Raw genomic sequence first — 288,358 nt, forward strand, 5'->3', positions numbered from 1 at the left:
AAGTTGCAAAGGAAGCAGAGATAAAATAGAAACGGACAGAACTTGATGAAAACATAGTCAGTTTGGACTGCTCTCAGAAAAGGAGAACACACTGTATTTTTATTTAATAGCTGGAACTTGGGAACCATCTGAAACTCTGGAACAACTGCCTCCATTTTCCACTCCCCTCAGCCAGGCTAGAAACAGCATTGATTATAAAAAGTAGTGAACACTATTGCACCAAGAAAAATACGTCCATTGTAGCATCTGCTGGGGTAAGGCAGAATGGAAAAATCAGAGCCATCCCATTATCATAAACCAGACTCCCAAATGAAGAGGAAAGGAGGAGTGGGGACGGGGACTGAGATTTCCAAGCAGAGTTAACTTCTGGTCCTCATTTGAGCTGGAAGGGAGGGACTTAGTACTTCGAATCTCTGAGACATTGTCCTTTTCCAACCCAACAGCACTGGATTCCACAAGGTATTTTGAGGATGGCTCCATCGCCAAATAAGCAAAGAAAGCAGAAAGCAGCATAATGTCTGGGGTAAGGACAAGGTGCCTGCATTATGCTTGGGCCACCATAACAAAGGTCCACAGACCAGGTGGCTTAAATAACAGACATTTACCCTCCCACGGTCCTGGAGGCTGGAAGTCCAAAATCAAGGTGTGGGCAGGGCTGGTTCCTCCAGAGGCCTCTCTCCTTGGCTTCTAGACATTGTCTTTTCCCTTTTCCTCATGTGGTTGTTCCTCTGTGTGTGTCTGTGCCATCTCCTGTTCTTATAAGGATTCCAGTCCTGTTGGATTAAGGACCACCCTACTGACCTTATTTTACCTTTGTCACCTCTTTAAAGACCCCATCTCCAAATATAGTCACATTCTGAGGTCCTGGAGGTTAGGATTTCAACATATGGATTTGAGGAGGATACAGTTCAGCCCATCACAGTGCCTCTCCTGACAAAGCATGTTTCATGCTGAAATGGTATGCACAAGTCACTAGCAGCTGCTTGGCATATGTTGATGGAGAGAGAAGGAATTCAGGCACTAGCAGTAAACATCAGAACACATAGCAAGAGAGAGCATCACCCTTGGACCATGTTTTAAAATTTGTTTTTTATCCTCAATCAGAGGTTGACAAACTAGGGTTCACTGGCCAAACTCAGCCCATCATCTGTTTTTGTAAATAAAGTTTTATCAGCACACAGCCACACCCATTTATTTACATATTTTCTGTGGCTGTATTTTCAACCCAATGGCAAAGTAGATGCTGTGGAGACCAGATGATCCACTAGGCCAAAGATACTTGGCCAGATTAATAAAAAAAAACAAAAAAAAACAAAAATGGTGTGCCAATTCCTGCTCTAAACGATGGGATGTCTTGATTAGAAAGAATTTTATTTAAGAGCATGGCACACTCACTTTTATAATTTTGTGATTACCCAAGCAATCCTGTAGGAATTGAACTAGAAGGAAGTGCCAGATGGAAGAGACCTCAAGGGAGACTGGGCATAGGGATGTAAGATAGGAATCTGTGTGTGAGATAATCATGGAAGGCTGAAATTTCCTTTAAGACCTAGAGAGTAAGTTCTTCGGGGAAAGAAAATTGCAGGGCAGAAAGGAGGCAAAAATGACTTGCAAAGGTTTGCAGCCCCTGATCTGACATGTGGGCAAGAACTTTTCCTGGGTGCAGAGACTATTCCCAGGCAGCTTACAGACCTGGCAGGGTGAGGCACCACCATAGATCAGTGTATTAGTCTGTTCTTATGCTGCTAATAAAAATATACCCAAGACTGGGTAATTTATAAAGGAGAGAGGCTTAATTGACTCACAGTTCCACATGGCTGGGGAGGTCTCACAATCATGGCAGAAGGCGAATGAGGAGCAAAGTCACATCTTACATGGTGGCAGACAAGAGAGCATGTGCAGGGGAATTCCCCTTTATAAAACCATCGCGTCTTGTGAGACTTATTCACTATCACCAGAACAGCATGGGAAAGACCCGCCATCATGATTCAATTACTTCCCACTGGGTCCCTCCCACAACACATAGGAATTATGGGAGCTACAATTCTAGATTTGGGAGGGGACACAGCCAAATCATATCAATCAGTAAGTGATTGATCAGAGCGCAGGGGTAGTCTCAAGAGGATGTGGTTTGTAGAGTTGATCCAGGCTGGCAGCCTGAGGGCTGGTACTGGCCTGAGGCATCAAAGAAAAGAAGAAAGTCAGGTGGGGCTAGTAGACTAAGATCAAAGAGATGGGGAAGGATTATGAGGATCTTGGAGAGAGAGGGCTAAAGCTAAAGTATTAGGGTCAGATGCTGACTGCTGTGAAATGTAAGATTTCAGAGATAATACAGATGTTGTGGTGATAAGAAGGACCAGAATGAAGACATGACAGCTGTCTGTTTTTTAAGCTATTTGAGTGAGGATACAAGATCACTGCAGGGGAGGAATTCAGCATTGGGACATTCATGACCATCTGGGAAGTGACTTTTTTGTTCATTATATCTGGACACAGACGTAGCAATGGAGTCTTCCCAGTCTGTGAAATGGGAGCCACTTCTGGCCCCAAGAAGTAGAATCCTAGGTCTTGGGTCCATGATGTAACCTACAAATTGCATCTCCATGTGGTTGGGCATGAATGAGAACCTGTTTCTGATTTGTGGCTTCTATTTTTATGGTATTCAGAGCTCCAAGTTTCTTCTCAACCTTATAATTATTAATAGCTCAGGGATTATCTATGGCACTGGAGCAGATCTCATCTCCAAGTCCAAGATTATGGGGATTAGCTCACCCCAGGGGGATGGAATTAGAAGTGATTTCCCTGCCTCCTCTCCTAAGATTAAAAAAAAAATAATAAATGAGGCCAGTTGGCTCACTCCTATAATCCCAGCACTTCTGGAGGCCGAGATGGGAGGATTCCCTAAGCCCAGGAGTTGAGACAAGCCTGGGCAACACAGTGAGACCTCATTTCTACAATAAATATATAAAAATTACCCGGGCATGTGGTGGCACACGTCTGTGGTCCCAGCTACTCAGGAGGCTGAGATGGGAGGATCCTTTGAGCCCAGGAGGTCAAGTTTGCAGTGAGTCGTGATTGCACCACTGCACTCCAGCCTGAGAAACAAAGTTAAGACCCTGTCTCAAAAAACAATTAACTAGAAATTCTACATAGCAATAATGTTTTTGTTTATACCAAGACATAGACAGGCATCTTCACTCGATTTCCCCATCATTCCAGCCATCTCCACTCACCCCAAATATCCAATACCTAGCGGCCAGCAGCAGGATTCATGTCCAGTGCAGGGATTTAGGATTCTGTGTGGTAGGTCATGTAGACCCCACTGTACCCAATGAAGTGGCCAATGCTGTCTTGGGGTGCCGAGGCTTTAAATCATCCCCTGTGGGGTTACACTGTTCTCATCAGTAGGGATGTTTGTCCACCATGTTGACCTCTGTCTCCTTGGTTGGTCCTGACAGATGCTGTGATGGTCTTACTATTGACTAGGGATGTAAATGAGATACAGGAAGTCTGTGGTCAACTGAAGCTTCAGCTCTGGTCAGTGTCCCAGGAGGATCCCATGGAAACAGACAGGGAGAGAATGAGCAGAGGCTGGCCATAGGACTGTCTGTGCACCGGGGTGAGGATGGCAGGAGAAGGTCCCACAGGGAACAGAAGACCATTTCCCATGTTATTTAGGACCACAGAAGTCTGTGATTCTGCAGACACTTTGTTGGTGGCACTTTCTTATGGCAACCCTACTGTTGTGGTCTGAATGTCTGTGTCCTCCCAAAATTCATGTGTTAAGCCCTAACCTTCAAGGTGATGATGGTGGAAGGTGGGGCCTTTCGGAGGTGATGAGGTCATGAGGGTGGAGACTCACAAATGGGATTAGCGCCCTTATAAAAGAGACACACGGCCAGGCGTGGTGGCTCACGCCTGTAATCCCAGCACTTTGGGAGGCCAAGGCAGGTGGGTCACTTGAGGTCAGGAGTTTGAGACCAGCCTGGGCAACATGGCAAAACCCCATCTCTACCAAAACTACAAAAAGTTAGCCAGGCATGGTGGCACACATGTGTGGTCCTAGCTACTTGGAAAACTAAGGTGGGAGGATTGCTTGGGTCTGGGAGGCAGAGGTTGCAGTGAGTTGAGATTGAGCCACTGCATTCCAGCCTGGGTGACAGAGCAAGACCCTGTCTAAAAAAAAAAAAGAAAAATTTAAAAAAAGAGACACCATGGTTCATGCCTATAATCCCAGCATTTTGATGAAGTCAAGGTGAGAGGATTGTTGGAGGCCAAAAGCTCAAGATCAGCCTGGGCAACATAGCAAGACCATGTATCCACAAAGACATTTAAACATTAGCTGGGCATGGCGACATACAGCCATAGTCCCAGCTACTCAGGAGGCTGAGGTGGCAGGATTGCTTGAGCCCCTGAGTTCGAGGCTGCAGTGAACTATCATCATGCCACTGCACTCCAGCCTGGGTGACAGAGTGAGACTCTGTCTGAAAAAAATTAAAAATAAAAAAATTAAAATAACCATTTTCATGTTTTTATATCAAACTTAAATATACATATAAATATATGTATTCAATATACACTTTTAAATTTTAATGAAATAAGCTTTTGTGTGTACCTTATCTGAAAAAAGCCAACATTTCTTCCTAAACTCTTCCCTCCTGAAAAACAACAGTAGTAAAAATAATAAGTAGCATGTTTGCTAATTGAAAAAACTAGCGCAACAGCCAGAAGGAAGAACAGCAATGTTGACATTCAAAGGAGGACTACAATTTTAAGCAAGAGCTTGTGGTCAGTTTATTTGCATTGTTTGGCTTTTCAACTCAATGTGTTCCAGAAGGTTCTCAGATTTATATTGAAGAAGAGTTTTATAAGTTGGACTATGATGTTATTGGTTTTTGAAAAGCAGTGACACTGATGGCCTTAGAGGCTAGGTACCTTAGAAAGGATATATCTTCATGTACAAAGAAAGATACCTTTCTCCCTCCCTCCCTCCCTTCCTCCTTCCTTCCTTCCCTTTGCTAAGAGCCATCTGTAGCTCAAGGAGAGGGAATGCTTCCTTGCTAACAGCCTTGCAAGGCACGGAATTCTACAAGCAGGACGAGGAGCTGAACGTTTCCAGAAGCCTGGTCAGATGGTTCTGCATTCTTCTAAAGGATTTGCTGAGACACATCCACTTGCTGCCCTTATGGCAAGATCACGTAGATCTTGTTGCCATCTTCTGTGTCTCAGTGAAATGGCCCTGAGCAAAATTGCACATTAAATCTTCTGGTTGGAGAGTTAACTCATCTGTCCTCAAACAACCTGGCTTACAGAAGTGGATGCCAATCCAAAGCATGCCTGGAGGGCACATTGGTATTCTTTAATAATCCAACCTTCATTACATAAGACACTCAATTGTGATCATTGGTGAATTTATCAAGTTGGCAGGGTATGTTTCCATACAGTCATCCTTTTTATTCTTCCGACATCTTTACTCTTTCATCAGCCCGGAGAAACAAATGTTTAGAGACGATGATATTTTCTCAATGTGTACTGCAGTTTACAATGCAGAACCCCTAACACAGACACCAGTTGTCATGGCCTGAATGCTTTGATTACCGTAGATGATCAATTCAGAGGTATTATTAGATCTCAGAGTGAATTGTTTTTTGTTTGTTTTTTTGGAAGATGGGAAAGGTGGCGTTCACCAAGAGTCACTCTGCTCATTCCAAGATCCTCAACTCTCCGTGCAGTTCTTCATTTTTGTCTCAAGTAATTCTTTTAAGTATATGTGCTCACCCAATAAAAATCTCTGTCTTGGTGAAATGGTGGAAGTGTGAAGTCAGACAGAGAGAGAAACTTGTTGCCTTCTTTAAAGGAGAAACATGCCTTTTTCTGATCAAACTTGAGACCCTCCAAAATTAAACTAGCTGTAAGTGTGTGACCCCAAAAGGAAAGTAAAAGGTGGAAGGAAGGAAGGAAGGAAGGAAAGAAGGAAGGAAGGAAGGAAGGAAGGAAGGAAGGAAGGAAGGAAGGAAGGAAGGAAGGAAGGAAGGAGAAAGGAGGAAGGAGGAAGGAAGGGAAAGAGGGAGGGAGGGAGGGAGGGAGGAAGGGAAGGGAAGAGGAGGGGAGGGGAGGGGAGGGGAGGGGAGGGAAGGGAAGGGAAGGTCTTTCTGTGCACATGAAGATGTATCATTTCTAAGGTACCCAGCCTCTAAGGCCATCATTGTCACTGAAAGTTAGTTTTTGTTGTTGTTTGTTTTTGAGAGAGTTTCACTCTGTTGCCCTGGCTGGAGTGCAGTGGCACAATCACAGCTTCACTGCAGCCTCAAACTCCCGGGCTCAAGCAATTCTCCTACCTCAGCCTCCCAAGTCGCAGGGACCACAGGCGTGTGCACCATGTGCAGCTAATTAAAAAAAAAAAAAATTTAGAGATGGGGTCTCACTATGTTGCTCAGGCTGGAGATTATTTTTTAAACCAAAAAATATGAGAAATCCTTAGTCCCCTACTTCCATTTGTATTTTGGTTTTATCTAAAAAGTACCCAAGTTGTTTAATTTCACAACCTAAAAGCATTGGAAAGCTTTATATTGGAAATGCAGTATTCACTTTATGGGATGGGACTAGAACATTTAACTTGTGATGACTTGGATTTTGATGCCACAGGTAATCCTCTTTGTTCAAAGTGCCCTGTTTAGAAATTCATACATCAGGCAACGCAGCCCTTAAAATATGTTTTCATTGTGATAGATATTGAGGAAGAAAAGAGACAGGAAGGGAGAAAGGAAAAGAGGCAAAAAATGAGGAAAACATTACATACTTTATAAAATATAAGAACCATGGGCTGGGCCTGGTGGCTCACACCTGTACTCTCAGCACTTTGGGAGGCCAAGGCAGGGAGACTGCTTGAGCCCAACAGTTTGAGACCAGCCTGGGCAATATAGCAAGACCCTATCTCTAATTTTTTTCATAAAAAAAACAAAATAAAAAATTAAAAGGAACTATAAAAAGGTTTTTTTGCCCTCAAGAAACTTGCAATCTAAATTTTCTTCTAAACCCAGATTTGCTGTAAATGACTTGTCTAAATAAACTTATCTTTCCATGTCATTTTTTATCTTGTTTTTTCGTTCTTGCTTACTAAACCTAAGCCTTGGGGCCGGGAGTGTTGGCTCACACCTGTAATCCCAGCATGTTGGGAGGCCGAGGCAGGTGGATCACCTAAGGTCAGGAGTTTGAGACCAGCCTGGGCAACATGGTGAAACCCTGTCTCTACTAAAAATACAAAAAATTAGCTGGGCGTGGTGGTGCACGCCTGTAATCCCAGCTACTGGGGAGATTGGGCAGAAGAATCGCTTGAACCTGGGAGGCGGAGGTTGCAGTGAGCCGAGCTCGTGCCACTGCACTCCAGCCTGGTGACAAAGCGAGACTCTGTCTTGAAAATAAATAAATGAATAAAGAACCTAAGCCTTGAAGAAATAAATCTTTTAAAATTTCATTATGATTTTACTTTTGCTACCATCAACACCAGCCTTCTCTAAAAATCTAACTTTTGCTTGTCAACACTCAAAAACAACATTGGTGGAAGCCAAATGTACCTCAAAAGCTGAATTTCATGCTTTTTTTTTAGAGAAAAAAGCCTCTTGAACTGTGCTAGGTATTTGATGATCAGCCCTTCGCATGGACATCTTGTCATGAATATTTATTCATAGGACATTTTATTTTCTTTGTTAAAGGCTAATTGATATTTTCATCTGAGCCAAACAGTAAATGTGGTATGGGGAAAGTCATATCTCACTATTGGATTCCTGAGTTAGTGAAAGAAAAGAGATCGGATCTTTCAAAAGTGGAGGTGAATTATGTTTATTCTATAAAATACATAATAAATATCAATAATAATAGATACATGATACACAAGAGTCATAATTCTCTATGGGAAGTTATTTCTGTAGCAGAGTAAGAAAAATCTACTGAACCTCCCTCTCTGCCACCAAAAATAAACTTCCACGTCCCCAGGGAAAACTCTGTTAAGTGGTATGCACCGCCCTCTTGTGCAGACTGTTTAAACAGAAAAGATCTCACACACCTATTACATAAAACCTTTTTTAAAGCTCTGCATAAAGGAGGAAGGCAACTAAATCTGCCAAGGTTTCTTGCTGATTTATTATAGCTGTTTCATGATCCACAAAGCCAGTCAGCAATACCCACAAACATTCTGTATACAAACGACTAGCTAGGTTTACAGTTCAAATGACTATAAAGTAAATTGTTTCTGTTTCCAAGAATTAAGCAACCATGGAATTTTTTTTAATGTTCCAATTCGTAATGTTCAAATCTATGTGGTCCACTTATCTTTTAAGCGTTCTGCAAGATGCACCAGCACCACGTATAATATGATTCACCAGCCACAACAGAACCAATCATGCCTGAGATTTCTACAAAAGTTTACAGTGGTTAAAAACGTCTCCACGGGGGCGTTTGTGTTGGTTTTCCTGAAAGGCATGGGATGGTCGTGCAGCCGATTCTCGTAACGTTGGGATTGCTTTCTCTCTCTCTCTCTCTCTCTCTCTCTCTCTCTCATCTCCAGGGTCTCCGTCTGCAAAACAATGGAGCAGGGTTTTCCTGGCCTCCTTCTGCTTGGCACCACTTTTCTTTTCTTTTTAATTCTCAGGTCCACAAACAATTTTTAGAGCTGAAGGAAAAGGTATGTGGCAATCCTTAATGGCTGGACCCATGAAGCCAGGAGGATCTGAGACTCACTCCGAGAGCCAGGGACTTTCCAATGTGTTGGGAAGGAGCCTCTGCAGGAAGCCTGGCATGGGGAAAAGCTGTACTGGCTGCAAATCGTCCCTTCTGGTTCCAGCAAGTGACAGCAGACGGTGACATAAATGCTCACATTGTCAGTGGTCCTTGCTGTGTTCATCTAACCCTGCGGTGCTCCACACAGGCAACTATGTCCCTAGGGACACTCGACAATGTCTGGAGACACCTTTGAGTGTCACAACCGGGGTGGTGGGTGCTCCCGGCATCTGGTGGGTGGAGCCCATTGACACTGCTCAATACCCTGCAGTGCACAGGACACCCCACCCCAGAGGATCATTCATCCAGCCTTAAATGCCCACACTTTGAGAAGGACTGTACTAGGTGATTGATCTGTAGCATTCTAATTCTTATCAGAATCCCAACCTGCATGGTGTCAAGGGAGAAAAACGTGTGTCTTTATTCACGAGAAAAAGAAAAATTGAGTATCAGGCAGGACTGGGGTGTGCAGGAGCAGGTGAAGTGGAGCTTCAGAAGGGTGGCCCCACGGGCTTTGGAGAGGACTTCTCTGTTGGGTTATCTAAATCTTCATCCCAAACTCCCCAGTCAATGTGTGGTGGATTCATGTGAAACAAAAAGAGACCAATCGATTTATCTTCATCACCTAAGAGGCCATTCATTATGAAGTAGGAGACCCAACCTGACTCCAGAGGCAGGGACTTAGACTCTGGACCACAGTGAAGACTAGCTAAAATAGCGAAGTGGCAATAGCTCGTCTCCACAAGACACACCCACCAGTGCCATGTCAGTTTGCTGTTACCATAGCAATGCCTGGAAGTTACCACCCCTTTCTATGGCAATGATCCAAGAACATGGAAGTTACCACTTTTTTTTCGTCAAAAATCTCTGTATAATTTTGCCCTTAATTTGCATGTCATTAGAAGTGGGTATATATATGACTCCAGCACTGCCTCTGAGCTGCTGCTCTGGACGCACTGCCTATTGGGTAGCCCTGCTCTGCCAGGAGCAGCACCTCTGCTGCGCTGCTGTGCACTGCCACTTCAGTAAAAGTGGGTGGTGGCTCACGCCTGTAATCCCAGGACTTTGGGAGGCTGAGGTGGGTGGATCACTTGAGATCAGGAGTTCAAGACCAGCCTGGTCAACATAGTGAAACCCCATCTCTACTAAAAATACAAAAATTATCCAAGTGTGGTCATGTGCACCTGTAGTCCCAGCTACCAGGAGGCTGAGGCAGGAGAATCACTTGAACCCTAGAGGTGGAGGTTGCAGTGAGCCGAGATTACGCCACTGCACTGCAAGTTGCTGTCTAACACCACGGGCTCACCCTGAAATTTTTTCCTGGGTGAAGCCAAGAACCCTCCCAGGCTAAGCCCCAGTTTGGGGGCTCACCTGCCCTGCATCAATTAGACAACCACAGTCCGAGTCAAGGACTCTCTGAATGGGATAACACATAGGTTCCTATGACAGCAAGGAACCTTCTAGTTTGCCTGGGGCTAAGGGTTTCCCCAGGATGTGGGACCTTCAGCTTTAAAACCACAAAAGTCCTGGGCAAACTGTAACAGACAGACAATAAGCACAGTTATTCTCCAGTCTGGCTCCAGAGGTCTTCACTAGGCAGCAATTTAATTTTTAATATGGAAAACATGGCTAAAACTTATTTTTACAGTATTTTAGGAAACAGGGCATCATTATCTCACATTGCAAATTTAAATCCCAGCAGATATTAGACCTTCAAAAAATAAGAATAAGGAGAATTTGCTCAAAATTGCAAATAGAGGAATGCTGTCATGAACTTCCTACTTTGTATCTGTCATAATTCTGAATCTAAATCACAATTAGCCTGCAACTGACACTGTATTTCTAATAGTCACTGAAATTTGCAATCCTTGCACAGAGTATAGTCAAAGAATTTCAACCTAATCCTTTCTGTTGATCCAACCAAATAAAATGTATACAGATACGAAGGGCATTGGAGAATGGTGAACAAGTATGCCTGGCATAGCTAGAGCGGCGGCTATGTCTTTAATCCCAGCCCTTTGGCAAGTTGAGGTATTAGGATTACTTGAACCCAAGAGTTCGAGACAAGCCTGGGCAACAGAGCAAGACCCTATCTCTAAAAACATTTTAAAAATTAGCCAGGCCTGGTGGTATCCGCCTGTAGTCCTAGCTACGCAGGGGCCTTAGGTAAGAGGATCGCTTGAACTCAGGAGGTGGGGGCTGCAGTGAGCTATGATTACACCAATGCACTCCAGCTTGGGTGACACAGTGAGATCCTGTCTCTAAAAAAAATAAACTTAGGAAAATAAAATAAATAATAAAAAATGCACTCCAGCTTGGGTGACAGAGTGAGACCCTCTCTCTAAAAAAATAAAATTAGGAAGATAAAATTAAGTTAAATTAAAAAATAAAAAGGATACTTGGTGAATTTCTCCTCTACAGGGGAGTTGGCTCCCAGAACGAAAGAAAGGCCAACTACATTCTACAGATGAACAAGTTCATTCCTCACTGAATCCTGTGCATTAGCTTCTCAGATCATCCCAGGATCTCCTTGACTGGGAAGTCAGAAACAACCGTGGTCGTAACTACCACCATCAAAACCAGGAATACACTCCTTGCATTTAGGATTAGATGCAGGTTTTGTGGGAGCTGAAGCTTACAAACTTTCAGAAGTCATCTTTCAGAAAATGAATGTGAATGCATCTTACTTTGGGGGATTTGACAAAACTGTACCACCATGTGCACTGAATTGAATGTTTGTGTCCCTCACAATTCCTGTGTTGAAATCCTCACCCCCAAGATGATGGTGTTAGGGGCTGAGGCCCTTGGAAGGTGATGAGGTCGTGAGGGTGGAGCCTCCTGAATGGGATAGACGAGAGATCAATATATACATAGACACAGTTAGAGAGCGATGTCACTTAATACCATGCAAACGTATCAAAATACAATAGCAAATATATAATACTCATGAAATAAAACATATACACTTACTTTTCAAAAAATACACCTTGATTAAACTAGTCATAAAATCAACAACATTCTAAATGTCTAACTAGTCATAAAGTTACCTGTTATAACTTTTGTCATTATTGCATATCAGGGTTTCCCAATCTTGGCACTATTGATATTTGAGAAAAGGAATTCTTCATTATGGGAACCAGCCTGTGCATTGCAGGGTGTTAAGCAGCATCCCTGGCCTCCACTCACCAGATGCGCGTAGTACTCTCCCCAGGTGGATTAACCAAAAGTACCTGCAGACATTGCTGAATGCCCCCTGGGGTTTGGGAATGGGGTTCAGAATCACCCCAACTAACCACCACTGACATAGACCTGTGACTTCATTTCCATCTGTGATTCAGTTTATCATAGTGTGTGATGGTGAATGTCATATGTCCACTTGGCTAGTGTGATGGTGAATTTTATGTGTCCACTTGACTAGCGTGATGATGAATTTCATGTATCCACCAGGCTGGTGTGATGGTGAATTTCATTCATGCATCTACTTGGTTGGTGTGATGGTGAATTTCATGTGTCCACTTGGCTGAGCCGCAGTGCCCAGACATGTGGTCAAATGCTATCCTGGATGTTACTGTGAGGGTGTTTTTGGATGAGATGAACATTTCTATCTATGGAGTAAAGCAGGTCACCCTCCATGATGCGGGTGGGCCTAGTCTAATCTGTTGAAGACCTGACTAGAACAAAGACTGACTTCCCCCAAGCCAAAAGGCATTTTGCCACCCAACAACCTTTGGACTCAAACTGCAACCTTTCCCTGAGTCCCCTGCCTGCTGGCCCACTCCATCAGCTTTTGGACTCTCCAATCCTCCCAGTCACGTGAGCCAATTCCTTAAAATAAATGTCTGTGTATCTACTGATATCGATATCTACAGATTGATATTTGGGCAAAGAATAATTTGGCCCAAGTGTCAATGGTGCCAAGATTGAGAAACCCTTGTGTAGAATAATGACAAAACTTAGACGAGTTGGATAAATATCTTAGAATATTGTTGGTTTTATCACTGGTTTTAAACAATGAAATTCTTTAAATTAAGTTAATTTTTAAAATTAATATTTGTATTGATATATAGATGTAGACATATAGATATAAATGTAGATATAGATGATATAGATATAGATGATATAGGTATAGACACACCCACCCTATTGTTTTTTCGTTTTTGCTGTTGTTTTCAGTGGCACAAGCCGCAACTACGTTTCCACCAACCTACTAATACACAGTGATTCTGAGTTACCTAGAGGTTCTTTTTTCCTTGGCTTTTTCCAAGAATCCAGGCTTTTATGGCATGTTCCTCTTATTCCTTCTTCTGAATCCCATTTCCCATCATGTCCCCGTCCCCGAGCCTCTAAAGCCCTTCTGGGGCCTGAATTATCTGCTTTTTTTTTGGAGGGGGTTGGGGGGAGACGGGGTCTCACTGTCGCCCAGGCTGAAGTGCAGTGGTACGATCTCAGCTCACTGCAACCTTCCCCTCCCGGGTTCAAGAGATTCTCTTGCCTCATCATCCCGAGTAGCTGAGATTACAGCAACCGCCACCATGCCTGGTTAATATTTTTGTATTTTTAGTAGAGATGGGGTTTCACCACATTGGCCAGGCTGGTCTCAAGCTGCTTACCTCAAGTGATCCACCCACCCTGGCCTCCCAGAGTGCTGGGATTACAGGCGTGAGCCACTGCAGCCCACCAGTTCTTTGCATTTTAAGGCATTGTGTGCAGCTGGATATTTCCTGGGACTCTGGCCTCCATCTCCCTTTTCCGTATGAGTAACCCTGCCTTGGAGATTGAGTATCTTCTCTGCACATTTAACTCTTTCTAAGCTGCTATAGGTTCACTGGGGAAGTTCTCCAGGTTCCAAATGCTGTCTCATTTACTGTCTTGCAAAATCTGGATTGAAGAAGAACTGGGCTGGCATATTTGTTTTTGGATTTATTAATTAATTAATTTATCTATTTTTGAGATAGAATCTCTGTCACCCAGACTGGAGTGCAGTGGCACCATCTTGTCTCACTGCAACCACCGCTCCAGAGTTCAAGCGATTCTCCTGCCTCAGCCTCCTGAGTAGCTGGGACTGCAGGTGCCCACCACCACGCCTGGCTAATTTTTGTATTTTTAGTAGAGATGGGGTCTCACCACGTTGGCCAGGCTGGTCTCGAACTCCTGACCTCAAGCGGTCCACCCACCTCAGCCTCCCAAAGTGCTGGGATTACAGGCGTGAGCCATAGTGCTCGGCCAGATTTGTTTGTTTTTCAACCAAATTGAAATGCCCCTAACGTAAAAATGACCATTTTAAAGTGAACTCCCCAGTGGCATTTAGTGTCTTCACAAGGTTGTGCAACCGCCACCGCTATCTGGTTCCAAGACATTTTTATCACCCTAAAAGCAATCCTGGACCCACCAAGCAGCCACTCCCCCTTCTCCCCTCCCCAGCCCCTGGAAGATACCAATCTGCCTGCTGGCTCTGTGGGCTTGCCTGCTCTGATAAGTCCCAGTAAGTGGAATCCTACAGTGTGTGGCCTTTTGTGTCTGGCTTCTTTCACTGAGCATAGCATCTTCAAGGCTCATCCACATAGAAGCATACAACAGAACTTCATTTCTTTTAAAAAAAAAAAAAAATAGTTTCATGGGAAAGGAAGCTCTAGTTGTGTTTTTTTTTTTTTTTTTAGCACTAATAAAAATATATATTCAAAGACTAAATTCCAAGCATGCCAGCATATACATCCATGACAGTGGTCAAATCCGAATACAGAAACAAAGGTCAAATATGAATACAGAAACAAAGGTCAAATACAGAAACAAAGTCCAGGGTATAATTCACGTGTGTTTGGTACTTAGCCCTGAAACTTTCTTGTCATTATCCATAAAGTTTCTTCGCCATTCATCTCTTGAAAATGCCCCACATTGTTTTTTAATTTTTATTTTCAGTTCTGGGGTACATGAGCAGGATGTGCAGGTTTGTTTCATAGGTAAACGTGTGCCATGGTGGTTTGCTGCACCTGTCAGTCCAGCATGCATTAGCTATTTTTCCTGATGCTCCCCCTGTCCCCATCCACCCCCAAAGGCCCCAGGGTATGTTGTTCCCCTCCCCTAAGGTCAAGAAACAACAGATGCTGGCGAGGCTGTGGGGAAATAGGAACGCTCTTACACTGTTGGTGGGAATGTAAATTAGTTCAACCATTGTGGAAGACAGTGTGGCAATTCCTCAAGGATCTAGAACCAGAAATACCATTTGACCCAGCAATCCCCATACTGGGATAATATATAATCCCAGTAATATCTACCCAAAGGAGGCCCAGCGCAGTGGCTCACGCCTGTAATCCCAACACTTTGGGAGGCTGAGGTTGGCCGATCACCCGAGGTCAGAAGTTCGAGACCAGCCCCCGTCTCTATTAAAAATACAAAAATTATCTGGGCATAGTGGCAGGTGCCTGTAATCACAGCTATTCAGGAGGCCGAGGCAAGAGAATCACTTGAACCCGGGAGGCGGAGGTTGCTGCAGTGAGCCAAGATCACGCCATTGCACACCAGCCTGGGCAACAAGAGTGAAACTCTATCAGAAAAAAAAAAAAAAAAAAAAAAAATATATATATATATATATATATATATAGCCAAAGGAATATAAATCATTCTACTATAAAGATACATGCATATGTATGTTCACTGAAGTACTATTCACAATAATAAAGACATGGAATCCACCCAAATGCCCATCAATGATAGACTGGTTAAAGAAAACGTGGTCCATGGACACTATGGAATACTATGCAGCCATAAAAAGGAACGAGATCATGTCCTTTGCAGGGACATGAATGGAGCTGGAAGCCATTATTTTCTAGCTGTGTTTTATCAGGAAAACATATCAGCCTCCTGGTTGGGTGCCCGCTGGCCTCAGACGATCTGTTGTCCCCACATGCTTTGATTTAATCAGGATGGCAAAAACAGCACTGCTTTCAATCTGGGCTCTTTTTTATGTTTTTTTCCTTTCTTTTCTTTCCTGATGTATTCACCCACTCAATGCAATTAAAAGAAACTGGGAGGCTCTCATCTTACAAAATTCCCAATAAGAGGACATTCTGCCTACTTCCCCAAAGCATCTCTGTAGGTTTGAGTCGTTGTCAAGACAGCCCTAAATGTTTAGGTTACACACACCCATCTACTCTGTGCATATTTTTCTTCCACCAGCCACGTAATAAATTATAGGACTCTTGAAATCTTATGAAACAGGGGGAAACAGATCTAAGAAAACCCTATGAAACCTGATTTTGTGTTATATAATGCCGGGAAACGGAATGTTGGAACTTAGGCTTGCCAAACAGTCCTCATTTTCAGGCAGCATTTGAAGTTAGGGAAACAGAAAAATACATATATCTGCCCGTCTGTGATTACCTGATGGACAAATGGTTTATTAGGACATACAGAGAGAAGCGGAAAAAAAAAAAAAAAACCGAGAAATTTCTGTAACAATTTCAAGGCAGGTGTCTGGAATTGCGATCATATTATAATTCAATGTTTTTGTAAAACAGCAATGAAGAAACAAGCATCTTTTAAACTCTCTTATCTCATTGATTTCATTGTTTTACTTTGAGTAAAATTAACCAAGTTTCTATGGAAATGAACCTTTCCGAAACAGGGGCCAGAAATGCATATTTATTTCTTCAAGTGCTGCATTTTAAATGAGTGGCCAGCCAAGAGTGAAAGAAAAAGGTCACTTAGTTGTCTAACTTGTAATTGTTATTTTGTTTATTTATTTGTGTATTTTAGAGACAGGGTCTCCCTCTGTCACCCAGGCTAGAGTGCAGTAGCGCAATCACAGCTCACTGCAGCCTTGAACTCCTGGGCTCAGGTGATCCTCCCACCTCAGCTTCCCAAGTAGCTTGGACCACAGGCACACACCTCCACACCTGGCTAACTTTTGTCTTATTATTAGTTTCTGTAGAGATAGGGTCTTGCTATGATGCCCAGGCTGCTCTGCAACTCCTGAGGTCAAGTGATCCACCTCGTCCTCCCAAAGTGCTGGGATTACAGGGATGAACCACCATACCCAGCCCTGCAACTTTTTAAATAGATTTTATTGTATACATTAAAGGTGTACAGCATGACTTTATGGGATACATATATGGTAAAATGATTACTATAATGAAACAAATTAACATATCTATCATCTCACATGGTTACAAATCTTTTTTCTCTTCTGTAGCAAGAGCAGCTATGATCTACATATTTAGCAAAAATCTTGAATACAACACACTATTGCATTTTGCTTTTTTAAAATTTGTTTTAGTTTTTATTTCCATAGGTTATTGGGGAACAGGTGGTATTTGGTTACATGAGCAAGTTCCTCAGTGGTGATTTCTGAGACTTTGGTGCACCCATCACCTGAGCAGTACACACTGAACCCAATTTGTAGCCTTTTATCCCTCACCCCCTTCCCTCTCTTGCCCCCTTAGTCCCCAAAGTCCCTTGTGTCATTCTTAGGCCTTTGCATCCTCATAGCTTAGCTCCCACTTAGGAGTGAGAACATAGGATGTTTGGTTTTCTATTCCTGAGTTACTTCACTTAGAATAATAGTCTATCTAATCCAATCCCGGCTGCTGAAAATGCCATTTATTCATTCCTTTTTATGGCTGGGTAGTATTCCATCATTTATATATATACCACAGTTTATGTGACTAATGGACACTTGGGCTGGTTCCATATTTTTGCAATGGCAAATTGTGAACACAACACACTATTAACTATAGTCCTCAGGTTATGAATGAGATCTTCAGACTTTTTTATCCTATATATCTGCTACTTTCTATCCCTTATAAAAAGCCACCTCATAGGAAAAACAGCCTAAGCAAATGTGTTGATTGTAAAAAAAAATAAATAAAATAAATAAAAAATTTTTTAAAATCCAGTTTCCCAGTGTTTTGTAGTTGTTTGTCATTTATAGTGAGACGTATTTCAGTTCTAAATTTAATCCACTCAATCAATGGTGATGATAACAGGTGCATTTATTATTTTTTCCCATTGTATAACTCGACGTTAGCACAAGCACATTCCTGCAGAGACAAGAAAACAAACACCATCCCGTTTGTTGAGGACACACCTCACTCCGTCTGCAAGACAAACACAGATCACTTTTTCCTTCTTGCATGTAAGACAATTTGTCTTCACTGTTTGATACTAGCCATCCTAACAGGTGCTTAGGTTCCTAACACCGTCCCATGGTGGTTTTTTGTTTGTTTGTTTGTTTTGTTTTGTTTCGTTTTGTTTTTGAGATAGAGTCTGGCTGTGTCTCCCAGGCTAGATGGAGTACAGTGATGTGGTCTCGGCTCACTGCAACCTCCGCCTCCCGGGTTCTAGCGATTCTCCTGCCTCAGCCTCCCGAGTAGCTGGGATTACAGGCACACAAAACCATGCCCAGCTAATTCTTGTATTTTTAGCAGATATGGGGTTTCACCATGTTGGCCAAGCTGGTCTCGAACTCCTGACCTCAGGTGATCCACCCGCCTCAGCCTCCCAAAGTGCTGGGATTACAGGCAAGAGCCACTGCGCCCGGCCCCACTGGTGGTTTTGATTTGCATTTCCGTGACGATTAGTGACGTTGGACACCTTTTTGTACATCTGTTGGCCATTTTTATGTCTTCTTTGGTAAAATATCTATTTAAGTATTTTGCCTATTTTTAATCAGTTATTTGGGGTTTTCATTTGTTTGTTTTAACCTATTGAATTGTATGAGCTTCTTATATTTTAGATATTAACCCTTTATCTGATATGTGGTTTGCAAATATTTTCTCCCAGTCCTCAGGCTGCCTTTTCATTTTGTTGACTTTCCTGGGCTATGCAGAAGCCTTTTTAGTTGGATGTAGTTCTGCTTATATTTTTGCTTTTATTGTCCGTGCTGTTGGCGTGACATTCAAACAATCCCTGCCAAGGTCAATGTCAAGACACTTATCCTCTATGTTTTCTTCTAGGATTTTTATGGTTTCAGGTTTTACCTTTAAGCCTTACGTTCATTTTGAGTTGATTTTTCTGTATGAAGTAAGGCAGGAGTCCAGTCTTACTCTTTTGCATGTGGATATCCAGAGAAACAGGGAACAGAACGATGATCCCCAGGGCTTGGGGGCTAGGAAAACTGGGAAGATGTTGGTCAAAAGGTACAAACTTGCAGTTATAAGATGAGTAAGTTCTGGACACCTAACATACAGCATGGTGACTATACTTAACAATATTGTATTGTGTATTTGAAATTTGCAAAAGAATGATCTTAAATGTTCTTACCACACAGAAATTAAAAAAAAAAAAATTAAGTAGACTGGGCGTGGTGGCTCACACCTATAATCCCCGCACTTTGGGAGGTCGAGGCAGGTGGATCACCTGAGGTCAGGAGTTCGAGACCAGCCTGGCCAACTTGGTGAAATCCCATCTCTACTAAACATACAAAAAATTAGCTGGTCGTGGTGGTGGGCCACCTGCACTCTTAGCTACATGGGAGGCTGAGGCAGGAGAATCACTTGAACCCGGGAGGTGGAGGTTGCAGTGAGTGAGATCACACAACTGCATTCCAGCCTGGGTGACAGAGTGAAACACCGTCTCAAAAGATTTAAAAAAAAGGTAACTGGGGTGATGGATATGTTGATTGTGGTCATTTTCCCACAATGCACACCTATGTCAAAACAACATCATGTTGTACAACTTTATAGAATTTTAATTTTGCAATCATACCTCAATAAGACTGGAAACATTTTTCAAAGAGGATTTCTAAGTCAAAATAAGCTTTCTCAGATAAATGGGTAGGTAGTGTTTCATAAACAATGCCATTTGCCCCAAGCAACTTAATTACCGAATGTTTTAGATGGATGTGTGTGCTCGTGTGTGTGCATCTGCACTTATTTTGTGTACGTGTGTGTGTGTATTTTTTCAGGCAGTGGGGGTGGTGGTGGTTGTTTTTGTTTTTTGAGATGGAGTCTGGCTCCGTTGGCCAGGCTGGAGTGCAATGGCATGATCTAGGCTCACTGTAACCTCTGCCTCCTGGGTTCAAGTGATTCTCCTGCCTCAGCCTCCCGAGTAGCTGGGACTACAGCCATGCACCACCACACCTGGCTAATTTTTGTAGTTTTAGTAGACACAGGGTTTCACCATGTTGGCCAGGCTGATCTCGAACTCCTGACCTCAAATGATCCTCCTGCTTCAGCCTCCCAAAATGCTGGGATTACAGGCATGAGTCACCGCGTCTAGCCTAGTGAAGGGTTTCTTAATCTGAACACCTTGGGTAATTCGGGGCTGAACAACTCTCTGTGGTGGGGTGTCCTGTGCACTGTAGGGTGTTGAGCAGCATCCCTGGGCTCCACCCACCAAATGCCAATAGTACCCATTCCCAGTTGTGACAACCAAAATATCTCCAGACATGTTACCTGGGGGACAAACTCGACCCACGTTAAAATCTCCTGATGTGAAAAAAAAGAAAGAAATAATGTATTGTGCCACAACTTGGATGAAACTGGGAGCCATTTTTCTAAGTTAAGTAACTAATGAATAGAAAACCAAATACCACATATTCTTACTTACAAAAGTGGGAGCTGGTAGGGCATGGTGGCTCATGCCTGTAATGCCAGCACTTTGGGAGGCCAAGGCAGGAGGATCACTTGAAACCAGGAGTTCAAGAACAGCCTGGGCAATGTAGTAAGACCCCGTCTCTACAGAAAATAGAAAATATTAGCTGGGAGTGGTGGTGCACACCTGTGGTCCCAGCTACTCAGAAGGCTGAGAGGGGGAACTGCTTGAGCCCAGAAGGTCGAAGGTGCAGTGAGCCATGATCATGCCACTGCAATCCATCCTGGGTGACAGAGTGAGACCCTGCTTCAAAAAAAGAAGTGGGAGCTAAGTTGTGGGTATGCAAAGGCACACAGAGTACTGTAATGGGCATTGGAGACTCCGAAGTGGGAGGGTGTGAGTGGGGTGAGGGATGAAGGACTACCTATTAGGTACCATGTACAACACCTGGGTGATGGGCGCACTAACGTCCTAGACTTCACTCATCCACATAACCAAAAACCACGTGTACCCCTAAAGCTATATTCAAATTTTAAAAAAATTAAAGCACTCCTGATGTAAAATTTCACACGTTCTCACTCAAACGTTGGAGGTAAAAATGTTAAAAACTTGCACTCATGAAGATAAAGTAGAATGGTGGTTACTAGAGGCTGGGAAGAGTATCGAGGAGGAGGCGATAGAGTGGGGATAGTTAATGAATGCAAAAATACAGTTGGATAGAAGCAAGAAGGTATAGTATTTGATACTACAACAGGGGGACAATAGTTAACAATGATTCGTTGTATATTTTAAAATCACTAAGACAGTGGAATTGCAATGTTCCTAACACAAAGAAATGGTAAAGGCTTGAAGGGATAGATACCCCAATTACCCTACTTTGATTATTACACATGTTAAGCGTGTAACAAAATATCACATATACCCTGTAAATAAGTACAACTATTATGTACCCATAATGATTAAAAATACAAAAATTTAGGCCAGGCATGGTGGCTTATGCCTATAAGCCCAGCACTCTGGGAGGCAGAGGCAGGAGGATTGCTTGAAGCCAGGAGTTGGAGACCAGCCTGGGAAACATAGCAAAACCCCATCTTTACAAAAATTTTTCAAAAATTAGCTGGGCATGGTGGCACACACCTGTTGTCCCAGCTACTCAGGAGGCTGAGGCAGGAGGATCACTTGAACCTGGGATTTGGAGGCTGCAGTGAGCTATGATCACACCACTGCACTCTAGTGTGGGCAACAGAGCAAGACCTCATTCTAAAAATAATAAATAATAAAATAGTGTTTAGAAAGAACCACTGTTCTAGTCTAAAACTGCAATGCATGTCTATTCTTTCTCAAATGTCTGCTCACCAAGCGAAGGTTTGTTCTTTGTAGTAGCATCCCGTGATTTTTCTTTACATTACGAAGATAACATCTGTTTTCCCAGTTCAAGCCTCTGTCCTAAGATATTCACTTCCCTCTACACTTGATATAATTTCAAACTACAATGTGGAAAGAAGGGAGGGATTAAGGCAGCCTGACATAAGGTCAATCTTTCCAGGCCAGGAGTGACCCTAGGAAACTTGTTTTTCTTTTTGGGTTCAGATAAACCACAGCGAATAACCATAGCCCAGCACAGCATGGCTTTCCAGCAAAGACAGGACCTCCTCCCTCCAGGGATGGCAGGAATGTAAAGTGAAAGCTTTGCGGGAAAGGGGTCCCAGTCCAAACCCCAAAAGAGGGTTCTTGAATCTCGTACAAGAGAGAATTCAGGGTGAGTCCACAGAGTAAAATGAAAGGAAGTTGATTAAGAAAGTAAAGGAATAAAGAATGGCTACTCCTGGCCGGGCGCGGTGGCTCAAGCCTGTAATCCCAGCACTTTGGGAGGCCGAGACGGGCGGATCACGAGGTCAGGAGATCGAGACCATCCTGGCTAACACGGTGAAACCCCGTCTCTACTAAAAAATACAAAAAACTAGCCGGGCGAGGTGGCAGGCGCCTGTAGTCCCAGCTACTCGGGAGGCTGAGGCAGGAGAATGGCGTGAACCCGGGAGGCAGAGCTTGCAGTGAGCTGAGATCCGGCCACTGAACTCCAGCCTGGGCAACAGAGCGAGACTCCGTCTCAAAAAAAAAGAAAAAAAAAAGACTGGCTACTCCATAGGCAGAGCAGCAGCATGGGCTGCTGGCTGCCTATGTTTATGGTTATTTATTGATTATATGCTAAACAAGGGGTGAATTAGTCATGAGTTTTCCAGGAAAGGCGTGGGTAAGTCTGAGGGTTCCTCCTCTTTTTAGACCATGTAGGGTAACTTCCTGAGGTTGTCATGACATCTGTAAACTGTCATGGTTCTGGTGGCAGTGTCTTTTAGCAGCTAATGCATTATAATGAGTGTATAATGAGCAGTTACAATGACCAGAGGTCACTCTTGTCACTGTCTTGGTTTTGGTGGGATTTGACTGACTTCTTTACTGAAACCTGTTTCATCAGCAAGGCCTTTATGACCTGTATCTTGTACTGACCTCCTATTTCATCCTGTAACTAACTAAGTGCCTAACCTCCTGGGAATGCAGCCCAGTGCGTCTCAGCCTTATTTTACCCAGCTCCTATTCAAGATGGAGTCACTCTGGTTTCAACACCTCTGACAAAAGTGTGCTTATTGCGCTGACCAAGGAGAGCTGAATGAAATCCAGCTGGATTGGACAGGGAACTAAAGGCAAATGTCCATCCATAGAATGTAGACAAGGCACTGATAAATGTGATAAACACAGCGAGGTCTGTGCAAGGACAGACATACTTTTTTTTTTTTAAAAGACATGGTCTCACTCAGACTGGAGTGCAGTGGTACAGTCATGGCTCACTGCAGCCTCGACCTCCCAGCCTCAAGCAATCCTCCTACCTCAACCTCTTGAGTAGCTGGTACTACAGGCACGCACCACCATTCCTGGCTAATTATTTTTATTTTCTGTAGACATAGGGTCTCACTGAGTTGCCCAGGCTGGTCTCAAACTCCTGGACTCAAGCAATCCTCCTGCCTCAGCCTTCCAAGTACCTGGGACTACAGGCACATGCCACTACGCCAGGATAATTTTTGTATTTTTGGTAGAGAGGAGGTTTTGTGATGTTGCACAAGCTGGTCTAGAACTCCTGAACTCCAGTGATCCACCCACCTCAGCCTCCCAACATGCTGGAATGACAAGGGTGAGCCGCTGAGCCCAGGTGAGACGCGTCTTTCTCTCTCACTGAGGGCTCCTAAGTGGGCATCTGGTCCCTAAAGATGCTGAATTTCTTTTTTCTTTCTTTCAAAGTCATTTTGAAATGTATGTTAAGGCTTGGGTACTGTGCCCTCTTTGACTTTCAAACCATCAGGAGCCATTTGCAATGTCTGGAGACATTTTGGGTTATTATGATTGGAGAGTGGACATTGCCAGCATCTGGTGGGTGGAGCCCAGGGATGCTGCTCAACACCCTACAAGTGCACGGGACGGCCACAACACAGAGAACCCTCCAGCCCCAAGTGTCAACAGCACCCACATTGAGAACCTTGAACTAAAGAATACAAAGATTCCACATATGAGATCATGCAGTATGTGTCATTCTGTGCCTGGCTTATTCCACTTAGCATAATGTCCTCCACATTTATCCATGTTGTTGCAAATGCCAACACTTTCTTCTTTAAGACTTAATAGCATTCCACTGTGTATACAAATCACATTTTCTTTACCCATTCATCCACTGATGGACACTTTGGTTGACTCCATATTTTGGCTATTGTGGATAGTGCTGTAATGACTATGGGAAAGCAGATAAATTAGACATTCCTCAGAAAGTTACTAGAAAAATAAAATTATAAGTCAACGAGTATTTGTTTGAAATCTTCAAAAGTTGTTTTAAACCATCCAGAAAAGTATGAATTCTCATATAAACCTTATGAAAAATAAAAATGGTAAGTTAAATGCTGAAATTTTTGAAAGCTGTCAAAATAATCTATCTACCTATCTATTCATCTATCCATCATCTTTCTATAACTATCCATCCATCCATTCATCTATTTATCCATCCACTCATCTATTGAATGTACCTATCTAGCTAGATAGCTAGCTATTTATCACCTATCCACCCATCTACTGAATCTATCATCTATCCTTATCTATCTATCACATACCTATCTATCCATCCACACATCTATTGAATCTAATCATCTATCATTATCTATGTATCTATCATATATCCATCCAGCCATCTGTTGAATCTATCATCTATCAATATCTATCTATCCATCTATCCATTCATCTACTGAATCTATTATCTATCATCATCTATATATTTATCTATGTATCTATCCATCCATCTACTTATTGAATGTATTTATCTTCTATCATTATCTATGTGACAGTCTAATCTATTTAAGCTCTCTGTCATCTATTATATTTTTATCTGTCTCTTCTATTTATTCTCATCTCTATTGTCATATATTATATGTATGTTGATATACACAGAGAAAGATTGATAGAGAGAGATTTGTAAAATGTACAAATATTTAAAATGAAACACTTTTTTTTTAATGGGTGACATGGTAAACAAGGACATTCACTGACTGGCCTCATTCACTTCCTACCCACCCTTCCAATCTAATCACTCCTAGGGGGTGTTTCTGGGAACAGCTTTCCTCACCGCCTCTGTCTCTTCACCCCAACACCACTTTCTGCCTGCCCCCTGGCCAGCCCAGCTTCCCTGAGGCCCCTCCCTGTCCCCTGTACCCATCACACACCATGTCCATGATGATGGCTGTTTACGTGTCGACTCCCCGACCACACACATCGAAAGCACCTGGAGGCTCAGGGGTCTTCCTCTCTGATTTTCCTCCACCCCTGGCGCAATGCTGGTAAATGGTAGCACCAAATAAATATTAGAGTAAATGAATAGACTACTTAGTTCCCTTTACAACTGCCAATGAAGGAATGATAAATTAAGGTGGTGATTTTTAACTCCTAAGGCCCAGTAAGTCAGGGGTAGGGGTTTTTCTTTATTTCCAGCTCCAGAAAACTGCTGAAAGGAGATGGGAAAAAGCAGTTCATTTCTAAAAATCCCTTTAGCATAACTTGCAATACAATACAAGTCCATCAGCCAGCCTGCCTCAACCCCCCTCCCAAGGCATCTGGTTCTAGTTCAGGGCAAAGGAAGTTAAGTGTTTCATTATAATGCTTCTTGCACACACACATATGCATTTACTGGGGGTGGGGAGCTTTGGGGGAGTTTTACTAATATTTGCTAATTTTTTATTGACTTATGTAGAAAGAACTATAAACTTAATTTTACATTTACTTATGTAGAAAGAACTGCAAACTTAATTTTGATTTCCCTATGTTTCCCTCAGTTTGCTCAATTCCTTCCTTCTGATTGCGATGAAATTTTTCTAGAAAATCATCACCCAATTTAAACCATATTTTTTAAGTATTTCGCTGTGCTGGGGGAAAGAAAGTTTAAAATGATCCTTTAGATTATTTGTATATATTTGAAATGTTTCAACGAGGTTAAATATAATTGGAAGGAAAAGCAAAGCATTATATAAGATTAAATCTTAGGTGAATTGAAGAAAAAAATAAGCATTTGTGCAAGGCCAGGGAGTCAAAATCTGATTTTCTTCTAAAGCAAAGAAGGTTCAGAGAGTTCTTTTTTCTAGGTTTAGAAACCATTCAAAATTCATGAGTTTGCTGTTTTGATCATCACTGAAATCTCTTCCAGATTCCTACCCTTAGGGAAAAAAAAAAAAAAAAAAAAAAAATATATATATATATATATATATATACACACACATATATATGTGGCTTCATACTTTAAAAGAAGAAAGATCAAAATAGTATATTAAGTAGTCTCAGAATACTTCTTGTACATACAAAAAATACTCAGTGAGTTATTATAAAATAAATCAAAAAGAGACAGACTGAATCTTCCTTAGATTATATATGCTTTTAACTTCTAGGAGAATGAAGGATGCAAGCTAGAAGATTAATGAAAGAAAATCAATTACCCCCAAAGAAAAATGTTTAAAAATCTCAGTTATAGTTCAGATTGGCCCTTTCTAGCAAAAGTCAAAATGTGATATGCAAACACATAATGTAATGCCTTCATTCTTCACACAAGTCTTGACTATGTACATGGTTAGCGCTTTGTTTGAAAATCCAATGAGACTAATAGCTGAGAAACCGCCATAGATTATGCAGCAAAGGCATTTTACTGTATCAAATTCAAGTGGTCAGAGGTATTTGAACCAGAGCAACTCCATCTTGAATAGGGGCTGGGTAAAATGAGGCTGAGACCTACTGGGCTGCATTCCCAGGAGGTTCGGCATTCTAAGACACAGGATGAGATAGGAGGTCGGCACAAGATACAGATCATAAAGACCTTGCTGATAAAACAGCATGTGGTAAAGAAGCCAGCCAAGATGGTGACAAGAGTGACCTCTGGTTGTCCTCACTGCTCACTATATGCTAATTATAATACATTAACATGCTGAAAGGCACTCTCACCAGCGCCATGACAGTTTACAGAGGCCATGACAATGTCAGGATATTAATCTATATGGTCTAAAAGGGGAGGAACCCTGAGTTCCCGGAATTGCCCACCCCTTTCCCAGAAAACTCGTGAATAATCTACTCCTTATTCAGCATAAAATCAAGAAATAACTGTAAAAATGGGCAACCAGTAGCCATTGGGGCTGCTCTGCCTGTGGAGTAGCCATTCTTTTACTTCTTTACTTTTGTAATAAACTTGTTTTCACTTTATGGACTCACCTCCAATTCTTTCTTGCACGAGATCCAAGAACCCTCTCTTGGGGTCTGAATCAGGACCCCCTTCCCGGTAACAAAGTTACAAACAAAGGAAATCCTATCTAAAACAGATACAGTCATGCACCGCCACAGAATGTATGGCCAATGATGGACAGCATATAAAATGATGGTGCCACAAGATTATAATGGAGCTGAAAAATTCCTGTTGCCTAGTGATTTGTGTTACAATTGCCTACTGTATTCAGTATAGGAACATGCCGTACAGGTTTGTAGCATAGGAGCAACAGGCTACACCATATAGCCTAGGTGTGTAGTAGGCTAGACCATCTAGGTTTGTGTAAGTGCACTGTAGGATGTTTGCACAACAACAACATCACCCAGTGATACATTTCTCAGAATGTATCCCCATCATTAAGCAACGAGTGACTGTAAGTCTATTTCACTGTGTGTAACTTCCCCTACTGTAAGGGAACTCCCCTCAGAAACCCAAGCTCACCTTGGTCCAGACCCACAATGCAGCAATTTAGGAAGAGTATGCTTCCCTGAGCAAGCACTTTAGCTCAAACCAGCCACCACTTGCTCACTGGCTTTCCACTAGCTTCACATCAGTTTTAGCCTCACAGAATCAATAGTGAGCTTCTTTTCCACGTTGGAATTAATTATAAATATAGGAGTGGGAGTTTCCACATTTCCATGAGGTAATCTATTTGCTAGTTAAGGACCTATATCCATTACCTATTGCTGTGTAACAAACACCCCAACACTTAGTAGCTAAAGACAATCACCATTTTATTTGCGCATCACTCTTTGGGTCACAAATTTCAGACTGAGCTCAGCTGGATGGTTCTTCTGTGGGTCTCCCTGAAGGTGCCTTATGTGGTCCCAGTCCTCTGACAGTTTGACTGAAAATGGATGGTGTAAGCTGGGAGTGTATTCATATAGCTGGCCATTGGTGCTGGCTGTCAGCTGAATCTTTCTCATGGTGACTCATCTCAAAAAGGCTACCCTGGCTTCTTTATATGGAGTGGCCTCAGTACTCTAGGCTGACAGACAAGACCGCCCAACAGACGTGTTCATGAATGTACCTTAGACCATCCAGTCTCATCAAGCTGCCAGATAATGGAAGCTGCCTGAAAGACCCCAGGCAAGACCAACAGAAGAACTGCCCAACTGAACCCAGTCCAAGTTATTGATTCACAGACATATGAGCAAATACAATGTTTGTGATATTGAGGCACTAAGCTTGTAGGTGATTTTATATTAAAAAAAAATAGGTAACAGATCCTGAAATTCATACCTGAAGTGGGTGGGGGGTTGCTCTCATACAAAAGCTTAAAACATGCTTCATTGGCTTTGAAACTGAGTGGTGAATGAAGGTTGGGAAAATAGTAAGGTAACTGCTACCAAAGGCAAGAAAAAAATGGCAACCAGTGGTATGTTGTGTTGGAAGAGCAAAACTGTAGCCTGCAGTGACTTGGAAGATAAAAATGTACCTAATGTGCTCACTTTGGCAGCATATATACTAAAATTGGAATGATACAGATAAGATTAGCAAGGCCCATGCAAGGATGACAGGTAAATTCGTGAAGCATTTCATTATTAAACACACACACACACACACACACACACACACACACACACACACACACGTAAATAAAGTCAAAAAAGAAAAGAAATGTACCTAATAAACTCAGACTTAGAGGAAGCAGGGTTTTGTTGTTGAACATTCGCACTATTGACATTTGGGGACAGAAAATTATTTGTCATGGAAGCTGCCACGTGCATTGCAAAATTCTCAGCATCATTCTGGGCCTCTGCTTGGTAGACCTCAGAAGCACCCATTGAGTACAGGCTGAATGTTTGTCCCATATAACAGTGAGTATATAACATAGATTTTTTTTAACCCGCTGCATTTTGGGATTCTTTATTATGTGCCAATAGCTGACTGACACAGCCTCTTATAACAGAAACAGAGAATTTGCTCATGCATGTTTCTTTTCTTCCTTCAATGGTTCATTCTGTAAATATTTGCAGTGCATTCCTTGAGCCAAATAATATCTGAATTTGGGGATAAATACACATGAAGTGATAGACCCTGACCTGCTGAGGCTCCTTTGGAAGCACTGAGGTGAGAACAGCATCTTAGCCAGTAAGAAGTTTTCTTCTGGGGAAGGGAGAGGGTGCAGGGACTTCTAGGCAGAGAATGCAATACTCCTTCATTTGCCATTTATGCAACAACTAATTGTAGAGCTGCTAGTGTGTGCCAAGCTCTGGAGATGGGGAAGAGGATAAGACAGACAAGAGTCATGCTTTCATGGTGGTTACAAGTCAACAAGAAGACGAATGACATAATTTTATATCCCTATAAGAGGAAATACACAGCTGGGTGTGCAGGCACATGACTGTAGTCCCAGCTACTCAGGGAAACTGAGACTGGAAGATTACTAGAGCCTGGGAAGTCGAGGCTGCAATGAGCTGTGATTGTGCCACTGCACTGCAGCCTGGGCAATTATGGAGGTTGAAAACTGATCTGCTATCTACAACTGGAGACCCAGGAGAGCCGGTGGTGTAGATTCCAGTGTAAATTTCAGTTGGAGTCTGAAATACATTAATATTTTGTATTTCGTTAATATAAGGGAGATTTTATTTTTAATACAAGACTAGACAGACCATGTCAAAGGAAGAGAGTCCACGTGGCAGAGGGGAAGTCATCAGGGAGCAATTTAACAGCTGCCTGCACACTATTTTCCTCTCTGTGTTCATGCATTTGGAGAGTATGTCTATGGTTAAGGAATTACATCATCTCTAATCTTAACCTATGGTATTGACTATAAACAGGCTCCCTGTAAGCTTCGGTTATGTGAATGTTAATTTCTGCAGTGGAAGCAAATTTTAAAAATGAAAGCTCAAACTGCGGCTCCCATCTGGGCACCACGTGTCTGGAACGACCCTTCTGAAAATGGGTTACCTCATGTGTGGCTTAGGCTGGCGTTTCAGCAGCTTTGAGGCGTGGTCCATCAGCCAGGTGCATGCCACAGTGTGGGAGAAATAAGGCAGGAAGGAGCATTACAAGGTGGCATGCCTTGTACCTGGCTAGGAGGTATATGAACCACACACAGAGGGAGCTGCGGGGAGAGTTTTCTCTACGAAATCCTTCTTTCAACAAGGCAACGTTTGGGGTAGATGGTCTGCAAGTCCGTGTTAATTGGTCTTTTACTCATCTCCTCTATAGAATATGTCTCTGGGACTGTAAATTGATCAATCAATGCAATCAACATCAGCAGTACGTAAGATTTCCTTCACGAAATCTCATGGAGGAAGACCCATGCATGCCCAGCATCAGAGAATGGATTTTATTTGCACACAAACGCATAGGGAACAAATAGCGTGAGGACATCCATGTGGTAAAGGAAGCAAGGTGTGGGGCCGGCTGGTGGAAAGACAAGCCACTTAGTGTGGGTGTTGTGAAGGGCGGGGTACAGAAATCCTAAGTCATGAATGCAGGCAGAGGCACACGTTTGAGGACTTTACAACAAAAGCAGGAAGCATGCACTTGATTTGTTGAAAACCAGAAGCCATTAAAGAGTATTGATCGAAACCTTAACAGGACCATGTGAACTCCCAAAAGATGACACAGTGTTTCCCCTGCTATATTTAAATATATCTAAACATATATATATTTTATATATAAATATTTATAATTATATCTATAAATAGACCATTATAAATATATATTTATATTATATATGTATATACATTTATAATTAGATATGTCTACATATTTATATATAATTTATAAATTTTATATATGATTTATTACATATAATATATATTCTTTATTTGTATAAATATCTATAAAGCTGTATAAACCTTATAAAAACTGTATAAACTTTATACAACTTTATAAAAACATATTTATACTATATAGTTATATATTATATGTAGTTTATTTATATATAATATGTAATTTCATATTTATAAAATTTATAAATTTATATATATTTTTTGAGACAGGGTCTCACTCGCCTAGGCTGCAGTGCAATGGCACAATCACAGCTTACTGCAGCCTCAACCTCTGGGGGCTCAATTGATTCTCCAATCTCAGCCTCCCCAGCAGCTGGAACCACAGACACTCAGCATCATGCCCAGCTAATTTTTATAGTTTTTGCAGAGACCGGGTTTCACCATGTTGCCCAGTCAGGTCTCGAAGTGCTAAATATATTTTAAAGTATTAATTCTACACTGGATCTTAAGATACTGTGGACAGGTTTTTGCTTCCTTTAAGCTTGTTTTGTGTTTTGACCTGTATTGGATCAGCCATGACACTTGAGACATCTTTTGAAGGTGGTTAGAAGTCCAAGCTCCTAATAAGAAATTGTGACACTGCAAAGTCACAAAAGTATTTTAGGATTTATGCATTTATTCCTAGACAGAATTAGGAAAAACATGGCTTGGCCTGAGGTTTTTTCCTAGTCCTGTTGTTCTATAAACCTATGCAAACATATTCAGTTCCATAACTCGGGAGGCCAACCAAACTTCAAAAGAGGTACCTGTAACTCAAGCCATGCTGATTTCAGCAGACACTACAGGCCTTGTGGGAGGCTTGAACGTGTTTACTACATTGCCTTCCAGTTCTGTGGGTTTATGAGTCGGTGCAACCTCAGCTAGGAATGCAGGCTGCTCACGTTGTGTCAATGTCGTATGTTTTGAACAGTGAAGTGTATGTTGTTTGTGAACTGAGTACACATGCCAACGTGCTACGTTCTTATTTCCATTTGCTTTAAGGAAATGATTCTCATATGCTAATATGTCAAACACGGAAGTTGAGGTATTTAGCACATCCTATATCAAAACTGTTACAAAACTGACATAAAATGCTAAAGGGAAATAATTGTATTCCAAACAATTCCCCTTCTTGTATCTCTATAAACCTTTTTATTTACTTATTTTTTTTTAAATTTTTCTGGAGACAGGGTCTCAGTCTTGTCACCCAGGCTGGAGTGCAGTGGCACGATCATAGCTCATTGCAGCCTTGATCTCCTGGGCTCAAGCAATTCTCCTGCCTCAGTCTCCCAAGTAGCTGGGACCGCTGGCACGTTTCACCATGCCCAACTAATTTTTTTTTAATTTTTATTTTTAGTAGAGATGGGGCCTCACTATATTGCCCAGGCTCATCTAGAATCCCTGGGCTCAAGCCATCTTCCCACCTTGGCTCCCCAAAATGTTGGCATTACAGGCATGAGCCATGCTGCTGAGCCATACCTCTATAAACCTTATTCCACATAATTGTGCTTTTGAAACCCATACCTTACATATTTGCTTGCGTTCATTGCATTTATTAATCATTTCACAGGCCCCAAAAGAACTTCCTATAGGTTAGACAAGCAAAAGCCCAATTAACTTGGGCTTCAAGATAGTCTCTCCTAAATGTTCCCTTCTTCAAAGAAAGAAGAATGTGCTGTGCTTGAGAATGCACGAACGTTTTCCACCCCTAAAACCAGCATTAGTGGTCAGAGATGACTCCAGTACAAATAGCCTTTTGAAATGTTTTTGTGGATTTCACTTTTTGTATTCACTAGCAATGCACGCTTCTTTCTGCAAATGAGAATCCACATTTTCAGATTTTCCAGGGTAGGGAATTCATTCACATATCTGTGCAATTGGGAGCCTCCTGCAACATCGATGAAAGACGTGTGCAGGCTTGACGCCCTGGCGTTGCAACTGATAGGGAAACAGATGGTACTGCGGAAGCCACATTCTTAGGAAAATAAAATTGCTGGAAACAACACAAAAGCCAAGGCGGGGAAATATTTGAAAGCGGCCTCTCGGATATTGGGGCTTTCTGTTTCAATATGGCCTTTGCTCCTCCTAAGATTAGTTTGTAATAAAGTCAGATGGATGTCCTTGTCTGAACAAACCACACCTAGGATTTGCAAGCCGCTGACCATCACCCAGTGGTTGGAGAGGGACAGATGTAGGAGACAGCTGTTTGCGGTTAAAGGCATTAACCACATTTATATGTTGTGTAATCATTTTGTCAGGGATCCAGCCCTGGAGCTCTTTTTCCCAAGGTCTTCATCTCGGTGTCCTGGCCCACAGAGGTCACTGCATTGGACACGCCAAATTACATCTATATTGCATCAATTTGGAGAAAAGAACACTCTTGCAAAAAAATTTTTTTTAATTTTTCTCTTTAGCAAATTGCATTTGTTGAAGTAATTTCTCCTTTTGTTTTCATTATCATTAGCAACTTTTTAGCCAGAGGGATCTCAGCAAAACTTGTCATATTTTCTCTTGGGCATAAGGGTGTAATGGGATATTTTCCCATTCATCTTGTCTGTTATTTACTGTTCAAGAAAATTACCTTTTCTCTGGGAACAAAAGAGGAGTAACACAGTGTGAGCCAGAGGGTTGGACAAGGATAGGATTATACAGGGCTTTGTGAGACTTGGATAAGTGTTGGCACTTTATTGTTATTATTATTATTCTCTTATTCTAAGTGCAAAAAGAAGAGATTATAGAGAGTAAAGGCTTCGATGGATGATAAGTGGAGAATAGTTTGGAGGAAGTTTATAATGAGAGGAACAGGGGGTTCTTCCAGTAGAGCCAGGAAGCTGGGGATGGAGGCTTAAACTAAAATGGTCACAGTGGAAAGAAACACAAATGAATTCATACAATATACATATATTTTAAGGCAGAAAAGCTAGAACAAGATGTTGCATCAGTCCACTGTTTATTTGCACCACGGAATTTTTAAAATTCTGTTATTTATTTCCTTTAGGCTTGAACGTTTTATAAAAACTATAAGAGATTTAATAAGAAATATTGGAAAAGGCTGGGCTCGGTGGTTCATGCCTGTAATCCCAGCACTTTTGGAGGCTGAGGCGGGTGGGTCACTTGAGGTCAGGAGTTCAAGACCAGCCTGGCCAACATGGTGAAGCCCGGTCTCTACTAAAAATACAAAAATTAGCTGGGCACAGTGGCATGTGCCTGTAATTCCAGCTACTCGGGAGGCTGAGGCAGGAGAATCGCTTGAACCCGGGAAGCAGAGGTTGCAGTGAGCCAAGATTGCGCCACTGCACTCTAGCATGGGCAACAGAGCGAGACTCTGTCTCAAAAAAACAGAAATATTGGTAAAGCAGATAGCACTAAGAAAGGTTGGTGCTAATTCTAGAGCAAATAAAATTTGTCTCATTCTGGAAATAAAATGTCTTTTCCAAATTAAATTAAGAGACAAATGTTTAGGGAGTTGTACTGTATTTTGGGCACAGAATAAAAATAAGAATACAATTTCCTTATATATAATATAAATAAACAAATATAAAAATACGAACAAACTTCTAGGTAGGATGGTAGCAGGAGACTGGGCATATAAACCCACAGATCTCCAAGGAAAACCCATATCATTAGGCAAAATACCACAGTATTACCCAAACTTCACAGAATTTATCACATTCAGAATTTGGCAGAAGGAAAATGAAGGGTTATGGAGAAGTAATCGGCAAACCACCTTTCCCCAACCCTAAAGAGCAGTAAACCAGTGCTACGGTCTGAAAGTTTGTGTTACCCCCAAATTCAGATGTTGAAATCCTAATTCCCAAGGAGATGGTGTTATGAGGTGGGGCCTTTGGGAGGTGATGAGATTCTGAGGGTGGAGCCTCATGAACAGGATGAGTACCCTTAGAAAAGGGACCCCAGAGGGCTCCGACGTCCTTTCCACCATGGAAGGACACAACAAAAAGGCACCATCTCTGAAGCAGAGAACCTTGATCAGATACCAAATCTTCTGGCACCTTAATCTTGAACTTTCAGCCTCCAGAAGTGTGAGCAATAAATTTCAACTGTTTATACATTTTCCAGTCTAAGGAAATTTATAATTGCAGTCCAAATGGACCAAGAAAGCCAGGGGGAAAAAAAAGAGAGTAGAAAAGAAACATAAAATGGATTCTCATTAATGCCCAAGGAGTTGCAATGAAGGATTGACCATGCGATGAATACTCACAACCGGAAGGCTAGAAAAAGAACAGTGGGCTGGGTGCGCTGGCTCACGCCTGTAATCCCAACACTTTGGTAGGGTAAGGAGGGCAGGTCACTTGAGGTCAGGAGTTCAAGACCAGCCTGGCCAACATGATGAAACCCCATCTCTACTAAAATTACAAAAATTAGCCGGGCGCAGTGGCACGTGCCTGTAATCCCAGCTACTCTGGAGGCTGAGACAAGAGAATTGCTTGAACCAGGGAGGCAGAGGCTGCAGTAAGCCAAGACTGCACCAGTTCACTCCAGCCTGCATGATAGAGTGACACTCCACCTCATAAAAAAGAAAGAAAGGGGCCTGGCGCAGTGGCTCACACCTGTAATCCCAGCACTTTGGGAGGCTGAGGCAGGCGGATCACGAGGTCAGGAGATCGAGACCATCCTGGCTAACATGGTGAAACCCCGTCTGTACTAAAAATACAAAAAAAAAAATAGCCTGGCATGGTGGCAGGCACCTGTAGTCCCAGCTACTTGGGAGGCTGAGGCAGGAGAATGGCGTGAACCCGGGAGCCGGAGCTTGCAGTGAGCAGAGATCGGGCCACTGCACTCCAGCCTGGGTGACAGAGCAAGATGAAAGGAAAGAAAGAAAGAAAAGAAAGAAAAGAAAGGAAGGAAGGAAGGAAGGAAGGAAGGAAGGAAGGAAGGAAGGAAGGAAGGGAGGGAGGGAGGGAGGGAGGGAGGGAGGGAGGGAGGGAGGGAGGGAGGGAGGGAGAGAGAGAAAGAAAGAGAAAGAGAGAAAGAAAAAGAAAGAGAAAGAAAGAAAGAAAGAAAGAAAGAAAGAAAGAAAGAAAGAAAGAAAGAAAGAAAGAAAGAAAGAAAGAAAGAAAGAAAGAAAGAAAGAAAGAAAGAAAAAGAAAGAAAGAGAAAGAAAGGAGGGAGGGAGGGAGGGAAGGGAAGGGAAGGGCAGGGAAGGGCAGGGAAGGGCAGGGAGAAAGAGAAAGAGAAAGAGGAAGAGGAAGAGGAAGAAAAGAAAAATAACAATGGTTTCTGAGTGATGTCCACTCCACTAAGCCTCCTTTTTAACAAATCCTGTCAACAGAGAAAAACTACTAGTCATCCAAAAGAGGGATGAGGACTCCTGGAGGAGAGATAATTGCTATTTCTGAAACAGGCTTATTGTGAAAGTATGCAAAATACAGTAAAATTATGGTGAACTGCATAGACATGAAAATCTGCCTTGATGTGGGTGAAGTTTCTTAGGAAGTGGCAAATGTCAGATTACATCCTGCACAATATCAAGACTGAGAAATGGAAGAAAACTCACCAAGTTCAAAACTCAAGAGAACAGTTTAATGTAAATGAAAACGATAATACATTTGTTGTTGTTTTATTATGTCTTAATATGGAGAAGAGATTCAGCAAGACTATATAAAAGAAATCATTCAAGAAGACAAGCATATTCAACCAAAAGAAATAGTAGAATACTTTTTTTTTAATTGATGGAAGACCTAAGTCAACAGATGAAAGCAGCCCAATGAATTTGAAGACATGACAAAGAATGCATTAATTTTGAACCTTAATGCCCATGATAAAAGTAATCATGATAGAAAGGCAATATTTCAAATTCTAAAATAGTGGGCTAATACGTAAGGTCATGTTGATAAGATCTGGATAGTGAATGGAAGTGGCTGAGGATTTGCACACTCAAATGTCTAGCAGTGAGTTAATGGCTGAGGCAGCATGGGCTAAGGAGATGCAGGTGTGAATGCCAGTACCTAGAACTGCATGCTGAATCACACTGAATCAACTCTAACTGAAAGTTCATACTCCAGGATGTCAGCCAGAGATGGTGAGATTTTTTTTTAAGGGAAATCACCCAATACAGCAGTTTTATAATTCACAAATTCTTATTACATTTTGAAGAGTTCAGCATCTCAAAGACCACATATATAGGCTGGCAAGCCCTGTTTTGCCCACAACTACTGGGTAATAACCTCAGCTCTGCACATCTGCTTTCTCCAAGCTACACACATGTAAAAAATGCTCAGCTTCCTTCCCCAGCGATACACACTCCCCTGAACGTTACCTCTTTTCTCCTGTTTCTGAGGGTTGTACCATATCTTTATGTATGTCCCATGATTTCACTCTCCTGTTGGCTTTCTCCATTCTCTGTCTGCACCTCAATTTGTAAGATTAGGACCAGCAGAGACAGACGAGGGAAGGTGATATGCTTAGGCTTTGTGTCCCCATCCAAATCTCATCTTGAATTGTAATCCCCATAATTCCCACATGTCAAGGGAGAGACCAGGTGGAGGGAATTGGATAGTGGGGATGGTTTCTGCCATGCTGTTCTTATGATAATGAGTGAGTTCTCATGAGATCTGATGGTTTTATAAGGGGCTCTTTCCCCTTTGCTCAGCACTTCTCCTTCCTGCCGCCTTGTGAAGAAGGTGCCTGCTTCCCCTTCCTCCATGATTGTAAGTTTCCTGAGTCCTCCTCAGCCATGTGGAACTGTGAGTCAATTAAACCTCTTTCTTTTATAAATTACCCAGTCTTGGGCAGTTCTTTATAGCAGTACGAAAACAGACTAATACAAAAGGGAAGAGAGATAAACCTAAGATGTGTATCCCAGTGTCTATGTCAGGAAAATGCATCAAAGGGAGCAGAATTGCTTTGCCTGACAGAGCAAAGGAATTTGGGGGTTGTTGCCTAGCAGCAGTCCTTGAAAAGGGAGAAGGTAAATGGGAAAGAACCTCAAATAGACCAGGATGGCAACAGCACCCCAGGTCTTAAAGATAAAGAAGCATGGAGTGATTCTCCTTGATAGGGATGGTGAAGGGAGTTTTACAATCAGCAAGGTCTGGCGTTCGGTGTTGTAATGTCTACGGTGCTCTCACTGTGTCACTAACAAGAATGTAATGTCTACAGGTTTAACAAAGAAGAGGCAAAGAGAAACAAGGGGAATGATGAAGGCAGGGCTCTGAACACAGATAATATGAAGCACGAAGGAAGGACATAGTGGTTGCACCAAGAGCCAGAATTTGGAGTGAACGTATCTTGGAGAATGTAAGTGCCACTGCTGCCAATATCCACTTCCAGATAGCCTTGGAAATATTGGGAAGGTCATGAAAAAGTCCCTGTTGCAATGGAATGACTTCAGCTCTTTCATCTGGGTAGAAAAGGGAAATGTGACCTCAAGTGATTGAAGAGCTCTAAGCACTCAGGCAACACTTCCCAATGCCAATCTGATGAAATCCCCTCTTGGAATTCTGCAGATGGTTCAAAATAACATCCCAAGTTTTTTGTAAGACACCCAAGACTCTACTCTTCTGTCTCCTCTCTTTCTGTCATCTTGATTTCCCTCGATTGGTCATCCCCAACAGGAAAGATTCCCTCTCCATCACCCGCAGAGGATAGGGAGCAATGTCTGGAGAGAGTTTTGGCTGTCACATTGGGGGCACTAGTGGCATCTGGTGGGTACAGCCCAGGGATGCTGCTCAACATCCTACAATGCACAGGCTAATCCCCTAGGACAAAGGATTATCCAGCCGTAAATGGTGGTAGCACCAAAGTGGATAAGCCTTGAAGTAGATCCAGCATGTTGTTTCTAACCTCCAACCAATGATAGACTCTTCTTTTCTTCCCCATCCCTTTCTGTTCACCTGGCCAAATCCTAATTATTCATACTTTTTTGGGTGGTCATTCTAATTTGAATGTCAGTACCAAGGATTGAGACGACTGTGCTTCTTATTCACAATCACCACCACTTATGGTGAGATCCGTCCCTTGTTAATCTGTTTCTTCCCCATTCACCCCCAGATCTCCACTCCTGGCAACTCACAGTCCCTCCATGAAATCTGTTTGACACATGGCCCTTAACTGTGCCTGTGGTTTATAAAATGCATGGTGCTGCCTTATGAGTGTATGTTTTTCATTTATAGAAATGGTATTGTGCTATAAATAGCATTCCGGTTATTAATATCACTCACTCAACAAAAATGTTTGCAAGACTCAATGATGTTGCTGAATATGCAACAATTTTGCTGCTTATCTGTTCATGGTAAGCATCTGACACATTTTAGGAGCTTGTGGAGTGATGCCTGCCTGAGTTGACCTTCATATTCTCACGCCACGTGGAATATCCGGAAAGCGTCCTTTCACGCACCTCTGTTATAATTTCTCTAGGATGTGCTCTCCAGGAGCAAAGGGGAAGAATGAGATGGAACACTGGGAAGGAAGGGGATCCAATATAAGAATGCAAAGGCTGGTGGGTGCAGTGGCTCACGCCCGTAATCCCAGAACTTTGGGTGGCTGAGGTGGGTGGATCATTTGAGGCCAGGAGTTCAAGGCCATCCTAGGCAACATGGTGAAACCCCGTCTCAACTAAAAATACAAAAGTTAGCCGGGCACAGTGGCATGTATCTGTAGTCCAGCTACTCTGGAGGCTGAGGCAGGAGAATTGCTTGAGCCAGGAAGGAGGTTGCAGTGAGCCAAGATCTTGCCACTGCACTACAGCCTGGCCAACAGAGCAAGACCCTGTCTCAAAAATAAAAGTAAAAATAAAAATAAAAAAGTAAAGGCTGAGTCATGTGCAGGTAGGACCTCCTGGGAAGTTTATTGATTATTGATTGCTGCCATCAATTGTATTTTTTTTCTTCCAAGTTTGGCACCTGTCTTTTTTTTTTTTTAAAGCCTTCCCTGCACCTCAGCCCTGTCCCATCTGCTCTATTAGGTGATGCTTGTTAGTGGTGGCACCTACCCTTCCAACCCAGGAAGAGGGAGTTGAGTGACTTTAACTTCTCCATCGTTTCTTCCTACAAGTTCCCCTCAATCCTCAAATACTGTCCATAAAAATCGTGTGCTCCCATGAAAGTCCAGAGATCCCCTCTTTTCTCCAATGTGGCACGTTCTGTCTCCGCAATCAAACACAACAATTTCTACCAAAGTTATCTCACTCTCCACCACCCAAGTACACACAAGGGCTGGCCCAGATTCATTTCTCTTCATTCCCAGGTGGCTCTGTTAGTGTTGAGTTTCTTGAACTCAAGTTTTGCTAGACCATGGCGGATATACTCTCACATAGACAAAAGCCTTTCATACTATTTTGTATTGTAGAACTATGCAAAAAGAAAAAGAGAGAGGGAGATAGGGGGAGAGAGTAGGAGAGATTGTAGGGAGGGAGGGAGGAAGGAAGGAAAGAAGGGAGGGAGGGAGGGAAGGAGGAAGGGAAGGAGAAAGGAAGGAGAAAGGAAGAGAAAGAAAGAAAGAAAGAAAGAAAGAAAGAAAGAAAGAAAGAAAGAAAGAAAGAAAGAAAAGAAAAGAAAAGAAAAGAAAAGAAAAGAAAAGAAAAGAAAAGAAAAGAAAAGAAAAGAAAAGAAAAGAAGGAAGGAAGGAAGGAAGGAAGGAAAAAAAGAAACAGGAAGGAAAGGAGAGAAAGAGAAAGAAAAAAACAGGAAGAAAGACAAAGAGTAAAGAGAGAAAGGAACAAATGAAGAAAGGAAAGAATGGTGAAAGAAGGACAGGAATGAGAGAGGAAGGAAGAAAGGAAAAATAGAGGAAGGAAAAAAATTTTAAAAATAAATAATATAGGCAATATATATCTACCTATGACCTGGAAGCCCCCACTTTGAGTTGTTCCACCTTTCCCAACCAAACCAATGGACACCTTACATGCACTGATGGATTTACCTCCTAAAATAGGAGTGAAATATGACTGCTTAGTTTTTCAAATTCATTCAATTCATTATGGCATGCTTTCTCTCTCTTACAGTAAATATTTTTTTAAAAGTTAGAGATACAATTATTATCTTCTTCCAGCAAGAGGCTTTGGCAGTATATAGTTTAGGCACAGGCTCAGCCCTAATGACATCATCTAAGATCAGAAAGAGAACAGAAAGAAAAAGAGCCACCGCAGAAGACAGAGTGCACTAAGTTAGGGCAGGGTCAACCCTGCCACGCCTGCAACCGGCAGCCTCTCCTCTGTGGGACTCACTGCTTCCTCCCCTCCGTCTCTCTAGTGCATGAACTGTGTCTCTAACACACGACTCTGTCTCTACTGCCCCACATCAGGGGTCCCAAGCCCTAGGCCACACACGGGTACAGTCCCTGGCCTGTTAGAAACTGGGCTGCATAATAGGAGGGGACTGCGGATGAACAAGCAAAGCTTCATCTGTATTTACAGCCACTTCCCACAGCTCACATTACCGCCTGAGCGCCACCGCCTGACATAGGATTTCAGTGTGTAAATTCCTACAAAAAATAAACTCAGGTGATCACTGGCTGGAAAGTGTTGATGTGAGTACGGAGCCTACCCCTGAGTCCAAGTGTTGATGTCCCAAACCCACAGAGGGAAATTCTTTCAGTGGTTTGTTCCCCATTACTAAATGCAAGAGCAACTGCTGCCTTCTGTGCATCCTGATTCTGGCAGTTCTTTTTTCTTTCCCTTTTTTTCTCAGAATCTGAATTCAGGGGAAAATGTTAATGGCTCTCAGTTCCATCACCAGCATTGTCATGGGACCCTGGAAATGTCTCACAGACATGTGTCTCCTTTCCTTCTTTTTATTCTCCAAGATGGGAAGAGATACACTATCTCTTGCTTTCTCCACTATCTCTTGATTTCTCGCTTTTCTTGAATCTCAATAAAAATGCAGTTGTCCTGAAAAGTCTGGTGGATGTGCACATTTTATTGGTTGTGATTGTTAACCGACACAGCACATGCTGCACGCATTTTCTGTGTAACGTAGGAATGAGTACTGACTGCACACCCGCGGTGTCTGCAGATACTACGCTAAGTGATCGTTTCAAGGGGGAAAAAAAAAACAATTGAAAACTGACATGGTTTTCTTCTGTTGGCCATACTTAACTTAAAGTCAGATTTTTGCTTTCTAGGCAATTGTTTTCCCATAACCAAATGTCATGAAAATTAAAAGCCATTGACTTTTTTTCATCCAAAATGCTTTCCTTTGCCCAGAGAAATCAACTCCACCTGTATAAATATTAGTTGGGCAGGAAAGAACTGTTTACGTATTATTATAAAGCCGGAAAGATACCGAGGAGGGAATCTTCTGTTTATTTTTTAAGACAAAATAATATTTAAATCCGCTGCAACGGCAGGATGAGATGTGAGAAACTAAATTAATAGGAAGAGAAAAACTTTAGTAAAATTACACATTCCTATCTTCCAGTAGTTACCTTACATCATCAAATCACTGAGGATGCCTCATGCATTGTATGTCTGCGGAGAATGGGCTCGGCGAATGTCCAGTCCTGAAACAAATGCAGGCTGAATATAATTTTCCTCTCCAATATGAGGAGCTTTGCCAAGTCAGGATAAAGCCCTAGCGGGGAAGAATGTAACTGTTAGCCAATGACCACGGAGGCATCCTGGAAACAGCTACTTTTCTTGTTACTCTTTAGGCTATTTTAAAATACAATTTCTCTCTGCCAATCCTTCCACTCAATAAATGGGAAGCGTGTTCTCTTATTTGCTAACGTTTGTCATTTGTTTTCTTTAAGTCAATTGTATTTAGTCTTCTTTTTTAGTAAAAGCATATGGGGAACGCTAGCTGATCATTCATCTGTCACAAACAATTCGCAACACTGCCCTTTAGGTAGGGCTGTCAGTGTAGCAAATAAAAATACAGCCTACCCACCGCCATAAGTATGACCCGAATGTTGCATGGGATATACTTACACTAAAATAAGATTTACTGTTTACCCTAAATTCAAATTTAACTGAGTGTCCTGTATTTTATCTGGCAACCCAAATTTTATGAGCTGAAACTACTGCTGTTTTGTTTTGTTTTGTTTTGTTTTGTTTTGTTTTGTTTTGTTGTTAAAGTGCCATAGGGTATGACAATGATACCACTGTGGTCTGGGAGAGATGTTTCATCGTTGGCCTTCTGAAGAAACTATTGGAAGCCAGTCATTATGATGACAATGACACCATTGTGGTCTGAGAGGAATATTTCATCATTGGCCTTCTGAAGAAACTAGAAGCCAGATATTGTTGCATTACAGTCTGCTTAGGGTTCTATCTTCCCTCTCCAACACTGACAATTTGCTCTGAGGGTATCTGTAACTTTAAAAGTTCATACCCGTCATTTGTAGCTAAACATACAATGCTAGGGGCGGTGGCTAACGTCTGCAATCCCAGCACTTAGAGAGGCCAAGGTAAGAAGATTGCTTGAGGCCAGGAGTTTGAGACCAGCCTAGGCAGTACAGCAAGAACCCATCATCTATACAAAAATAATTTTAAAACTTAGCCAGGCGTGGTGTTGTGGACCTATAGTCCCAGCTACTGGGGAGGCTGAGGCAAGAGGATCACTTAAGACCAGGAGGTCAAGGCTGCAGTGAGCCATGATTGCACCACTGCACTCCAGCCTGGACAACAGAACAAGACCCTGTCTCAAAAAATAAAACTAAAATAAGCATAAGATCTTCTCATTGTGAAATATGACGTTCAGCTATTTAAATTATCTGAAAATAAGAACACATCTTTTAAATATGTAAGGAAAGATCTGCCATGGAATTGAAATGAATTAGAAATAAAGGGTGACGTCTACTTTTGGATTTTCTGAAACAAAATGAAAACATGTGAGTTTATCAGGTGCCCCAGGCACCACCTTATAACCCTGAAGTAGATTCTAAAATAATCCAGCCCGAGGCATTTACAAAATAAATGAAGAGGCCTTACATTTAATCAGTCCCATTTAAAAAAAAAAAAAAACCATGAAAACATATAATAATAATTATTCTGCCTTAAGAGAACCAAAACTAAAGTGTAATCACTCCCACTAACCCACAACTACCTGGTTACAAAGCAAAATGTTCCCATTTTGTACTCTTTCTTGGAATCCATAACTATTTGGACTAGATTCTTTGAAGGATACTAATTTTCCAATTATTCTGTTCTAAAAGTAGTCCTCTTCTTATTTCTAAGAATTCTAATTTACCCTTTTCTCAACTCTTTCCTTTAGCATAGAGGATAGTAATACCTGACACAGGTTTGCATCTGTGCACGGGACCGTAACAGGGATGGAAACAGTAGGTATCCAATCTAACTCTGCTATCATGGAATAAATGAATAGTAGACATGCATTAATGAAATAGTAAGGCTAGATGTGGTTTCAAGGAAAGGGGAGGCCACCATAGGAAATGCTAAAACCGCTTTTGCAAAAATTATAACTGAGACAGTGTAAGAGATCTGATCTAACCAACTCCATCTTGCTTCTAACCTCCAAGCTGTCCTTGTTCATTCCTGGGCATAGGCCAAACTAACCTTGGGAGGAACTCAGTTTATAGTTTATAGTTTAAAGCAAAGACAATAACAGCCCTTTCCTAAAACAAAATCCCCTTCTGTACTGGGGACTAGACTGCCCTTGCAGGACTAACAAATTAGCCACAAGACTAGAAATTATGGTTTAGGAATCATGCAGCTGGAGGCTACAAGATTCCAGACCTCCCCAAATTGCTCCTGAGGATCACATCACTATTGTAAAACCTAAGATCACTAAGAGTTTTATGGTTATTTCTCAGACTATTTTTCCTTGTTTTGGTTATTAGTGTCTTCTTTAGTACTTTTAATACAGAAGAGCACATATTTTTAAATAAGCAATGTATGCACATCATAAGAAAACTCAAATAATATGGGCCTTATCTCTTATCATGTTCTGCAGATAGTAATCATTAAGAAAAGATGATCAATTATTACTTTTCAGTGTTCGTCAAATGAATACATATTTTACAATATCACCCAGAAAAGAAGTAACCAGTGAAGGCTGGGTGCGGTGGCTCATGCCTGTAATCCCAGCACTTTGGGAGGTCAAGGTGGGTAGATCACGAGGTGAGGAGATCGAGACCATCCTAGCTAACAGGGTGAAAACCCGTCTCTACTAAAAATACAAAAAATTAGCTGGGTATGGTGGCAGGCGCCTGTAATCCCAGCTACTCGGGAGGCTGAGGCAGGAGAATGGTGTGAACCCCAGGAGGCGGAGCTTGCAGTGAGCCGAGATTGCGCCACTGCACTCCAGCCTGGGCGACAGAGCAAGACCCCATCTCTACAAAAAAATTTTAAGAGTTAACTGAGTGTGGTGGTACGTGCCTGTGGTCCCAGCTACTCGGGAGGCTGAAGCAGGAGAGTTGCTTGAACCTGAGAGGCAGAGGTTGCAGTGGGCCAAGATCGCGCTACTGCCTCCAGCCTGGGCAACAAGAGCGAAACTCCGTTGCAAAAAAGAAAAAAAAAAAATTCGGGAATTTTGTGAGCTAGTTGTTAAATTGTTGGCAGCTTGAAATCAATTATGGGAAGAGTTAGCATTTACACCACAGCACTGGCAAATGCTACAAATCGAGGCTTTACTATACGCAGGGAAGTGGCTCACCAGCACACCACCCTTCTCCTTCTCCCTTTTTTTTTTTTTTTTTTTTTTTGAGACAGGGTCTTACTCTGTCACCCACACTGGAGTGTGTCAGGCCTCTGAGCCCAAGCTAAGCCATCATCTCCCCTGCGACCTGCATGTACACATCCAGATGACCTGAAGCAACTGAAGAATCACAAAAGAAGTGAACATGGCTGGTTCCTGCCTTGACTGATGACGTTACCTTGTGAAATTCCTTCTCCCAGCTCAGAACCTTCCCCACTGAGCACCTTGTGACCCCCGCCCCTACCCGCCAGAGAACAACCCCCTTTGACTTTAATTTTCCACCACCTACCCAAATCCTATAAAACAGCCCCACCCCATCTCCCTTCGCTGCCTCTCTGTTCGGACTCAGTCTGCCTGCACCCAGGTGATTAAAAAGCTTTACTGCTCACACAAAGCTTGTTTGGTGGTCTTTTCACACGGACGCACATGACAGAGTGTGGTGGTGCAATCATAGCTCATTGCAGCCTCAACCTCCTGGGCTCAAGCAATCCTCCTACCTCAGCCTCCCAAGTAGCTGGGGCCACAGGTGCACACCACCACCACACTCAACTAATTTTTTTTATTTTTTTATTTTTTGTCTTGCTATGTTGCCCAGGCTGGTCTTGAACTCCTAGGCTAAAGTGATCCTCCTTTGGCCTGCCAAAGTGCTGGGATTACAGGTGTGAGCCACTGTGTCCGGCACAACAGAGTTCTCCATTCTCTTAATGTTTTTTTTTGTTTTTTGTTTTTTTGGTTTTTTGGTTTTTTGCCATACAGGAGACTTAATCTCTCAGAGTCTTGAGAGGACAGTGGCAGCCTAATATTTAAGGAGTTCTTTTCATCTGGCTTGGCTGGCTTTTAAGGTGTGATGATGATGCGGCCCCAATGAGTGGAGGAACACCAGGGTTCTTGGTCCTCTCACTAGTTTAGATAAAACAACATGGATACATGTGGAATGGTTTAAAGGAGTGGAGAGTTTAATAGGCAAGAAAGAAGCAGCTCCCCTGTACAGAGACAGAGGGAGGGGGGCTCCAAAGGCGAGAGGGGAGGCCCCTCCTGCCTCCTGTGGGGATACTGGCCAATTATATGAGGAGGCTGGAGGAGGCGATCTGATTTGCACAGGGCTTAGGGGATTGGTTTGACCAGGCATGTCTTTATGTAGCCCATGAAAAAAACTGGCCTTCCCACCCTAGCCTTTTAATATGCAAATACGGTGCGCCATGATGTTCTACACACGTGGGGATATGTGGGGGCAGCCATGCTGCCAGGCACATGTGGGGCAAGGGCAAGAAGAAGAGGGCGGGAATCGCTATGTTTGGATGGACCCAGTTTCTAATGTTCTGCATTTGCATATCAAAGGTTGCCCCCGAGTCTAAGAGCCTGGGCTTTCCTGATAGACAAGAAACGTTTCTGGAGCTGCTTTAAAAGAAACGAAAACTTTCCAAGGACCCCTTTTCCTCTCTATCTGCCTAAAATAATTTCTTAATAACTCCTACCACAATGAGAATGCCAGTGGTAGTGGAGATAGATCAAAAAGCAAATGTGGGGCAAAAGTCCGGAATGCCTGTAGGAAAACTCTGAGGTACTAAAGAGTTCTGGAAAAAAGCAGATTTCCAGCAACCTAGATGTACATTTTAGCAGAAAAATGCCTTCCACGAGCAGCTTTCACTTAATACAAAGCAGAAGGGTAAACTTAGGAACAAAAATAATTCTCAATATAGAAATAAAATGCACTGTAATCTCACTATTATTCAATATAATTGGCAAAAGAGACAATAAACTACTTCAAAACATCTACTAATTTACTTCCAAATGTTACAGAAATATGGCAGGTCCACATCTACCAGCGAATATTCACATGTTACACACAGACTATAAAACAAAACACAAAATGGGCACTCATAACAAATAAAAGTTTTATTTGGCATTAATAACCTAACATGATGTGGGAACACTTTACTATGTGATTAGTTGCAATGTTCAGAAGTTAGAGGAATGGGGAAAGATGGTTTATAACAATTTTTTTTTTTTTTTTAGACGGAGTCTCATTGTTATCACCCAGGCTGGAGCGCAGTGGCGTGACTTCAGCTCACTGCAACCTCCGCCTCCCGGGTTCAAGTGATTCTCCTGCCTCAGCCTCCCAAGTAGCTGGGATTACAGGTACCCGCCATCACACCTGGCTAATTTTTGTATTTTTAGTAGAGACGGAGTTTCACCATGTTGGCCAGGCTGATCACGAACTCCTGACCTCAGGTAATCTGCCTGCCTCAGCCTCCCAAAGTGCTAGGATTACAGGCAAGAGCCACCATGCCCGGCCTGTAACAATTTACTTAAAACTTTTCCTTTGAAGTCTGACTACTTGAATGCAAGTATTTCAAACAAAAAGGAGTTAAATATCAGATTTGCTATGGGTACAATTCAGAGATAGCTTCACAGATTGTGGGAACGTACCTTAGTATTACCATTATGGAAAACAGTGTGGAAGTTCTTCAAAAAACTACAGATAGAACTAGCATATAGCCCAGCAATTCCACAACTGGATATTTAGAGATATCTGCACCCCCATGTTCACTGCAGCCCTATTCACAGTGGCCAAGACATGGAGTCCACCTAAGTGTCCATCGATGGATGACTGGGTAAAGAAAATACGGTATCTATATATGACAGACTACTATTCAGCCTTAACAAGGGGAAATTTTCTGTCATTTTTGACAGCTTGGAGGAAGTTGGAGGGCATTATGCTAAGTGAAATAAGCCAGACAGAGGAAGATAAATACTGCATGATCTCACTTATAGGTGGAATCTACAAATGTCAAATCTGGCTAGGTGAGGTGGCTCATACCTGGAATCCCAGCAGTTTGGGAGGCCAAGGCAAGCAGATCTCTTGAGCCCAGGAGTTGGAGACCAGCCTGGGCAACACGGTGAAACCCCATCTCTACAAAAAAATACAAAAATTAGCCAGGTGTGGTGGCACATGCCTGTAGTCCCAGCTACTCAGGAGGCTGGGGCAGGAGAATCGCTTGGGCCTGGGAGGCCAAGGCTGCAGGGAGCCATGATTGCACCACTGCACTCCAGCCTGGGTGACAAAGCAAGACCCTATCTCAAAGGAAAAAAAAAAAAGGAAATTGGTAATATCTGATCATAATTGAATTGTGTAAATCCTTTAATCCAGCAATTCCTTTTGTATAGACTGATCCTACAAACACACCCACCCACACAAATATGCAAATATACACACATGTGTGCACCGATTATTTTATTATTTACTTTTTGAGGTGGAGCCTCCCAAAGTGCTAGGATTACAGGCATGAGCCACGGTGCCCAGCCCCCAATTATTTTATGTAGTATTGTTTGTAACGTAAAAATGGCAAACACTTTATTCTCTTTTTCTCAGGCAACTGGATAAATTATGGTGCACCTTATCCATAAGTAGAATATCACACCATGACTGCAAGTGAAAATACAGCAGCTATGTTATTGGGGGAAACCCCACCCCCAATATTTAATGTGGGTTCTTTTCTATTTCCCTAAGCATCGGCTGGTCTGAGAAATAAAGGGAAAGAGTACAAAAGAGAGAAATTTTAAAGCTGGGTGTCTGGGGGAGACATCACATGTCGGCAGGTTCCGTGATGGTCCCTGAGCTGTAAAACCAGCAAGTTTTTATTAACGATTTTCAAAAGGGGAGGGAGTGTACGAATAGGGTGTGGGTGACAGAGATCACATGCTTCACAAGGTAATAAAATATCACAAAGCAAATGGAGGCACAGTGATATCACAGGACCACAGGATGGGGTGAAATTAAAATTGCTAATGAAGTTCGTGCATGCATTGTCATTGATAACATCTTATCAGGAGACAGGGTTTGAGACCAGACAACCTGTCTGACCAAAATTTATTAGGCGGGAATTTCCTCATCCTAATAAGCCTGGGAGCACTACAGGAGACCCGGACTTATTTCATCCCTTTGGCTTCGACCATAAAAGACAGCTGCCCCCACCAGGGCCATTCATAGGCCTACCATCAGGGGTGCATTCTCTTTCACAGGGATGTTCCTTGCTGAGAAAAAGAATTCAGTGATATTTTTCCTATTTGCTTCTGAAAGAAGAGAAATATGGCTCTGTTCCGTCCGGCTCACTAGCAGTCAGAGTTTAAAGTTATCTCCCTTGTTCCCTGAACATTGCTGTTGTCCTGTTCTTTTTTCAAGGTGCCCAGATTTCATATTGTTCAAACACACATGCTCTACAAACAATTTGTGCAGTTAATGCAATCATCACAGGGTCCTGAGGCGACATACATCCTCCTCAGCTTATGAAGATGACGGGATTAAGAGATTAAAGACAGGCATAGGAAATCACAAGGGTATTGATAAGTGTCCATGAAATCTTCACAATTTATGTTCAGAGACTGCAGTAAAGACAGGTGTAAGAAATTATAAAAGTATTAATTTGGGGAACTAATAAATGTCCATGAAATCTTCACAACTTATGTTCTTCTGCCATGGCTTCAGTCAGTCCCTCCATTCGGAGTCCCTGACTTCCCGCAACACTATGCTGTATTTTCATATAGTGATAAGGAGAATCATCACTAATATAGCTATATTATATGATTATGACTAATATGATTATGACAGTAAACCCAACCAAAGACAAAATTCCTTGCCTGCCTGCAGTTTGCATTCTAGTGGGAAGAGGAAGACAATAAACAAAGTAAATAAGAAAAGGGTACAAACCAGTAGAAAGTGCTCAGTGGTAGAGAGGAAAAAAAATAAATTTGGGATAGTGGTAGAGAGTGTTGGAATCAAGTTGAAATTTTAAATAAAGTGCTGGAGGAATTGAGAAGATATTTGAGCAAAGAGTTGAAAATGGTGAAGGTGAAAGCTATGCTGGTATCTAGAAGAGAGAAAAGGGCCAGTGGAAAGGTCCCATGGCAGGAACTTATGGGATATGTTCTAAATCAGCAGAGTCCAGGCATCAGGAGCTGATGCCCTGGAGAGAGACTCAGGGACATTATTGACAGCAGACCGTGGAGATCTTTCTATACTGTTGCTATGATATTATTTTGCTTTCTGAGTGCAACAGAGAGCTACTGGAGGTTTCTGATCAGAAAGGGAGCCCACAGGAATAATTACTGCCCCTATTTGAAGAATGGATCCATTAATACGGAGAACAGCTAAGAAACATGTCCACCACAATGGCCCCAGTGAGAAGCAGAGCCTGACCCAGGTCTCTGACTCATAGTTCAAGGCACGTTCAAGCACCCCAGATTCTTACTTACAATTCACTACACTGCTCATAGAAATATTTTCCATTTGGTAAAAGATCAAAAGTTGACTTGGTGACATTGAGTAGAAATTCTGAGATGAATTCAGAGAAAGGAAAGGTGATCCATAAAAAAAAAAAAAAAAATCCTTCAAATGCCCACTGCAAGAATGAGGATTCCAGAGAGATCTTCATACCTCTTTTCTATTTCTCAGTGCACTGGCACCTCTTTGTTGATCTTGGCAGCCATCTGGTTGGATAAACTTGTCTGCAGTTTTTCTACCTGGTGGTTCTAATCCCATCCAAGTAAAACACTGCAAGAGCTCACATTCTTGGCTTGGCATGTGGGCATGATATGCCATAAATTTCAAAATTCGAGGATGACCCTGTTGATCCAGGATCCTGTTTGGCATGAAGATTAATCTTGCTGTGAAAGCTTAAAGGAAGATCACCATTTGAGTCTTGGTTCTTTCTGTTTTGCTGTGTGGATGGCTCCCAAATGGTCCCCAATCTTATTTTTCTAAGTAGTGGTTTTTAAACCAGGGGAGATTTTACTTCCCAGGGGCTTTTGGCAATGTCTGGAGACATTTTTAGTTGTCACCACAGGAGTGGGGGCCAAAGGGGGATACTGGTATCTAGGGAGTAGAGGCCAAAGATGTCTACCAACATCCTATAATGCACAGAATGGCACCAACCACAGAGAATCACCCAGCCTCAGATGTCAGTAGTGCTCAGTTAGAGAAACTCAGGGCTTTTGCGTGAGAAACTCTATCTAACAATGTATCATCTATCCCTATCAACCTATTATCTATCATCTGTCTAGTTATCTATATCTATCTATCTATCTATCTATCTATCTATCTATCTATCTATCCATCCATCCATCCATCCATCCATCCATCCATCCACATCCACATCCACATCTACATATAACGCCTGGGCTCAAGCAATCCTCCTACCTCAGCCTCCTGAGTAGTTAGGACTACAGGCATGCACCACAATGTCCAGCTAAGTTTTTCATTTTCTGTAGAGACAGGGTCTTACTAGATTGCCTAGCTCAAGCTTCATAAATTGCAATAGAATTTTGAAGCCCATGTAACAATGAATAAAGTAGATATTGATAGAGAACTCTATACATGATTAAGTGGTTTTATTTCTGGGATGTTTAAGACTTATTTTCATTGTCACAAATGCTGTAACATTTACAATATGAAACATATTATAATATTATACATCTTATAATATTAAAATTTTTAAAAATAATTAAACCATTTAAAATATTGACTAATTCAAATTTGAAAGGCTAACCAAAGCCCTCAAAAAGATATACATTTTAAAAAACTGAGCCATCAAAATTCATTCCGCCTGTCTAGAAAGAGTACATCTTATTACTATCTTTGGAGCCTAGAATGAGGATGATCTGTCATTACTTAAAGAACACATTTAAAGAACAGAAAACTAAGCTAAACTTCAGTGAAGAAAAAAGGATGGAAAATGTTAGGCCAAATCAGGTCAAGAGTAAGAAAATAAAGGTATGGGATCAAGATGTAGGCAAATGGTTCAAATGGTGGGTTCTCCTACATTTTCTGTGAACCCTGAAGGAGTCAGTGCTTCAAGGTGGATCCCAAGTCACTCAATGGGACTAAATTCAAAACAGGGTCAAGTGGCCATTTGCTGACAAGAGCTCACACATGTGCTCTGAGTTCCTGGAAAACCCAAACATTCTTACAACTTTGAGACTTTCACAACTGTCGATTCCTATTCATGTAGCCTGAATCAATCAACAGACTGTGATCTGTGTCAACCAATCAGAATTCAATAAGCATCAACTAGTCAGAACTCAATAAGTGTCAACCAGTTAGAACCTAGTAAGTGTCAAACAGTCAGAGCTCATCAGGTGTCGACCCATCAGAACTCAACAAGTGTTGAGTCATCAGAACCCAAGTGCCAAACTCATCAGAACTCAGCAAGTGCCCACAGTCAGAACCCAGTAAGTGTCAACCCATCAGAACTCATCAAGTGTCCACCTATCAGAACTCAATAAGCATCAGCCCATGAGAGTCCAACAAGTGTCAAACAGTCAGAACTCAATGAGCATCAACCAGTTAGATAGAACCCAATGAATGCTAACCCATCAGAACTCAACAAGCACCAACTAATCAGAACTCAACAAGTGTCAACCAGTCAGAATTCAACAAGCACAAACCCATCAGGACCCAACAAGTGTCAACCAGTCTGAACTCAACAAGCACCAACCCCTCAGAACCCAATGAGTGTCAACCAGTCAGAAGCCAACAAGTCAGAAGCCTACAAGCATTAACCAGTCAGAACTCAATAAGCATCAACCAGTCAGAACTTAACAAGCATCAAACAGTCAGAAGCCAACAAGCATCAACCCATCAAACCCAAAAAGCAGCAACCAGTCAGAACTCAACAAGTATCAACCAATCAGAACCCAACAAATGTCAACCCATGAGAACTCAACAAACATAAAACCATGAGATCCCAAGTGTCAACCGGTCAGAACCCAACAAATGTCAACCCATGAGAATTCAACAAACATCAACCCATGAGATCCCAAGTGTCAACCAGTCAGAACCCAACAAGCATCAACCAATCAGAACTAAACAAGTTTGCATTCCTCAGTTGCCTAGCAGACCAGTGGGAACCTTGGGCAGGAACTCTATTAAAAAAAAAAAAAGAAAGAAAGAAAGAGAGAAAGAAAAAATCCTCTCTTTGTTCTCCAGAACTGTATCTCTCTAGTTTGCAAACTATTCGCTGGAATAGTTTCTCTTATCATTTTTAAAAGAAAACCCTTTTCAGTACATTTTGTTGACACTTTGTTACTAAGACAAGATGAATTCATAAGCCCACAAGAACTAAAACTCTGATAAGAAATAGTTAAGAGTTAGACACATGCAATTCCACCACCATTTCTTTCTCCTTGGAAAAGAGAACACACAAACCTATCCAGAACTGCAACGTCCACCCAGATCTTCCATGAGAGTTGGCAGTCTCTCAAATGGACTGGTGACAGAGTCATCGGCCGCCAGAAGCTGACATAGATATTCCACTGCCGTTAGGAAAAGAGAATCCATCCAACTGGCATCGCAAACTAGCTCATAAAAAGTAATGGCAACCTGTAATATCAACGGCACTTTGGGCCCAGCAGTCGTTTTTTTTAAAAAAAAAAAAAAAAAAACCCCAAGAAGCTGGACCAACTAGTTGTCAATGTACAAATTTACAAAGTCTAGAAACAGGGGCTGGAGAAAAGAAAATCATACTCACGTAATGCCAGAATACTATTATTCTAATAAATGTACTGCAAAATGCACACCTTAGCCAGAAAGCTGCTGTGTGCCATATTAAACAATGGAAATAAAATGGTTTTGAGTTTTTAATTCACAGATGTCATGAGAAAGCAAGCAACAAGTTTTCTCTCAAGACTAGTTGGCATTTGCTCCCTTGTGAAATCAATATTGAGTCCCGTTTTAATGTGGAAAAGCAAAGAGATACGGAGTGCAGAGCAGTCACTTTTTTTAATAGAAAAGTGCTTTTCAAACACTAAGCAAGACCCAAGAAAGGGCTATGGATTCAGTTTTGCAGGTCTCTACTCGTATTAAAAATAATTTGAAATAAAACAGTGCTCTATGTAACCATGATTAACAAATTCATATTTGATAACCCTGTTTCTACACTATTAATAAAGTTTGGATTGTCTTGTTCAACTTTAGTTTTAGGGGCGTGTGTGCGTTTGCACGTATGTGAGTCCGGGTGGTTCTGTAAAATATGCACAATATATTTCTCATTGTGGCCATGGTAAAGGTATGAAAAACACTAGCTTGGAGAATCTCTTGTGAAGCACTCACTATTTTAAAGATTATATTCTTGAAAGAAGCAGAAGTTTCCCGTGTTGGATTGTTACCAGATACTTTTCTTAGAAAAAAGGTAGAGTGGGGTTGGATGGGAAAAAGAAAAAACCCAAGACAAAAGAAAAGGCATCTAAACATCTGTCCATAATGAAATGGATACTTCTACTGTATCCTGTACTGACTACTGTAGCTGACTTTCACAAATAATGAACGATGTACCTTCTCCAGGGCCAGCTTCTTCCAGCTCTAGATGTTCAGGCATTCTGGTCATTATTCATCAGTTCAATTAAAAACAAGCCCAGTGTAAAATAACGGCAAGAACTCTGAACTCTGTAGACCAAATTATCTTTCTTCATTCCCCACTTACTGGAATGACATCATTTTTTAAACTTTGCCTTTTGTAGATTTTTTTTTTCATTTTTCCAAGGCACTCATTTTAAAACGGCCTCCGCACAATTCCTGATTCATTATGAATTGTTTTTCAGCCAGTGGGTTTCCGAGACATTGCCCCCGAGGGGATTTTAAAAGCTGAGTTTGCAGCCGGCTCAAAGCCAGACATTTGTAACTAGATACGAAAGCATGAATCTATTCTCCGTGATGTCCTTGAGAACTAAAAATGTTTCAGATGAAAGTTAAGACCCAGGTGTGCAGGCCTGTGTCTTCTCTGATTTTTGGAGTAGGGGGTGGTTGATGGTGGCTCCCAGGGACTGAGAAGAGGGGACAGTGGGGACTTGCTGTTTAATGGGTGTAAAGTTTCAGTCATGCAAAGTAAGAGTTTCTGGAGATCTGCTGGACAACAGAGCTCATGGTGAACAGTGTGGATTAGACATGTAAAAATTTAACAGGGTAGATCTCATGTTGTGGTTTTTATCAGAATTTTAAAAATTGAATTGTAGCTTTACATGTGTAGAAAATGGTCTCTTTCATGGGCTTCTCAAAGGCAGCTTGCCTAGTAAAATAAATTTGCAAGGCCAGACATGGTGGCTCGTGAGAGCCTGTAATCCCAACACTTTGGGAGGCCGAGGCAGAAGGATCACTCAAGCCCAGGAGTTTGAGACCAACCTGGGCAACATAGCAAGATCCTGTCTCTACAGAAAAATGTAAAAATTAGTTAGGCATGGTAGGGGTGCATCTGTAGTCCCAGCTACTTTGGAGGTTGAGATGGGAGGACGGCTTGAGCCTAGGAGGTCGAGGCTGCAGTGAGCTGTGATCGTGTCATTGCACTCCAGCCTTGACAACAGAATGAGACCCTGTCTCAACAAAAATAATACAATAAATTTGCAACAGATGAATGGATAAAGAAAATATGGCAGCATATATATGCCATGGAATACCATTCAGCCATTAATAAAGAATGAAATCCTGTCATTCTCATCAACATGGATGAAACTGGAGGACATTATGTTACGTGAAATAAGCAGAACTGGAAAGGCAAATACAGGTTCTCACTCACGTGGGAGCTAAAAGTAGCTCTTACAGAAATAAAAAGTAGAACAGAGGATACTAGCGGCTGGCAAGGGTGGGGGGACGAGGAGATAGAGAGAGGTTTTTTTTCTTTTTTTTTGAGACGGAGTCTCGTTCTGTCGACCAGGTTGGAGTGCAATGGAGCGATCTCGGCTCACTGCAACCTCCGCCTCCCAGGTTCAAGCAATCCTCCTGCCTCAGCCGCCTGAGCAGCTGGGATTACAGGTGTGTGCCACTATTCCCAGCTATTTTTCGTATTTTTAGTAGAGACAAGGTTTCACCATGTTGGTCAAGCTGGTCTCGAACTCTTGATCTCATGATCCACCTGCCTGAGCCTCCCAAAGTGCTGGGATTACAGGCGTGAGCCAGCCTGCCCGGCCGAGATTTCTTAAAGGATACAAAATTACAGCTAGACAGGAGGAGTACCTTCTGGTGTTCTATAGCCCTGTAGAATAACTACAGTTAACAATAATATACAGTTCCAAATCTAGGAGGATATTAAATGTTCCCAACACAAAGAAATGATGCCTGATTGAGATGCCTGACGGATTTGCTAATTACCATGATCGGATCACTGTACATTATGTTTACTCAAACATTGGTATGTACCCCAAAAATATGTACAAGTATTATTTGTCAATAAAAATGTAAATTAAAAATCTTTTTAAAAAATTTGATCCACAGAAGGGTTGATGGACTAGTTTTAGTACATCATGGTTTTCTGCCTTATAACAAAACATCGAATTTCCAGTTCCCTCATCAATACACTCACGGCAGGTCTTCAGCATTTGACGGTTTTAACTCGCATCCAATATTTTTATCGGAAAATACAGAATGCTGTTCTTTGTTTAATAAATGTCTAAGTATGTATTATTATATATAATAAATATATAATATATAAATTTGATATATACTAAACACATATAAATATATATATTACAAATTACATTATATATACATTATATACATATAGTATACATATATACACATATACTATATATCATATAGTATACATATTATGTATAATATATAAAGTGTTGTATATATTACATGCATAGATTGATATACAGCACTTTAATATACAGTACTTTAACATATGTATATTTTGTATGTTAATGTAACATATTCATAAATTGTATATATTATACATATATTGCATACATTAAAATATATATTAACATAAATTATATTAATGCATTTAATATATTATATTAATTTTATAATATGTAAACATACATTTGTATATGTACATATTATATTCATATATGTATTCTATGTTATGCTTATGTAACACATATTTATTATTGAAGTGTTGTTTAGCACCTTGGTGTGAGCAGCAGCAGATGGAATGGAAACCTTAGCTCTGTGAGTTTGTTTTCTGCTGAGTTCTTGTGTCAACAGCTTTGTCTTTTAGCAGTGGTTAGAGTGGGCAGGTGTCCCATGCGTTGCAGTATTTTAAGAATTGAAGGATAACTTTGTTGCACACACATGTAACAGTGCATCTCACTGCCCACATAAAATGGGTGCTCCCCAAACTGTAGTTCCTCACACCCACTGTCCCAGAGCTTTGCGGGGCCAAGGTGGGAGGATCGCTTGAGGCCAGGAGTTTGAGATCAGCCTGGGCAACATATGGAGACCTCATCTCTACAAAATAAAAACACAAAATAAATTAATTGGGTGTGGTGGTGCACACCTGTAGTCCCAGCTACTCAGGAGGCTGAGGTGGGAGGATCGCTTGAGAGAAGGAGTTCGAGGCTGCAGTGAGCTGCGATTGCACCAGGGTACTCCAGCCTGGGCAACCGAGGGAGACTCTGTCGCAAAACAAAACAAAACACTCCCGCAATTCCTGTCTGTCTCTGCAAGCGATACCCGAGAGAGCCTCTTGTTAAGATGACAGGGGTCCACCTAACTATGATTTTCCTTCACACCCTCGGAAGAAGGTTATCTGATCCTTTCAACAAGTATACAAGATGAGCCTGACTTCTAGGAAAGTCAGAGAGCTCCAAGAGTGTGTGGCTGAATATTAATACATATCTATGACACATAATTGACACAACCCTGGACAATCTCTAGCAATCTTACCCCGAAGTACAAAGCATGTTTGTTGTGCCGAGGAGGCTTCAAGACTCCTCCCCCGGCCTTCCAACAAACACACACACACATATCCTTTCCAAATTAGACTGGCACTCACCAAGAGCCTGTGCTACAGAAACTCCCGAGTGCTCCCTCCCAGAAGATGCGGAACCAGACCCTGAACAGCCATACCAGCCCATGGGAAGACTCGCTTCCCCAGGGAATTCCAAGATGGGAACAGGGACAGCTTGGTCATAAGTAAACAGGCTTGTGTTTGACCCTTAACTAGGTGTAATAGTTCAGCCTCTGCTGATAGCAAGTGCTATGTGTGTGTCAAAAATTACAAATCAATTGATTTTACAGTGTACAAAGGCAGGATGTTTTTAGCAAGCTACGAATGTCACTCAGAAACCTGGGTGTCAAATATGTGAGTAATAAGAGTAAGCAACAAAATATTTTATTCATTCATGATGATGAGGGCAGCATATTTTTAACAACCTGTGAGGCCAGTCTGCAAAGTCAACATCGCACGCTACAACAGGAATGAGCAAATGCTGGCCTTCGGGCTAAATCCAGCCCTCTGATTATTTTTGTCAATAAAACTACTGGAGCACAGCCATGCCCGCTTGTTTACATATTGTCTATGGGGATTTTTTTTGTTTTTTTAAGAGTCAGGTTCTTGTTCTGTCTGTCACCCAGGCTGGAGGGCATTGGTACAATTACAGCTCAAAGCAGGCTCAAAGCCCTGGGCTCAAGTGACCCTCCCACCTCAGCCTCCTGAGCAATCTCAGGCTCATGCTACCACTCCTGACAAATTTTCTAATTTTTGTAGAGACGGGGTCTTGCTACGTTGCCCAGGCTGGTCTCAAGCTCCTGGGCTCAAGCGATCCTCCTGCCTTGGCCTCCCAAAGCACTGGAATTACAGGCGTGCACCTCCGTGCCTAATTATAGCAGCTTTTTTGCACTCTGTGCAACAGAGACCGTGTGTCCTGCAATGCGGAAAATATCTGCCATGTGGCCCCTACAGATAATTGCCCATCCCTGGATTAGACTAAAGGAGAAAAGCCACAGCTTGTTTGGAGACAGAAGCAGACGAGACTCAGACTTCTGAAAAGATAAAAAGTTTTATTAAACAAACCTGGAATCAACAGTATTATTACATAAATTAGACAGCAGTAAAATTTTCCTAGGGCATATGTACAAATCACAGTGATTTCCATTGTGCAACAAACAGACAGGATTAAAAATAGGCACTCCCCTCCCCGACCCGCCATGAGAAGGTGGGGTCACCCCGCGGGGTTCCCAGTTCTGGCTCGCCAAGGGGTGCACAAACCTGCAAAGGCACTCTGCCTGTGTGCGCGGCATCCGGCGGCAGTCACAGGGCCCCAGAAGCACGGTGGCAACACGGTGAGGCTGCCCAATGTTCAGCGCAAAACAAGAATTCAGCTACAACAGCTGAGCAGAGCTCAACAGCCATCTCACAGGATAAGGACCGTGGAAAGGCTTCAAATCCCATCCGCTAGAACACAATTGTAATGCCTTTTACATACAGAACAGACGTGTCCACCATGGAAGATCAAACTAAGCCTCAACAGAACCTCCCGACACACAATAATTTACAGAGAACCTGACAGGGCATTCCCCTGTTATTAGGAAGGACTCTTCTGCGGGGTGCAAGGCCATAAGGTTTGCAAAGCAAACTTGATTATGAAAAGGCTTGGTGAAAATACAGCCCCCCACCTTCACCAAGACACACACCCCGCCCCAAGAAACTATCGAAATGCATTAAGACACCTGGTTCATGTGCTTTTCTTCTTGCTTTTGTTAAGTGAATCCCATTCCTTTAAGTTAGACTAATTAGAAGGCCTTCTTGCCTCCGTCAGCAACAGAGAAAAAAACAGTGCATACGACTCCTCCAATGTGTGTAAAATGCATGCTAGGTAGATTGAAGGAAAGATGAGAGGAACCCGGACACCCCATTTCAAATCTCTACAACAGGAGAAATCAAAGGCTGCAAGGACTGTGTAGACCTGATGCAAAGTTAACTGGCTACAAAAATAAAACCCAAGCCAGTGCTATCTTGCACTCTGTTCACTCAGTAGGTGGAGCCATGAATGCCTATGACATTCTGGTGTGGTATTTGTGCAGCCTGAGGTGCACCCTGGCTACAGAGTTGAGCCTTGGGGTCTTTAACAGTATTAAGCCATAGTTTCACAGTTACAATGGTCCAAAGAACTAGAGGCCACGTAGGTCAAACACAGAAATGGCGAACACATCACGAACCACTCAACTGTTTGGTTCCACTGGTGATTTTTTTTAATGAGTAGTGATTTCAAATGATTTGGTGTTTTTGTTCTTGTTTTTGCTTTTTCTTCGAAGCAAACAAATGATTTGGTCTTTAAGTGTGGACAGAAAGAAACAAAACGCTGAATGAGAAATTCACTAACAAGTGATTGTGCAGTTGTTTGATGGGCACGGAGAGGGAGTGGGGCTGAACAGCATTTTGAGGGGACGAAGCGCGCAATCTTACCCCACTGCTGGGGGGTTTCTGCTTCTTATTCTATCATGCTGACAGCAAATATAATGTGCCCATCACTGGCTATAGATACGTTTAGGCTAAGCAGGATTTAGACTTCTGTTGCAAAGGAATTAGAAGAATTCAGTAGATACAGTGTATACTATTCGGTTGTGACTTTATTTCCTTCCTGGCTTTATCAATGCCTATGAAAGCAGGCTGGTGGCATTTCCCTTCAGAAAAACAAGACTTGCCCCAATATACTTCTTGTTGTAACATATCCATTTCCTAAACATATTCTCTTATAGTATTCCAATTTAAGAAAATACTGCCAACTCATAAAATTACATGAAGCAAAGTAAATTTGTAATGTTTTTCTGATACAAATTTTGTGATTATTATAATGAATTTTCCTCCACATTTTGCACGGTGATTGTTTCACATGATCATCTATGAGAAAATTTTGGAATGACCACCCAGGTCAACTATTTTTATTTTTTTTATTTTTATTTTTTGAGATGGAGTCTCGCTCTGTCGCCCAGGTTAGAGGGCAGTGGCACAATCTCGGCTCACCGCAGCCTCGCCTCCCGGGTTCAAGCCATTCTCCCGCTTCAGCCTCCCGAGTAGCCGGGATTACAGGCGCCCACCCCCACACCTAATTTCTGTATTTTAGTAGAGATGGGGGTTTCGCCATGTTGGCCAGGCTGGTCTCGAACTCCTCACCTCAGGTGATCCGCCCACCTCAGCCTCCCAAAGTGCTGGGATTACAGGCGTGAGCCACCATGCCTGGCCAGGTAAACTCTTTTAAAATTATATATAGTGATTGTTCCGTGTTTATAGCTCATTTTGATTAAAGTAACCTCTACATGACATTGGGCCATTTAAACTATGACCCCGCCATGGGCAGTTACCAGGTAGCCCGTGTCACTTCAAACGCTGAAATGTGCGCGACGGTCAAAAGTGGGTTTCACACCATCACACGTTCTTGGAATTGCTTCTAATTTCTCATTTGTTCTGTATGGCTAGAGGCTGATAACAATGTCCGTAAAGAACGAGGTCATCCATGTGCTTGCATATTTCATTTTCCTGCATATCAGGTCACAATTAAGGCATTTCAGGCTTTCCTGATGCTAATTTTCATCTGAGTATGAAATCCTGGATAATAAAACAGACAACCTAAAAATAGGCATATGGACTCATGGGTCTATGTACTTTTTAAAATGTGCTCAAGTGTTTCATTTATGGTTTTATTAATAATTTTTAAAGTAGAATGTTCAATAATATTACTATGATTTATTTTTATAGTCAGCAAACATGAGACCTAATGCTTTTCCTTCTAGCTCCACATCTCAGTGCACAGTATAACCTTTTTTAAAAAAAAAAATTTGGAATGCTGCATGAATATACGGATCTTCCTTGCAAAGGGAGCCATGCTAATCTCCTCTGTGTCATTCCAATTTTAGGATACCTGCTGCCGACGTCAGCACCAGTTTCACCTTTTCACATTCACGGTGAAACTGATGGGAAACTGCATGCTACATGTTTAGACAATGATGGCCCTCAACTGTTAATCCCAACAAGATGGTGAGTGAGACGCACAGGCTGAAAATACAGTTGTCTAAAACATTTCCACATTTCACCATCTGAACATCATTTTCCACTGACTGATTAATTGCAAAGAGTTTATTCTACTGAACCTACTAATTATTCTCACCTACTGAGTTGACCTCCACGTGAAGAAAAGGTCATTGATGAAAAAGGGCAGCTGTGTTCTGTTTCTGCAATTTCACTGTGTTGTAACATTTTTTTTTCTTTTTATAGAGATGAGGACTCGCTATGCTGCCCAGGCCGGTCTCAAACTCCTAGGCTCAAGCGATCTTCCTGCCTCAGCTTCCCAAAGTCCCAGGTTTACAGGAGTGTGTCACTGTACCCAGCTTCACTGTCTTTGAAAGCCTTAAGGTGGACGTTCTCTTCATTCCACCTGCGAAAGCACAAAGCCATTAACTTTTTTTTTTTTCTTTTTTTTTTTTCCTGGACAGGGTCTCACTCTGTCACCGAGGCTGGAGTGCAGTGGTGTGATCTCAGATCACTGCAGCCTGGACCTCCCTGGATTCAAGTGATCCTCTCATCTCAGCCTCCTGAGTAGCTGAGACTACATTCACGTGCCACCATGCCCAGCTAATTTTTTTGTATTTTGTAGAGATGAGGTCTCACCATGTTTCCCAGACTGGTCTCCAACTCCTGGGCTCAAGCAATCCACCCACCTCAGCCTCCCAAAGTGCTGGGACTATAGGAACAAGCCACTGCATCCAGCTCAGATGAAATTTTTGAATGTGTCACAGAAGGTTGTTTTAAGTACAGTACATTCCTCCAACAACTTCAATGTCATTGTAGATTCTTGGAATAAATTCGCTCCCATATCTTCTTTCTCTTTGTTTCTTCTTTTAAAAACTCAAGTTACCAGGTAGGAAGCACTAAAGATACTGAAGGTAGACCTCCCCATGATATTTTCTTCCCCCAAACTATAAAATACATGTGAGATGATCTTTTTTAATGCATGCAACATACCCTTCAGATGTTGTCCCCGAGAAGAGATTTTTGAAAAAACAAATTGAAAAATAAAAATTATAGGCTCTGTGAAGTATGAACATTTACATCACTGCACAGTTTCTGTGCATCTACCATAATGACTTCTATATATACACACAGGCATACACACACACACACACACAATTTGTGGTTATAATCGAACAAGTCCAGTTCAAACTTACAAACTTAAGTCTATGAGAAAAACCAAGACATCACAGTAGGCACACAACAACACTAAAGGATAAGATAAAATCTACAACCAAACAATTTTCAAAACCTTCCTACAGTGTGGAATTCCAGTTGCTTAAATAATGCCAGTTCCATTAATTTCAACTGTGCTCTGATCTATTTCTATACACACAGGTACACAGAAAAGTGGAAATGTCCTTATGCCGTGAAGAAGACATTTTACTTCTGGTCTGCTTAGGTGCAGTTCTTTGTTCCAGGCCGATTCCAATCTTCCTGTTTCTAGCATGAAATAGGATGAAAGATTTTGTGAGTTTCTCAGTAACTGGATGAATTTCGTACTCATGATCATCTCAATGATAACACAAAGGTTTCCTTTTCCTAAGTGACAACAAAGAAAACTTTGTAATTCTTTTGCAAGGATCCATAAGCCTGAATTCTAAAAGGAGAGGCCAATCAAAAGGAAATGAAGAATGTTTCAAAGGTAAGGGTTTTTTTTGGTTGGTTTGTTTGAGACGGCGTTTTGCTTCTGTTGCCCAGGCTGGTGTACAGTGGCGCAATCTCAGCTCACTGCAACCTCTGCCTCCCAGATTCAAGAGATTCCCCAGCCTCAGCCTCGCGAGTAGCTGGGATCACAGGCGCCTGCCACCATGTCTGACTGATTTTTGCATTTTTGATAGAGACGGGGTTTCACCATGTTTGCCAGGTTGGTCTCGAACTCCTGACCTCAGATGATCCATGCGCCTCAGCCTCCCACAATGCTGGGATTACAGGTGTGAGCCATCTTGCCCAGCCCTGTTTTCATTTTTGAGATACGGTCTAACTCTGCCATCCAGGCCGGAGTACAGGGAAACAATCACAGCTCACTGCAGCCTCAACTTTCCAGGCCCAAGCGAGCCTCCCACCTCAGCCTCTAGAGTAGCTGGGACAACAGGTATGTACCACCACACCTGGCTAACTTTTTTATTTTTTGTAGACATGGAGTCTCACTATGTTGCCCAGGCTTGATCTCAAACTCCTGACCTGAAGTGAGCCTCCTACCTCAGCCTCCCAAAGTACCGGGATTACAGGTAGGAGCCACCCCACCCAGCCTAAAGAATGTTGTATCATACGCTTATCCATAAATAGATAAATGTATCCACTGATAGATGATGACCTGCACAAGAAAAATGGAATCCCCAATTCAACATGCTTCCTCAGAGAACCTCACAGCAAGACAGAAAATATTTTATTACAAAGTAAAATAAAAGACATAGTGAGTCAGTTCTCCTAAATTCCCCCTCCACGTTCAGAAAGGCATGTGGGGTGATTCAAACAAAGATGAACGGCTAAAGCATAGTTTCTAAGCTGCCCTCAAGTACAGTGATTCATCTGAACTGGTGTCCTATTTACAGGAGAAGATTTGGCTTCATGAAGAACTATCTTCCTGCATAAAATTCCTGAACCTAATTGCTCGTTGCTGAAAATGCCAGGGATGTGTTTGGCATGCAAATTACTTGATAAAATTACTGAGACGGATTAAAATATTGCATCTGGGTCGGGCACACTCATGCCTGTAATCCCAGCACTTTGGGAGGCCGAGGCGGGCAGACTGCGTGAGCTCAGAAGTTCAAGACCAGCCTGGCCAACATGGCTAAACTCATCTCTACTAAAAATACAAAAATTTAGCCTGGTGTGGTGGCAGGCACCTGTAATCCCAGTTACTCGGGAGGCTGAGGCAGGAGAATCACTTGAATCCAGGAGGCAGAGGTTGCAGTGAGCTGAGATCACGCCACTGCACTCCAGCCTGGGCAACAGAGCAAGACTCCGTCTCAAAAAGGAAAAAAAAAAAATTCATTAAACAGAGCCCTGACCACCACTAGCCAAACTACATTAAAAATGAGTCCACTTAGCAAAAATAATACTTACACATACTTTCTCAACAAGGCATACCAGACTGAGAAAGGTCATTCCTATGTGTGGAATCCTTTTCAGGGACAGTAGGGGCAGCTGGGGACAGGATGTAATGAAACTGTTCACTGATTATAAGACAAAAATCCATCCAATGGAAGCTTTTTTGTTCTTGAAGTAAATTTTACAACTGAGGGCTCTCTGTTAGAGAAAGGTTCTATTTTTGTGGCTTATCAACGGGTCCTTCATACTAAAGCAAACCAAGTCTTTACATCATTTTAAAGATTTCCTGGAGAGACATAATTTGTAAGATGTTATGCGCAAGTTAGCGAAAACGTAAGCCCCAGAGTAGACCAGAGAAACAAACACATTCAGGAACATCTTGTGATTTTTAAAACCCACAACTGGATTCCACAAGCATTTATGAAGTTGATAAAGTTACACACTCTCATGTTAATACAAACCAGTCACCACTGTAAAAGCGTTCATCACATACTGAGAGGTGAAGCCATGCCGCGGAGACAGGTTATTTTCTCGAGGTCATAGCCACCTATTCCTCTATCATTTTGTTCTCTATTATTTTAATTTTTATCCAGTTTTCCTCTTGATACATCCATGGAAACACCCGCCCAGGATGGAGGGCTCTCATTCACCCCGTCTTTCAGCAGGTTGGTTCCTCTCCCCAATCAGCAACTGTGACATTTGGTGTCTGTTTCAAATGGTGTTGGTTAGCCAACTGGGAAGACTACAGGAAAATTATGGGAATGGAAATCAAAGTGGGAAAAACAAGCTATGTCAATGAGTAGACACATCACTGACAATATTTTGCTTCACTGGTATTTTTCTTGCTCATATGTTACAGGAAGAAAGATCTAATTGAAGCCATATAACCGAGCAATTTAGAATTGAGGAGTAACTGAAAGCTCTTTTTAATCCATATTTAAAAACTAATAACAGACTTTCAAAGACTCAAGGAAATAACAGTCAAAACCCTTTTTCAGTCATCTGAAATTAAAGCTTAGCGAATTTCATGAGGGATCCTAAAAAATATTATTATTATTTAAAAAATAATAACAGACCTGCAAAGGCTCAAAGAAGTAATAGACTCAAAATCCCTTTCCAGTCATCTTCAAAGCTTAGCAAATTTCCTATGAGGGTACGTTTCTTCTTATTATTTTTTAACCAAAGGGGACCTAAGAGACTTTTGAAAATACTTGTTAATTATTGTAAGGAAGCTCGCCTGTCACTCAGGGTTTCTGGAACAGGGACCAGAAGAGCTGGGCTTCTCAAATGTTCAGGCACACACAAACCACCCAGGGGTCTTATTTAGATGTGCAGGTTCTGACGCAGAAGATGGATTCTGAACTGTGACGCCGATGCCTCCGACCACATGCTGACCTGGAGTCACAGGCATGGCTGTGTTTATGTCACTGACCCTTGGAATCATTCCCCTTTGCTCTGCTTCACTGCTGACCTCTGTGCGCATGAGCTTAAGCCCCATTCAGTAAACGCAGCCTCACCTGGATGTGGGGTCGAGTCAGTCTCATTTTTTGGTAATTACTAAATATAAAGATATACCTTCCAGATGTGAGCTCCTGTCCTCAGAAATTCTTGAAGATTTCTAAATCCTTCTGCGGCACGGGTGCAGCTGTGTCCCAGTCATTCTCGGGGTAAGTTTCGAAGTTGGAAGTGTCGCCGTCGCCAGCTATCTTGGGCACGATGGGGGGCTGTGAGACATGGCCGAAGCATAAAGGCATGCTTAGAAAGGAATGGGACGCTAGGATGCTGCACATAAATGAAAATGATTTGCAAAACACTAAAGCTGTCTTCCCTTCATTTATGAACACGGCAATCTTTGAATTAAAATATTGTGAATGAGGCTGGGTGTGGGGGCTCACGCCTGTAATCCCAACACTTTAAGAAGCTGAGGCAGGAGGGTTGCTTAAGTCTCAGAAGTTTGAGACCTGCCTGGAGGGAGTCCAGTCTCTACAAAAAATACAAAAATAGCCGGGTGTGGCGCTATGTGCCTATAGTCTCAGCTACTCAGTAGGCTGAGGTGGGAGGACCGCTTGAGCCCAGGAGGTCGATACTCCAAGTGAGCCATGACTGCACCACTGCATTCCAGCCTGAATGACAGGGTGAGATCCTGTCTCAAAATATAGACATATTAAGTAAGCTATGGTACAGTCATGTGATGGAATACAAGGCAGTTTTTTTTTTTTTAAATGAGGAAGCTGGCTGGGCACAGTGGCTCACACCTGTAATCCCAGCACTTTGGAGACCAAGGCGGGTGGATCACTTGAGGTCAGGAGTTTGAGACCAGCCTGACCAACATGGAGAAACCCTATCTCTACCAAAAATACAAAAATTAGCCAGGCATAGTGTCGGGTGCCTGTAATCCTAGCTACTCAGGAGGCTGAGGCAGGAGAATCACTTGAACCCAGAAGGTGGAGGTTGCAGTGAGCCAAGATCACACCACTGAACTCCAGCCTGGGCAACGGAGCAAGACTTCATCTCAAAAATAAAAATAAAAATAAAAAAATAAGGAAGCTAGCCAGGTATGTAGACAGGTCTCCAGATTATACAGTCAAATACAAAAAGCAAGACTACAATCATGTACATACTACGCTACTCTAGATTTGTATAAATGAGTGGCAAAAGTAAGAATGCATGTATCCATGTGGGTTTTTATTAGCACAAAGAAACTCTAGAAGGATACACAGAAAAATATAATAAAAGGTGATTGCCTACACGTGGCTTGGAGGGGGTAAGAGGGAGACTTGGCAATATATCTGTTTTAATATTGACTTGGTTTTTGACCAATGTGGATAGACAAAACATATTCAAATTGTTTTACTAATGCAATTTAATACAGTAAAGTATTTGAAAAGGTAAAACCTTGAACAAAATCAGCCCACGCCCAGTGGCTCACGCCTGTAATCCCAGCACTTTGGGAGGCCGAGGAGAGTGGATCATTTGAGGTCATGAGTTCGAAACCAGCCTGGCCAACATAGTGAAACCCCATCTCTTCTAAAAATACAAAAAAAAAAAAAATTAGCTGGATGTGGTGGTGCACACCTGTAATCCCAGCTACTTGGGAGGCTGAGGCAGGAGAATTGCTTGAGTCCAAGAGGTGGAGGTTGCAGTGAGTTGAGATCATTCCACTGCACTACAGCCTGAGCCTGAGTGACAAAGTAAGACTCCATCTCAAAAAAAAAAAAAAAGAAGAAGAAGCAGCGTATCATCCCAGGCTCCAGTCCCAGAAACTCTGATCTGAGCTGAGGACTGGGAATAAGCATTTCTAAGCATTCTCCATTCTTTTGACTCTGAAGTGCAAAGGTGAAAACACTACCATTGAACACTCCAATCAGTAACATATGCAGTGCAGAGTGTGCACGAAAGCCAAGATATGGAATCAACCTAAGTGTCCACCAACAGATGAATGGATAAAGAAAATGTGGTCCATACACACAATGAAAAACTATTCAGCCATAAAAGGGAATGAAATCCTGTCATTTACAGCAACACGAATGGAATGGGAGATCATCATGTTAAGTAAACTAAACCAGGCCAGGTGTGGTGGCTCACGCCTGTAATCCCAACACTTTGGGAGACCAAAGCTGGTGGATCACTTGAGGTTAGGAGATTGAGACCAGCCTGGCCAACATGATGAAACCCTGTCTCTAGTAAAAATATAAAAATTAGCTGGGCATCTGTAATCCCAGCTACTCAGGAGGCTGAGGCATAAGAATTACTTGAAGCCAAGAGGTGGAGGCTGCAGTGAGCAAGATCATGCCACTGCACTCCAGCCTGGGCAACAGAGCAAGACGCTGTCTCAAAAAATAAATAATAAATAATAAACTAAGCTAGATGCAGAATGAGAAACACAGCATGTTCCCACTCATATGTGGGAGCTAAAAAAATTGATCTCATGAAGGTTGAGAGTAGAATGATGGTTACCAGAGGGTGGGAAGGGTGTGTGGGTGGGGGATGAAGGCGAGATGAAGAAATATTGTATAAACATAATGTTAGATAAAAGGAATAAGTTCCAGTGTTTGATAGCATAGTTGGGTGGCCAGAGTTAACAATATATCGTATATTTCAGAATAGCTAGAAGGTTTGCAATATTCCCAACCCATAAAAATGATAAATGTTTGAGCTGATGGATACCCTGATTACCCTCGGTTGATCATTATACCTTCTATGCATGTGTCAAAATATAACATGTACCCCCATAAATATGTACATGTGATAGTTATACTGCTTAGCAGCTGTGTAACGTTCCACACACTGCTTAACTTCTCAGAGGCACAGTCTCCTCATTTATAAAACCGACAAGTATTATATATTGAAAAAAATGCCAGATTTTTTTTTTTTTTGAGACAGAGTCTGGCTCTGTCACCCAGGCTGGAGTGCAGTGGCGTAATCTTGGCTCACTGCAACCTCTGCCTCCTGGTATCAAGCAATTCTTGTGCCTCAGCCTCCCAAGTAGCTAGTACTACAAGTGTACGCTACCACGCTCGGCTAATTTTTATATTTTTTGTATAGATGGGATTTCACCATATTGCTCAGGGTAGTCTCAAACTCCTGGGTTCAAGTGATCTGCCTGAGTTGGCCTCTCAAAGTGCTGGAATTATAGGCGTGAGCCACAGCACCCAGCCAAAAAGCCAGATGTTTAAAAATAGGCAGTTTGGCCAGAAATGTTCCAAAGAATATTCTCCATGTAATACACCACCATCACTGAACGACGACCATGGTGCTAGACACTCGCTTATCTCTGTAATCCTGTTGACCGCCTTCCACTAAAGAGGAAGGAGTGGGGTTCAGCAGTCACAGAGCTAGTCAGGAATCAGGCCAGGTCTCCTAAAATCTGCTTCAAAATCTGGGATAAGTGTCCATCCAGGGATGAATGGACAAAGAACACGTGGTATATGACTGGGTGTGGTGGCTCCTGCCTTTGCGGGAGCTAGGTAGATGGTTAGCACTAAGACACTCATAGAGTGGGAAACTTGGCTTATGAAAGGTTTTAGACAAATAGTTGTATTATATAAATTAATTACACGTCAGCCATCAATAAAGAAGTCCCAGGATTCAGAGGCAGTCCCTGTTAACGGGAGAGCTCGGGCGTACTGAGTCACCCACTGATATGTGTTGTACCTTCAGTTTTCTCTGCGGAACAGCTTCCCAGTCCACAGAGTGGAACCACCGATGGCGTTTCACATCATTTGCCCCGTTCTTCAAAAGAAACAACACATGTCGTCAGTGTGTGGAATTCTGACACGGCAGGAAAGAAAAATACCCCAAAGAATCTCTACATTATTCTAGTATTGAAACAAACGGAACAAGTTTGCTGCATTTTGGATAACTGTGCCTGGAGGGTGAGCTGCTAGGAAAACCTGCAAGCAAAGCTGTTAGTGTTTTGTTTGCCCTTTTTTGTTACAGAAACAAATCCAGTCATTCTGCTCCTGTGCAATGCGTTGGCATTGCGGACCAAAGACGAAAATGATAAATACGATTCCATCTCTCGACATGAAATTGGACACCCAGTAATTTCCCAGTTTGTCTCCTGTTTTCATCTTGGCAAACTTATTCAGTATTTTACAGATACAGAAACTAGGGTTCACTGAAAGATGTTAATTTGCTTAGTAGGAACCAGCAAGTAAATAAGAAGACTGGGAACTCAAACCAAGGATATCCAATTTAAGAGATTTTAGGAATGATATTGCATGGCCTGGCAATTAACAACGTGCATTCAAGTCGGCCTGCTTCATGCTCAAGGGTAGCACCAGGCATCGGCTGGCTCACACTGTGGCCATCACGACCTCTGAAATCCCTCCCAAGTGCTCATCCTTAAATCTCACTCTGCTTCCTTTTTTTATACTTGTAGTGATGTTGTTATCAATTAAATGTGGGACAGCAGAATAAACAAACATGTGGGTTCCATGAAATAGAAGTCGGTACATCTGAATTTAACACGTTTATCAGTTAGCATTTCTGTAGTTTTAAATTTCTTATCCTTAAAGAGGACTACATCCACGACTATATCTTCAAAAGGAAACAGTAATGTGAATTGTTTCTATTGTTTTCCCATCCAGTTGTTTTCACAACTTTTTCTCTTCTTATTGCAAAACAGGTATTTTTGATCTACAGCTAAGTCAGGCAACAAATAATAGCTGTCAAGTTTTACCTTCAGCAATGTTGTGAATAAGAGTAAATAAGAGTGCTGTGAATAAAATAAGAGAATAAAATAAAATAAATTTTATCCATCAGATAAAATTCTAATTTGGATACTAAAGGATGTGTGTATCTGTATATACTCACATGCATACACAGTAATATATACACACACATATATATTGATATATACACATACTTATATGCATACACACGTTAATATATACACATGCATTTATATATACACATATACACACACATGTTAATATATACACATATATACACATACTTATATACATACACATGTTTATATATACATATATTTATACATACACATACACACATTAATATATACACATATATACACATACTTATATACATACACATTAATATATACACATATATTTATATATACACATACACATTAATATACACATATATACACATACTTATATACATACACATGTTAACATATACACATATATTTATATATACACATACACGCGTTAATATATACACACATATATTTATATATACATATACTTATATACATACACACATTAACATATACATATATACACATACTTATATACATACACGTTTATATATACACATATACATATGTACTTTACAAACTTTATATGTAGAGTATAAAGTATATGTATATACTGAGATTTACATTAGTATCCAAACTAGTGTGTGTGTGTGTGTTATAAAGTGTGTTGGGGGGGGTGGGAGCAGTGTCTCACATTTATATTCCAGCACTTTGGGAAGCCAAGACAGGAGTATTGCTTGATCCCAGGAGTTTGAGACTAACCTGGGCAACAAAGTGAGACCTGGTCTCTACAAAAAAAATTTAAAAAACTAGCCAGCCATGGTGATACATGCATATAGTCCCAGCTGCTCGGGAGGCTGAGGTAGGAGGATCACTTGAGTCCAGGAGGTCAAGGCTGCAGTGAGCTGTGATCACACCACTGCACTCCAGCCTGGATGACAGAGCAAGACCCTGTCTTGAAAAAATAAAAATAAAAAAAGTGTGTGGGTGGGTGTGTGTCTACAGTCATGAGCCTCAAAATGATGCTTCAGTCAATAATGGATGACATATACAGTGGTGCTCCCATAAGATTATAACGATCTTAAAAACTCCTATCCCCTAGTGACATCACGGCCATTGTAACCACAGGACAGCACATCCCTCCTGTTGCACTGCCAGCCGTATAACAGTCTAACACGTATGTTATCTGCAGCACCTAATAGTTGGTAATGATATTAATGACTATGGCCTTGGTTTATCTATTTACTATACTCTACATTTTTGGCGGGGAGGTGCAGTGGCCAGAGTCTCACTCTGTCATCCAGGCTGGAGTGCAGTGGCGCCATATCGGCTCACTGCAACCTCCACCTACTGGGTTCAAGCAATTCTCATGCCTCAGTCTCCCAAGTAGCAGGGACTACAGGCGCGCACCACCACGCCTGGCTAATTGTTGTATGTTATGTAGAGATGGGTCTCACTGTTGTTGCCCGGGCTGGTCTGGAACTCTTGGGCTCAAGCAGTCCTCCTGCCTTGGCCTCCCAAAGTGTTGGGATTACAGGAGTGAGCCACTCACTGCGCGCAACCTATACTCTTTTGATTGTTACCATTTAGTGTGCTCCTTCGCCTTATGTTAAAAAGTTAAGTGTGAGGCAGCCTCAGGCAGGTCCCTTGGGAGGGATTCTCAAAGGCGTTGTGACCATGTGTGTTACTGCTTCTGAAGACTTTGCACTGCAGTCGCGTGTGGAGGAGGAAGACAGGGAGGCCGGGCATCCTGACCCTGTGCAGGCTTACACTAATGTGTGTGGACCTCAGTTTTGAACAAAAATATTTAAAAAGCAAAAAAGGGAAAATAGTTTATAGAAGAAAGAGAATATTGGTGTACAGCTGCATAATATGCTTGTGTTTTAGGCTAAGTATTATTAGCAAAATAATCGAAACGTTAAAACGACATTTAAAAAGTTAATAGAATAAAAAAGTTCCAGTCGGCTAAGGTTAATTCCTTAGTGAAGAATGAATCTTGTTAAAATGAACTGAGTGCAGCCTAAGTGTACAGAGTTGATGAGGCCTTCATCGGTGCACAGGAATGAATGTCCTGGCCTTCACACCCACTCACACCTCCCTCACTCACTCACCCAGCGCAACATTCCGTTCTGCGAGCTCCACTCATGCTGAGTGCCTTATACAGGCGCCAGTTTTCAGGTTTTGTGCTGTATTTTTACTGCCCCTTGTCTAAGCTTAGGGATGCTTAGATGCACACATGCTGACCATTCCTTGTGTTACTCAGCATAGCCACATACCATCTACATTTGTAGCCTGGGAGCAAAAGAATCTGCCATATACCCTTGGTGTGTCAGAGGCTGGGCCAGCCAGGTCTGTGTGAGTCCACCCTATGCGTGCACAAAGACAAAATCACCTAAGCACACATTTCTCAGAGGCCAGCTCCATCATTAAGTGGCATGTGACTGCAGTTACTTAAAGCTCCCACTCTTTTTGTTTTGTTTTTTGTTTTTTTGAGCCAGAGTTTTGCTCTTGTTGCCCAGGCTGGAGTGCAGTGGTGTGATCTCAGCTCACTGCAACCTCCACCTCCCAGGTTCAAGCGATTCTCCTGCCTCAGCCTCCCAAGTAGCTGGAATTACTGGGATGTGTCACCACGTCCAGCTGTGTATTTTTAGTAGAGACAGGGTTTCTCCATGTTGGTCAGGCTGGTCTCGAACTCCCGACCTCAGGTGATCCGCCTGCCTCGGCCTCCCAAAGTGCTGGGATTACAAGCATGAGCCACCACGCCTGGCCAAAGTTCTCAGTCTTAAAACATGCATTTCATTCCTTTGACTTCTTGTATGGGTTGCATATAAAGTGTATAAAAATGCAATGTGTCTGTAGAGAGATATACACACTTTATGTTATATCTATATACCTATATTATATATTTACATACAGCCATATATTGATACATATCTATATAGCTATATTATACATATTTACATATACATTTATTATTTGCATATATTTCTAAATATATATAGATTTATATACATTTATGTATTTCCAAATAGCTATGCTATATATTTTATATAAACATTATATATAATTTATAGATAAATCTGTATATATAATTATCTATTTATATAAGGTATAGACAAATCTACATTCCTTTGACTTTTCTGTATGCTAGTTGGTAAATAAAGTATATAAAAATGCAATGTCTCTGTAGAGAGATATACACTATATGTACACACCTATATTATATATTTGTTACATTATATACAGCTATATATTGATACCTACAGATTTATATTATACAGATCTACATATATATATATTTATATATTTCTAAATATATAGCTATATTTATATATTGCTAAATATATACTATATATGGATATTTATAAATATATATAATTTATAGATAAATATATATATATACTTATCTATTTACATGATGTATAGATAAATATATTCCTTTGAGTTTTCTGTATGCTAGCTTGTACATAAAGTGTATAAAAATTCAATGTGTCTGGCTAGTCGCAGTGGCTCATGCCTACAATCCCAGCACTTTGGGAGGCCAAGGTGGGCAGATCACTTGAGGTCAGGACTTTGAGATCAGCCTGGCCAACATGGTGAAACCCCGTCTCTATGAAAAAAAAATTACAAAAATTAGCTAGGTGTGGTGGCAAGTGCATGTAATTCCAGCTACTCGGGAGGTTGAGGCAGGAGAATCGCTTGATCCTGGGAGGTGGAAGTTGCAGTGAGCCAAGATCGCATCACTGCACTCCAGCCTGGGAGACAGAGTAAGACTCCATCTCAAAAAAAAATGCAATATATCTATATATAGGTATACACACTTTATATTATTATTTGTTTAATTTGAGACGGAGTTGAGCTCTTATTGCCCAGGCTGGAGTGCAATGGCGTGCTCTTGGCTCACTGCAACCTCTGCCTCCCGGGTTCAAGCAATTCTCCTGCCTCAGCCTCCCAAGTAGCCGGGATTACAGGCACCCACCACCACACTCGGCTAATTTTTGTATTTTTAGTAAAGACGGGGTTTCACCATGTTGGCCAGGCTGGTCTCAAACTCCTGACCTCAGGTGATCAGCCTGCCTCCCTGCCAAAGTGTTGGGATTACAGGCGTGAGCCACTGCGCCCAGCATCACACTTTATATTATATCTACATACCTATATTATAAATCTATATATTTATATGTATATATCTTTATTATATAGATTTTTACGTTATTTATTTCTAAATACATATATATTTATATTTATTTCTAAGTAACTACATATACTATATATTTATATAGATATATATCAATATTACATAAAATATAATCTATCTACATATATGTATAATTATCTATTTAAATAATGTATAGATAAATCTGTATTCCTTTGACTTTTTTAATGCTGGTTTGTATATAAAGTGTATAAAAATGCAATGTGTGTATATAGATACACATACTTTATATTATATAAATAAATTTGAATATAAATCTCTCTATATTTTATATCTATAAAGTGTGTGTGCAGATGCATGTGCATGTATAAGTCCAGCTAATATTAAAAAAAGGAACATGCTGGGGATTTTCCAAGCATGAAGGGCACAGCAGTGTCCACAGAGGATGAAGGAGTTCAACAGAATGGATGTGGTTCCAGAAGAAGAAGGGAAGACCCCCGAATGAAGAGGTGCCAAGCGAAGAGAGAAGAACAGCAAGGTGTGATGGTGACAGGTACGGCAGCAGGTGGCTCATCCATCCTGGCTGCATGAGGGTTCACGGGGAAGACCACGGAATCATCAGATGAGAAGCAAGGGATGAGAAGAATCTGGAAGTTCTTAACCAAGTTAAGGCCCTGGGGCTCCAGGCTATGAATGACAGACCCTTCTTCCTAGGGAAGAGGAGGGATTGTGGGGAAAGTCAGTGGCGGGAAGGCCACAGGGAGTAATGACAACTGACTGGGAACGCAGTGATACCCGTAGGCTGAGGATGGCAGTGCAGCCGAGGATGGAGAGGCGGTCAGAGTGGGAAAAAGAGTAAGTGTCCCTCTCTAGGGCACCCACAGACCAGGGGCTACCCAGGAACACACTTTCATTTTAATCAGACAGTTTCATCCCTGACAAACTAAAAATAGAACTACGAGAGGCTCAAGCAATCCCACTACTGGATACATACCCAAAGGAAAAAAAAAAATGAGTATATCAAAGAGATCTGTGCACCCCCATGCTCACTGCACCACAATTCACAACACCAAGATATGGAATCAACCTATGTGCCCATCAAGAGGGGAGTGGATAAAGAAAACGTGTTATATATACACCATGGAGTACTATTCAGCCAGGAAAAGGAGGGAAATGTGGTCATTTTCAAAAACATGCATCAACCTGGAGGATATTATATTAAGAGAAATAAGGTCCAGGCATGGTGGCTCACGCCTGTAATTCCAACACTTCGGGAGGCTGAGGCAGATAGATCACTTGAGGTCAGGAATTCACGACCAGCCTGGCCAACATGGTGCAACCCCGTCTGTACCCAAAAATACAAAAATTAACTGGGCGTGGCGGGCACCTGTAATCCCAACTACTTGGAAGGCTGATGCAGGAGAATCTCTTGAACCCAGGAGGTGGAGGTTGCAGTGAGCAGAGATTATGCCACTGTACTCCAGCCTGGGTAATACAGCAAGGCTCTGTCTCAAAAAAAAAAAAAAGAGAGAGAGAGAAATAAGCCAGGTAGAGATAGATAAATACCACCTAATCTCACTTACATGGGAAATCTAAAAAAGTTGAATTCATAGAAGCAGAGAGTAGAATGGTGGATACCAGGGGCTGGGAAGGGGCTGAGATGGGAAGTCATTGGTCAAAAGAGACAAAGAGTGAGACAGGAGGAACAAGTTCAGTCGGTCGCTTGCACAGCTCGGTGACTATAACTAATGATGTACTCTCAAGAATCTCTAGAAGAGAAGATTTTGCTGGGTGCAGTGGCTCTTGCCTATAATCCTAGCACTTTGTGAGGCTGAGGCGGGCAGATCACTTGAGCTCAGGAGTTCGAGACTAGCCTGGCCAACACATCGAGACCCCATCTCTTTTTTTTTTTTTTTTTTTTAATTTTAACAATGTATTTATCCAAGTATATCCAAAATGTTATTTTTTTTTAATTTATTTATTATTATTATACTTTAAGTTGTAGGGTACATGTGCATAACGTGCAGGTTTGTTACATATGTATACTTATGCCATGTTGGTGTGCTGCACCCATCAACTCGTCACTTACATCAGGTATAACTCCCAATGCAATCCCTCCCCCCTCCCCATGATAGGCCCCGGTGTGTGATGTTCCCCTTCCTGAGTCCAAGTGATCTCATTGTTCAGTTCCCACCTATGAGTGAGAACATGCAGTGTTTGGTTTTCTGTTCTTGTGATAGTTTGCTAAGAATGATGGTTTCCAGCTGCATCCATGTCCCTACAAAGGACACAAACTCATCCTTTTTGATGGCTGCATAGTATTCCATGGTGTATATGTGCCACATTTTCTTAATCCAATCTGTCACTGATGGACATTTGGGTTGATTCCAAGTCTTTGCTATTGTGAATAGTGCTGCAATAAACATACGTGTGCATGTGTCTTTACAGCAGCATAATTTATAATCCTTTGGGTATATACCCAGTAATGGGATGGCTGGGTCATATGGTACATCTAGTTCTAGATCCTTGAGGAATCGCCATACTGTTTTCCATAATGGTTGAACTAGTTTACAATCCCACCAACAGTGTAAAAGTGTTCCTATTTCTCCACATCCTCTCCAGCACCTGTTGTTTCCTGACTTTTTAATGATCGCCATTCTAACTGGTGTGAGATGGTATCTCATTGTGGTTTTGATTTGCATTTCTCTGATGGCCAGTGATGATGAGCATTTTTTCATGTGTCTGTTGGCTGTATGAATGTCTTCTTTTGAGAAATGTCTGTTCATATCCTTTGCCCACTTTTTGATGGGGTTGTTTTTTTCTTGTAAATTTGTTGGAGTTCTTTGTAGGTTCTGGATATTAGCCCTTTGTCAGATGAGTAGATTGCAAAAATTTTCTCCCATTCTGTAGGTTGCCTGTTCACTCTGATGGTAGTTTCTTTTGCTGTGCAGAAGCTCTTTAGTTTAATGAGATCCCATTTGTCAATTTTGGCTTTTGCTGCCGTTGCTTTTGGTGTTTTAGACATGAAGTCTTTGCCCATGCCTATGTCCTGAATGGTACTACCTAGGTTTTCCTCTAGGATTTTTATGGTATTAGGTCTAACATTTAAGTCTCTAATCCATCTTGAATTAATTTTTGTATAAGGAGTAAGGAAAGGATCCAGTTTCAGCTTTCTACTTATGGCTAGCCAATTTTCCCAGCACCATTTATTAAATAGGGAATCCTTTCCCCATTTCTTGTTTCTCTCAGGTTTGTCAAAGATCAGATGGCTGTAGATGTGTGGTATTATTTCTGAGGACTCTGTTCTGTTCCATTGGTCTATATCTCTGTTTTGGTACCAGTACCATGCTGTTTTGGTTACTGTAGCCTTGTAGTATAGTTTGAAGTCAGGTAGCGTGATGCCTCCAGCTTTGTTCTTTTGACTTAGGATTGTCTTGGAGATGCGGGCTCTTTTTTGGTTCCATATGAACTTTAAAGCAGTTTTTTCCAATTCTGTGAAGAAACTCATTGGTAGCTTGATGGGGATGGCATTGAATCTATAAATTACCTTGGGCAGTATGGCCATTTTCACGATATTGATTCTTCCTATCCATGAGCATGGTATGTTCTTCCATTTGTTTGTGTCCTCTTTTATTTCACTGAGCAGTGGTTTGTAGTTCTCCTTGAAGAGGTCCTTTACATCCCTTGTAAGTTGGATTCCTAGGTATTTGATTCTCTTTGAAGCAATTGTGAATGGAAGTTCATTCCTGATTTGGCTCTCTGTTTGTCTGTTACTGGTGTATAAGAATGCTTGTGATTTTTGCACATTAATTTTGTATCCTGAGACTTTGCTGAAGTTGCCTATCAGCTTAAGGAGATTTTGGGCTGAGACAATGGGGTTTTCTAAATATACAATCATGTCATCTGCAAACAGGGACAATTTGACTTCTTCTTTTCCTAACTGAATACCCTTGATTTCTTTCTCTTGCCTAACTGCCCTAGCCAGAACTTCCAACACTATGTTGAATAGGAGTGGTGAGAGAGGGCATCCCTGTCTTGTGCCAGTTTTCAAAGGGAATTTTTCCAGTTTCTGCCCATTCAGTATGATATTGGCTGTGGGTTTGTCATAAATAGCTCTTATTATTTTGAGGTACGTTCCATCAATACCGAATTTATTGAGTGTTTTTAGCATGAAGGGCTGTTGAATTTTGTCAAAAGCCTTTTCTGCATCTATTGAGATAATCATGTGGTTCTTGTCTTTGGTTCTGTTTATATGCTGGATTATGTTTATTGATTTGCGAATGTTGAACCAGCCTTGCATCCCAGGGATGAAGCCCACTTGATCATGGTGGATAAGCTTTTTGATGTGTTGCTGAATCCGGTTTGCCAGTATTTTATTGAGGATTTTTGCATCAATGTTCATCAGGGATATTGGTCTAAAATTCTCTTTTTTTGTTGTGTCTCTGCCAGGCTTTGGTATCAGGATGATGTTGGCCTCATAAAATGAGTTAGGGAGGATTCCCTCTTTTTCTATTGATTGGAATAGTTTCAGAAGGAATGGTACCAACTCCTCCTTGTACCTCTGGTAGAATTCAGCTGTGAATCCATCTGGTCCTGGACTTCTTTTGGTTGGTAGGCTATTAAGTATTGCCTCAATTTCAGAGCCTGCTATTGGTCTATTCAGGGATTCAACTTCTTCCTGGTTTAGTCTTAGAAGAGTGTAAGTGTCCAGGAAATTATCCATTTCTTCTAGATTTTCCAGTTTATTTGCGTAGAGGTGTTTATAGTATTCTCTGATGGTAGTTTGTATTTCTGTGGGGTCGGTGGTGATATCCCCTTTATCATTTTTAATTGCGTCGATTTGATTCCTCTCTCTTTTCTTCTTTATTAGTCTGGCTAGTGGTCTGTCAATTTTGTTGATCTTTTCAAAAAACCAACTCCTGGATTCATTGATTTTTTGGAGAGTTTTTTGTGTCTCTATCTCCTTCAGTTCTGCTCTGATCTTAGTTATTTCTTGCCTTCTGCTAGCTTTCGAATGTGTTTGCTCTTGCTTCTCTAGTTCTTTTAATTGCGATGTTAGAGTGTCAATTTTAGATCTTTCCTGCTTTCTCTTGTGGGCATTTAGTGCTATAAATTTCCCTCTACACACTGCTTTAAATGTGTCCCAGAGATTCTGGTATGTTGTATCTTTGTTCTCATTGGTTTCAAAGAACATCTTTATTTCTGCCTTCATTTCGTTATGTACCCAGTAGTCATTCAGGAGCAGGTTGTTCAGTTTCCATGTAGTTGAGCGGTTTTGATTGAGTTTCTTAGTCCTGAGTTCTAGTTTGATTGCACTGTGGTCTGAGAGACAGTTTGTTATAATTTCTGTTCTTGTACATTTGCTGAGGAGTGCTTTACTTCCAATTACGTGGTCGATTTTGGAGTAAGTACGATGTGGTGCTGAGAAGAATGTATATTCTGTTGATTTGGGGTGGAGAGTTCTATAGATGTCTATTAGGTCTGCTTGCTGCAGAGATGAGTTCAATTCCTGGATATCCTTGTTAACTTTCTGTCTCGTTGATCTGTCTAATGTTGACAGAGGAGTGTTGAAGTCTCCCATTATTATTGTATGGGAGTCTAAGTCTCTTTGTAAGTCTCTAAGGACTTGCTTTATGAATCTGGTTGCTCCTATATTGGGTGCATATATATTTAGGATAGTTAGCTCTTCCTGTTGAATTGATCCCTTTACCATTATGTAATGGCCTTCTTTGTCTCTTTTGATCTTTGATGGTTTAAAGTCTGTTTTATCAGAGACTAGTATTGCAACCCCTGCTTTTTTTTGTTCTCCATTTGCTTGGTAAATCTTCCTCCATCCCTTTATTTTGAGCCTATGTATGTCTCTGCGTGTGAGATGGGTCTCCTGAATACAGCAGACTGATGGGTCTTGACTCTTTATCCAGTTTGCCAGTCTGTGTCTTTTAATTGGAGCATTTAATCCATTTACATTTAAGGTTAAGATTGTTATGTGTGAACTTGATCCTGCCATTATGATATTAACTGGTTATTTTGCTCATTAGTTGATGCAGTTTCTTCCTAGCCTCGATGGTCTTTACATTTTGGCATGTTTTTGCAATGGCTGGTACCGGTTGTTCCTTTCCATGTTTAGTGCTTCCTTCAGGGTCTCTTGTAAGGCAGGTCTAGTGGTGACAAAATCTCTAAGCATTTGCTTACCTGTAAAGGATTTTATTTCTCCTTCACTTATGAAACTTAGTTTGGCTAGATATGAAATTCTGGGTTTAAAATTCTTTTCTTTAAGAATGTTGAATATTGGCCCCCACTCTCTTCTGGCTTGGAGAGTTTCTGCCGAGAGATCTGCTGTTAGTCTGATGGGCTTCCCTTTGTGGGTAACCCGACCTTTCTCTCTGGCTGCCCTTAAGATTTTTTCCTTCATTTCAACTTTGGTGAATCTGGCAATTATGTGTCTTGGAGTTGCTCTTCTCGAGGAGTATCTTTGTGGCGTTCTCTGTATTTCCTGGATTTGAATGTTGGCCTGCCCTACTAGGTTGGGGAAGTTCTCCTGGATGATATCCTGAAGAGTGTTTTCCAACTTGGTTCCATTTTCCCCCTCACTTTCAGGCACCCCAATCAGACGTAGATTTGGTCTTTTTACATAATCCCATACTTCTTGCAGGCTTTGTTCATTTCTTTTTCTTCTTTTTTCTTTTGGTTTCTCTTCTCGCTTCATTTCATTCATTTGATCCTCAATCGCTGATACTCTTTCTTCCAGTTGATCGAGTCGGTTACTGAAGCTTGTGCATTTGTCACGTATTTCTCGTGTCATGGTTTTCATCTCTTTCATTTCGTTTAGGACCTTCTCTGCATTAATTACTCTAGCCATCAATTCTTCCACTTTTTTTTCAAGATTTTTAGTTTCTTTGCGCTGGGTACGTAATTCCTCCTTTAGCTCTGAGAAATTTGATGGACTGAAGCCTTCTTCTCTCATCTCGTCAAAGTCATTCTCCGTCCAGCTTTGATCCGTTGCTGGCGATGAGCTGCGCTCCTTTGCCGGGGGAGATGTGCTCTTATTTTTTGAATTTCCAGCTTTTCTGCCCTGCTTTTTCCCCATCTTTGTGGTTTTATCTGCCTCTGGTCTTTGATGATGGTGATGTACTGATGGGGTTTTGGTGTAGGTGTCCTTCCTGTTTGATAGTTTTCCTTCTAACGGTCAGGACCCTCAGCTGTAGGTCTGTTGGAGATTGCTTGAGGTCCACTCCAGACCCTGTTTGCCTGGGTATCAGCAGCAGAGGCTGCAGAAGATAGAATATTCCTGAACAGCGAGTGTACCTGTCTGATTCTTGCTTTGGAAGCTTCCTCTCAGGGGTGTACTCCACCCTGTGAGGTGTGGGGTGTCAGACTGCCCCTAGTGGGGGATGTCTCCCAGTTAGGCTACTCAGGGGTCAGGGACCCACTTGAGCAGGCAGTCTGTCCGTTCTCAGATCTCAGCCTCCGTGTTGGGAGATCCACTGCTCTCTTCAAAGCTGTCAGACAGAGTCCTTTGCGTCTGCGGAGGTTTCGGCTGTGTTTGTTATTGCCCTGTCCCCAGAGGTGGAGTCTACAGAGACAGGCAGGTTTCCTTGAGCCGCTGTGAGCTCCACCCAGTTCGAGCTTCCCAGCAGCTTTGTTTACCTACTTAAGCCTCAGCAATGGCAGGCGCCCCTCCCCCAGCCTCGCTGCTGCCTTGCCGGTAGATCACAGACTGCTGCGCTAGCAACGAGGGAGGCTCCGTGGGCGTGGGACCCTCCCGGTCAGGTGTGGGATATGATCTTCTGGTGTGCCTGTTTGCTTAAAGCGCAGTATTGGGGTGGGAGTTACCCGATTTTCCAGGTGTTGTGGGTCTCAGTTCCCCTGGCTAGGAAAAGGGATTCCCTTCCCCCTTGCGCTTCCCAGGTGAGGCGATGCCTCGCCCTGCTTCAGCTCTCGCTGGTCGGGCTGCAGCAGCTGACCAGTACCGATCGTCCGGCACTCCCCAGTGAGATGAACCCAGTACCTCAGTTGAAAATGCAGAAATCACCGGTCTTCTGTGTCGCTCGCGCTGGGAGTTGGAGACTGGAGCTGTTCCTATTCGGCCATCTTGCTCCGCCCCCCGAGACCCCATCTCTTAAAAACAATTTTTTTCAGAATAGATCTTAAGTGTTCTCACCACAAATAAATGGTAATTATGTGAGGTAATGCATATGTTAATGAACTCAATGGACCCATTTCACAATGGGTGCATATTTCAAAACTTCATGTTGTACATGATAAATAAAACCATTTTCATGTGTTAATTAAAAAAAAATAAAGTGTTTTCTTGAGTTTCTTTCAGTTTATCTCCATATCAGGAAGCTTTAACTAGACTTTAAGACCTAGTTTGAGAGTTCGTGAGCTTTTCCCCAATTCCTTTGATTGGGAAACTTGTTCTTCCCCCTCAGAAGGTACCTATAACGGTCACTATGCCATTCCCAGCAGATTCTAGATATGGGTCATCTGTAATTCCCTGCAGTCCTGGCAAGAGACCCAGCTCTTTTCCAAATGGCTGTGGCATTAACACAGGACCCATCCACTTTTGTGAAGAGCCGTGGCACAGATGAATCCACACTGTGCAACCCGGCTGGACAGGCTCCTTGGAGACCTGAAGGTATCGGCCCCTGTCTACAAATAATGTAAAGGACAGAAGCTTGACTACAGTTACCGGGTGAACAATGTCCCTCAAAAAGATACGTGCATGTCCTATCCCCCAGTGCCTGTGAATATCACTTAATTTGGAAATAGGGTCTTTGCAGATGTAACTAAATTAAGGTTCTCGAGATGACATCATCCTGGAGTAGGGTGGGCCCTAAATCCAGTGACAGGTGTCCTCATAAGAGACAGAAGAGGAGACACAAACACAATGGAGAAGGCCATGTGAAAATGGAAGTAGAGACTGCAGTGATGCAGCCACAAGCCCAGGGATGCCTGGAGCCCCCAGGAGCTGGGAGAGGCAGGAAGGATCCCCCCTAGAGCCTCTGGCAGGAAGCAGACACAATTATCACACATTGGGCAGTGGCCCCCAAAATATATGGCCATGTCCTGACTCCCAGTACCTGGGAATGGAACCCTACACGCAAAGAGGGTCTTTGTAAATGTAATTAAGGGAAGGCTCTTGAGAAGAGATAATCCTGCATTAGGGTGACCCGAAACCCAGTGACGGGCATCTTTCTGAGAGACAGAAGAGGAGACACAGACACAGAGGAGAAGGTCACGTGAAGAAAAAGACAGAGACTAGAGTGATGCGACCACAAGCCCAGGGATGCCTGGAGCACCCAGGGGCTGGGAAAGGCAGGAAGGATCCTCCCCTAGAGCCTCTGGAGGCCTGAGACACCTTGATCTCAGACTCCTGGTCTCCAGGATGGGGAGAGCATAAACTCCTGTTAAGCCCCTAGTTTGTGGTCCATTGTTATGGCAGCCACTGGAGACTCCTAAACCACACAGAGGGCCCCAAGAGAGCCCAGTGGTTCAAGCCTCACATCCTGGTGTACTGTGTCTCCCCAGACTGTAATTTACAGGGTCAAGACATATATGGAAGTTCCTCCAAGTATAAGTCCCTCCAAGGTTGTCCAGAGCTAGAAATAGCCAACAAAAAGTTCATGAATTCTATCAAATTCGGGGATGCCAAAACTTGCATATAAGGTATGATACTACTTACAGAACAGTCTGTTTGTCAATTATGCATTTGCCTCCACACACAAAGTTTGTGGAAATCATACCTGACGCACAACTTTTAAAATCATCACTTGCGCACGTAAAACATATACTCCCATGTCCATGGCGAACTACTCACAAAAGCCGAAAGGTGGAAACAGCCCAGGTGTCCGTCCATGGATGAACGGACAAACAAAACAAGGTCTGCCCACACGATCGAACACTATGTGCTCATGAAAAGGAAGGAAGCCCTGACACAGGCTATAGCCTGGATGAACCTTGAAGACATCTGCTCAGAGAAAGTCAGACGCAAAAGCTTACATTTTGTACAATTCCATTTTCAGCAGGGCCATTTTTAGCAGAGCCCAGAATACCGAACCCTACAGAGAAAGTCAGTAGATTAGTGGCTGCTTAGGGTCGGGGTCCCCAACCCCTGGGCCACAAACTGGTAGTGGTCCATGGCTTATGAGGAACCAAAATGGGCCACACAGCAGGAGGTGAGCAGCAGGCAGGTGAGCGAAGCTTCACCTGTATTGACGGCTGCTCCCCATGACTGGCGTTAGCACCTGAGCTCCGCCTCCTGTCAGATCAGCGGTGGCATTAGATTCTCATAGGAGCACACACCCTGTTGCGAACTGCGCATGTGAGGGATTTAGGTTGTGTGGTCTGTGGAAAAATTGTCTTCCACAAAACTGGCCCCTGGTGCCAGAAAGGTTGGGGACCGCTGGCTTAGGGCAAGAGAGGATGAAAGAATAGCAGCACAGTGATAGCTGAAGGGTGCAGGGTTTCTTTTTTGAGCTGATGAAAATGTTCTAAGATTAACCATGGGGCTGGCTGTACATAATCGTGTGTATACTAAAAGCCACTGAATTGCACATTTTAGATGGGTAAATTGCAAGGCGTGTGAGTTCACGCTCCATAAAGCTGTTTAAAAAATAAAATAAATAAGTCAACAAAATAATGAGTAATAACTTAGGAATTGTTACTGCTCTATTACCTTGCTTGAGGGGAGGGGAGATACAGTGTAGACCCAGTTTGACGTTGTGTGCCCAGAAACTCAGATTTGATAGATCTTTCCTGGCAGTTTCAAGTAAAATAAAAAATAAATAAATAAAGCACCAGATCTGAAATTTGGGCAGTGATTAAATCCGACCGCTAAACCTTGGTTTATATCTGCACGTGTCAATATGGGTGTCAGACGGCAGACACGCACATCGGGTACCACTGAATACCTATGGGATCAAATACTGACCTTCATGTTTCCTAATCGCCTTGTTCTGTCAACCACGAGCAGTTTCTTAATGAGGTCTCTGTGTAGGGGAAGGAGACAAAAAAAAAGAAAAAGTGACAGATTATATATCCACATCAGCAAACGCGGCACGGCAACAGAGATAAGGTCTACCCACTCCGAGGACCACGGCTCATTTCCATTTTAGCAAAACATTTTCTAGTGCTTATTTCCTACCATCACCGGCTCTTAAATAACCTATGCAAGGCTGGGTTGCCCCCTGCATGGCTGAAGCTAAGGGAAGGGGGTTGATTACATCTTTGTCAAGAAACTACCCCTTTGAGTAGAAAAGGGTGAAATTTGTATGTGCCTGCAGGGAGGATCCAGACACTTAACGTAAACATGCCTGTCAGGCTGTCCCTGCAAAATAGAAGACATCTGCTTTCACCAGCATCCACCGTCACACGCTGCCCTGGGGGTCTGCTTTCACCAGCATCCACAGTCACACGCTGCCCTGGGGGTCTGCTTACTGATGGGATTCCTGTTGTAAAAGGCTGGCTTTCCCATAAGCACACACATTAGGATGAGTCTCCTAAGTCTGCTTCTTCACTTGTAATCTTCCTTTTTAAATAACAGACCATGTCAGAAACACAGCAAGCCGGAAGGCTGGGCACACTGGCTCACACCTGTAATCCCAGCACTTTGGGAGGCCGAGGCGTGCGGAACACTTGACGTCAGGAGTTTGAGACCAGCCTGGCCAACATGGTGAAACCCCATCTCTACAAAAAACAAAAACTTTAGCTGGGCATGCTGGCACATGACTGTGGTCCCAGCTACCTGAGAGGCTGAGGCACAAGAACTGCTTGAACACAGGAGGTGAAGGTTGCAGTGAGCTGAGACTGAGCCACTGCACTCCAGCCTGGGTGACAGAGCTACACTCAGTCTCAAAACAAACAAACAAACAAACAACAACAACAACAGCAGCAAGCTGGTTCAATTAGGATGGGTAGTTAGAGATGATGTTGAAGACTTCTAGTAGATTAGGCGAGTTTTAAGATGCGCATTTATGGAAGTGGAAATGATCACGTGTGTCTGCATGTACACATATAATACACAGAGTATATTATGTATAATAATATACACAACATGAAATAATAATATAATATATTGAAGTCCCCCCAAACAATCCAATACCCACGACCCCGGTGTAAGCATCTAGGCTTTCCTGGCATAAACTACGTCCCAGGGAAAGTAGCATGAACTTGGACTGGGCCACTCCCAGGTTCGGTGACGGACTGCAGAGACTCCGACAAGCCAGGTGACGTCCCAGGGTCAGACTCCACCATCTAGACTGTGAATCTCACCAGTCCTGTCTGATCGGAAATTCCTGCCACCATGCTTTCTGAATTACAATGGGATGCTTGTCAGACTTCACTGCTTCTTTGCCTCTAAGTAAACCTCAGAGACCATCTGTCCGCCCACCTGAGGCTGGGATTTTGTATCCATCCTGCAAGGCTGAAAAGCTTTGAGCAGGGTGGGGAATATAAAAAAATCACCGAAAAGTTACAAACCTTTCCACTACTTAGTGAGTTTCTCCTTCATTATTTTGACATGCTCCCCTCTGCCAAATAAAAATCAAGGTCATCAAATGCTATACCCCCAAAACATTCCCAAATAAATGTGGGGCTTTTTCCTCATATGATTTACACCACTGCCTGCCCCCTTATCACACACACTTAAACTTAAAGCTCACTGGAGTGGGATTATAAGAAAGGTTTATTTATGCTTTTATATTTTAAATAAACCTGTTTTCTTATAATCCCAGTCCAATCACCTTTAAGTGTGTACACTAATGGGGCAGGCAGTGATGTAAATTATAGTGGAAAAAAAGCCCTATGTTTATTTCAGAATGTTTTGGTGATCACCTTGATAAATTTCAATTTGTGTGTGTGTGTGTGTGTGTGTGTGTGTGTGTGTGTGTGTGTGTGTGTGTGTGTGTCTGGCATGTAAGAAAACAAAGTGTTTGATGACCTTGAATTTTTTTTTAATTCTTTTGGTGTTTGGCATGTAAGAAAATGAAGATTTATTTAAAATACAGGGCACAGTGGCTTGTAATCCCAGCTACGCAGGGGGTTGAAGTGGGAAGATCACTTGAGACCAAGAGTTCGAGACCAGCATGGGCAACATAGTAAGGCCCCCGTCTCTACAAAAAATCAAAACATCGGCCAGACATGGTGGTGCAAGACTGTAGCACCAGTTACTCGGGAGGCTGAGGTGGGAGCATCATTTGAGCCCAGGACGTTGAGGCTGAAGTGAGCTATGATTGTGCCACTGCACTCTAGCCTGGGTGACAGAGCAAGACATCCAACTCTTAAAAAAAAAAAAACAAAAAAAAGTAAAATACCAAAGCAAACTCTTATAAAGCAGAGTCTAGAAAGTAAAGAGTGTGGATGGGAAGGGGCCCCCGAAGACGCAAAGCCCTATAAAGGAACAACAGAAGTGTCCACAGCTGTAGATGGGTCCCTTGACCCCAGGATAAGCGACACATCTGCCGGCACTCTTTTGATGCACTATAGCCAAAATTCTAAATTTTATTTATGATCCTGGCACCAGCTGGCTCCTCTCAGATGCAGGTACTTTCAGGCATGAAAAAAGCCCCGGCAGATAATACCTCTACTGAACTGGCAACAAGTCCCAAAGCTTTGTTTTGGTGTTTTCTTTTAAATGATATTTCTTTCTATAAGGAATGTCAATCCTGACATGCCATTTGCCCAGGCGACATGTTTACCGGGTCAAATGATAAAAGTTGCAGGAACCAACATACGACTTTAAGAAGCTGAGAATCAAAATTCTAGCATCACGGCCAACCAGGAACAGTGATTTGGATAAGAAAATGCATCATTAAGGCCAGGTGCAGTGGCTCACGCCTGTAATCCCCACACTTGGGGAGGACAAGGCAGGAGGATCAGTTGAGCCCAGGAATTCAAAAGCAGCCTAGGCAATGCAGCAAGACCCCCATAGCCATCTCTACCAAAAAATAAAAGGAAAGATATGAGTCACTGAGGTCTTGCTTCTCAGTCAATTTGAGAAGATTTAACAAATAATGGAAAGAAGTGAAGTTTTACTCAACTACCACTGTTCCTGCTCTTGGTGGACCCGCACTGGGTATGTAAAGAGACAGGGACATTGTGGGGAACACTGGAAGGGGCTGGGAGCTACATAACGAGAGGGATGTTAGATCAGACAGTACCAAGATGGTCACCGCTGGTTCTCTACTCTCTAGGAGAGAAAGAAGGAAAAGTGGCAAGAGTCCAGACTTTGATTATGCTTCTGGTGTGTTCTATTTTTGCAATTCCTTTTTTTGTTTGTTTCCACAGGACATTGGAAACCTCTCTCCCTCTCCCCCCGCCCTATATATATATATATGATTATTTTTTAAATTTTTTTTTGAGAGGGTCTCACTCTTTCACCCAGTCTGGAGTGTAGCAGTGCAATCACAGGTCACTGCAGCCTCAACTTCCTGGGCTCAAGCAGTCCTCCCATCTCAGCCTCCCTAGTAGCTGGGACTACAGGCACATGCTACCATGCCCAGCTAATTTTTGAATTTTTTTGTAGACATGGGGTCTTGCCACATTGTCCAGGCTGGCCTCAAACTATTGGACTGGCCCCAAGTAAGCCTCCTGAAGTGCTGGGGTCACAGGCATGAGCACCTCACCTTGCCAAACTCGATCATAAAAGTGCTTTGCCATCCACTTGATATAATGTCACTCGACTCAGATGGATTTGGGGCCTGAGAGACAGGTTCTACACAATCCTTTCTATTTCCTTCCAGAGCAGTTGGCTTCTGAGGTGCTGTTTCCCCTGACACCTCCCTGTCTTACCATTCACTGGACAGGGTGTTCCTTCTAGGCGATTCATTGTTAAGCGGAGCCTCGTTTTCTTGCTAAAGTCTTTTAAAACCTGCCTCTAGTGTGTCAAACACAACACAAGCTCAAGCCAATAAAACACGACCTTATCTTCTGTTCAGACTAAGAACCTCTGGTTAGGATGGGGTGCATTCGCCACCAAGAAACTCAACTGAACGTAGCCAGTGGCCCCATAAGGGGCATATTCAAAACAACCTGGTCCGTCGCCCTGAAATAAGTCTTCTCCAAACTGAACTTCCACTGGCTCACAAGAAAATAGGCCATGGAAAATAAAAGTTTAATTCTCAACTAGATGCATTCAGCTCTAGTTTGTGCCCAGGGCGCTGGTGCACCCATTAACTCATCTGAAAAATACAGTGAAACAAACAGAAATCAGTGCTTATTGCAGTAAAAATGGCTACCAGGTGACCCGATTGGGTAAGGTAGCCAGAAAACCAAAAGCATTCTTATATTTAACAAAGTATCTTTTCTCCCTATTGCAACAACCTTAATAAAATGTGCATCCAAAGTTGCCAATATCCAGCAACTATGTAAATGTTTGTAAAGCAACATGCTCAGAACTGAAAATGTTGACGTTAAAAAGGGCTTAGAGGTTGAGCATAATTTAAGCCGGAGAGAAAGGATAAAACTCTGCTAAACCCATCAACAGTTCTGCTAGCCACAGAACTAGGATCCTTCTTGTCAAATTCCAAAACTGCTCTCTCATAAAATACGACGACAAACTCATTCATTGGCTCATTTTAAACATAACATATCACCAAAAGAATAAAATACAGCCAAGACTCATTAAAATGTGAAGTTATCATTAAAGTAGAATACTTAAAATCTTTTTCTTTTCTTGTGGAAAAGACAACTGTCCAAAATAGTTTATGCGCAGCACATTTAATACCACAATATGGTATCCTGCTGAGTGCGTGTTTTCATGGTGATTTTAGACACTTTAAAAATAAACACACCCCATGACGAGGCAAACGGTTTACTTACTTTACATGGAAATCCAAATGTCTGGGGAAATCTATTTTGCCTGCAAGAATTTTCTGATAAATGCCAAACGGGTTGTCATCAAAAAACGGAGGAAACCTGTTAGAAAACCAAACATGTATTTTTAGTGGTGAGTAAGCATGGAAAAAAATCCCTGCTTTGTAAAGATAGCTATTTCTGCTTAACACAGGCAGAAGATAATTTATTTCACATGCACTCTTCCCCGCACACTGAAGTTGTCACGATCTGAAAGCACGTGACACTCAGATGGTTCTAAGAGGCAAGGCATCGTGTGCCGCAGCCCGATGTAAGGGAAGCTCCCTTGGAGAGAATATAAAGACGATTTGAGAGGCAGAAGGCAACTCCTTTGAGGCAGAAGGCAACTCCTTTGAGCATGTTATTCAGAGGGGCCACCAGCCCATTCCTTAACTGTGCACTAAACACTGGACGGAAATGCTCTCTCATGTTTACCGGGGTGAATCCACCACCGTGACCAAGCATGGAACTCAAACGTCTCAACAGCGAAAAGATAAGCAGTCCAATTAAAAAATGGACAGGTGGTCTTCACAGACATTTCTCAAAAGAAGACATGGAAAAGGCCAACAGGTATATGAAAAAAATGCTAAGTGTCACTAATCACCAGAGAAATGCAAATCAAAACCTCAATGAGGTAACAATCATCTCGACCCAGTTAAGATGGCCATTACCAAAAAGACACTGTAATCCCAGTACTTTGGGAGGCCGAGGCGGGTAGATAACCTGAAGTCAGGAGTTTGAGAGCAGTCTAGCCGACATGGTAAAACCCCATCTCTACTAAAACTACAAAACTTAGCCAGGCATGGTGGCACGCGTCTGAAATCCCAGCTACCCAGGAGGCTGAGGCAGAAGAATCACTTGAACCCGGAAGGTGGAGGTTGCAGTGAGCCAAGATCATACCATTGCACTCCAACCTGGGCAACAAGAGTGAAACTCTGTCTCAAAAAAAAAAAAAGACACATACACACAAAAATAACAAATGCTGGTGAGGGTGTGGAGAAAAGAGAACTCTTTTTTTTTTTTTTTTTTAAGACAGGATCTCGCTCTGTCTCCCAGGCTGGAGTGCAGCGGTGCAATCTCAGCTCACTGCAACCTCTGCCTCCCAGGCTCAAGCGATCGACCTGCCTCGGCCTTCCAAGTAGCTGGGACCACAGGCGCCCACCATCACACTGGCTAATTTTTGTACTTTTTGGAGGGGGCGGGGGGTTCACCATGTTGCCTAGACTGGTCTTGAAGTCCTGGGCTCAAGTGATCCACCCAGCTTGGTCTCCCAAAGTGCTGGGATTACCAGCATGAGCCACCGTGCCTGGCTAGAAAGGGAACTCTCATGCAACGCTGGTGGGAATGTAAACTAGTAGAGCCACCGTAGAGAAGAGTGTGGAGGTTCCTCAAAACACTAGAAATGGAACTCCCACATGACCCGGCCATGACATTACTAGGTATCTGTTCAGAGCAAAGGAAGCCATGATATCGGAGAGACATCGGCACGCCCATGTTTACCGCAGCACTATTCACAACAGCCACGATAGGGAATCAGCCTAGGTGTCCACCCGCAGATGAGCAGACAGTAAAGAAAAGGTGCTATCTACACACAGTAGAATACTATTCAGCCGTGAAAAGGAATAAAATCCTCTGATTGGCAGCAACACGGATGAAACTGGAGGACGTTACGTTAGGTGAAATAAGCCAGGAAAAGAACATTAAACAGTACTTGTGCTTACTCATACATGAAAGCTATAAAAAGCTGATCTCCTGAAAGGATAAAGAAGAACAGAGGATACTGGATTCTGGGAAGGGAAGAAGGGAGAGATAGGGAGAGGTTTGTTAAAGGATATAAGATAGGAGGAATATGTTCCAGTGTTCTATAGCCTTGTAGGGTGACCATAATTAGCAATAAAATGTCATACAGTTTCAAATAGATACAGGATATTCAATGTTCCTAACACAAAGAAATGGCAAATAATTGAAATGATGGATATGCTAATTAACCCTGATCTGATTACTCCATTCTTTGTATCAAAGCATCACTGTGTACCCCATGAATATATACAATTACTATGTGTCAATTTAAAAAATAAAATAAGCCTGGGAAATACGGCAAAACCCAGTCCTTAAAAAAAAAAATTTAGCTGAGTGTGGTGGTGCACACATGTAGTCCCAGCTACCTGGGAGGCTGACAGGGGAGAATCGCTTGAGCACAGGAGGTCAAGGCTGCAGTGAGTGGTGATCACATCACCACACTCCAGCCTGGGTGACAGAGTGAGACCTTGTCATAACATAAAATAACATAACATAACATAAAGTAAAATATAGGCTGGACGCTGAGGCTCATGCCTGCAATCCCAGCACTTTGAGAGGCTGAGGCGGGCAGGTTACTTGAGGTCAAGAGTTCCAGACCAGCCTGGCCAACATGGTGAAACCCGTCTCTACTAAAAATACAAAAATTCGCTGGGCATGGTCGCCGGTGCTTGTAATCTCAGCTACTCAGGAGGCTGCGGCAGGAGAATTGCTTGAACCTGAGAGGCAGAGGTTGCGGTGAGCTGAGATCGTGCCACTGCACTCCAGCCTGGGTGACAGAGCGAGACGGAGTACATAAATGAAATAAAATGTAAAATAATTGTTAAACTTTACAGTGGTAAATACGCCACTATGGCCAAGAACAGGACATCTTTCTCGAGGCTTCCTTCAGTCTACAGCACAAGCAGTACCTGATATGTCCTGCCTTGGAGAGCTCGGTACTGAGCCGGCTTGCACGGCACTATAAGGCACCCTCAATAAACTGCAAGTGAACGTCAGTGAACTACTTTTTTTTTTGAGACAGGTCTTGCTCTGTTGCCTCCAGGCTGGAGTACCGCAGCGTGATCCTGGCTCACTGCACTGAGCCTTGACCTCCAGGGCTCAAGCTATGCTCCCACGTCAGCGTCCTGAGCAGCTGGGGCTACAGGTGCACACCACCACACCAGGCTGATTTTTTTTTTTTTTTTAACTTTTGGTAGAGACGAAGTCTCACTATGTTGCCCAAGCTGGTCTCAAACTCCTGGGCTCAAGTGATCCTCCCACTTCAGCCTTCCAAAGTAATGGGACTACAGATGTGAGTCACCACACCCATCACTGAATTTCTTTATACTCCTCATTCACGGAACAATATGTGGCAAGCAACAGGTGATCAATAAATGTGTATAGGCCAATGAAAGAGCCCGAGTTTACCATATTTTTCTTTTTTGTGAGACAAGGTTTGACTCTGTCACCCAGGCTGGAGTGCAGTGGTGCAATCATAGCTCACTGTAGCCTTGAACTCCCCCAGGAGGCCATCCTCCCACCTCAGCCTCCCATGTAGCGGGGACCACAGGTGTGTGCCACCATGCCTGGCTAATTTTTTGACTTTCTATAGGGATGCGGTCTCACTATGTGACTACTTTTAAGGTGCAGGAGCAGAGTCTGTATCTGTAACTGAGACTGGGTGGTCTGCAAAGCTGACCAAAGCTCTTTGCCCCAAGAAAACCATTTCTTGACCCCTGAAGACCAGGAAAAAGACAGAAATACATGCAAATACAGCCTTGAAAATAGCGGTGCGTGTGTGAAAACAAGATTGTCATGCTATGCTTTGTTGACTGTAGTAAAAAGATTGCAGTCCTGCTGCAGAAACCAACAGACTTTAGTAATATCTAGAAATTTTAGAAATATGTGAAATAAACTAAAAAACATATATACTTAAAACTGCAAAGACCAAGATAAATCCAAGAACACCTAGAAGTCAACTGTATTAGTCCATTTGCAGTCTGCTATAAAGAACTACCTGAGACTGGGTAATTTACAAAGAAAAGAGATTTAGGCCAGGCACAGTGGCTCATGCCTGTAATCCCAGCACTTTGGGAAGCCAAGGCAGGCAGATCACGAGGTCAAGGAGATCGAGACCATCCTGGCTAACATGGTGAAACCCCATCTCTACTAAAAATACAAAACATTAGCTGGGCGTGGCAGCGGGCGCTTGTAGTCCCAGCTACTCAGGAGGCTGAGGCAGGAGAATGGCGTGAACCCAGGAGGAAGAGCTCGCAGTGAGCCGAGATAGTGCCACTGTACGCCAGCCTGGGTGACAGAGTGAGACTCCGGCTCAAAAAAAAAAAAAAAAAAAAAAAAAAAAAAAAAAGAAGAAGAAGAAGAAGAAAAATAAAAGAAAGAAAAAGAGATTTAATTGACTCTCAGTCCCGCACGGCTGGGGAGGCCTGAGGAAACTTACAAATCATGGCGGAAGGCGGAGGGGAAGCAGGGCACATTTACCTGGTGGCAGATAAGTGACAGCGAGCAAAGGAGGAAGTACTACACTTTAAAACCATCAGATCTCCTGAGAACTCTCACGAGACAGTACTAGGGCAATGTTGCTAAACCATCAGAAACCACTCCCATGATCCAACCACCTCTCACCAGGTCCTGCCTCCAACACTGGGGATTACATTTAAACATGACATTTGGGTGGGGACACAAAGCCAAACCACATCATCAACCAGTAAGTGTATACTACACACCTACATGTCCGAGGCACAAGTTGTACTTCTGACATTTTCTCATACTGACCAGGACAGAGACTCATATTGGCTCAAAGTCATGTTTTCTATTTAGCTTCTTTTGACTTAGATACTCCAATTCAGGTATTCTAGCAATGGAAATACCTTACAAAATGGAGCTTTCAAATGATACCCTCACTGATGATCAGAAATGCCAATGAGCAAAAATAATTCTCTTGTAGATTCCAAATCACTTCCTGACCTTAACGAAATTCAGTGGAGTGGGTGGAATGAGAGGTCTCCAGGAAGTTACATCTGTGATCCTGCCCCACCAACCTGCGAATGGGACCTTATTGGGAAATAGGGTCTTTGCAGATAGAATTAACTCGAGGAGCTTCAGATGACATCATCCTAGAATAGGGTAGGTCCAAATCCAATGACAGGTATCATCGTAAGAGACTGAAGAGGAGGCACGCACACAGAGGAGAAGGCCACATGGGAACAGAGGCAGAGATGCAGTGAAGCGGCCACAAGCCCAGGGACTCCTAGAGCCCCCAGGAGCTGGGAGAGGCAGGGAGGATCCTCCCCTAACGCCTCCAGAGGGAACTGGATACACCTGTAGTGGATTGAACTGTGGCCTTCAGAAAGATCCATCCACGTCCTAATGCCCAGACCTGGAATGAGACCTTATTCAGCAACAGGGTCTTTGCAGATGTGATTAATTGAAGGATCTTGAGATGAGAGCGTCCTGGATTAGGGTGGCCCTAAATCCAATGACAGGTGTCCTTCCTTCTAAGAGACCAAAGGGGAGACAGAGACACGGAGGAGAAAGCCACATGAAGGTGGAGGCAGAGACTGCAGTGATGTGGCCACAAGCCCAGGGACTCCTGGAGCCCCCAGGAGCTGGGAGAGGCAGGAAGGATCCTTCCCTGGAGCGCAGTCCTGAGGCACTTTGATCTCAAACTTCTGGTCTCCAGGACTAGGAGAGGATACAATTCTCTTGTTTAAACCTTCCAGTCTGTGGTAGTTTCTAACAGCAGTGCCAGGACATTCACATGTAGAACTACACACATGATCTGTCCAATACACTTCAGTGAAGAAAAATTCAAAGGAAAACAAAGAGGAGAAATACAAAGTACAAAAATGAAAATCAATGGCAGAGGTGACAGAGAAGTGGGGGTGGGTTACATGAGGAAATGAAAGATACTAGAGAAAGGTAAATGATTAGGTGTGTGCAATGTGGCCTTAACACAGCATTTCTTCCTTCTTAAATAACATTTCAGTTGCTCATTTTGCACTTTAGCACGAAGGTGACTTTTCCAATAGCATCTCTCTTTGGTCCGCTGGTTCTGGAGTTACGAGCCACCACAATGTACTGATAAACCACCCAGGCCAGGCTGGGAAGCAGAGCTCTGAGTACGGACACTCGTCAGATCTGCGTGTCCGATCTGCGTCAACACTGCCGCCTCAGACGTGAACAACCTCCCGAGCCCGTCCTCCCTCACCCACCCGCAGAGTTCTCTGTAACAGTAGTTGGGGGACTTGTATTCCTGTTTCTCTCTAGGTTTGGGTGGTGACCCTGTCTGAATACATTCAGCTGTGTGACTTGATCGGGGAAATGCACAAATACAGGAATGGAGCATTAAACTCCAGGAGGAAATGTGTCATACATACCTAAAAACATTTATGGAGAATATTAAATGACGTGTTGTTGGACAGTAGACAATACATAAGATCATGGGAAAGGTATTTAATAAGCAGAAAAAAATAAATAGTAAGTGAGCACTAACTGATGATCTTGCCCGAAAGAAAAAGCAGAAACTGTGTGTGTGTGTATGTGTCTGAGAAACAGCACTCCCCCGGACGCCTGGGCAGTGCCCTCTGAAACCCTCAAATTTTTGTCTCTAAACATACAGACTGCTTCCAATTCTTACCAAGTGAAGAATAAATTCTCATTATATGGCATTTGGCATTATTAAGCAAGCTAAATTGATCTGTGGTGACAGCTATACTAGTAAGGGCAATCTACTAATCAGCATGAATGCAAGCTCGAGATTTTCACCTGAAAAATTCACGCTCAGGCTAGGCACAGTGGCTCATGCCTGTCATCCCAGCATTTGGGGAAGCCAACGCGGGAGGATTGCTTGAGCCCAGGAGTTCAAGACCAGCCTGGACCACACGGTGAGACCTCGTCTCTACAAAAAATTTAAAAATTAGCTGGACGTGCTGGTGTGTGCCTGTGTTCCCAGCTACAGCTTCTGTAGTCCCAAGAGGCTGAGGCAGGAGGATCGCTTGAGCCCCGGAGGTCGAAGCTTCAGTAAGCTATGACTGTACCACTGCATTCTAATCTGGACACAGAACAAGACCCTGTCTCAAAAGAAAAAAAAAAAAAAAACGCTCATGCAGTGGCTCACGGCTGTCATCCCAGCACTTTGGGAGGCCAAGGCAGGTGGATCCCTTAGAGCCTAGGAATTTGAAATCAGCCTGGGTAATATAGCAAGATCCTATCTCTACAAAAAAATTTTTAAAAATTAGCCAGGTACAGTAACGTGTGCCTGTCATCCCAGCTACTCAGGAGGCGGAGGTGGGGGGTTTGCTTGAGCCCAGGAGGTTGAGGCTGCACTGAGCTGTGACTGCACCACTGCACTCCTGACTGGGCAACAGAGCAAGACTCTGTTAAAAAAAAAAAAAAAAGAAAAAGAAAAGAAAAATGAAAAAGAAACACACCAATTGTGCCACTAGCTCTATCATTTGCCAGTAAAATTTGAATGTAATTATTCCACCTATGTACATCTTCCAGTAAAGTGGACGGTCCAGGCAGAGATGCCCTGGGCGCTGCAAGCTGATGTTCTCCCTTGTACTCAGCTGGGAAAACACCCTCCTAAACTATCGGCCGACACATTCCCTGCCCCACTTTCGAAGGCCGGGGCCGGCCTTGGAAGATGGGTGCTTTGGAAATGCATTCACGAAAAGGAAGGCAGAGGCTTTTAGAGAAAAGAAGAAAGCCGTCACTAGAATTTCACTAGAATTTCATCCCACCTTGACTTCTTCCTCAAAAATCCTTGTCCCGATACCTTCAGATTAAAATCTAAAATCTAGGCCAGGCGTGGTGGCTCATGCCTGTAATCCCAGCACTTTGTGAGGCCGAGGCAGGTGAAACACTCAAGGTCAGGAGTTCGAAAGCAGGCTGGCCAACATGGTGAAACCCCATCTCTACTAAAAATACAAAATTAGCCAGGCATGGTGGCGTGCACCTGTAACCCCAGCTACGCGGCAGGCTGAGGCAGGAGAACTGCTTGAACCCAGGAGGCAGAGGCTGCAGTGAGCTGAGATCACGCCACTGCACTCCAGCCTGGGCGACAGAGAGAGAGTCCCTCTAAAGAAAAAAATAATAATAATAATAATAATAATAAATAAATAAATAAATAAATATAAAATCTGTGCTCCTCAGATGAACCAGGGTGGGTGAGGTGGGAGATGAGACAGGGGAATTCAAGGGCCAGATAAAGCGGAAGGAGCAAGCACTGGGGTGTGTGAGGGTTGGGGCTGAGCGGAGAGTTTGAAAATATAGCCCCGGGCGCGTTCGCGTGGGCATCATAGCAGTGGCTCTCAAAGTGCAGTCCCAGGGTGGCTTCCCGACCCCAATTTAGGGATGGGTGAGGTCGTTTTTCTGACTCCAGCTTTGAATAGTGATGAATTTTCTTCCTATGCCTCAACTCAGCAACACGCTATGCAGCACAGCAGACAGTCTGCAGATGAAGGGAGGAGAGGCCAGCAGTCCTGGTGAAAGCTGGACACTAAGAGATTCGCAAAACCCAGAAAACACGGCCAACCTCCTCACGAACGTTTTCTCTCTGTCACCCAGGCTGGAGTGCGGTGGCGAGACCACAGCTCACTGCAGCCTTGACCTCCCAGCCTCAGTGATCCTCCTGCCTTAGCCTCCCAAAGTACTGGGACCACAGGCGTGCACCACCAAGCCCAGGCAATTGGTTTATTTCATTTTATTTTTTGTAGAGATGGGGTCTCACTATGTCGCCCAGGCTGGCCTCCAACTCCTGGGCTCAAGTGATCCTTCCACCTCAGCCTCCTGAAGTGACAGGATTACAGGCGTGAGCCACCGTGCACAGTCTGAATGGTTTCAATTCTAGAAAGTGCGGTTACACATTTTTTCCATTAAAAAATGCCATTTATGTTCACCTCTGTGATTATTATTTAACTTCTCATATATATTACTTATGTATTCTGTTTATTTATATTTCAGTCCCACTTTAATTTCAAATGCAGTCAGCGTGGACAGCTGTAACAGAAATGAAAGTTCTGCGGGTTGTTAATAACTCTGAGCTATGTGTTAAAGGGTTCCCGAGGCCAGCATGTTTGAGAACCGCTGCACAATGCCTGACGCTCTCCATGGAAGAGGCTTCATTGCAAAGAGATTCTACCTTCTCTAGAATCTTCTGCACCCTGTCTGCTATGCTGTATTGTCTTAGTTGACACCTATGAGGAAAATTCATCACTATTCAGATCTGTCGTTGGAAAAATGATCTCACCCATCTGCTAAAACACACTTCCGGAACCCAACAGTCCTCTGGGATCCCTCTTTGAGAATCATTGCTGTCATAACTAAGACAAGATGCCCCGGGGCTTTTTCTCACCCTACACTCTGCTCTATGCCGTGCGTGCCCCTGTGTTTTGTTCTTGATGCTTTAGCTGATTTTTTTTTTTCTTTTTCTGAGTCAGTGTCTTGCTCTGTTACCCAAGCTGATGTGCACTGGTGCAATCTCAGCTCACTGTAGCCTCAACTTCCTGGGCTGAAGCAATCCTCCCACCTCAGCCTCCTGAGTAGCTGGGACTACAGCTACATACAACCACACCCAGCTAGTTTTATTTTTATTTTTTGTAGAGATGGGGCCCCACTACGTTGCCCAGGCTGGTCTTGAACTCTTGGGCTTAAGCAATTCTTCTGTCTCAGTCTCCCAAAGTGCTGGGATGACAGACAGGCATGAGCCACCGCGTCTAGGCTTTACCTGACTCTTGAGTTAAACTCTCTGGGAGAATAAAAACACGGAAATGGATGAGAAAAGAGAATAGGATGGGAGAAATCGGAGCTGAGCTTGGGTCTTTGGAAAGTGCATGAGTGATTTTGTTCCAGAATGTGCCACACAATTTTCATCTGACCTAAACATGTCTCGTTCCATGAAAATAAAATCTGCATCATGATATGACCTCCTTCCTAATCACATGGCAGATTTTACCAAACAGATGTTTTCCCCTGTGCGTAGTGGAAGATTGAGATAACCAGTTAAAGCAATAAAACAGACAAGGCACAGCCTCACTTGATCCTGCTAAGAGTGGGAATCCATCAAATGGAGCTGGAATAGGGAAGGTGCAGACACGGGCTGCGAAGGGAGCAGGAGGACTCTGACTGCAGGCCGGCTCCACTTATGTGTGTGCAGCAACGCCCTCCCTCTAGCCACCAGAAGTTTCTGGGTTGGAGGAGGTAAGGAGAGCAGCTTGGAAGCATTGCTCTCAGAGACAGGCAACACATACAAAATCAAGATGGTTTCAGAGCTGCTAAGCAGTATAAAGAAAACAGATGGGCTGATCGGACAGGGCATGTCCCAGGAGAACAGGGAGGCCCCAGAGGGCTGTGGGAGCAGGTGACAGGTGAACCTGCAGCATGTGCAGTGGAAGGGAAAGGGCCAGTCCTGGCCGGGTGCGGTGGCTCACACTTGTAATCCCAGCATTTTGGGAGGCTGAGGCAGGTGGATCACTTGAGGTCAGGAGTTTGAGACCAGCCTGGCCAATATGGTGAAACCCCCTCTCTACTAAAAATACAAAAATTAGCTGGGCGTGGTGGCACACACCTGTAATCCCAGCTACTCAGGAGGCTGAGGCAGGAGAATTGAACCTGGGAAGCAGAGGTTGCAGTGAGCCAAGATTGCACCACTGCAGTCCAGCCTGGGTGACAGAGCAAGTCAAGAAAGCAGAGGTTACAGTGAGCCAAGATTGTGCCACTGCACTCCAGCCTGGGTGACAGAGCGAGATGGAACAGAAAGGAAAGGAAGAAGGAAAGGAAGAAGGATAGGAAAGGAAGAAGGAAAGGAAAGGAAAGGAAGAAGGAAAGGAAGAAGGATAGGAAAGGAAGAAGGAAAGGAAAGGAAAGGAAGAAGGATAGGAAAGGAAAGGAAAGGAAAGGAAAGGAAAGGAAAGGAAGAAGGAAAGGAAAGGAAAGGAAGAAGGAAAGGAAAGGAAAGGAAGAAGGAAAGGAAAGGAAAGGAAGAAGGATAGGAAAGGAAGAAGGAAAGGAAGAAGGATAGGAAAGGAAGAAGGAAAGGAAGAAGGATAGGAAAGGAAGAAGGATAGGAAAGGAAGAAGGATAGGAAAGGAAGAAGGAAAGGAAAGGAAAGGAAGAAGGAAAGGAAGAAGGAAAGGAAAGGAAAGGAAGAAGGATAGGAAAGGAAGAAGGAAAGGAAGAAGGATAGGAAAGGAAGAAGGATAGGAAAGGAAAGGAAAGGAAAGGAAAGGAAAGGAAAGGGGAACGAAGAGGGAAAAGGAAAAGGAAAGGAAAGAGGAAAAAGGAGAAAGGGGAAAGGGGAAAGAGGGAAGGGGAAAGAGGGAAAGGGAAAAGGAAAGGAAGAAGGAAAGGAAAGGAGAGGAGAGGAAAGGAGGAAAGGAGAGGAAAGGAAAGGAAAGGAGGAAAGGAAAGAAAAGGAAGAAGGGAAGGGAGATGGGAAGTGAAGGGAGAAGGGAAGGGAGAAGGGAAGGGAAAGGAAGGGAGAAGGGAAGGGAAAGGAAGGGAGAAGGGAAGGGAAGGGAAGGAAGAAGGGAAGGGAGGAAGGAGAGAGAGAAAGGGAGGGAGGGAGGGAGAGAGGAAGGAAGGAGAGAGGGAGGGAGGGAGGAAAAGAAAAGAAAAGAAAAAAGAAGGGAGGAAGGAAGCCAGCCTTTGGGCAGGGGGACAGGTCAGGCTTCCTGGCATGTTTAAAAAGCAGTGGGAAGACGAAGGGCCAGGCTGTTGTCTAAGGGTGGTGGACAACCCACAGACAGACCATCTCAGAACCTCATATGGTAACAAGCTTCCGATTCTGCTCCAGTCATCCAGGAAGCAACAAGCGGGCTCCCAGGGAAGAGGGGCACAGCTGGTGGGCGCGTGGACAGGGTGCCTGCAACTGCTTCCAGGAAAATGTACTGCAGGCGGAGGGGATGCAGGAGACAGTGAGAAGGCTTGGGGTGGTCCAGGCAACCTGAAGCCGGCCAGAGCTGGGGAAGAGCACAGGAATGCCTGGGAGAGTTGGGGTCAGCGAAGCTGGTTAACTCTCAAAACACCCACCCATGTGAAAAGACACAGGGCTGCTGAGAAATTGAAAAAACAATATTCACCCAGAAATAGACTCTAATTAGAAAAAAGGAAAATAAAAAGAGGCCTACTGTGAATCAATAGCTCCCTGCCTCATGAAATGCACAGGTCAGCAGACTGGGCTTTGATTGGGAGATGGTTATTCATTTAATTATTCACTTTCTTTTTTTTTTTTCTTTTTTTTTTTTGAGATGGAGTCTTACCTCTGTTGCCCAGGCTGGAGTACGGTGGTGCGATCTTGGCTCACTGCCACCTCCCTGCCTCCCAGGTTCAAGTGATTCTCGTGCCTCAGACTCCCGAGTAGCTGGGATTACAGGCACTATGTCCGGCTTTTTTTGTATGTGTAGTAGAGATGGGGTTTCACCATGTTGGCCAGGCTGGTCTCCAACTCCTGACCTCAGGTGATCCACCCACTTCGGCCTCCCAAAGTGTTGGGATCACAGGCGTGAGCCATGGTGCCTGGCCTAATTATTCATTTTCAATTAGCCTAATGATTTATTACATTATAATTAGGTTATTTTCTATTCTATTATATTCTAATATATATAAATATTCCAATATGTTATAGCCTATTAACAATTCTCATAACTTTATATAATAATTCTAATACAGTCATTCTAATGACTGGGGGGGTAATATTCTATTCTTTTTAAATTTATTTTTATAAATTTTTAACTTCAACATACCTTGAAACTAATACTGTTTTAATTATAGTCTAATAATTATATGCTGTATTCTAACAATATTATGTTCTAATAGTATACTGTATTCTAATAATAGTCTACTCTATCCTATAATGAGTAAAATTTGGGGCACATGAACCTCACTCTATTTAAAACTATTAGACTACAGGATACAACAATCCTCAGGCAACGCTGCCCTCCTGTGGTCAGTGTTATCACTGAAGGAAAATGTGGTGCTTTCCTCGGTTGGATGCTGATCAATATGCCTAAGTGATTTTTACAACCTTCTGAGTTTGCCTGGGACATAATGGGCTAGAGTGCATACTGAGAAGTTTAATTCTATACGATTTGTAGGCATGTCTCAGCAAAGAGTAATGGAAAATTCAAAAGACCAACAGGCAGGTAGGTAGGTAGATTATTGATAGCTAGATAGACAGAAAGGTAGAGATAGATGGATAGGTAGGTATGTAGATGATTGATAAATAGATAGATACATAGAAAAGCAGACAGATGAATAGGTAAATAGATGATTGATAGATGGATAGGTAGGTAGGTAAACAGTTACATAGAAAGACGATAAATAGATGGATAGGCAGATAAATAGGAAGCAGATGGATAGATTGGTATATGAATAACAGATAGATGATAGGTAAATACATAGATAACAAGTAGGTAGACAGATAAAAAGATTGTAGAGATAAAGAGATGGAGACAGAGAGATGGATATATAAATATATAAATGACAACTTAGATGACAGATAACGATAAATAGATAAACATATACATGCATACATAATAGGTAGCAGACCATAGAGACAGACAGGGATAGGTGTGTGGGTGAGTGGATGAATGGATGGATGGATGAAGGGGTGGGGGGTGGATGGATGGATGCATGGATAAATGAAGGGGTAGGTGGGTGGATGGATGGATAGATGAAGGGGTTGAGGGGTGGGTAGGTGGATGGATGGATGAAGGGAAGGGGTTGGGGGTGGATGGATGGATGAAGGGGTTGGGGGGTGGGGGAGTGGATGGATGAAGGGGTGGGGGGTGGATGGATGAGGGGGTAGGGGAGTGGGTGGGTGGGTGGATGAAGGGGTAGGGGAGTAGGTGGGTGGGCGGATGAAGGGGTGGGGGGGGTGGATGAAGGGGTGGGGGGGCTGGATGAAGGGGTGGGGGGTAGATGGATGAAGGGGTGGGGGGTAGATGATGAAGGGGTAGGGGGGTGGGGGGGGTTGGATGGATGGATAGATGAAGGGGTAGATGGATGGATGGATGGATGGATGAAGGGGTGAGTGGATGGATGGATGAAGGGGTGGGTGGATGGATGAAGGGGTGGGTGGATGGATGAAGGGATGGGTGGGTGGATGGATGGATGAAAGGGTGGGTGGATGGATGAATGAAGCGGTGGGTGGATGGATGGATGAAGGGGTGGATGGTTGAATGGATGAAGGGGTGGGTGGATGGATGGATGAAGGGGTGGAGGGGTAGATGGGTGGATGGATGGAAAAGTATATAAACATAGATAAACAGATGGGTAGATGGATGGATGATAAACAATATACATGGATAGGCAGACAATGAAATACAGGTGTTTGTGGGTTCCACTCTCCTCCTGTGGCATCTCAGGCTCCGGTTTTGTGGTGGAGTTCTTTGGCAGTGCTTGTTCAACATCGTTCTGATCCCCAAGCTAGTGTGGGAATTAACGGATTCACTTTCTTTATAAAAGATGGCAGAGATAAGCACATGGGACGATGACCCCTGTCTGCTCCCCAAACAAAAGTCAGTGACTGCCTGGATTTTCTAAGGTGGATGTTAGAATGTCACATGCTCCACACCCCCAGGAACAAGCGCTGGGTCTGGGTGCTCCCGCCAGCAGGATCTGGCTGAGACACGCCTTCCAGGCAGGAGAATGCCTCTCCTCCTTCCCTCCTTTGTTTCCAACTGAAAGGGAAAGTTTCCCAGTAAAAATATCTGGTGTTGACCCCCTGCAGGGAATCAGAGAGATGTGAGCAAGGATCTGGCTTTTGCGACAACGGAAGGCACTCAGAGGATACGCTGGTGTCTGTCTTTGAGACTCAGGGGCAAGCAGAAAAAAGAAGGAAACAGGAAAAGAGAGAACATAGAAGGCAGAGTGTCGGCTGTGGCAAAGCACGGCAGAGGATCCCCCAACCGGTGTTCTGGGCCCTCGCAGGCTGGGCTTCCTCTCGTCTTCATCCCAGAGAGGAGAGCCTTTCGTGCAGAGCCACACAGTGCAACAGTTCCTCTGCACACACGTAGCTCACTCCTTCCTACAGGTTCCTTTCTGGAAAAGTGCCACGCTACTGAGTCGTCTTAGGGAATTAATGGACATGCTGGGTACTAACAACGGAATGAGGATGACGCCCACGTCCTGGGTTTCCAAGTGTTGCATGCTTCCTTTGCGTTTCTGGTCAAGTCATAGTGGAGTTGTCCCAGGCACATGCTAGACTCGAACACTCAATCATGCTGACATCCCAACAAATGACCGACCTCTCTGTTATGTGGTGGCAGGGAGGATGGCACCTCCCCTGACTTCCAAATGTCACCCAACACAGGGATCACAGGCGCTGGAACCAGAGCAACTCCATCTTGAACAGGGGCCGGGTAAAATGAGGCTGAGACCTACTGGGCTGCATTCTCACACGGTTAAGGCATTCTAAGTGACAGGACGAGATAGGAGGTCGGCACACAAAGACCCTGCTGATAAAACAGGCTGCTACTAAGCTGGCCAAATCCCTCCAAAATCAAGATGGCGACAACAGTGACCTCTGATCGTCCTCACGGCTCATTATACATTAATTATAATGCATTAGGTACTAAAAGACACTCCCGCCAGCGCCATGACAGTTTACAAATGCCACGACAACATCAGGATGTTACCCTATAAGCTCTAAAAAGGGGAGGAACTCCTCAGCTACAGGACTTGCCCACCCCTTTCCAGGAAAACTCATGAAAAATCCACCCCCTGTTTAGCGTATAGTCAAGAAATAACCATCAAAATAGCCAACCAGCAGCCCTCGGGCCTGCTCTGCCTAAGGAGTAACCATACTTTTATTCTTTTACTGTCTTAATACACTTGCTTTCACTTTATGGACTTTACCCGAATTCTTTCTAGCGAGAGATCCAAGAACCCTGTGTTGGGGTCTGGGTCGGCACCCCTTTCCTGTGCCACAGGTGTGCGGTTTTAGGAGAGAACATATTCTCACCTTCCTCGCCGGCTGTTCATGCAGAAGCCACTCAATTGTAGTTGGCTGATTTACCTTGACCCAACCTGTGCCTTCCTGAGCTCCGCAGGTTACTTCAGCAAGGGTCAGTGCAGAAGATTCATTTTTACTTTAATTTCTAAATTCTTTTTAAGATTAATTAAACACAGAAGTGATAAGGGGGAAAAGAGGAGAGCAAGGAGTTCAATCTGTAGCTAACTGTGAAAACCAACTGAGATAACTCACCACCTTTGGAGCAGCCCAGAACGTTAATTTTGTATTTAAGGAAGATATGGATATTTCAATATAAAAATCTCAATGGGCATGCATGGGTGGTTCCTTCACAAGTTTAGGTTTTTTGCCTCTTATTCAAACAAGCTCAACTGCTAATTCACATTGCCAACCTCAGCAGGGCAGCAGATGTGTGTGCAGCCACACCGTGTGTCTGTGATAGTCACGTACTGTTTTCAAGGTTACAGAAACGCCGAGGGGATGAATGGGTGGGGGAAGGGGGTGCTGGCCTGTAAGATGAAGATTCTCTACGGAGACTCCACTTACCCCGAGAGCATCTCGAATATCAGGATGCCGAGGGCCCACCAGTCCACGGCCCTTCCGTGGCCCTTGCTCTGAATGACTTCCGGGGCCAGGTACTCGGGTGTTCCACAGAGGGTCCAAGTCCTATATGGGTGACAGAGACAGACCCCACAAAACTCATTGGTGCTTGGCTAATGCAGTCACCTTAGAAGCTCTGATTGTTACAATAACTTAGTTGAGTAAAACCACGCTCCCTTTACCCTCCTGTGCACACATTTTACTGTGTCAAGACAGTAACATTGTTTTTGCTGATTCCTTTCCATAGTAACATTTCTTAACTGGCTTGGAAACTAAAGAATTGGTTTTATCATCCTTGCTACTGTTGCTGGTACTGTTACCACTGTTACTCAGAAGCAAAAAAAAAAAAAAACTCAGTTTTTTTGAGTTATCTATACCTGTCTTAGTATAAATCATAAAGAATAAAATTACTTAATTAAAGGAAAAAGAACGAGATCACGTCCTCTGCAGCAGCGTGGATGGACGTAGAGAGGCCATTCTCCTAAGTGGACGCACATGTTCTCACTTATACATGGGAGCTAAACACTGGGTATACACAGACACGGAGACGGGGAAAAACAGACACCGGGCCACTGGAAGGTGAAGGACAGGAGGATGAGGATGGAAAATCTAACTGTCACGTACGATGCTTATTGCGTGGGTGACAAAATAATCGGTACACAAAGTGGCATACAGTTTACCCATGTAACAAACCTGCACGTGTACCCCTGAACCTAAAAGTTTTTAAAATAAATAAATAAATAAAATTAAGTAAAAAAGAAAATCCTTTATCCCCTCGCCCCCCCCCCCAAAAAAAAAGTGGCAGTGAAAAAGAATAATTCAAGAACTCACTTAGGCCAGGCATGGTGGTTCACACCTATAATCCCAGCACTTTGAGAAGCCAAGGTGGGCAGATCACGTGAGCCAGGAGTTCAAGACCAGCCTGGCCAACATGGCGAACTCCATCTCTACTAAAAATACAAAATGAGCCAGGCGTGCTGATGTGTGCCTATAGTCCCAGCTACTCGGGAAGCTGAGGCAGGAGAAATGTTTGAACCCAGGAGGCGGAGGTTGCAGTGAGCCGAGAATGTGCCACTGCACTGTACACTCCAGCCTGGGCGACAGAGCAAGACTGTCTCTCAGAAAAGAAAAAAAAAGGTGCAAGAGCAGAGTCTGTACTGTAACTGAGACCGGATGGTTTGCAAAGTTTACATTCGTTCTCTTCGGCTCTTTACACCCCCACCCCCACCCCCCACAAAAATTTTCTTGCCCCCTGGAAACCAGTGTAAAGACAAAAACACACTTCCTCCCCTGCATGCCATTTTCCTTTAAAAGTGCCTGCTTTGTGCTCCAAAAGCAAACTGGTGGCCTCAAGCAGGAAGCCTGTACTTCTTCCCCTAAGAAAGCTCTGGAATAAAAAATCACTTTCTTTATACCGGACCTCGCCCTTGCTAATTGCACTCTGCAAACGGCGAGCGGCTGAACCTGCATTTTGGTTACAGAAGCATCTGCTAAACAAAGTCAGGGAAAGATAACAAGGACCGCAGCAGAAGCTGGAAGACTCATGGGCTGGAAAGGAACTGAGCATCAGTAATCCCAGAGAGGGGGCCGTGTCTGGGCCACACTCCATTGGTGCTCTACTGCTGGGTAGAATGTCGCTTCGGGCTTTCAGCAATTCAGACCCGTAGCACACTTCCAAGCCACATCCACCCTTCCTGCCAAGGGCTGCCTTGGTGTGTGGAGCCTGTCTGTAGACAGGCAGGAAGAAGAACACCTTCGGAGGGAAAAAATATATAGATGCTTTGCAAAAGACCCTTCCCTTCCACCAGTCAAATCAATAAAAGAAGAAACTTTTTGTAAGTTGAATGTAAAGAGAACAAAAAATAAGTTCCACAGAGTCTGGTAATGTACATGTTTATCCACTCTCAAGTTCTTTGCACAATGTATCAAGCATGTGTAAAGCCTATTTTACACCCAGCACATGTTGCCTGAGTCCGCCCTGTTTACAGTGGTGTGGGCATGTATCTTGGCTTCAGCTCCTCAGCTTCCTGCTTGCAGGAACCCACCCAAAATGTTGTTACTGGTATCTCTCCTTCCCTTCCCCACCACACCTCTCTACCCCACCTCTTTCCAGACAACAGACTTTTCCACATTAATCTGTAAGCCCTCGGGATAACAACAAACTGGCTGCCATCCAAATTTCAAATTCTGTCAGCCATCCATGAAATCAAAGTACCACAAGGTCAGGCATGGTAGTTTACAACTGTAATCCTAGTACTTTGGGAGGTTGAGGCAGGAGGATTGCCTGAGGCTAGGAGTTTCAGACCAGCTTGGGCAACATAGCAAGACCACTCCTTTACAAAAAAAAAAAGCCAGGTGTGCTAAAGTGCACCTGTAGTCTCAGCTAGTCAGGAGGCTGAGATGGGAGGATCACTTGAGCCCAGGGGGTCAAGGCTGCAGGGAGCATGATAGTGCCACTGTACCCCAGCCTGGGCAACAGAGCAAGACACTGTCTCAAAAAAAAAAAAATACTGCAGGATCTAGCAGATGTAAGTCAGAAAACCAGGAAAGAAGACAAGGAGAGAAACTGAGTCCTCTTCCCACGGAAGAATGTGGAAGGGACTTACTCTCTATCTGCAGGTTACATCTAACTATGGAACAGAGATCACCATGTGGTCCTGTTAAGTGCTTCTCACTCATTAGAATTAAGTCTACAAATGGAAAGTACAATGCACACTATTTCAGAAACATGCTCTCCCCTGCCCTGCCCTGCCCAGCAGTTGAATCAATTCCAAGTACACCCCGGCTGCTTCGACGCACGACACTTCTATCATTCTGCAAGACGAGTGACTTATTGGCCTGCTAGTTTTGTATTTCCACCTTGCTAGCCCATCCAAAGTGGCCTGAAAGTAGCTAAAAGCCTAGATCTTAGCTGATATGAAGCCCAGATAGAGGCCACAGGTCATGCTACCGGCATTAGCTGCAACTTCTCCACTTACCTTTTGAAAGATGAGATTCTTTTTGGCTCTGTGTTAGGGAAAGGACACACACCTAAGGCTGTATAAGTTTCCAGGTTCTGACTTGCCTCAGAAAGACTTTGGCCCCATTAGAGTCACTCCTTCCTGCAAAAACCCCAATGCCTCACTAGATGTACAAAGAGACATACGCTGCTATGGAGAGATGTCGACTGCGTGAGTATGAGATGAGACAGTCTGAGTGTTATGTCGACACCACTGGTCTGGGCAGTGAATTATCCACTTCCCTGTTCCTGTCTCCTTTTGCTCACCTGCCTTTTGGGTAGAAGGAAGGTGACACCTGCTGTTCTGTTTTCTCACTGTTCTTAGTTTCACTATGGCCAGGGGGAGGGGAGGGAGGAGGCCACGTTAACGAAGCAGAAACAGAGCTAAGGATAGGATTCTCTGTAAAGTATAGATATCCAATGACTCCTGTGTTCTGAATGCCCACGCCTTCCACCACACCTGCACTGGTTGGACTGTGCATCCCCCAAAGTCCTAAACCCCAGTATTTGTGAGCGGGACCTCATGTGCAAACAGGATCTTTGTAGCTGCAGTCAAGTTAAGAAGAGACCATCCTGGCTTAGGATGGGGAATAATTGCTTAACAGGTACAGGTTCTCTTTTGGGATGACGAAATGTTCTGGAACTAGAGAGAGGTGATGGTTGCACGACACGGTAAATGCAATAGATGCCACTGAATTGTGCACGGCAAGATGGTTCAAATGGGCTGGCTACAGTGGCTCATGCCTGTAATCTCAACGCTTTGGGAGGCCAAGGTGGGAGTATCACTTGAGCCTCAGGGTTCCAGACCAGCCTAGGCAACATAGCAAGACCCTATCTGTACAAAAATATTTAAAAATTAGCCAGGCATCGTGGCTCACACCTCTAGTCTCAGGTACTCAGGAGGCTGAGAGAGGAGGATTGCTTCAGCCTAGGAGTTGGAAACTACAGTGAGCCGTGATCACACCACTGCACTCCAGCTTGGCTGACAGAGAAAGACCCTGTTCTGAAACATTAAAAATGTTAATAAAGATGGTTATGATGGTACATTTTAAGCGTATTTTACCACAGTAAAAAGAGAAAAAGAGGTCGGGCATGGTGGTTCATGCCTGTAATCCTAACACTTTGGGAGGCCGAGGCAAGTGGATCACGAGGTCAGGAGTTCAAGACCAGCCTGGCCAAGATGGTGAAACTCCATCTCTACTAAAAACTACAAAACTTAGCTGGGCACGGTGGCAGGCACCTGTAATCCCAGCTACTCAGGAGGTTGGGGCAGGAGAATCGCTTGAACCTGGGTGGCAGAGGTTGCAGTCAGCCGAGATCGTGCCACTGCACTCCAGCCTGGGCAACAGAGTGAGACTCTGTCTCAAAAAAAAAAAAAAAATAGAGAGAAATGGATGACATCTCCAAGCTGAGTTTCAGTCCAGTCCCTCTTACGTCCTAGCAGGTGGCATCACCAGCCTCACTTTCTGTCTCTCCTTACGGTTTTATGACATGGTGAGCACGTCACTCAGCTAACAGGGACATGGTGGGGCTCAGGAGGAAGGACAGCTGATGAGAGCTTTTACACTTGATTACAGATACAAATGCATTTTTTTCCTTTTTATCAGAAAAGTATGAGCCAGTGTTTTGTCTGAGTTTGGTAATGCAGGAAATAGATATTAGCTCAGTACTCATAGTGAAAATACTACATTGCATTTTCTTATAGGATCTGGGGTTACAATGAAAAAGCAGGGTGTGGGATTTTTCATAAAAACGGAAGATTTTGTCATTTTTTTTAATGGGGACACAATCACAGTTCCTAGAACTGTCTGATGGGAACAAACAGTTGAGAATTTCAGGCCCATGAAGGGAGAAGGTGCATGTCTACAAGCATGGGACAGCTTCTGACGGCCAGCCCAGGTGCTGGGAGGGGTTTCCTCCATGACAATGGCTCCTAGACACCACTGACCAACCTCGGCACAGTAACACCCACCTCCTAGTATGAACTACAGCAAAGTTCAAGGGAAAGTAGCAACACGACTGCAAATAGACTCGACATCTCAGGCCCTCCTTGGCTTCCGTCAAATACTCAAAGTCAGAAACTAAGGGAAAACGTCTCAAGTAACTAGAAAGACTTTTCCGGTGTTACGAAATATATATAAAATAATTATGTATTTACAAATCTATATGTTTAAATGTGAACTTATAATCTAAACAGTAAATGTGTAACACATACTAATATATAAATTTAAATTTTAAAAATATATTTATAAAATTATATATAAAACTGTGGATAATAATGTATAATTATAGCTACATATAATTTTCTAAATATACTTATATCATAATTTATGAGCATATATAATCATTTGGTAGTCATGTTTATAACTATAAAATTAAATATGTAATATTAAATATAAAATTGTATCCGTTTATTATATATTTAATTGTATTAAATGATTTATTTTTAAATGATTATTTTAACTAAAAATTACATTATATTTATTTAATATATAATTATAATCTGAATATATTAATAAATTAACATATACATATGTTGTGTTACATTAGTAATAAAGAGATAAATATATTTAAATATATAAATTTAATGTAGGATATATTATGTGCAACTAAATATTACAATTATATAGTTATTTATAATTATATACAGAATTATGATTTTATACATATAATTTTCAATTGTAAAATACACATAGCATAGAATTTTCCATTTTAAGCATTTGTAATTGTATAGTTCAGTGGTGGGAAGTCCGTCGACCTTGGTGTTCAACCCTCCCCACCATCCACTGCTGGAACTTCTTCATCATTCCAAACAGAAACTCCGTCCTCATTAAACGTCATCTCCCCCTACCCTGCACCTCCCCAGCCCCTGGCACCCACCATTCTATTTTCTGTCCCTATAATTTGAAAGAATCTAGGGCCCTCCTACAAGTAGAATCACACAATATGAGACCTTTTTGGTCTGGCTTATTTCATCCAATATCATGTGTTCAAGGTTTATCAACATGTAGAATGTGTCAGAATTATACTCCTTTTCACGGCCAATAATATTCCACTGCACAGACAGAGCTCCTGGCCAATTTTAACCAGTTCACAAAGCAAATGGCCTGGCTCAGGGGTGGGCAAATATTTTGTGTAGAGAGCCAGATGGCAAATATTTTAGGCTTTGTGAATCACAGGGTCTCTGTTACAAATATCCAACTCTGGTACTGTAGCTCAAAAGCCCCCAAAATGTGACTGTGTTCCAATAAAACTTTATTAACAGACACACAGGGGGCTGGATTTAACCTATGCAAGGCTAATTTTTTTGTTTTTGATGTTTTGTAGAGACGAGGTCTTGCTATGTTACCCAGGCTGGGCTTTTTAAAAAAAAAAGTTTTGTCAGATGTGATAACGCCACTGAAGTTCTTTTTTAAAGGGAGTTATCTGTTAGAGATAGGATGAAGTACACCTGCTTTAAAATAACTCAAGAAACAAATGGGCGAAGGAAAAAAAAAAACAAAGTGGCAAAGCTTTGATAACAATCGAAGCTGGGTGATGGGGCCATAAGGTTTCAACGTGAACTACTCTCTCTACTCCTCTGTGTGTGTGTGTGTGTGTGTGTGTGTGTGTGTGTGTGTGTGTGTGTGAGAAAGGGGTAAGTAGTAATTTTGAAAGACTAGGTTCAATATTACCCCTATAAGGCTAGAAATAAAAATCCAGAGGACAGTAATCAATGTAACATCTGGATTTAAAATGCTACAACAGAAGAACTAGGAAAGAGCTGTTGCGCCTGGCATGGTGGCTCACGGCTACTGTCCTGGCACTTTGGGAGGCCAAGGCGGGAGGACTGCTTGAGGCCAGGAGTTCAAGACTATCCTGGCCAATATAGTGAGACCCTGTCTCAAAAGAAACACAAAAAAACAAAAACGAACAAAAAGCTGTCACAGAGAAATAAAAAAACACCAAAAACAAACAAACAAAAAAGAGCTGTTGCAAAGAAAGAATACCATCTGTTATGGTTTAAAGACAGATGTACAAAGGTCGAACATCTTTAATCCAAATCTGAAATCCCAAATGCTCCAAAAGGCAACACTTTTCCAGCACCGACATGAGGCTCACAGCTCAAAGGAAATGCTCACTGGAGCATCCTGGATTTCAGATTTTCAAATTAGAGATGCTCACAGGTAAGTGTAATTCAAATATTCCACAATCTGAAAAAAATCTAAAATCCAAAACAATTCTGGTCTGAAGTATTTCAGGTAAGGGATGCTTGTGTTATACATCTGAATTATAAAATCAAATTAAACACATCAGTATTTTATTTTGAGCATTTCATAAAACCAGAAATAATTCTAGTTTGCCACCAAATCTTTTAGGGGAGCTCTCTAGATAATATAAAGTGTGTGTGCAAAATATTTAAAATACAAACGTAATATTGCTGTTAGAAAACAAGAGCCTGGTGAACGCAAGTCACAAAAGAAAACCATCTGAACATACTGACAACCTAGGAAAGTCAGAAATCAAGTCACCAAGAGCAGTGGTTTAAAATAAGTAGGACAGTCATTCAGTTAACAGGGTTGCTAGGGGAGGGGAGGAGAGGGGAGAGGAGGGGGGAGGGGGGAGGGGAGGGAGGGGAAGGGGAGAGGGAAGGGGAAGGAATGGGAGGGGAGGGGAGGGGAGGGGAGGGAAGGGGAGGGGAGGGGAGGGGAGGGGAGGGGAGGGGAGGGGAGAAGAGGGGAGGGAGGGAAGGAGAGGGGAGCGGAGAGGAGGGGAGGGGAGGGGAGGGGAGGGAAGGGGAGGGGAGAGGAGGGGAGGGGAGGGGAGGGAGGGGAAGGAAGTGGAGGGGAGGGGAAGGGAGGGGAGGGAAGTGGAGGGGAAGGGATGGGAGGGGAGGGGAGGGGAGAAGAGGAGGGGAAGGGAAGGAACTGGAGGGAATGGGAGGGGAGGGAGAAGAAGGGAGGAAGGAAGGGAGGGAGGGAGAAAGGAAGGAAGGGAGGGAGAGGCTGAGTACCATAGCTCCCGCCTGTAATCCCAAAACTTTGGGAGGCCAAGGTTGGAGGATTGCTTCAGCTTAGGAGTTCAAGACCGGCCCTGGTAACATAGTGAAACCCTGTCTCTACAAAAAATCAAAAAATTAGCCAGGCATGGTGATGCAAGCCTGTAGTCTCAGCTACTTGGGAGGCTGAGACAGGAGGAATGCTTGAGCCTGGGAGTTTGAGGCTGTGGTGAGCCATGGTCGCACTACTGCACTCCAGCCTGGGTGACACAGTGAGACCTTGTCTCAAAAAAGAAACAAAAAACAAAGAAAGAAATTCGTGTCGTAAATAGAATACGTTACAACATGCTTAAGTATGTTTTTACCCCATGCTATAAGAGAAAAATGAGAAACGTACTTCTTTCTGGGATATGTTCAAAAATGTTATTCAAGGCCGGGCGCGGTGGTTCACGCCTGTAATCCCAATGCTTTGGAAGTTCGAGGCAGGTGGATACTTGAGGCCAGCTGACCAAGACCAGCCTGGGCAACGTGGTGCAACCAGGTCTCTACTAAAAATACAAAAATTAGCCAGGCGTGGTGGTACATGCCTGTAATCCCAGCTACTTGGGAGGCTGAAATGGGAGGATCACTTGAGCCCAGGAGGCTGAGGTTGCATGAGCCAAGATCCCACCACTGCACTCCAGCCTGGGTGACAGAGTAAGACCCTGTCTTAAAAAAAAAAAAAAAAGGTTATTCAAGATGAGGCCTCCCTGTTTAGTTCCATCTATTCTGTAGTGGTCTACGATACAGTGGTGAATTTAAGTTTTATTCAAAAGGCACATGTACTGTTTGAATCCTGAATCAGAGGCAGGGCCATGTACCTGCCCCCATGCACACAATTTCCCTGGGGTTGGGCCAGAAGAGAGATGCTTCGTTACAAAGAGGGTCAAAAAAAACAAGGAGAAAAGAGTACCCACAAAAAAAACAGTTTCCAGAAGCTACACTACCCATACAGAGGAAGATGCCGTTCTTTGCAAAAGCAATCTATCAAGATGGTAATGAGGCATTTTCTAAGATTTTCACATGTTCATTAAGTACAATAATCGCTGCATGTTATATACTAAACTATCTTCGTCCATTTAAATAGACATCATGAATTAACGGGACAGTAACATGGTTTGTCAAACTTATAAACAAGTGAATATATGAAATATTTTATCTCTGGTTTGTTTGAATTAGACTTGCAAATGACTTTAAACGAATTTACTAATATACCGTGTGCTGCCAAGAGAGGGCAGCACGGATGCTGTAAATCAGTATTTTTAAAAATCCTGTCTTTCCTATTCCATGTAAAATGCACCTAATTTCCATGCGTCTTATTTTTGGAAATGTAATACAAGAAATACCACAGGGGGAAATCAGATTGAATTTAAATGCATCATAAAATTTCCCTAGGAGAGCCCTTTTCTAAAAGCCGCCAGAGGAGAGAGTCATTTAGTGTAAAACTGCCCCCACATCAAGTTTCTCAAAAACGCAGACGGTTTTACAATGTTAAGAGTATAATTAGTGTAATTATCACCTTACCCAACCCCACCACATCAAAGAATATGGAAATATAAGATGTATTTTCTAGGCTTGCCTGACCAAGACAGAAGCCGATAGCCATGTGCCATCCTGGGTATTTGAAATGTAGCTTGTCTACCGAGGAACTGATGTCATTATCTAATTCTATCTTAATTAATTTAATCTAATTGAAAAACCGACACTCAGTGGAGTTACCAACAATCTTTCTGAGGATTTTTCAGCAGCTTGGGCATGTGAATTTACTTTTTATGACTGTTGATTTTATAAATGTAAATTAAACATCCATTGGGAACTAAGCTATGAGGTCGCCGAGGCATAAGAACCATACAATGGACTTTAAGGACTTGGGGGAAAGGGTGGGAGGTGGGTGAGAGATAAAAGACTACATTCTGGGGCCGGGCGCGGTGGCTCACCCCTGTAATCCCAACACTTTGGGAGGCCAAGGCGGGCAGATCACAAGGTCAGGAGATCGAGGCCATCCTGGCTAACACGGTGAAACCCCATCTCTACTAGAAAGACAAAAAGTTAGCCGGGCGTTGTGGCGGGCGCCTGTAGTCCCAGCTATTCGGGAGGCTGAGGCAGGAGAATGGCGTGAACCCGGGAGGCGGAGCTTGCAGTGAGCGGAGATCGCGCCACTGCACTCCAGCCTGGGCGACAGAGTGGGACTCCGTCTCAAAAACAAACAAACAAACAAACAAAAAAGGATAACTGTTTTCTCCTCAATGGAGTACGTGTGTGTGGAAACATACCTATATATAATTGTTCCAGGCTGAAATGTATCCCTTAAAGCTTATATGCTGCAGTCCTAACCCCCAGAACTTCAGAATGTGACTATATGGGAAAGAGCGTCTTTAAAGAGGTCATTAAGGTAAAATGAGGTCACTAGGGCGGGTCCTGATCCAATAGGACTGGTGTCCTCATAAGAAGAGGAGACAAGGATACAGACATGCACAGAGAGACGAGCCTGTGAGGACACAGGGAGAAGACGGCATCTCCAAGCCAAGGAGAGAGGCCTCAGGAGGAACCAGCCCTGCCCACATCTGGATCTCAGGCCTCAGCCTCCATGACAGTGAGAGGAAAAGGTCTATTCTTTAATGCCCAGTGTGTGGTCTTTTGTCATGACAGACTGGTTAAATGAATGCAATCATGGAAAAAAAATACATATACATGTATTATCAACTGAATGTGTGTGTTCCCCCCAAAATTCCTATGTTGAAATCATCATCACCAAAGTGATAGCGTTAGGAGGTGGGGCCTTTGGGAGATGATGAGATCACGAAGGTGGAGTCTCACGAATGGGATGAGTGCCCTTACAAAAGGGGCCCCAGAGAGCCCCCTCGCCCCTTCCACCATGTGAGGACACAGCAAGAAGGCGCTGTCTATGAACCAGGAAGCAGGTTCCTTCCAGGTGCACAATCTGTCGCATCTTGATCTCGGACTTGCAGCCTCCAGAGCTGTGAGCCATGGATGTCTGCTGTCGAGGCTGCCCAGTCTATGAGCGTATGTTAGTGCAGCCCACACTGGCTGAGACAACATGTGATGGTTCGTTTCATGTGCTGCTGGGCCGTGGGGTCCCCAGATGTTTGTTCAAACGTTGTTTCGGGGTGTGTCTGGGAGTGCGTTTCCAGAAAAGAAACACATATAATATCATACATATGATATAGTATGATATAGGTATACTATATAATATATAATATAGTATAATACATAGTATAGTATAGTAATATATACTATATATAATACATAGTATGTGTAATATACAATATGTACAATATGTACTATATAGAGTACAGTAATATGTATATGACACAGGAATGTTATATATTATATAGTATAATATATAGTATACCTATATGATACTATCATAGTCATAGTATACTATATTATAGTATAATATATACTATACATATATAATACTATATCATATGTACATAAAATATACTATGTTATATAAAATAATATAGTGTTAGATATATTTCTATTTAATATACATATACAGTGGAAATATATATATACATAATAGAAATATAGATACCAGAAAAAAGTAAGTGTGTGTGTGTGTGAGCAGGTGTGTGTGGAATATGCAATTTGGATTTTTTTGGTTTTTTTTGAGACAGGATCTTGCTCTTTCACCCAGGCTGGAGTGCAGTGGTATGATCACAGCTCACTGCAGCCTCAACTTCCGGGGCTCAAATGATCCTCCAACATCAGTCTCCCAAGTAGCTGGGACTACAGAGATCCACCACCATAATCAACTTTATATATATATATATATATATATATATATTTCTGTAGAGATGGGGTCTCGCTATGTTGTCCAGACTGGTCTCAAACTCCTGGGCTCAAATGATTCTTCCACCTCAGCATCCCAAAGCTCTGGGATTACAGGTGTGAGCCACGGCACCTGGCATTTAATTTCAAGAGATATTGTATCCTATTCGGTGCAGATCTATTTTATAGTCAGGGCAATTCAAACTTGGATATGACTTATTTCCTCATCATTTCGGGTCAACAGTGGAAATGTGGTGTTCCGATTTCCTCCACGGTGCGGGTGAGGGAGAGCGACTTCCTGCCCACCGGCTCTTGGCCAGCAATGGCAGCCCACTTAAAATGAGCTGCAGCTCAGCCTGGCTCTCTCATCCCTGGCTGTAAGTGTCTCCCACACACGAGAGTTACACTCTGGTTCCCAGTCTTCCCCTGCCTGACCTGCCACAACTACCACAATCTTTGTCATTGCCAAGCAGCGTAGATCCCGTCTGAGCTCACGTTCCTCTTACCTGTCTACCAGCTTCTTGGCGAACCCAAAGTCCGTGAGCTTGATGTGGCCATCCCTATCCAGCAGGATGTTCTCCGGCTTCAAGTCTCTGTAGACGATCTCCTTGGAGTGCAGGTACTCGATGGCACAGATGATCTCCGCAGAGTAGAAGAGCCCCGTGGTGCTGGAGAAGCGCCCCCGGTTGCGCAGGTAGCTGAAGAGCTCCCCGCCCGGCACATACTCCATGAGCATGTAGAGGAAGCGCTCGTCATGCCACGTCCAGAACCTGCGGGGACAGCACACGCTCAGGGCCCTGCCAGGGCAAGGCAGGGGGTACGCCGTCAGCTAGGTGTCAGCACATGCTCAGGGCCCCGGCAGGGCAGGGCGGCGATACGATGTCAGCTAGGTGTTGGTGTATAGATGCAGCTAGATGCCAAAATGTGTGTACAGACAGATGGCAATAGCCAGGGACAGATGTCGGGACATGGAGCACACAGATATCAGCACATGGGTAAAGACGGATGCTAACATATGGGTACAGATAGGTGTTCAAATGCACATACACACAGATGTTACGATGTGCTTAGAGACAGATGTTAGGATATGGTGTACATCGGGGCTGATATATGGGTGTAAACAGTGTTACCATATGGTATTAAATATGGATATAGATATATGTTAGCATATAGGTGTAGAAATATGCTAATATGTAGTTATAGATAGATGTTAGGATATGGATGTACACAGATATTACAACATGGATATAGAGAAATGTTGGAATACGGGTGTAGACAGGTGTAAATATGTAGGTACAGATGTTAGGATATGGGTGTAGGCAGATGTTAGAATATGGATAGAGATCAATGTTACAATATAGGTGAAGACAGATGGTATCTATACGTATAGATGTTACAGTATGGGTGTAGATGGATGTTAGGATACAGGTGTAGACAGAGGTTCATATATGGACATAGATGTTGGAAGATGGGTGTAGGGAGATGTTAACATATAGGAAGAGACAGATGTTATAATATGGGTGTAGGTGGATGCTAGGATATGGGTGCAGATAGATGTTAATATACACATAAAGACCGATATTAGACTATGAACGTCGATAGATATTAACAGAGGTATAGAGAGACGTTAGGATATGGGCGGAGGCGGATGTAGACTGGTGTTGCTCTGTGGGTGTAGACAGATTAGGATATGGGTGGAGGTAGATGTTAATATGTAGGTGTAGATAGATGCTAACATATGTGATAGATGCTAAGGTGTGCGTACAGACAGATGTTAGGATCTGCGTGTGTGTAGATGTGACTCTGGGTATAGACAGGTGCTAAGGTCTGCATATAGAAAGGTGTAATCCATCAGTATAGGTAGATGCTAAGACGTGTGTAGATGTTAAGAGGTGTATAATCAGATATTGGGAGAAGCATATAGATGGATATTAAAGTACAAGTTCCACAGATGTTACATAGATGCTGTCTTACTCCATTCTGGCTGCTATCACAAAAACACCATATACTAAGGGGCCTTACAAATAAGAACAACGTATTCCCCTCAGTTCTGAAGGCTGGACGTCCGAGGTCAGGGCGCCTGCTGATGAACTGCGTGGTAAGGGCTCATTCCTGAGGGAAGGGCCCTTGTCGCTGTGTCCTCCCACAGACCCAGGGGAAAATGGGGAAACAGGCTCCCTCGGACCCCTTCACCGAGGGCACTGGTCCCGTTCAGTGGCTTCACCCTCACGATCTAATCGCTTCCCCCAACACTCCACCTTTTAATTCCATAGCTCTGGGGTTACTGTCTCAGTATATGAATTTGGAAGGGATGCATTCAGACAACAGCAGAGGTTAACATATGTGTATCCTGGGACATGGGTAAAGTTCTCACTGTCTTGGGATGAATGAAGAGTAAATATCACGGTCTCATAATAAACCAGCCAACAGTGTGCTATGGGCTGAACTGTGTCCTCCCAATATCCACATGTTGAAGTCCAAATTCTCAGGACCTCAGAATGTGACTGTATTTGGAGACAGGGCATATAAACAGGTGATTAAGGTAAAATGTGGTCACTAGAATGGGCCCAATTCCAACAGGACTGGAGTCCAAAGAAGAGGAGATGAGGACACAGACATGCACAGAGGGACAACCACGTGAGGACACAGAGAGAAGACGGCGTCTAGAAGTGTATGAGAGAGGGCTCAGGAGGCACTGGCCCTGTTAACACGTTCTTCTCAAAATTCTAGCTTCGAGAATTATAAAACAATAAATCAGTGTTTAATCTACCCCGTCTATGCTACTTTGTTATGGCAGCGCTAACTAACTACAACACACACATCTTCAGAGATCACACCTGATTCAGTAATCTGGAACTATCATTAAGCCTGAGAATTAACAATAAACTAGCAGACTGCATCTCAAACCTGCTGGGAAAAAGTAGCCCTTTTAAAAAGCCCCAAATGAAGTCTTTCGAAGCACTTGCTTGTGGGAGCTTGCCTGAGGTTCTTCTCCTTACAAAGGTGTTGATTAATGGAAGAAAACGCAGCAATGAGAAATTAAGGAAGGTGGCGGTAGGGATGAAAGAAGGAACAGAAGATACTGAGGTGCGTCTGTGCATTCAACATCTCAGCGCAAATATAAATACAGTTTGGAGAGATATGCACTGATAATGAAAGAACGCTTTCACCTAAAGATGGGGGAGGATGGGGAATGAGGCAAGATTTGGAACTAAGGGCTTTGGGATTTTTGTTTGTTTGTTTTTGAGACAGAGTTTTGCTCCAGTTGCCCAGGCTGGAGTGCAATGGTGCAATCTCAGCTCACTGAAACCTCCGCCTCCTGCGTGCAAGCGATTCTCCTGCCTCAGCCTCCCAAGTAGCTGGGATTACAGGCGCCCACCACCACGCCCAGCTAATTTTTGTATTTTTAGTAGAGACGGGGTTTCACCATGTTGGCCAGGTTGGTCTCGAACTACTGACCTCAGGTGATCCACCCGCCTCGGCCTCCAAAAGTGCTGGGATTACAGGTGTGAGCCACCGTGCCCAGTCTGTCTGTTTTTGAAACAGGTTCTTATTCTGTCTGCCCGGCTGGAGTGCAGTGGTGCAGTCATGGCTCATGCAGCCTCAACTTCCCGGGCTCAAGCAATCCTCCCACCTCAACCTCCCAAGTAGCTAGGACTACAGGTGCATGCCACCATGCCTGGCTAATTTTTATTACTATTATTTTTAGAGACGGGGTCTCACTGTGTTGCCCAGGCTGGTCTTGAACTCCAGGGCTCAAGCAATCCTCCTGCCTCGTCCTCCCAAAGTGCTGGGATTACAAACGTGAGCCACTGTACCTGACCTGGGCTTTGTTTTTGGAGAGGACTCAGAAGACACCAGCGTGCCCGTGTTTCCATGAGCACATGAGCCTTCACCAGTAGAAGGCACCCAGTAGAATCAGGAGCATAAAGGTCCTCAACCATAACCAGGACCCGTGCCAGTTATGTCTCATCTGATCATGATGCTATCACAGATGCTCCCCTGCAAGCTCATTCTAATGAGCTGCACCCGCTGGTGTACAAAGAAAACAAAATGATGCCCAGGAAACCTTCCCTGAGGACAGGGAAGGATGCTCAAGGTCGACCGGATGGTCTTGTCTGCTAGTACGGGCCATTCCACCAAAACAATGGAGAATGAGCAAGGACATGTGAGAGAGCTTGCAATGACACAGAGACTAATGCTAAGAAAAATCATAGGCTGGGCACGGAGGCTCAATGCCCGTCATCCCAGCACTTTGGGAAGCCGAGGCAGGAGGATCACTTGAGGCCAGGGGTTCGAAAGCAGCATGAGCAACACAGCAAGATCCCATCTCTACAATAAAAGAATCAGCCAGGCATGGTGGCATCCAAGCAATTCAGGAGGCTGAGGTGGGAGGATCCCTTGAGCCCAGGAATTAGAGGCTGCAGTGAGCTATGATCACACCACTGCACTCCAACCTGGGTGACAGAGCGAGACCCCATTTCTAAAAGGAAAAAAAATAGACAACATGCTACTGTGAGTTTTAAACGAACATTTATTTGACTAATCACAATGTTTTTATGTATTAGCAAAAATATAGGCCTCTTATAAAAAACGCTCTTACCTAATGCACTTTTAAATTTGCAGATTCCACAACAATGCTGGAGTTGGGGGACTAATGACGCTGGAGTGTGGAGGACCCACAAATACAGGTTGTAGGAATGCCTTCCTCTCTCCACCTTGCTGCTGGATTCCTGCCCCTTAGCAGCTGGGTTGCTGAAGGGAGCTCAGGAAGCCAGGGTTAGAAATTTCTTTTTTCTTTTTCCTCAGTTACTAAAGGCTGTGCACCTGTGGCCCACCTCTCCATTCACTTCCTACAGCTCAGCAAGTTCAAAATGTGTGGTCTTGAGGCATAAAGGGAAGCAGGGAGAGTACATGAGGAGGGAGAAGTATTGTGATGGAGCGGTTTTTTGTTGTTGTTGTTGTTGTTTGAGACAGAGTCTTGCTCTGTCGCCCAGGCTTGGAGTGCAATAGCACAATTTTGGCTCACTGCAACCTCCGTCTCCGGGTTCAAGTGATTCTCCTGCCTCAGCCTCCCGAGTAGCTGGGATTACAGGCGCATGCCATCGTGACTGGCTAATTTTGGTATGTAGTGACTGTTTTCTAGAGCAATCTGTTGGAGTTGTAAAAGACCTGCCACATACCCACATTCTTTCCATCTTATCGCTGACATCTCGAGTCATTTTCTCCTAGCTAAATGCCCTATTTTTCTGCTTTGCACCACTGTTGGGCAAGAGTGTTCCTCTCAGTAATATTTCATGATTAAGTGCACGGTATCTCAAATGCATGACAGTCAAACTGTATTTTTGTGGATGAGCTTAGAAGACAACCACGATTTCACTGTTCTGGTGGTGAAATATTTTCCAAGGTCCAAATACTATGGTACTAGTGAACTTTTACAATAAACTTGTGTGTCAGCTGGTGACTTTCTAAATTTCTTCAGGGCACAAGGTGGAAGGAAAATGTAGCTACAACTGACCAGCCAAGGTGTGATACTGAAGATCTGGGGGTAACACTGAGCTCTTGAAAATACCATAAATGGTCAAAGCAACAGCAAGACCACTGTCTACAACTGTTAATTTGGTTGAAGAGAATATATATGGCTCTATTTCCCTACGGCTCAAGTATGCAAGAAAAAGATGGATGCATGCCTACACACACACACACACACACACACACACACACACACACACACAAAACACTCACTCTCTCCCTCTCTCTCTCCTGTCAATTAGTTTGCAACACATTCTTTGGATATATCCTGTATCCTCCCCCATCCACCCCACTCTGGGATAATAATCTGCACAGATCCTCTTAAGAACAATGCATCACCTTGTCACAATGTAGCAGCAGGTCACCCTTTAGGAGCATCAGAGATAATTAACCATAGTGGGAGATTAGAAGGATTTGGGTAGGTTAGAAGGGAGGAATGAAAGAACTTTCAGGATTTAGCAGGCATATAGAATATGCAAGCCCTGACAATACAAAGATCTCAGGTTCGGTCACCTGGCTTGCAGGGGAAGTTGCAATTTCAACCACGGGTAGGATGATCTGTAGAGGAAGAGAGTTAGGGCTTTGTATCAAATGAGAAGAGGAGGGAAGGGAAGAGGGGAGGAGGGGAGTGGAGAAGAGGTAAGGAGAGGAGGAGGGAAAGCAGGGGAGAAAAAGTTACTGCATGAGTGGGGAAAACTACTGAGATGTGTAAGGTTGTATGAAAATATATTTGTTCCACAAGTGTCTCGGTAAAATCAACATCAACAAACTACAAGATTTAACAAAGTCATCTAATCAGTATATATGAAGTGAACACACCATTTTTACCTATACACTAATGCGGGATCACCCTTCAGCATCTTTAAGAAGTAAGTTTATAAAGAGAGGTAGCCAAGTAAGAACATATTCCTATAAGGAAAAAAAATCTAGAAAACTGGGATTCCCTTGCCCTTCCCCAAATCAATAAGATTAAGTAAATATTAGAAGAAAAAAAAAGTTCTCTGAGACATCCTTCCTTCAAATCTTCCTTCAAATCAGTAAGACTTTGCAGACAAGTGTGGTGGCTCACACCTGTAATCCCAGCACTTTGGGAGGCTGAGGCAGGAGGATCACTTGAGACCAAGAGTTTGAGACTAGCCTGGGCAACATAGGGAGACTCTGTCTCTGGAAAAAATTAAAAAGATAAGGCAGGTGTGGTTTGTGCACGCCTGTAGTCCTAGGTACTCAAGAGGCTGAGGTGGGAGGACAGCCTGAGCCCAGGAGTTGAAGGCTGCAGTGAGCTATGACTGAACCTCTGCACTCCAGCCTCAGTGACAGAGCGAGACCTTATCTGGGAAAAAAAAAAAAGACTTTGCTTACATGGACAGAATTTGTACAGAGCTGGGTATCACTAAAGATAAGGGACAAAAATGTTGAAAGAGATACTGCCTTTACTATCTCCAAAAAACATTTACAAAACTTAAGTCATCACGTGCAGGGACTGTGGAATGGGACGGAGTTTAGTGACCACAGGTGATTTCAAATCTGAGTTTAGAAAATTAGAAACCGATGCATCAGTTCAACGATTGCAGTTAACTGTGTGACTCTGCCCCTGACATCACGTCTATAAAAGTTCAAAAGCAATAGAAGATAAGAGGGTTTATCACAACGGATATGAGAAGCACGTTCAAGATCTAACCCTTACTGTACGTACTAGCCTCAGGAATCAATGAATTCGTCAACACATTAATCAGTAACTCAACAGCCACATTCTTTACTGGTTTCCAGATGTTTTGCACAAGGGCCCCTTATGTGCCAAGCAATGTCCTCAGTACATAATGTCCTCAGGAAGGGCAGATCTTGTGACTGTCATGAGCTTTGCAGGCTTGATGGGGAACAGACATTACATAGTAAACTTGGAAGGATGCCTGGAGGGGGTCTTGCAAGACCAGGTAGAAGGTGGGGACCAGGAGGCAGGGGGCATCTCTGTCCCCACAGCTGAAGGCCAAAGGAAGACTGGGGAGGGACATAAAAGAAAACTGGAGGCCAGGTGCAGTGGCTCACATCTGTAATTCCGGAACTTTGGGGGGCCAACGTGGCAGATCACTTGAGCCCAGGAGCTCAAGACCAGCCTAGGCAACAAAGCAAGATCACATCTCTACAAAAAAATTAAAATTTAGGGCCAGGTGTGGTGGCTCATGCCTGTAATCCCAGCACTTTGGGAGGCCGAGGCGGGCGGATCACGAGGTCAGGAGATCGAGACCATCCTGGCTAACCCGGTGAAACCCCGTCTCTACTAAAAATACAAAGTATTAGCCGGGCGGTTGTGGGCACCTGTAGTCCCAGCTACTTGCGAGGCTGAGGCAGGAGAATGGCGTGAACCTGGGAGGCAGAGCTTGCAGTGAGCCGAGATCACACCACTACACTCCAGCCTGGGGGACAGAGCGAAACTCTGCCTCAAAAAAAAAATAAAATAAAATAAAAAGTTAGGTGGTCATGGTGATGTGCACCTGTACTCCTATCTACTTGAGAGACAGAGGTAGCAGAATCACTTGTGCCCAGGAGTTCAAGATCAGCCTGGGCAACATAGCAAGACCTCCAAAATTTAAAAATTAGCCAGGCTTGGTGGTGCAGGCCTCTAGTCCCAACTACCTGGGAGGCTGAAGTGGGAGGATAACTTGGGCCCAGGAGAATGAGGGTGCAGTGAACTACGATGGCACCACTGCACTCTATCCTGGGCAACAGAGAAAGGCCCTGTCTTTAAAAAAAAAAAACTAGAGATGGGGTCTCACTAAGATGCCCAGGTTGGTCTCAAACTCCTGGCCTCAAGCAATCCTCTCGCCTCAGCCTCTGACAGTGGTGAGATTACAGGCATGAGCCACCGCGCCCTGCCTATTTTCACATTAGAAAGGTTTGGGCTGATACGGGAGGAAGGGGTGAGTCCAGCAGAGATGGGAGATCAATGGAGAGCGGGGGAGGGCATCTAGATAAGCTATGGTGGCTTCTGTGAAGACAGCATTGACGTGGATGGGCTCTGGAGATGCGTTTTAGAATTGGAAAGGGGCAAGGCATGGTGGTGTGCACCTGTAATCCTAGCTACTTAGGAGGCCGAGGCAGGAGAATCATTTGAAACTACGAGTTTGAGACCAGCCTGAGCAACACAGTGAGATCCTCTCCCTACAAAAAAAAAAAAAATTAATTAGCTGGACATAGTGGTACGCATGTGTGGTCCCAGCTACTTGGGTGGCTGAGGTGGGATCTCTTGAGCCCAGAAGGTCAAGGACGCAGTGAGCCATGACTGCACCATTGCACTCCAGCCTGGATGAGAGAGCAAGACCACATCTCTTTTTAAAAAAAAAAAAAAAATTAAAAGGGCAGGACTCAGGATTACAGTGAATGCAGTCAAAGAAAAGGAATAAAAAATGGTTCCTAGGTGAGCCCCAAGAGCTGGAAGGACCGCTTCCGAAATGGGGAAGTGCAGATGAGGAACTGACTAGGGCTGAGGGGCAAGGAGGAAGAGCAGGAACTCACTTTTGGTGAGAGGCATCTGAGCAGAAGGCTCAGAGGGTGGTGAAGTGCGCACACACGTGTAGCTTGGCAGGCTGAAGACTTGGGTTGGCAGCAGCGCTTGGGAATCTGGAGACCAGCAAGACAGCGAATGCAAATACAGAGCAAGAGGAATGAGAGGGCAGAGGCGCTCCTGTTTCCCACTGCGGCGTCCAAGGAAACGTCACCAGGAAGTGTGTGCCCACAGGCACACAGCCTTGCTCCTAGGGTCACATCCACCCTCCCATCCTCTGCAACTCTGCCTTGCACAGCTGAGCTCCTCTCGAGCAGAAAGTGAGGTCACCCCCTGCCGCATGCACTGGAAGGCCTCCTCCGCACCAGCAGCACATCCACGGCCCCTTTCCTCCACTTCCACACCATCTGTTGTTTTCTTACTGTTTTGTTTTTTTCCTGGATAGGGTCTCACTCTGTTGTTGCACAGGATGGAGTGCGGCGGTGCGATCATAGGTCACTGCAGCCTTCAACTCCTGAGCTCCAGCAATTCTCCCACCTCAGCCTCCTGAAGACCTGTGACTACAGGCATGCAACACCATCCCTCGTTATTTCTTTGAGCTTTTTGTAGAGACAGGGTCTCGCTATATTTGCCCAGGCTGGTCTAAAACTCCTGGGCTCAAGCGATCCTCCTGCCTGGGTCTCTCAAAGTGCTGGGATTATAGGCGTGGGCCACCATGCCTGGATTTTTTTGAGTTTTTATAACCGCCATTCCAATAGATGACTGGATAAAGAAAATTTAGTATATAAAAGCCACAGAAAATGTAGTACATCAACATCACCATCAAAAATAATATCATGTCTTTTGCAACAACAGGGATGGAACTGGAAACCACTATCCTAAGTAAAATAACTGAGACACAAAGTCAAATACCACATAGTCTCGCTCAAAAGTGAGAACTCAACAGTGGGTCCACATGGACATAGAAATGGAAATAACAGATACGGGGACTCCCAAAAGGGAAACGTTGGGAAGGGGTTGAGGGCCGAGAAATTACCTATCGGGTACAATGTTCATTATTTGGGTAAGGGGTACACTAGAAGCCCAAAGCTCACCATGACACGATACACCCATGTACCAAACGTCCACGTGTGCCCCTGAATGTCTAAAAATCAACAACAACAATAATACTACAACTTCTCTTCCTCAAAATACCCCAGAGGGATCTCCAAGAAAACAAGAGACAAAAATGATGCATACTCTAGTGGCAGGAGGCCAAAACTGCATGGGGCACGTGTGCGTGTGTGCATGCATGCATATATGTGTGTGTGCATGTGCACATGTGTGTGTGCGTGTGTGTGAGGGGGCTTTTTTAACACAAAGAAAAGTACAGAAGGATCCACACTAGGCTGTCAAATAGTTACCTGGCAATGAGGGAGGGTGAGTGGAAGAAAGGAAAACTTGAGGCAAGCCTCAAGAAAAATACATAACTAAAAACACTGCACAGGCGCCCTGCATCAGTGGGAAAGGCATCTAATTATAATACTAAAAATATATTTGAGGGGCCCGGGTGGTGGCTCACGCCTGTAATCCCAGCACTTTGGGAGGCCCAGGTGGGTAGATCACCTGAGGTCAGAAATTCCAGATCAGCCCGGTCAACTAGGCAAAAACCTGTATTTACTAAAAATACAAAATTAGCTGGGGGTGGTGGTGCATGCCTGTAATCGCAGCTATTTAGGAGGCTGAGGTGGGAGAATCGCTTGAACCCAGGAGGCAGAGGTTGCAGTGACCCAAGATTGCACCGCTGCCCTCCATCCTGGGTGACAGAGGGAGACTCCATCTCAAACAACAACAAAATTAAAACAATGTATCCAAGCAGCTGAAAGCAGGCAATGGAACAGATATTTGCGGAATCGTGTTCAGAGCAGCATTATTCACTACAGCCAAGAGGTGGAAGGCACCCCAGTGTCCATGGATGAATGAATGGATAAACACAACATGCTGTATCCTCTACACGATGGGCTACTACCCAGGCTTAGAAAGCAGGGAAATTCCTTTCTACAGGATGGGGGAATCTGAAGGACATTACAGTAACTGAAAGAAGCCAGCCACAAAAGGACAAACGCTGTAGGATTCTGCCTATATAAGGTTCCTAGATCACCAAATTCACAGAGCAGAGAGCACAAGGGAGGTTGCCAGGGCGGGGCTGGAGGGAGGGGCACTAGGGCGTGTCTCATGATGACAGAGTTTCAGCTGGGGAAGATGAAAAGGAGTTCTGGAGATGGATGGGGATGGGGGGCAGTTGCATAGAAACATGAATGTGCTCCATGCCACTAAACCGTGCTTTTTTTTTTTTTTTTTTCTGAGACAGAGTCTTACTCTGTTGCCCAGGATAAAGTGCAGCGACACAATCTCAGCTCACTACAACCTCCGCCTCCCGGGTTGAAGTGATCGTCCCGCTTCAGCCTCCCGAGTAGTGAACTGTACACTTTTTTTTTTTTCCCTGAGATGGAGTCTTGCTCAGTACCCCAGGCTGGAGTGCAGTGGTGCGATCTCAGCTCACTGCAAGCTCTGCCTCCCGGGTTCACACCATTCTCCTGCCTCAGCCTCCCAAGTAGCTAGGACTATAGGTGCCCGCCACCATGCCTGGCTAACTTTTGGTATTTTTAGTAGAGACGGGGTTTCACCGTGTTAGCCAGGATGGTCTCGATCTCCTGACCTCGTGATCTGCCCACCTCGGCCTCCCAAAGTGCTAGAATTACAGGCATGCGCCACTGTGCCGGCCATGAACTGCACATTTTAAAAATGGTTAAAATGAGGCCGGGCATGGACGCTCATGCCTGTAATCTCAGCACTTTGAGAGGCCAAGGCAGGAGGATTGAGTGAGGTCAGGAGTTTGAGAACAGCCTGGGCAACAAAGCAAGATCACATCTTTGCCAAAAATTTAAAAATTAACTGGGCATGGTGGCATCTGCCTGTAGTCCCAGCTTTACTTGGGAGCCTGAGGGAGGAGGACTGCTTGAGCCTGGCAGTTGGAGACCAGCCTGTGCAACACAGCAAGACCCTGTCTCTACCAAAAATTTAAAAATTAGCCAGGCATGGTAGTGCGCACCCATAGTCCCAGTTACTTGGGAGGCTGAGGAGGTTGAGGCTGCAGTGGGCCATGACTGCACCAGTGCACTGCGGCCTGGGCAACAGAGCAAGAACTCATTTCTTTAAAAAAAAAAAAAAAGGAAGTTAAAATAGTAAAATGTAAAATGTTATGTGATATATGTTAACAAAATAAAAAAAATTAAATTTTAAAGAATGTTTTCCAGCATAGAGCTCAATCTATGCATCTATGAATGGGGGGGAACGTCAACATAAAGAAAGGGTCAATGTCATCGACAACGACTGAGACAAGGGAGGTTTCCCAGTCCCCTCTCCCTCCTCGCCAGTGACCTCGGCTGAGCTGCTCTGTCCTCATCTTTAGCTGACAGCAGCACTTTCCATCTGCAAAGCTGATCTGCTGTCTTTTATTTGCAGGGTCTGTGGGGATGGCTTCTCCTCTAAGGGATTTTTTCGCTTCTGCTTTTGTTTTTATGAACAGGCAAATCAGCCTCACTAATTTGGAGACGCCTAATACAGAAGTTGGTCCTCCTCCCTCCAGAGGCTGCCATAAAGCTGGGCTTTTGTCGTGAGAAGAAGAAAATGAGCCGTCGTCATCCCATCTCCTCCAACATCTCTCTATGCCACGAAAGGCTCCGGAACGGTTCTACTTTCCGACCTGGCTCCACTGCAACTAGCCCTTAAACAAGGGGACCTAGCAGCCCTAGGTGGCTCCGTCCACCTGTGGCTTCCTCCCTCCAAGGACCCTGCCTCAGGCGCTCTTCTGAGACAGTTGCCTGCAGATGTTTTGCCCTCAGTTTCCCAAATTGGAATGCACTCTCCCTCCTTGGATTTCCTCAATGTCCAGCAGCCCAAATGCACAGCTGAGCCAGAGCCAGTCCTTCCTCACATCCCAGTCCCCACGGCAGTCTTCTACACATCTGAGCTCACTGCATTCCTGTGTCCACCTCCTGGCTGAACCCAGATTTGAATTTCTCCCCTATGTCCCTCCTGCCCCCGTAGTGACCCATGGCTTCCGTGTCACTCCCTGTCTAGAATGATTTTCCACCACCTACCCCTTTCAGTCAATAAACCCCTACTCCTCCTGCAAAATTCTCCTTAGGTGTCCATTTCATCTTCACCCCCTACCTCTTGCCCTCCAAAGCTGGTAAGGCCCCTTTTCCACTATCGCTGGGACTCTTCTCAGCCTGCGCAGGCACCGGAAGGCATCAAACAGCAAACTCTATTCAGAAGACACTACAATTGCATTCTCTTGCAAGAATTTAAACCTCCCTTTTCATACATAGAAAAAGAGAATGAAGGTAAGAAATAATAAAAAAGAAAAATATAGATAATAAAATAAGCCTCCCTTTTTGAAGCGTCTGCTTTGCCCCAAATACTAAACATGCAATGTATCATTTTTTGGCCAAAGAAGAGGAAGAGAAGATCCAGGAGCTGCCTGCCTTCACTCTGGTCTCTATGCTTTGCAGGCAGTGATGACAGAGCAAGAAGCGCTATTTCTAGATTTTTGCTTTTAAAATTCAAATAGAGAACAAAAAAAATAAATAAATAAAAGGAGAGAACATGGTGTTCTTTCTTCCTGAACTCTCAGGAAAACAAAGGAACGATTTTACTCCTACCCCCAACAAGTACCAGTGACGACGGGGACCACACTCAAGTTTGCAGACTTTAAAAAAAGATGTTTCCAAGAGATGCATCCACCCTCCCTGAAGAAGAGGTGCTGGCATGAACTCCTCTCCATGGAGAAGCGAGCGGTCGTCCAGGAACTAGAAGGATGTGGCCCGGAGTGGAGAGACCTCCTCCCTTCCAAGTTCTGTAGAAGAAAGCTGGCTAAGCCCTGCAACCACAGACCAAACTCACTGGCTTGGCTCAGCTGCTGTGCCATAGATAATACGGCACTGGAACCACAGTTTGGCCCATAAGCCAATCAATCATGACAGAAGAGTGGGGCTACAGGCTCAGGGGCTGGGGCAGAAAAGAGAGAAAGGGATTCCACACGCACAGGTAGTTATCTGTCTGTGCATTCGCTACAGTGGGTGTCAACGGGGCTGATTCTGCTCCCGACAATAAACACAGGACAATGTCTGGAGACATCTTTGGCTGTCACACTGGAGTGGGGGTGCTAGAGGCATCTGGTGGGTGGAGTCCAGAGACACGGCTCAGCACCCTACAGCGCACAGGATGGCCCCACCACAGAGAATCCTCCAGCCCCAAATGTCAGCAGTGCTGAGGTTGAGAAACTCTACTAATATGTTCCATCATCAATCTATCAATCAATTACCTATCTATCTCAATATCTATCAACCATCTACCATGTATAGCTACCAGTTATCTATCAATCAGCTATCATCTATAGCTATCATCTATCAATCACCAATCTCAATATCTATCAATCACCTATAATCTATAGCTATCATCTACCTCAATATCTGTCATCTATCAAATATCTGTCTCAATACTGATCTCTATCCATCCATCCATCCATTCATCCATCCATCCATCCATCTATCAACGATCTGTCAGAGTGGTTCACAACCGGGGATAACTTTTTGTCCCCCCATAAGGGAAACTTAGCAGTATCTAGAGACGTCTTTAGACACTCGTCACAGATGGGATTGGTGCTCTTGGCATCTGCTGGGTGGAGTCCAGGGACGCTGCTCAACACCCTACAGTGCACCGGATGCCCCACTACACAGTCCTCCATGATCCTGCCCCATGTGTCAGCACTGCTGAGGCTGAGAAACTCTCTTTTAGCATGAGAGCTCTGTCTATATGCAATCAGTCATTAATCTATCAATCAATCACCTACCCATCTCAGTATCTATCATCTATCATCTATAACTGCCTCTATTAATATCTACTATCACCTATCTTAATATCATCTATTAGCTCCCCATCATCTATCTGTTCACCTATCAATCACCCATCACTTACACCTATCTTAATATCTATTACCTATCACCTATCCATCTCAACATATGCTTACCTATCGTATCCATCATCTCTGTCGGTAGTCTGCCATCACAGTGGTTCACTGGTGGAGAAAACTTTGCCCTCCCTCCCTGAAGGAACACTTGGTTACGTATGGAGACATGTCTGCTTTTCATAACTGAGGTTGCTGCTCCTGGCCCCTGGTGGGTGGAGCCCAGGGACACTCCCCAACACCCTGCAGTGTGCAGGATGGCCCCACCCCAGAGACTCCTCCAGCCACAATGGTGAGGCACCTCCACTTAAAGTCCTTGTTTTATACTTTCATCAAGAAGTCCAAGGCCTAAAACTGCCAGTATGGAAAGCAGATGTTGAGCAAGGCAACTTACATTTAGAAGAGAAGCTGCACAGCTGGGAGGATGAAATTCATTCTTCACAGAGGATCTAGGATTCTCCTCTAAGACATGCTCCTCATTATGCAACGTTGGACACCCTCCAGCATCTTATCCATGGGGCTGGCCAGACCCAGCGTGCTCTCTCGTGTTATATACAGGGAATGCCAAGTGCCTGAATGCACTGGATCAACTTTAATCCAGTTCTTAAAGCCACTTGGTCCCTGAAGTGTTAATGCACAGAAAAAGCAAAATGCTATAGCAGGTTATCATAATACTGCAGGGCACTGAAAGATCAATTCTCAGTAAGTCACTAAGGAGGTCTCATGGGCTAAGTTACATCACCCTCTCCAAGTCCATATTGTTTTTTGGATTCTTTTTTGAGACAGGGTCTTTTCTCTGTCCCCCAGGCTGGAGTACAGTGGCACAATCTCGGCTCACTGCAACCTCCGCCTCCCAGGCTCAAGTGATCCTCCCACCTCAGCTTCCTGAGTAGCGGGGACTACAGGCACCCCCACCACACCCAGCTAATTCTTGTATTTTTTGTAGAGACAGGGTCTTGCCATGTTGCCCAGGCTGGTCTCAAACTTCTGGGCGCAAGGGACACTCCCACCTCAGCTTCCTAAAATGCTGGGATTATAAGTGTGAGTCAACATGCCCAAGTGGCAAACTCATTTTCTGTAATTTTTTGGGAAAAGTCACCTGTAAACTGCTATCACCATTAAGTCTTTAAAGGCTCATTGTTGACAATCATTTCTCTAGATCCAAAACTTTTCACAAGAGCTGTGGACTTCAGGGCCTGCCTTGTTTTCTGCACTATTTCAAAATCAAAGAAATGTTTTGCTTTGTTTTGTTTTGTTTTGTTGTTGAGACGAAGTCTCGCTCTGTCACCCAGGCTGGAGTGCAGTGGCACGATCTTGGCTCACTGCAAACTCTGCCTCCCAGGCTCAAGAGATTCTAGTGTCCCGGCCTCCCAAGTAGCTGGGTTATAGACGTGCGCCACCATGCCCAGTTAATTTTTGTATTTTTAGTAGAGACAGGGTTTCCCCACATTGGCCAGGCTAGAATTTTCTTTTTATTTTTTTTCCTTAAGAGACAAGATCTCACTATGTTGCCCAGGCTGGTCTGGAACTCCTGGTCTCAAGTGATCCTCCCGCCTTGGCCTCCAAAAACGCAGGGATTACAGGTGTGAGCCACTGAGCTCAGCCCCAAATCAGAGAATTCTGAAATGAGTTCCTGCCACGTTTTCCCAAAACACTGAATAAAATCTTCCCAAGAATAATATCAACAGTGGCCTTAAATTCCACGTAGACTTTAAATGATGAGGAAAAATTCATGCTTTTTGGCAACACCACCAGGCGGACCTGACATACAAATAACAGCTCACATTCGACTATAACCAGCACTCAGAGGAGCCGGTGAGCTGTACAGGCAAAGGACAATTCATGAAGCATCCAAAATGTCCTCTTCAAAAGCTATCATGGTGCAGAGAAATTTCACTCCTTAAAAGACTGAAATAGGCCAGGCACGGTGGCTCGCATCTGTAATCTCAGCATGTTGGGAGGCCGAGGTGGGAAGATCATTTGAGCCCAGGAGTTTGAGACCAGCCTGGGCAGCAAAGTGAGACCCCGTCTCTACAGAAAATTTTAAAATGGGGCAGGTGTGGTGGTGCACATCTGTAATCCCAGCATGCCAGGAGGCCAAGGCAAGTGGATTGCTTGCAGCCTAAAGTTCAAGACCAACCCGGGCAACATAGCAAGACCCTGTTCATAGAAAACAAACAAAAACATTATCTTCACCAAAGAGATTGTGAAAAACATATACATATATTTTTTAAAAATTAAAAATAAAAACATTAGCAGGGTGTAGTGGTGGGTGCCTATAGTCCCAGCTACTCTGCAGGCTAAGGCAGGAGGATGGCTTAAGCCCGGGAGGTTGGGGCTGCAGTGAGCCGTGATTGCGCCACTGCACTCCAAGATGGGCCACAGAGCAAAACCCTGTCTCTAAATTTAAATCTATATATATATACTTTTTTTATATATAAAAGATAAAAATAAACCAACATAGGTAACTTTGGACAGAATTTCTAAAGTTTCTAGGGCTTTATATGAGACTTAAGAAACGTAAATGACTTTGTTCCTTAATTGAAAGTAGGGAACATCAAAATCAGAATCCATGTCCCTGCAGGAATCCACCTTATCTGCTAAGGAAAACAGTCGTGAGCTATCCCGGCTTGAAGAAAGGAGCACTATCTAACTAAAGCTCTGTTCTGCAAGCTCCTCCCTATTTTTTAACTTGCGGGAGTTCAAGAATTCCGTCCTGGGGAATTCTCTCACTTGCACACCCCACCCACTCTCGTGTCCCTGCGGTTCTTCTGTGGGATTTTAGATTTGCGAACTGTAGAGTACTCAGGAGCCCATCGCCTAGGCTGCTGTCCTGCTCCAGGAGGCGCAGGGGGTGTGTGTGAGTTCCTCAGGGCTATCATTAACAAAGTACCACAAACTGAGGGTTGGGGTGGGGGGATGCGGCAGACAACAGACATGCATTCTCAGTCCAGGTACAGTGGCTGACACCTGCAATCCCAGCACTTTGGGAGGTTGAGGCAGGAGGAGAGATTCAGGCCAAGAGTTTGAGACCAGCCTGGGCAACACAGCAAGACCTCATCCTACAAAAACTTTTAAAAGTTAGTCAGGCGTGGGGGCACATACCTGTAGTCTCAGCTAGTTGGGAGGCGGTAGAGGCTGCAGTGGTCCATGACTGTGCCACTGAATTCCAGCCTGGGCAAGAAGGAGTGAGACCCCATCAAGAAAGAAAGAGAAATGAAGAAAGGAAGGGAAGAAGGGAGGGAAAGAAAGAGAGAGAAAAGGAGAGAGAGAGAGAGAAGAGAGGAGAGGAGAGGAGAGGAGAGGAGAGGAGAGGAGAGGAGAGGAGAGGAGAGGAGAGAGAAAGAGAAAGAAGGGAGGGAGGGAGGGAGGGAAGAAAAGAAAAAAAAGAATAGAAAAGAGAAAGAAAGAATAGTGAAACCCTGTCTCCACTAAAAATACAAAAGTGAGCTGGGCATTGTGGTGCGGGCCTGTAGTCCCAGCTACTCGGGAGGCTGAGGCAGGAGAATCGCTGGAACTTGGGAGGTGGAGGCTGCAGTGAGCCGAGATTGCACCATTGCACTCCAGCCTGGGTGACAGGGCAAGACTCTGTCTCAAAAAAAAAAAAAAAAAGGAAAAGGAAAAGGAAAGGAAGAAAGAAAAGAAAGGTATTCTCTCATGACTTTGGAGCCCCAAATCCAAAGTTCAGCATGATGGTGTTGGTGGGGTTGGTTCTTCTGCAGGCTCTGATGGAGAATCTGTCCCTGGCCTCTCTCCCAGGTTCTGGGAGTAGCCGGCAATCCTTGGAGTCCCCTGGCTTGGAGATGCACCATTCCTCCAACCTCTAATTCTATCCTCACAAGGTGTCCTCCTCTCGGTGTTCGGCCGTCTCTGTGTCTGTGTCTCCTTCCTTTTCTCGTAAGGACACCAGTCACACAAGGTTAAAAGCACACCGTACAGCAGAATCAGTCCATCCTACTTGCATTTCATTTTTATTTTTTTTGTTTTGTTTTTATAAACAGGGTCTTGAGTGCAGTGGTGGCATCACAGCTCAATGCAGCCTCGAGCTCTTGGCCTTAAGCAATCCTCTTGCCTCATCCTTCCTAGTAGCTGGGAGCACAGGTGTGCACCACCACACCTGAATAATTGTTTAATCTTCTGTAGAAACTGAGTCTTGCTACGTTGCCCAGGCTGGTCTCAAACTCCTGGGCTCAAGTGATCCTTCCACCTCAGCCTCCCAAAGTGCTACAGTTACAGGCATGAGCCACTGTGCCTGGCCACTTGCATTTTAATTACATCTGCAAAGACCCTATTTCCAAATAGCATTCCAATTTCATTCACAGGAGTCGGGGTGAGGATTTCAACATATCTTTTCAGGAGACACAATTCGACCTTCAACAGGGTGGAATCCCCAGAACTGGAGCCCCTCACCCAAGATTTCAGGCACACCCCACAGTATCATGCTTAGGACACCTGCAAGCCACAGAAAAATGCAACAAAGCAAACGAGAAAGGGAAGGGTCCCACCTGCAAGCCCAGCCTTCAAAAGAACTCCTTTGTTTTTGTGAAACAGAGTCTCACTCTTGTCACCCAGGCTGGCATGCAGTGGCATGATCTCGGCTCACTGCAACCTCAGCCTCCCGGGTTCAAGCGATTCTCCTGCTTCTGCCTCCTGAATAGCTGGGAATACAGGTGTGCACCACCACACCCAGCTAATTTTTGTATTTTTAGCAGAGATGGGTTTTCACCGTGTTGGCCAGGCTAGTCTGAACTCCTGACCTCAGGTGATCCACCTGCCTCGGCCTCCCAAAGTGCTGGGATTACAGGTATGAGCCACCATGCCCATCCTCTGCATATGATTTTGTTCGAAGCTCAGGCAGCACTGGGTCCAGAGGAGAAGGCAGGTGCACTTGTTCCGGTACACACAAGGTGCTTCAATAATATGATGGGAGGCACCCTGTGTCCCGGGGACAGCAGGTGAATGAGGGAAAACAAGTAGGTGTTTCTTAGATGGGGGAAGTGAAGGACAATGATGAGAGCAAAGAAAGAGGCCGGTCAATGAAGGGTGGCCTGGGAGAAGCACCGGAGTGAGTGGGTGAACAGCACCTTCTACCTTCTCCTGCAGGGAGGTGCTGGCAGGAGGCCAGTCCATGAGGATATTGGTAGGAGGATGCCGCATTGCTGGGGCTTTATATGGGATACTTCAGGAGTTCCCTGAGAATGACCAGAGAGAGGCAGGTCACTGCAGAGGTACCTGGGAGGACTAGTGAGGCTATAAAGTGAGGAATGTCTTCAAGGGGAGCAAGGCTGGGAGAGAAAGATCAGGTAGGAGGGACGCCAGTACAGAAAATCAGGGCAGAGAGACGGGACCCAGATAAAGCAGAAGATGGATAGGTGGACAGGAGAGGCGTGGCAATAAGACGGCAGAGGGAAGACTTGGGGAATTGGATGGAAGGCACCCATGGAGGGAAAGGAGAGACACGCAGGACATCCTTGTCTAAGACACCTGGCTGGAAACGGAATTACGCTGCTGGAATGGTCTGAATATCTTGTGTCCTCCCAAATCCCTATGTTGGATCCTCACTGCCACGGTGATGGTGTTAGATGGTGGGTCCTTTGGGAGGTCATGAGGGTGGAGTCTCATGAATGGGATGAGTGCCCTTATAAAAGGGACCCCAGAGAGATCCCTCGCCCCTTCCACCATATGAGGACACAGCAAAAAGGCACCATCTATGAACCAGGGAGCGGGTCCTCACCAGACACTGAATCTGCCATGTCTTGATCTTGGACTTTCCAGCCTCCAGAACCATGAAGCAAATGTCTGTTATTTGTAAATTACCGAGTCTAAGATCCTTTGTTATAGCAGCCCGAATGGACTCACACACCTACCCTAGGACATAAGACTGTTGTGTACCATCAGCTGGAAGGGTGTGGGCTGCATCTAAATGGGGTATCTCTCATCCACAGTCAACCAGAAACCCACGAAACCTGAAGCCCAGCCCCATCCAAAAGACTGTGGTCCCTTAAAAATCAACTTAACCAGTTCTCCAGAGAGCTATAGAAGCAGAACCCAAGGAGGTGAGGAGACAAAGATTCTTGCATCCTTTTCCAGGCAGAGATACTTGGCTCACCCAGGAGAGGACTAGGGGCCTTGGGCATGGACTTCTGAACACAGAGCATTTCTTTTTGGACCTGGTCAGCCATGGAGGTCAGGAGCCCTGGAGGTTTTCCAGCTCCGAGATCAGAGGCTGATAAGACCTGACAGGTGGAGACTGCTGTGGCCTGAGGCTTTGCACGCAGGCCACGGTCTCGGCCCACCCTGCTTCTTACAAGAAGAGACACACAGGGGCCTAGGGAGGGTGTGTGGGGAGAGGCCTCAGGAGGGGACTCACAGCCTGATGAGAAACGGGTGACTGACTTCCTTCAGGACAGACTTCTCATTGTGCACGTGCTGCTCCTGCTTCAGGCGGATGACATCGGGAATGCTCATCACCTTGAGAGCGAAGAAATGCTTGGCTGTCTTCTCCTTCACCAGGTGCACCCGCCCGAACGTCCCAGTGCCTAGAGAGAGAAGAAATCGACAGAGCCATTAAGTCTCCTGGCAAAGGGAGAAACCACCGCAGCCACGCAATCAGCGGGGGGCTGCACCAGGACAGCAAACACAGACCCCAAGCGAAACTTTCAGAGACTGAGTGTCACGGCACACGTGGGCTGATGGCATTTAGTGAGAGGCGCTCACCTGGAATTTTCCACTGAATACAGAAATTGCAGAGAGAGAAAGAGGGAGACAGGGAAACAGAGAGAGCCATCTGCCTCTGAATGGTTCTTCAATTTGGAGACAAACTGGCCACAATATCTGCAGATCAGTCTTTGCAGACAGCACACCCACACGCCCCACACACCCACATGGAGACGCATTGGAGTAACAGTAAATGGACTTGTGCAACATGCCTTTTTCTCTTCAGGCTCTCTGGTTTCATCAGAAATCCAGACAGGGTGTAAAACACAGCCCTCCTCAACACGGCTGTTTCCTTAACGCACACGAAGGCTTGCTCAAAGCACAGAGTCCGTATTCTACAATCTGCCGTGGATTGGGATGAAGTGCTGTAGGTGCCCACAACAGAAAACAACAACAACAACGGCAACCACTACAAATACCAGAGAAAACCAACAGCTCTACAGTATTCTGCTGGGACAGTTTCAATCCAAACACTCTCTTCTCCTCCTTCCCCTCCTCTACCTCTTCCTTCTCTTTTTTCTCTTCCTCAATCTTCTCCTCCTTCTCTTTCACCTCCTCCTCCTCCTCTCCTCTATTTCCTTTTCTTTTCTACTTCTTCCTCCTCCTCCATCTCCTCCTCCTCTACTTCCTCCTCTCACTGGGGTGCATCTAAATGAAGAAATCTAATAGTCAATGAGATATAAGAGAAAATCAGAATCTCTAAACAAGCTTTGCTTGTTCCTCCTCCTTCTATCTCCTCCTCCTTCTCCTCTTCTTCCTCTTCATCCTCCTCTTCTTCCTGTAATACACTGATCTCACAAGGTGTGCATGTGTTCACGCACATATTGAAATATTCTTCACGTAACATAAATGTTCTTGGGTTGGGAACAAATGAGTTTGCTCTGTCGCCCAAGCTGGAGTGCAGTGGCGCCATCACAGCTCACTGCAGCCTCCACCTCTTGGGCTCAAGCAATCTTCCCGCCTCAGCCTACCCGGTTAATTTTTGTACTTTTTGTAGAGAGGGGGTCACACTACGTTGCTCAGGCTAGCCTTGAACTCCTGGGCTCAAGCGATCCTCCTGCTTCGGCCTTCCAAAGTGCTGGGACTACAGGCATGAGCCACTGCGACTGATGCAGGATTTCTAGAGTATCCCTAAATTGCCTTTGATCTACCTTGATCCCAGCGTTAGCAGCCCCTTACTGACATGCAAGTCATTCCTCAGCAATATTTTTAAACAACCCATCCACAGCTTCCGACAGAGATGAGCAACTAAAACAAAACTGCCCTCCCATATTATGTGATCACATTCACCCCAGACAGCAGAGCAGGCTTCTCAGAAACTGACATTCAGACAAAGGACGGTTTGGAAGTGTATCCTTCTGAGGAACCAGCATCTGTTGACGAGCAAAGCTCACTAATCAATATTGATCCATTTACCTATCCATTCATTTGCTGATACTCCTGTGCCTGCTTTATGCTAGATCGCAAAACTCAAGAAAACCAGGATCTTCCAGACACCTGCACTGCTATGTTTATGGCAGCACTATGCACAACAGCCAAGACATGGAAACCACCTCAGTGTCCGTCCAAGGGCAGATGGATATAGAAAACATGGTACATATACACGATGGAATACCATTCAGCCCTAAAAAAGAAGGAAACTCTGTCATTTGCGGCAACATGGATGGAATTGGAGGCCTTTATGTTCAGTGAAATAAGCTAGGCACAGAAAAACAAATATTAAATATCGCATGATCTCACTTATACAAGGAATCTGACATGGTTTGGCTGTGTCCCCACCCAAGTCTGATCTTGAATTGTGGCTCCCATAATCCCTACGAGTCATGGGAGAGACCAGGTGGGAGGTAACTGAATCATGGGGGTGGGTTTTTCCCATAGTGAATAAGTCTCACGAGATCAGATGTTTTAATAAATGGGAGTTCCCCTGCTCGCGCTCTCTTCTTGCCTGCTGCCATGTAAGATGTGACTCTGCTCCTCCTTTTACCTTCCACCATGACTGTGGGACCTCCGCAGCCATGTAGAACTGTGAGTCCATTAAACCTCTTTCCTTTATAAATTAAGCAGTCTCAGGTATGTCTTTATGAGCAGCGTGAGAATGGACTAATGCAGAATCTAAAATAGTCAAACTCATAGAAGCAGAGAGTAGAGAGGTAGTTATCAGAGGACAGGGCTTGAGGGGGAAGGGGAAATATATTGGTCAAAGGATACAAAGTTTTAGTTGAACAAGATAAATAAACCATGGAGATTTACCATACACCCAGTTCATATAGTTAACAATACTGAACTGATATATGAAATTTTTGTATATAAAAATCTTACACATACAATAGTGAAATTGTATATACGAAAATTTGCTTAGAGGGTAGATCACGTTACATTGTTTTGTCTTTTTTTTTTTTTTGGAGACAGGGTCTCTCTCTGTTGCCCAGGCTGGAGTGCAGTGGCACAGTTATAGCTCACTGCAGTGCTGACCTGCCAGGCTCAAGTGATCCTCCCACCTCTGCCCAAATAGTTGGGACTACAGGCATGCACCATCAAGGGCGGATAATTTTTTAAATTGTGACTGGGTATTTTTGACTGGCTTGAGAAGAAAAAAAAAAGACCACAACCATACAATGGACTTCCTTCCAAGAGTCCGGAATGCCATTGATTGCACATGGTAACATGAAAAGAAAAAGTTGTACTTAAGCTACCAATTTTACTTAAGAGTATTTGCTGTAAACTAAAATCCCCATGTTGTAAAATATATGAGCTAACGAATGATGAATTTACTAGCTTAGGGCAGACTGGGAAGGGAGGAGAAGAAGTAACCTTTGCTTTTAAGTGAAGTCTCCGATAATGAATATTTTATTATGGCAGAAATAGAAAGTGAACTACAAGATAAAGAAAAAGTGTAAGAAGTAAACAACGTCAATAGCTGACAAGTGTTAAATACTTCTTTTTAAAAAGAAGTAAACAACGAGATAGTAACACTTTTTAAAGTATATTCTCTTAGTTAATTTGGAAATAAAATAGGTTTTATTACAGTACGACATGGTGTGGACAAAATTAGGTGGAATGAGGTCAAAGACAGGAAGTAGGAGAAGGGCTTTGAGGACTGTGAACTGATCCAGTTTAGGTGTTTGACTATGGCCACTGATGTTTCAACTGGATAAAACACAATTAGGAATCAGGAACACTGGCATCCAACCCAAGCTTTGCCTGGGATTGGACCTATGAAATGGGCAACAGAGTAACCTTTTAGTCTCCTGTTGCTCTTCTTTCCAACAGAACATACAGATTACTGGGAAACATTAAATTCTTGCCACACCTTAAAATTCTAATAATGCAATGAATATGGTCCCTGACTTTTCTTCCTCTGTCTGGTTCCTTCCTCCTTACTTACCTTTCTCTATCACCCACTCCAAGGAACCCATTTATTACTTGGCTGTGTTTATTGCATAACATTCTGTCTTCTTAGCACTTGTATTTGACCCTCAACAGAGAGAATTCTCCATGCCTACTTTAAGAACAACAGCTATGACTCAACAGATTTTTTCACGCTTCTGTGACTTCTTTAAACCTTTCTCTGAGCTGTGTGAGTTATAAACATACAAAACTCAAAACACGTTACTTATGCACTACAGCGGATCTTTGCACTACCCTGGGAGATGTGGTCAGTCCCGTCAACGCCACAATCAGACTGCAGAAGTATGTCGGTAAACAACCTTATTCAAAGCAGACAGAAGTGGCATGCTGTAATGTTAAAGGTTTATCAGCTTAAGTGCACAGAAGACAAAGGGAACATTTAATGGTGCTGGTAGATTTTCCCTGCTTGGTGTTCGGAGGCTCTCCAGTGCACATTCCCCAGTTACCATTATCCCACTTGAGTAGAAAATGTCTATTTTTAGCCTTCTCTGCAGCTAAGGGTGGCCATCTGACCCAGCTTTGCCCAATAAGACATAATAAAATAGTCTTTTCAAGTGTTTCTAGGTAGGTCAGATCTTTCCTTCCTGATAAGAGAAATCTTGAAGGTAAGTGGTCCATTCCCCACCCTAGAGATCCCCTCCATCTCTCTCCAAGCTAAGTAGTAGTGTTACACACGAGGGAAATCTGATGTGGAGTTTATGTCTTTTCTTTTAATTTTAGATTCAGGGGGTCCATGTGCAGGTTCGTTACGTGGGTATATTGCATGATGCTGAGGTTTCGGCTTCTAACGATCCCGTCACCCAAGTAGTAAACAGTTTCCAATAGGAAGTTTTTCAGTCTTTTCCCCACTCCCTCCCTTCCCCTTTTTGGAATCCCCAGTGTTTATTGTTCCCATCTTTGTGTCCATGAAGTACTCGATGTTTAGATCCCACTTATAAGTGAGAACATGCACTATCTGGCTGTCGATTTTTTGCATGAATTTGTTTAGGATAGTAGCCTCCAGCTGCATCCACGTTGCTGCAAAGGACACGATTCTGTTCTTTTGCATGGCTGCAATGTGGAGATTAAAGTCAAAACTTTAAGGGGAAAGCTTAAGTATGGCTTCTACAATCCCTTAGCCACAGTGGCTAAAGCTAAAGGCTCTGAATACTCAAAGTGTCTTCATCAACACACTTGGCCACAAAACTGGACCTCGCCTAACATTAGACTATTCAGGCTTGATCCTCCTTGGGGGTGAATATCTACCTATTTCACTATAGAAATATTCTCGTCTTGATAACAACATCCAGCCCAGACTCTGCTGAGGGTGTTGTATAATTTAAAATGCAGAATGCACCCATTCTCATCCCAAATTTAGAAAAATCCCCAAATTCCCAAATGTACCTGATCTATACATTTCAGAGACTTAGAAGGACCATGACAATCTCGGGAAGGTGTGGCTACTTTTAAGGTGGGCACAGCCTTTTTACAGCAGGTGCAATGCAGTGGGCTTTTCCTCCAACATTCAAAGAGTTGTTTCTCCAGCCAAGTGCCAGACACGGAAGCTGGGTCAGATTTATGGGCCATTCTGTGTGCGCAATTCTGATCTGTAAACATTAATGAGGGGTGGACTCGGGTCTCCTCTCTCCCACTGGAGAACGTCCTGCTTTGTGAAAGCCTCTGACAGTGTGACAGTGTGACCACTCTCTCTGCATTCCCTCATCCATCTATCCCTCGTCCCCTACCCCATCCATCCTTTCCAAGCCCTTGGGTCCAACTCACACACAAACACATCCTGGCCTGTTGTCGTTGTTGTTGTTGTTGTTGTTGTTGTTGTCCTGGCCTGTTGTCGTTGTTGTTGTTGTTGTTACAGAGTCTCACTCTGTCACCCAGGCTGGAGTGCACTGGCGCAATCTCGGTTCACTGCAACCTCTGCCTCCTGGGTTCAAGCGATTCTCCTGCCTCAGCCTCCAAAGTAGCTGGGATTATAGGCACCCGCCACCACACCTGGCTAATTTTTGTATTTTTAGTAGTGACAGGGTTTCACCATGTTGGCCAGGCTGGTCTCGAACTCCTGACCTCAAGTGATCCACTCGCCTTGGCCTCCCAAAGTGCTAGGAGTACAGGCATGAGCCACCGCACCTGGCCACATCCCAGCTTTCTGTCTGGAGGGATGGGAAGAAGGAGAGAGACGATCTCCACAATCGAATAACGAGCGAACATCATCAACTTCAACTTTCTCAGAAAAATGCCATGGGCATCTTCCGAGCTCCATCCAAATACAGGCATGTGTAACTGCAAACATACACATACACACGACGGTCACCAAAAATGAGAGCCTTTATCCCGAATGTTTACACAACTCAGCAGAACTAAAATATTAGGTGAATCACCATGACCATGGAAAAAGCTGAAAGATTCCCTTGTTAGTGAAGACTCACAACTGGGGGCTGGGGGAGCAGGGAGAAGCTATAGCCGGGCACCGTAGCTCACAACTGTAATCCCAACACTTTGGGAGGCCGAGGCAAGAGGATATCTTGAGGCCAGGAGGTCTTGACCAGCTTGGGCAACACAGCGAGAGCCCCTTGCCTACAAAAACAAAGATATCTCATCTCCGTTAAAAGAAATCAGCCAGGAGTCATGGTACCCTCCTATAGTCCCAGCTACTGGGGAGGCTGAAGTGGGAGGATCGCTTGAGCCCGGTAGGTCGAGGCTGCAGTGAGCTATGGTTGCCACTGCACTGCAGTCTGGGCAACAGAGTGAAACCCTGCCTCCATAAATAAATAAATAAATAAATAAATAAATAAATAAATAAATAATAAATAAGACCAGGCACAGTGGTGCACACCTGTAATCCCAGCACACTGGGAGGCTGAGGTAAGAGGACTGTTTGAGCCCAGGAATTCCAGACTAGCCTGGGCAACATGGTGAGACCCCTATCTCTACAAAAAAAATACAAAAATTAGCCAGGCATGGTAGTGTGCACCTGGAGTCCCAGTCGCTCAAGAGGCCGAGGCAGGAGGATTGCTTGAGTCCAGGAGGTTGAGACCAGCCAGGGCAACATAGCGAGACCCTGTCTCTACTTAGAAAATAAAGAGGCCAGGCACAGTAGCTCACACCTATAATCCCAGTGCTTTGGGAGGCCAACATGGGAGGATTGCTTGAGCCCAGGAGCTTGAGATCAGCCTGGGCAACACAGTGAGACCCCAGTCTCTACTAAAAATACAAAAAAATTAGCCAAGCGTGGTGGCGGGTACCTGTAATCCCAGCTACTCCAAAGGCACGAGAATGTCTTGAACCGGGGAGCAGGAGGTTGCAGAGACCTGAGATCGCACCATTGCACTGCAGCCTGGGCAACAGAGGGACATTTTGTCTCAAAAAAATATAAAAATAATAACAAATATATCTCTCTTGGTTCAAAAATCTAAAGAGAAATAAATAATTTTTTAAATGTACAAAGTGAGGTATGAGAAAGCAGAAAACACATTTCTCACTGTGAAAAGAGATGGTCTTTTCCTCTCTTCCTTAAGTCCAGCAAACCCGAAATCCCTCTTGCCTGTGACTTCGGAGGGAAGGAAAGAGATGGCCAGCAGAGACAGAAGGGAAGACAGCAGGCCACCGTGTTAATCATCACGAAGCCCATTCATACTAAAGTGCCCAGAAAGAGGAGAGACATGGATTTAAGTTTCTTTTGGTTATATTTTTAAATTTTGCTAGAACTCAAAACACTTCAGCGGATCTGTATGGAATAAACACAGGGACTGTGACATGGAATTTCACGCGGTCACAAAAGGGAAAAGAAACCAACCAACCCTGAGTACTTTCCCTTGGGGTCCGTGGGTAGATGGGACGGGGTCAGGAGGGTACAGAGAAGGACTGTGTCTCGCTACAGAACACTCCTGAGAGTAGATTCACGGACGATCTCAGACACTAACAGCTGACACCATCTGAGCCCAGTTCTTCCTCTGTGCTGCAAGAGCAACACCCCACAGCTAGCTCAGCCTTTCATGCGTCACCTAAATACAGCCAATCTCCCCTCTCCCCACTTTGTGTAGGTTGAATTGGGTGCCCTGGAAAAGACACATTGACGTCCTAATCCTTGGTACCTGTGAATGGGACCTTATTTGGAAATAGGGTCTTTGCAGATGTAATTAGGATACACACAAAGGCTGGGCACAGTGGCTCACACCTGTAATCCCAGCACAGGAGTTTGAGACCAGCCTGCGCAACACAGCAAGACCTCATCTCCACTTTTTTAAAAAATGAAATAAAAAAATATATACATTAAGGTGAAGTCATCCTAAAGGCAGTCCAATATGAGTGGTGAACTAATAAGGAGACACAGACGCAGAGGGAAGGCCACGTGGAGAAAGAGGCAGAGAGTACAGTGATGCAGCCACAAGCCCAGGGACACTTGGAGCCCCCAGGAGCTGGGAGAGGCAGGAAGGAGCCTCCCCTGGAGCCTCCAGAAAGAACTGGATACAATTGTAGTGGACTGAACTATGGTCTCCCAGAAAGATATGTCATGTCCTGACCCACAGAACCTGTAAATGAGACCTCATTTGGAAAAAGCGTCTTTGCAGATGTAATTAAGTCAAGGATCTCAAGGTAGGTGAGGTCATCTAAGATTGGAGTGGACCCTAAACACAGTGACAGGTGTTCCTGTAAGAGACAGAAGAGAAGACACAAACACAGAGGAGAAGGCCATATGGAGACGGAGGCAGATACCACATCACGGCCCCAAGCCTACGGATGCCTGGCGCCCCCAGGAGCTGGGAGGGACAGGAAGGAGCCTCCCCTAGAGGCTCCAGAGGGAGCGCAGCCCTGCCCGCATCTGGACTTTAGATTTGTGGTCTCCAGGATTGTGAGACAATTAACTTCTGTTATTTCAAGGCACCCAGTCTGTGGTATCTGTTACCAAAGCAAATACGCCCAGGGGGTACAAATTCAACCAATCAGTGCCAAATTCAGCCAAGTACATTCCCTAGCAATGCTGCGAGCTCAGAGTCAAAGGTATAATTCCACTGTCTCTGAGAACCTGAGAGAGGCTTCCAGGGTGGTCTGAACTGTGCAGACCTCAGCAAACAGCAACAACCCAGGAAAGAAAGGGGCTAAGGAGCTACTAATCCCTATTCCTACGAAGGCAGCCTAGACATGTCTGAGCCTTCCCAGGCCGATCGCTAAGGAATGTCCACAAGGCAGAGCCGCCCCAAACATGGGAGAAGACAGAAGTCTTCAAAGGAGCCGAGATGAAAAACCAAGTTCAAATTGTAAACTAGGCTGGGCGGGGCGGTTCACGCTTGTAATTCCAGCACTTTGGGAGGCCAAGATGGTGGGATCACTTGAGGCCAGGAGTTCAAGACCCGCCTGGGCAACACAGCGAGATGCCAGCTATAAAAATAAACATAAAAAATTACCCAGGTGTGGTGGTGCACAGCCGTAGTCCCAGCTACTTGGGAGGCTGAGGTGGGAGGACTGCCTGAGCCTGGGAGGCCGAGGCTGCAGTGAGCTATGATCGCATCACTGCATTCCAGCCTGGGCAACACAGCAAGTCCCTGTCTCAAAACAAAAAAACAACAACAAAAACAAATAGGAAACTAACAACTGATATTTTAGTCATTTGTATATAAATCCCTTCATAATCTTTACTGAGGTAAGAACCACATCTTCATCCAATAAAAACAAGGTAGTTGGCCAGGCGCAGTGGCTCACATCTGTAATCCCAGCACTTTGAGAGGTCGAGGCAGGTGGATCACAAGGTCAGGAGTTCAAGATCAGCCTGACCACCATGGTAAAACCCATCTCTACTAAAAATACAAAAATTAGCCAGGTGTGGTGGCATGCACCTGTATTCCCAGCTACTCAGGAGGCTGAGACAGGAGAATCGCTTGAACCTGGGAGGTGGAGGTTGCAGTGAGCCAAGATTGCGCCACTGCACTCCAGCCTGGGCAACAGAGCGAGACTCTGTCTCAAAAAAGCAAAAACAAACAAAAAACAACAAGGTAGTTAAGCAAGAATTTGGTAGGAGTGGTCACAGGGAGAGATTACTTTCTGGGTCTCAATCTTTCCCTCTATCAAGTGTTGGTTATTTCTTTTAATCAGTATAAATATTCTGAGGTGCATAAAGATCTCACTTAAGCTGTCATCTCATTCAGCTTCTGCAGTATTCGCTACTCTTTGTTGAAAAAAAAATCCAGTGGCTAAAAGTAAATGAAAAAAAAGTACCTATTAATTACACTCTGACCTCGGTTCATCCTGGGAAAGGGTTTCAGGGCTCATAATTCTGGCAGACTTCTATGTAAATAAAGTACTTTGCTAGAACTACTGTAATAACATAACACAGACTGGGGGACTTAAAGAGAACTTCTCCCACAGGCCCGGAGGCTGGAAGTCGGAGACCCAGGTGTGGGCAAGGCTGGTTCCTCCTGAGGCCCCTCTCCTGGGCTTGTCGATGCCATCTTCTCCCTGTGTCCTCACAGGGTCATCCTCTGTGTGTGTCTGTGTCCTCATCTCTGTTTTTATTTATTTTTTATTTATTTCTACTTTGTGAGATGGAGTCCTGCTCTGTGGCCCAGACTGGAGTGCAGTGGCACGATCACAGCTCGCTGCAACCTCCACCTCCTGGATTCAAGCGATCCTCCGTCCTCAGCCTCCCAAGTAGCTGGGATTACAAGCATGCGCCACCACAGCCAGCTAATTTTGTATTTTTAGTAGAGATGGGGTTTAACCATGTTGACCAGGCTGGTCTCGAACTCCTGACCTCAAGTGATCTCGAACTCCTGCCTCAGCCTCTCAAAGTGCTGGGATGACAGACATGAGCCACAACATCTGGCCTAAAACAGTTCTTATATACACACTTTCCATCTTGGGTCCTTCTTGGGAATAAACCCACCTGAACAGGAGACCTATTTCTTCAGCCCTTCCCTCCTCCTTTCATCTCTTTCCTTTCATTCCTTCTTTCCATCCTTCTTTTCTGCCTTCTTTCCTTCCTCTTCTTTCCTTCCACCTTTCTCTCTTCCTTCTCTCTCCTTTCCTTCCTTCTCCCTACTTTCCTCCTTCCCTCCTTCTCTCTTTCTCTCCTTCCTATTTTTTTCCTTCCTCAGCCATCTCACTATTAAGCCTCATTTAAGAGGTGTCATCCCATCATGGTTAAAAGCTGCGTTACCTTGACAAGCCCCCTAACCCCTCTAAACTTCATCTACAAAATAGGGACCATAATCTTTACGCCCACTGGGTTTAAGTGAAATAACACACAGAAAGCATATCACACAGAATAATAAACATAGTAAATGAATGCATCCATAAGTGTGAAAACATTCAAACATCAGCTTCCCAAATGTCCCATGTGGTGGTGGTTACCCAGCCCTATCCATTTGGCAAGGACTCCTCCCAGTGTGCACTTAAAATGGGTGATTTTGCTGTATGTACACCTGAATAACACTGACCCGCCTCCCCCAAGATAGGCTAAGAGGAATTAAAAAAAAAAAAAAAAAAAAACAGAAAAAGAAAAAGTAAGCAAGACCAGGCTCGGTGGCGCATGTCTGTAATCCCAGAACTTTGGGAGGCCAACGCAGGTGGATCACTGGAGTCCAGGCATTCAAGACCAGCCTAGGCAACATGGCGAAACTCTGTCTCTACAAAAAATTTAAAAACTAGCTGGACATGGTGGCACACATCTGTGGTCCCAGCTACGCAGGAGGCTGAGCAGGGAGGATCTCTTGAGCCCAGGAGGTAGAGGTTGCAATGAGTGCCATGACCGCACCACTGCACTCCAGCCTGGGCGGCAGAGCAAGACCCCCTCTCAACAACAAAAAGTAAGCTCCATAGAAACAGAGGTGGCATGTGTTTCTTCTTACTATTCTGCGTGGCACTGAATATAGACATTCCTGAGGACCTGTGGGCTGAACAGCACAGCTCGCCTTGCGAATCAAGGATCTCACACCAGTTAGTGGGGGCTGGGAGCAAAATCTCCCGCCACAGGGAAATGGAGAAGAAGAGGAGTCTGCACTCCCAACTCAGCTCCTTTATTCCAAAGGTCTGATACGTCCAAAACATAAGTCTTAAGATGTCCATTGAAGACATATAGGCAGGTTCCATCTGTACCAGGTCTGGGAAACAATGTCTCTACTTACGATCCCAGAATGAAAGTTAATCTTTTTTTTTTTTTTTTTTTTTTTTTTGAGACGTGGTCTCACTCTGTTCTCTGTTGACCAGGCTGGTCTTGAACTCCTGGCTTCAAACAATCCTCCACCTCAGCACCCCAAAGTGCTAGAATTGCAAGTGTGAGCCACTACACCTGGCCTTGAATATACTTACTTTGTTTTAAACCCTTTTTTTTTTTTTTTTTTTTGTGAGACAGAGTCTCATTCTGTCACCCAGGCTGGAGTACAGTGGCGCAATCTCAGCTCACTGCAACCTCCGCCTCCTGGGTTCAAGCAATTTTCCTGCCTCAGCCTCCAGAGTAGCTGGGATTACAGGTGCCTGCCACTCCGCCCAGCTAATTTTTGTATTTTTAGTAGACACAGGGTTTCACCATGTTGGCCAGGCTGGTCTCCAACTCCTGACCTGAGGTGATCCACCCACCTCAGCTTCCCAAAGTGCTGGGATCACAGGCGTGAGCCATAGCGCCCTACCAAATCTATTTCTTAATTATGGTAAAATACACACAACATAAAATTTACCATCTTAACCATTTTTAAGTATATAGATTAACGGTGCTAAATACATTCACAACGTCATCCAACCAACACCACCAACCATCTCCATTTGGACTTACTTTTATTTATTTATTTTTAATTAATTAATTAATTTTTTTTTTTTTTACAGACAGGTGTCACTCTGTCCCGCAGACTGGAGTGCAGTGATGCAATCTCGGCTCACTGCAGCATAAACTCCTGGGTTCAAGTCATCAGCCCACCTCAGCCTGCCAAGTAGCTGGTACTACAGGCATGCACCACCATGTCTGGCTAATTTTGTTTTTGAGATCTCACTTTTTCTCCCAGGCTGGTCTCAAAGTCAAGGGATCCTCCCACCTCAGTCTCCCAAAGTGCTGGGATCACAGGCATGAGCCACTGCGCCCAGACTTCACTTACTTTTAATGGGAGAAGTCACATACAGGTCTTTAGTAAGCATATTAACTAAGCCAATAATAAGGTAACATAATGGGAAATTATGTGGGTGGGACAGCAAATGGCTGATGTCAAAGTAACTTGGATAACAAAAATCACTCATTTTTTAGATGTTTTCAGGATTATACACTTAAAAGGTAAGTCCCTTAATAAATTGTAAATGCCAGTCAACTATAAGAATTCCTGGCCAGGCGTGGTGGCTCACACCTGTAATCCCAGCACTTTGGGAGGCCGAGGCGGGCGGATCATGAGGTCAGGAGATCGAGACCATCCTGGCTAACACAGTGAAACCCCGTCTCTACTAAAACTACAAAAAAAAAAAAAAAAAAAAAAAGATAGCGGGGCGTTGTGGCGGGTGCCTGTAGTCCCAGCTACTCGGGAGGCTGAGGCAGGAGAATGGCGTGAACCCGGGAGGCGGAGCTTGCAGTGAACCAAGATCGCATCACTGCACTCCAGCCTGGGCGACAGAGCGAGACTCCGTCTCAAAAAAAAAAAAAAAAAAAAAAAGGAATTCCTAAGGTTCAAAAACAGCTGATACAACAGTCCCTGAATTAAACACATGCATTGTCCATCATCACCCTGCACATTCACCCCACATATTTTAAATAATCTGCATTTCTTTCCTTAAACTGTGATGCTTAAGGAATCTTGAACATGGGCAATCCAGGTGCTAACAAAACAGGATGCACCAATTCAATGGGGGAGAGAAGGTGAGGGTGGATGAGCCCCAATTCTCCCTAAAACGCAGAAGAAAAAACCCCAAACAGGCCAATGGTTGAGACATCATGGACAGAAATCTTTGCAAGAGGAGAGCGTCACAGTGGCCCTGCTGAGACACCAAGGACAGCATCGTGTTCCTCATGGACAGTCCAAGAGAGGTGGCTACATGGAAAATACACTTCAAAAAAGGTAAAACCCCATCCTGGCCAACATGGTGAAACCCCATCTCTACTAAAAATACAAAAAATTAGCTGGGCATGGCGGCGCATGCCTGTAATTCCAGCTACTCGGGAGGCTGAGGCAGGAGAATTGCTTGAAACCGGGAGGCGGAGACTGCAATGGGCCAAGATCACACCACTGTACTCCAGCCTGGGCGACAGAGCAAGACTCTGTCTCCAAAAACAAACAAACAAAAAAGGTAAAACCCAGCTGGGCGCACTGGCTCACGCCTATAATTCCAACACTTTGGGAGGCCGAGGCAGGTGGATGATTTGAGGCCAGGAGTTCGAGACCAGCCCAGCCAATATGGTGAAACCCCATCTCTACTAAAAATATAACAATTAGCCAGGCATGGTGGCAGGCACCTGTAACCCCAGCTACTCAGGAGGCTGAGGCGGGAGAATTGCTTAAACCTGGGAAGCAGAGGCTGCATTGAGCCAAGATCGCACCACTGCATTCCAGCCTGGGCGACAGAGCGAGACTCTGTCCCCAAAGACAAAAAAAAGGTAACTCAAGAAGTGGGCACAGCCCGCATCGATCTTGTCTATAGTCTGGGAGGCCAGTACACGCCACATTAGCTTGAGAGGGAACACGCTCTTGTTCCACACCTGTAGATGGGTGGAGGCCGGGAGCAGTGGCTCATGCCTGTAATCCCAGCACTTTAGAAGGCTGAGGAAGAAGGATCACTTGAGCCCAGGAGATCGAGACTAGCCTGGGCAACATAGCCAGACACCATCTCTACAAAAAAAATTATTTTAATGAGCAGGGTGTGGTGGTATGCGCCTGTGGTCCCAGCTACTCATGAGGCAGAGATGGGAGAATTGCTTGAGCCCGGGAGTTGGAGGCTGCAGTGAAATGTGATAGTACCACTGCATTCCAGCCTGGGCAAAAGAGCAGGACCACCATCTGCTCACAAAAGAAAAAAAAAAAAAAAATGAGGCCCTTCTCCATAAGTGATATTTGCTTCTATATGGAGAAAGGACTTTGGAGAAATATATAAGACACATTAATATGGGCACCTGGGTGGGAGGAGAGGGCAAATTGTGCACAGGTGAGGCATAAAAACAGCGATACATTTCACTATATAACTTTCTCACCTTTTAAAATTTATAACTATAGAAATGCTTCATCTACATAGGTTCAATTTATGTTAAATTGATAAGTAAAACTGATGCAGTACATTAAATAATTGTTTCAAAATAATGATGACATCAGAATGTACAAATTTATCATCATCAAAGTCAGTTCTTTTCCTTGACATTTTCCCCCGTGGGTAAAATCAGTAAAAGAACATTAAATGCTCCCAGGTAGGAAATAAGTGTGTGAAACATGCAGTTCTCCTTTACAAAGTCGATTTTTGAAATTACTGTTGCAAACAAGTATAACCTTCTATTTTATAGAGGAAAAAAAGCTTTTAAAAAGTATTTTTTTAAAAAGAGGGTGTGCTGGCCAGGCATGGTGGCTCATGCCTATAATCCCAGCACTTTGGGAGGCCACGGAAGGACATCACTTCAGGAGTCCTAGACCAGCCTGGGTAACATAACGAGACCCCATCTCTATTAAAAGATCAAAAAAGTAGCAGGGCATGGTGGTTACACACCTGCAGTCCAAACTACCTGGGAAGCCAAGGCAGGCGGATCACTTGAGCCCAGGAGTTCGAGACGGCAGTGAGTAGTGATCGCACCCCTGTGCTCTGGCTTGGGCGAGAGAGCAAGACTCTGTCTCAAAAAATGAATGAATGGGCTGGGCGTGGTGGCTCACGCCTGTAATCCCAGTACTTTGGGAGGCCAAGTTGGGTGGATCACGAGGTCAGGAAATTGAGACCATCCCGGCTAACACGGTGAAACCCCGTCTCTACTAAAAAAAATACAAAAAACTAGCCGGGCGAGGTGGTGGGCGCCTGTAGTCCCAGCTACTCGGGAGGCTGAGGCAGGAGAATGGCGTGAACCCAGAAGGCGGGGCGTGCAGTGAGCCGAGATCGCACCACTGCACTCCAGCCTGCGTGACAGAGCAAGACTCCATCTAAAAAAATAAATTAAAAAAAACAGTGTGCTAACTCTATATAAACTGAAAACTCAAGAACTGCTGTGTTTTTAAAGGGTGAATCTTATTGTATAGAAATTATATCTCTATAAACAATTTTTTTTTAGGAAAGAATGTATGCTTTGGATATTCATAAGAACATTTTTTGATTTATACTGCTGCTATAACCAGTGGGTAGGGGAGGAAGAAGATATCTTTTAAAGCTTGGAATATTTACTTCAAACTTCAGTTAAAACCAGTAGAGCCAATTCAGTCAAGCACTGTGTGGTAGATAGTTTTGTGAGTTCACTAGTCCAGACAGCTAGAAACAAACAAACTCCCTCAAAATTTTGCTGAGTCAAAAACATTCCATTTTTACACTGCCCTATTTTAAAAGATAGAAAGAGATGTTTCAGAACTACACTCTCCGATTTACAGCGTATTAAATTACACTTTCTCATCAGAAATACAAAATGTGGCCGTGAGTAGTGGCTCACACCTGTAATCCCAGCAGTTGGGAAGCCAAGGTGGGCGGGTCACTTGAGCACAGGAGTTCAAGACCAGGCTAGACAACAAAGCAAAACCCCATCTCTACTAAAAACACAAAAAAACCAGCCAGGCGTGGTGGCGACTGTAGTCCCAGCTACTTGGGAGGCTGAGGCAGGAGGATCACGTGAGCCTGGGGACAGGGGTTGCAGTGAGCTATGATCATACCACTACACTCCAGCCTAGGTGACAAAGTGAGACCCTGTCTCAAAAAACAACAAAAAAACACAAAATGTATAATCACAGAAGTGAAAAGAAAAACAGGAAATTTTCGCCTTCTCCCACAGCACTAACAGATGTGAAGCCAGGGAAAGGTTTGTGATTTCTGGCTCAGTGTATTTATACAAGCATAGTAGGTGCAGCTTTGAATAACATTTGGGTGCGACTCTATCAAGAAAAACAAGGGTTGGTTTTCACGCATCCACAATACAATCCAGCCAGTTTAAAGACATACTAGCCTACCTCCATGATAGTGTTGCAGGATAAATCAGACACGGGAGAAACCGAGCAGAGTTAGGAGAGCTTTTAATTATTCAGGTGATCACCGGCTCAGTCCGACTAGGATCTAGAAAGTCTGAGCCCCGAACAAAGGGATCAATCACCTTTTAAGCAGTTTGAGGCGGGAGTTACCAGCTGCAGAAAGCGACTTGCAGAAGCGAGAACAAAGGCAGTTAATTACTGTTTTACATTTGTTACACCATATGTCTTACATCCTTGGGAATACATACTTTTGTAGCAATTGCTTCTCAACCTTGTGACTTTACAGCCGCACTAGGGAGGGAAGCAAGAACTCACCATGCCTCAACGAATGTAAAACGATGGAACACAGATAAGCGTCTCTGGGAATAGAGGAGGGATAAGCAGTTAATATTCTCTCTTAACCCGGTCCCACCCCCCGAGGGCGGGGGCGCTATATTACATTCTACCTTCAAGAAAAAGAATAATTTTTCAACCATTATACTTATAAAATTCATTAATTCCCCCTTCAATAGAATGCAATAATTCCACAGGACTCCCCCAAATTACCCTGGAGATCAGCTTCTCAAACTGAGTCCATTAACATTTGGGGCTGGATGATTCTCTGTGGTGGGGCCATCCTGTGCACTGTAAGGTGGCGAGCAGTGACGCTGGGCTCCACCCACCTGTTATCAGTAGCACCTCCCTGAGCTGTGACAACAAAAATGTCTCCAGACTTGTCCAGGGAAGAAGTATCCCCATGAGGGGGCTGAACTGCCATTAGCAGAGAATCTCTGCCACAGACAGACAGAAAGATAGGTAGATGGGTATGACAGACAGATAGATGGATAGATAGAAAGATGATTGATTGGATGGATGGATGCATGGATGGATGGACAGTGGGTATGATACATAGATGGAAAGATAGAAAGATGACAGATTGTTTGATTAATTGCTTGGATGGATGGATGGATAGGTGGGTAGGGAGGTAGGTAGGCAGGTAACAGACAGGATAGATAGGTGATACACAGATAAATAGGATGGTTAGATAATTGATAGGTAGATAGGTAGATAGATAACAGATGGGATGGGTGGACGGGGGAGAGCGAGAGTGGGGAGGGGGGAGGGAGAGGGAGAGAGAGAGAAAGAGAGAGAGACAGAGAGAGAGAGAGACAGACTCTCACACTAATGCAGGTTCTCTCAGCCTAGCACTGCTGACATTTGAGGCTGGATGATTCTCTGTAGGGCCGTCCTGTCCCTGGGGTCCACTCACCACATGCCATCAGCATCCACCCCCAGTAGTGACAACCACAACTGTCCCTAGACACTGTCAAGTGCCCGGTGGGGGAAGGCCGGCCCCCAGTTGAGACCCCCTGTTTTGGAGCAAGCACTGTCCACAGAATTGCCTGCAATGATAGAAATGTTCTCTATTTGTGCTGTCCAACATGGTAGCCACAAGCTCACAAGTGGCTACTGAGGATTTGAATTGAGGCTATGGAGAGTAAGCAACTGAACTTTTATTGCATTTAATGTTAGATGGCTTTAGAGTTCCTACCACCGAGACACACTGAATTCTTTTATTAGGTGTCGGCTTCTAACACTCCATCTTGGACAATGAAGTGGTTTATGCAGTCCAGGTTTTGAACACAAAATAGCTTTCGGGGGGGAAGAAAAAGGAGTCAATATAATAAATTAATGCATCACTTCCATCATGATTGATGTTTTCCTGTGTCACAGGTGCTGTCTACCTCTGAGAAACTGCAATGAACAACACAAGGTTGGTCCCTCATTTAGTTTGGTTTAGTTCCAGTCGGGCTGGAAGGAGGGGAGGAAACATTAATGACAGTAAGTCTAACTTGGGTGACCTCACATGAATTTGTTTAGACTTGAGGACTTCAAACAACATATCCGTCGGAGAACATCGGGATGCATCTAACTTTGGTCAAAAAGTCAGGGAAGGCCTCTTTTAAGAAGTAAAATTTCCAATGAAAATGGGAAGGCGGTGGAGATGGAGGGTTAAAGCCTTGTTCATAAGGTGCTTGGGCAGAGAATGGGCTCAATTGGGCCGCAAGAGGGAGGGTGGAGATGATCATGGCTTAGGGTTTGGGCATCTAAGCAGTGAGTGCTGACGACTTAGGCAAGGTGTGCATGTGCACAGCGGTCTTTTGGGTTGTTCTGTTTGGGGGAAGAAGAGGACACAGTTCATGTTGAACCCAGTGGATATACTGAGATTGAGGGATGGACTAGGTTGAATGGTGTCCCCCAAAAATATGTCTACATCCTAACCCCTGGTGCCTGTGAATGGAGCCTTATTTGAAAACAGGGTCTTTGTAGTTTCTATTAAGTAAACAATCTCCAGATAAGGCCATCCTGGATTGAGGGTGGGACCTAAATCCAACAACAGGTGTCCTTCTAAGAAACAGAAGAGGAAAAAATAATAATTAAAAATGGCCAGGCACAGTGGCTCACACCTGTAATCCCAGCACTTTGGGAGGCCGAGGCGGGTGGATCACCTGAGGACAGGAGTTCGAGACCAGCCTGGTCAACATGGTGAAATCCCGTCTCCACTAAAAATATAAAAAATAAGCTGGGCGTGGTGTTGGGTGCCTATAATCCCAGCTATTCAGGAGGCTGCGGCAGGAGAATCACTTGAACCCAGGAGGCGGAGGTTACAGTGAGCCAAGATGAAGCCACTGCACTCCAGCCTGGGCAAAAGAGTGAAATTTCGTCACAAATAAACAAATAAATAAATAAATTATTTTTTAAAAAAAAAGAGACGGATGAGGAGATACAGCCACAGAGGAGAAGGCCACATGGAGACTGAGGCAGAGACTGGAGTGATACAGCCACAAGTGCAGGGACGCCTGGAGCCCCCAGGAGCTGGGAGATGCCGAAAGGATCCTCCCCTAGAGCCTCCAGAAGGAACTGCGTACAACTCTAGTAGACTGAACTGCGGTCCCCACAAAGATATATTCACGGCCGGGCGCGGTGGCTCAAGCCTGTAATCCCAGCACTTTGGGAGGCCGAGACGGGCGGATCACGAGGTCAGGAGATCGAGACCGTCCTGGCTAACACGGTGAAACCCCGTCTCTACTAAAAAATACAAAAAACTAGCCGGGCGAGGTGGCGGGCGCCTGTAGTCCCAGCTACTCGGGAGGCTGAGGCAGGAGAATGGCGTAAACCCGGGAGGCGGAGCTTGCAGTGAGCTGAGATCCGGCCACTGCACTCCAGCCTGGGCGACAGAGCGAGACTCCGTCTCAAAAAAAAAAAGATATATTCACATCCTCATGTCCAGAAGCTGGAATGGGAACTTATTTGAAAATAAGGAACTTTGCAAATGTGATTAAGCTAGGGATCTTAAGATGAGATCGTCCTGGAGTAGGGTGGGCCCTAAATCCAATGACCAGTGTGCTTCTAAGAGACAGAGGAGGAGACACAGGCACAGAGGAGGCCACGTGGAGACAGAGGCAGAGACTGGAGAGATGTGGCCACAAGCCCAGGGATGCCTGCAGCCCCCAGGAGCCGGGAGAGGCAGGAAGGATCCTCCCTAGAACCTCCAGAGGGAGCACAGTCCTGCCTGCACTTTGATCTCAGACCCCTGGTGTCCAGGGCTGGGAGAGCATAAATTTCTGTTGCTTGTGTTCCTCAGTTTATGGTCATTTGTGACAATGGAGCAGGACACTCATATAAGAGTGTTGCTGGATATCCTGGGAAAAATGGACCTTCCAACAGGCAGTAGTTGGCAATGCACCCTTCAGGGCTCCTAAGAAAGGTCTAAACTAGAAGTGTGCATTGAGACCCAAAGCCTTAAGATGATAACTGAAGTCACAGACATGGATGAGATCACCCTTCTAATTTATTCTTTTAACTCTCAGTAGTCCCATATAAAGTTCTTCCTCTTTCTCTTTTACTGTAACATCCTATTTTTGTGGAGGGAGACAATACCCTCTCCAACTCTTCTAAAAAGATGTCTCAAAGTGAGATTTTTTGTTTTCGCTTATATTTCCCTTTTGGATTTTCTTTTTTTGTTTTGTTTTGCTTTTGTTTTTGTTTTTGAGACAGGATCTTGTTCTGTCGCCCAGACTGGAGTGCAGAGGAGCAATCTTAGCTCAGTGCAGCCTCGAACTCCCAGGCTCAAGCAATCCTCCCACCTCAGCCTCCTGAGTAGCTGGGACTAAGGTGTGTGCCAGCACACTCAGCTAATTTTTGTATTGTTTGTAGAGACAGGGTCTCCTTAATGTTGCCCAGGCTGGTCTCAAACTTCCGAGCTCAAGCAGTCTTCCCGCTCGACCTCCCAAAGTTTGAGTCACAGTGCACATGACCCTCTTTTGCTTTTAATTTTCTCTTGGGTTCTCTGAATGATGTCATTTCTGGGACCACATGTCTTTACTTCCATTAGGCTCTCCCACAGTTTCACTGATAGCTAGATGCCAGATTCATGGTGGTTTTCCTAAGAGTGACACATCAGAAAGGATGCTTCAGGTTTCTTTGGTGTGAATGACACTGGGGGACAGCACTATCCTGGACTGCCCCCCCCCCCCCCCCCCACTGTCTTCCCTAGCTCTCTCCTACCCAGTGCCTGCCTTTTCGTTTCCTTCCACTTCTTTACAAAGAAAATCCTACTGGTGAAAGCTTGCCCCTGGGCTTCCCCACTTCCCCACAATCCAGCAACCTAATGGTTAAAGTCTAGCCCTACTGCAAGGCTATAGCCACTACTCATTCAGCCTGGTCAGTGCAGGACACACCGCTTTTCACCTTTTTTTTTTTTTTTTTTTTTTTTTTGGAGACAGAGTCTCACTTTATTGGCCAGGTTGGAGTGCAGCGGCATGATCTCGGCTCACTGCAACCTCTGCCTCTTGGGTTCGAGCGATTCTCGTGCCTCAGCCTCCTGAGTAGCTGGGATTACAGGTGCCCACCAACATGACTGGCTAATTTTTCTATTTTTAGTAGAGACGGGGTAAAATTCCCGGGTTGAATCCTCATCCCCAAGGTGATGGTGTTAGGAGGTGGGGTCTTTGGGAGGTGTCGAGGTCACGAGGTTGGAGCCTCATGAATGGGATCAGTGTCCTTATTAAAGGGACCCTAGAGAGCTCCCTCACCCTTTCCACCATGTGAGGACACAGTGAGAAGGTGCCGTCTATGAACCAGGAAGCCCTCACCAGACGCCAAATCTGCCACGCCTTGGTCTGTGACTCCCAGCCTCCAGAACTGTGAGCAATAAATGTCTGTTCAAGCCCCCCAGTCTATGATACAGACACTCCTCAACTTACAATGATGACATTACACCCCCATAAACCCCTTGTAAGTTGAAAATATGGTAAGTCAAAAATTCATCGAATACACCTAACTTACGAATATCACAGCTTAGCCTGGCCTGCCCTGCTCACAACACTTCCATTAGCCACAACTGAGCAAAATCACCTAACGTGAGGCCTAGTTTACAATCAAATATTGAATGCCTCATGTAGTTTACTGAATACTGCATTGCAAGTTAAAAACAGAATGGTTGCATGGGTATTCAAAGCACAGTTTCCACTGACTGTGTCTCTCTTTCCCACCATTATAAAGTCAAAAAATCATCAATCGAACTATCCTAACTCAAACTATCATAACTCAAACCATCATAAATGGAATCATCATAAATTAGGGATCTTCTGTATAAGACAGACTTTTTTTTTGTTTGGCTGGACGCGGTGGCTCACAACTGTAATCCCAGCACTTCGGGAGGCCGAGGCAGGCGCATCACTTGAGGTCAGGAGTTTGAGACCAGCCTGGCCAACAAGGCAAAGCTCTGTCCATACTAAAAATACAAAAGTTAGCCAAGCATGGTGACATGTGCCTGTAATCCCACCTACTCGAGGGGCCGAGGCACGAGAATCACTTGACCCTGGGAGGCGGAGGTTGTGGTGAGCCAAGATTGCACCACTGCACTCCAGCCTGGGCGACAGAGCGAGACTGCTTCAAAAACAAACAGACAGACAAACAAAAAGCTACTTACTCACCAAGCACAGTGGCTCATGCCTGTAATCCCAACACTTTGGGAGGCCAAGGCAGGAGGATCATTTGAGGCCAGAAGTCTGAGACCAGCTTGGATAATACAGCAAACCATCCCCACACCCCCGTGTCTACTAAAAATACAAAAAATTAACCAACTATGGTGGTACGTGCCTGTAGTCTCAGCTACTTGGGAAGGCGCGGCAGGAGGACTCCTTGAGCCCAGTAGGTGAAGGCTGCAGTCAGCTATGATTACACCACTGCTCTCCAGCCTGGGTGACAAAGCAACACCCAGTTTCCAAAAAAACAGAAGTCACTTGCTGTATCTTCACTGTCCTGCTATTAAATTGGAGACCTGCTTCCCGCACACTCCTTTGTCTGCTGGGTCACTAATCTGAGAACAATCCTACTTCTTACTTTTCTTATCACCAGGCAATGTTTGTTTTCATTAATCATAATGTTCTTTTTTTTTTTCTTTTTTTTTAAGATGCGGTCTCGCTCTGTCACCCAGACTGGAGTAGAGGGGTGTGATTACGACTCACTGCAGTTCCAACTCCCAGGCTCAGGCGATCATCCCGCATTAGGCTGAGTAGCTGGAACCACAGGTGCTCATCACCATGCCTGACCTTTTTTTTTTTTTGTAGAGACAGGTTCTTACTGTGTTGCCCAGGCTGGTGTCGACCTCCCAGGCTCAAGCAATCCTCCCGCCTCGGCCTCGCAAAGTGCTGCGATGACAGGCGTGGGTAACCGCACACAGCCATGAATCACCACGTATTCTTTACCCAGTCTGGGAAGCCCAGCTGAGAGTCACACAGAACATGGTTTCTGGAACAAGGGCATCCCAAGGGAACGCTTGACAAAATCGCCTGTTGGAGCACACACAGGTCTACCCAGGGCCCTGTCTGTTCTGCTCACTCAACCAGAACACCAGGCAGCCAGCTAGGGACCAGAGGATTCCTTTCCCACACAATGTGGCCATTCTTTCCTGAGCAGGTGGGTGGGCCAGCCGCTTAGTTTCACCTGAACATTTGCCAACATCCAAAGAATTAGAGTGTTTTCAGCAGCCTTAAGCGTTGTCATGAAATCAGCCAAAAACCTGTGATGCGTATGGCTGTGGGCACAACTACGGATCTTCTAGTGACTGTCGTATATGCTGGCATACCACAGAAACACGGACGCAGGAAGAAAGGCAAAGCATCCCACTGAAAGAACTCATCCACTACATAGAAAAAAGACATTTTTCTCTTTTTCTCTTTTTTTTTTTAGAGAGATGGGGTCTTGCTGTGCTGCCCAGGCTGGTCTCGAACTCCTGGGCCTTGAAAAGTGAGCGTAATCCTCCCACCTCAGCCTCCCAAAATGGTATGATTACAAGCATGAGCCACCATGTCCAGTAAAAGTAGTAGGTTTTCACTTTTTTTGTTGTTATTGTTGTTTTGTTTTGTTTTGTTTTGTTTTGTTTCTGTCTTTGTGGTTTTTTGTCTATGTGTTTTGCTTCTTGTCTTTTTGGTTTTTTTGAGACAGGGTCTCACTGCCGCTCAGGCTGGATGCAGTGGCATGCACAGCAGTGTGATCTCGGCTCACTGCAACCTCCACCTTCCGGGTTGAAGCGATTTTCATGCCTCAGCCTCCCGAGTAGCTGGGATTACAGATGCCCACCACCACACACCCGGCTAATTTTTGTAGTTTTGGGTAGAGACAGAGTTTCATCATGTTGGCCAGACTGGTCTCAAACTCCCGACCTCAAGTGATCTGCCCACCTTGGCTTCCCAAAGTGCTGGGATTACAGGTTTTTACTGTAAAAGCCAGGTTTTTACTTTTACAGAGGTAGAGAATCTATTCCAGACCACGCACTAGCCCACCATCCCACAACTTTCAAAATTCTTTTTTGTTTTGTTTTGTTTTTTGAGATGGAGTCTCACTCTGTCACAGATGTGCGCCACCACACCCGGCTAATTTTTATTTTTTTATTTTTTGAGACGGAGTGTCACTCTGTCACCCAGGCTGGAGTACAGTGGCACCAGCTTGGCTCACTGCAATCTCCGCCTCCCAGGTTCAAGCAATTCTCCTGCCTCAGCTTCCCAAGTAGCTGGGACTACAAGCGTGCGCCACCACGGCCCGGCTAATTTTTTGTATTTTAGGAGAGATGGGGTTTCACTGTGTTGCCCAGGCTGGTCTCAAACTCCTGAGCTCAGGCAATCCACCCGCCTCAGCCTCCCAAAGTGCTGGGATTACAGGCGTGAGCCACCGTGCCCGGCATTTTTTTTTAATTTTCTTTTTTCTCTCTTTTTTTTTTTCTTTTTTTGAGGTGCAGTCTCACTCTGTCGCCCAGGCTGAAATGCAGAGGCACGATCTCAACTCACTGCAACCACCGCCTTCCAAGTTCAAGTGATTCTCCCGTGCCCACCACATTTTTTGTATTTTTAGTAGAGACGGGGTTTCACCGTTATGGCCAGGGTGGTCTCAAACTCCTGACCTCAGGTGATCCGCCTGCCTCAGCCTCCCAAAGTTCTGGGATTACAGGCGTGAGCCACCGCGCCTGGCCAGGTTTTCACTCTTAAAGAGGTGGAGAATCTCCGTCCCAGGTCACACACTCGCCCACCATCCCACAACTTCCAAAGTTCTAAATGAGCATCTGAAACACTACAGCCAAATAGCACTCAATTGAGAATGCTTTCAGTGCAAACTTCCTGTTTATTTTTACTTTTCCCTTTGAAGGAAGACAAGCTCCCGGAACTCACACAGCTGTCCTGAAATGCATCGCATTTAAGGACACGCTTCTGTAGCAGGTGGCAGCTGACTTGTTTTCTCTGCACTTATTTCTGTGGCTTTTTGGGTGAAGAGGCGACTGCGAGTGTTGATTACACAGAGGAGGAAGCTGGAGCTGAAACAGCACCAGCTGGGTAAGAGAAACTTAAAAAAATCAGAGCTCAATCACAGTCTAACAGTCACAAGCTATGAACATGTCAGACTACGAAACACCAAAATTAGGCGGTGACCTTTGAAGGTCAAAAGGGATGGGGTTTCCTAACAGTGTTCCTCGGTTACAATTCTACTTCTTCTAGGACCCTCTGGCTTGTGACACCCAAAGAACCAGCTCAGAATCTGTATCAAAATACAATGCTTCAGGAAATTCTAGAAACCTAAAACGAGTGGAAAAAATGAAAGAAAAACCAGAGTAAAACACAGTGTAACTGAAAACAGGAAGTTAACAGAGAAACATAAAGGAAACCCAAAGCTGTTTCTTTGCAAAGACTGATGAAATTGATAAACCAGAATCTCTTCTCAAAATAAAATACTAAACTGTTTAAGGATAAACTAAACAAAAGCCTTAATAGATAAAATCACGTCCAACAACAACTATTTATATTCAACTACCCAGGGAATATCTTGAGTCGTTACTGATTTTTTTTCTAAATTTTTTTTTTTTACTTTTTTCTGCTCTTTTCCTTCTTCTCTTTTCTTTTTTTCTTTTCTTTCTTTTCCTTCATGGTCTCACTGTGTCACCCAGGCTGGAGCACAATGGTGCAATCATAGCTCACTTCAACCTTGACCTCCTTGGCTCAAGTGATCCTCCCATCTCGGCCTCCCAAGTTGCTGGGACTACAGGCACGTGCCACCACACCCAGCTAATTGGTTTTTGTTTGTTTGTTTGTTTGTTTTTTTAGAGACAAGGTTTCACCATGTTGGTGAGGCTAGTCTTGAATCCCTGGCCTCAAGCACTCCTCCCACCTTGACCTCCCAAAGTGCTGGGATTACAGGTGTTGAGCCCAGCCCGAAAATCAATGAAGTTGACAAGACAGAATCTGTTTTCAAAAGAAAATACTAAACTGTTTAAGGACAAACTAAAGAAAAGCTTTAATAAACAAAATCATGTCTAACAACTATTTCTATTCCAGTGTCCAGGGAATATTTTGAGTCACTATGGATTTTTTTTTCTATATAAATTACTTATTTTTCTTTTTTCTTCTGTTTCCTTTCTTCTTTATCTTTTATTTCCTTTTCTTTTTTTCTTTTCTTTCTTTTCTTTCAGAATCTTGCTCTGTCACTAAGGCTGGAGTGCAGTGGCGCCATCACAGCTCACTGCAGCCTCCAACTCCTGGGCTCAAATGATCCTCCTGCCTCAGCCTCCTGAACAGCTGGGACCACAGGTATGTGCCACCACACACAGCTAATTTTTTTTATTGTTTGTAAAGACAAGGTCTCACTGTGTTGTCCAGGTTAGTCTAGAACTGCTGGCCTCAAATGATTCTCCCTCGACCTCCCAAAGCACTGGGATTACAGGCGTGAGCCACTGTGTGTCGCCTATTTTTTCTTAAGGTGTCATTGTAAACAAAATCAACAGCCCATGAAGAAGAAATTCTAGACAAGTTGCTTTCTCAACACCCTTTTGATTTTTAGAATCTCATCCAAGCTGGATTTTGCAATCTTTGAAGAATAATTCCCTATGACATTGTCTCCAACCGTAAGCTAGCTCTGTCAGTGGCATTTGAACCAGAGCAACTCCATCTTGAAGAGGGGCTGGGTAAAATGAGGCTGAAGCCTGCTGGGCCGCATGCCCAGATGGTTAAGGCATTCTAAGTCACGGGATGAGACAGGAGGCCAGCACAAGATGCAGGTCATAAAGAGTTTCCTGATAAAACAGGCTGCAGTAAAGAAGCCAGCCAAATCCCACCCAAACCGAGATGGCAACAAGAGTGACCTCTGGTTGTCCTCACTGCTACACTCCCACCAGCGCCATGACAGTTTACAAATGCCATGGCAACATCAGGAAGTTACCCTATATGGTCTAAAAAGGAAAGGCATGAATAATCCACCTTTCGTTTACCATATAATCAAGAAATAGCCATAAAAATGGGCAACCAGCAGCCCTCGAGGCTGCCCTGCCTATGGAGTAGCCATTCTTTATTCCTCTACTTTCTCAATAAACTTGCTTTCACTTTACTCTATGGATTTGCCCTGAATTTTTCTTGCACGAGATCCAAGAACCCTCTCCTGGAGTCTGGACATGGACCCCTTTCTGTTAACAGCTCTGTTCCCTCCACTCTCGTCCTCTCATTGCCAAGACTCCAATATAAGCTTGCACACCCAAATAAATGCAGGCAGGCTCGCACAGGGTCCCCCATGCCCGCCCATCCGAAGAGATCCCGGGTGCCCTAAGCATTACAAAGCACTTGTTTCTTCTGTGCCAAGGTTTCTCTGGCCACACCTGCCTGCAACCCCTCTGTTCTGCAAAATGACTCCCAAGGGAATGATTCACCAAGGTGAAAACATCCACCAAATCAGTTGTCAACGATTTTAAAAGAACCCTCCACAGGTTGCCCTCCAAATCTCTTTGATGGGGTGCCTCCCCAATATAACATCCAAAATAACTACCTCGGAGAATCATGTAATGCCCACACACAACGCATGCTAAGTAAATGGTAGCGTGGGTTGCAAGGATCTATGTGGACTTGTGCAATTTAACAGGAACTGCGTGAGACAACTTCCTTTTTCTATGTCCTGGTGAAAAATGCTAATGGATTTTTAAACAGGTACAAGGGCATGGAGGCCAGCAGGGAAGACACTGCACAGAGGAAGGTCTATTTTTCTTTTTTCTTTTTAAATTGAGGCAGGGTCTCACTCTGTCACACAAGCTAGAGTGCAGTAGCACAGTCGCAGCTCACTGAAGCGTCTACCTCCCGAGCTCAAGCAATCCTCCCATCTCAGCCCCCCGAATAGCTGGGACCACAGGCATGCGTCCCCGTGCCTGGCTAATTTTTCCCCCCCTTGTAGAGATGGGGTCTTCGTATGTTGCCCAGGCTGGTCTCAAACCCCTGGACTCAAGTGATCCTCTCACCCTGGCCTTCCAAAGTGCTGGGATTACAAGTGTGAGCCACTGTGCCCAGCCCTATTTTTCAAACGTATTAAAGAATGACCAGGGTCTAACCTTGACAGTTCTGGATTAAGCAGGATGGAAAGGCCCAAACTAGTCATATGGACAGTTTTCTGTCCTCTCTTCTCTTCTCTCCACCTTCTGAGAGAATGGGCTGAGCATGGTGGTGTGTCCCTGTAGTCCCAGCTACTTGGGAGACTGAGGTAGGAGGATCACTTGAGCCTGTAGTTTGAGGCTGCAGCTGAGCTATGATTGATTGCACTCCAGCCTGGGCGACAGAGCAACACCTTGTCTCTAAAAAACAAAAAACAAACAAAATCATAATCCCTTGACCTGGCCACTGTATCATCTGACAGAAGACATGAAAGGCTGGAAGAACTGCCCAGAGGCGTCCCACAGGAAATTCCTCCGTAGGGAGACTCACCAAACCGGCAACCGCCTCCCACACTGACAGTCTCTGTGCGGTCTCCTTAGACCACAGGAAGGTGGAGGTGGACGCCACCAGTGCTGGAGGGGAAGGAATTTCCATCCTCGAACCTGCGCCTCCTTCCTCTGCAAGTCGTTTACATCTTCGCTAAAGGTGTTCAGACAGGGTAGGGTGAGTCTCCCGGATGCCTATTCCACCATCATGGGAGAACTGCTGGGCGGCTTCAAATGCATCTAATGTGTTTTGGGTTTTTTGTTTTCTGTTTTTTTGAGATGGAGTCTCACTCTATCACCCAGGCTGAAGTGCAGTGGTGCAGACTCAGCTCACTGCAACCTCTGTCTCCCGGGTTCAAGTGATTCTCCTGCCTGAGACTCCTGAGTAGCTGGGATGACAGGCACCCACTACCACGCCCAGCTAATTTTTGTATTTTTGGGTACAAGCAGGGTTTTGTCATGTTCGCCAGTCTGGTTTCGAACTCCTGATCTCAAGTGATCCGCCCACCTCGGCCTCCCAAAGTGCTGGGATTACAGGTGTGAGCCCCTACACCCGGCCTCCAATGGCTATTTATCATGTTTTCTACTACTCAGATCAAATGCAAACGCCAACTGGACTTTTACTTAAGATCCTAATGGGGAAGCAAAATGTCCATCATCCTGTCTCAACCAACACAGCACAGAAGTGGAGATGCCGGGAAAACATGCCCACCTCAGAAACGCTGCGTGAAAACGCTCCAGAAGGGAGGAGTTCCTTAAGAGTATTGGTTGCATTGGTTTCATTCTTCTTGCACAAGCGAACCTTGGAAAAAAAGGGGCCGGCCAAGTTTGCCCACACACATGTGAGGGTTACCAAATTCATCCACATGCCCAGGTTTCTGTGCAAACAATCTGCCCTCTAGCACCTGCACCTGTGTTTCTGTCGCGCTCCTCCAGTAGGATACGAGATTTGCTCCTGGGATTCTAAAGTACGTAGGTCAGGCAGGGCATGGTGGCTCACGCCTATAATCCCAGCACTTTGGGAGGCTAAACTGGGAGGATCACTTGAGGCCAAGAGTTCAAGACCAGCCTGGGAAACATGACGAGACTCTATCTCTACAAAAAAAATCAAAACAATAGCCTGGTATGGTGATGCACACCTGTAGTCCCAGCTACTCGGGAGGCTGAGGTGAGAGGATCCCTTGAGCCTGGGATGTCAATGCTGCCGGGACACCACATCACTGCACTCCAGCCTGGGCATCCAGGCTGTCCAAAAAAAAAAAGGAGTGAGATAATGATATTTATCTCTCTGTGCAGTATTTGTCTCTCTGTGCCTGGCTTATTTCTCAGAGCATAATGACCTCCAGTTGCATCCACATTGTTGCAAATAACAGGACTTTATTCTTTTTACAGGCTGAATAGTACTCCATTGTGTGGAGACCACATTTTCTTCACCCAGTCATCTGCTGACGGGCACGTGAGTTGTTGCCCTATCTCGGCTGTTGTGTGACTCGTGCTGCAGTGAACCTGGGAGTGCAGGTATCTCTTCATTGTATGTGGTTTTTAGTCACTATATTTGCGGTCCTTCATTCCAGCAGTCACACAAAACTAAGATAGTGTGAAAGAACATAGAAGAGGTAATGATAGACCAGCGCATCGCAGCTGCCTTTCCATGGACCCTGCTGTGTGAGGTGAATAGAGCCCCATCGAAATCCATTTGGGCTGCCATCACAAAACACGGTAGACCGGGGCTTAGAAACAACAGACATTTACTGCTGTCAGTCCTGGAGGCTGCAAGTCCAAGATGAAGGTGTGGGAGATTCAGAGTCTGGTGGGGACCGGCTTCCTAACTAATAGACGGTGCCATCTCGCTGTGTCCTCATATAGTGGAAGGAGTGAGGGAGCTCTCTGGGGCCCCTTCTGTAAGGACACTGATCCCACTCATGAGACCCCACCCTAATAACCCCATTACCTCCTAAAAGCCCCACCTCCTAACACCATCACCTTGGGGATTAGGGTTTTGACATAAGAATCTTGGGGTGGGGGACACAAATATGATGATGGTGGCCCCAGACCTGGTTTTGGGACTGGATCCACCACAGTAGAGGACCACGGGGAGGCCACCTGGAGAAACAGGCAGAGGGAACCTGTCACACAGACAGAAACATCAGTTCCACCTTCTCACCCTGGGCTTACCAGGAAGCTTCTAACCACAGACTCTTCTAACAGGCAAAACGAGGTCACAATTCTAAGTAAAGCACTTTCAGCTTTTTGGAAGAGATGCCTCGGGGCTTCCTCTGTATTTCCCCCAAGGTTTTTCTTTTCTTTTTTTTTTTTGAGATGGAGTCTTGCTCTGTCACCCAGGCTGGAGTGCAGTGGCGTGATCTCAGCTCATTGCAAGCTCCGCCTCCTGGGTTTACACCATTCTCCTGCCTTAGCCTCCCAAGTAGCTGGGACTACAGGCACCCCCCACCACGTCTGGCTAATTTTTTTGTATTTTTAGTAGAGACGGGGTTTCACCATGTTAGCCAGGATGGTCTCGATCTCCTGATCTTGTGATCTGCCCACCTCGGCCTCCCAAAGTGCTGGGATTATAGGCGTGAGCCACCGCGCCCAGCCAGTTTTTTTTTTGTTTGGTTTGGTTTTTTTTTTTTTTTAAAGTCATCAACATTACTACCTTTTTAAAAGATCTATATCTCCCTTTTTTCAACTTTACATATGCAATTTCATGCTAGAGAGAAGAGGAAGCTGATGGATAGAAAAGGTTTACTTTTTGGAGACCCTACAGTGTGCCAGGCACTGTATAATCATCTCCCTTGATACTTTATTTTTGACATAGGGTCTTGCTCTATTGCCCAGGCTGGAGCACAGTGGCACCAACATGGCTCACTGCAGTCTCCACCTCCTGGGCTCAAGCGATTCTCCTGCCTCAGCCTCCCTAGTAGCTAGGACTACTGGTGCATTCCATCACACGCAGCTACTTTAAAAAAAATTTTGGGCCGGGCGCGGTGGCTCAAGCCTGTAATCCCAGCACTTTGGGAGGCCGAGACGGGCGGATCACGAGGTCAGGAGATCGAGACCGTCCTGGCTAACCCGGTGAAACCCCGTCTCTACTAAAAAATACAAAAAACTAGCCAGGCGAGGTGGTGGGCGCCTGTAGTCCCAGCTACTCGGGAGGCTGAGGCAGGAGAATGGCGTGAACCCGGGAGGCGGAGCTTGCAGTGAGCTGAGATCCGGCCACTGCACTCCAGCCTGGGCCACAGAGTGGGACTCCGTCTCAAAAAAAAAAAAAAAAAAAATTTTGTAGAGATGGGGTCGTGCTATATTGCCCAGACAGATCTTGAGCTCCTGGGCTCAAGCGATGCTCCTACCTCAGCATCCCAAAGTGCTGGGATTACAGGCGTGAGCCTCCACACCTGGCCTCCCTTGAAGTTTTCTTTTTTGAGACAAGGTCTCTGTCACCCAGGCTGGAGTGCAGTAGCACAATCTCAGCCCACTGCAGCCTCAACCTCCTGGGCTCAAGCGATTCTCATGCTTTAGCCCTCCTTTGATTTTCACAAGGATGTCTTCCTGGTGGGGGCTGTCTGCTGCTTTCGAGAGTTTAACGTCTCCCTTCTTTGCAGCGTGCCCATGAACTGTAGATGACTTTGTTTTTGTCGTCCGATCCCAGTGTGCACGCCCTGCTTTCCCGGGGAGGAGGCAGCGGGCTGCAGGCGAAACCCTCTGGGCACATAGCATCTCTTCTCTCAGATCCTCTTTCCCATTAAGAAAATAAGGCTACAAGCACGGTGGACACAACTGTAGTCCCAGCTACGTGGGAGGCTGAGGTGGGAGGATCACTTGAGCCCAGGAGTTCGAGACCAGCCTGGGCAACATAGCAACGCCCATCTCTACAAAAATAAATAAACTAGCTGAGTGTGGTGGTGCACGTCTGCAGTCCCAGCTACTTGGGAGACTGAGGTGGGAAGATCGCTTGAGCCTGGGAGGTCGATGCTGCAGTGAGCTGTGATTGCAGCACTGTACCCCAGCCTAGGCGACAGAGTGAGACCCTGTCTCTAAAAAAAAAAGAAAAAAGAAAATAACGCTGATGTTGTCATGGTGGAGCTTCTGCCCATAGAGAAACTAAAGTACATAGTGTACCCGTCCAGTACTTGGCATCAGTGAGTGTCATAAGAACAACTGTCGATAGTGCCATCATCCATTCATTTCTTTATTCACACACAGAGTGACCAGCTTGTCCCTGTCTCTGACTGCGACTTTCCTGGCTAGCACTGAAGGTTTCCCACCTCGGGAAACCCCTGGCACATGAGGAGGGTTGATCTCTCTATCCATGCAGTGGATGGTCTTGGGCACGCACTAAGTGCCGGGTCTGTTCTCTGAATGTGGGAGATGAAAGTGACTCCAACACACAGAGGTCCCGGCACTCTTGGCATCTATGTTCCAGCAGCGGAGGCAGGCGGAATGCTTGAGCCCAGGAGTTCAAGACGAGCCTGGGCAACACAGTGAGACCCCGTCTCTTTTCTTAAAATAAGTCCTGCACATGTATCTTAATTTAACTTAAATTTAATGTAACATGCATTTTAACTTAAAACTAAATTAAATTTAAAAAATAAAATGAAATAAACAATGAAGAGGAGAAACCGGCAGGACTTCTATCCTTGGAAATGTTCTCTGATGTGTAATATTTTATCTCATCTCTTGGCATTTGTGTGATGCACTTAAATGGAAACTGTCATTCCCACATGCATGAGCCGGTTTCACACGGGGCAACCACACAAGATAAACAAGATTAAAGGGCTGAGCTCCACTTTCTGTGTATTGTTAGGCCACAAACAACACTCCTAATTGCTATGTCAACACTGCCCACAAGGCTGCTGATTTATGCACACAGTAAAATCTCACCAGTTCAGATGCCATTCGTGCCGGCAGCATGCTGGTGTGAGAGACAGGGTGGAGATGCCACGGACTCAATGTCTGTGTGCCCCTAAAATTCCTGTGTTGAAATCCTCACCTGCAAGGTAATGGTGTCAGGGGGTGAGGCCCTAGGGAGGTGACAAGGTCATGAGGATGGAGCCTCATGAATGGGATCAGTGCCCTTATAAAGGGACCCCAGAGAGCTCCCTCACCCCTTCCACCATGTGAGGACACAGCAAGAAGGCACCATCTATGAACCAGGAAGCAGGTCCCCACCAGACACCCAATCTGCCACGCCTTGATCTTGGACCTCCAGCCTCCCGAACTGGGAATAAATGTCTGTGGTTTATAAGTCACCCAGTCAGTGGTGTTTTGCTACAACAGCCTGAATAGACTAACTTGGGGCATTAATAAGAACCAGCAACAAGGAGAGGAAAGGAAATTCTGGCCAATTCAGAAGAACCAAGGACAGGAGAAAACCTACCAGTATAAGCACTTTAGATCTGAGAACCATGTATCATTAATTATGAAGATCTCCTAGCTCTTAAGAAAATAAAACATTTTCAGATGTATAGTGTGTGCAAGTTTTTTAAAAAAAAAGTGTCTGGCCGGGCACGGTGGCTCATGCCTGTAATCCTACCTCTTTGGGAGGCCAAGGCAGGTGGATCACCTCAGGTCAGGAGTTCGAGACCAGCCTGACCAACATAGAGAAACCCCATCTCTACTAAAACTACAAAATTAGCCAGGCATGGTGACACATGCCTGTAATCCCAGCTACTCAGGAGGCTGAGGCAGAAGAATCGCTTGAACCTGGGAAGCGGAGGTTGTGGTCAATACACTCCAGCCTGGGCAACAAGAGCGAAACTCTGTCTCAAAAAAAAAAAAAAAAAAAAAAACAGTGTCGAGCAAGACAGAGGGGTCTGTGGTGAGGGAATTCATCCTGCACCATGGTTTGGAGGGTAGTAGCTGCCCAAATCCACACAGTGGGCAAAACTGCACAGAACTCTACACACATACTCGCAAACACAAATGAACACCTTCTGAAAACTAATAAAGGCTGAACAAGCCGGGCACGATGGCTCCTGCCTGTACACAATCCCAGCACTTTGGAAGGCCAAGGCAGGAGGCTCGCTTGAGCCCAGCTCAAGGCTGGAGTGAGCCGAGATCGCACCACTGCACTCCAGACTGGGCAACAGAGTGAGACCCTGTCTCAAAAAAAAAAAAAAAAAAAAAAAAAAAAGCTGAACGAGGTATGTGTTCTCTTTAACAGGGATATACCGACATCGATGACATGGTTCTGATATTGTCCCACGGATATGGAGACGTCACCATGGGGAAGCTGGCTGAAGGGTCCGTGAGACTCCAGGTACTGTTTTTGAAATCTCCAGTGAATCTGTATTTCAAAATATATATATTTTTAATAGGGGTCTAGGAATTTTGGAGTCTTCCTCATAGTAACCGTGTAGGACAGGTTCTGTCATCATTTGCCTTTTTTTAGATGAGTAAATGCAGAAGTAGGTTGAGAAAGGGAAAATGAAATGTGGACCCAAAGCCTGGCCACTGTTTTACCTGCTGAATTACCTCCTTCCTGACAGGTTCACACTCGGGATACCCAGGAGAAGCAAGCACTGGGTCGTAGATGCCAAATGATTCGATAAGGACACTTCTGGGGAAAAACCTAAGTATTTTTTAACTGATATATAGAGAAAGGAATTCTCAAGTGGTCATTTTAAGTAGGAAGATTGATAAAATAAGGCTGGTGGATGGGTGCACAGATTCATCCTCTTCTCTCTACATAGGGTAAGTTTTTCATTTCCATAATATCATTTTTTTTATTTTATTTTTTAGAGAGAGGATCTCACTGTATCACCCAGGCTGGAGTACAGTGGCGCGATTGTGGTAGACTGCAGCCTTGACCTCCTGGGCTCAAGTGATCCTCTTGCTTCAGCTTCTCAGGTAACTAAGACTACAGATGTGTGCCACCATGCCTGGCTAACTGTTATTACTATTTTTTTTAAGAGATGAGGGTCTCACTATATTGCCCAGGCTGGTCTGGAACTCCTGGCCTCAAGTCATCCTCCCACAGAGACCTCCCAAATAGCTAGGACTACAGGCACGCACCACTGTACCTGGCCCTGAAATTTATTTTTTTAAAGCACAATTGTTCTTCCTCATAGGAACAAGCATGGCTTGGTTATATGAACAAGAAATTTGAAGAACCAGATTAAAAACCATTTTTTCTCTAAGGAGTAGTAGGACTGTTCTGAACCAAAGTTCCTAAAACTATTAAATCGGCCTTTAGACCAGATGTATTCCAGAATCCCTTCATGCACGAAAAAGAAAAAAAAATCCATTATCAGATTTTTCACAAGTGCAAACTGCACTCTTTTTCCTAACTACCTGAACTGGAGGAAACTGCTCAATCTAGAACGCTGACACTTTCTTTGCTTTTTCCCTCCGCCACCCAGGCTGGAGTGCAGGGCTGTGATCTTGGCTCACTGCAACCTCTGCCTCCTGGGTGCAAGCAATTCCTTTTGCCTCAGCCTCCTGAGAAGCTGGGATTACAGGCGCCTGCCACCACGCCCGGCTAATTTCTGTATTTTCTCAGTAGAGACAGGGTTTCGCCATGTTGGCCAGGCTGGTCTGGAACTCCTCAGAGCAAGCGATCCGCCTGCCTCGGCCTCCCAAAGTGCTGGGACTACAGGCATGAGCCACCACGCCCAGCCTCTGATTGGCTTTAAGTCATAGAAAATAGGATTGCTCAACTGGCAATCTGCATACAGATCCCCTCCGCCCACCCCCCAAAAAGTTCAGTACTCCTGGGGGTGCTTGTTTGGGGCCTGAGGGAATTAGGAATGAGGGAAAGAGCAATGAAAAGCACACTCAGGTTCCTGCAGGGACAGCTCAGGATGAAGAGACGCCACGCCCACCCAGACTGGGTGTCAACTCCAGACTGAGACTCCAGCTCGCCCCTCACTCATCATCACGCCTTGGAAAACAGTCCAAAGCTGCTGTAGATTGTGGCTCAGAGACACAATCGTGAAGGATCTAAAAGGCTTTTTTAAAATTTATTATTTTAGGTGAATCACACTGAGATTGCTCTTTAACCAACAATAAAGAAAAGGGCTCGGATAAAAGGCAGCAGATGTCACCAAAGCTGTGAAGTTGTCATGAGAGAGTGTTCCAGACACGCATGCAAACACACACACACACACACACACCCCTGGGTCCTGGTCCCCTGTTGTCCAATGAGTGTGGGATACCTAGCTCTCCTGCCACACCCTTGGAGACCATAGGAAGTTATCCTTCAGAAAGGACCATCATCCTCATTAAAAGAGCACTGACTGGGGGAAAAAAAAAAAAAAAGCTGACTTCCCCGCCCAGCCAGCTTGGTCCCCAGAGGCAGCGACACTCTATTTTTAAAGATGAGGTTACACGCTGGGCACCCTAAGCTGACTTGACATCAAACTGAGTGGCCCCCTGTGACAGCAGAACCCCTCACCTCTGCCGCCCTCCTGCCCGCATCCTGCTCTCTGCCCTGGCCTCCAGCCCCAAGAGACCCATGTGGGTGCCCCAAAGAATGACAAACGCTGGTGCTGAGTGCCAAGGAACGGCTGGACCTCATCCATTTTCCATTGTCGAGTTGTATTTCCACCGACGGTGGCGGCTGCGCCAGTCAGGGTTCCTGCCCCACCCTTCTTCCCCGCAAAACACACCCAGCTCTAAGATTAGCCCAGGACAGCTCTCCAGGGGGGACCAAGACAAGAGGGAAGGCAGAGAGAGAGGAGGGAGGGAGACAGAGAAAGCAAGACAGGAAGGGGACAGGGAGACAGACACCAAGAGACAGAGGAGGAGAAATGCAGAGAGACAGGAACAGAGGCAGAAGGAGGCAGAGAGAAAATGAGATAGAGAGAAGGGAGGGAGGGAGGGAAAGGAGAAAAAAAGAGTGCCTCCTCCCACTCTGCCCCTCCAAATTCAGGCTTTCCTCGTGGGCCCTTCCTCAAAGTCTAAGTGGCAAAGAGGTCACTGAAGGCAGCTAAGTCCCCTCTTCCTCAGCGGTTTTGAAGGCTCCCTGGCTATGCCCTCTGGTCTTCCTAAGCCATAAGCTGTGGCCTTGAGCCCTTGGGCTTCCCAGCGCAGCTTCCTCCTTTCCAAAATGAGAGGACAAACAGAAGTTAGAGGGCCTGAGAGCCCCCGCCTCACCAACACACCCAGGACACCCCCTCTGTTCTCCCGTTTATTTTCTTGACAACCAACACCCCACTTAGCCACACAGAGTCCCTAAGAGGCACAGGCGGGCCGGTGACAACTGTTTAAATCCAGCGCCCATGTCCGGTTGGGATATTCCGACCCACTCAGGGCTGCCCTATAAGCCAGCGCGTGTCCGGATCCCAGCGCACGGAGAACTCGAAACCTGTCAAGCTGCCCATTCGGGGTTAAGTTCAAAGACAGAGGACAAAGGAAACGGATAAAGCGTCCGATACAAGAATTGCCCATTTCAGACGCACAAGACGAAAAGCAGGTGTCAGGACATGTTAGGATCCGTCCCCAGCGCTGCCGTCCTCGTCCCCACAACGCCACGGGACACCTGTCCCTCAAAGCCCAGCTGCTCCTGCAGCCCCTGGAGAAATCTGTACATTCCCTGCCGCTGGGCACACGGGGAGGCTGGCCTGGGGGAGGCCCGCAGGGGCCTTCGGATCCCGCCCCCGTGTCCCTGGGGTCGCTGCCAGGGAGGGGGCACGAGGTCCCCCAGGCGAGGTGACCCGCAGGAGGTTTGTGACGTCGGACGGCCCAGGCCCCAGAGTGCTGTGTGTGCTGGGGGTGGAGGGTGGTCTCCGAGAGGAGCCGTCGGCATTTCAGGGAAGGCACCCGGCCGGTCGGGGGGTCTTGTCTGGGCTGAGGGGTGCGCTCCACCTCCCCAAGCGCCCCCAGGGGAGACCTGGGGCGCAGGAGCAGCCCTGCGCGAGGACTCCGAGCCGGAGTAGCGGGGCAGGTCCCTCCCCAGGAGGCCGGCACCCGGGGCCCTTTGTCCTACTACAGCGTCCCGGCCGCGCCGCGCACCCCTGTGGGCCGAGTCCCCGCCCGCACTTACTCACCCACGGTGGCCAGCGTGTCAAAGTCCTGCAGGCGGTAGGCAGGCGGCTCCGGCGACCGCGCCTCGGGGCTGGGGCAGAGCGCGGGCGCCCCGTCGGGGGTCTCCTCCGCCACCTTGCGGGGGTCGCTCTCCGCCGCGGCCGCCTCGGCCAGCCCGGGCGCCTCCATGAGGACGCACTCAGGTCCGGGGCACCGGGCCAGGCCGAAGTGATCGGGGAGCCGGGCTTCCCGGGACGCAGCCTCGGAGGGCGGCGCGGCGGCGGCGGCATCAACGGACGCTCCCCATGCGCACCCTCGCCTCCTGGTGCGCCGCCTGGCGCAGCTGACGGAGCGACGGGGACAATGGCGGGGCGGCGCTCACGGCACAAGCAGCAACGGCCCCGGGTGGAAGCAGCCGCCGGCCTCAGGGGTCGGGCACCGAGTGCCGGACGGCTGCGGGGAAGGCGGGGGCCGCGGCCCGGGTTTGGGGGGCGAGGCGGGGGGCCCTGCGCATTCCCGGTCTCACGCCCGCCGCCTCCTCCAGCTCGGTAGCCGCGTGCGCGCTGATGGGGCGGGCGGAAGCAGCCTGGGCGTGACCGCGCCTCTCCCCGCCCCCAACCCGGCCGCGGGGCTGGGGGCGTCGCCTTCGCGCGCTCCGCCCCCGCCGCGACCCAGCCCAGGAGCCGGAGACCCGGGCGTGCGGATGATTCCAGCCGCCGACGGCTGGCGCGGCTCTGGGGAGGTGCCCACGCCCCGTCCGCGCCCGGGGCGCCCCTGGGGTGGGACCCAGGTTGAAGCCTCCCCGGGGGCGCACTGGCGGGACACCCGCGTCGCTGCACCCAAGCCCGGAAGATGGGGAGGCGAGGGGGCCCGGGGACAGGGAGGGCGTGGCTCCGCAAAAGTGAAGTTCAGAAATAAAAAGTGAAATTGGCGTTTGGTGAGGAGAGGGGCTCGGATTAGCCTGGCTATTCAGGACGCGCGCTGCGCGCGGATCCCCAAGAGGGGCTGCCGGGTCTTGGGGATGAGGTCAGCGTCCCGGTTTTGCTGTAGGACTCTGGTGATTCTAGATTTCTACTTGGAAGGGCTGGGGAAGGGTGGGCTCGACCCTGCGCGTTTCTTTGCAGCTTCCTGTGGATCTAGAATTCTTTCCAAATAAACATTTCTTTAAAGAACTAGGGAAAGACAGATTTGAGAGATCGCCCGACCAAATGTAGCGCGTGAAACTTGATTGGTCACTGTTTCAAATACCCCGGCGACAACCCGATAAAGAATTGTGCAGACGCATTTCAATTTCAGAAACGCAAAGTTTTTTTTTTTTTTTTCCTGGCTTGAGTGTGACTCAGGCAATAGTTGGACATACTTATATTTAAAACCCTATCCGTGTGGATTTGAAATGCAAATACAGCTAGACATTTGGTCACCCCTTTCCCCAGGGAAATGCAGACGGTGCTTAACTTGCGGGCCTGGCACGGCCTGGACGCTGCGCCCCTGACCCGCGACCAGGGCGGCCCAGGCTGCCGTTTCGCCGACCACTCTGAGCAGCAAGGGGTCAAACTTCTAACGCCTTTGTTTTGAGGGATCTCAGCGATTCTGCGACTGGAGGGGGTCTCCAGTCCCTCAGTCCGCTGGTCGGGGGGCTTTCCGAGAGGCAAAGCAGCCTCTAAGTCAGAACGGACACATTTTAAGGGGACCAGGCCGAGCCATCCTTGCGCAGCTAACAGGGAGGGGGAGTCAGGAAGTCTGAACCTGGCTCAGGCTTTGTATTTCTGGCCCCTGGCTGCCAGCCTCGCCCCAGCCTCCACCTGCATTTTGTGGGTGGCATTTCCCCCCGGGGTGACACCCGCTCTCTATGCTCTGCAAAATCCTGAGCTGGAATGCAAAACATATGCGACACCAGCAGGCCCCGCCACTCCCTGAGCCTGGTTAGGACAGGTCACGGCCTTGCCAAGCAAGCTTCACCAGCAAGCCATGCAATCCCTTGATCCTGGTTAGGACAGGAAACGGCCCTGCCAAGCCCTGCCTGGCTGAGGGGTTAAGGGCCAGCCAGGAACGCGCACTCAGGCAAAGTTCGTGTCACCCCGCGGAACGCGCGCCCTCTCCACTAGGGCCTGACCTTGGAAATGCAAGGCTGCGGCCTCATAAAGTGCTTTTAATCAAGGCCCGGGTTTCACACCCAATTAAGCAGATGTCTTTGCCTGCAGATTGCGCGCAGAAAGAAGAACGTGGCGCAGATTTGCAGCGTCAAACTCTGCTTGGGCTGCTGATTAGTCTGACTCCACCGATCCCACTCTGAACTTGACCACATAGCTACCTCTTCTTAGAAACAGACCCTGCACGTTTCTCAACACCTTGCTTGACAAAGCAGCTTTCATCTGGAAGGATCATAAAAATCCTTGAGAAACCACAGCCTATTACTTAAGAGACAAAAAAGGAAAATCCCTGTGAGTTAGGCATGAAAGGCTCATTATTGCCTTAATGAAGTGGCATTAATTTGCAGTGGAGTCAGGAAATGCTGAACTCTGCCATTCCGAAGGAATAAGTCCCTGACCCTAAACCAGAATGAGCTATAAATTCAATACAATGATAGGTGCAGGTGTTGTTAAATATGGGAGGAATCAAAATTGTACCATCTGGCTGAGCGCAGAGGCTCACACCTGTGATCTCAGCACTTTGGGAGGCACTGGGGTTTGAGACCAGTCTGGGCAACATTGGAACACACCTCCCATCTCTATCAAAAATAAGTTTTTTAACTAGCCAGGTGTGGTGGTGCACACCTATAATCCCAGCACAGAGGCAAAGGCACAAGGATGCCTTGAGCCCAGGAGGTCAAGGCTGCAGTGAGCTATGACAGCGCCACTACCCTCCAGCCTGGGCAAGAGAATGAGATCCTGACTGAAAAAAAAAAAATCCTACCATCTCTGAAGGGAGCTGAACACTCTTTAAGCATGTATACTGTATGTGTGTGTTTGTGTATGTATGTGTGTTTATATAGTGTATATATATCCACTACATATATTATATATACTGAGTTAGATATGTTATATATTTGTGTATATGTATGTGTACATAAGTATGCACATATATGACATAATACATTTTGCATAAATGATATATAAAATATATTTCTATATATGCTGATATAAAATATTTTTTGTTCTAATTTTACTTTTTATTTTTTCATTTTTATATATCGAGGAGGTACAAATGCAGATTTTCTGTTTTTCAGTAATTTTGCTTAAGATAATGGCCTCCATTTCCTTCCATGTTGCTGCAAAAGATATTTCATTCTTTTTACGGAATCATAGTATTCCATGGTGTGTGTGTATATGTGTGTGTGTGTGTATACACACATATAAAACATCTTCTTGTCCGAGCATGGTGGCTTAACGCTGTAATCTCAACACTTTGGGAGGCCAAGGTGGGTGGATCAGCTGAGGTCAAGAATTCAAGACCAGCCTGGCCAACACCGTTGAAACCCTGTCTCTCTAAAAATACAAAAATTAGCTGGGCGCGGTGGTGGGCGCCTGTAATTCCAGCTACTAGGGAGGCTGAGGCAAAAGAATCGCTTGAACCCGGGAGGCAGAGGTTGTAGTGAGCCAAGATTGTGCCATTGCACTCCAGCCTGGGTGACAGAGCGAGATGCTGTCTCAAAAAAAAAAAAAGAAAATAAAAGACATTTTCTTTATCCAGTCATCCATTGATGGGCACTCAGGTTAGTTCTATATCTTTGCTATTGTGACTAGCACTGTGATTGACATACAAGTGGCCAGGCACAGTGGCTCATGCCTGTATTCCCAGAACTTTGGGAGGCCTAGGCAGGTGATCACTTGAGGTCAGGAGTTCAAGACCAGCCTGACCAACATAATGAAACCCCATCTCTACTAAAAATACAAAATTAGCCGGGCGTGCTGACACACGCCTGTAATCCCAGCTACTCGGAAGGCTAAGGTAGGAGAATTGCTTGAACCCGAGAAGCAGACGTTGTGGTGAACCAAGATCACGCCATTGCACTCCAACCTGGATGACAGAGCGAGACTCTGTCTGAAAAAAAAAAAAAAAAAAAAAAAGGAAGTAGGCAGTTACTATCACAAATTTAACTTTTTTTTTTTTTTCGAGACGGAGTCTCTCTCTGTCGCCCAGGCTAGAGTGCAGTGGTGCGATCTCGGCTCACTGCAACCTCCACCTCCTGGATTCAAGCAATTCTTCTGCCTCAGCCCCCCAAGTAGCTGGGATTACAGGTGCCCACCACCACAACTGGCTAATTTTTGTATTTTTTGTAGAGATAGGGTTTCACCATGTTGGTCAGGCTGGTCTCGAACTCCTGACCTCGTGATCTGCCTGCCTCAGCCTCCCAAAGTGCTGGGATTACGGGCTTGAGCCACTGCACCCGGCCAACTTTACAATTTATATATATAATTTGTATATATATATATAAAACTTATATAAATATATTCTAGTATATTTTATATTATATATTCTAGTGTGTGTGTATATATATGAACTGTTTAGCTACCTTCACAGACATATACACACACACATATATATGTATTCTGAGTTAAGCAAATAATATAAAATATATGTATGTATATGTGTGTATATATGTGTATATGTTTGTGTGTGTGTGTGTGTGTGTGTATATATATATTTATGTTGCAACTTATCAACCTAAATATATGCTTCAGCTTCCTTTTTGATCTGCCATCTGCAGTGAAGCCACCACCAAAATGCAGATTTTCGTGAAAACCCTAAGGGGGAAGACTATCACCCTTGAGATTGAACCCTCAGATACGGCAGAAAATGTAAAGGCCAAGATCCAGGATAAGGAAGGAATTCCTCCTGATCAGCAAAGACTGATCTTTGCTGGCGAGCAACTGGAAGACGGACGTACTTTGTCTGACTGCAACATTCAAAAGGAGCCTACTCTTCATCTTTTGTTGAGACTTTGTGGTGTTGCTAAGAAAAGGAAGAAGTCTTACCCCACTCGCAAGAAGAATAAGCACAAGAGAAAGAAGGTGAAGCTGGATGGCCTGAAATATTATAAGGTGGGTGAGAATGACAAAATTAGTGTCCTTCCGATGAATGTGGTGCTGGAGTGTTTATGGCAAGCCACTTTGACAGACATTATTGTGGCAAATGTTGTCTGACTTACTGCTTCAACAAACCAAAAGACAAGTAACTGTGTATGAGTTAATAAAAGACATTAACTAAAAACAAACAAACAACAACAACAAAAACATAGCTTCAGAAACACACAGTGCCTCAATACTTTGTTATTTGACCAAGCGTAAGAGGTCTTCCCAGGGGATCTGGAAAGGGGTCCTCCAAGCAATATAGTGATCAATTACTATCTAGACCGTGCCAGGAATGGAAACTCTATCATTTCCTGAGGATATATCCACCTATGATTTGGTCTTAGAAGACAGGCAGGGAATTCTGATGAACGTTTAGTTACAGCAATACGGTTTCAAATTTTAGTACTCAGATATTATCATAATTACGGTAATGCCCTTGGTTGTGAGCCTACCGTGTCCCAGGAATCGAATCTTTTCTCATGCTCAACACAGTTCATTCTCATTTTCTCAGATGAGCCATTTATTGGGGCTTGAGTATTTTCATGCATCATTGAGTCATCCCCAATGCCTAGCATGTTCCTTACAAGGACTGATTCACCATTGGTAGCTTTGCAATCTTTTCTTCTCATTTCTTCCTTGTCACAGGATGGTACCATCATGGGTTTGTTTTGGCTTTACATGTTAGGACTTCACTATAGCCTAGGAGTTGGCTACGTTCCAGTAAATCCTCCGTACTTCTGCCTCTGCTGATGGGGTCGGGCCCTTTGTGACTAATCTGGGATGATGAAATTGATTTTATAAATGTACGTATAACCGCAGTTATCAGAGACCTGCTGTGGTTTTAGCCCAGCTGAATCACCATCATTCCCAGTCTTAGAAGCCACCTTCTTTGCCATTTTTCGGAGCCTGATTCTCTAGAGACATAATGTCCAATGGGGCTGGGCGCAGTGGCTCACACCTATAATCCCAGCACTTTAGGAGGCCGAGGCGGGCAGATCACGAGATCAGGAGATCAAGACCATCCTGGCTAACATGGTGAAACCCCGTCTCTACTAAAAATACAAAACATTAGCCGGGCCTGGTGGCGGGCGCCTGTAGTCCCAGCTACTCAGGAGGCTGAGGCAGGAGAATCTCTTGAACCTGGGAGGCGGAGCTTGCAGTAAGCCGAGATAGTGCCACTGCACTCCAGCCTGGGCGACAGAGTGAGACTCCGTCTCAAAAAACAAACAAACAAACAAACAAACAGGGACCTGAGCCTACCCATGTGTGTTTTCAAGCTGGACAACATCTTTAGGCTGAAGCTGATCTAGAAATATCCTCTTGGAGGCTGGGCGTGGTGCCTCACGCCTGTAATCCCAGCACGTTGGGAGGCTGAGGTGGGCGGATCACGAGGTCAGATGTTTGAGACTAGCCTGGCCATTTTTGTACTAAAAATACAAAAAATTAGCTGAGTGTGGTGGCGGGCACCTATAATCCCCCCTACTCGGGAGGCTGAGGCAGGAGAATCGCTTGAACCCGGGAGGTGGAGGCTGCAGTGAGCTGAGATCGCATTACTGCGCTCCAACCTGAGCCACAGTGCAAGACTCCGTCTCAAAAAAAAAAAAAAAAAAAAGAAATATCCTCTTGGATTTCTTGAGGCCGTGAGTTTGAGACCAGCCTGCCAGACATGGTGAGACTCTGTCTCTACAAAAAATGTAAACATTAGCCGAGCCTGGTGGTGCATGCCTGTAGTCCCAGCTACTTGGGAGGCTGAGATGGGAGGATCACTTGGGCACGGGAGGTCGAGGTTGAATGAGCTATGATTGTGCTACTAGCCTGTGCAACAGAGTGAGACTCCATCTCAAAAAAAAAAAAAGAAAAGAAACAAAAACCAAACAAAGAACCCAACATGCAACCATTAAAAAAAAATAAAATAAATAAACAAGATCATGTCCTTTGCAGGGACATGGATGGAGCTGGAGAACATTGTCCTTAGCAAACTAACACAGGAACAGAAAACCAAATACCGCATGTTCTCACTTATCAGTGGGAGCTAAATGATGAGAACACGTGGACACATAGAGGGGAACAACACACACTGGGGCAGTCTGGACAGTGAAGGATGGGAGGAGGGAGAGGATCAGGAAAGATAAGTAAGGGACACTAGGTTTAATACCTGGGTGGTGAAATTATCTGTACAACAAACCTCTGTGACACAAGTGTACTTATGTGACAAACCTGTACATGTACATCTGAACTTAAAAGCTAAAAGAAAACAAGACAAAACAAACAAAAACCAAATTTTGAAAAAATGAAAAGTTATAGGACTGTCCTTTCTTCTGAGTGAAATGAAAATTTCCACGTGTGTATTATACTCAGTTCCCGAGTTAGAGGCTCTTGAATTCTCCATGGGTTTATAGGGATTAATTAATCCATAGTGAAACCCTGAGTGGTCAAATATTATAGTTGGACAGAACGTCATTTAGTTAAAATTCATAACATAAAACAAAACCCTAAGCCACTCTTTCTACAAACTAAGTTTTAAAAATCTGCAAACATAGAATGCAATCAAAGCGATTTTATTCATGTATCAAGTGCCGACTTCTAAAAATAATGTTTCTAAACATGCCTGTTTATTTGGAGGCTTTTCTTGAGCGATTCCAAAGAAAATCCAGTCGAAAGCAGTAGAGGATGTCATCGGTGTCTTCGCTGGTAACCAGTCATTAGGAAATGTCTAGATGAGCTTGTAATTAGAATGGGCTGCGTTTACTCCTCATCCAAGAGATACATGAGAGTTTTTATTTCTGGGATACTGGTAAAGTTTATGGAAAATGTAAACTACGGTATTGAAGGAATGCAGGTGAAGAATGTTTCCAAAGTGGTTAACAAAAGCACCAGAAAGAAAAATCCTTCCTTCAAAAGGGAAGCTAATGGTATGTGTTCATGTTATTGTTTAACTGGATTTCCAGATTTGAACGTCACAGGTAACATTTCACTCAAAGAATAATAGTAACGATGTGTACGGAAGCAAGTCAATAAGCAAGATGACTTAAGAGTGAATTCATCAGAGGTTGTTGCAGTGGCTCACACCTATAACCCCAGTACTTTGGGAGGCCGAGGCGAGAGGATTGCTTGAGCCTAGGAGTTTGAGACCAGCCTTGGCAACATACCAAGATCCCATCTCTACCAAAAAAAACTTTTTTAATTAGCTGGATGTGGTTGTGCTTGCCTATAATCCCAGCAATTTGGGAACCTGAGATGGGAGGATCACTTGAGGCCAGGAGATTGAGACCAGCCTGGGCAACATAGTGAGACCCATCTCCATTTAAGAAGAAACAGAGAGTAAGTTAACCATGGACACCCATCACTGTGTTCTGTAATATGTTAATGAAGTTTCCTTTAAATATTTAGATCCCTATAATGTCAATGTGGGAAAGCAAAGAAGTGTGTGAAAACTCTTAACCAACTCTTCTATATCCTGGCCTTGTTATTTGGAATTCACTTGGGTCAGATCTTTATTTATTTATTTATTATTTGGAAGAGATGGAGTCTTGTTCTGTCACCCAGGCTAAAGGGCAGTGGTGTGATCATGGCTCACTGCAGCTCAAACTCCTAGGCTCAAGCGACTCTCCCACCTCGACCTCCCAAGTAGGTTGGGATTACAGGTACACGCCACCATGCTTGGCTAGTTTTTTATAGAGATGGGCTCTTGCTATGTTTCCCGGGCTGGTCTCAAACTTGTGAACTCAAGCGATTCTCTTGCCTCGGCCTCCCAAAGTGCTGGAATTGTAGGCATAAGCCACCGTGCCCGGCCTGAATTAGATCCTTTTACTTCTCTTTCTGCTGATGGGCTTTGGGCTATTCCCTGAAGCTTACAGGTAACACAAAGTGCAACATAATAATGTGAGAAAAATTACAACACATCAAGTCACATTATATCTCTAAGCATAATAAGTAACAAAGGAGCTTCAACCAATCTCTATTTTTGGAATAAAAGGTTGATTTAGATTCTCACCTTGCACCATAATTAAAAACACAAAGACATCACAAGAGAAAAAACTGAAATAAACACCAGAAGTATTAAATTGAAATTGGGGACATAAATCAAACTTGAAACGAGCCCAGTCACTGGTGGGCTCCAAAGAACTTTCTAAGCTTCATAAACATCAAACTACACGGGTAAAGATTAATAGATATGACTACCTAAAAATGTCAAGACAGTTGTTGAAATACAAAACAAAATGAAAATACATTTACAGCAAGCTTACATAGTGCATGAGATGAAAGGCCAGAATGGGCCAGGCATAACGGCTCACGCTTATGATCTCAACATTTTGGGAGGCCAAAGTGGGAGGACCGCCTGAGCCTTGGAGTTTGAGACCAGCCTCAGTGACATAGCAAGACCCCATCTCTACAAAAAATAAAAATGAAAAGAATTAGCTGGGTGTGGTGGTGTGTGCCTATAGTATCACCTACTCGGGAGGTTGAGGTAGGAGGATCGCTTGGGCTCAGGAGGTCAAGGCTGCAGTGAGCCATGATTGCACCACTGCACTCCAGCCTGGGAAACAGAGCAAGACCCTGTGAAAGAAGAAAAGGAAGGAAGGGAAGAGGGAAGGAAGGAAGGAAAGAAGGAAAGAAGGGAGGGAGGGAGGGAAGGAGAGAAGAAGGGAGGAAGGGAGGGAGAGAAAGAGGGAGAGAGAGAACCGTCAAAGAAATGCATCTAAGAAGAAATGTGGCGGTTGTTTGTTTGTTTTTAATCTTCCGAACACTAGGAAGATAAAGTGTTCCATACTGATGACAGAATTCTCATACACTTTTGGTTGTAATGTTAATTAGGGCAAAGCCTTAGGGTGTGAGAAATGATTGTATGTGTTGGTCCACTCGTTCTATATCTAGGAATTTATTTTTCAAAACCAAATTCCACAGTACAGCAAAAGCTTCATAGTTATAATTACCTATTTATTTATGTATTTATTTTGAGACAGGGTCTCAGTCTATTGGCCAGGCTTGAGTGCAGTGCCGCAGTTATAGCTCACTACAGCCTCTAACTCCTGGGCTCAAGCAATCCTTCCACCTCAGCCTCCTGAGTAACTGGGACTACAAACATGCACCACCATGCCTAGCTAACTTTGAATCATTTTTAGTAAAGATGAAATCTTGCCATGTTGCCCAGGCTGGTCTAGAACTCCTGGACTCAAGTGATCCTCCCACCTGTACCTCATGAAGTGTTCAGATGACAGGTATGAGCCACCCTGCCCAGCCTAGTTACCCATTACTCAACACAGTTTATTTGTTTGTTTGTTTGTTTTTTAAAGCCAGTCAAATTTAGCAGTGGGGCAAGGCAATACCTTCAGCACCTTAAAATACGAGAAGGCATGCATTTATGCTGGTTTGTTTATGTGAGGAAATTTTCAAACTCTTCATAAACAGTGAACAGAGTGAGAAAACTATGGTTATATTTTAAGATATATAGGCAACAATCCAAATTTTATAATACACTCCTATCTTACAGATATAAACATATAAAGTAAAATGATGAGAAAATGTTAAAAGTGTGGCAGATGGATTTACTAGAATCTTCATTTTTAATGTGATTCTCCTTCTTCTACAAGTGTGAATACTTTTCTTGTAATGATGAAACAGACTTCAGAACACACGGTAGATGATGTCATAAAAGATACCACTTGAGAGATTTGGAAACCAGTGTGTGTAAAGTGATGGATGGGGTTAGAGTTATCGTAGGACTTGCTAAATTGCTGTGATTCTGTAATTTATCTCATTTGCTAGGGGAGCGATAAGAGGATATGTACTGTGTCTCATCCATGAATCACCGTGTTTCACAGGTCCTGTCCAGCTAGTCAGCAGTGCTTATCGGTACGAGACTAATACGAAGGAAACCTGAAAACTGCTGAAGGGCATAGGAAAAACGAATACCCTGACTTTGGAGGAAAACATATACTCCTGCAGCTCGTTCTTTCCAGCTAATTGCATGTGGCATCCTCCCCGTCAAAGTGAATGTGGGAACTTGGCCAAGTGAAGTTAATCTGGGAGAATCAATATGAGACACAGAATCGTAAAATTTTGAAAAAAATACTTGTCGTCAGGTGGGAACTAGCCTTTTTCCTGACAAAGCCAGAGTTTTGAAGATAGTTTTATTTCATTTCATTTGAGATGGAGTCTCCCTCTGTCGCCCAGGCTGGAGTGCACTGGCGCTATCTCGGCTCACTGCAACCTCTGCCTCCCAGGTTCAAGCCATTCCTCTGCCTCAGCCTCCCAAGTAGCTGGGACCACAGGCGTGTGCCACCACGCCCAGCTAATTTTTGTATTTTTAGTAGAGACGTTGTTTCACCATATTGGCCAGGCGGGTCTCAAGCTGCTGACCTCATGATCCACCCTCCTCAGCCTCCCAAAGTGCTGGGATTACAGGCGTGAGGCACTGCAACTGGCCCTGAAGATAGTTTTATATTGGAAAGAAAGAGATTAAGAAATACATTACATTTGGGTCCGGAAGTCCAGAAAGCACGTGACATTTGTAAGTCTTAGAAAGTACAAATCTTTCCAAACAGATGATATTCAGACAGCTGCATAGCGAGTTACTTTTTTTTTTTTTTTTGAGACAGTCTCGCTCTGTCACCCAGGTTGGAGTGCAGTGGCGCGATCTCAGCTCACTGCAAGCTCTGCCTCCTGGGTTCATGCCATTCTCCTGCCTCGGCCTCCCAAGCAGCTGGGACTACAGGCGCCCGCCATGACGCTGGCTAATTTTTTGTATTTTTAGTAGAGACGGGGTTTCACATGTTAGCCAGGATGGTCTCGATCTCCTGACCTCGTCATCCGCCTGCCTCGGCCTCCCAAAGTGCTAGGATTACATGTGTGAACCACTGCACCCGGCCTAGTGAGTTACATTTTTAAAAAATATAAGCCAGGTTCCTTCTTTGCCCCTTATACCAAAATAAAGGGTTTTTATCAGTTATTTTTTTAAATAGAGACAGGGTCTCCCTATGTTGCCCAAGCTGGTCTCAAACTCCTGGCCTCAAGCAATCCTCCTACCTCACCCTCCCAAAGTGCTGGGATTACAAGTGTAAGCCATCACACCTAGCCCCAGAATAAACTGCCGTTGGGTCAAATGTATGTTTAAAAATAAAATCATAAAGCACTACATAAATATATGGACTTTAAAAATGTAAGTTAAGGCTGGGTGCGATGGCTTATGCCTGTAATTCCAGCACTTTGGGAGGCCGAGGCGGGTGGATCACTTGAGGTCAAGAGTTTGAGGCCAACCTGGCCAACATGGCAAAACTCTGTCTCTACTAAAAATACAAAAATCAGCCGGGCATGGTGGCACATACCTGTAATCCCAGCTACCTGGGGGGGCTGAGGCCGGAGAATCACTTGAACCTGGGAGGCAGAGACTGCAGTGAGCTGAAATTGTGCCACTGCACTCCAGCCTGGGTGACAGAGTGAGACTCTGTCTCAAAAAAAAAAAAAAAAAAAAAAACTTGACTGATTTTAAAGACCATGCCCAACTCTGTGCTTGGAAGGTAATCCGAGCTATTTAATGCTTTATCTCACCTTGGTTTGAATGTAGGGCTGGGGAAGGGAAGCTAAAGCCCCCTCCCTTCCAAAAGGAAGTGGACCTTTTGATTGACTGGGATTTGTGTCCGTCTGCGGCCGGGCAGGATTTGTTTCCTGGGCGCTGGCAGGTGGGTGTCTTTGTAAGAGCTGCCCCACAGCGTTTCTGAAATCCTCTGTTGGGCGTAGAGTGAAGGCCCCACAGGAAACTGGCCTGGGAAAAAAGGATAACACCTTGAAACGAAGGCTTCTGTTTTCAGAGTCGTTCCCTGGCAAAAGAATTAGGCAGTTTCCCAAAAGAGAAGGCGACAGAAGGATTGAGTGGGGTTCACTTGGCACCATCCAATTTCTAATTCAGCCGTATTTTCTGAGTAGTTCTACAAACAAAGGTCAAGTTGGGGCTGGGTGCTATAATCCCAGCACTTTGGGAGGCCCAGGCAAGAGGATGGCTTGAGGCCAAGAGTTCGAGACCAACCTGAGCAACATAGCAAGACTCTGTCTCTACACAAAGTTTAGAAATTACCTGGGCATGGTGGCGTGTGCCAGTAGTCCCAACTACTTGGGAGGCTGAGATGGGATGATCACTTGAGCTCAGGAAGTCGAGGCTGCAGTGAACCATGATTGTACTACTGCACTACAGGCTGAATGACAGAGCAAGACCCTGTCTCTAAAAATTTAACACACACACACACACACACACACACACACACACACAAAGGATAAATGCTTGAGGGGCTGGAGACTGCATCATCCGTGATGTGCCTATTACACATTGCATGCCTGTATCAAAATATTGCATGTACCCTGTAAATGTATATACCTACTATGTACCCACAAAAATTTTTTTAATGTTAAAAAATAATAATAAAAATTTAAAAAACAAACCAGTAAGGCCGGGCGTGGTGGCTCACACCTGTAATCCCAGCACTTTGGGAGGCCAAGGCGGGTGGATCACAGGGTCAAGAGATTGAGACCATCCTGGCAAACATGGTGAAACCCCGTCTCTACTAAAAATACAAAAATTAGCCAAGTGTGGTGGCGCGTGCCTGTCATCCCAGCTACCTAGGAGGCTGTGGCAGGAGAATCACGTGAACTCAGGAGGTGGAGGTTGCAGCGAGCCAGGATTGCACCACTGCACTCCAGCCTGGCAACAGAGCGAGACTCCATCTCAAAACAGCAACAACAACAACAACAAAAAACAACCACCACCACCAGTAGAGCTGGGCTGGGCCAAGGGTCCAAGAAGAGCCTGAAAAACTCAGTTTCCAATATAGGTATTATTATTACAACAATGTTGACCCTGTTGGAAGAAGTAACAGAACATTCCTGGATGCACTGACGTGGTCATTAGTAGGAGGTGGACTTAATGCCAGCGAGAGGCGTAGGGCATTTGTGGAATCCTGAGGTCCTATTGCATCTTTGAGGTTGTCTCTATGCCAAAAATATTGCTACACTCAGCTGAGTGCAGAATATCTTTGGGAAGAAGATATAGCGGTGGAAAAGGGACAGTTTGTGGGTTTTGTGTTTTGTTTTGTATGAAAGTTGCAAAAGTTATAGTTGTACATGAGCATTAGAAAATGAATGTTAGTGAATGATTTGCCTGCAAAGCACAAGAGGTATTAATAGAACTCAGAACAGTCTTAACCAATAAGGTCATAATAAAGACAAAACACTGTGGGTATCCAAAGTGTGCCAAAAAACATTCCATCTGGTACTTGAACAGAGAGAGATTACAAAGAGCTGCAGAAGGCAGGGACGCTGGGAGATACACAGATAACCAATGACTATGCTGAACATCAGATAAGGAAACAAAATAACACAGACCAGGAAGTACTCAGCGTGCACTTCCGTGGTGCTTACAACAATAACAGAAGAATGCTTTAACGTAATCAACTGGAGCACTTTATACAAATGCAGCGTTTGGTGTCATTTGTTTTGGGTTTTGCTGAATGGGTTCATCCCAGGCAAGAAGAAATAGGATGCCAGTTTCACAGATCAGCCTGACATTACACATGAAAAGCAAGAGACCCTCATGGAGTGGGGACACTTGGTGATATGGAGGCCCTGACAAATGTAGAACAAAACCAAGTCTAGATATGAATTTAACTTACTGTCTATAGCTCCCTAGAACCGAAGTCTACTAAACATTGTACAGGCATGCATTAGCTGTGAAACGTGAAGCGTGTCTGTGGGGCTGTCCAGAGACACTGGAAAGAATTTCAGATTTCCAAAAGATCCCCAAAGGGCTGCTGAATGAACTCAGCCGCGCAGATGTGGGATAGATCTAATCTGTGGATACATCCAGCCTTCTGTCAGATGAGAGGAGGCATTTTATTTTTATTCATTTATTTGTTTGTTTTTATATTTAAAACTATTTTTTGTACAGCGATTTCAACAATGGATATCTTGGCTGGGCACAGTGGCTCACGCCTGTAATCCCAGCACTTTGGGAGGCTGAGGTGCGCAGATCATCTGATGCCAGGAGTTCGAGACCAGCCTGACCAACATGGCGAAAACCTGTCTCTATTAAAATACAAAAATTAGTTGGGCATAGTGGCGTTCACCTGTGGTCCCAGTTACTCAGGAGGCTGAGGCAGAAGGATCGCTTGAACCCAGGAGGCAGAGGCTGCAGTGAGCCGATATCACGCCATTGCACTCCAGCCTGCACGACAGGAGTGAGATTCCATCTCAAAAAAAAAAAAAAAAAAAAAAAAAAGATTTCTTGCTCTACTATTTTCTATGCAAATATAATCTGTTTCACTCAATGGAGTCTCTTTCCTGGGGTACAAAGACAAGCTTGAGATAAGTTTTATAAAACATGTTGTTTAGTGGTCTCCAGCATTATAGGTTCTAGATTGTTCTAGAATCCACATCTTGCAAAATATACAGCCGTAAAAATAATGTTGGGTCCTTTCTCAGGAGTAACAGTTACTGCAGCTCTCACCCTCCATAAATATTTATATATGGCTCTATTTGCCTTTTAATTGATTTCTTTTACTTATTCGTGTTTTGAGACAGGTTCTCACTCTGTTGCCCAGGCTGGAGTGCAGTGGTGCAGCATGATTCACAGTAGCCTCCACCTCCCGGGCTCAAGCAATCCTCCTGCCTCAGCCTCTTGAGTATCTGGGACTACAAGTGCACACCACCATGCCTGGCTAATTTTTGTATTTTTTGTAAAGATAGGGGTATCACAAGGCCGGGCGCAGTGGCTCACCATTGTAATCCCAGCACTTTGGGAGGCCGAGGTGGGTGGATCATTTGAGGTCAGGAGTTCGAGACCAGCCTGGCCAACATGGTGAAACCCCATCTCTACTAAAAATACAAAAAAAAAAATTAGTTGGGCGTGGTGGCGGGTACCTGTAATCCCAGCTACTCAGGAGGCTGAGGCAGGAGAATCGCTTGAACCCGGGAAGTAGAGGTTTCAGTGAGCCGAGATTGTACCATTGCATTCCAGCCTGGGCAACAAGAACGAAATTCTGTCTCCAAAAAAAAAAAAAAAAAAAAAAAAAGTGTCTCACTCTGTTACCTAGGCTGGAGTGCAGTGGCATCATCTTGTCTCACTGCAACTTCTGCCTCCCAGATTCAAGCGATTCTCCTGCCTCAGCCTCCTGAGTAGCTGGGATTACAGGCACACGCCACCATGCCCAGCTAATTTTTGTATTTTTAGTAGAGACAGGGTTTCACCATGTTGGCCAGTCTGGTCTCGAACTCCTGACCTCAGGTGATCCACCCACCTCAGCCTCGAAAGGTGCTGGGATAACAGGTGTGAGCCACCACTCCTGGCCCGACATTTTTCATTAACTGTGATGAGAGGTGATCGCCTTCTATTTTGAAAGACAAATAAGAGAGTCGACAAATTGCAAGCTTTTCCTTCTGAGAGACTCACGCCTGCTATAAATGAGCTACATCCTTACTGATGAGCTTGGCACAGATCTTTGGAAGAAAAACAAGTTTGAAAAGATAAAATTAGCCAGGCATGGTGCTTTGAACCTATAGTCCCAGCACTTCTAGAGAGAGAAGTGCATGAGGCCAGCAGTTCAAGGCCAGCCTACACAACATAGCAAGATCCCACCTCTACAAAAAGTAGAAAAATTAGCTGGCGTGATGGTGTGCCTGTAGTCACAGTCACTGGGGAGGCGAAGGTGGGAGGATTGCTTGAGCCCAAGAGTTCGAGGCTGTGGTAAACTATGATGGCACCACTGGGCTCCAGCTTGGGCAACAGAGCAAGACTTCATCTCTAAACAATAAAAATAAATAGATCAAGAAAACAGATCAATTAAAAGGCAAATAGAGCCATATATACATTTTTATGGGGGTGAGAGATACAGTCATTCTTTTCCCGAGAAAGGACCCAATATTATTTTTAGAGCTATAAATTTTGTAGGAAGATGTGGATTCTGTCACAATGTGTTGTCTGTAATGCTAGAGACCACAAACCAGCGTGTTTTATAAAACTTGTCTCAAGGTTTCTTTTTACCGCAGGAAAGAGACTCCACTGAGGGAAACTGAAATTATATTTGCGTGGAAATTAGTAGAGCAAGAAATCTATTGTTGAAACCACGGTGGGCAGAATAGAATGCCGTGTTTGTGGGGTTTTTTGAGTTGTAAAGGCGCTATAAATCTAGGGAGTTTTCACCTATTTTTGTTTGCACATGTTTAGGTAACGTTACAACCATTTTACAAATGTTGGGGTTGCTGGCATTTGCAAGGCGTTCTTAGACAAATCCAGGAAGACAAACAGTAGGCTTGATTCCTCTAAAGCCTTCTTAAGCTCATTTCAATACGTCTTTAAAATGTTACCCCAATAACTAAGAACATCTTAGTTTCTTGGGGAAGGAATCATCAAACACAGCTTTTCTCCAGGAGCAGCAGCGTTTCAACTCCCCAAATGCTCTCTCTAATGTAACAATTCTCTCCAAAGTAATCTTGCCTCAATGAGAAAATCACTTTGTATAAATAAACAGTTTAACATTAGGCAAAGCAAGGTAAGGTTGTCTCTCAAAATATGTAGACCATGCTGCTGAATGGTTTTCCTTAATGTTTAAAGATATTTGAGCTGATTCACCCTTTAGCATTTAGAGCCACATCAATATTCTCTTTCATGAGTGTGTTCTTGCATGTGTTTTAACTGAGCAATGATTGCAGTGAGGGGAAAAACAATATTCATTGCATGGACCTCTGATCTTGTCAGAACGACCAGACCTGATTGTGAGTAGTTTGTTCAGTTCCATTCAGCTGGGTGTTGAGGTTCAGTGAACGTCAGTGGCTCTTACTATTACTCATGCCATTTCTTATCTTGGAGAGATGCCGTTGGAAACATTCAGGATATCTCCTCTAACTCGCCTGATTTTCATTGACCTGAAAATTCTTTAAACATACTGACATAAAGCCAATTGAGAAGCGTCCCCAAATGCTATGAATAAAACAACATTGCTATCTGCATTAAATTAATATCCAATTTAAGTAGAGTCTTGAAAAGAAAAAAAAGAAGGCTTACAAGTTCAGAAATGAATTGTGGTTATTATGTGGATAATGTTAATAAAATAATTCAAAATGTTGAAACAATGTATAATTATCATCTGTACTTCATAAGCCAACTTTTATTAAAGTAAGAGTAATTTAATTTTTTTTTTTTTTTTTTTTTTTTTTTTTGAGACGGAGTCTTGCTCTGTCGCCCAGGCTGGAGCGCAGTGACCAGATCTCGGCTCACTGCAAGCTCCGCCTCCCGGGTTCCCGCCATTCTCCTGCCTCAGCCTCCCGAGTAGCTGGGACTACAGGCGCCCGCCACCTCGCCCAGCTAGTTTTTTGTATTTTTTAGTAGAGACGGGGTTTCACCGTGTTAGCCAGGATGGTCTCGATCTCCTGACCTCGTGATCCACCCGTCTCGGCCTCCCAAAGTGCTGGGATTACAGGCTTGAGCAATTTAATTTTTTTTAAGAGATAAGGTCTCACTCTGTTGCCCAGGCTGGAGTGCAGTGGCGCGATTGCGGCTCACGGGAGCCTGGACCTCCCAGGCGCAGCCTCCCAGGTAGATAGGACTACAGGCACTTGCCACCACGTCTGGCTATAATATATATAAACTTTATATATATATATAAACTTTATGTGTGTGTATATATAAACTTTATATATATAAACGTTATGTGTGTGTATATATAAACTTTATGTGTGTGTATATATATGTATATAAACTTTATAGAGTTGGAATTTCGCTGTGTTGTCCTGTACGGATTATGAATTCTTGGGCTCAAGCAATCCTCCCACCTCGGCCTCCCAAAGCGTTAAGATCACAGGCATGAGCCATTGCACCTGGCCCTAAGGCAGGAGTAAATGAGCCACAGTGAATACTCCCTCTTTGATTTAAAAAGATGGAATTGAGGCTGGATGCATTGGCTTGCGCCTGTAATCCCAGCACTTTGGGAGGCCATGGCAGGCAGATCACTTGAGGTCAGGAGTTTAAGACCAGTCTGGCCAACATGGCGAAATCCTGTCGCTACTTAAACTACAAAAAATAGGCGTAGTGGTGCACACCTGTAATCCCAACTACCCGGGAGGCTGAGGCAGGAGAATCACTTGAATCCGGGAGGTGGAGGTTTTTTTCAGCAGTGAGCTGAAATCATGTGACTGCACTCCAGGGTGGGCAACAGAGTGGGACTCTGTCTCAAAAAAAAAGGTGGAATTGAAATTTATTATCAATTTTACCCAGATTTAGTCTTGATCTTCTTAATTTTCCTGAAATGGCTACTCCCCCAGTAGTCACTCAGTCATTTCCCAGATATTCTGTGTTTGTTTTTTTTCTTTTTTTTTTTTGAGACAGTGCCTTGTTCTATTGCCCAGGCTGGAGTGCAGTGGCGTGAGCTCAGTTCACTGCAACCGCTGCCTCCTGGGTTCAAGTGATTCTCCTGCCTCAGCCTCCTGAGTAGCTGGGACTACAAGCGCCCACCACCACACCTGGCTAAGTTGTGTACTTTAGTAGAGGCGGGGTTTCACCATGTTGGCCAGGATGGTCTCGAACTCCTGACCTCAGGTGATCGGCCCGCCTCGGCTTCCCAAAGTGCTGGGATTCTGTACAGGCATGAGCCACCGCGCCCGGCCATTCTGTGATTTCTTTAAGGGAGCATGGTCATTTATTTTTACATACAGAAATACATTCATGAGATTTACTCCAGACACACTTATCAATAGTACAAGACATATTTGAAAACCCAAATGTGTTCCCTAAAATATATCTTGGATATCTGAGTCACATAAAATTCTTTAAAATCAAGCAAAATAGTATAAGCTTAAGAATTCAAATACTTAAGTCTCCCTGACACCAAAAAATAATAATAATAAAGTTTTAAGTATTTTGTATTTTCCATTTAAAAGGCATTTTCTGGCTGGGCGCCGTGGCTCACGCCTGTAATTCCAGCACTGGGAGGCCTAGGTGAGTGGATCAGTTGAGTACAGGAGTTGGAGACCAGCCTCGCCAACATGGCAAAACACTGTCTCTACTAAAAATACAAAAAATTAGCCAGGCGTGGTGGTAAGGCTGTAATCCCAGCTACTTGGGAGGCTGAGGCAGGAGAATCACTTGAACCTGGGGGGCGGAGGTTACAGTGAGCTGAGACCACGCCATTGCACTCCAGCCTGGGTGACAGAGCAAGACTGTTTCTTGAAAATAAAATAAAATCTTAAAAAAGGCATTTTATGATTCAACTGTTGTCTACATTCTCTGGCAAGTGATAGAGAAAATTACCAAACATTTTTATCTCTGGATCTAAAACCCAACACTTAGGCAAGAGAAGTGAGCACAGAGGAATTTCGGACAGCTCGTCTCCTTACATGTTGTACTAACTTCCCCGCATGTGAAATCACTGTCTCGTAATCCGGGGTCTCACAACCTCAGCACTGTGGACATTTGGGGTTGTGGGGGAGTCTCTGTGGTGCGGCAGTCCTGGGCACAGTAGCCCCCTTGTTATTCTCTTGACCAGCGTCCCTGAGACCTACCGACCAGATTCAGGTAGCAGTGCCCCCTTCCATAGTTGTGACAATCAAAATGTCTCCAGCACTGACAGAGGTCCCCTGGGGGTAAAATCACCCCCAGTTGTGAATAATTGCTCTAATCCAAATAAAGGAGAATAATGTTCAGTCTATCTGAAAATTGTAAATTCTGACAAACAGCTACTAATTAGAACAATGGAAATATGATGTATACATATAATGAAATCTTATTCAGCATTTAAAATGAAAGGAAATTGGTCAGGCACGGTGGCTTACACCTGTAATCCCAGCACTTTAGGAGGCTGAGGCGGGTGGATCACCTGAGGTCAGGAGTTTGAGACCAGCCTGGCCAACATGGCGAAACCCTGTCTGTGCTAAAAATACAAAAAAATTAGCTGGGCGAGGTGGCATGCGCCTTTAGTCCCAGCTACTCAGGAGGCTGAGACAGGAGGATCGCTTGAACCTGGGGGGCGAAGGTTGCAGTGAGCCAAGATCGCGCCACTTCACTCCAGCCTGGGCAAAAGTGAAACTCTGTCTGGCTCAAAACTAAATAAATAAAAGGAAATCCTATGACCTGCAACCACATGGCTGAACCATGAGAACCTCGTGCTGAGAAGGAAGCCAGGCACAGAAAGACACATGCTGCACGAGTCCACCCACAAGGCACCCAAGAAATGGTACCCACAAAATTGTTCCTTTCATTTTGTGCTAAGCCATGTGTCATGGGGGAAATAAAAAGTATGTGCAGTGTTTAACAAGACTAAGAGGTGCAGAAGGCCCAAGAGCAGGTACAGTTCACAAAGAAGGGGACGGTCTGTAAAAGATTAGGTGAACTTTTTTTTTTGAGATGGAGTCTCGCTCTGTTGCCCAGGCTGGAGTGCAGCGGTGCGATCTTGACTGACTGCAACCTCCACCTCCCGAGTTCAAGCGATTCTCCTGTCCCAGCCTCCCGAGTAGCTGAGAGTACAGGCACACACCACCATGTCTGGCTAATTTTTGTATTTTTAGTATAAATGGGGTTTCACTATATTGGTCAGGCTGGTCTCAAACTCCTGACCTCAGGTGATCCACCCCCCTCAGCCACCCAAAGTGCTGGGATTACAGGCATGAGCCACAGCGCCCTGCCCAGGTGAACATTTTTCAAATGGAGACATAGAAATGTCTAACAGTCATGTAAAAAAAAAAAAGCTCAACATCACCAATCATTAGAGAAATGAAAAAGTCCCAATAAGATACCATCTCACACTAGTCTGAATGGCTATTATTAAAGGTTTTTTAAATAATAGATGTTGGTTGGCGTGGATGTGGAGGAAAGGGAATGCTTCTACACTATTGGTGGGAGTGTAGCTGAGTGCAGCCTCTATGGAGATTTCTCAAAGAACTAAAAATAGGACTGGGTACTGTGGCTCATGCCTGTAATCCCAGCACTTTGGGAGTCTAAAGTGGATGATAGCTTGAGGCCAGGAGTTTGAGAACAGCCTGGGCAACACACCGAGACCCCATCTCTATAAAAATTAAAAAATTATCTGGGCATGGTGGCGTGTGCCTGTAGTCCCAGCTACTCAGGAGGCTGAGGTGGGAGGATGCCTTGAGCCCAGGAGGTCAAAGCTGTAGTGAACTATGATCATGGCACTGCACTCCAGCCTGGGCAACATAGCAAGACCCTGCCTCACACACACACATACACACACACACACACACACACACACACATACAACATACACTGGAGACTTGGAAGTGTGGGAGAAGAGTGAGGGATGAGAAATTACCTAATGGGTACAATGATTGCTGTTTGGGTGATGGATGCTTTAGTGTATCCATCTGGGTTTTTGGTAGCCCAGGCTTCATCACATTGCATATATATGCAATATATCCACATAACAAAACAGTACTTCTATACCCCCTAAATTCATAAAAATAATATTTTTTGACACAGGGTCTCACTCTGTCACCCAGGCTAGAGTGTGGTGGTGCATCACAGCTCACTGCAACCTCTGCCCCCCTGGTTCAAACGATCCTCAAACCTCAGACTCCTGAGTAGGTGGGACCACAGACACACACCACCATGCCTGGCTAATTTTTGTATTTTGGGTACGGATGGGGTTTCGCCATGTTGCCCAGGCTGGTCTCGAACTCCTAAGCTCAAGAGACTCATCTGCCCTGGCTTCCCAAAGTGCTGGAATTATAGACTTGAAATTTATTTGAATTTCAATTGAATTTGAAATTGAAATTGAAATTGAAAAATATGAGCCACTGCACCTGACCTATTTTTACAAAAAGATTGGGTGAACAGCAGACACCAACTTCAAGGGTCAGACTCAGTAAGGAGAGAGCAGAGAGATGCAAGGGAATTTGGGTCAAGCACAGAATAGCGAAAATGACCTGGGCACCAGCCTCAAGCAGCGATCTTGACTCAGTGACTGGCAGGAGGGCGTTCCTACCTGCTCTCTGCCTCAAGCTGGGTTTTGTCATGCGCAGTGCTGCTGGAGCAGGAGGCATTGGCCGATGCTAAGGCAAAATACAACTTGGAGAGCCAGAAGCTCTCCATGTGGGCCAAACCTTCAGCATGCCTGTGTTTCCATTGCTGTGCCCGTACATCAACGGTTGTCCGTTTGCCTTTTCTCACAGTTATGGAGGAGAGAATCGGGTCTGAGTAAGAGCTGGCAGTAGGAAGTGAGCTGGGGTGCATCCTGCATTGCATGACAGAGACTCAAAATTAGTCCCTCTCCTCAGAACCGGTAATCTCAGTGATTTTCTCAGATGGAGAAGGGATGCGGGGTGCGTGGGGAAAGAACCAAAGATTATGAAGCTATCCGCTGTTCACAAAGCCTTCAGTGCTTTAAAGGAAGGTTGTGCTTTTGTGGGTTCAACCTCCCTCACATCAGGGACCATTATTCTCGTGTTATTGATAATATGGGAAAATAATACTCAGACAACCTGTCGATCTCACATCCAGTGAAAGGGTAGGTCACACGGAGACCAATCTTTTCTTTCTTTATTTTATTTTATTTTATTTTATTGAGACAGGGTCGTCTTTAGTCACCCAGGCTAGAGTGCAGTGGCACGACCTCAGCTCACTGCAGCCTTAATCTCCTGGGCTCAGGTAATCCTCCTACCTCAGCCTCCCAAGTAGCTGAGGAGTGCCACTATGCCCAGCTAATTTTTGTAATTTTCTTTTTTTTAGAAATGGGGCTTCACTATGTTGCCTAGGCTGGTTTTGAATTCCTGGGCTCAAGCGATCCTCCTGCCTTGGCTTTTCAAAGTGCTGACATTATAGGCATGAGCCATTGTGCCGAGCCAGAGATCAATCTTTTCAATTCCAAAACAACAAACAATCAGAAACAGGTTATTATTATTATTATTCTAATAGAGACAAATTCTTGATATGTTGCCCAGGCTGGCCTCAAACTCTTGGCCTCAAGCCATCCTCCCACATCGGCCTCCCAAAGTGCTGCGATGACAAGTATGAGTCACCACGCCTGGGCTTGAAAGCAGGTTATAACACCACATCATGCAAACAGGGAGGTTTTAAGCCTATGCAATGTTTTCTTTATTTACTTTTTTTTTTTTTTTTTTTTTTTTTTTAGAGTCAGGGTTTTGCTCTGTTGCCCAGGCTGGAGTGCAGTGGGATGATTATAGCTCACTGCAGCCTCCAACTCCTGGGCTCAAGTGATCCTTTCACCTCAGCCTCCTGAGCAGCTGGGACTACCAGCGCGTGCAACCACACCTGGATAATTTCTACTTTTTTTGTAAAGACAGGGTCTCATTATGTTACCCAGGCCGGTCTCAAACTCCTGACCTCAAGTGATCTGCACGCCTCGGCCTCCCAAAGTGCTGGGATTGTAGGAGTAAGCCACAATGCTCAGCAACCCATGCAATGCTTAATTCATACATTTAACTCTTTCTTACTTATTCTGGATGCTTGCATGCTGATCTGATACTGGTTTCTAGTCTACAAAGCAGCTGCTAATTAAAACCCAATTAGTGGTTGGGTATGGTGGCTTACACCTGTAATCCCATCACTTTGGGAGGCCGAGGCGTGCAGATCACTTGAGGTCAGGAGTTCAAGAACAGCCTGGCCAATATGGTGAAACCCCATCTCTACTAAAAATACAAAAATTAGCCGGGCATTGTGGTGCACACCTGTAATCCCAGCTACGCAGGAGGCTGAAGCAGGAGAATCACTTGAATCCAGGAGGCGGAGGTTGCAGTGAGCCAAGATTGTGCCACTGCACTCCAGCCTGGGCGACAAAGTGAGACTATGTCTTAATAAAAAGAAAAGAAAAGAAAAGAAAAAAACCAATTAGCCTAAGTAAGAAGTAAATGTGCCCCATGTGTCTTGTGCAGGAAACCATGGCCCAGGTGTATCCAAGCTCCAAAGCATTCACCAGATTGATAACACGTCTGCATCAAGGCAGACCATGGATGCTTAGAACAGCGAACTCAACACAGCTGTGAGTACTCCACATGCTTAGAACAGCTGTGGGCCGCCAGTCGTCCCAGCTGAAGACAATCACCTGGGGGCTTGTTAAAAATAGCCATATCCTAGGAGATTCAAATTCCATACATTTGGGGTGGGGCCTAGGTCTGCCAGTTTAACGAGCTCCCTGGGTGATTCTATTGCTCACCAAGTGTAAAACCTGCCGAATTAGGGCTGTTCATGCAGTTGCTTTGGGGTTCAGTTTGGAATATGTTCACCATGGAAAGGGCTCCTGAAACATGCTTTGTTATGAGTCCCCAGCACTGTCTTTGTTTGGGTGTCAAGGCTGTATATATGAAACCTGTGTTACAGGCTGAGTCCTGTCCTGCTCCCGCAAATGCCTATGTGAAAGTTGTAACTCCTGATGTTACCAGAAAGGGGTCCGGATCCAGATGCCAAGAGCGTGTTCTTGGATCTTGCGCAAGAAAAAATTCAGGGTGAGTCAATAAAGTTAAAGCAAGTTTATTAACAAAGAAATAAAAGAATGGCTACTCCATAGACAGAGCAGCAGCATGGGCTGCTGGGTGCGTACTTTTATGGTTATTTCTTGATTATATGCTAAATGAGGGATGGGACTATTCATGAGTTTTCAGGAAAAGGGGTGGGTAATCCCAGGAAGTGAGGGTTCCTCCCTTTTTTAGGTTAGGGTTAGGGCCATGGCCATGACATTTGTAAACTGTCGTGGACTGGTGGGACTGTAGCGGGGGGGACAACTAGAGGTCACTCTCATTGCCATCTTGGTTTTGGTGGGATTTGGCTGGCTTCCTTACTGCTACCTGTTTTATCAGCAAGGTCTTTGTGACCTGTGTCTTGTGCTGACCTCCTATCTCATCCTGTGTCTTAGAAAGCCTAACCTCCTGCGAATGCAGCCCAGTAGGTCTCAGCCCCTAATCAAGATGGAGTTGCTGTGGTTGAAACACCTCTGATGCTAGGACCTCAGATTGTGACCTTATTTGGCAGCAGTCATTGAAGTTGTAATCCGTTAAGGTGAGTTCATGATGGTGGGCTCTAATTCAACATGACTGGTGTCTTTATAAAAGGAGGAAAATCGGACCCAGAGACACACATGGGCAGAATACCATGTGAAGATGGAGGCAGAAATTGCAGTGACGCAGCTACAAGGAACTCCAAGGATCTCCAGCAACCACCAGAGGCTTAGAGAGAGGCATAGAATACATTCTGTCCTAGAGTCTGTCATCTGTCCTTACCAGAAAGGGGTCCTGATCCAGACCCCAAGACGGGGTTCTTGGATCTCGCACAAGAAAGAATTCTGGGCAAGTCCATAGGGTAAAGTGAAAGCAAGTTTATAAAGAAACTAAAGGAATAAAGAATGGCTTACTCCACAAGCAGAGCAGTGGTGTGGGCTACCCGACTGAATATACTTATAGTTATTTCTTATTTCTTTTTCTTCTTATTATTATTATTTTGAGACAGAGTCTCCCTCTGTCACCCAGGCTGGAGTGCAATAGTGCGATCTCAGCTCACTGCAACCTCCGCCTCCTGGGTTCAAGCGATTCTCCTGCCTCAGCCTCCTGAGTAGCTGGGACTATAGGTGGTTGCCACCACACCCAGCTAATTTTTGTATTTTTAGTAGAGATGGGGTTTCTTCATGTTGGCCAGGCTGGTCTTGAACTCCTGACCTCAGGTGATCCGCCCACCTCGGCCTCCCAAAGTACTGGGATTACAGGCATGGGCTACCACGCCCTGCATAAGCAACTGTGTATTTGGTTTTTTTGATTTTTTTTTTTTTTTTTTTGAGACAGGATCTTGCTCTGTTGCCCAGGCTGGCATGCAGCGGCATGATCTCAGCTCACTACAAGCTCTGCCTCCCAGGCTCAAGAGCTTCTCCCACCTCAGCCTCCTGAGTAGCTAGGTCCTTACAGTTATTTCTTGATTATATGCTAAACCAGGGGAGGATTACTCATGAGTTTTCCAGGAAAGGGATGGGTAATTCCCAGAACTGAGGGTTCCTCCCCTTTTTAGACCATATAAGGTAACTTCCAGGTATTGCTGTCCTAGGACTTTCTCCTTAGTTCAGATAAAAGCCAGGTTCTTGCCACATGGCCGTGAGAGATTAGGCTCACAGACACTTTGAAGAGTGAGAAAAATGGAATTTATTGGGCAATAAGGAAAAAAAGAGAAACAGGGAGTCTCAGCAAAGCGAGAGTCCCTGCTAGCTGGTCTCCCCCTCACAGATTGACTCCCAGATTCCACCCGAAACAGAAGAGGCCAGGCTCCTTCCTGCTGCAAAGTGTGTGAACTTCCGTGGCTCCAGCCCATTTTCCCAGTGGCTGCACAGTGGTCGGAGTTTCTCCGGGGACCTCTTTATACTTGGCTGTCTCATTGCTGTGGCATTTGTCAACTGTCACGGTGCTGGTGGGAGTGTCTTTTAGTGTGCTAATGTATTATTATTAGCGTATAATGAGCCATGAGGATGACCAGAGGTCACTCTTGTTACCATCTTGGTTTTGGTGGGATTTGGCCGGCTTCTTTACCACATGCTGTTTTATCCAAAGGGTCTTTATGACCTGTATCTTGTGCTGACCTCCTGTCTCATCCTGTGACTAAGAATGCCTAACCTCCTGGGAATGCCACCCAGTAAGTCTCAGCCTTACTTTACCCAGCCCCTATTCAAGATGGTGGAACTGCTCTGCTGCAGACACCTCTGACAGTGGGATGGTGCAGGGTCTCCCTTTGTAAGGCCCTGAGGGCCCATGAAGCATGGAAGTAAAGAAAAATCTTGAGTTCCTTCAAAGAAAATTCCAGGCACCTAGCTGGCCCTGAGAAGTCAATGAGCAACTCGGTAAGTAAAACAGTAATGTAACTTAAAACAACAGCCAAGGAAGCTAGAGTCATGAGATGCTTGGCTTTCTATGGGAACGGAAGATAGCATCTTAGCATACGTCCCGAGCTGTTTTTCAGAAACCCAGACCCTACCAATCAGATCTGCTGGCATGGACCTCAGGTAAGCGGAACTGAGGACTCAACTCTGACCAATGTACTTTGTTCTATATTCCTTCCTGAGGGGCCTGGAGGAGGCCATGCCCACAGACCAGAGCTAACAGTTTTTTTCTTTTGTCTCCAGACTTTTAAACAAAGCTTCCCTTCCTTAACCCATCACGAATCAGAGAATCTTTGAATCTACCTATGTCCTGTGGGTCCCCCTTGCTTCGAGATGTTCTGCCATTTTAGGTCAAACCACTCTATAACCTGCCTATATTGGTTTATGACTTTGTCTGTAACCTCTGCCTCCCACCTTGAAAAACCCTCACCTGTAATTCATTGGGGAGGGTGGGGCTTTTTTTTAAATTATTATTATTATTTTAAGACAGAGTCTTGCTCTGTTGCCCAGGCTGGAGTGCAGTGGTGCCATCACGGCTCACCGCAGACCCGACCTCCCAGGCTCAAGTGATCCTCCTGCTTCACCCTACCGAGGACCTGGGACTACAGGAGTTTGCCACTACGCTCAGCTAATTTTTTAATGATTTGTAGAGACAGGGTCTTAGTATGTTGCCCAGGCTAGTCTTAAACTCCTGGGCTCAAGTGATCCACCCACCTTGGCCTTCCAAAGCGCTAGAATTACAGACATGAGCTGCCTTGCCCAGCTAGAAGGCCAGGTCTTAAGCATGAGCTGCATGATTATCCTTGCTTGACCCCCTACAAATACACGCCCTCGTTTTTCACGCTGCAAACCTTGGTGTAGATGTTTGGCCTTACTGTGCTGGGTCAAACCTTCAGAAGGAACCAACCCCACCGACACGTTGATCTCAGACTTCTTCTGGCTTCCAGAACTGTAAGAAGGTTTCTGAGGTGGAGCTCACCCAGTCTGTGGTGCTTGGTGAAGGCAGCCATGGGAAACGCACCCAGCTCATTTGCACAAAAGGCGGAGAGTTTGAATCATTGTAGAACTGGAGACGGGGCTTCCTCCAGGTGGAACTGCTTGTGAAAGTTAGAGGTGTAGAAAGGAGAGAGGACATTTGCGGGTGTCTTTGTGAGTGATGCTAAGGACAGATACTAAGGAAGACAGTTGCAGAGACAAACTACGCACAAGACATGAGGAAGTTAAAAAGGCAGAGGATGATCAGAGTTCATTTTCCACACGAGAGTTGGATGCAGATTTTTTTTTTTTTTTTTAAATAGGGTCTCCGTCTGTCTCCCAGGCTGGAGTGCAGTGATGCGATCACAGCTCACTGTAGCCTCGAATACCTGTGCTCAAACAATCCCCCTGCCTCAGCCTCCCAAAGTGCTGGGATTACAGGTGTGCACCACTGCATACAGCAGAGATTCCGAATATAAGTGGGCACTGGAGTCCCAGGTCCTCCATGGAGTTGCTGGAGGCCAGCTATCGAGCAAGCTGCAGATCCCATGGAGATGGCTGAGGGCACGTTTGGCAATTTTACATTCTAGGTCATCTCGGCCATGTGATGGGAAACGGCTTCAGTCCCAGCAGACCACCAGGATTGGCCTTCATGGAGTGGAGGGCTGGAGAGTTGAGGATGAGAAGTGAATGTAGGGCTATGACAGGGGGAAGTGGAAATCTGTAATGCTATTCTTTAAAATCCTGAAGTTGGCCAGGCGGGGTGGCTCATGCCTGTAATACCAGCTCTTTGGGAGGCTGGGGTGGGCGGATCACTTGAGGTTATGAGTTCGAGGCCAGGCTGGCCAACATAGCAAAACCCCATCTCTACTAAAAATACACACACACACACACACACACACACACACACACACACAAATTAGCCAGGCATGGTGGCACACACCTGCAATCCCAGATGCTTGGGTGGCTGAGGCATGAGAACATAGTGAGACCCTGTCTGTACAAAAATTAAATTTAAAAAAGTTAGCCACAGGTAGTGATGTATGGCTGTAGTCTCAGCTACTCAGGAGGCTGAGTGGGGAGGATCATTTGAGTCCAGGAGTTGGAGGCTGCAGTGAGCTATGATGGTGCCAACAGCACTCCAGCCTGGGTGACAGTGAGACCTTGTCTCTAAACAAACAAACAAACAAACAGAAAAATGATACTGTGTCTCAACAATCAACAAAACAGTTACACTGTATTAGATATTATAAGTAGAGATGGCTTAAAGTGTATGGGAGGATATGCCTGGGTGATATGCAAATATTGCATGGTTTGATACAAGGGTTTTGAGCATCCTTGGATTTTGATACCAGTGGAAGTCCCACAACCAACTCCCTGAGTTTATTGAGCCCAGCTGCACACACAGATGAGAAGGAATTAGGCCAATCAGCCAGTCTTCTCCGAAAGAACTCTTTGTTCTGCCGAAAAGACAAAGCCGGTGTGTTCTCAGGCTGGCAAGTCCCTCCCGCTCCTCTCCCTCAGGGAGAGCAGACCTAGGTACCCACCACCTTCGAGTCGGTGTTCTCTGCCTATAGCCCTTCCCCAGGGCTCTCTGCCCCAGCCCCCTCCTCCTCTAAGCCAGCACAGGCCATGCACCCCCCCACTCTGCGCAGAAGAGCCTGGATTGCAGGGGGAACAGTCAGAGAATAGTCTAAACCACGTGCAAAAATGCAGGCCGGGTGACTTTTGCCCCTTGGGGTTGTCTTCCCACATGGGATTGTTTGTGCCATGTTTGGTCTTTTAGCCGTGTGGTTGGAGATACTTTGAGTACAAGGTCAAAGGGACTCACTTTTGTGTGTCTGTTTTTGTCTTCAGCAAATGGCTGGATTCCCTGTTTAGGATCTGGGGCCATCTCTCTCTTGCTTCCAGCTCTCCAGTGCATGGATACTTTCCTAAAAGTAGACAAATGTCAGTTCCTTCCAAATTCACTGCAGAGAATGGAGGAGAACAGAGTGGCCTTCCCATGTGGAGAAGTTTTCTCTTTTACGCCCAGCGCCCATTGTATTGACACAGACAGTTTCGATTTCCCAAGAAAACGTTCTCAAGCTGCCTTCATGACTCCACTCAGATGCGCAGCTCAGAAGCCGCGGGATGCAGCGGATGCGTCACTAGAGGTGCTTGAAAACTTCAGTAACACACTTATCCTGGAAGGAGGAGAAATGGCACGGAAAACTGTGCTAAGCTTCCCACTCAAGAAGTTAGAAAAGGAACAGCGGAGTTACACAGAAGAGTAGAAGGGAATAAATGAAAAACAGTAGAATTCACTAAACTAGAGAAGAAAATGAGATAAGATGGAAGTAGCTGAAGTTAGAAATCTTTTTAATTTTAGTAAAATTAAATTTTAGTAGAATCGCCTCTTTTAAGCGTTAAAAAGCATTTAAGCATTTAATTGCTTCTTTTAAATGTTCATTTAAATAAAATTTTAGTTTAATTATATTGAATTACATATTCATATTACATTAGCTAGTTTATTTTTTAATTATTAGTTATTTTATGTATTTCAAATACAACTAGTTTTTTATTTTTTATTAACATTCAATTTTAATAAACTTCATTTTACTTTAAATCAAATTTTAATTTATAATCAAGTTAAAAATAAACTACAATAAAAAGAGTAGAATGAATAAAATCTGCTAAGATCGCAGATAAAAAGACCAGCCTGGCCAAAATAGTAAAATTCTCTCTCTACTAAAAATAGAAAAAAATTAGCCAGGCGTGGTGGCGGGCACCTGTAATTCCAGCTTCTCGGGAGGCTGAGGCAGGAGAATTGCTTGAACCCAGGAGGCGGAGGTTGCAGTGAGCAGAGGTTGTGCCATTGCACTGCAGTCTGGGCAACAAGAACGAAACTCCATCTCAAAAAAAAAAAAAAAAAAAGAGAAACAGAATATGCCAATGAATAACATTATGAAGAAAAAAGAAATATAACTCCAGATGTAGCAGAGTTTATAAAGAAAATAAGATGATATTAGGAATAACTATCGCAGTGTGTTTAACAACTTCGCACACAATGGACACATTCATAGAACAATATATTTTACCCAAACTGACTCAAGTATATATAGAATATCCAAATGGTATTGTAGAAATTTAACACATTGAATAAGTGGTTAAAAAGCTTCTCACTAAGAAAATGCTAGACCTAGCCGGTATTAAAGGCAGCAGTAAATTCAAGTATTATCTAAGCTCCTCCAGACAAAACAAAAAGAAGCAACATCTGCAAACTATTTTGAGGCCAAGAATATTTTGATATTCAAACTCAGCAAACTCAACAAAGAAAGCATGGGAAAAAAAATTATAGACCAGTCTCACCCTTTGTGAGGTACAAATGTTAAGCAAGTTTCAACAAAAGACAATCTATGATTGTACCTTAAATATTTACAGATTAAAGGAGAAAGGAAAACAAAATGAAAACGAAGTATTTCTTATATCAATTGATACGGAAAGTAGTTGTGATAAAATTGAAAACCCATTCAGGATTTAACAAACCAGGAATAAACACAAACTTCCTTAATCTGATAAAAGCTTTCTAAGGAAAAATGTATGTCATACTAAAGAGTGGGATATTAAAAGTGGTCTCCTTAAAGTCAAGAACAAGTTGGGCGTGGTGGCTCATGCTTGTAATCCCACCACTTTGGAAGGCTGAGGTGGGTGGATTGCTTGAGCCTAGGGGTTTGAGAGCAACCTGGGCAACATAGTGAGGCTCCGTCTCTACAAAAAATACAAAAATTAGCTGGGTGTGGTGGCGTGTACCTGTAGTCCCAGCTACTTGAAAGGCTGAGGTGGGAGGATTGCTTGAACTCGGGAGGTCGAGGCTACAGTGAGCTATGATCATGCCACTGCACTCTAGCCTGGGTGAGAGAGCGAGACCTGTCTCAAAAAAAAATCCAGAACAAGTCAAGGAGGAACATTCAGAAGAGGAAATCTAAATTACAAATAAACAAATGAAAGCTGCTCAGCTTCAGTAGTAGTCAGGGAAGGAAAGTTAAAACTACAGTTGCTATCTCCCAGTATCAAAGCTGATCAGACAGAGATGCACTGGAATATGTATATTCTGCTGTTAGATATGGAAAATATTACTGCTGCTTTGAAAAACCATGTGGAATTACTTAGTAAAGATGAGGATGTGCCAGTGACACAACAGTTCCACTCTGGTTTCTTACCATAGAAAATCTTGTACAAATGTGTAATAGGAAATACACGAAATTAAATTGCTTATGATGTCATTGCTTATAGCATTAGAAGATGGGTGTATTAGTCCATTTCCACATTGCAGATAAAGACATACCCAAGACTGGGTAACTTATAAAGAAAAAGAGGTTTAATGGACTCACAGTTCCACATGGCTGGGGAGGCCTCACAATCTTGGCGGAAGGCAAAAGTCATGTCTTATATGGTGGCAAGCAAGAGAGAATCAGAGCCAAGTGAAAGGCTTTTTCCTTATAAAACCATCAGATCTCTTTGAGACTTATTCATTACAATGAGGCAATTCAAGATGAGATTTGAGTGGAGACACAGCCAAGCCATATCAATGGGAAACAATCCAAATGTTCATGATGTTTAAAAAAATGTGGGATATTCAGATCATGGAACAATATGCAGCAAAGAACAAGAGAAATACAGCTACCTACTTCAGTGGCATAATTCTCAGAAACAATGGCAAAGGAAATAGACAGCTTGAAAAAAAGTCCATGCAATGTCATTATGTTTATATAGAGATTGAAAACCAGCAAAGCGGGGAAATGCAAATTAAAACAACAATGAGATACCAATACACATCTGTGAGAATGGCCAAAAGCCAGAACACTGACACCACCAAAAGCTAATGAGGTCGTGGAGCAACAGGAATGCCCATTTATGGCTGGTGGGAATGCAAAATGGTGCAGCCACTTTGGAAGACAGTTCGGCAGTTTCTTACAAAACTAAATATGCCCTTGGCATATGATCCAGCAATCACTCTCGTTGATGGTTACCCAAAAGAGTTGAAAACTTGTGTCCACACAAAAACCTGCACATGGATGTTTACAACAGCTTTATCTATAATTGTCAAAACTTGGAGGCAAGGAAGACGTCTTTCAGTAGGTTAATAGACAAATAGATCACATTGCATCCAGGTAATGGAATATCATTCAGCATTATAAAGAAAGAAGAGGCTGGGCGCAGTGGCTCACGCCTGTAATCCCAGCACTTTGGGAGGCTGAGGCAGGCAGATCACCTGATGTCAGGAATTCGAGACTGGCCTGGACAACATGGCAAAATCCCATCTCTACTAAAAATACAAAAATTAGCCAGCATGGTGGCATGCACCTGTAATCCCAGCTATTTGGGAGGCTGAGGTAGGAGAATCGCTGGAACCAGGGAGGTGGAGGTTGCAGTGAGCCTAGATCGCACCACTGCACTCCAGCCTGCTGACAGAGTGAGACTCTGTCTCAAAAAAAAAAAAAAAAAAAAAAAAAAAAAAAGATAGGCCAGGCATGGTGGCTCACGCCTGTAATCCCAATACTTTGGGAGGCCAAGGTGGGCGGATCACAAGATCAGGAATTTGAGACCAGCCTGGCCATTGTGGTGAAACCCTGTCAGTACTAAAAATACAAAAATTAGCCAGGCATAGTGGTGGGCACCTGTGGTCCCACCTACTCAGGAGGCTGAGGCAGGAGAATCACTTGAACCCAGGAGGCGGAGATTGCAGTGAGCCAAGATCACGCCACTGCACTCTAGCCTGGGTGACAGAACGAGACTCGATCTCAAAAAAAAAAAAAAAAGAAAGAAAGAAATTAGTAAGATGACAGCAAGAACGAGAAAAATAATAATAACAAATATATATATATAAAGAAATAAGGGTCAGATGTGGTGTCTCGTGCCTGTAGCTCCAGCACTTCGGGAGGCCAAGGGACAATCCCTTGAGCCCAGGAGTTTGAGACCAGCCTGGGCAATATAGTGAGATCCTGTTTTTATAAAACATTTCAAAATGTGATGGTGTGCACCTGTAGTCCCAGATACTCAGCAGGCTGAGGTGAGAGGATTGCTTAAGCCTAGGAGGTCAAGGCTGCAGTAAGCTATGATCGCACCACTGCACTTCAGCCTGGGCAATGGAGCAAGACCCTGTCTCAAAAGAAAAAAAAAAGAAAAGAAAAGAAAAAAGAAACAAAGGAAAAAGAAGAAAAGAGAAAAGAAATGAGCTATAAGCCAGACATATACTAAGTCAAAGAAGACAATCCAAAAGGGCTACATGAGAAACTATGAGACAGTAGAAAGATCAGTGGTTGCCAGGATGTGGGAATGAATAGGAGGAGTATGGAGGATTTTTAGTGTAGTGAAACTCCTCTGCATGACACTATAGTGATGTATCCATGGTATTGTCCATTTATCCAAACCCACAGAATGTGCACCACCAAGCGTGAACCCGAAGGTGAACGATGGGCTCTGGTGTCAATGATGTGTCAATGTGTCTATATATATATATATACACACACACACACATACATATACACACATACATACATATACATATATATATATCTATCTTACGTACTTATTTCTGTTTAGTCCTCTCAGGCACTCATTTGGACGTTATGTTTATCTTCCTCTGGTTTTTACAATGCAGAATTGGTCACCACATCCTCTTGACTTTGCTTTTATCGGCACCATCATGGTTAAGACTTTCCTGTGTTTATCTCTGTCCCTCATCTCCCGCCCAGGACTCCTTCAGCCCAGGACCACAGGCTTCCATACCCTTCCTGTAGCTTTCTCTTTAGAGCGTCAGCCCCACCCCCCACCACATCTTCCAGAATAATTTTTCTTGGCTATTGCTGAGGTCATCATGCAATTAATCACTCAGAAAAGCTCTCTGGTTCTGTTGGTGAAAAACATAGAGCTGGGAGCTAAATGACAAGAACTCATGAACACAAAGAAAGAAACAACAGACGCTGGGGTCTACTTGAGCGGGGTGGGTGGGAGGAGGGAGAGGAGCAGAAAAGATCCCCATTGGGTGTTTGGCTGAGTACCTGGGTGGCTAAATAATCTACACCAAACCCCTGTGCCACATGTTTACCTATGTAACAAGCCTTCCCATGTACCCCCAAACCTAAAATAAAACTTAAAAGAAAATAGACCGGGCACGGTGGCTCATGCCTGTAATCCCAGCACTTTGGGAGGCTGGGACGGGCAGATCACTTTAGGTCAGGAGTTCGAGACCAGCCTGGCCAACATGGTGAAACCCCATCTCTACCAAAAATACAAAAATTAACCAGGTGTGGTGGTGTGCGCCTGTAATCCCAGCTACTCGGGAAGCTGAGGCACGAGAATCGCTTGAACCCAGGAGGTGGAGGTTGCCATGAGCTGAGATTGTGCCAGTGCACTCCAGCTGGGATGATAGAGCGAGACGCAGTCTCAAAAAATAAATAAATAAATAAATAAAAGAGCGTGGGCCGAGTGCAGTGGCTCGTGCCTGTAATCCCAGTACTTTGAGGGGCCAAGGTGGGCAGATTGCTTGAGCTCAGACGTTTTAGACCAGCCTGGGTAACATGGTGAAACCTTGTCTCTAAAAAACATACAAAAAAATAGCCAGGTGCAGTGGAGCACACCTGTAGTCCCAGCTGCTGGGGAGTGTGTGGTAGAAGGATTGCTTGAACCTGGGGGGTTGACGCTGCAGTGAGCTGTGATCGTGCCACTGTATTTCAGCCTGAGCAACAAAGTGAGACCCTGTCTCAAAAAACAAACAAACAAACAAACAAACAAAATATATATAGAGAGAGAGAGCATCCCTGGTGTAGTGAACACCGTAGTGTGCTACTTAGTCCCTGCTATGAACATGAGTGCGTATGTACTGGTTTGTGTCTCACTGCTTTTATCTCTTTGGGGTACATATTTGGGAGCATCAGGCTTTCTCTTAATCTTATTTTTTCTGGCACATTATCTCACCTTTACTTTCGGCTCTCTCTGGCATCCATGAATCTAGATTTTTGCTTATTCATCACTGATTAAAATTACAAGTAAGTTTGTCCAAGTTGTCGAGATGTGTTCATCTGGCTGCAAGGAGTAGGAGGAGAATTCTTCTGACAAGCACTGCCGTGCAAAGCTCCTATCTCCAGCCCCGCCTGTGTCTGCACCTTGAGAGCCACCTGCTGCCTCCCATTCCTGAGATGGTTAAGATTTCTGGGACTTCTTGTTGGGTTCTCCTGTGTATTGCCATGAGTTCATTGCCTCCATCTCCATCCCGCCTGCCATGACAGTTACTACCAGCTTAGAGTCTTAGTCCATTTGGGCTGGAAGGTTTATAGACAACAGATGTTTATTGCTCATGGTTCTGGAGGCTGGAGGTACAGGATGAAGGTGTGGCAGATTCAGTGTCTGGTGAGGGCTTCCTGGTTAATAGATGGCGCCTTCTCACTGTGTCCTCACATGGTAGAAAGGGTGAGGGAGCTTTCTGGGGTCCCTTTTCTAAGGACACTGATCCCATTTATGAGGCCCCACCCTCATGACCTCAGCACCTCCGAAAGATCCCACCTCCTAACATCGTGACTTTGGGGGTTAGCATTTCAACATAGGAATGTTAGGGGTCACACACATTCAGACCACAGCACCCACCTGCCTCCAAGCCTTCTAAAGGTCATCCTCGTTTTTTGTCTGCTGTGTTCTCACACATTCTCTTTGTCCTTTGTTTTTCTTTTAATTCCAGCCTACATCCATTTTGAGGAGGGGGAGAAAGAGAAAAAGAAAGAGAGACAGACACCCATGCGCGCGCGCGCGCACACACACACACACACACACACACACACAGATAAACCACTTTGTTAAATCTGCTACGTACTATGTCAACAGTAAGTCCTAGTTCTTTGTTTATAAACCTGCATTTCCCATTAGACTGTATGATCTGGAAAGGAGAATATGTTTCCCTCAGCCTTTTTATTTCTGACTCTCAGCACACCACCTCAAAACAGGAGCAATCAGAAGGTGTTCATTAAGTAGGCAGACGTGGCTCATCAATGCCAATGTTAATTAGCATCTAGAGGTCCGGGTATCTCTCCTACTGCTTAACCATGCTACATCAAAAATTAAAGAAATGAAACCAAGCTTGCTTCTATGTGTGAGAAAAGAGGGGATAAATGGCTTGAAATGAGAATTTTTTTTTCTCTTTTTCTTGAGACGGGGTCTTGCTCTGTTGCCCAGGCTGGAGTGCAGTGGTGCGATCATGTCTCATTGCAGCCTTGACCTCCCAGGCTCAAGTGATCCTCCCACCTCAGCCCTCTGAGTAGCTGGGTCCATGGGTATGCACCCCCACGTCAGGCAAATTCTTTTTGTATTTTTAGTAGAGAAAGGGTTTTGCCATATTGCCCAGGCTGGTCTCAAATTTTGGACTCAAGAGATCTGCCCCCTCTTGGCCTCTCAAAGTGCTGGGATTACAGATGTGAGCCACCGCGCCCAGCCTGAAATGAGAATGTTTTATTCAAGTATAGGAGAACCTCTAAGTTTCTGGGTCTCCATGAGACCGGGAGGAAAATGGCTCGCATTGTTGTGACATTTCAGTGTGTGAAGGGTGAAGAGAAGAGACTCTAGAATAGTCGGGGCTGGGGAGGCGGAGGGAGAAAGACACAGAACGAGAATGACACAGAGACAGAATGACAGAGACATGCAAAAAGAGACCAAAAAAACTGAGTGGGAGAAAGAATGAGAGAGAATGACAGAATCATGCAAAAAGAGAGAGGGAGAGAAGAGGGGGAGAGAGAGAGATCGTGGGTGAGAGAATGAGAGAGAAAGAGAATGACAGAATTATGCAAAAGAAGAGAGACAGAGAGACTGGGAGGGAGAATGAGAGAAACGGAGTGGGAGAGAGAAAGAGAATGAAAGAGAATAGGAGAGAGAAAGAGAGAGTGAGAGAGAAAATGAGAGGCCAGGCATGGTGGCTCATGCCTATAATCCAAGCACTTTGGGAGGCCGAGGTGGGTGGATCACTTGAGGTCAGGAGTTCAAGACCAGCCTGGCCAACATGGTGAAACCCCATCTTTACTAAAAATGCAAAAATTAACCAGGAGTGGTGGTGCACGCCTGTAATCCCAGCTACGCGGGAGGTTGAGGCAGAAAAATCATCTGAACCCGGGAGGCGGAACTTGCAGTGAGCCGAGATCATGCCACTGCACTCCAGCCTGGGCGACAGAGTGAGACTCCATCTAAAACAAAAAACAAACAAAAAAAAAAAAAAAAAAGAAAGAAAGAAAGAGAGAGAGAGAGAGATGCAAAGGGTTGAGAAATAAAAAAGGAATTTGACTTTGCCTTAGGCTCAGCAGCACTGGACGCTCAACAGTAACAGTGATGCCTTCACCATTTTGGGGGGAAAGGTCTAGGATTGCATACACAACCCAGTCATGCCACATGAGGGGCTGAACACGAAGGCTGGAGCTCACATAGCTGCAGAATGCCTCATAATGGTAACCCCCATCCACTCCTGCTGCTAATATCTTAGAAAACTGGATTTGAGGAAATGAGGGTAATTTGAGCGTGAGGGAGACATGGAATTCAGGAACTGACACAGCTAACATGAAGAAATTTGGGGGAATTTTCCGGATGACCACAAAAATACCATCCTGCACACAGTGAGTAGGGAGCTGGCCTTAACATTTTACAACCACGATCACATTGAATGCACGTGACTATTATTATTCTCATTTCCCCACCAGTCATGGAAACTGAGCTGCAGAGAGGCAGACTTAGCTCATCAAGATACCAAAAGAAGCAACCCAGGCCACAAACCCAGGCGTTTGGAAACGGGATGTCCTGGGGACAACAGCTCTGGGGGTGTCTTAGAAAGCCTTGAGTCCAGGCTAGAGAAGGAAGTTGTAGGATCCCAGGAGGCTGTGTTCACCATTGTGATATGACTACCTTAGGCGTTAACGGTATTTGGAAGGGATTTTCAGTCTCATACTAAGTCTGTGAAAAGAATTTTAAAAGGCAAGCCATGAACAGGAAGCAAGCTTAGGAAATTCAACAATGTATACAAGGAAGGGAAGTTAGGCACATCTCAGTACTTAGAGAATTCACATCATGTAAGCTTGGGTATTCATTTAGTAAACATTGCTGATGCAGCCATATCAGGAAGCTGAAGAGAAAGGAAGTGTGTGTGTATGTGTGTGTGTGCAGGCACTTGAGGGAATAGTGATTGGGCAAAAAACGAAAAGCCATCATCCTCCAAACAGAAAGTTAATAGACACCATCTAAAGAAACACAGGAGATTTCTGGGCAAATATGTTATTTCAAAATATAAAGTAGATCCCAGAAAAAAAAAATAGGAGTGAACATTGAGGGCAAGACATAAAGTTGGGCTGGGCGCGGTGGCTCACGCCTGTAATCCTAGCACTTTGGGAGGCTGAGGTGGGTGGATCACGAGGTCAGGAGATCTAGACCATCCTGGCTAACACGGTGAAACCCTGTCTCTACTAAAAATACAAAAAATTAGCCGGACGTGGTGGCGGGCACCTGTAGCCCCAGCTACTTGGGAGGCTGAGGCAGGAGAATGGCGTGAACCCGGGAGGCAGAGCTTGCAGTGAGCTGAGATCGCGCCACTGCACTCCAGCCTGGGCAACAGAGAGAGACTCCATCTCAAAAAAAAAAAAAAAAAAAAAGACATAAACTTGAGGTCCTGCTTCATCTTTTGAGCTTTATACGTGTATCACTTTGACAAGAATAAAAAGAATAAAAACTACTTTTAAAATTAGAGACCAGTCATGGTGGCTCACATCTGTAATCCCAGCGTCTTAGAGGCTGAGGTAGGAGGATCGCCAGAGGCTAGGAGTTTGAGACCAGTCTGGGCAACACAGTAAGACCCTGTCTCTACAAAAAAATTAAAACTGGTTTTGCATGGTGGTATGTGCCTGTGGTCCCAGCTACTCGGGAGGGTGAGGTGGGAGAAAACTTCAGCCCAGGAGTTCCAGACTTCAGTGAGCTGTGATTGCACCACTGCATTCCAGTTTGGGTGACAGAGTGGAGACCCTGTCTCTAAAATAAATAGAGACTATCTATTATTTATTCACTCTATCTCTATTATTTTATTTACTTAAATAAAATAAAATTAAAGAAGAAGTATTCTTTTGTTTTCTTTTCTTTTTTGAGACAGAGTCTCGCTTTGTCATCCAGGCTGGAGTACAGTGGCGTGATCTCAGCTCCTGGGTTCAAGTGATTCTCTTGCCTCAGCCTCCCGAGTAGCTGGGATTATAGGCTGGAGTACAGTGGCGTGATCTCGGCTCCCAGGTTCAAGTGATTCTCTCGCCTCAGCCTCCCGAGTAGCTGGGATTACAGGTGCCTGCCACCATGCCTGGCTCATTTTTGTAGTTTTAGTAGAGACAGGGTTTCACCATGTTTGTCAGGCTGGTCTCGAACTCATGACCTCAGGTGATCTGCCCGCCTCGGCCTCCCAAAGTACTGGGATTACAGGTGCGAGCCACCACATCTGGCCTATTCTTTTTTCTTTCCAACTTTTATTTCAGGTTCAAGGGATACATGTGCAGGTTTGTTGCATGGGTAAATTGCATGTTGTGGGGCGTTGGTGTACAGATAATTTTATTGCCCAGGTCATCAGCATAATACTGGATAGGTAGTTTTTCAATCTTCATTCTCCTCCCATCCTCCATCCTCAAGTAGGCCCTGGTGCTATTGTACCCTTCTTTGTGTCCATGTGAACTCAATGTTTAGTTCCCAGTAAGAAGTAAGAACATGCAGTATTTGGTATTCAGATCCTGCCTTAATTTGCTTAGGATAATGGCCTCCAGCTACATCCATGTTGCAGCAAAGGATGTGATTTCCTTCTTTTTCATGGCTGCATAGTATTCCATGGTGTGTATGTACCATGTTTCCTTTATCCAGTCTGTCATTTATGGGCATTTTGGTTGATTCCATGTCTTTGCTATTATGAATAGTGCTGTAATGAACATACGTGTGTGTGTGTCTTTATGGTAGAATGATTTCTATTCCTTTGGGTATATACACAGTAGTGAGATTGCAGGGTCAAACAGTGGCTGTGTTTTAAGTCCTTTGGGAAAACTCCAGACTGTTTTCCACAGTGGCTGAACTAATTTACACTCCCATCAACTGTCTATAAACGTCCTCTTTTCTCTCAGCTTTGCCAGCATCTGTTATTTTTTAACTTTTAATAACAACTTAGATGGCAACTTTAAGTTTAATTTTAAAATTTAGACTCTGACAACGTTCCACGTGTAAGTGAATATTGGAAATTTATCTTGGCTGGGCTTGGTGGCTCATGCCTGTAATCCCAGCACTTTGGGAGACTGAGGCGGGTGGATTGCTTGAGCTCAGGAGTCCGAGACAGCCTGGGCAACATGGTAAAACCCTGTGTCTACAAAAAATACAAAAATTAGCAGGGCATGGTGGTGTGTACCTGTGGTCCTAGCTAATTGGGAGGCTGAGGTGGAAGGATCTCAGGAAGTCACGGCTGCAGTGAACTATGATCACACCACTGCACTCCAGCCTGGGTGACAGAGCAAGACCTTGTCCCTCACCCCCAAAAAAGGTATATTATCCACTTTAAAATTTGATTAAATAATTAAACAACACAGGTCGATAGATTTCCTTCCTATGTTGTCAAAAATAATAGCTGAGTTTGCTAGGTTAAAAAGAAGCAAGAATTTCTGAGAGCTTGGAATTGCCTGGTGGAGAGTTCAAAAGCAACGAGATAGCCTCTGTGTCATCACTGCTGATGGAAACTGGCTCTTCATGGGAAGGTGGAGATGCAGGAGGAAACTAGAGAAAGGCACTCTGTGGTCCTCGACCAAGGGCTAGAAGCATTTCCCCGATAGAGAGAGGACTTCCGCACAGAAGCTTGGTGATGTTGGCAGAATAATGTTACTAAAGGTCATCTGTACCCTAATCCCTGGAACCAGTGGCTACGTTGCCTTACATAGTCAAAGGGACTTTGCAGATGTGATGAAGTTAAGGATCTTGAGATTAGGGGATGATCATGAATGATCCACATGTGTCCAATGTCATCACAGGCATCCTTATAAGAGGGAAGTAGGAGGTCAGAGTCAGAGACGAAGACATGAGGATGGAAGCAGAGGTGGAATGATGTGCTTTGGAGATAAAGGAAGGGGCCATGAGCCAAGGAACGTGGGTAGTTTCCAGAATATGGGAAAGCTAAGGAAATTAATTTCACCCCTAGAGCTTCCGGAAAGAACCAGTTTTGCCAGCATCTTGGTTTCAGCCTATGATGTGATATAAATTTTTGTCCCCACCTGTATTAGTTCCTTCTCACACTGCTAATAAAGACATACCCAAGACTGGGTAATTTATAAAGGAAAGATGTTTAATTGACTCACAGTTCAGCATGGCTGGGGGCTTCAGGAAACTTACAATCATGGCGGAAGGAGAAGCAAACACATCCTTCGTGTGGTGATACCCAGGAGAAGTGCAAAGTGAAGCGGGGGAAAGTCCCTTATAAAACCATCAGATCTCATGAGAAGTCACTCACTATCACGAGAACGGCATGGAGGTAACTGCCCCCATGATTCAATCCCACTGTCTCCCTCCCATGACACCTGGGGATCATGGGAACCACAGTTCAAGATGAGATTTGGGTGGAGACACAGCCAAACCATATTGCCACCCATGTCTCCCGTTGAATGGTAATCCGTGATGTTGGAGGAGGGGCCTGGTGGGAGATGGCTGAATCATAAGGGCAGACTCCCCCCTTGCTGTTCTCATGATAGTGAGCGAGTTCTCACAAGATCTGGTTGTTTAAAAGTTGCTCTCTTCTTCCTTCTCCAGCCACATAGAATGTGCCTCCTTCCTCTTCGCCTTCTGCCATGATTGTAAGTTTCCTGCAGCCTCCCCAGCCATGCCTCCTATACAGCCTGCAGAACCGTGAATCATGTAACCTCTCTTCTTTATAAATTACCCAGTCTCAGGTAGTTCTTTATAGCAATTCGAGAACAGACTAATACAGCCTGTAAGACCCATTCTGAACACATAGTTGTGTTTTCATGGTGAGAACGCTTAAAATCTACTCTTGTAGTAATTTTCACTTAACAGTGAATGTCTTCACCATTCACCAACAATAAAATATATTTATAGCATCATGCTATAAAATACATCTCTTGAACTTATCCATCCTGTCTAACTGACATTTTGTGTCTTTGTTTTTGTTTTGTTTTGGTTTGGTTTTTGGTTTTCTTTTTTTACAGACATGGGGTCTCACTCTGTTGCTTAGGCTGGAGTGCAGTGGTATAATCATGGCTCACTGCAGCCTTCAAATCCTGGGCTTGAGATTTCCCTGCCTCAGCCTCCCAAATAGCTGGGACCACAGGTGGGCGACACCATGCCCAGCTAACTGAAATTTGCTTTTTTGGCAGAGGTAGGATCTCACTATGTTGCCCAGGCTCATTTTTTTTTCATTGACCAATATCTTCAGTGAATATATTTGCTATTTGATTATATGTGGCAGGATATTGCTGTATTTGACCAGCTCTCTGAGGGTGATTAGTGTGACCCAGCACAGATGCTCAGTGAATACATCTTCATGGGTTCAGTTATACTTGAAGGTGGATGATGATAAAGATGGGACTTAATACTCCATTTCTGACATAAAATTGGACATCTTTGGAAGGAACTTTGGGAGGCAGCTCATTATAACAAGAAGATGGACTTACAATAAGATAAGATATGGTTTGGTTAGAGGAATGCAAATCAAAACCACAATGAGAGACCATCTCATGCCAGTCAGAATAGCAATTATTAAAAAGTCAAAAACCAACAGAAGCTGGTGAGGTTGCAGAGAAAAAGGAAGGCTTTTATACTATTGGTGGGAGTGTAAATTAGTTCAACCTTTGTGGGACAGCGTGGTGATTTCTCAAAGATCTAGAGGCAAAGCTATCATTTAACCCACCAATCCCACTGCTGGGTATATACCCAGAGGACTATAAATTACTCTATTATAAAGACACATAGACATGTATGTTCATTGCAGCACTATTCACAATAGCAACAACATGGGATCAACCCAAATGACCATCAGTGGTAGACTGGATAAAGAAAATGTGGTCCATAGACACCATGGAATACTATGCAGCCATAAAAAGGAGTGAGATTATGTCCTTTGCAGGAACATGGATGAAGCTGGAAGCTGTTATCCTCAGAAAACTAACACAGGAACAGAAAACCAAACACTACATGTTCTTACTTATAATTGGGAGCTGAATGATGAGAGCATATGGACACATTGTGGGAAACAGCACAGTCTGGGGCCTGTTGTAAGGGGGCAGGGGGAGGGAGAGCATCAGGAAGAATGCTAATGGATACCAGGCTCGATACCTGGGTAATGAAACACACATGAAAACCACAATGAGTTGCCATCTCATGCCAGTTGGAATGGCGATTATTAAAAAGTGAAAAAACAGCAAAGCAGCATGGCACACGTTTGCCCATGAAACAGCGTGCACAGCCTGCACCGATACCCCTGGACTTAAAATAAAAGTTGAAGGAAAAAGAAAAAAGGTATGGTCTGACTACCTGGGGCCGCTTTCTAGTTGACATGGTATTATCCACAGTAATTCACTTGGCTGGGTCTCAGAATTTTTGCCTGATAAATGAGGTAACAGTGGTTACTTCAGAGAGTTTTAGGGGAAAAAGCATATAGGCTACTGTGATAGGCAGAATAATGGTTCCCCAAAGATGTCCACATCTGCATCCTTGGAACTTGCGAACAGCTGATCTTGCACGGTCAGGGGGACCTTGCAGTTGAGGTTAAGGATCTTGAGATGGGAGATGCCCCTGGATGATCCACGTTGGCCCTAAATGCCGTCACAGGCTCCTTCTAAGAGGGAGGCAGGAGGGTCCAAATTGGAGAAGGAGACATGAAAAGGGAAGCTGAGATGGGAGTGAGGGAGAGCCATGAGCTTGGAAACGCTGGAAGCTAAAAAAAGGCAAGGAAAGAGATCCTCTCCACAGCCTCCAGGAAGAACCAGCGCTGCTGGGTTTCATAAGAGACAGAATCTTTCTCTGTCACCCAGGCTGGAGTGCAGTGCTACAATCACGGCTCACTGCAGCCTTGAGCTCCTGGGCTCAAGTGATCCTTCCACCTCACCCTCCCAAGTAGCTGGGACTACAGGCAGGCACCACAACACTTGGCTAATTTTTGGTATTTTTTGTAGACAGGGAGTCTTGCATATTGCTCAAGCTGGTCTTGAACTCCTAGCCTCGAGCAATCCTCCTGCCTCAGCCTCCCAAAGTGCTGGGATTACCCGTGTGAACCACTGTGCCCAGTTGACACCTTAATTTTATCTCCATGAGCCTCGTGCAGGGCTTCTGACCTCCAAAACTATAATGCATTTGTTTGTGTTAGGCACACACAGTTGTGTGTGTGTGTGTGTGTGTGTGTGTGTGTGTGTGTGATTTTTTACAGCAACATTACAAAACTAACATGGATTTCATTTGGGAATTTGGGAGAAGCTCACATTGCCTAATGTAGACAAGCTTCTTAGTAAATGGTGGTCCCCCCCTTCCCTCCCTTCCTTCTTTCTTTTTGAAAGACAAACTCGCCTATGTACTATAGGACTCTGAATATTACTAATAATGGATCCTATGGGGAAAATGATGATAATGATATAAATAATAACCCACTTGTTTTCTTCTCATCCTGTTGCCAAGTATAATAAATTGATCTTGACATGCAAATGCATGAGAAGCATGATTTTCGTGCCTATTCATGATTAGCATACTTTTTCGGTGCTCAGTAATTTTAAAGTGTTTCACTCTGTTTTTCCCAAAGACAAACACATTAAGATCATAAGAAAGAACTACATGCTTTTATTCTCTGCCTCTGAGCTGACTCCACTGGGGTATTTGCCTGGGAGTTTTGGGGAAACACTGAGAAAAAAAAAGAAAGACAGAATACTATCTTTTTGTTTTGTTTTTTCTCGAGACAGTCTTGCTTTGTTGCTCAGACTGGAGTGCAGTGGTGCAATCTCAGCTCACTGCAACCTCTGCCTCTTGGGTTCAAGAGATTCTCCCACCTCAGCCTCCTGAGTAGCTGGGATTACAGGCACTCCATCACACCTGCTAATTTTTGTATTTTTATTAGAGACAGATTTTCACCATGTTGGCCAGGCTGGTCTCAAACTCCTGACCTCAGAGGTGATCCGCCTGCCTCAGCCTCCCAAAGTGCTGGGATTACAGGCATGAGCCACCATGCCCGGCCCTATTAATTTTTATTTATTGTTTTTATTTTTATTTTTATTTTTTGAGATGGAGTCTTGCTCTGTTGCCCAGGCTGGAGTGCAGTGACACGATCACGACTCACTGCAACCTCCACCTCCCAGGTTCAAGCAATTCTCCTGCCTCAGCCTCCCAAGTAGCTGGGATTACAGGTGCTCACCACCATGCTCAACTAATTTTTGTATTTTTTAGTAGAGACAGGGTTTCACGATGTTGGCCAGGCTGGTCTCGAATTCCTAACCTCAAGTGAGTCACATGCCTGGGCCTCCCAAAGTGCTGGGATTATAGCCGTGAGCCACCGTGCCCAGCCTCTATTAATTTTTAATATATCCTGGATGGTGGGAATTAATGACTTATAGGTAAGAAGTACACAAATTTAGACAGCCTTGGAAATGTGGTAATGATTCCCTACATTGGATATATTGAGTGTAGCCAGGTCTGTGGCCTTATTTTGGGTGAATTCTGGGTTGAAGTCCAGCTGAATGGACTCAAGCCGTTTTCCCATTTAAGGGAATATCCCATAGTGATATCAGCCCCTGTGTTGTAACTGAATTTCAGGTTCAATCACTCACTGCTGGCAGAGTTCAATTAACAAGAGTGAGGTCTGATAAAGTGACTTTTTATTCCAAAGCTAGCTTAGGGGAAGAAATATAGGCTTCCTGCCTTAAGGGTACTGCTTTGATTCTGGCACAGAAAGTAGGGGCTTTTTTTTTTTTTTTTTTTTGAAACGGAGTCTAGCTCTGTCGCCCAGGCAGGAGTGTAGTGGCGCGATCTCGGCTCACTGCAAGCTCCGCCTCCTGGGTTCCCGCCATTCTCCTGCCTCAGGCTCCCGAGTAGCTGGGTCTACAGGCATCCACCACGCCCGCTAATTTTTGTATTTTTTAGTAGAGACAGGGTTTCACCGTGTTAGCCAGGATAGTCTCGATCTCCTGACTTCGTGATCCGCCCGCCTCGGCCTCCCAAAGTGCTGGGATTACAGGCTTGAGCCACTGCGCTGGCAAGTAGGGGCTTTTAAATAGGGGTGACTTGGCATGTATGGAATGCAGGGGAAGGGGCGAGCAGGTGGGGGTTCGTGTAACTCGCTTATCTACAGGGTGGTTGAGCTGGTGCACTCAGGGACAGAGATAGGTTGGAAATTAACCATTGCCTCAGGAGACTCTCCAGGTGGGAGAGGCAGACTTTTGGTTGTAAGTCGCCTGTGATCTCTCGAGGCACTCTCCTGGTGGAAGAGGAGCTCTGGAGCGTTGAAGTAAGCACACAGTAGACAAGCATGGCATATAAGGGGTTTCTGGTGAAGGAAAGGTAAAAGGTTATAATTGCATTTCTTTTCCTTTCTTTCTTTCTTTTTTTTTTTTTTTTTAGACAAAGTCTCGTTCTGTTGCCAGGCTGTAGTGCAGTGGCGCAATCTCGGCTCACTGCAACTTCTGCCTCCTGGGTTCAAGCAATTCTCTGCCTCAGCCTCCCGAGTAGCTGGGACTACAGGCGCGTACCACCACACCCAGCTAATTTTTGTATTTTTAGTAGAGATGGGGTTTCACCATGTTGGCCAGGATGGTCTCAATCTCTTGACCTCGTTATCCGCCCAACTCGGTCTCCCAAAGTGCTGGGATTACAGGGGTGAGCCACCGCGCCTGGCCCTATAATTGCATTTCTAAAGAGCTAAGTAGGAAGTGACAAACAGGGGAAAAGGAGAAAAGAGAAAAAAGAGGAAAAAATAATTTTAAAAACTCGTTCTCTTTCTCTTAGGAAAATGGGGGTAGTAGCCGGGCACGGTGACTCACGCCTGTAATCCCAGCACTTTGGGAGGCCAAGGCGGGCGGATCACGAGGTCAGGAGATGGAGACCATCCTGGCTAACACGGTGAAACCTTGTCTCTACTAAAAAAAAAAAAAATTACCCAGGCGTGGTGGCGGGGGCCTGTAGTCCCAGATCGCGCCACTGCACTCCAGTCTGAGCGACAGAGGGAGACTTCCTCTCAATAAATAAATAAATAATAATAAATGGGGGGTAGTGGGTTACAATGTGACCTTCCTATGGGAAGGGCAAGTTGCAGTAGTACAAAATGCAGACTTGTGCCTTCAGGTGCCCCCTGCAAGGGTACATTACAGAACTCATGAAAGGAACAGTCCAGGTACCTGCCGAGCACATAGACTCATTGAGAAGGCAGCCTAACCGTTTGGAGGTTACAGCTTCCGCTGTGGAGACCCTCTCTCACTATTTCCTCTAAGCCTTTTATCCTAAAGACATGACCTATTTTGGAAATGAATGTGGAGACATGCCAATTTTGGAGACAAATGCCAGCTTCTTCAGTTAGGAACTCAGCCAGTCTGGGCTTGTGCAGCTAAGAGACTAATGGCATGGAATCTTCTTAGCTTGTAGGTTAAATGCTGCTAAGTGGAGAGAGAGTGTGATGTGGAGCTTGGAAGAAGCCTTTGCAGTGTCAGCTCAGGATTCCCTGGGGTCAGTCATGCAAGGTGCTGGTGAGTCCACTCCGTTGTCTTGACCTTCCCTTGCTAATGTTTGGGGGTTTTGTCATATTTTCTGTTCGTCACTTAGAAACGAGGCACCATGAAAAGAGGTCAAACCAAATGTGTTCAGTTTTGTTACAGCTCTGGTAAATGCTAAGGAATAGAAGGAGTAAAAATGAGGGAAAGGAGGGAAATTTTAGATTTCTCAAAAGTTTTAATTCTGCACATTGTCATTGTTTTATAAGCATAAATGTACATGTGTATACACACACTTGCAACTATAACTCCCATGCATCCACCCACACATTTATTCATCCATCCATCCATCATTCCATCCATCTACCCACCTACTCACCCATCTATCCATCGATCCACCCACCCATCCATCCATCCACCCACCCACCCACCCTCTCACTCACCCATCCATCCATCTACCCATCCACCCACCCATCCATTTACTCACATGCCCACCTACCCCTCCATCCATCCATCTACCCACCCATCCATCCATCCACCCCTCTACCCAGCCAGCCAGCTATCCATTCACCCATCCATCCAGCCATCCATCCATCCACCCACCCTCTCACCCATCCATCCATCCATCCATCCATCCATCCATCCATCCATCCATCCATCCATCCATCTATCCATCCATCCATCCATCCATCTACCCATCCAACCATCTATACACATGCCCATCTATCCCTCAATTCATCCATTCACCTACCCATCTATTTACTCACATGCCCACCTACCCCTCCATCCATCCATCTACCCACCCATCTATCCATCCACCCTCCCATCCATCCATCCATCCATCCATCCATCCATCCATCCACACACCCATCCATCCATCCCCACATCCATCCATCCATCCATCCATCCATCCATCCATCCATCCACACACCCATCCACCCATCCATCCACCCATATGCCCAGCTATCCCTCCCTCCATCCATCCACCCACCCATCCATCTACCTATCCATTCACCCACTCATCCGTCCATACATCATTCCATCCATCCACCCACTCACTCATCCATCCATCCAGCCAGCCAGCCAACCAGCCACCCAACCAACCATCATTCCATTTAACCATTATTCCATCTAACCGATCCATCTATCCATCCATCCACCCACTCATCCACTCATCCAGCCAGCCAGCCAGCCAGCCAGCCAACCAGCCAGTCAACCATCATTCCATCTATCCACCCACCCAAGCACCCATTTACCCATCCGCTTACCCATCTATCCATCATTTCATTCATCCATCCACACATCCATGCCACTCATCCTCCCACCTATCCATCCATCTATTCATCATTCTGTACATCCTGTCATCTCCCCATCTATCCAGCCACCATCCACTCACCCATCCATTCATCATTTCATCCATCCACCCATCCATCTACCTCCCATTAGTCCATCATTCCATCCATCCATCCATTCACCAACCCATGCTACTCACCCACCCACACATTCACCGACCCATCCAACTATTCATCATTCTGTCCATTTATTCACACACCCACACTACTCACCCACTCACTTCTCTACCCATACACCCATTCACCATTCCATCCATCCTTTCATTTATCTATCATTCATTTATCCATCCACCCATCCATCCTTCCATCCATCTTTTCATTCATCCAGTCAGCCAGCCAGCCAGCAAGCCAGAAAGCCAGCAAGCCAGCAAGCCAGCAAGCCAGTTATCCAGCCAGCCAGCCAGCCTGTCATCTACCTCCCTCACTCACCCATCCATCCATCCATCCATCCATCCACCCATTCATCTGTCCATCATCTATTTATCTATCCATCCATCAATCCATCTGTCAATCTATCTATTTTGTTTGTTTGAGGAGACCAAAACTGAGTTCCTTCTGCCTAAATGGGAAAGCAAATTTTTAGCCCTCCAGGCCCCTGAATAGAAATGAGAATGGTTCCATTTCTAAACCAAGGCTTTGGAAGCCTTTAGCACCATCAGGGGATGGGGAGACATGGGAGGCTGATGATTAGCATAACGGATTTCTGGTTCTCTGTCCTGATGGTCTCCTCTGTGCAAAACTGACTCTTGACTTTTCATCTCAATTTCTTTTTTTTTTTTTTTTTTTTTTGAGACGGAGTCTTGCTCTGTCGCCCAGGCTGGAGTGCAGTGGCCGGATCTCGGATCTCAGCTCACTGCAAGCTCCGCCTCCCGGGTTTACGCCATTCTCCTGCCTCAGCCTCCCGAGTAGCTGGGACTACAGGCGCCCGCCACCTCGCCCGGCTAGTTTTTTTGTATTTTTTAGTAGAGAGGGGGTTTCACCGTGTTAGCCAGGATGGTCTCGATCTCCTGACCTCGTGATCCGCCCGTCTTGGCCTCCCAAAGTGCTGGGATTACAGGCTTGAGCCACCGCGCCCGGCCTCATTCATCTCAGTTTCTAAGACCCACCGTGGTCTGAGCAACATGTAACATCAAAAATCTAGTTTGATGGATCATGTAGATCAGCAGGAAAGTCATCTTTTGCTATTGGTCTTCCTTCTGCTTTTCCCTCTTGCTTATGGGATTGTGCCCCACATGGCTTTGTATGTCCCTCCACTCTTTCCCCCCAAATTCTTGCCATTTGATGCCCTAGGTTAAACTTTAAAAAATTGTGGTAAAATGTACATCACATAAAATTTACTAATTACGTTATTTTTAACTGTACAATTTCGTAGTATTAAGTGCATTTATATTGTTGTGAAACTATCACCATGATCTATTTTCAAAACACTTTCTTCACCCCAAACAAAAATTGTGTCCCCATTAAGTAATAATTTTTCATTCTCCCTCCCCACCAACCCCTGACAACAACTGTTCTACACTCTGTCTCCAAGTATTTGACTTCTCAAGGGACTTCATGTAAGTGGAATCATATATTATTTGTCTTTTCATGACGGGCTCTTTTCACTTAGAATAACGTCCTCAAGATTTATCTATATTGTATAGTATGTCAGAATTCTCTCCCTTGAAGGCGGAATAATATTTCATTACATTCATATACTACATTTTACTTATTTATTCATCTATGGACATTTGGGATACTTCCATCTTTTGGCTATTGTGAGTAATGCTGCTATGAACATATACAAGTATCTCTTTGAGATCTTGTTTTCAATATTTTTGGGTATATACCCAGAAGTGGAATTACTGGATTAGATGGTAATTCTATTTTCAATTGTTTTAGGGAACTGTTAATACTATACTTCCCTAGGCAGGACTTTGCCTGTGTCCATAGTTGCTCCAATGTGTCCTCACTCTTATGAACCTGTCCTGTGTCCAGGTTCCAGCCTACTGGGCTTGATCAAGGAGAGGACCAATTCCTATTCAGATTAACAAGGATTTTCTTATTCAGAACCATCATCAAGGACTATGATGAATAAATCGATGATGGATGCATGAATGGTAGATGGATGGATGGATAGATGGATGAATATATTGGATGAATGTATGGATGGATGAGGGTAGATAATAGATGAATGGATAGATGGGTGATGGGTGGTTGGATAGATGAATAGATAATGAATTGATGGATCTAGGATAGATAAATGAATAGCTAATAAATGGATGAATTGATAGATGTATACATAAAAGGATAACAGATGGATGAATGGATGGAATGGATGATGGAATATGGATGGATGGATGGATACACAGATGGATGTTAGGTGAATGAATGGATGGATGAATATATAGATGGAACATGGATAGCCTCACGGAAAAAGAACCAGAGTTCTAAAAGCTCCGGGTCTGGGCCTGACACTAATATTTCGTCCCTGTGCAATTAATTTAGGCAAATCCCTTTGTGTCTAAATTGTGATGTTGGACGAGGTTGTATAGACAAATATGTGTTTGTGTATGTGCCTTGTTCATACAGGAACATTTGTGTGCCAATGTTGGCTGGGACCCCTGGCACCCTGAGGTGGAGATGAAATTGTCTCAAGCTCCTATTTTTACTTCTCATGAAAATTCAAATCTATTTCCCAATTTCTGTGACTTCCTTGGAGGCTGGAAGGAACATTACCTTCTTATAGAAGCCCTGTACTCTGGATTTCTGCTTCCATACACACACCCCAGAATCTGTGATGAAAACCAACCTCTTCAGCAACTTTCAAGCAAACACACCACACTGACGCAGCCTTCCCAGTGTAGCATAACAGACACAGCAAAATACAGTGGTGAGAGAGAAAGCAGAGAATGACTTTACAATGCGTTATCCTGTTTTTCACCCCTCTTTGGCTCCCTGGAATTTCCTTCTTGCTCTTCCTTCACTGATTCTGAAAATCCATCCAGCCCTCTCCAGTTTCTGCTCCCAAAACACACATCCAGCCCACTGGGGTACCCAGTGGAACATCAAGGTTTGCATTCAAGTTGATTCTCTCTTCTTCAAAGGTAGTTGTGGTTCTAAAAGCAGCCTTCTTCTTTTTCATATTTTCTGTGTATGTTTCCAATAGACTGTCAATGTTAGGCAAATTAGCCTTAAAATCAAATTGAGGCTGGGCCTGGTGGCTCACACCTGTAATCCCCGCACTTTGAGAGGCTGAGATAGGAGGACTTCTTGAGGCCAGAAGTCTGAAACCAGCTGGGGCAGCATAGTGAGACCCTGTCTCTACAAAAAATTACAAAATAAAAAATTAGCCTGGCATGGTGATGTGCACCTGTAGTCTCAGCTGCTTGTAGGCTGAGATGGGAGGATCACTTGAGCCCAGGAAGTTGAGGGCACAGTGAGCTGTGATTGTCCCACTGCGCTTCAGTCTAGGCAATAGGACAAGACCCTGTCTCAAAATAGACAAAAAATCCAATTGACCTGGGGTTAGATTCTGGTCCTGAATCTCAGGTGACTTTTGTGAAATCAAGACATTTCATGTAAAGAGTTCGTCATAATGTTTGGCATTTAATAACTAAGCAATGATAAGCCTACTTAATATCAATAATAATACATTTTCCTATGTTTGATAGAGTACCTAGTAATAATAAATAATGATACATTTTCTTTTGTTTGCTACTTAGTAAATAATAGATAGTAATCTAGTCATTATATTAATAAATATATGTTTTATGTATTTTTAATAGTTCCATATAAGCCAATGACGTTTGGCTGGGTGTTGCAGAATTAGGCACCATTTTTATAGGTGTCAAAATAAAGTCTTAAAAATTATCTCTGTATTTGCAGATGAGTGTGAAGAGTCACGAACATTTTAAGTTATATAAAATGTAATCTTCTAAAAGTGGACTGAGTCCCCTGAAGATGGAGTGTGAGCTGCCTGGTACCTTGCTGTTTGAGATAAGCTGCAACACCTAACATAGGTAGTCTACTTGGGGTTATGAACTATTGATGGTTCCATTTATAACTCCACTCTAGTCTGTTTCCCAATTTCTGAGTTCCTTTTAAAAGCAGTCAGTTCCTTTAAGGAAAAAAAAAAAGAAGAAGAAGAAGAACTATTTTGTAAGCTTTTCTTTTTTTTTAAGCTGGTCTTATTTCTCACTTCTCTGTGGTTGAGTCAAACCTGGAGGTTTCTTCTCTTTTTATTTGTTTTGTGTGTCTTTTGCCACCTTTCTCAGCCTCTCCCTGTCACGGACACTATAGCCCTTTTGCCTTTGCGTTCAGCTCTCAGTGGGCCTGAGTCAATGCTAAGGATGTCTTCACCAGCTGGAAGAATCCGAGTTTAGGGCCGGGACATGTCAGTATCTGATGACCCAGAAATTCCTCATCCATAAGTAGCTTGACAGTCTTCTCCCTAACTTTCACCAAGCCAACCAATTTCCATGCTAGAAAGAGATGTCAGACTTGGCCCTTGGGACTCTCTCTTGGTGAAATTGATCTTGCTCTTGTATTTTGGCCCTCTGTTGCCTTCAACTATCTAAGTATAACACTCGGCTGCTGACCTAATTGTGAATTTTGCACCAATTTGTGGAAATAAACAAAGACCAACAACATGAGAAGAAATGAAGTTTGCATCTTCAGATATTGCTATAGCAAGGGGTTCAGCTACATCATCCATCTATGTTTCCATCCATCCATCCATTTTTCCATCTATTCATCCATTCATGCATACATTATATATCCATCTATCAATCCACCCATCCATCCATCCATCAATCCATCAATCCATCTACCATCCATCCATTCATTCATTCATCCATTAAATATTCATCCACCCACCCATTATATTTCCATCCATCCATCCATCTATTCATCCGTTTGTCCACCTGTTATATACCCATCTATCCATCCATTTATACATTATCTATTTATCTATCCACCCATTGATTTATTCATCATCCATCTGTTTATACATTATCTATTCATTTGTCCATCATCCATCCATCCATCAGTCCACCCACCATCCATTTATCCCTCCCTCCATCCCTCACCCATCTACCCACCCATACATCAATCTATCCATCCACACACCCATCCACCCATCCATCCATTCATCCATCATCTACCCATTCATCCATTATATATTTATCAATTCATCCATCAATCATCCATCTATCAATTCATCCATCTATCTATCCATTCATTATTCACCCATCAATTTATCAATCTTTCTATCACTCATCCATCCATATCTCTATTTTTCCATCCATCTATTCATCCGTCCATCATCAATCCATTTTATATTCATCCATCCATACATTAATTTACACATCATCTATTCATTCATCATCCATACATTCTTTCATCATTTCCTGTTCATCCAATCATCCATTAGCTATGCATCCATCCATCCATCCATCAATCAATCTATCCATGATTCATTTCTCTATCCATTCAATATCTATTCATCCATCTACCTACTATTCATCTACTAAAGAGCATTTGGCAGAGACTCACAGGCAAGCAGAGAAGCAGGACAGCTTCATAGAGGAGAAAAGGGGAGGCTTCAGGTGTGCCCTGACTGGAGGTGGCTGGCACAGGGAGCTGTAGGAGGCTCACTACAGGCAGGACATTCCATGTTATTGGTTACAAGTGCATGTGTGGCTCTCTCTTGTTGGTCCTAATTTAGAAGTGGGACAAAAATTAGGAACACTGTCAGTTATTAAACAAGTCATGGTCATTTGGGGCCAATGATTACAGGGGTTATTGTTTGGCTTCCTGGACTGTTACTAGAGACAGTGGTCTGACTTACTACAAGCATGACTGGCAGCTAGCAGGCTCAGGCAGTGGATGGATTTCTAGGCTAATTGCTGTAGATCTTGGGTCGGGATTCTCTATTTAGACATGGTCGAGCCATTGTCTGTTTGTATTTTCGGTCTCTCAGCCCCATGCAGCAGACTGTGTTCTGACATACCAAAACCAGACCTGGTGTGGCTTCAGAGCTGTGCAAGCCTCTTTGGCCAGTGACCTCACCCCAGAATTGCAAGTCCCCCTGAACCCACATCTGCCCATTTCTACTTTTTGTTTCTCTTTCCTGCAAGCTTACCCTTGCAATTTCTGTAAAACCTGGGTCCAATTCATGTCATTTAGCAGAGTTTGGCAAACTTTCTCTGTAAAGGCCTACATGCTAAGTATTCTTGGCTTTGCAGACCATGCAGTCTTTGTAGCAACAGGTCAACTCTGTTGAGGAAGTGGAAAACAGACATAGACAATACTTAAATGAACAGGAACACCTGTGTTCCCATAAAACTTTATTCATAAAAAACAGACCCCTGCCTTACGTATCATTAGTACATAGTATTGAATAGAGTTAGAGCCAGTTTAGATCTCAGAGTTGACGTTGTAGCATACAATATGGCAAAGGAAAGCATTAAATCGGCTTACAAGTAGCTTTAACTCCATGTTAGCAAACGAGTGTGTTCAGTTTGTCTGTTTCATGCTGCCATCATTTGGGTTTTATCTTGTCTCTTATAATTCAGTGGCTACTACAGGAGGCTCTATGTGTCTTTCTCATTGGCTTCAGAGAGAAAATAAAGACAAAAATCAACTTCTCTGTAGAGAGATGATGTCTCTTATGTTACTTGAATACAACAATTGAAAAGAATTCAACAAATACAAGTTATATATGAGAAAATATTTTCATTAAGGAGTGGGTCTCACATTTTAGTCTCAGGACCCCTTTATATCCTTAAAAATTATGAAGAACCCAAATTTTCAGGAGCCATCTGACTGTTTTCCATAGCAGCTGCACCATCTTACATTCTCACCACCACTCTAGGAGGGTTCCAATTTCTCCACACACTCACCAGCACTTCTTATTATCTGACTTTGACGCTAGCCATCCTAGCGGGTATGAAGTCAATCTGATGGTAGGTTTTTAAGAAAAATTTTAGATTTAGGGGTACATGTACAGGTTTGTTACACGGATATATCACATGATGCTGAGGTTCGGGCTTCTGTTGAGCCTGTCAGCCACATAGTACTCAACGGTTAGTTTTTCAACCCTTGTTCCCCCTTTGTCCCCCTTGTAGGAGTCCCCAGGGTCTACTTTTCCCATCTTTATGTCTGCAAGTATCCTATGTTTAGCTCCCACTTATAAGTAAGAACATGCAATGTTTGATTTTCTGTTCCTATGTTAGTTCACTTAGAATAATGGCCTCCAGCTCCATCCATGTTGCTGCAAAGGGCATGATTTCATTCTTTTTTATGGCTGTGTAGAATTCCATGGTATACATGTACCACATCTTCTTTATCCACTATTGATGGGCACCTGGGTTGATTCCATGTCTTTGTTACTGTGACTAGTACTGCTAGAAACATATGAGTGCAGGTGTCTTTTGGTAGAATGGTTACTTTTCCTTTAGATAGATATCCAGTCATGCAATTGCTGGATCAAGAGGTAGTTCTAGTTTTAGTTCTTTGGGAAATCTCCAAACTGCTTTCTGCAAGGGCTGAACTAATTTACATTCCTACCAGTGCTGTGTAAGCATTCTGATGGTGTCTTGAATTTGCATATCTTTGATGGCTAATGACATTGAGTGTCTTTCCATGTGTTTATTGGTCACTTGTATATCTTTTTTGGAGGGATGTACAATTCAAATCCTTTGCCCACTTATGTTTTTATTTTTTTTTTTATTTTTTTCTGAGAGAGTCTTGCTCTGTTGCCCAGGCTGGAGTGCAGTGGCATGATCTCAGCTCACTGCAACCTCCTTCTCCCAGGCTCAAGCAATTCTCATACCTCAGCCTCCCAAGTAGCTGGGATTACAGGTGTGTGCCATGACGCCCAGCTAAATTTTTGTATTTTTAGTAGAGATGGAGTTTCACCATGTTGGACAGGCTGGTCCTGAACTCCTGACCTCAAGTGATTCACCTACCTCAACCTCCCAAAATGTTGGGATTACAGGCATAAGTCACTGAGCCTAGCCTTACCCACTTTTTTTTTTTCTTTGAGAGACAGTCTCGCTCTATCATCCAGGCTGGAGTGCAGTTGCGTGACCTTGGCTCACTACAACCTCTGCCTCCCAGATTCAAGCTATTCTCCTGTATCAGCCTCCCTCCTTGCATAGACTACAGTCACGTGCCCCTACACCTGGATAATTTTTGTATTTTTGTGGAGATGGGGTTTCATCATGTTGGCCAGGCTGGTCTCAAACTCCTGACCTCAGGTGATGTGCCCGTCTCAGCCTCCCAAAGGAGGCTGGGATTACAGGTGTGAGCCACTGCGCCCAGCCCCTACCCACTTGTAAATTGAATTTTAAAAGTAATTTTATTGTTGAGTGAAAAGGATGATTTCTATATTGTGGACACAAGTCTCTAATCGGGTACATGATTTGCGAACATTTTCTCCCCGCCGTGGTTGTCATTGTTTTCTTGATGGTGTCCTTTGAAGCACAAAGGTTTAAGTTGTGATGAAGCAGGCCTCAACTCTATAACTGAATTTTTTTTCAGCTATGATAAATGACATGAGAGGATTGAAAACAACTTTGCAACAAATGTTTTTCTTTGACTGAACTTGCTCGAACCTGCCCCAGACTGAAAGTCGTGAGAAGATATAAAAGGCAAGCAATGTTTTCTACATTTTCCTTGTTTTAAAATGTTAGTGTCACGTGAACTATTACTTTCTGAGGTGCGGTCTCCCAGTTGACTGTCAATTATGAATCTCAGGGAGTTTTGTGTTTGACACCATCTTGCTGGCTCATGAATTTGGTTTAATAGTGCCAGAGAGGATGAAGAGGTTTTAAAGGGCCATAAATCAGCAGGAAAAACAGTCAGTCCCTTAAAAACTCTATAATACATTTTAGAAAGTAGACGCTTTCCCCCAACCAAACAATGACTGGGTATTTTGGAATGTGGTTAGGCAGGAGCTTATGGCATTACAAAACGAAAACACTAGCTGCCAACTTCTTCAAAACGTCCGGAGTAGTGTGCTGGCTTTGGGCTTGAAAAGTGGGAATTTGGCCTTAAAAATATACGTTTATATTGTAGCTAAAAACCTGCATTTGGCTGACGATGTGTAGAGATAAAGAAGATTGGTTTGGGATGTCTAATCATTTTAAACAAATATTGCTTATTATTCTTATTATTGTTATTTTAAAATTTTATCATTATTATTATTTTATTATAGAGACAGGGTTTCACCATGTCACCCAGAGTGGTCTCAAACTCCTGGGCTCAAGCCGTCCTCCCACCTCAGCCGCCCGGAGTGCTGGGATTACAGGCGTGAGCCACCGTGCCTGGCTCCATCTTGCTGGCTCATGAATTTGGTTTAATAGTTGGCCAGGCACGGTGGCTCACGCCTGTAATCCCAGCACTGTGGGAGGCTGAGGTGGGCAGATAACTTGAAGTCAGAAGCTTGAGACCAGTCTGGCCAACATGGTGAAACCCCATTTCTACTAAAAATACAAAAATTAGCCGGGCGTGGTGGCACGCACCTGCAAGTCCAGCTCCTCAGGAGGCTGGCGTGGGAGAATCGCTTGAACCCGGGAGGTAGAGGTTTCAGTGAGCAGAGATCACACCATTGCACTCCAGCCTGGGCAACAGAGTGAGACTCCATCTAAAAAAAAAAAAAAAGTTACCATGCTTAGAAAAAAATATTAAAATTGGATCTTTTCTTAAAATATAGGAAAAACCAGTCAGTATGCATTGATGAAATTTAAGGACATTTTTGCTAAGCATGTTTTCTTTTAAAGTTCATGAAGACTTTAATGTAAAAAACAAAGTGGATGATATTTAGAAATATCAGCATTTGCAGAACCATAAATAACATATTTGCCAAGAGATATCCCCTCTAAGGATGTCAATTTATTTTTAACATTGGCCTCAAACTTCAAGCATCTGATATGTTAATTTCTGTGTCATGGCCATAAGCAGGAAAATCATAATTTGTAGGCAAAAGCAGAAAATCTCAAGCAGATGGGAATGTGCTCAAATATGTAACCTATCCAGAAGGATCACTCCATCAGCAGGATGAATTCCAGCCTGGCTCTTGCAGGAGACCCCCGAATCCCAGAGCTGAAATATGCAGTCACCAATTAAGGTCACATGTGCTCTTATTCTTATTTTTATTATTTTTGAGACAGGGTCTCATTCCATCTCTCAGGCTGAAGTGCAGTGGAGCAAATGATGGTTCACTGCAGTGTCAACCTCCTAGGGTCAAGTGATCCTCCTTATTCAGCCTTCTGAGTAGCTGGAACCACAGGCACCATGCCTAGCTAATTTTTTTTTTTTTTTTTTTTTTTTTACTTATCATTATTATTATTATTTTTTAAGACAGTCTCGCCCTGTCACCCAGGCTGGAGTGCAATGGTACGATCTTGGCGCACTGCAACCTCCGCCTCCCAGGTTCAAGAGATTTTCCTGCCTCAGCCTCCCAAGTAGCTGGGATTAAAGGCGCCTGCCATCACGCCCAACTAATTTTTTGTATTTTTAGTAGAGACAGGGTTTCACTATGTTGGCCAGGCTGGTCTCGAGCTCCTGACCTCGTGATCTGCCCACCTCGGTCTCCCAAATGCTGGGATTATAGGCGTGAGCCACCCCGCCTGGCCTGCCTAGCTAGTTTTTAAAAATATTTTATAGAGATGGGATCTCCCTATGTTGCCCAGACTAATCTTGAACTACTGGGCTCAACCGATCCTCCTGTCTCAGCTTTCCAAAGTTCTGGGATTACAGGCATGAGTCACCACACCCAGCCTATTATTATTATCATCATCATTGGTTTCACTAAAAATATAATGACTCCCTGCACTTTCTTCCTTCCTTCCTTCCTTCCTTCGTTCCTTCCTTCCTTCCTTCCTTCTTCCCTTCTTCCTTCCTTCCTTTCTTTCTTTCTTTCTTTCTTTCTTTCTTTCTTTCTTTCTTTCTTTCTTTCTTTCTTTCTTTCCTTCCTTCCTTCCTTCCTTCCTTCCTTCCTTCCTTCCTTCCTTCCTTCCTTCTTTCTTTCTTTCTTTCTTTCTTTCTTTCTTTCTTTCTTTCTTTCTCTCTCTCTCTCTCTCTCTTTCTTTCTTTTTTTTTTTTTTTGACAGAGTCTTGCTCTGTTGTCCAGACTGGAGTGCAGCTGCCCAATCTTGGCTCGCTGGAAACTCCACCTCCCAGGTTCAAGTGATTCTCCTGTCTCAACCTCCCGAGTAGCTGGGATTACAGACATGTGTCACCATGCCTGGCAAATTTTTGTATTTTTAGTAAAGACAGGGTTTTGCCATGTTCGAGAGGTGAGGCTGGTCTATTGAACTCCTGACCTTAAGTGATCCACCTGCCTTGGCCTCCCAAATTGCTGGGATTACAGGTGTGAGCCACCGCGCCCGACCATCCCTGCATTTTTTCAATCATCTTTTTAAATTTGTTCTGTAATGCTTATAATGAAAGGCGTTGCAGGGGCAACTCCTGCAGGGGCAAGGTGGGTGGTTTTCCTTTTGTCTATTTTATTTAGTTAATTTTTTTAGCTTTGTTTTTCGTTTTTTTTAAATTTTGTTTCAACAGTTTTTGGGGACAGGTAGTTTTTTTGCTATGTGGATAAGTTCTTCAGCAGTATTAATAATTTCTGAGATTTTCTTGCACCTGTCACCTGAGCAGTATACACTATACCCGATATGTAGTGTTTTATCCCTTGCCCCCTTCCCCCGTTCCCCCCAAGTCCCCAAAGTTCATTATATCACTCTTATGCCTGTGCATCCTCATGGCTTAGCTCCTAGTTATAAGTGAGAACATACTATATCATGGATATTTGCCTTTCATCCCCTACTTACTTCGCTTAGAATAATGGCTTCCAAGTCCATCCAAGTTGCTGCAAAGGCCCTTATTCTATTCTTTTTTAATGAATAGCCTTTGCTTTTGGGGCAGTTCCAGGTTTATTAAAAAACTGAGTAGAAAGTTTAGGGTTCCCCTAGACCCACTTGCCTGTATATACAACAAAGTTTGCCCCATGATTGACACCCTGCATTAGTGTGGTACACATATTACAGTTGATGAGCTGACAGTGGGACATTATCATTCACCAGAGTCCACAAGCTCCGTGAGGGCTCACTGTTTGTGCTGTGCAGTTCTATGGGTTTTGACAAATAGAGACTGACTTGTAGATACGGAATAGTATCTGCAGATACATCATACAGAATAGTTTCACTGTCCTCAAAATCCCCTATGCTTCCTGTGTTCCTCCTCCTCTCTCTCCCCCAGGACACTGACAGTGATCTTTTTTACTTTTTCTATAGTTTTGCCTTTTGTCTGTTTTTAATTTTTAGTCTACATAAAAATGTGACCGGGTTGAAAAGCATCATCGGAGAGTTGCATTGCATTATGTGGTTCCATAATGGTAAATCAATGGTATCACTATGCAACAAGGAACGGAAAGTAGACAGTCTTTGCCATGGCTCATCTTCATTCATTTTGTTACAGGAAAGGTGTCCTGATTCAGACCTCAACAGAGGGTTCTTGGATTTCACGCAAGAAAGAATTCAGGGCAAGTCCACAGTGCAAAGCAAAAGCGAGTTTATTAAGAGTGTGAAGGAATAAAAGAATGGCTACTCCATAGACAGAACAGCCCCAAGGGCTGCTGGTTACGCATTTTTATGGTTATTTCTTGATGATATGCTAAACAAGGGGTGGATTATTCATGCCTCCCCTTTTTAGACCATATAGGGTAGCTTTCTTATGTTGCCATGGATTTTGTAACTGTTATGGCGCTGGTGGGAGTGTAGCCGTGAGGACCACCAGAGGTCACTCTCATCACCATCTTGGTTTTGGTGGGATTTGGCTGGCTTCTTTACTGCAACCTGTTTTATCAGTAAGGTTCTTATGACCTGTATCTTGTGCCGACCTTCTGTCTCATCCTTAGATTTAGAATGCCTTAACCATCTGGGAATGCAGCCCAGTAAGTCTCAGCCTCATTTTGTACAGCTACTATTCAAGATGAAGTTGCTCTGGTTCAAAGGCTCTGAGAATTTAGGTACCTTTGTTGGGAAGTGACACTGATTTCTGACTGAGCCAGCCCTTGGACTCTTTGCCCATTGTTGACTTTTTTGCCAGTGGGCCAGATGGAGATCCTTGGCTCCTCCCCAAGCCCCACTGTTTTGGGGTCTGTTATCCCGTCTGCCACTTAACAGCATATTGAATTTACAAATGACTCAAGGAGACAGGGGAAATATGGTGAAGCAAAATGTTAATGGCTTTATGCTTAATATGTGCCTCTTCCTATCAAAATTTTGGGATTTAGAATGTAATTTCTTTCTTTTTAAAAAATATGTATGTATTCACCTAATATAGAATGATTTTAAAGAATACGATTTAGTAGCATGTTGTACATTCACAATGTTGGGCAACAATCATCTCTATCTAGTTCCAAAACATTTTTATCACCATAAAAGGAGTCCTCATACCATTACCATTAATTAGTCCCACTTCTTTCCCCCTTCCCTTAGCCCCTGGCAATAATTCATCTGCCCTCTGTCTCTATGGGTGAACCTATAGAATGCAATTTTTTTCTGGCCATTATCCATCTATGAGTTGCAAGACGATTCCCACTTCCCTATCTGGTCCTTAGTGTACAGAGGACAAAAATCAAGGTAACTCACCTGGCAGGTATTTGTATTAGCAAACAGATTACAGGGACAGTTTCAAAAATTACTAAATCTGTAAGTATGCATATTGGAATCAACACAGAGTATTTGTAGAAGCAGCAGTAATGAAAATTTGGATAAAGCCAAAGTATGTTTGACTAAAATACATTGTTCAATTCTCCTTTTTTTTTTTTTTTTGAGACAGAGTCTCGCTCTGTCACCCAGGCTGGAGTGCAATGGTGTGATCTCGGCTCACTGCAACCTCTGCCTCCAGGGTTCAAGCGATTCTCCTGCCTCAACCTCCCAAATAGCTAGAATTACAGGCACCCGCCTCCACGCCCAGCTAATTTTTGTATTTTTAATAGAGATGGGGTTTCGCCATGTTGGTCAGGCTGGTTTCAAACTCCTGACCTCAGGTATTCTACCTACCTCAGCCTCCCAAAGTGCTGGGATTACAGGCGTGACCCACCACGCCTGGCTTGTTCAATTCTCCTTGAACCAACCAGCTCCAAGGCAATTATCCCTGCAGGGGATTCAGTTGGGAGCTGCATGAGATACACATGCAGCTGTGTGAGATGTGAAAAGACATCTCACCTCCAACAGGGAAAATGCCAACCTTCCCTATCCTATTACCTATTGTATGATCCTGTCCCCAACCTCTAACACTCAGGGATAGCTCAAAGGATTGGGGCTGGACCCCTGACTCAAGGCAAGCCTCCCTTGACTGGACAGTGACTCGTGACATGTACAGACCTGCTGGAAATTGCAGTATCATATAGGCCCTTTATACAACATAAAAAAAGAAAGACCGATAATCAATAATTTTTAGATTTCGGATTCTATTTATAGAAGTCCCCCCCTCCAACTCCCTAAACCCACCTTGTCACCATGGTGATCTTCATCAGTACTAAACAAGGATAAGCTTTGTTTTTTTTAGAGACAGGGTCTCACTCTGTCACCCAGGCTGGAGTGCAGCGGCACGAGCATAGCTCACTGTAGCCTCTACCTCCTGGGCTCAAGCGATCCTCTTGCCTCGGCCTCTTGAGTAGCTGGGACTACAGGCACACACCACCATGCACAGGTAATTTAAAAAAAAATTGTAGAGATGGGTTCTCACCATGTTGCCCAGATTGGTCTTGAACTCCTGGGCTTAAGCAATCCTCCTGTCTTCTCATGTCTCAGTGCTCAGGCTGAATGTGGGAGTAGAAGATTTTCTTTGCAGAAAGGTCACATGGACTCATTCTGATTCTAAAATTAAATGAAAAGAAAAGTAAAGTAGCAAAATAAAAACAGAAAACAAAACGATAACATGGATATACCATTTGCCCTAATGCATATTGCCTAAGAGAGATGATGCCTTTCCAGTTCGCCAGGGCTATGGCTCTTAGTAGGTGTCTAAGTCCATTTCGTGTTGCTGTGATGGAATACCCGAGGCCGGGTAATTCATAAAGAAAAGTGGGTTATTTGGCTCATGGTTCTGCAGGCTTTACAAAAAGCATGGCACCAGCATCTGCTTCTAGTGAGGGCTTCAGGAAGCTTCCACTCATGGTGGAAAAGGAAAGGCAGCTGGCCTGTGTAGAGATCACATAGTGAGAGAAGAAGCAAGAGAGAGAGGAGAGGATGTACTAGGCTCTTTTTAACAACAAGATCATCTGGGAACAAATAGACCAGAGAACTCACCCATTACCAAAAAGTCGCCATCAAGTCACTCGTGAATGATCTGCCCCATGACCCAAACACATTTCACCAGGCCCCCTACCAACACTGAGGATCACATTTCAACATGAGATCTGAAGGGGAGAAATACCCAAACTACATCAGTAGGTAAAGGATAGGAGAAGAGTGGTGCTCTATCAGAATCACTCAGGGAGCGTTTATGAAATATGCCTGCTTTGCCCTTCCTCCTTCATCATGCTCAGGGGATATTCACAATACATATAAAAAAATTAATCTTCCTCTTGAGGACTTTCCTTGTCTTTGCAATCCTTCCCTGGAGCTGAGAATAGCCAGACTCTAAATGGATAACAAATAATTTCTCTTGATATGTGCTTTCCTTTGAAATGTATGGGAAATTGAATTTCTCCCAGGAAGAAGTGGGGATGGATCAAACCAGGCTTCAACACAATGCTCTGTATAATTGCTAAGAGAGAGCTGTTTCCACAATTAGGTATTATAAGTAAGTAATGATTTCTGTCTCCTTGCTGTGGAGCTGACAAATGGCATGGTATTTGCACAAAGCAGAAAGTGTAATGTTGGTACTGATTGTAAATAAAATTAAAATATGAAAAAATCTATCCATTGTACTTGGATTTTTCACCAAAATTATTTATCCTTCTTCTCCATATCCTTTCATCTTTTTTCTTGCCTAATCCTTCTCCATATTCCTTTAATCTAATTTTCCTGCTTGTAAGAAGTCAAAGGTGGGTCACGGGGATGGAAAGAACTCTATTTTTCCAATGAAGATTGGGTGTCTATTAAGAGTAGATTCACCCACATATCAAAGAAAACCCAACAAGCTTCAACAAGGCAGAGGTTTATTTTGGAGTAGTTTTGAAGAGAGCAGGCCAGAGTCTATGTTACATGGTTCTCAGGGACCAGGATACTTTTGTCTTTCTCCTCCACTCGTCTGTCTCTGAGCTACATTTCTATCAGTTCATATTTCAAGATAGCGCCTTAAGCCCTAGACATCATGTCCAAGATGCAAGAGAGGGAGGACACAAAAAGTACTCCATTTACTTTTTTTACATAATTTCAACTTTTATTTTAGCTTCAGGGGGCACACGTGCCAGTTCGTTCCATGGGTGTATTGTATGATGCTGAAGTTTGTTTGGGGGACAGATGATCCCATCACCCAGATACTGAGCATACTACCCGATAGTTACTTTTTCAACCCTTCTCCCCTCTCTCCTAGCCCCTGGTAGTTCCCAGTGTCTCTTGTCCCCATCTTTATGTCCATGAGTACCCAATATTTAGCTCCCACTTATAAATGAGAACATACGTTAATTTGCCTAGGATGATGGCCTCCAGGCACATCCACGTTGCTGCAAAAACATGATTTTATTTTTGGCGGTGGCGAGGTATTCCGGGATGTGTAATTGCCACATTTTCTTTTTTCCTTTTTCTTTCTTTTTTTCTTTCTTTTTTTTTTCTTTTGAGATGGAGTCTTGCTCTGTTGCCAGGCTGGAGTGCAGTAGCGCGATCTTGGCTCACTGCAACCTGGGCCTCCTGTGTTCAAGCAATTCTCCTGCCTCAGCCTCCCAAGAGCTAGAATTACAGGCACACGCCGCCACACCCAGCTAATTTTTTGTATCTTTAGTAGAGATGTAGAGATAGGGTTTCACCATATTGGCCAGGCTGGTCTCGAACTCTTGACCTCATGATCCACCCCCCTCGGCCTCCTGAAGTGCTGGGATTACAGGCGTGAGCCACCGCACCTGGTCATAAGTACCACATTTTCTTTATCCAATCCACCATTGACAGGCACCTAGGTTGATTCCATGTCTTTGCTATTGTGAAGAGTGCTGCGATGAACATGTGAGTGCACATGTCTTTTTGGTAGAAGGACTTATTTTCTTTGATTATATACCCAGTAATAGAATTGCTAGGTTGAATAGTAGTTCTGTTTTAAGGTTTTTCAGAAATCTCCAAATGCACTCCATTTCTCATAGCTTTCATGGAGGCTTCACCCAAGAGTCTCCATTAGAAATCCCGTAGTTGGCCAGGCGCGGTGGCTCACGCATGTAATCCCAGCACTGTGGGAGGCCAAGGTGGGCGGATCACCTGAGGTCAGGAGTTCGAGACCAGCTTGGATAACATGGTGAAACCCCATCTCTACAAAAATACAAAAAATAGCCGGGCATGATGGAGAGTACCTGTAATCCCAGCTACTAGGGAGGCTGAGGCAGGAGAATTTCTTGAACCCGGGAGGCGGAGGTTGCAGTGAGCCAAGATCACGCCATTGCACTCCAGCCTGGGTGACAGAGTGAGACTCTGTCACAAAAAAAAAAAAAAAAAAAAAGAAGAAACAAAAAAAAAAGGAATCCTGTAGCAATGGGGGAAGCTGTGGTTGTAGCCTTTAAACTGATGACCACCTAAAACAAGATGAAACTCCTGATAATATGGACAACGTGGAGAGGAGACATTAGCTACGCAGTTAGGAGTCTACTGCAGAGTGGAAGAAGGAAGAGGTGAAGCTCATAGTGGGAGGAAGAGAGATGGGTTAATTAGATTAGTAGTAGGAAGGGGTGTAGGAAGAGGAAAGAGACACGTATTGGGGTTTGCCCACATCACTTTGTAAGAGCCTGAAATCCACACCACACTAGACATCCTTCACCTGAAGACGTCCTGAAACTCGGCCTTTCTCTGTGGAATTATGACGATGGGATTCTCTTCTCTGACCTTCCTCAGCCTGTACTGAGAGAGTTCCTTGAGGGATACAAAGGGAATCCAATCTAATCCAACTGAAAAAAAAAGGACTTTCATATTTCTTCAGGAAGAAAAGATGGTCAAACTGCAACCACAGAGACTTTATCATCTGTTTTCCAGTGGCTGCTTGGGATGCGATTGTCTTGATCAAACTTACTGAGCTGATTCCGTTCTAGTTCAGTTCACATCCCAGTGTAAATGGGATCACACTTAAAGTTATGAAGGGAGCTGGTGTTCCTGTCAGTGTGGGGCTTTTACTTCCTGCTTGTATGTTGAGTGCCTCAACTCTAGACAGTTGCCTGAGGTTTGTTTTCTTTCTGTTCTCAAAGAAAGATCTGGGGCAGAGATCCTAGGGCTTCTCTTTGGAGAAAGTCCTGTCGACTGCAGGGATCTGCTTTTTAACTTATAGGCAATTGACAGGCAGGAAGGCTGGTGTCAGTGGACCTGCCATGAGTTTAGAAAAGGAAAATTAATAAGGAGGCCCAAGGCTCTTTTATCTCTGCCCATAGGTTTTTGTTTTTTTGTTTTGTTTTGTGTGTGTGTGTGTGTGTGTTTGTTTTTGTTTTTGTTTTTTTGGTTTTTTTGAGGCAGAGTCTCACTCTGTTACCCAGGCTGGCATGCAGTGGGATGATTGGGGTGATCTTGACTCACTGCCACCTCTACCTCCCCGTTTCAAGTGATTCTCCTGCCTCAGTCCCAGGTAGCTGGGACTATAGGCGTGCGCCACCATGCCCAATTAATTTTTGTGTTTTTATTATTTATTTATTTATTTATTGAGACAGAATCTTGCTATGTTGCCCAGGCTGGAGTGCAATGACACAACCTCAGCTCACTGCAACCTCCGCCCCCAGGGTTCAAGCGATTCTCCTGCCTCAACCTCCCAAGTAGCTGGGATTACAGGCGCCTGCCACCACACCCGGCTAATTTTTGTATTTTTGTAGAGACAGTGTTTCACCATGTTGGGCAGGCTCCTGACCTCAGGTACCGCCCGCCTTGGCCTCCCAAAGTGCTGAGATTCCAAGCATGAGCCACCGTGCCTGGTCAGTCTCACACTTCTTAAAAGAAAACATACAAGTGAACAAAAAATAATGAAAAAATGCTCACCATCACTAGTTATCAGAGAAATGCAAATTAACACCAAAATGAAATAGGATGACCATTATTAAAAAGTCAGAAAATAACAGATGCTGGCAAGGTTGCAGAGAAAACAAACTCTTATACCCTGCTGGTGGGAATGTAAGTTAGTACCACCTCTATGGAAAACAGTATGGAGATTTCTCAAAAAACTAAAAATAGAACTACCATTTGACTCAGCAATCCCACTATTGGGTATCCACTCAAAGGGAAAGAAATCATTATATTGAAAAGACACACACACTCGTGTGTTTATCACAGCACCATTCACAATAGCAAAGTCGTGGAACCAACATAAGTGTCCATCATGGTAGATTGGATTAAAAAAAAGTGGTACATGTACACCACGGAATACTATGCAGCCATAAAAAAGAGCAAAATCATGTTTTTTGCAGCAACATGAATGTAGCTGGTGGCCATTATCCTAAATGAATTAATGCGGAAACAGAAAATCAAATACCACGTGTTCTCCCTTATAAGTGAGAGCTAAACAGTGAATACACATGGGCATAAAGATAGAAACAATGGACACTGGGGACTGCAAAAGGGGTGATAAAGGGAGGGAACAAGGGCTGAAAAACTTCCTATTGGGCACTAAGTTCACTATTTAAGTGGTGGATTCAATAGAAGCCCAAACCGAGGCATTACATGATATACCCTCGTAACAAAACTGCACATGCACCTTCTGAATCTAAAATGAAAGCAAAATAAAATGATCTCAAGATTCTTGCCTTCAATGCAAACACCCTGTGTACTCTTCTCCCCTTGAGTGTGGGTAGGACTGTGAAATAGCATGAACGTCACTCCTGTATTTAGGTTATATTATATGGTAAAGGTGAAGGTATTTTATACAAAGTAACTGAGGTCTCCGCCAGGTGTGTTGGCTCACGCCTGTAATCCCAGCACTTTGGGAGGCTGAGGCGGGCAGATCACCTGAGGTCAGGAATTTGAGACCAGCCTGGCCAACATGGCGAAACCCCGTTTTTACTAAAAATACAAAAACATTAGCTGGGAGTGGTGGTGGGTGCCTGTAATCCCAGCTACTCATGAGGCGGAGGCAGAGGCAGGAGAATCGCTTGAACCCGGGAGGTGGGTTGCAGTGAGCTGAGATTGCGCCTGGGCCACAAGAGCAAAACTCCATCTAAAAAAATAAAAAAAAAAAGAAACTCAAACAAACAGAAAACAAATCAAAAAGAAAAACAAAGTAACTGAAGTCTCTCATTAGGTGACTTTATATTAATAAAAAGGAGATTATTCTGGGTAGGCCTGATGTAATCAGGCGAATCCTTTATAAGTGCCTCTGTAGGCCAAGGACAGGAGAAGCCAGATAGATTTCAAACAACAAAAACATTTTCCTTTTGGCCTTGAAGAAGCAAATTACCACATGATGAAGAGAGCCATATGGCAGGAAATGGACTGATGGCTTCATTCCTATAACCACAAATAATTGAATCCTGATAGTAGCCAGAGAGCTCAGGAGAGGATCCCAAAACTCAGATAAGATGGCAGCTCTGTTGATTTCAGTCTTGTGGGACCCTAAGCTGAATACCTAGTCCTACTGTGCCTGGAAATGGCGTGAGATTGTAAGTGTATGTTGTGTTAAGTGACAAAGACTGATTGTTTGTTATGAAGCTACAGATAACTAATACACTGCTCATTTCTGATGTGAAATGAGCAGTGAGTCCTTCCTTAGAAGGCTGTCCATGGGTGGAAAAACCTGGCCATGAGTCACATGCTCCAGCTATCAAATGAACGCCTTTGTGTGGAGGAGATGCTTTGTTAGTATTTACTATCTACGGTGATAGTCTAACAAATTGGAATCTCACTTAGAAGAAAGATTAAATATTTCATATCAAAATGCCTTGCTGAATACTCCCACGCAGCTGCTTGGAAAAGTTTCTGAAAGGCTCACCCACTCTCCAATGGCCACTTTATTTACAGGGGAAACTTAGTTGCTATTGACTAAATGTGTCCCTCTAAAATGCACAGGTTGAATCTTAACTCCCAAGGTGATGGTATTAGGAGGTGGTTTTTAGGAGGTGAATAGGTCATGAGGGTGGAGCGTCATGAATAGGATTAGCATCCTTCTAAAAGAGACCACAGAGAGCTCCCTTGCCTCTTTCCACCATCTGAAAATATGGCAAGAAGGCACCATCTATGAACCAGGAAGCAGGTCCCCACCAGACACAGATTGATCTTGGAGTTTCAGCCTCCAGAACTGCCAGCAATAAATGTCTGTGGTTTAAACCATCCAGACTATACTAGTTTGTTATAGCAGCCTGAATGGATTAAGACAGGAGTATTCTAGGATACCAAAGTGCAAGGAATCACCGTCCATTCTGTTCCTCCCATATACCTCCCAAGAGGCATTTATAGTCTTAGGAGGGCTAAGCTAGATTATGGGTTCCCACAGCCCAGTTCTACTAACTGCATAATTTTATTCCTGAAGTTGCTAGGCAGTGTCCTGCCCGTTTCTTGCATCTGCTTTACTGGCAACAACAAACTGAGAATTATTGTTTACTCTGCTCCAAATGAATAGTTCTGACCCAGGCAATGTGTGAAACTGGTAGAAAGCAAGTTCTCCTGACAGGAATCACTTTCCATTCACACCAGGAGGCATAGAATAAAACTAATCACACAGTTACACTTTCAGTTTATTCCTATAATCACAAAGAACGGAATCCTGACAATATCCAGAGAGCTCAGCATAGGACCCCAAAACTCAGATAAAACTGCAGCTCTGTTGATTTCAGCCTTGTGGGACCCTGAGCAGAAGACCCAGCTCTACTAATTATCTCTTCTAATTTTATAATGAATCATTCAACTTTCCAAGTTACTGCGATCAAACAAAAACGCATGCCTGATGTTAGTATTTTTCCCCTACAGGTGATGTGTCTCAAAGGAGCCCAGGACAAGTAGCAAGGAGGTGCTTTGTAAGGAAATAGGAGGAAACCTAAGCTGTTATTGTCCTGAGAATTCTTACACATATTGAGTTTGCCTTTTGGCCACTCTTTCTGAGGCATATGTAGAAATTTGCCAGTAACCTGACTCAGCTCTGATCCACTTTGCCCACACTGAGGTACCACGCATTGCAGGTGGCTTTGTTTCATTCCTTTGTCTCCAGCAAAACTGGCCATCTATTAACTTGGCTGTTCTGGCGCATTTGTTCAAACAACTCCTCTTTATCTCCCTCTGCAGGGTTCCCTTAGCAACATGGTTTCTGACATCATTACCAATCTTATTTTGGGAACTGGGCTGTACGGAAGATCCCTAGACACCCTACCAATGTGTGGCAGAACTTTCTGGGAGTTATCATGTAACTAATGAGCTTAAGAATTCATTCCAACCAAAGGCAATGCTAGTTTGTTCCCCAGTTTGAACCTCTAATCATGGAACCCTAGAGAGTTAGGTATACATGGGTTATCACCATCGTGGCGCCCATGTGATTAAGGAGTTTTGTTTCTTGTTTAACAGATTTGGGGCTGCTCTGTCCAGACCTGCCCTTTGTAAACCCATTGGGGCCACATGAGGCTGTTTCTTGAGGATGCACAGAACCTTGTGCATTCACCACCCTTTTTTATGTATACACAAGAAGACTCCACTTATAAATCCTGTGTACTTGTATTTATTTCAAGTCATATTCCTTTCAGGACTTTGAGAGGGGAGATGTGTTAAATGAAGAATTGTCATCACTAATATATTTTGAGTTGATTGACCTTCATGTCACAGAATAAGTGTTCAACATTGCATCACGTCAAAATTTGCCTCCTTCTCACCTGGAGAGAACCTAGTAAGAAATAACTTGAGTAGCAATAGTAAACAATAAATATTGGGCCATCACATAACCCATGTTAGTCTCACCCAGATGCAAAACATAGCTAAAAACAAAGTAGAAAATGGCAACAAACAGTCTTAGAAAACTACAGACCCTCTAGTGACTGTTTTTGTTTGATGGCTGACATTGGTCTAAAGAAATTTCAAGAGAGCTGAAGGGTGGCATCCTGTTTTATTTCTTCAATTCTTGGAAGAGATCCCTTGTATTGAGAATGCACACATTTGTACTTCAAAGCAAGTGGGGTTTGGGTAAACAGTCTTAGAAGTCAAGGCAACCATCTCCTAGAAGCAAGCTGTATATCAGGTAGAGAAAGAATAGATGAAAAAGGGCTATGATTATGCCCATTCAGTCATCTGCTTGGGATTCTGCCACATGGCAGAGTTTGGTGGACACAGCACTTCTCTGCTCCCTGGGACATAAGCAGAAACATCTTAGGCATGACTGAAGCATTGTACTCCCAAGATGGCCCCATGCATTGGCCTGGCAGAGGAATGCTGTCTGAAGGCCAGGAGCTCAGTATGGCTATTGACTGGCCTGGCCTCGATTCTCCTCCACAGGGATCATTCAGGCTTCTTACAATATGGCTGTCTCAAGGTAGTTAGAGGGTGACTTACCCCGTGTCACAAAAGCAGAAGCTTTCAGTTCTTCTTAGACTTGGGGTGAGTGCAGCCACCCTCTGCCATATAGTGTCGGATAAAGCATATCCCAGGGCTACTCTGGTTCAACAGAAAGGTATACACAAGGGTGTAAATGCCAGGGGTCAAAGTTTTTTGGGGGTTACCCAAGTAGAGTCAATCTCCATTATTTGCAGATTCTCTCTTTGCAAATTCAGCTACTTGCTCTAATTTCTTTGTAACCCCAAATTAATACTCAATGCACTTTATTAGCGAACATTTAAAGCAGTAAATAATTTGAGTCACCTGGTTTGCACATTTCTGGCTAAGCTTGAACAAGGCAATGCTCTGCCTTCTTATTTCAGCTCATACTGTAAACAAGTTGTGGTCTATGGAGCACCATGCTTTTTTCATTTTTGTGAAATGCAGCCTCTTTCTGCTGGTAATTTTGCTGTTTAAAATGACCGTAAGCATTGTGCTGGAGGGCTGTCAAGTGTTCCTAAGTGCAAGAAGGCTGTGATGTTGCTTACGGAAAAAATATGTGTGTTAGAGATGCTTCCTTCAGGTGTTCAGGCAGGAGTTAGAGTTGCTGGCCGTGAGTTCAATGAGAAAGAGTCAACAATATGTATTCAATAATGTGCCTTTAAACAGAAACACACCTAAAACAAGGTTGTGTATTGATAATTTGATGAAAATGTGACCAGACGCTCACAGGAACCTAACCTTATAGTTCTCGTAGGATCAATGGTTCAGTCTTTGCTAATTTGGTGTTTTTGGTGATTTTATAAAATGACTGCTGTGAATAATGAGAACTGGCTATATCAGTTCATCATAAACATCCAATGAGCTTTAGATTTGACCCAGATCTGATTCAAGTGATCAGAAGACTGAATGTATCCTGTGAATGCAGGAGTCTATAGGATCAATTTCCACTGGTCACCTCTGGCAATAGTCCAAAGGGGCCTGATCCACTCACTGCCCCTTTAGTTGAACAAATCTTCGAATATAGTGATTTGGCATTTTCCTCTTCTCTGATTCAAATGGATGGGAATGGACCTGTCATCCATTTCATTAAGTGTTTTTAACTTTTTATTTTAAGATAATTTTTAAGACACACAAATTATTGCAAAAATGATACATAGAGTTCCTGTGGACCCTTCACTTAGCTTTCCCCAATGATAACATCTTATTTAACTATTGTAGACCATCAAAACCAGTCAACTGACATTGGTACAATATTGTATTAGTCTGTTTTCTTCTGCTGATAAAGACGTACCTGAGACTGGGTAATTTATAAAGAAAAAGAGGTTAATGGACTCACAGTTCTACATGGCTGGGGCAGCCTCACAATCACGGTGGAAGATGAAAGTCATATTTTACATGGTGGCAGGCAAAAGAGAATGAGAGCCAAGCAAAAGGGTAAATCCCTTATAGAGCCATCAGGTCTCATTAGACTTATTCACTTCCACAAGAACAGTATGGGGAAACTGCTCCCATAATTCAGTGATCTCTCACTGGGTCACTCCCACAATGCATGGGAATTATGGGAGCTACAATTCAAAATTCAAGATGAGATTTGGGTAGGGACACAGCAAAACCATACCAAATACTCTTCACTAAATTACATTATTTTACTTCCATGGGTTTTATGTGAAATGTGTGTGCATGTGTAGTGCTGTGAAATTTTATCCCCTGTATAGATTCCTATCACTATCACTATAGCCAAGCATGCACCTCTGCACATGCCTGGCTACAGTGATGGTTATAGGAATAGGAAAAGCCAATTTGTGAAAGAATATCTCAAAGGGAAAATGTAATGTTTCCTAATGTACAAGTTGTTGTCTCCAGAGCAGTTAAGGGGAACTATAACCTAACATCTATGTGCTTCTAGGACAAAAGGCACCAAACAACCATGAGGTTGCAGGGCAGAGAGTAGGCTGAACTCAGGATGAATGCTGCATGGGCTGCAAGCTTGCTTTATTTTCATTTCTCCACTCTCTTCCTCTATGATTAATTTCATGAAGATTACAGGGACTGTTTCAGAGCTGGTAATGAAAGTATCTGCATTGAGCTATCAAGACTCTAAACTCCAGTCTCAACAGACAGCACAAGTGGCTGGCTGTGGGCTTTAGTCTCTGGATTCTCCCTACTGCTGCTTTAAAGAGAAAAAAACCACTCATAGCTTCCTGGAGAGCCTCGTTCCACCTCATCATGGTCCCTGGGGACACTGACTATAGGCTCCAATGGGTAGAAACAGCATCTGTTTTGGACATTTCTGCATCCTACTGTGCAGTAGGGCTCCTGGTTTCCAAGTAGTGTTCCAGCCATGCCTGCTAGCTTTGTAGTGCTCTGCTGCTCCACTCTTTGTGCTATCAGGACATTTATGGAAACTCCAATGCAGCTACAGCGTCAGGCATCCTTTTTCCACCCACACACTATTTCTTTCCCCTGGGTCCAGGAACAGGGAAAGCAAAAACCAGAGAGGGCTCAGAGCAAGACCAAAGTACTACCTTTCTAGAAGCAAGGGGCCCCAGAGGCCTGGATATTAGTTGGTACTGTTACCGGAAAAGGGTCCTTATCCACACCCTAAGAGAGGATTCTTGAACCTCATGCAAGAAAGAATTCAGGGCAAGTTCATAAAGTGAAAGCAAGTTTATTAAGAAAGTAAATGAATAAAAGAATAGCTACTCCATAGGTAGAGCAGCAGTGTGGGCTGCTCAGCTGATTATACTTATAGATACTTCTGGATTGATATCGTTTGGTTCTGTGTCTCCACCCAAATCTCATCTTGAATTGTAGTTTCCATAATCCCTATGCGTTGAGGGAGGGACCTGGTGGGAGGTGATTGAATCATGGGGGCGGTCTCACCCATGCTGTTGCCATGATAGTGAGTGAGTTCTCAAGAGATCTGATGCTTTTATAAGGCAGTTTTCCCTGCTTTCTCTTGCACCTGCTCTCTTGCCTGCCACCATGTAAGACATGCCTGCCTCCTTTTAAGCCATGATTATAAGTTTCCTGAGGCCTCCCCAGCCTCGCGGAACTTTGAGTCAATTAAACCTATTTCCTTTATAAATTGCCCAGTCTTGGGAAATTCTTCATAGCAATGTGAGAATAGTCTAATACATTGATTATATACTAAACAAGGGGTGGATTATTCATGAGTTTTTTGGGAAAGGGGTAGGCAACTCACAGAACTAAGGGCTCCTCCTTTTTTTAGATCACATAGGGTAACTTCCTGACATTGCCATGGCATTTGTAAACTGTCATAGCACGGTGGGAGTGTCTTATAGCATGCCAATGCATAATAATTAGCATATAATGAGCAGTGAGGGAGACCAGAGGTCACCTTCATCACCATCTTGGTTTTGCCAGGTCTTGGCCAGCTTCTTACTTGATCATGTTTTATCATCTGGGTCCTTGTGATCTGTATCCTGTGTTGACCTCTCATCTCATCCTATAACTTAGAATGCTTAACTTCCTAGAAATGCAGCCCAGTAGGTCTCAGCCTCATTTTACGCAGCCCCTATTCAAGATGGAGTCACTCTGGTTCAAATGCCTCTGACAGTGTTTTCATAAAGGAGAGGTCATTCCTGGATCTTTCCATGCAAGGAGGACCAGAAAGATCCATTATAATTTATTACATAATACCTTTGGGTGTGTGTATTAGTCCATTTTCATACCGCTAAGAAGAAAATACCTGAGACTGGGTAGTTTATAAAGAAAAAGAGGTCTAATGAACTCACAGTTCTGCATGGCTGGGAAGGCCTCACAGTCATGGCAGAAGATGAAGGAGGAGCAAAGGCATGTCTTACATGGTGGCAGGCAAGAGAGTGTGTGCAGGGGAACAGCCCTTTATAAAACCATCATGGTTTTATAATGAGGGGATGGCACATTTTCACTTTTTTTTTCTTTTCTTTTTTTTTTTTTTTTGAGACAGGGTCTGTCTGTCACCCAGGTTAGAGTGCAGTGGTGCCATGTCTGCTCACTGTAACCTTCGCCTCCTAGACTCAAACTATCCTCCCACCTCAGCCTCTGGAATGGCTGGGACTACAGGCACATGCCACTATACCCGACATATTTTTAGTATTTTTGGTAGAGAAGGGATTTTGCCATGTTGCTCAGGCTAGTCTTCAACTCCTGGGCTCAAGCAATCTGCCCGCCTCGGCCTCCCAAAGTGCTAGGATTACAGGCACTGTAATCCAGTGCCGCTGGACCCAGCTTTCTATCATTTTGATTGTGTTAAAATACACATAGCAGTTGCATAGTGTCCTCATCTTTTCGTTTCCTCCTCCCCCAAGCCCTGGCATCATTGTTCTATTTTCTGTTTTGATGAGTTTGACTATTCCAAGTATTTTCATGAAAGAGAAGTACTTTTATCTGAGGAATTTGAGCACTTTCAAATTATTAGGCCCAGAAATGCATTAAAACAAGATGGCAACCGTGTCCTAGTCCCCGCTTTGAGCTATGTATACATCTATTGAAATTGCTTGCCATTGTCACACATAACTATAAGTTAACCTAATAATGCCACACTGGACACCACAACCCACACCCTATGGCTTAACGAGAGACAGCCAATCACGAATCAGTATTATTTCTGTAAACAGCAAGAATTTCTGACAAACAATTTTGTATCAATCCACTCCCCGTGAAACTGCTTCTCTATAAAAAGTGTAAAAATTAGCTGGGCGTGGTAGTGTGCACCTGTAGTCCCAGCTACTTGGGGAGCTGAGGCAAGAAGATCGCATGAGCCTAGGAGGTCAAGGCTGGAGTGAGCCGTGTTCACGCCACTGCACTCCAGCCTGGGCGACAAAGTGAGACCCTGTCTTAAACAAACACATCCACTTGCAACAGCTGCTAATCAGAACGTCTAGGTGTATATTCAGGGCAACTTGAATCTATTCTTCCAGGTTGCAAGCCTCAAGCTTGGCTCAAATAAACTATTTATATTAATTTTGCCTCAGCTTCTTCCTTTTAGGTTGACCACCTCAAATAAGCAGAACCACACTCTAGTTGTCCTTTTGTGCCTGGCTTATTTCATTTAGCATCACAGCCTCAAGTTTCATCTGCATTGTAGCCCGTGTTAGAATTTCCTTCCCTTTGAAGGCTGAATGATTCAATCAATAACAATTTGAAACAAAAGCTTTCAGGCAGGGCTTAATATTCCAAGAAGAAGACAATTTTAAATACGTGGGCAATTTGAAAGACACTCTAAAACTGGCAAGGAAGCACTTTATGGTAACCGCAATTGCCAATTAACTTGATGTTGAAATCACATAGACAAAGAAAAAGGTGAGTGAAGAGAGAGCCAGAATGCTTTTGTTCCTCTTAATTGTCTTATTGTACACTGGAAAAGTTGCTTGGTTTGCAAAGACGGGTGTTTGGAGGAATCTACAGCGCTTAGAATTACCCCTGGGTGAGCTAGCTGTTTCACGGGAGGATTTTCTGACTCAGCTTGGCCACTTTTCAAATGTGGAAAATAATCAGCTCTCAGAAAGCCAGTTTACAGCAGTGAGTGCTATGGTTTGGCTGTTGGGGAAGCCAGGATCCTCTTCTGTCTGCCTCCTGGGTTTCTGATGTTTCCTTGGAGTATCTTCCTGCTTCCCCAGGATCTAAGGAACAGAAACATCAGTCACAGCTCTCATTTCACTGCAAATGTTTTTCTCTGCATGTGTCTCTACTGGAATACTTAAAACCTGGCAGACAGGTTTTTTTTAGAGGTTATCTTGTTGGATACAGAAAGACTTGAATGCATCTAGCTCGGAGACCTCTCAAAAAAAAAAAGAAAGAAAGAAAGAAAGAAAATAAAAAGGGAAAAGGAAAAAAAAGAGAGAGAGAGAGAAAGAAGAGAAAAGATTGGGCGTGGGGCTTTAGGGAGGCGACCGGCTCCGCAGAGCTACCTGGGGAGTTTTCAGAACAAAGCAGATGCAATGTCAATGGAATCCAATCTCCCCGTCCTTTCCCTTGCAGGTCCCCAGGGGAGGAGGCTTTGGGAAAAGGCAGACCTCACGACTCCTCTTTCAAACTGTCCCTTTGAAGACCTGCCCTGGATCTGTCTACAGAAGCCTCACCCCAAGCAGAAGGAGAGCCTGGTTAAATTTTTGTTTTGTTTGCTTTTTGCAGACAGGTGGGTCCTACCTGAGGTTACCAACAATGAGATCCTTCGAGTGATAGGATATGGGGCCGGGTCTCCCACCCTCAGCAAGGCAGGTCACTGCAAGGCTTGGGAGGTCCCCTAAGGGGATTTAAACAAACTTGGAATCTTGTGCCTCCTACTGTTAAGGACAGGGATCCCGAGACCGAGACCGTATAGGGTAACTTCCTGACGTTGCATGACATTTGTAAACTGTCATGGCACTGGTAGGAGTGTAGCAGTGAGGACGACCAGAGATCCCTCTTATGGCCATCTTGGTTTTGGTGGGTTTTGGCTGGCTTCTTTACTGCAACCTGTTTTATCAGCAAGGTCTTTATGACCTGCATTTTTTGCTGACCTGCTATCTCATCCTGTGACTTAGAATCCCCCAGTCATCTGGAAATGCAGCCCAGTAGGTTTTAGCCTCATTTTACCCAGCTCTTATTTAAGATGGAGTTGTTCTGGTTCACACGCCTCTGACACTACTGTTAGGGTAGGTAGCGTGCAGGTATGAACAGGGTAGGAGACGGGCTCCCCCTGCTCCCCGCCCCACACACACCAGAAATGTCAGAAGGCCATCAGGTGATGGTCAGGCGGTTGATAAACCGTCTCTCTAAAATAATAATTGGTCACAGTCAGCACCAGGGAAAGGCCGTCTCCCAGTAAATAGAAAACACCTAAAACTGGTGGTCAGCAGCTTCCCAATACGATCTCAGCAGGTGAGTGAGTGGGCTCAAGCATGCGCACTAAGAGGCAAAACGGCGGAGTTTAACTGGTCTATAACCCTCTAGGAACACGCGACTGGTAAGGGAAGAACGCCTCAAGTGAGCACGCGTACAACTCCAGTAAACACACTGCGCATGCTCCTCTCCCGAGCGCCGGCAGGCCCCTGTGCATGCGGACATCCCACACCAAAGGAAGAAGGGGAGAAGGGACACAAGACTCCAGTCTAAAGGTCAACGCATAAAACCCCACGTCTAAAGGTCAAACCATGCACTTGACTCTGAACTTGCCCACTTGACCGTCTTCCAAGTATACTTTCCTTTCTTTCGATCGTTCTAAAGCTTTCTAACAAACTTTCACTCCTGCTCTCAAACTTGCCTCAGTCTCTCCTTCTGCCTTATGCCCCTCAGTCAAATTGTTTCTCCTGAGGAGGCAGGAATTGAGGTTGCTGCAGCCCGGTGTGGCTTCACCGCCGGTAACACCACTACTCCAGTGCTTCCCAGGTGCCTGCTCTCCACAACTCTCCAGATGGCTGGGAAATGGGGCACCCAGGAAAGCAAGCAGTTCCCAGAGGAGGAAGGGTCCCTGCTGGGCAGGTGTGCACAGGCGGGCTCCTGGCGCCCACCGGCTGCCTGAGTCTCAGCCTCAGAGGAGCTCAGAGGATAGATGAGATGCAGCCACTGCTGGGAACTGGGAGAAACACAGTCCCAGACAGGAGCAGCAGACGGTATCCCGTGTCCTTCAGGGTTTGACCTGGATACCACAAAGCCCTCCAAAAAATGGCATGATGAATAAAGGGTGTCTATAGAAAACTGCCAGTGAAGACACTCGGAAACCACTGCCCGTCCTGGGCCTTCTTCCTGGCTCCAGGTCCCAGCAGGATGCCGGCCACCGGCCATGGAGGGATGGGTGTGGTATCTCTGAGACTGTGTGGTTTTAGTTTTCTGTTTCAATTGTTGCAAGATGCACATAACATACAGTTTACCATTTTAGCCACTTTGTACAATTTGATGGCATTTAGTGCATTCGCAACATTGAATTCGTGTTTAGTGCACAATGGTGTTGTGCAATGATCATGCCAATCAATGATCAAACACTTGTTTGTTTGTCTTTTTTGAGACAGAGTCTCACTCTATCACCCAGGCTGGAGTGCAGTGGCACCATCTCGTTTCACTGCAACCTCCGCCTCCCAGGTTCAAGTGATTCTCGTGCCTCAGCCTCCCAATAGCTGGGATTACAGGCGCCCGTCACCAAGTTCGGCTAATTTTTGTGTTTTTAGTAGAGACGGGATTTCACCATGTTGACCAGGCTGGTCTTGAACTCCTGGCCTCAAGTGATCCACCCGCCTTGGCCTCCCAAAGTGCTGGGATGACAGGCACGAGTCACCATGCCTAATGAAACACTTTTATTACCTGCAAAGAAATTACACCCAATAGTTATCAGCCCCTCACCCTGCAATCCTCTCCCCACCTGAAGCTTCCAGCAAATACCGCTCTGCTATCTGTCTCTCTGCCTATTCTGGGCCTTTCATATAAATCGAATCATACAATATGAGACCTTTGTGTCTGTCTTTTTAAACTTAGCATCATGTTTCCAAGTTCATTCAGTTGCAGCATGTATGAGAGCTCCAGTCTTTTTTATTGTGCAATCATAGTCTGTCGTATGTGTGAGCTACATTTATGTAAATGCATTCATGCTCCAGTGAATGTTTAAGTTGTTTCTACTTTTTGGCTCTTGTGCATGAAGCTGCTCTTCATTTATTTATTTGTTCATTTGTTTTGAGACAGGGTCTTGCTCTGTCACACAGGCTGGAGTGCAGTGGCATGATCTCAGCTCACTGCAACCTCTGCCTCCCTGGCTCAAGCAGTTCTTTCATCTCAGCCTCCTGAGTAGCTGTGACTACAGGTGTGCACCACCCTTGGCTAATTTTTGTATTTTTTGTACAGACTGAGTTTCACCATGTTGCTCAGGCTAGTCTCAAATTCCTAGGCTCAAGTGATCTCCTCACCTTGGCCTCCCAAAGTGCTGGGATTACAGGCATGAGCCACACTGCCCGACCCATGGTGCTGCTATGAATATGATGTGTACATATCTGTTGGAGTCTCAATTCTTTTTTAAATTGTTTTTATTTTTAGTGATGGGGGTCTTAGTGTGTTGACCAGGCAGGCTGGTCTCAAACTCCTGGTCTCAAGTGACCCTCCCATCTTGGCCTCCCAAAGTGTTAAGATTACAGGTGTGAGCCATTATGCCCAGCCCCCCTTTTTTTTTTTTTTTTTTTTTTGAGATAGAGTCTCACTCTGTTGCCCAGGCTAGAGTGCAGTGGCACGGTCTCAGCTCACTGCAACCTCTGCCTCCCAGATTCAAGTGATTCTCATGCCTCAGTCTCCTGAGTAGCTGGGATTACACGTTTAGTTTTAGTAGAGACAGGGTTTCACCATTTGGCCAGGCTGGTCTTGAACTCTTGACCTCAGGTGATCCACGCGTCTCGGCCTGCCAAAATGCTGGGATTACAGATGTGAGCCACTGTGCCTGGCCTCCAATTATTTTCTGTATTTACCCAGGAGTGGAATTGCTGGTCATGCGGTTGAGACTGTTTTATGTTGGCTGTGCATCAGCTTTCAACCTCCATCCCATCCCGGAATAGAGGTCCTGGTGGTTTCATAATTATATCTGACCTTATCAGACCCACTTTTGTTCTTTTGGCTGATTGGTACTCTTTTTTATATGTCTTTCGTCACATTTTCTTGACACATATCTGGGAATGCTTGACTGTGTGGGGTTGGTTGTGTGGAGTGCTCAAAGTGAGAAGAAAGAAGGAAGGAATGAACGGAAGATGGGAGGGAGGAAAGGTAAAAGGAAGCAAGAGAAAGGAAGAGGGGAAGGAGAAGGAGGAGAAGAGGAAGAGGAAGATGAGGAGGGAGAAGGAGACGAAGGAGGAGGAGAAAAAGGAGGAGGAAAAATAGGAGGAGAAGGAGGAGAAAAAGAAAAAAATGGAGGGAGAAGGAGGAGAAAGAGAAGGAACAATAGGAGGAGAAGGAGGAGGAGGAATAGAAAGAGGAGGAGAAAAAGAAAGAAAACTTGGAGGGAGGAGGAGAAAGAGGAGGGAGGAAGAAGGAGCTGGAGGAGGAGGAAGGAAGGGTATTCACACCCTGAGAACTCTTTTACATTATCCACACAGATTTCTGTGCAGTTATATGATTAATTCAAGGCTCTAATATAATGTAGCAAAAAAAAAAAAATTCAACAAAATAGAGGGCACTCCTGGACACATTTAAGTTTCACAGGTTGGTGTGGGTTTGTGTCTTCTCAGCAGCATGTGAAGGTGTTAGATGGTTTTTTTAAAAGGAGGAAGAGAGTGGGAAGGAGAGTGGGGAGGTCTTGCAGCCCAAGAGATGTCTGACATGACCTGGAAGTTACCACTGCACCTGCACCATGGGGAGACTGTTCCGGGTCATTGTTTACCCGTTGTTTAGTCTTTGATGGCTGTCTATGGAGGCGTTCCCAAGTTCGGGCAGGGGGCCCGGCTGTCAGGTCAGGAGGACTCTGAACTAAGTCTTGAATGTTTCCAGGTGCACCCCGTGAAAAGGGTCTGTCTCAGGACTCCTACAGCTGAGGGAATTTACAAATTCTGCTTCCCATCTTGGTCTGCTAGGTCCAGTCCCCTCACCTGGATGCATTCCTATACCCATACTTGGTGGCTGTGGTCCAATTTTATTCTAAAAGTTTCCACTAGGAACACATGCTCCAACCCTCATCCAAGACTAGAACCTTCCCAGCATGTTCCCAGGGCACCTGCTCAGAGATTTTACCTCTTGGGGAGAGAAAGGATGAGATTCTAGAGTGTGTGCTTTATTTATTTAATTTTTTTCTCTAAAGTGAATTGGAAAACGAAAGAATGAATCTCCTCAAACTTCAGTATGGCATGGAATTGGACTATGACAAGAGAATCCGGTGGAATTATAGAGACGTTTTGGCGTTAAGAAATGCTGTGTACCTGTGGTTTGACAGAGAGTAGTGGATTCCTTGATATTAACCTGTGTGACCTGAAATAAAGCTACAGGTGTCCCATAGCTGAGTAGGATGCGGGATGTCTTAGTGGGGACCACTGAAGGAAATTCTTAGGTGGCAGAGAGTCAGATAGTGACAGATCAGAAGATTTGGATAGAACCAGGAAACAGACACATTTTAAAAAATTGCAGTAAGAATACCTAACATGAGATTTATCCTCTCAAGTTTTTAAGTAAGGAATACAGTATTATTATTACTTGTTAACTCTTTAAAACATTCAAATAGTTTTTGGTGAGCAGGTGGTATTTGGTTACATGGATAAGTTGTTTAATGGAGATTTCTGAGGTTTTGGTGCACCTGTCATCCGAGCAGTGTACACTGTACCCAATGTGTCCTCTTTGATCCCTCACCCCCCTCCCACCCTTACCCCTGAGTCCCCAGAGTCCATTATGCCATTCCTGTGCCTTTGCATCCTCATAGCTTAGCTTCTGTTTATAAGTGAGAGCATACGATGTTTGGTTTTCCATTCCTGAATGATTTCACTTCGAATAATAGTCTCCAATTCCATCCAGGTTGCTGCAATTGCCATTATTTCATTCCTTTTTATGGGTGAGTAGTACAGAATACAGTATTATTAACTACAGGCACAGTGTTGTAGACAGCAGATCAGAGCTTATTCGTCATGTGTAACTGAAGCTTTATATCCACAGAACAACTCCCTACTACCCCTCCTTGGAGCACCTGGCAACCACCATTCATCCTCTGCTTCTATGAGTTTGATGAGTTTAGACTCTGCGTATAAGTGAGACATGACAGTATTTGTCTTTCTGTGCCTGACTGATTCTGCTTAGCATAATGTGCTCCAGGTTCATCTGTGTTGTTGCCAATGATTGGTTCCCTTTCTTTCTTAAAGCTGAATAGTATTCCACTGTATATATACATGACATTTTCTTTACCCATTCTTCCACCCACGGACACTTGGTCTCCATGCCCAGGCTATAGTGAATGATGCTGCAGTGAACATGGAGGTGCAGATGCCTGTTTGAGATCTTGATTTTATTTCATTTGGACCAATACAAGTAGGGTTGCTGGGTCACATGGTAGATTTATTTTTAATTTTTTGAGGAACAGGAAATGGGCATTTTTTAAAACCACATCTGGAAGAGGGGAGGAGCCTTGAGTTAATTTCCAGCACCTTCCTGTATGTTCTTTTCTGGTAGTTGTGCATAGTGTATCATACATAAGTTAACTGCTTTGCACACTGTATAGTTGAATCTTCCCTTACCTTTGGAAACAACTTGGTCTCAAAAAGCTTATCTGTGTTGTCTTTGAAATAAGATTTGGGTACAGTCTGTACAGTTAAACCATGTGAATTCAGTGACTTGCAGCTAATGCTTTTGGTGTCCTTATAAAAGGAGGAAACAGAGGCTTGATCCTGACCTACCTCTTGATATGGTTTCACTCTGTGTTCCCACCCAAATCTCATGTTGAATTGTAATTCACAATGGTGGGAGGTAATTGGATCATGGGGGTGGATTTCTTCCTTGGTGTTCTCGTAGTGAGTGAGTTCTCACAAGATCTGGTTGTTTAAAAATGCGTGACACTTCCTGCTTTGTGCACTCTCGCTCTCTCCTGCTGGGCATGTGAAGATTGTGCCTGCTTCCTCTTCGCCTTCCACCATGATTGTGAGTTGTCTGAGGCCTCCCCACCCATGCCTCCCGTACAGCCTGTGAAACTGTGAGCCAATTAAACCTCTTTTCTCCAGAAATTACTCCGTCTCAGGTATGTCTTCATAGCAGTGTGAGAATGGACACATACAGCTCTATCGAGTCAGAGAGTCCCAACTTCAGGCATTCCTGTCTGGGGACAAACCCTGACCATATTAGTCTGCTAGGTCCCACAGTGCTCAGAAATTTATTTCCTCACAGTTCTGCAGGCTGGAAGTCCAAGAACAGGATGCTGTTAAGATTAGGGTCTGGTGAGGACTCTTTTCCTGGCTGGCAGACGACCACCTTCTTGCTGTATCCTCACATGGCCTTTCCTTTGTCCTAAAGCAGAAAGGCAGCGGTGGAGACAGAAAGAGAGAGAAGGAGAGAAAGAGAGAGAATGAAGGAACTGTGGTGGTCCAGGGTTGGCAGGAGAAGGAATGGGGAATTGTTTAGCGGGTGTAGAGTTTCAGTTATGCAAGACATATAAGCTCTGATCTACTGTACAGAATCATGCCTATAGTTAACAATACCATATTGTGTACTTAAGTATTTAAGAGAGTAAATCTCATATTAAGGGCTCTTATCACAATGAGAGAGAGAGAGAGAGAGAAAGAAAGAGATCTGTCTTCATCTTCTTATGAGGACACCAGTCCTATAGGATGAGGGCACCACTCTTACGAGCTCATTGGGTCTTTATTATACGCCAATAGACTCTATCTCCAAATACAGCCACATTAGGGTTAGGGTTTCCCCATGTGAATTTTGAAGGAACATGGTTCAGTCCATAACACCTGCTCCAGCCTGGAACAATGTGCTCTCTTTCCTTTGGCTGATGGTCTTGATGGAGTAGGAAGAACTTCATCGTCATCCTGTACAGCACCTGCAGACGCTAGGACTTCTCTAGTGGGATGCAGCTTGTTTCCAAAGTAAGTAAGTGAAAGTCGGGGCACAGTGGCTCATGCCCATAACCTTAGCTCTCTGGGAGGCTGAGGACAGAGGATTCCTTGAGCCTAGGAGTTTAAGACCAGTTTGGACAACATAGTGAGACCCTGTCTTTACCAAAAATTTGAAACTAGCCAGGTACAGTGGTGCATGCCTGTGGTCCCAGCTACTTGGGAAGCTGGGAGGTGGGAGGATTACTTGAGACTGGGTGTTTGAGGTTACAGTGAGTTATGATCGTGCCACTACACTGCAGCCTGAGCAACAGACGGAGACCCTGTCCCCCAATCCCCCCCCCCAAAAAAGTAAGTGAAAACTGGCCGGGTGCGTGGCTCACGCCTGTAATCCCAGCACTTTGGGAGGCCGAAACGGGTGGATCACGAGGTCAGGAGATGGAGACCATTCTGGCTAACATGGTGAAACCCCATCTCTACTAATTAGCCGGGCGTGGTGGCGGGTGCCTGTAGTCCCAGCTACTTGGGAGGCTGAGGCAGGAGAATGGCATGAACCCTGGAGGCGGAGCTTGCAGTGAGCCGAGATCACGCCACTGCACTCCAGCGTGGGTGACAGAGCGAGACTCCATCTTAAAAAAAAAAAAAAAAAAAAAAAGTAAGTGTAAACTTCAGGGACATGCTGGCACAGGTTTGAAAACTCATGGTTTTCTCCCCTGGTCACCCAGCACTGGAAGCTCTATATGCTTGAGGTACTTTCAGGTGTTTCTGACCACATGATAAGTAGAGCTATCTTTTCACCCCATTGATTGTTTGCTACTTCTAGCTGGGATATAATTGGTGTGTCACTTACCTGCACTTTTTTCATGATGAGGCCAATGTTATTATCTAATAAATAAGTATGGATCTTAATTGGTAAACTTTCTGCTAATTCTATATTACCCTTCCCTTCTACGTCCATCGGGTTCCTGCATCATCTTCTAGGAAACACAGGAAAGATTGTAAAGTCAATAAGATTTAAACATCTTTCAAATTCCCAATGGCCAGACAGAAACATTTGTTTGCAAAATTTCCCCAAAGAGGTGCACAGATAAATCTTTTAAGATGAAGCCATGTGAAAATATAAAGGAAGGGCTGGGTGCAGTGGCTCACACCTGTAATCCCAGAACTTTGAGAGGCCGAGGTGGGCGCATCACTTGAGATCAGGAGCTTGAGACCAGCCTAGCCAACATGGTGAAACCCCATCTCTACTAAAAATACAAAAATTAGCCAGGTGTGGTGGCACATGCCTGTAATCCCATCTACTCGGGAGGTTGAAGCAGAATTGCTTGAACTCAGGAGGCAGAGGATGCAGTGAGCTGAGATTGCACCACTGTACTCCAGCCTGGGAAAGAGAGTGAGACTCTGTCTCAAAAAAGAAAAAATATATAAAGGAAGACTGGTATCTGTTTGTCTGTTGAGTATTGGACGATGCAGGGATGGGGAGGATAGGATTGTCTCTGCTCTTAACTTTCTTTATTAAACTTTTTTTGGAGATGAGGTAGCCTTGACTTCCTGGGCTGAAGCAATCCTCCCAGCTTAGCCTCCTGAGTTCCTGGGACCACAGGTGTGCTCCACCATGCCCAGTTTTTAAATTTTTGTAAGGATGGGGTGGTGCTGTGTTGCCCCAGTGGTCTTGAACTCCTGGGCTCTAGTGATCCTTTTCCCTTGGCCTCCCAAAATGCTGGGATTACATGCATGAGCTACTGTGCCTGGCCCTGGCTCTTAACTTTTGGGGTACCTGAAGTGATGCCTACCGTAGGCTTTGAGAGTTAGGAGAAGACTAACTTTTTCTCTATGGAGAGAAAATTTATAGGACTTGAAACTCACCATTTTGTTATTTTTATTATTTATGTATTTATTTTTGAGACAGAGTCTCACTCCATCGCCCAAGCTGGAGTGCAATGGTGCAATCTTGGCTCACTGCAACCTCTGCCTCCTGGGTTCAACAATTCTCCTGCCTCAGCCTCCTGAGTACCTGGAATTACAGGCGCCCACCACCATGCCCGGCTAGTTTTTGTATTTTTAGTAGATACGGGGTTTCACGATATTGGTCAGGCTGGTCTCGAACTCCTGACCTCAGGTGATCCACCCACCTTGGACTCCCAAAGTGCTGGGATTACAGGTGTGAGCCACAGCGCCCAGGGAAATTCACCATTTCAAAATTTACAACTCAGTGAGATTTAGTATGTTCACAACCACATCTCTATCTAGTTCCAGAACATCTTCATTGTTCCAAAACGAGACCCTGTACGCACTAGCAGTCACTTCCCATTCCGCCTCCCCAGCCTCTAATGACCATGTATTTTCTGTCTCTGTGGATTTGCCTATTTTGGACACTTTATAGAAATGGCATGATTTAGCACATGGTCTTTTGTGTGTGGCTTGTTTCGCTGAGTGTGGTGTTACTCAGGTGCACCCACACTGGAACCTGTGTGCGAGCCACATTCCTCCCTAGGGCTGCATCATGTTCCCTTGTGTGGATGGACCATGTTGTGTTTGTCTTCATCTACTCATGGTCATTTGGGTTGATTCCACTTGAGATGTTTTTTAACCTATGACTCGGGACACCTGGACTAGGTTATTCATGATTGCTTCCAGATCTGCGATCTTAGATTTAAATAAATAGCAGTGTGCCATTTGGATCATATGTGCTAGTACTGTGTGAAGCATATCAATAGATAGGAAGAAGAAGTTTAAAGAAGAGAAGATACAGACGGGCTGTGAAAAGTACCTGGGAAGAAATTGAAACTGCAACAGGGAAATAATGATAAAGTTTTTGGTGTGCAATGGATTATAAAAGGCGCTATACAACGGAGAGAATGTGTCCTAATTGTGTTCAGAGGATGAGAAGGTACCCAGGTGTGAGTCTGGCGTTAAATCTTCAACCCACTACTTCATCATTATTTTATTAAAACAAAACTTCAATGCATTTCAAATCATTGTCTTTTCCACATTAGGTAAAATTACATGCTATTTTTCATTTGAAGTATTTTTGGTTTCTGGTGGAGTTAATGCTCTTATGGGTATTTCTAACTTTGTTTGTTTGTTTATTTATTTATTTGAGACAGGGTCTCTCTGTGTCACCCGGGCTGGAGTGCAGTGGCGTGGTCTCAAGTAGCTGGGATGAAAAGCACACACCACCATGTCCAGCTAATTTTTTATTTTTATTTTTATTTTTTGAGATAAGAGTCTCACTCTGTTGCCCAGGCTGGAGTGCAGTGCTGCAATCTTGGCTCACTGCAACCTCCACTTCTCGGGGTCAAGAAATTCTCCTCCTTCAGCTACCTGAGTAGCTGGGATTACAAGCATCTACTACCAAGTTCGGCTAATTTTTGTATTTTTCATAGAGACAGGGTTTTACCATGTTAGCCAGGTTGGTCTCGAACTCCTGGCTTCAAGTGATCTGCCCACCTCGGCCTCCCAAAGTGCCGGGAATACGGGCATGAGCCACTGTGCCTGACCAATTTTTTAAAAATGTAAGTTAAATTAAAATGATTTAATTTTTAATTTTTTTAATGTTTATTTTAGACTCAGGGGTACATGCGCAGGTTTCTGATCTGGGTATATCGCATGATGCTGAGGTTTGGGCTCCTAATGGACCTGTCACCCAGGTAGTGAGCCTAGTACCTGATAAGTACCTTCCAGCCCTTGTCACCTTCCCTTCCTCTCCCCTATAGCAGTCCCCAGAGTCTATTGTTCCCATCTTTATGTCCATGGGTACCCAATGTTTAGCTCCCACTTGTAAATGAGAAGATGCGTTATTTGACTTTCTGTTCCTGCCTTAATTTCCTTAGGATGATGGCCTCCAACTCCATCCATGTTACTGCAAAGGACATGATTTTGTTCTTTTTATGGCTGTGTAGTATTCCTTGGTGTAGATGTACCATATTTTCTTTATCCAGTCTGCCACGGATGGGCACCTGGATTGATTCCATGTCTTTGCTATTGTGAATAGTGCTGTGATGAACATATATGTCCATGTGTGTTTTTGGTAGAATGATTTATTTTCCTTTGGGTAGAAACTATTGTTTGTTTTTAACAACTTTATTGAGATATAGCTTACATATGATATCATTTACCCATTTAATGCATGCAATTCAGTGTTTTGCAGTATATTCAGAGTTGTGCAACCATCACCACTATCAGTTTTAGAGCATTTGATTTCTTTTTTTTTTTTTTTTTTGGAGATAGAGTCTTGCTCCGTCGCCAGGCTGGACTGCAGTGGCACGATATCAGCTCACTGCAGTCTCCACCTCCCGGGTTCCAGCAATTCTCCTGCCTCAGCCTCCTGGGTAGCTGAGATTAAGGCATGCATCACCACGCCCAGCTAATTTTTGTATTTTTAGTAGAGACGGGATTTCACCATGTAGCCCATACTGGTCTCGAACTCCTGACCTCAGGTGATCGCCTGCCTAGGCCTCCCGAAGTACTGGGATTACAGGCGTGAGCCACTGCGCCCCGCAGAGCACTTGATTTCTTTGGTAAGACACTTTGTACCCTTTAGCTATAACCACCTTAACACCCCCTGCCCCATCCCTAAGCAACCACGAATCTACTTTCCATCTTTATAGACTTCCTTGTTTTGAATTATCCTATACATGGGATCACACAGAACACAGCGTTTTATGACTGGCTTCCGTCACTTAGCAAAATGCCTTCAAGGTTCACTCATGTGGCAGCCTGTGTCAGAGTTTCAGTCCTTTTTAGGGCTGAAGAATATTCCATGATATGGATGGACCACATTAAGTTTACACATTCATTTGCTGACAGGCCATTTGAGGTTGTTACCACCTTTAGGCTACTATGAACAATGCTGCTGTGAATGTGTGTTTCAGAGTTTACGTGAACACGTTTTCATTTCTCTTGGAAATATACTTCGGAGTGGAAACCCACCATGTTTTAGCTGTAAAATATCAGACTTGTCTTAATGTCTCCAAACTTTTGTGTCCATATTTATAAAATGCAGTAGTACTTTCCTGGTAGGATTTGGGTGACAATTATATGATTGTCGTTTGCAAAGAAGTTAAGAAGTGGATGGCACATCATGAGTGCTTCAACAGTCACAGCTATGGCTATTATTTGTAAAAATAAATTTGCAGAAAGGGAAAGCCCGTATAATGAAGGGGATAGAGAAATGCTTGAAAGCACAGAAGAGTTTACCATGGATTCACATTCCTTTGTTGAGGGTTGAATTGTATGCTCAACTAAGATATGTTGAAACCTGAAGCCCCAGTACCTGTAAATGGGGCCTTATTTGGAAATTGGGTCTTCACAGATGTACTGAAGGATGTGTGTGATGTAGGTGATGCAGATGCAGGTTAAGGATCTGAAGATGAGCTCATCCTGGATTAGGATGGGCCCTGAGTCCCCTGACAAGTATCCTTTTAAGAGACAGAAGAGGAGACAGGCACAGAGAAGGAGGCTGCATGGGAAGGCAGGGACTGGAGTGATGTGGCCACAAGCCCAGGGACACCGGGAGCCCCCAGGAGCTGGAGAGGCAGGAAGGATCCTCCACTTGAGCCTCTCAAAGGAACCAAACACAATTGCAATTGATTGAATAGTGATCCCCCCAAAATACGTTCAATTCCTAACCCCTTTAAATTTACAGAACCTGTGAATGGGATCTCATTTGGAAATAGAGTCTTTGCAGTTATTAGTTAAGGATTCCAAAATGAGCTCATCCTGGGTTAGGGAGGGTCCTGCATCCAATGACAGGTATCCTTCTAAGAGACAAAAGAGGAGACACAGACATAGAGGAGAAGGCTGAGTGGAGATGGAGGCAGAGACTGGAGCGATGCGGCCAGAAGCCCAGGGATGCCTGGAGCCCCCAGAGGCTGGGAAAGGCAGGAAGGAGCCTCCCCTGGAGCCTCCAGAGGGAGCGCAGCCCCGACATTCCTTGATTTCAGACTCCTGGCCTCCAGGACCAGGAGACGATAAACTCTGGTTGTTTTAAGCTGCTCAGGTTGTGATACTGTATTACGGCAGCCTCGGGAAAGTCACTTGGGGTAAACACATTTGACACCTAAGAAGTGCTTCTTGCTGGGCGCAGTGGCTCACACCTATAATTCCAGCACTTTGGGAAGTTGAAGTGGGAGGATTTCTTTAGCCCAGGAGTTTGAGACCATCCTGGGCAAGACAGCGAGATCCCGTCTCTACAAAAAATAAAACAATTAGCTGGGGCTGGGCACAGTGGCATACACCTGTAATCCCAGCACTTTGGGAGACCGAAGTGGGCGGATCACCTGAGGTCAGGAGTTCAAGACCAGCCTGGACAACATGGTGAAACCCCGTCTCTACTAAAAATACTAAAATTAGCCGGGTGTGGTGGTACACGCCTGTAATCCCAGCTACTTGGAACGCTGAGGTGGGAGAATCGCTTCAACCCAGGAGGTGAAGTTTGCAGTGAGCCGAGATCACGCCACTGCACTCCACATTCCAGCCTGGGCGACAGAAAGAGACTGTCTCAAATAAATAAATAAATGAATAAATAAATAATAAAAATTATCTGGGGCTGGGCGCAGTGTCTCACACCTGTAATCCCAGCACTTTGGGAGGCCGAGGTGGATGGATCACTTGAGGCCAGGAGTTCGAGACCAGCCTGGCCAATATGGTGAACCCCCCCCCAACCCCCACCATCTCTACTAATAATACAAAAATTAGCTGGGTGTGGTAGTGCACACCTGTAATCCGAGCTACTTGGGAGACTGAGGCATGAGAATCTCTTGAGCCCTGGAGGTGGAGGTTGCAATGAGCCAAGATTGTACCACTGCACTCCAGCCTGGGCGACGAGAGCAAAACTCCACCTTAAAAAAAAATAAAATAAAAAAGATAAAAGGTCTGGCCCAGATAGAATTCATGAGGTGTTTCCTTCCTTCTTCCTTTACAAAAAGAACATCAAAACAGTAGCAAGATGCCACCAGTGTTTCCTATCGTCTGGGGTACCCCATTGGAGCTCTGACTTAGTTTATTTGGACTGCTATGACAAAATACTATACAATGAATGACTTTTAACCCATTTCCTGTTTAGAAAAAAAAAAGGTACAGCTTGCTGCCTGCACTCATTTAATTTCACATAAACACGCTCGCTCCTTGAGGCTGAAGGAAATCTAATTGATTTTCAACATGAAAATAAAATACAAAACTTGTTCTTGGAGTTATTTCTAAACAGAACTTGTGTCTCATCCTAATGTAAAATCATATACATTTCTGTTACATTGGGTTTAGAGACAAGAGTATTCTCGGGGCAAACGGGAAAGGGGTTAAACAAAAGACATGTATTGCTCACAGCTCTGGAGTCCAGGATCAAGGTGTGGCACACTCAGTGTCTGATGAGGGCTTCCTGGTTCACAGACTTGGCACCTTCTCGCCGTGTCCTCACATGGTGGAAAAGGCGAAGGAGCTCTCTGAGGTCCCTTTTATAAGGGCACTAGTGCCATTCATGAGGCTCCTGACTTCATCACATTCCAAAGGCCTCACCTCCTAACACCATCACCTTGGGGGTTCAATTTTGATTTGGGGGTAACATAAATCTTGTCTTTAGCAAGCTCTATCAATGCAAGTCATTGTTTGACTACGTATTTCATCAAAATCACTTTGCCCCAATGTTGTACAACTAAGGTCATTTTCTTCTTCTCAAAAAAGGTTTTTTAATTTTTTTTCTTTTTGGTCTCCCTAAAATGGTAACTACTGGTGTAGTTGTGGATCATGAGTTTTTGGGAAGTGGGCAAGCTACAAAATACAAATCACTAAGTACCAGAAGCAAAGCCTGAACTTTATCATTTTTAGTTGCCTTTTCACATGGGAGACTGTTGTACATCATTTGCAGGCATGAGTTTTGCGTGAAACTGTGAACCCAACTGCCTACTTAAAAGTAAGAATTGTTAAAGGATACTAAGTTACAGTTAGAGAGTGGGAATAAGTTCTAGTGTTCTATAGCACTGTAGGATGACTCCAGGCAACAATAATATGCAGTTTCAAGTAGCCGAGAGGATATTAAATGTTGCCAACACAAAGAAATGGTACATGTGTGAGATGATGAATATGCCAATTACCCTGCTGTGACCACTATACATTATATATATATTGAAATATCACTGTGTATCCCAGGAATGTGGGGAATGTGGACAGTTATTATATATCAATGGAAACAACAAAATTCTTTAAAAAGGATTTGGCAGGATGGATTTTTATTTATTTATTTATTGAGATGGAGTTTCTGTTGCCAAGGCTGGAGTGCAGTGGCACCATCTCGGCTCACTGCAACCTCCACCTCCCAGGTTCAAGCAATTCTCCTGCCTCAGCTCCCGAGTAGCTGGGATTACAGGCACAGGCCACCACACCTGGCTGATTTTTGTATTTTTAGTACAGATGGGGTTTCACCATGTTGGCCAGACTGGTCTCAAACCCCTGACCTCAGATGATCCATCCACCTCGGCCTCCCAAAGTGCTGGGATTACAGGCATGAGCCACCATGCCCAGCCTCTTTTTTTATTTTAAAAAATTGACAAATAAAAATTGCATATATTTATGGTGTACAATATGATGTTTTGAAATACGTGCACATTGCAGAGTGGCTAAATTGAACTCATTAACATATGTATCACCTTATATATTTATCTTTTATGTGTGTGATGAGAATATTTAAAATCTGCTCTCGGCCGGGCGCGGTGGCTCAAGCCTGTAATCCCAGCACTTTGGGAGGCCGAGACGGGTGGATCACGAGGTCAGGAGATCGAGACCATCCTGGCGAACACCGTGAAACCCTGTCTCTACTAAAAAATACAAAAAACTAGCCGGGCGAGGTGGCGGGCGCCTGTAGTCCCAGCTACTCGGGAGGCTGAGGCAGGAGAATGGCGTGAACCTGGGAGGCGGAGCTTGCAGTGAGCTGAGATCCGGCCACTGCACTCCAGCCCGGGCTACAGAGCGAGACTCCGTCTCAAAAAAAAAAAAAAAAAAAAATCTGCTCTCAGTGATTTTCAAGTATGCAATACATTGTTGTGAACTATAGTCCCCATATTATACAATGGATCCCTTGAACTTATTCCTCCTAACTCAAATTTTATTTGTTTTTGAAATAAAAGTGTTGGCTGGGTGTGGTGGCTCATGCCTATAAACCCAACACTTTGGGAGGCCTAGGCAGGCGGATCACCTGAGGTCGGGGGTTCGAGATCAGTCAACATGGTGAAACCCCATCTCTACTAAAAATACAAAAATTAGCTGGGCGTGATGGCACGCGCCTGTAATCCCAGCTACTCGGGAGGCTTGGGCAGGAGAATCGCTTGGACCTGGGAGGTGGAGGTTACAGTGAGCCAAGATCACACCACTGCACTCCAGCCTGGATGACAGAGTGAGACTCCGTCTCAAAAAAAAGAAAAAGAAAGTGTCTCCCCTGTGTTAAACATGGATCAGGTTTCCTTGGCTCTTTTTCTAACATAATTCTAATTGTCTAAGGTCAAGAGTTCGAGACCAGCCTGGCCAACATGGCAAAACTGCGTCTCTACTAAAAATGCAAAAATTAGCTGGGCATTGTGGTGGACGCCTGTAATCCCAGCTACTGGGGAGGCTGAGGCAGGGAGAATGGCTTGAACCCGGGAGGCAGAGGTTGGGTGACAGAGCCAGACTGTCTCGGGAAGGGAGAGGGGAGAGGGGAGAGGGGAGAGGGGAGATGGGAGGGGAGTTCTAGCATCCCCAAGTCTGTCCCTGAAAATGTGGCTTGAGAAGGAAGGTGGATTCTTTCAGTGGTGTTCACAGACAGAACAACTGAAACTTTAGATTTCTCAGAATGAGATAGTTCACTAAAGCCTACCTATCTGAAAACATAAACATTTATTCATCAAGGGTACCCTTTAAGCCATAAACAAACTCAACCACCAACCACCAAACCCACAAACAAAAGACAAAACCAAACCAAACCAAAAATCCAACAAATAAACAAACAACTTTCCCTGAGACAAGCCACAGAACTTTATTTTGGGAAAAGAAAACATTTTTTTGTTGGTCAAACTATCAGCTGCTATGAAATACTCTTAGAGATGTTTATCCTGAGCTAGTTTTTTTTGTGGGGAGATGCTGTTTACATGCTATGTTAAAAATAACATGCAAAAATTAACAGACATTGGCTGGGCGCGGTGGCTCAAGCCTGTAATCCCAGCACTTTGGGAGGCCGAGACGGGCGGATCACGAGGTCAGGAAATCGAGACCATCCTGGCTAACACGGTGAAACACCATCTCTACTAAAAAAATACAAAAAGCTAGCCAGGCGAGGTGGCGGGCGCCTGTAGTCCCAGCTACTCGGGAGGCTGAGGCAGGAGAATGGCGGGAACCCGGGAGGCGGAGCTTGCAGTGAGCTGAGATCCGGCCACTGCACTCCAGCCTGGGTGACAGAGCGAGACTCCGTCTCAAAAAAAAAAAAAAAAAAAAAAATTAACAGACATTAATGATGATGATGATGATGATGATGATGATGATGATGATGGATATACAAACAACGAGAATAATGATATTGGTATACATCATATGAGTGAAAAAAAAAAGTTGATGGTGGTGATGACAATACAATCGAAACTGCTTTTGCTCCGTGGAAAGCCCTTTGAGATGGGGATCCCCGGCTGTGCAGTTTGCGGTGTATTTGCCTAAAACGCCATCTGGCTGCTACATAGAGGAAGAACACTTTGCTTTTCTGGCCTTTGTTTTCATAATTCTTCAATTTCTCTTTATGCTCCTAAAAATTCTACATAATCCCATTTTGAACACTGCATTCATTCTTTTTTTTCTCTTAGAAAACAATAAGGGTTTTCATTAAGAAGTAAGTCATAAGACTCAAGAGAACAAATAAAACTCTTAATAGGTCTCCCTCCCTCCCTCTCTGCAGGCTGGGGGTGGATTCAAATGAAATTTTGCTTGAGAAAGCAGCCTGTTCGCTTCAGAAAATTGAATATTTTATTCAAAAAAAGTTAATTTTGCAGAATCAATTTGTCACACCTTTACATCATTCACACTACCTTCCCTGCCCCGTTATTTAGAGAACTCTTAAGAAACATAATCTATATATGGACATAAGGTTGGGAACAGTAGATACTGGGTAATACTACAGGATGGAGAGATGGAGGCGCCAGGCCGAAACACTACCTGTTGGGTGCTATGCTCAGTACCTGGGTGATGGGATCATCTGTATTCCAAACCTCAGTGTCACACGATATACCCATGAAACAAACCTGCACCTGTACCACCCAAACAATATGATCCACAGACTATATCAGACAAAAGATGTCTGTTATGGTGGCTAACACACCTGGGGTTCAGAAAGTCAGTGGCAGCCACGCACGGTGGCTCATGGCTGTAATACCAGTGCTTTGGGAGGCTGAGGCGGGAGGATCATGTGAAGCCAGGAAATCGAGACCTCACCGATACAAAAAGTAAACAAACAAAAAAATTGGCTGGGTGTGGTTATGCACACTCATGGTCCCAGCTACTTGGGAAGTTGAGGTAGGAGGATCACCTGAGACCAGGAGGTCAAGGCTGCAGTGAGCTATGATTGCACCACCGCACTCCAGCCCAGGCAACAGAGTAAGACCGTGTCTCTTAAAAAATTTTTTTAAAGAAAAAAAGAAAGTTGGTGGGGATGTGAATTCTAGAACTTTCTCTCATCAAATATTTAGAACAGGTTGACATGGTACACTACCTTCTTAAAAGACGGAGGCTCAGCATTTGAAGGAAGCTGAGTGAGACAGATGAATAAAGTCAAGTCACCAATTAAGAATTGGTCCAGGCATAGTGGCTCATGCCTATAATACCGGCACTTTGGGAGGCCACGGTGGGAGGATCACTGGAGCTCAGGAGTTTAAAACCAGCCTGAGAAACATAGCAAGACTTCATTTCTACAAATAATTAGCCGGGAATGGTGGCACACACCTGTGGTCCTGCCTACTCGGGAGAATCGCTTCCGCCTGGGAAGTGCAGTGGCATGATCACAGCTCAGTGCGGCCTCCATTTCTCAGACTCAAGCGATCCTCCCTGTGTCCTCACATGGTCATCCCTCTGTGCGTGTCTGTGTCCTTTTATTTTTTTGGAGACAGGGGTCTCTGGCCCAGGAAAGAGTGCAGTGGTACAATCATAGCTCACTGCAGCCTTGACCTCCTGGGCTCAAGCGATTCTTCCACCTCAGCCTCCTGAGCGGCTGGGATCACAGGCGTACACCACCACACCCAGCTTATATATATATATATATATATATATATATTTTTTTTTTTTTTTTTTTTTTTTTTTCTAGATATGGAGTCTCCTTATGACGCCCAGGCAGGTCTCAAATTCCCGGCCTCAAGCAACCCTCCCGTCTCAGTCTCCCCAGTAGTTGGGTCTACCAGCACGCACCGCCTTGCCAGGACCATTTTAAAACTTTGTGGCTGGGCGCGGTGGCTCACGCCTGTAATCCCAGCACTTCTGGAGGCTGGGGCAGGCGGATCACATGAGGTCAGGAGTTCAAGACCAGCCTGGCCAACATGGTGAAACCCCGTCTCTGGTAAATACGCAAAAATTAACCAGGCGTGGTGGAGGGTGCCTGTAATCCCAGCTACTCGGGAAGCTGAGGCAGAACTGCTTGAACCCGGGAGGCGGAGGTTGCAGTGAGCTGAGATTGTGCCACCGCACTCCAGCCTCGGCGACAGAGGGGCACTCTGTCTCAAAAAATCCAAAAACCAAAAACTTTTTGTAGAGACAGTCTTGCTATGTTGCCCAGGCTGGTCTCGAACTCTTGGCTTCAATATACCCTCACCTGGGCCTCCCAAAGTGCTGGGATTACAGCACTTGGCTCCAGCTTGACCTTTGTTGGTAGAACTACTCAGAAAATATGGCTAATTTAGAAATTGGGTGGTGTCAAGTGAACCCTACCCAAATCTTCTATCCCCACACCAGTTCTCATCCACCTTTTTCGCGTGTTGGAGAACTAGCAAGGCAGGGGCTGCGGCTCGCCCTCCCTCACGCGGCTCAGGCTCTGAGGGCGCGAGGTCCAGGGCTCTCGCGCTGCGGCCGCCACCCGTCCCGAGGCCCCGGTCCCCTCCTCTCGCCGCCGCACCAGGGTAGCGCTGCCACGAGCCGGGCTTTCCGGGGGCCAGGTCGAACGAGGACCGAGATGCTCCACGGCAGGGACGGCAGGCAACAGACCACGGGTAAGTGGCGGTTACGGGACTCTCCGGCCCGCGAACGGACGTTTTAGCTCTCAGGGATTCGATACCACAGGTTGTTTCCAGACCATATGCCGGTCGCTTCCGGCAATTGGAAAGACCAATCGTCAGGCCCGACAATGCAAGACCTGCCCACTTTGCGACGGAGGCAGCCACTCCAGTTCCTCCTTACTTCTATTGTCGGGGGCGCCCTTACGAAAGGTCCTGTCCAATCGTTACCGGGAACGCCCTCCTAGTCCCGCCTCAGGGCCATCGCAGAGCGTGTAAATTCAGCTTGACCCCTTCACCCCATTGGCGTATTTCCTTCCGACGCCATGACGTGCACAGCGGCCGGCCGGGGCGGGCCAATGGGCGGGAACGTGGTGTGCGGCTGGCGTCCGCCGCAGTCGCTCCTGGGCCCTAGGGGCCGGAGCCGCCCTGAAGGCAGTGTATCGAGGGCTCTTGCCGAAGAGGCGCCGCTGCGGAGCCCGCAGTTAGACGCACCCTCAGTGGCGCCCGCCTAAGCCGTGGGCGCACCCGAGGGGCAGGCTCGCCTTCCGTCGGCCCTCGCAGCTCGGCTGGGCTCGGAGTCCGCGCCGCCGTCGCCTTCCCGCTCGGGCCGAGAACCGCAGTCGCTGAGCCGCGCAGCCCTCGAAGCCCGGTGAGAGGCGCCGCTGGTCTGAGGACGGTGGACGGAGGGCGCGGGGCATTCGCGCAGCTTTGCGGCCTGCAGGCCCTCCCCGCCGGCGGAGCTGCGCCGCAGGTCTCGGGACGAGCCTGGGGGGCCGGAGGGCTTCGGGAGCCCGGGGCGGGACTGGAGGCCTGAGGCCACCGGGGGTCCCTGGGTGGGTGCTGGGTGCTGCGGAGCAGGGGCGCCGACCTCTGACCCACGAGAGGAGCGCCTTCGCGGTGCTGGTCCTAGTTGTTATTCTCAGCGTCCCTATTATCCGATTGGAAATGAGAGCAGGCGGTTCTCGGGCTCCGAGCCGCAGGGGGCGGGCGAACTGGGAGAAATGTGTACTTTCCACGCCTAGGACCTGCCGCTGGGCAAACGGAGGCCAGTGTCCCTGCGGTCGCTGCCAGGGAGGGCGCACGAGGTCCCCCAGGCGAGGTGACCCGCAGGAGGTTTTGTGACGTCGGACCCGGGGATGGAGGGCGGTCTCCTAGAGGAGCCGTCGGCTTTCCAGGGAAGGCATCCGGCAGGTCGGGGAGACTCGCCGGGGCTGCGGGGGAAGCTCCACCTCTCCGAGGGCCCCCGCGGGGAGACCCAGGGCGCAGGGGTAGCCTCGCGGGGGACCCCCAACCGCAGCGGGGCACGGCCCTCCCCAGGAAGTCGGCACCCAGGGCCCTTTGTCCTATGACAGCGTCGATGCCTGGAACCACCAAGAGCTGGAAGAGGCAGGAAGGATCCTCCCCTAGAGCCTCCAGGGGGAGTCCAGCCCTGCCCACAACTTGATCTCAGATTCCTGGTCTCCAGCACTGGAAAAGAATAAACTTCCATTGCTTTCAGTCACCCAAATTGTGGTTATTTGCTACAGCATCCATAAGAATTTAAAAACTAAGAGGTATGAATTTTATGTTGCTGTCAAAAGGCTTTTTCTAGGATAAGTAGATATTTCACGTAGATGGAGCTTTTTCTTCTTTTCATTGGGATCGGAACTCAGTTAATGTCCTCCGTCCTCCTATCTCAGTGCTGATTTTACTTTCTCTTTAATCCTCTGTTCTAAAACAGTGACCCTTTTTATATTGCTTAAGTAAATATCAATGTTTTTTGGTCAGTGTGAGACCAAAAACCTTTTTACCTTGGGTCTGAGAAGGAGCAGTATTTTCCCTCCTCTTTTTAGAGATGGCGTCTCTCTGCTGCCCAGGCTAGAGTGCAGTGGCATAATCCTAGCTCACTGCAGCCCCAAACTCCTGGGCTCAAGTCATCTTCCGGCCTCAGCTTGCTGAAAAGCTGAGAACACAGGTGTGCGCCACTATGCTATATATATATATATATATATATATATATATTTTTTTTTTTTTTTTTAACTTATTTGTAGAAATGAGGTCTCACTATGTTGCCCAGGCTGGTCTCAGACCTCTGATCTCAAGTGTTCCTCCTCTTTGGCCTCCCAAAGCACCAGGATTACAGGTATGAGCCACCATTCTTTGGCATGGTGGGGTATGCAGTAGGAGAGCAGCGGTGGTGGTAGTGTCTCCATACGGACTCTCACAAAAAGTGGTGTGGGCGGATATTGGATGCCTACTTATTTAGGGGCATCTAAATTCCTGTGCTAAATTAGAAAACTGGCAGCTCTTGAGTGATGGCGTGAAGGAGAGATACCTGGACCAACCATCACACAACCCTTATAAATAATTGATACCCTTGGTTTTGATGCCACGTCCTCTTCCATAGTTGTTGGTTGAAATGACACGTGATTCCAGGTGAGCTTTTCCAGATAAATTGCCCTGGAACTTCAGACTTTGTCAGGTGAATCGATGTGGAATTTCAGAATGGGCTGGAATGTCTAAGATGGGCATGTCCAATATTCAGCTCAGTGTGGGGAAACTGGTGGTGGCCAGGGCTGGTTGCAGGCTGAGTTGCAGGGGTGACAATTCACCTGAGAAACAAAAAAACATGCAAGTCCTGGTTGATGAGGAGTGATTTCACAAATAGTGACCGTGGAAGTCAATGTTGAAAAAACAAATAGATTCAGGGCATAAGGGTGCAGGTTTGTTACACGGATATATTGCCCAGTGGTGGGGATTGGCCTTCTCTCCCCCAAACAGTGAACATAATACCAGATAGGTAATTTCTCAACCTTCGTCCACTCCCACCTTCCCCCTTTTAAAGGTGTCCAGTGTCTGTTATTCCATTCTATAGGTCCATGTGTACCCATTTCTTTTAGCTCCCACTTATAAGTGAGAACATGTGGTATTTGATTTTGTTTCTGAATTATTTCACTTAGGATATTGACCCTCAGCTCCATTTATGTTGCTGCAAAAGATATAGTTTCATTCTTTTTCATAGATGCATAGTACTCCTTGGTGTGTGTATACCATATTTTCTTCATCCAGTGAACACTTAGGTTCATTCCATGATTTTGCTATTGTGAATTGTGCTGCAGTAAAAATGTAAGTGTAGGTGTCTTTTCTGATAATTTCTTTCCTTTGGGTAGATAACCATTACTGGAGTTGCTGGGTCAAAGGGTAGATCTATTTTTAGTTCTCTGAGAAATCTACTATTGTTTTCCATAGAAGTTGTACAATTTTACATTCTCACCAACAGTGTATAAGCATTCCCTTCTGTGCATTCTCACCAAGAGGTCAGTGTTTTTCTACAAGACAAAATGTAGATTGACAGATAGATCAATGATAGGTAGATGGAATACAGATGACAGATAATAATAGATAGGTAGATGATAAATGGGATAGAATAGACAGATAGAATATAGTAATAAAATGCATCTACCTGAAAATAGAGAAGAAAAAGATTGTGGGACTTTCCACTCTGTAACCCTGGGGCAAAGAAAGTAGCATTAATGAAAAAACAAAGAATGGGAAAATAAAATTTTTTATTCAGAACCACCCTTCCAGCAGAAAAGAATAGCGCAAGCAAAATATTAAGCATTTTGTATGCATTTGTGTAGGTCGTGGGAACTATTACAAAAAGGTGGATGTCGCATGTTTCAGTGCTTTTTCTTTTTTCTTTTTTTTGAGACAGGCTCTCGCTCTGTTGCCCAGGCTGGAGTGCGGTGGCATGATCTTGGCTCATGGCAACCTCCACTTTCTGGGTTCAAGGGATTCTCCAGTCTCAGCCTCCTGAATAACTGGGATTACAGGCTCCTGCCACCATGCCCGGCTATTTTTTTTTAAATTATTTTTAGTAGAGATGGGGTTTCACCATGTTGTCCAGGCTGGTCTTGAACTCCTGACCTCAAGTGATCACCTGCCTTGGCCTCCCAAAGTGCAGGGATTACAGGCATGAGCCACCATGCCTGGACTCAATACATTTTTAATATACACAGAGCTTTGCCAATTTTGGAGGGTTGCCTAGTATTGGAATTTCTGGGTTTAAAATTTTTTTTTTATGTTTGTGTTTCTCCCTTTTAGTTTGATATAATGCAACTCTTATTTTCTTATTGAAATAAAATCTCAGGCTCTCTCCATTGCATAGGCTGAAGCAGGTATGATGTAGGACGCTGGCTGGATTCAGACCCTTGAAGGAGGTTGGGCACGGTGACTCAGGCCTGTAATCTCAGCACTTTAGGAGGCTGAGGTGGGGAGATCACTTGAGGTCAGGTGAAACCAGCCTGGCCAACATGGTGAAACCCCGTCTACCCCCAAAAAACCCAAAAAACAAAAATTAACCGAATGGTGGTGCGTGCCTGTAGTCCCAGCTACTTGGAAGGCTGAGGTGGGAGAATTGCTTGAACCCAATAGGTGGTGGTTGCAGTGAGCCGAAATCGCACCACTGCACTCCAGCCTGGGCAACAGAGTGAGACCCTGTCTCAAAAAACAAAAACAAAACAAAATCAGACCCTTGAAGCGTGAGCATTTTGCTGTGTTTCATTTGGGAGCTGGCTGTTCTGCTTCCTCCTAACATCTCAAAAGACACTGGATGACCTGAGCTCCCGGGTACTCTGGGCTGCCTAGTTAGCATTCTGTGGGTGGTGAGAAAAACGCAAATTGTCTCTGCAGGGCAGCAGACCCTGGAGTTTAAAGACTTCTCTTCTTTTATCAAATTGTGTATTTGCAAGGCGGGAGTTGAGCCCAGGAGACTAGCCTGGGCAACCTAGTGAGATTCTGTCCCTACAAAAACTACACAAATCAGCCTGGCATAGTGGCACACACCTGTAGTCCCAGCTACTAGGGAGGATGAGGTGGTAGGATCACTTGAGTCCAGGATTTCGAGGTTACTGTGAGCTATGATTGCACCAGATTGCTGCATGGGGATGAGAGGAAATAGAGGGTGAACAGATCTCCTGCTACTGCACAGGCCACTTTTGATTTCCCAGCTGGTGTTTGAAGGCTGTGCAAGGTGTTGGGTTGCAGGATGATGGAGATCCATATCATTGTGAATCCATGACTGTGTGGCCGTTTGCATCAACTCAGCCTTACTGCAGATACTAACCTTCATTCCCCTCTCCAGCTATGCATTGGTTTTCTGCCTACCACTTGGAATTTATGTTGGCTCTGAGTCATCCGATTCTCACATGATAAAGAACCAAATAATGACATATTATTTTAAAAGAATGTGTCTGCATATGGCTTCTTATCTGCCAAGTGTTGCACTTTAGGCATTTATATTGAGTTTCAAGATCTTGCCACTGCACTCCAGCCTGGGTGACAGACCAATACCTTGTCTCAAAAAAAAAAAAAAAAAAAAAAAAAAGAGCAGACATTTCCAAACAATTAAAATGTCATCAAAGGGAGTTGTTGATATATTAGTCTGTTCTCAATGCTGCTAATAAAGACATACCTAATACTGGGTAATTTATAAAGGAAAGAGGTTTAATGGATCCACAGTTCCACATGGCTGCGGAGGCCTCACAATCATGGCGGAAGGCAAAGGAGGAGCAAAGTCACATCTTACATGGTGGTAGGCAGGAGACGGTGTGCAGGGGAACTGCCCTTTATAAAATCATTAGATCTTCTGAGACTCATTCACTATCACGAGAACAGCATGGGAAAAACCCACACCCATAATTCAATTAGCTCCCACCAGTTCCCTTCCACGACATGTGAGGATTATTACAATTCAAGGTGAGATCTGGGTTGAGACAGAGCCAAACCATATCAATTGATAATTAGCAGATTAAAGGGAAAAGGGCTAATCTGTTGACTAAGACAGCCTTCATGTTTCCCTCGGCTTGAGTGTTACAGTTTTCCTCCCGACCTCCTTGTCTTTCTATTTTTCAGTTTTAATTTTTTTGATACATAATAGATGCACATATGTTGGGGGTACATGTGATTACTAAATACACTCATAATTTGTAAAGATTACATCATTGTGATCAAGATATTCATCACTCTGCATATTTGCCTTTTTGTTTAGCTAGAAACATTTAAATTCTTATCTTTAGCTATTCTGAAATGTACAATAGATTACTGCAAACCACAGTCACTTACCCTGCTGATTTATTGAACGGTGGGTCTTATTTCTTTTATCAAAAATTCTATTTGCAAGGCAGGAAGATTGCTTGAGCCCAGGAGTTCGAGAATCAGCCTAGGCAACCTAGTGAGACCCTGTCTCTACAAAAAATACAAAAATTGGCCTGGCATGGTGGCACGCACCTGAAGTCCCAGCTACTGGGGAGGCTGAGGTAGGAGGATCACTTGAGCTCAGGAGTTCCAGGTTACTGTGAGCTACGATCATACGTATCACTGTACTACAGTCTGGGCAACAGAACAGAATCCTGTCTCCAAAAAAACAAAACAACTCCTACTTATTTGTACCCATCAATCAAACTATTTTTTATCTCCCTTCTCTGCCCCCTTCCCAGCCTCTGGTAGCCACCAATCTACTCTCTGTCTCCATGAGATCCAGGTTTTAAGCTCCCACCTGTGAGAACACGCAGTATTTTTCTTCTGTGCCTGGCTTATTTCACTTAACATAATGACCTCCAGCTCCATCCATCAGGCCTCCTTTGTCACGGAGGATTTATTTTAGGAAACTTGCAATTGTGAGTTCTTTCTCTACCTCTTTGAGATGCAAATCTTCTCCCAAATTTTCTTCTAGCCTCTTGCTAGTTTTGCAACCCAGGAATGTCTTTCTCAAGACCTCAGAGCCATCCCTTTAAAATGTAATTATTGAAGATGATACATCTGTCTCTCAGTCTTTGCAGAAGGGCAGGTTCCTAGTTTTGAAAAATTCCAATAAGCCAACACATAGCTTTACTGCATTTCCTAACCTCTTCCTTATGTCTC

General features: G+C 44.5%; 1 protein-coding gene, 2 non-coding genes and 1 pseudogene across 3 annotated transcripts; 2 read left to right on the forward strand and 2 right to left on the reverse strand.

Annotated features, from left to right (window-relative positions):
- The first annotated feature begins 28,576 nt into the window (after nt 1–28,576).
- Nucleotides 28,577–28,681, forward strand: LOC123571436 (U6 spliceosomal RNA). Its single transcript, XR_006695600.1, has one exon. It is a non-coding gene; the product is annotated as a U6 spliceosomal RNA (small nuclear RNA).
- Nucleotides 28,682–62,013: 33,332 nt separating this feature from the next.
- LOC123571449 (U6 spliceosomal RNA) lies at nt 62,014–62,120 on the reverse strand. The gene has a single exon (XR_006695612.2). It is a non-coding gene; the product is annotated as a U6 spliceosomal RNA (small nuclear RNA).
- An 838-nt stretch (nt 62,121–62,958) lies between these two features.
- Nucleotides 62,959–180,768, reverse strand: PRKX (protein kinase cAMP-dependent X-linked catalytic subunit). The gene is given in 10 exon segments (XM_045383907.3): nt 62,959–63,691; nt 66,878–67,026; nt 70,457–70,534; nt 86,615–86,672; nt 91,501–91,596; nt 107,852–107,971; nt 120,222–120,485; nt 141,127–141,295; nt 180,227–180,525; nt 180,527–180,768. Coding segments are annotated over 9 exon segments (1,401 nt in total). The 5' UTR covers nt 180,718–180,768; the 3' UTR covers nt 62,959–63,691; nt 66,878–66,900.
- A 4,159-nt stretch (nt 180,769–184,927) lies between these two features.
- Nucleotides 184,928–185,379, forward strand: LOC102143648 (ubiquitin-ribosomal protein eS31 fusion protein-like; annotated as a pseudogene).
- Nucleotides 185,380–288,358: the final 102,979 nt, after the last annotated feature.

Source organism: Macaca fascicularis, chromosome X (genome assembly GCF_037993035.2).
Source record: "Macaca fascicularis isolate 582-1 chromosome X, T2T-MFA8v1.1".
Taxonomy (NCBI): Eukaryota; Metazoa; Chordata; class Mammalia; order Primates; family Cercopithecidae; genus Macaca; species Macaca fascicularis.